Raw genomic sequence first — 288,358 nt, forward strand, 5'->3', positions numbered from 1 at the left:
CTCACTCCTATTAGTGAATGTAATGAAACACACACCCATACAATGCGCACCACCCCGTGATGTTTTTCTCACTCCTACTAGTCAATGTAATGTAACACACACCCATACAATGCGCACCACCCCGTGATGTTTTTCTCACTCCTACTAGTGAATGTAATGTAACACACACCCATACAATGCGCACCACCCCGTGATGTTTTTCTCACTCCTACTAGTGAATGTAATGAAACACACACCCATACAATGCGCACTACCCCGTGATGTTTTTCTCACTGCTACTAGTGAATGTAATGTAACACACACCCATACAATGCACAACACCCCGTGATGTTTTTCTCACTGCTACTAGTGAATGTAATGTAACACACACCCATACAATGCGGACTACCCCGTGATGTTTTTCTCACTCCTACTAGTGAATATAATGTAACACACACCCATACAATGCGCCCCACCCCGCAATGTTTTTCAGAAACCTATCCTACATTGCCACTGCATGTTCCCTGACCTTCCCATGCTGACCACCACGCGGTGCTTTTCTCCATCCTACATTGCCACTCACTGCCTATACTAATTCAGAGCCTCCGATTCACACCACCCCGTGATGTCTTTCTCACTCCTACTAGTGAATGCAATGTAACACACACCCATACAATGCGCACCACCCCGTGACGTTTTTCTCACTCCTACTAGTGAATGTAATGTAACACACACCCACACAATGCGCACCACCCCGTGATGTTTTTCTCACTCCTACTAGTGAATGTAATGTAACACATACCCATACAATGCGTACCACCCCGTGATGTTTTTCTCACTCCTACTAGTGAATGTAATGTAACACACACCCATACAATGCGCACCACCCCGTGATGTTTTTCTCACTCCTACTAGTGAATCTAATGTAACACACACCCATACAATGCGCACCACCCCGCGATGTTTTTCAGAAACCTATCCTACATTGCCACTGCATGTTCCCTGACCTCCCCATGCTGACCACCCCGCGGTGCTTTTCTCCATCCTACATTGCCACTCACTGCCTATCCTAATTCAGACACTCCGATTCACACCACCCCGTGATGGTTTTCTCACTCCTAGTAGTGAATGTAATGTAACACACACCCATACAATGCACACCACCCCGTGATGTTTTTCTCACTCCTACTAGTGAATGTAATGTAACACACACCCATACAATGCGCACCACCCCGTGAATGTGTTTCTCACTCTTACTAGTGAATGTAATGTAACACACACCCATACAATGCGCACCACCCCGTGATGCTTTTCAGAAACCTATCCTACATTGCCACTGCATGTTCCCTGACCTCCCCATGCTGACCAACCCGCGGTGCTTTTCTCCATCCTACATTGCCACTCACTGCCTATCCTAATTCAGACCCTCCGATTCACACCACCCAGTGATGTTTTTCTCACTCCTAGTAGTCAATGTAATGTAACACACACCCATACAATGCGGACTACCCCGTGATGTTTTTCTCACTCCTACTAGTGAATATAATGTAACACACACCCATACAATGCGCCCCACCCCGCAATGTTTTTCAGAAACCTATCCTACATTGCCACTGCATGTTCCCTGACCTTCCCATGCTGACCACCACGCGGTGCTTTTCTCCATCCTACATTGCCACTCACTGCCTATACTAATTCAGAGCCTCCGATTCACACCACCCCGTGATGTCTTTCTCACTCCTACTAGTGAATGCAATGTAACACACACCCATACAATGCGCACCACCCCGTGACGTTTTTCTCACTCCTACTAGTGAATGTAATGTAACACACACCCACACAATGCGCACCACCCCGTGATGTTTTTCTCACTCCTACTAGTGAATGTAATGTAACACATACCCATACAATGCGTACCACCCCGTGATGTTTTTCTCACTCCTACTAGTGAATCTAATGTAACACACACCCATACAATGCGCACCACCCCTTGATGTTTTTCTCACTCCTACTAGTGAATCTAATGTAACACACACCCATACAATGCGCACCACCCCGCGATGTTTTTCAGAAACCTATCCTACATTGCCACTGCATGTTCCCTGACCTCCCCATGCTGACCACCCCGCGGTGCTTTTCTCCATCCTACATTGCCACTCACTGCCTATCCTAATTCAGACACTCCGATTCACACCACCCCGTGATGGTTTTCTCACTCCTAGTAGTGAATGTAATGTAACACACACCCATACAATGCACACCACCCCGTGATGTTTTTCTCACTCCTACTAGTGAATGTAATGTAACACACACCCATACAATGCGCACCACCCCGTGAATGTGTTTCTCACTCTTACTAGTGAATGTAATGTAACACACACCCATACAATGCGCACCACCCCGTGATGCTTTTCAGAAACCTATCCTACATTGCCACTGCATGTTCCCTGACCTCCCCATGCTGACCAACCCGCGGTGCTTTTCTCCATCCTACATTGCCACTCACTGCCTATCCTAATTCAGACCCTCCGATTCACACCACCCAGTGATGTTTTTCTCACTCCTAGTAGTCAATGTAATGTAACACACACCCATACAATGCGCACTACCGCATGATGTTTTTCTCACTCCTACTAGTGAATGTAATGTAACACACACCCATACAATGCGCACCACCCCGCGATGTTTTTCAGAAACCTATCCTACATTGCCACTGCATGTTCCCTGACCTTCCCATGCTGACCACCACGCGGTGCTTTTCTCCATCCTACATTGCCACTCACTGCCTATACTAATTCAGAGCCTCCGATTCACACCACCCCGTGATGTCTTTCTCACTCCTACTAGTGAATGCAATGTAACACACACCCATACAATGCGCACCACCCCGTGACGTTTTTCTCACTCCTACTAGTGAATGTAATGTAACACACACCCATACAATGCGCACCACCCCGTGATGTTTTTCTCACTCCTACTAGTGAATGTAATGAAACACACACCCATACAATGCGCACTACCCCGTGATGTTTTTCTCACTGCTACTAGTGAATGTAATGTAACACATACCCATACAATGCGCAACACCCCGTGATGTTTTTCTCACTGCTACTAGTGAATGTAATGTAACACACACCCATACAATTCGCACTACCCCGTGATGTTTTTCTCACTCCTACTAGTGAATGTAATGTAACACACACCCATACAATGCGCCCCACCCCGCGATGTTTTTCACAAACCTATCCTACATTGCCACTGCATGTTCCCTGACCTTCCCATGCTGACCACCACGCGGTGCTTTTCTCCAACCTACATTGCCACTCACTGCCTATACTAATTCAGAGCCTCCGATTCACACCACCCCGTGATGTCTTTCTCACTCCTACTAGTGAATGCAATGTAACACACACCCATACAATGCGCACCACCCCGTGACGTTTTTCTCACTCCTACTAGTGAATGTAATGTAACACACACCCATACAATGCGCACCACCCCGTGATGTTTTTCTCACTCCTACTAGTGAATGTAATGTAACACATACCCATACAATGCGCACCACCCCGTGATGTTTTTCTCACTCCTACTAGTGAATGTAATGTAACACACACCCATACAATGCGCACCACCCCGTGATGTTTTTCTCACTCCTACTAGTGAATGTAATGAAACACACACCCATACAATGCGCACTACCCCGTGATGTTTTTCTCACTGCTACTAGTGAATGTAATGTAACACACACCCATACAATGCGCAACACCCCGTGATGTTTTTCTCACTGCTACTAGTGAATGTAATGTAACACACACCCATACAATGCGCACTACCCCGTGATGTTTTTCTCACTCCTACTAGTGAATGTAATGTAACACACACCCATACAATGCGCCCCACCCCGTGATGTTTTTCAGAAACCTATCCTACATTGCCACTGCATGTTCCCTGACCTTCCCATGCTGACCACCACGCGGTGCTTTTCTCCATCCTACATTGCCACTCACTGCCTATCCTAATTCAGACACTCCGATTCACACCACCCCGTGATGTTTTTCTCACTCCTAGTAGTGAATGTAATGTAACACACACCCATACAATGCACACCACCCCGTGATGTTTTTCTCACTCCTACTAGTGAATGTAATGTAACACACACCCATACAATGCGCACCATCCCGTGATGTGTTTCTCACTCTTACTAGTGAATGTAATGTAACACACAACCATACAATGCGCACCACCCCGTGATGTTTTTCTCACTCCTACTAGTGAATGTAATGTAACACACACCCATACAATGCGCACTACCCCGTGATGTTTTTCTCACTCCTACTAGTCAATGTAATGTAACACACACCCATACAATGAGCACCACCCCTTGATGTTTTTCTCACTCCTATTAGTGAATGTAATGTAACACACAGCCATACAATGCGCACCACCCCGTGATGTTTTTCTCACTCCTACTAGTCAATGTAATGTAACACACACCCATACAATGCGCACCACCCCGCGATGTTTTTCTCACTCCTACTAGTGAATGTAATGTAACACACACCCATACAATGCGCACCACCCCGTGATGTTTTTCTCACTCCTACTAGTGAATGTAATGTAACACACACCCATACAATTCGCACCACCCCGTGATGTTTTTCTCACTCCTACTAGTGAATCTAATGTAACACACACCCATACAATGCCCACCACCCCGCGATGTTTTTCAGAAACCTATCCTACATTTCCACTGCATGTTCCCTGACCTCCCAATGCTGACCACCCCGCGGTGCTTTTCTCCATCCTACATTGCCACTCACTGCCTATCCTAATTCAGACCCTCCGATTCACACCACCCCGTGATGTTTTTCTCACTCCTAGTAGTGAATGTAATGTAACACACACCCATACAATGCACACCACCCCGTGATGTTTTTCTCACTCCTACTAGTGAATGTAATGAAACACACACCCATACAATGCGCACCACCCCGTGATGTTTTTCTCACTGCTACTAGTGAATGTAATGTAACACACACCCATACAATGCGCAACACCCCGTGATGTTTTTCTCACTGCTACTAGTGAATGTAATGTAACACACACCCATACAATGCGCACTACCCCGTGATGTTTTTCTCACTCCTACTAGTGAATGTAATGTAACACACACCCATACAATGCGCCCCACCCCGCGATGTTTTTCAGAAACCTATCCTACATTGCCAATGCATGTTCCCTGACCTTCCCATGCTGACCACCACGCGGTGCTTTTCTCCATCCTACATTGCCACTCACTGCCTATACTAATTCAGAGCCTCCGATTCACACCACCCCGTGATGTCTTTCTCACTCCTACTAGTGAATGCAATGTAACACACACCCATACAATGCGCACCACCCCGTGACGTTTTTCTCACTCCTACTAGTGAATGTAATGTGACACACATCCACACAATGCGCACCACCCCGTGATGTTTTTCTCACTCCTACTAGTGAATGTAATGTAACACATACCCATACAATGCGCACCACCCCGTGATGTTTTTCTCACTCCTACTAGTGAATGTAATGTAACACACACCCACACAATGCGCACCACCCCGTGATGTTTTTCTCACTCCTACTAGTGAATGTAATGTAACACATACCCATACAATGCGTACCACCCCGTGATGTTTTTCTCACTCCTACTAGTGAATGTAATGTAACACACACCCATACAATGCGCACCACCCCTTGATGTTTTTCTCACTCCTACTAGTGAATCTAATGTAACACACACCCATACAATGCGCACCACCCCGCGATGTTTAGCAGAAACCCTTCCTACATTGCCACTGCATATTCCCTGACCTCCCCATGCTGACCACCACGCGGTGCTTTTCTCCATCCTACATTGCCACTCACTGCCTATCCTAATTCAGACACTCCGATTCACACCACCCCGTGATGTTTTTCTCACTCCTAGTAGTGAATGTAATGTAACACACACCCATACAATGCACACCACCCCGTGATGTTTTTCTCCCTCCTACTAGTGAATGTAATGTAACACACACCCATACAATGCGCACCACCCCGTGATGTTTTTCTCACTCCTACTAGTGAATGTAATGTAAAACACACCCATACAATGCGCACCACCCCGTGATGTGTTTCTCACTCTTATTAGTGAATGTAATGTAACACACACCCATACAATGCGCACCACCCCGTGATGTTTTTCTCACTCCTACTAGTGAATGTAATGTAACACACACCCATACAATGCGCACTACCCCGTGATGTTTTTCTCACTCCTACTAGTCAATGTAATGTAACACACACCCATACAATGAGCACCACCTCGTGATGTTTTTCTCACTCCTATTAGTGAATGTAATGTAACACACAGCCATACAATGCGCACCACCACGTGATGTTTTTCTCACTCCTACTAGTCAATGTAATGTAACACACACCCATACAATGCGCACCACCCCGTGATGTTTTTCTCACTCCTACTAGTGAACGTAATGTAACACACACCCATACAATGCGCACCACCCCGTGATGTTTTTCTCACTCCTACTAGTGAATGTAATGTAACACACACCCATACAATGCGCACCACCCCGTGATGTTTTTCTCACTCCTACTAGTGAATCTAATGTAACACACACCCATACAATGCCCACCACCCCTCGATGTTTTTCAGAAACCTATCCTACATTGCCACTGCATGTTCCCTGACCTCCCCATGCTGACCACCCCGCGGTGCTTTTCTCCATCCTACATTGCCACTCACTGCCTCTCCTAATTCAGACCCTCCGATTCACACCACCCCGTGATGTTTTTCTCACTCCTAGTAGTGAATGTAATGTAACACACACCCATACAATGCACACCACCCCGTGATGTTTTTCTCACTCCTACTAGTGAATGTAATGAAACACACACCCATACAATGCGCACCACCCCGTGATGTTTTTCTCACTGCTACTAGTGAATGTAATGTAACACACACCCATACAATGCGCAACACCCCGTGATGTTTTTCTCACTGCTACTAGTGATTGTAATGTAACACACACCCATACAATGCGCCCCACCCCGCGATGTTTTTCAGAAACCTATCCTACATTGCCACTGCATGTTTCCTGACCTTCAAATGCTGACCACCACGCGGTGCTTTTCTCCATCCTACATTGCCACTCACTGCCTATACTAATTCAGAGCCTCCGATTCACACCACCCCGTGATGTCTTTCTCACTCCTACTAGTGAATGCAATGTAACACACAGCCATACAATGCGCGCCACCCGTGACGTTTTTCTCACTCCTACTAGTGAATGTAATGTAACACACAGCCACACAATGCGCACCTCCCCGTGATGTTTTTCTCACTCCTACTAGTGAATGTAATGTAACACATACCCATACAATGCGTACCACCCCGTGATGTTTTTCTCACTCCTACTAGTGAATGTAATGTAACACACACCCATACAATGCGCACCACCCCTTGATCTTTTTCTCACTCCTACTAGTGAATCTACTGTAACACACACCCATACAATGCGCACCACCCCGCGATGTTTTTCAGAAACCTATCCTACATTGCCACTGCATGTTCCCTGACCTCCCCATGGTGACCACCCCGCGGTGCTTTTCTCCATCCTACATTGCCACTCACTGCCTATCCTAATTCAGACACTCCGATTCACACCACCCCGTGATGTTTTTCTCACTTCTAGTAGTGAATGTAATGTAACACACACCCATACAATGCACACCACCCCGTGATGTTTTTCTCCCTCCTACTAGTGAATGTAATGTAACACACACCCATACAATGCGCACCACCCCGTGATGTTTTTCTCACTCCTACTAGGGAATGTAATGTAACACACACCCATACAATGCGCACCACCCCGTGAAGTGTTTCTCACTCTTACTAGTGAATGTAATGTAACACACACCCATACAATGCGCACCACCCCGTGATGTTTTTCTCACTCCTACTAGTGAATGTAATGTAACACACACCCATACAATGCGCACTACCCCGTGATGTTTTTCTCACTCCTACTAGTCAATGTAATGTAACACACACCCATACAATGAGCACCACCCCGTGATGTTTTTCTCACTCCTATTAGTGAATGTAATGTAACACACACCCATACATTGCGCACCACCCCGTGATGTTTTTCTCACTCCTACTAGTGAATGTAATGTAACACACACCCATACAATGCGCACCACCCCGTGATGTTTTTCTCACTCCTACTAGTGAATCTAATGTAACACACACCCATACAATGCCCACCACCCCGCGATGTTTTTCAGAAACCTATCCTACATTGCCACTGCATGTTCCCTGACCTCCCCATGCTGACCACCCCGCGGTGCTTTTCTCCATCCTACATTGCCACTCACTGCCTATCCTAATTCAGACACTCCGATTCACACCTCCCCGTGATGTTTTTCTCACTCCTAGTAGTGAATGTAATGTAACACACACCCATACAATGCACACCACCCCGTGATGTTTTTCTCCCTCCTACTAGTGAATGTAATGTAACACACACCCATACAATGCGCACCACCCCGTGATGTGTTTCTCACTCTTACTAGTGAATGTAATGTAACACACACCCATACAATGCGCACCACCCCGTGATGTTTTTCTCACTCCTACTAGTGAATGTAATGTAACACACACCCATACAATGCGCACTACCCCGTGATGTTTTTCTCACTCCTACTAGTCAATGTAATGTAACACACACCCATACAATGAGCACCACCCCGTGATGTTTTTCTCACTCCTATTAGTGAATGTAATGAAACACACACCCATACAATGCGCACCACCCCGTGATGTTTTTCTCACTCCTACTAGTCAGTGTAATGTAACACACACCCATACAATGCGCACCACCCCGTGATGTTTTTCTCACTCCTACTAGTGAATGTAATGTAACACACACCCATACAATGCGCACCACCCCGTGATGTTTTTCTCACTCCTACTAGTGAATGTAATGAAACACACACCCATACAATGCGCACTACCCCGTGATGTTTTTCTCACTACTACTAGTGAATGTAATGTAACACACACCCATACAATGCGCAACACCCCGTGATGTTTTTCTCACTGCTACTAGTGAATGTAATGTAACACACACCCATACAATGCGCACTACCCCGTGATGTTTTTCTCACTCCTACTAGTGAATGTAATGTAACACACACCCATACAATGCACACCACCCCGTGATGTTTTTCTCACTCCTACTAGTGAATGTAATGTAACACACACCCATACAATGCGCACCACCCCGTGATGTGTTTCTCACTCTTACTAGTGAATGTAATGTAACGCACACCCATACAATGCGCACCACCCCGTGAGGTTTTTCTCACTCCTACTAGTGAATGTAATGTAACACACACCCATACAATGCGCACTACCCCGTGATGTTTTTCTCACTCCTACTAGTCAATGTAATGTAACACACACCCATACAATGAGCACCACCCCTTGATGTTTTTCTCACTCCTATTAGTGAATGTAATGTAACACACAGCCATACAATATCCACCACCCCGTGATGTTTTTCTCACTCCTACTAGTCAATGTAATGTAACACACACCCATACAATGCGCACCACCCCGTGATGTTTTTCTCACTCCTACTAGTGAATGTAATGTAACAAACACCCATACAATGCGCACCACCCCGTGATGTTTTTCTCACTCCTACTAGTCAATGTAATGTAACACACACCCATACAATGCGCACCACCCCTTGATGTTTTTCTCACTCCTACTAGTGAATCTAATGTAACACACACCCATACAATTCCCACCACCCCGCGATGTTTTTCAGAAACCTGTCCTACATTGCCACTGCATGTTCCCTGACCTCCCCATGCTGAACACCCCGCGGTGCTTTTCTCCATCCTACATTGCCACTCACTGCCTATCCTAATTCAGACCCTCCGATTCACACCACCCCGTGATGTTTTTCTCACTCCTAGTAGTGAATGTAATGTAACACACACCCATACAATGCACACCACCCCGTGATGTTTTTCTCACTCCTACTAGTGAATGTAATGAAACACACACCCATACAATGCGCACCACCCCGTGATGTTTTTCTCACTGCTACTAGTGAATGTAATGTAACACACACCCATACAATGCGCAACACCCCGTGATGTTTTTCTCACTGCTACTAGTGAATGTAATGTAACACACACCCATACAATGCGCACTACCCCGTGATGTTTTTCTCACTCCTACTAGTGAATGTAATGTAACACACACCCATACAATGCGCCCCACCCCGCGATGTTTTTCAGAAACCTATCCTACATTGCCACTGCATGTTCCCTGACCTTCCCATGCTGACCACCACGCGGTGCTTTTCTCCATCCTACATTGCCACTCACTGCCTATACTAATTCAGAGCCTCCGATTCACACCACCCCGTGATGTCTTTCTCACTCCTACTAGTGAATGCAATGTAACACACACCCATACAATGCGCACCACCCCATGACGTTTTTCTCACTCCTACTAGTGAATGTAATGTAACACCCACACAATGCGCACCACGCCGTGATGTTTTTCTCACTCCTACTAGTGAATGTAATGTAACACATACCCATACAATGCGCACCACCCCGTGATGTTTTTCTCACTCCTACTAGTGAATGTAATGTAACACACACCCACACAATGCGCACCACCCCGTGATGTTTTTCTCACTCCTACTAGTGAATGTAATGTAACACATACCCATACAATGCGTACCACCCCGTGATGTTTTTCTCACTCCTACTAGTGAATGTAATGTAACACACACCCATACAATGCGCACCACCCCTTGATGTTTTTCTCACTCCTACTAGTGAATCTAATGTAACACACACCCATACAATGCGCACCACCCCGCGATGTTTTTCAGAAACCTATCCTATATTGCCACTGCATGTTCCCTGACCTCCCCATGCTGACCACCCCGCGGTGCTTTTCTCCATCCTACATTGCCACTCACTGCCTATCCTAATTCAGACACTCTGATTCACACCACCCCGTGATGTTTTTCTCACTCCTAGTAGAGAATGTAATGTAACACACACCCATACAATGCACACCACCCCGTGATGTTTTTCTCCCTCCTACTAGTGAATGTAATGTAACACACACCCATACAATGCGAACCACCCCGTGATGTTTTTCTCACTCCTACTAGTGAATGTAATGTAACACACACCCATACAATGCGCACCACCCCGTGAAGTGTTTCTCACTCTTACTAGTGAATGTAATGTAACACACACCCATGCAATGCGCACCACCCCGTGATGTTTTTCTCACTCCTACTAGTGAATGTAATGTAACACACACCCATACAATGCGCACTACCCCGTGATGTTTTTCTCACTCCTACTAGTCAATGTAATGTAACACACACCCATACAATGCGCACCACCCCGTGATGTTTTTCTCACTCCTACTAGTGAATGTAATGTAACACACACCCATACAATGCGCACCACCCCGTGATGTTTTTCTCACTCCTACTAGTGAATGTAATGTAACACACACCCATACAATGCGCACCACCCCGTGATGTTTTTCTCACTCCTACTAGTGAATCTAATGTAACACACACCCATACAATGCCCACCACCCCGCGATGTTTTTCAGAAACCTATCCTACATTGCCACTGCATGTTCCCTGACCTCCCCATGCTGACCACCCCGCGGTGCTTTTCTCCATCCTACATTGCCACTCACTGCCTATCCTAATTCAGACCCTCCGATTCACACCACCCCGTGATGTTTTTCTCACTCCTAGTAGTGAATGTAATGTAACACACACCCATACAATGCACACCACCCCGTGATGTTTTTCTCACTCCTACTAGTGAATGTAATGAAACACACACCCATACAATGCGCACCACCACGTGATGTTTTTCTCACTGCTACTAGTGAATGTAATGTAACACACACCCATACAATGCGCAGCACCCCGTGATGTTTTTCTCACTGCTACTAGTGAATGTAATGTAACACACACCCATACAATGGGCACTGCCCCGTGATGTTTTTCTCACTCCTACTAGTGAATGTAATGTAACACACACCCATACAATGCGCCCCACCCCGCGATGTTTTTCAGAAACCTATCCTACATTGCCACTGCATGTTCCCTGACCTTCCCATGCTGACCACCACGCGGTGCTTTTCTCCATCCTACATTGCCACTCACTGCCTATACTAATTCAGAGCCTCCGATTCACACCACCCCGTGATGTCTTTCTCACTCCTACTAGTGAATGCAATGTAACACACACCCATACAATGCGCACCACCCTGTGACGTTTTTCTCATGCCTACTAGTGAATGTAATGTAACACACACCCACACAATGCGCACCACCCCGTGATGTTTTTCTCACTCCTACTAGTGAATGTAATGTAACACATACCCATACAATGCGTACCACCCCGTGATCTTTTTCTCACTCCTACTAGTGAATGTAATGTAACACACACCCATACAATGCGCACCACCCCGTGATGTTTTTCTCACTCCTACTAGTGAATGTAATGTAACACACACCCATACAATGCGCACCACCCCGTGATGTTTTTCTCACTCCTACTAGTGAATGTAATGTAACACACACCCATACAAGCGCACCACCCCGTGATGTTTTTCTCACTCCTACTAGTGAATGTAATGTAACACACACCCATACAATGCGCACCACCCCGTGATGTTTTTCTCACTCCTACTAGTGAATCTAATGTAACACACACCCATACAATGCGCACCACCCCGTGATATTTTTCTCACTCCTACTAGTGAATCTAATGTAACACACACCCATACAATGCGCACCACCCCGTGATGTTTTTCTCACTCCTACTAGTGAATGTAATGTAACACACACCCATACAATGCGCACCACCCCGTGATGTTTTTCTCACTCCTACTAGTGAATGTAATGTAACACACACCCATACAATGCGCACTACCCCGTGATGTGTTTCTCACTCTTACTAGTGAATGTAATGTAACACACACCCATACAATGCGCACCACCCCGTGATGTTTTTCTCACTCCTACTAGTGAATGTAATGTAACACACACCCATACAATGCGCACTACCCCGTGATGTTTTTCTCACTCCTACTAGTCAATGTAATGTAACACACACCCACACAATGAGCACCACCCCGTGATGTTTTTCTCACTCCTATTAGTGAATGTAATGTAACACACAGCCATACAATGCGCACCACCCCGTGATGTTTTTCTCACTCCTACTAGTCAATGTAATGTAACACACACCCATACAATGCGCACCACCCCGTGATGTTTTTCTCACTCCTACTAGTGAATGTAATGTAACACACACCCATACAATATGCACCACCCTGTGATGTTTTTCTCACTCCTACTAGTGAATCTAATGTAACACACACCCATACAATGCACAGCACCCCGTGATGTTTTTCTCACTCCTACTAGTGAATGTAATGTAACACACACCCATAAAATGCGCACCACCCCGTGATGTTTTTCTCACTCCTACGAGTGAATGTAATGTAACACACACCCATACAATGCGCACCACCCCTTGATGTTTTTCTCACTCCTACTAGTGAATCTAATGTAACACACACCCATACAATGCGCACCACCCCGCGATGTTTTTCAGAAACCTATCCTACATTGCCACTGCATGTTCCCTGACCTCCCCATGCTGACCACCCCGCGGTGCTTTTCTCCATCCTACATTGCCACTCACTGCCTATCCTAATTCAGACACTCCGATTCACACCACCCCGTGATGTTTTTCTCACTCCTACTAGTGAATGTAATGTAACACACACCCATACAATGCGCACCACTCCGTGATGTTTTTCTCACTCCTACTAGTGAATGTAATGTAAAACACACCCATACAATGCGCACCACCCCGTGATGTGTTTCTCACTCTTACTAGTGAATGTAATGTAACACACACCCATACAATGCGCACCACCCCGTGATGTTTTTCTCACTCCTACTAGTGAATGTAATGTAACACACACCCATACAATGAGCACCACCTCGTGATGTTTTTCTCACTCATATTAGTGAATGTAATGTAACACACAGCCATACAATGCGCACCACCACGTGATGTTTTTCTCACTCCTACTAGTCAATCTAATGTAACACACACCCATACAATGCGCACCACCCCGTGATGTTTTTCTCACTCCTACTAGTGAATGTAATGTAACACACACCCATACAATGCGCACCACCCCGTGATGTTTTTCTCACTCCTACTAGTGAATGTAATGTAACACACACCCATACAATGCGCACCACCCCGTGATATTTTTCTCACTCCTACTAGTGAATCTAATGTAACACACACCCATACAATGCCCACCACCCCTCGATGTTTTTCAGAAACCTATCCTACATTGCCACTGCATGTTTCCTGACCTTCCCATGCTGACCACCACGCGGTGCTTTTCTCCATCCTACATTGCCACTCACTGCCTATACTAATTCAGAGCCTCCGATTCACACCACCCCGTGATGTCTTTCTCACTCCTACTAGTGAATGCAATGTAACACACACCCATACAATGCGCGCCACCCCCTGACGTTTTTCTCACTCCTACTAGTGAATGTAAAGTAACACACACCCACACAATGCGCACCACCCCGTGATGTTTTTCTCACTCCTACTAGTGAATGTAATGTAACACATACCCATACAATGCGTACCACCCCGTGATGTTTTTCTCACTCCTACTAGTGAATGTAATGTAACACACACCCATACAATGCGCACCACCCCTTGATCTTTTTCTCACTCCTACTAGTGAATCTACTGTAACACACACCCATACAATGCGCACCACCCCGCGATGTTTTTCAGAAACCTATCCTACATTGCCACTGCATGTTCCCTGACCTCCCCATGGTGACCACCCCGCGGTGCTTTTCTCCATCCTACATTGCCACTCACTGCCTATCCTAATTCAGACACTCCGATTCACACCACCCCGTGATGTTTTTCTCACTTCTAGTAGTGAATGTAATGTAACACACACCCATACAATGCACACCACCCCGTGATGTTTTTCTCCCTCCTACTAGTGAATGTAATGTAACACACACCCATACAATGCGCACCACCCCGTGATGTTTTTCTCACTCCTACTAGGGAATGTAATGTAACACACACCCATACAATGCGCACCACCCCGTGAAGTGTTTCTCACTCTTACTAGTGAATGTAATGTAACACACACCCATACAATGCGCACCACCCCGTGATGTTTTTCTCACTCCTACTAGTGAATGTAATGTAACACACACCCATACAATGCGCACTACCCCGTGATGTTTTTCTCACTCCTACTAGTCAATGTAATGTAACACACACCCATACAATGAGCACCACCCCGTGATGTTTTTCTCACTCCTATTAGTGAATGTAATGTAACACACACCCATACATTGCGCACCACCCCGTGATGTTTTTCTCACTCCTACTAGTGAATGTAATGTAACACACACCCATACAATGCGCACCACCCCGTGATGGTTTTCTCACTCCTACTAGTGAATCTAATGTAACACACACCCATACAATGCCCACCACCCCGCTATGTTTTTCAGAAACCTATCCTACATTGCCACTGCATGTTCCCTGACCTCCCCATGCTGACCACCCCGCGGTGCTTTTCTCCATCCTACATTGCCACTCACTGCCTATCCTAATTCAGACCCTCCGATTCACACCACCCCGTGATGTTTTTCTCACTCCTAGTAGTGAATGTAATGTAACACACACCCATACAATGCACACCACCCCGTGATGTTTTTCTCACTCCTACTAGTGAATGTAATGTAACACACACCCACACAATGCGCACCACCCCGTGATGTTTTTCTCACTCCTACTAGTGAATGTAATGTAACACACACCCATACAATGCGTACCACCCCGTGATGTTTTTCTCACTCCTACTAGTGAATGTAATGTAACACACACCCATACAATGCGCACCACCCCGTGATGTTTTTCTCACTCCTACTAGTGAATGTAATGTAACACACACCCATACAATGCGCACCACCCCGTGATGTTTTTCTCACTCCTACTAGTGAATGTAATGTAACACACACCCATACAATGGGCACCACCCCGTGATGTTTTTCTCACTCCTACTAGTGAATGTAATGTAACACACACCCATACAATGCGCACCACCCCGTGATGTTTTTCTCACTCCTACTAGTGAATCTAATGTAACACACACCCATACAATGCGCACCACCCCGTGATGTTTTTCTCACTCCTACTAGTGAATGTAATGTAACACACTCCCATACAATGCGCACCACCCCGTGATGTTTTTCTCACTCCTACTAGTGAATCTAATGTAACACACACCCATACAATGCGCACCACCCCGCGATGTTTTTCAGAAACCTATCCTACATTGCCACTGCATGTTCCCTGACCTCCCCATGCTGACCACCCCGCGGTGCTTTTCTCCATCCTACATTGCCACTCACTGCCTATCCTAATTCAGACCCTCCGATTCACACCACCCCGTGATGTTTTTCTCACTCCTAGTAGTGAATGTAATGTAACACACACCCATACAATGCACACCACACCGTGATGTTTTTCTCACTCCTACTAGTGAATGTAATGTAACACACACCCATACAATGCGCACCACCCCGTGATGTTTTTTTCACTCCTACTAGTCAATGTAATGTAACACACACCCATACAATGCGCACCACCCCGTGATGTTTTTCTCACTCCTACTAGTGAATGTAATGAAACACACAACCATACAATGCGCACCACCCCGTGATGTTTTTCTCACTCCTATTAGTGAATGTAATGTAACACACACCCATACAATGCGCACCACCCCGTGATGTTTTTCTCACTCCTACTAGTGAATCTAATGTAACACACACCCATACAATGCGCACCGCCCCGTGATGTTTTTCTCACTCCGACTAGTGAATCTAATGTAATACACACCCATACAATGCGCACCACCCCATGATGTTTTTCTCACTCCTACTAGTGAATGCAATGTAACACACACCCATACAATGCGCACCACCACGTGATGTTTTTCTCACTCCTACAGGTGAATGTAATGTAAAACACACACATACAATGCGCACCACCCCGTGATGTTTTTCTCATTCCTACTAGTGAATGTAATGTAACACACACCCATACAATGCGCACCACCCCGTGATGTTTTTCTCCCTGCTACTAGTGAATGTAATGTAACACACACCCATACAATGCGCACTACCCCGTGATGTTTTTCTCACTCCTTCTAGTGAATGTAATGTAACACACACCCATACAATGCGCACCACCCCGTGATGTTTTTCAGAAACCTATCCTACATTGCCACTGCATGTTCCCTGACCTCCCCATGCTGACCAACCCGCGGTGCTTTTCTCCATCCTACATTGCCACTCACTGCCTATCCTAATTCAGACCCTCCGATTCACACCACCCCATGATGTTTTTCTCACTCCTAGTAGTCAATGTAATGTAACACACACCCATACAATGCGCACTACCGCATGATGTTTTTCTCACTCCTACTAGTGAATGTAATGTAACACACACCAATACAATGTGCACCACCCCGTGATGTTTTTCTCACTCCTACTAGTGAATGTAATGTAACACACACCCATACAATGCGCACCACCCCGTGATGTTTTTCTCACTCCTACTAGTGAATGTAATGTAACACACACCCATACAATGCGCACCACCCCGTGATGTTTTTCTCACTCCTACTAGTGAATGTAATGTAACACACACCCATACAATGCGCACTACCCCGTGATGTTTTTCTCACTCCTACTAGTCAATGTAATGTAACACACACCCATACAATGAGCACCACCCCGTGATGTTTTTCTCACTCCTATTAGTGAATGTAATGAAACACACACCCATACAATGCGCACCACCCCGTGATGTTTTTCTCACTCCTACTAGTCAATGTAATGTAACACACACCCATACAATGCGCACCACCCCGTGATGTTTTTCTCACTCCTACTAGTGAATGTAATGTAACACACACCCATACAATGCGCACCACCCCGTGATGTTTTTCTCACTCCTACTAGTGAATGTAATGAAACACACACCCATACAATGCGCACTACCCCGTGATGTTTTTCTCACTGCTACTAGTGAATGTAATGTAACACACACCCATACAATGCACAACACCCCGTGATGTTTTTCTCACTGCTACTAGTGAATGTAATGTAACACACACCCATACAATGCGGACTACCCCGTGATGTTTTTCTCACTCCTACTAGTGAATATAATGTAACACACACCCATACAATGCGCCCCACCCCGCGATGTTTTTCAGAAACCTATCCTACATTGCCACTGCATGTTCCCTGACCTTCCCATGCTGACCACCACGCGGTGCTTTTCTCCATCCTATATTGCCACTCACTGCCTATACTAATTCAGAGCCTCCGATTCACACCACCCCGTGATGTCTTTCTCACTCCTACTAGTGAATGCAATGTAACACACACCCATACAATGCGCACCACCCCGTGACGTTTTTCTCACTCCTACTAGTGAATGTAATGTAACACACACCCACACAATGCGCACCACCCCGTGATGTTTTTCTCACTCCTACTAGTGAATGTAATGTAACACATACCCATACAATGCGTACCACCCCGTGATGTTTTTCTCACTCCTACTAGTGAATCTAATGTAACACACACCCATACAATGCGCACCACCCCTTGATGTTTTTCTCACTCCTACTAGTGAATCTAATGTAACACACACCCATACAATGCGCACCACCCCGCGATGTTTTTCAGAAACCTATCCTACATTGCCACTGCATGTTCCCTGACCTCCCCATGCTGACCACCCCGCGGTGCTTTTCTCCATCCTACATTGCCACTCACTGCCTATCCTAATTCAGACACTCCGATTCACACCACCCCGTGATGGTTTTCTCACTCCTAGTAGTGAATGTAATGTAACACACACCCATACAATGCACACCACCCCGTGATGTTTTTCTCACTCCTACTAGTGAATGTAATGTAACACACACCCATACAATGCGCACCACCCCGTGATGTGTTTCTCACTCTTACTAGTGAATGTAATGTAACACACACCCATACAATGCGCACCACCCCGTGATGTTTTTCAGAAACCTATCCTACATTGCCACTGCATGTTCCCTGACCTCCCCATGCTGACCAACCCGCGGTGCTTTTCTCCATCCTACATTGCCACTCACTGCCTATCCTAATTCAGACCCTCCGATTCACACCACCCCGTGATGTTTTTCTCACTCCTAGTAGTCAATGTAATGTAACACACACCCATACAATGCGCACTACCGCATGATGTTTTTCTCACTCCTACTAGTGAATGTAATGTAACACACACCCATACAATGCGCACCACCCCGCGATGTTTTTCAGAAACCTATCCTACATTGCCACTGCATGTTCCCTGACCTTCCCATGCTGACCACCACGCGGTGCTTTTCTCCATCCTACATTGCCACTCACTGCCTATACTAATTCAGAGCCTCCGATTCACACCACCCCGTGATGTCTTTCTCACTCCTACTAGTGAATGCAATGTAACACACACCCATACAATGCGCACCACCCCGTGACGTTTTTCTCACTCCTACTAGTGAATGTAATGTAACACACACCCATACAATGCGCACCACCCCGTGATGTTTTTCTCACTCCTACTAGTGAATGTAATGAAACACACACCCATACAATGCGCACTACCCCGTGATGTTTTTCTCACTGCTACTAGTGAATGTAATGTAACACACACCCATACAATGCGCAACACCCCGTGATGTTTTTCTCACTGCTACTAGTGAATGTAATGTAACACACACCCATAAAATTCGCACTACCCCGTGATGTTTTTCTCACTCCTACTAGTGAATGTAATGTAACACACACCCATACAATGCGCCCCACCCCGCGATGTTTTTCAGAAACCTATCCTACATTGCCACTGCATGTTCCCTGACCTTCCCATGCTGACCACCACGCGGTGCTTTTCTCCATCCTACATTGCCACTCACTGCCTATACTAATTCAGAGCCTCCGATTCACACCACCCCGTGATGTCTTTCTCACTCCTACTAGTGAATGCAATGTAACACACACCCATACAATGCGCACCACCCCGTGACGTTTTTCTCACTCCTACTAGTGAATGTAATGTAACACACACCCATACAATGCGCACCACCCCGTGATGTTTTTCTCACTCCTACTAGTGAATGTAATGTCACACATACCCATACAATGCGCACCACCCCGTGATGTTTTTCTCACTCCTACTAGTGAATGTAATGTAACACACACCCATACAATGCGCACCACCCCGTGATGTTTTTCTCACTCCTATTAGTGAATCTAATGTAACACACACCCATACAATGCGCACCGCCCCGTGATGTTTTTCTCACTCCTACTAGTGAATCTAATGTAATACACACCCATACAATGCGCACCACCCCATGATGTTTTTCTCACTCCTACTAGTGAATGCAATGTAACACACACCCATACAATGCGCACCACCACGTGATGTTTTTCTCACTCCTACAGGTGAATGTAATGTAAAACACACACATACAATGTGCACCACCCCGTGATGTTTTTCTCATTCCTACTAGTGAATGTAATGTAACACACACCCATACAATGCGCACCACCCCGTGATGTTTTTCTCCCTGCTACTAGTGAATGTAATGTAACACACACCCATACAATGCGCACTACCCCGTGATGTTTTTCTCACTCCTACTAGTGAATGTAATGTAACACACACCCATACAATGCGCACCACCCCGTGATGTTTTTCAGAAACCTATCCTACATTGCCACTGCATGTTCCCTGACCTCCCCATGCTGACCAACCCGCGGTGCTTTTCTCCATCCTACATTGCCACTCACTGCCTATCCTAATTCAGACCCTCCGATTCACACCACCCCATGATGTTTTTCTCACTCCTAGTAGTCAATGTAATGTAACACACACCCATACAATGCGCACTACCGCATGATGTTTTTCTCACTCCTACTAGTGAATGTAATGTAACACACACCAATACAATGTGCACCACCCCGAGATGTTTTTCTCACTCCTACTAGTGAATGTAATGTAACACACACCCATACAATGCGCACCACCCCGTGATGTTTTTCTCACTCCTACTAGTGAATGTAATGTAACACACACCCATAAAATGCGCACCACCCCGTGATGTTTTTCTCACTCCTACTAGTGAATGTAATGTAACACACACCCATACAATGCGCACCACCCTGTGATGTTTTTCTCACTCCTACTAGTGAATGTAATGTAACACACACCCATACAATGCGCACCACCCCGTGATGTTTTTCTCACTCCTACTAGTGAATGTAATGTAACACACACCCATACAATGCGCACCACCCCGTGATGTTTTTCTCACTCCTACTAGTGAATGTAATGTAACACACACCCATACAATGCGCACTACCCCGTGATGTTTTTCTCACTCCTACTAGTCAATGTAATGTAACACACACCCATACAATGAGCACCACCCCGTGATGTTTTTCTCACTACTATTAGTGAATGTAATGAAACACACACCCATACAATGCGCACCACCCCGTGATGTTTTTCTCACTCCTTCTAGTCAATGTAATGTAACACACACCCATACAATGCGCACCACCCCGTGATGTTTTTCTCACTCCTACTAGTGAATGTAATGTAACACACACCCATACAATGCGCACCACCCCGTGATGTTTTTCTCACTCCTACTAGTGAATGTAATGAAACACACACCCATACAATGCGCACTACCCCGTGATGTTTTTCTCACTGCTACTAGTGAATGTAATGTAACACACACCCATACAATGCACAACACCCCGTGATGTTTTTCTCACTGCTACTAGTGAATGTAATGTAACACACACCCATACAATGCGGACTACCCCGTGATGTTTTTCTCACTCCTACTAGTGAATATAATGTAACACACACCCATACAATGCGCCCCACCCCGCGATGTTTTTCAGAAACCTATCCTACATTGCCACTGCATGTTCCCTGACCTTCCCATGCTGACCACCACGCGGTGCTTTTCTCCATCCTACATTGCCACTCACTGCCTATACTAATTCAGAGCCTCCGATTCACACCACCCCGTGATGTCTTTCTCACTCCTACTAGTGAATGCAATGTAACACACACCCATACAATGCGCACCACCCCGTGACGTTTTTCTCACTCCTACTAGTGAATGTAATGTAACACACACCCACACAATGCGCACCACCCCGTGATGTTTTTCTCACTCCTACTAGTGAATGTAATGTAACACATACCCATACAATGCGTACCTCCCCGTGATGTTTTTCTCACTCCTACTAGTGAATCTAATGTAACACACACCCATACAATGCGCACCACCCCTTGATGTTTTTCTCACTCCTACTAGTGAATCTTATGTAACACACACCCATACAATGCGCACCACCCCGCGATGTTTTTCAGAAACCTATCCTACATTGCCACTGCATGTTCCCTGACCTCCCCATGCTGACCACCCCGCGGTGCTTTTCTCCATCCTACATTGCCACTCACTGCCTATCCTAATTGAGATCCTCCGATTCACACCACCCCATGATGTGTTTCTCACTCCTACTAGTGAATGTAATGTAACACACACCCATACAATGCGCACCACCCCGTGATGCTTTTCAGAAACCTATCCTACATTGCCACTGCATGTTCCCTGACCTCCCCATGCTGACCAACCCGCGGTGCTTTTCTCCATCCTACATTGCCACTCACTGCCTATCCTAATTCAGACCCTCCGATTCACACCACCCCGTGATGTTTTTCTCACTCCTAGTAGTCAATGTAATGTAACACACACCCATACAATGCGCACTACCGCATGATGTTTTTCTCACTCCTACTAGTGAATGTAATGTAACACACACCCATACAATGCGCACCACCCCGCGATGTTTTTCAGAAACCTATCCTACATTGCCACTGCATGTTCCCTGACCTTCCCATGCTGACCACCACGCGGTGCTTTTCTCCATCCTACATTGCCACTCACTGCCTATACTAATTCAGAGCCTCCGATTCACACCACCCCGTGATGTCTTTCTCACTCCTACTAGTGAATGCAATGTAACACACACCCATACAATGCGCACCACCCCGTGACGTTTTTCTCACTCCTACTAGTGAATGTAATGTAACACACACCCATACAATGCGCACCATCCCGTGATGTTTTTCTCACTCCTACTAGTGAATGTAATGTAACACACACCCATACAATGCGCACTACCCCGTGATGTTTTTCTCACTGCTACTAGTGAATGTAATGTAACACATACCCATACAATGCGCAACACCCCGTGATGTTTTTCTCACTGCTACTAGTGAATGTAATGTAACACACACCCATACAATTCGCACTACCCCGTGATGTTTTTCTCACTCCTACTAGTGAATGTAATGTAACACACAACCATACAATGCGCCCCACCCCGCGATGTTTTTCAGAAACCTATCCTACATTGCCACTGCATGTTCCCTGACCTTCCCATGCTGACCACCACGCGGTGCTTTTCTCCATCCTACATTGCCACTCACTGCCTATACTAATTCAGAGCCTCCGATTCACACCACCCCGTGATGTCTTTCTCACTCCTAATAGTGAATGCAATGTAACACACACCCATACAATGCGCACCACCCCGTGACGTTTTTCTCACTCCTACTAGTGAATGTAATGTAACACACACCCATACAATGCGCACCACCCCGTGATGTTTTTCTCACTCCTACTAGTGAATGTAATGTAACACATACCCATACAATGCGCACCACCCCGTGATGTTTTTCTCACTCCTACTAGTGAATGTAATGTAACACACACCCATACAATGCGCACCACCCCGTGATGTTTTTCTCACTCCTACTAGTGAATGTAATGAAACACACACCCATACAATGCGCACTACCCCGTGATGTTTTTCTCACTGCTACTAGTGAATGTAATGTAACACACACCCATACAATGCGCAACACCCCGTGATGTTTTTCTCACTGCTACTAGTGAATGTAATGTAACACACACCCATACAATTCGCACTACCCCGTGATGTTTTTCTCACTCCTACTAGTGAATGTAATGTAACACACACCCATACAATGCGCCCCACCCCGTGATGTTTTTCAGAAACCTATCCTACATTGCCACTGCATGTTCCCTGACCTTCCCATGCTGACCACCACGCGGTGCTTTTCTCCATCCTACATTGCCACTCACTGCCTATACTAATTCAGAGCCTCCGATTCACACCACCCCGTGATGTCTTTCTCACTCCTACTAGTGAATGCAATGTAACACACACCCATACAATGCGCACCACCCCGTGACGTTTTTCTCAATCCTACTAGTGAATGTAATGTAACACACACCCATACAATGCGCACCACCCCGTGATGTTTTTCTCACTCCTACTAGTGAATGTAATGTAACACATACCCATACAATGCGTACCACCCCGTGATGTTTTTCTCACTCCTACTAGTGAATGTAATGTAACACACACCCATACAATGCGCACCACCCCTTGATGTTTTTCTCACTCCTACTAGTGAATCTAATGTAACACACACCCATACAATGCGCACCACCCCGCGATGTTTTTCAGAAACCTATCCTACATTGCCACTGCATGTTCCCTGACCTCCCCATGCTGAGCACCCCGCGGTGCTTTTCTCCATCCTACATTGCCACTCACTGCCTATCCTAATTCAGACACTCCGATTCACACCACCCCGTGATGTTTTTCTCACTCCTAGTAGTGAATGTAATGTAACACACACCCATACAATGCACACCACCCCGTGATGTTTTTCTCACTCCTACTAGTGAATGTAATGTAACACACACCCATACAATGCGCACCACCCCGTGATGTGTTTCTCACTCTTACTAGTGAATGTAATGTAACACACAACCATACAATGTGCACCACCCCGTGATGTTTTTCTCACTCCTACTAGTGAATGTAATGTAACACACACCCATACAATGCGCACCACCCCGTGATGTTTTTCTCACTCCTACTAGTGAATGTAATGTAACACATACCCATACAATGCGTACCACCCCGTGATGTTTTTCTCACTCCTACTAGTGAATGTAATGTAACACACACCCATACAATGCGCACCACCCCTTGATGTTTTTCTCACTCCTACTAGTGAATCTAATGTAACACACACCCATACAATGCGCACCACCCCGCGATGTTTAGCAGAAACCCTTCCTACATTGCCACTGCATATTCCCTGACCTCCCCATGCTGACCACCCCGCGGTGCTTTTCTCCATCCTACATTGCCACTCACTGCCTATCCTAATTCAGACACTCCGATTCACACCACCCCGTGATGTTTTTCTCACTCCTAGTAGTGAATGTAATGTAACACACACCCATACAATGCACACCACCCCGTGATGTTTTTCTCCCTCCTACTAGTGAATGTAATGTAACACACACCCATAAAATGCGCACCACCCCGTGATGTTTTTCTCACTCCTACTAGTGAATGTAATGTAACACACACCCATACAATGCGCACAACCCCGTGAAGTGTTTCTCACTCTTACTAGTGAATGTAATGTAACACACACCCATACAATGCGCACCACCCCGTGATGTTTTTCTCACTCCTACTAGTGAATGTAATGTAACACACACCCATACAATGCGCACTACAACGTGATGTTTTTCTCACTACTACTAGTCAATGTAATGTAACACACACCCATACAATGAGCACCACCCCGTGATGTTTTTCTCACTCCTATTAGTGAATGTAATGTAACACACAGCCATACAATGCGCACGAACCCGTGATGTTTTTCTCACTCCTACTAGTGAATGTAATGTAAATCACACCCATACAATGCGCACCACCCCGTGATGTTTTTCTGACTCCTACTAGTGAATGTAATGTAACACACACCCATACAATGCGCACCACCCCGTGATGTTTTTCTCACTCCTACTAGTGAATGTAATGTAACACACACCCATACAATGCGCACCACCCCGTGATGTTTTTCTCACTCCTACTAGTGAATCTAATGTAACACACACCCATACAATGCCCACCACCCCGCGATGTTTTTCAGAAACCTATCCTACATTGCCACTGCATGTTCCCTGACCTCCCCATGCTGACCACCCCGCGGTGCTTTTCTCCATCCTACATTGCCACTCACTGCCTATCCTAATTCAGACCCTCCGATTCACACCACCCCGTGATGTTTTTCTCACTCCTAGTAGTGAATGTAATGTAACACACACCCATAAAATGCACACCACCCCGTGATGTTTTTCTCACTCCTACTAGTGAATGTAATGAAACACACACCCATACAATGCGCACCACCCCGTGATGTTTTTCTCACTGCTACTAGTGAATGTAATGTAACACACACCCATACAATGCGCAACACCCCGTGATGTTTTTCTCACTGCTACTAGTGAATGTAATGTAACACACACCCATACAATGCGAACTACCCCGTGATGTTTTTCTCACTCCTACTAGTGAATGTAATGTAACACACACCCATACAATGCGCCCCACCCCGCGATGTTTTTCAGAAACCAATCCTACATTGCCACTGCATGTTCCCTGACCTTCCCATGCTGACCACCACGCGGTGCTTTTCTCCATCCTACATTGCCACTCACTGCCTATACTAATTCAGAGCCTCCGATTCACACCACCCCGTGATGTCTTTCTCACTCCTACTAGTGAATGCAATGTAACACACACCCATACAATGCGCACCACCCCGTGACGTTTTTCTCACTCCTACTAGTGAATGTAATGTGACACACATCCACACAATGCGCACCACCCCGTGATGTTTTTCTCACTCCTACTAGTGAATGTAATGTAACACATACCCATACAATGCGCACCACCCCGTGATGTTTTTCTCACTCCTACTAGTGAATGTAATGTAACACACACCCACACAATGCGCACCACCCCGTGATGTTTTTCTCACTCCTACTAGTGAATGTAATGTAACACATACCCATACAATGCGTACCACCCCGTGATGTTTTTCTCACTCCTACTAGTGAATGTAATGTAACACACACCCATACAATGCGCACCACCCCTTGATGTTTTTCTCACTCCTACTAGTGAATCTAATGTAACACACACCCATACAATGCGCACCACCCCGCGATGTTTAGCAGAAACCCTTCCTACATTGCCACTGCATATTCCCTGACCTCCCCATGCTGACCACCCCGCGGTGCTTTTCTCCATCCTACATTGCCACTCACTGCCTATCCTAATTCAGACACTCCGATTCACACCACCCCGTGATGTTTTTCTCACTCCTAGTAGTGAATGTAATGTAACACACACCCATACAATGCACACCACCCCGTGATGTTTTTCTCCCTCCTACTAGTGAATGTAATGTAACACACACCCATAAAATGCGCACCACCCCGTGATGTTTTTCTCACTCCTACTAGTGAATGTAATGTAACACACACCCATACAATGCGCACAACCCCGTGAAGTGTTTCTCACTCTTACTAGTGAATGTAATGTAACACACACCCATACAATGCGCACCACCCCGTGATGTTTTTCTCACTCCTACTAGTGAATGTAATGTAACACACACCCATACAATGCGCACTACAACGTGATGTTTTTCTCACTCCTACTAGTCAATGTAATGTAACACACACCCATACAATGAGCACCACCCCGTGATGTTTTTCTCACTCCTATTAGTGAATGTAATGTAACACACAGCCATACAATGCGCACCAACCCGTGATGTTTTTCTCACTCCTACTAGTCAATGTAATGTAACACACACCCATACAATGAGCACCACCCCGTGATGTTTTTCTCACTCCTATTAGTGAATGTAATGTAACACACAGCCATACAATGCGCACCAACCCGTGATGTTTTTCTCACTCCTACTAGTCAATGTAATGTAACACACACCCATACAATGCGCACCACCCCGTGATGTTTTTCTCACTCCTACTAGTGAATGTAATGTAACACACACCCATACAATGCGCACCACCCCGTGATGTTTTTCTCACTCCTACTAGTGAATGTAATGTAACACACACCCATACAATGCGCACCACCCCGTGATGTTTTTCTCACTCCTACTAGTGAATCTAATGTAACACACACCCATACAATGCCCACCACCCCGCGATGTTTTTCAGAAACCTATCCTACATTGCCACTGCATGTTCCCTGACCTCCCCATGCTGACCACCCCGCGGTGCTTTTCTCCATCCTACATTGCCACTCACTGCCTATCCTAATTCAGACCCTCCGATTCACACCACCCCGTGATGTTTTTCTCACTCCTAGTAGTGAATGTAATGTAACACACACCCATACAATGCACACCACCCCGTGATGTTTTTCTCACTCCTACTAGTGAATTTAATGAAACACACACCCATACAATGCGCACCACACCGTGATGTTTTTCTCACTGCTACTAGTGAATGTAATGTAACACACACCCATACAATGCGCAACACCCCGTGATGTTTTTCTCACTGCTGCTATTGAATGTAATGTAACACACACCCATACAATGGGCACTGCCCCGTGATGTTTTTCTCACTCCTTCTAGTGAATGTAATGTAACACACACCCATACAATGCGCCCCACCCCGCGATGTTTTTCAGAAACCTATCCTACATTGCCACTGCATGTTCCCTGACCTTCCCATGCTGACCACCACGCGGTGCTTTTCTCCATCCTACATTGCCACTCACTGCCTATACTAATTCAGAGCCTCCGATTCACACCACCCCGTGATGTCTTTCTCACTCCTACTAGTGAATGCAATGTAACACACACCCATACAATGCGCACCACCCCGTGACGTTTTTCTCACTCCTACTAGTGAATGTAATGTAACACACACCCACACAATGCGCACCACCCCGTGATGTTTTTCTCACTCCTACTAGTGAATGTAATGTAACACATACCCATACAATGCGTACCACCCCGTGATGTTTTTCTCACTCCTACTAGTGAATGTAATGTAACACACACCCATACAATACGCACCACCCCGTGATGTTTTTCTCACTCCTACTAGTGAATGTAATGTAACACACACCCATACAATGCGCACCACCCCGTGATGTTTTTCTCACTCCTACTAGTGAATGTAATGTAACACACACCCATACAATGCGCACCACCCCGTGATGTTTTTCTCACTCCTACTAGTGAATGTAATGTAACACACACCCATACAATGCGCACCACCCCGTGATGTTTTTCTCACTCCTACTAGTGAATGTAATGTAACACACACCCATACAATGCGCACCACCCCGTGATGTTTTTCTCACTCCTACTAGTGAATCTAATGTAACACACACCCATACAATGCGCACCACCCCGTGATGTTTTTCTCACTCCTACTAGTGAATGTAATGTAACACACACCCATACAATGCGCACCACCCCGTAATGTTTTTCTCACTCCTACTAGTGAATGTAATGTAACACACACCCATACAATGCGCACCACCCCGTGATGTGTTTCACACTCTTACTAGTGAATGTAATGTAACACACACCCATACAATGCGCACCACCCCGTGATGTTTTTCTCACTCCTACTAGTGAATGTAATGTAACACACACCCATATAATGCGCACTACCCCGTGATGTTTTTCTCACTCCTACTAGTCAATGTAATGTAACACACACCCACACAATGAGTACCACCCCGTGATGTTTTTCTCACTCCTATTAGTGAATGTAATGTAACACACAGCCATACAATTCGCACCACCCCGTGATGTTTTTCTCACTCCTACTAGTCAATGTAATGTAACACACACCCATACAATGCGCACCACCCCGTGATGTTTTTCTCACTCCTACTAGTGAATGTAATGTAACACACACCCATACAATATGCACCACCCTGTGATGTTTTTCTCACTCCTACTAGTGAATCTAATGTAACACACACCCATACAATGCACATCACCCTGTGATGTTTTTCTCACTCCTACTAGTGAATGTAATGTAACACACACCCATAAAATGTGCACCACCCCGTGATGTTTTTCTCACTCCTACTAGTGAATCTAATGTAACACACACCCATACAATGCGCACCACCCCGCGATGTTTTTCAGAAACCTATCCTACATTGCCACTGCATGTTCCCTGACCTCCCCATGCTGACCACCCCGCGGTGCTTTTCTCCATCCTACATTGCCACTCACTGCCTATCCTAATTCAGACCCTCCGATTCACACCACCCCGTGATGTTTTTCTCACTCCTAGTAGTGAATGTAATGTAACACACACCCATACAATGCACACCACACCGTGATGTTTTTCTCACTCCTACTAGTGAATGTAATGTAACACACACCCATACAATGCGCACCACCCCGTGATGTTTTTTTCACTCCTACTAGTCAATGTAATGTAACACACACCCATACAATGCGCACCACCCCGTGATGTTTTTCTCACTCCTACTAGTGAATGTAATGAAACACACAACCATACAATGCGCACCACCCCGTGATGTTTTTCTCACTCCTATTAGTGAATGTAATGTAACACACACCCATACAATGCGCACCACCCCGTGATGTTTTTCTCACTCCTACTAGTGAATCTAATGTAACACACACCCATACAATGCGCACCGCCCCGTGATGTTTTTCTCACTCCTACTAGTGAATCTCATGTAATACACACCCATACAATGCGCACCACCCCATGATGTTTTTCTCACTCCTACTAGTGAATGCAATGTAACACACACCCATACAATGCGCACCACCCCGTGACGTTTTTCTCACTCCTACTAGTGAATGTAATGTAACACACACCCATACAATGCGCACCACCCCGTGATGTTTTTCTCACTCCTACTAGTGAATGTAATGTAACACATACCCATACAATGCGTACCACCCCGTGATGTTTTTCTCACTCCTACTAGTGAATGTAATGTAACACACACCCATACAATGCGCACCACCCCTTGATGTTTTTCTCACTCCTACTAGTGAATCTAATGTAACACACACCCATACAATGCGCACCACCCCGCGATGTTTTTCCGAAACCTATCCTACATTGCCACTGCATGTTCCCTGACCTCCCCATGCTGACCACCCCGCGGTGCTTTTCTCCATCCTACATTGCCACTCACTGCCTATCCTAATTCAGACACTCCGATTCACACCACCCCGTGATGTTTTTCTCACTCCTCGTAGTGAATGTAATGTAACACACACCCATACAATGCACACCACCCCGTGATGTTTTTCTCACTCCTACTAGTGAATGTAATGTAACACACACCCATACAATGCGCACCACCCCGTGATGTGTTTCTCACTCTTACTAGTGAATGTAATGTAACACACAACCATACAATGCGCACCACCCCGTGATGTTTTTCTCACTCCTACTAGTGAATGTAATGTAACACACACCCATACAATGCGCACTACCCCGTGATGTTTTTCGCACTCCTACTAGTCAATGTAATGTAACACACACCCATACAATGAGCACCACCCCTTGATGTTTTTCTCACTCCTATTAGTGAATGTAATGTAACACACAGCCATACAATGCGCACCACCCCGTGATGTTTTTCTCACTCCTACTAGTCAATGTAATGTAACACACACCCATACAATGCGCACCACCCCGTGATGTTTTTCTCACTCCTACTAGTGAATGTAATGTAACACACACCCATACAATGCGCACCACCCCGTGATGTTTTTCTCACTCCTACTAGTGAATCTAATGTAACACACACCCATACAATGCGCACCACCCCGTGATGTTTTTCTCACTCCTACTAGTGAATCTAATGTAACACACACCCATACAATGCCCACCACCCCGCGATGTTTTTCAGAAACCTATCCTACATTGCCACTGCATGTTCCCTGACCTCCCCATGCTGACCACCCCGCGGTGCTTTTCTCCATCCTACATTGCCACTCACTGCCTATCCTAATTCAGACCCTCCGATTCACACCACCCCGTGATGTTTTTCTCACTCCTAGTAGTGAATGTAATGTAACACACACCCATACAAAGCACACCACCCCGTGATGTTTTTCTCACTCCTACTAGTGAATGTAATGAAACACACACCCATACAATGCGCACCACCCCGTGATGTTTTTCTCACTGCTACTAGTGAATGTAATGTAACACACACCCATACAATGCGCAACACCCCGTGATTTTTTTCTCACTGCTACTAGTGAATGTAATGTAACACACACCCATACAATGCGCACTACCCCGTGATGTTTTTCTCACTCCTACTAGTGAATGTAATGTAACACACACCCATACAATGCGCCCCACCCCGCGATGTTTTTCAGAAACCTATCCTACATTGCCACTGCATGTTCCCTGACCTTCCCATGCTGACCACCACGCGGTGCTTTTCTCCATCCTACATTGCCACTCACTGCCTATACTAATTCAGAGCCTCCGATTCACACCACCCCGTGATGTCTTTCTCACTCCTACTAGTGAATGCAATGTAACACACACCCATACAATGCGCACCACCCCGTGACGTTTTTCTCACTCCTACTAGTGAATGTAATGTAACACACACCCACACAATGCGCACCACCCCGTGATGTTTTTCTCACTCCTACTAGTGAATGTAATGTAACACATACCCATACAATGCGCACCACCCCGTGATGTTTTTCTCACTCCTACTAGTGAATGTAATGTAACACATACCCATACAATGCGTACCACCCCGTGATGTTTTTCTCACTCCTACTAGTGAATGTAATGTAAATCACACCCATACAATGCGCACCACCCCTTGATGTTTTTCTCACTCCTACTAGTGAATCTAATGTAACACACACCCATACAATGCGCACCACCCCGCGATGTTTTTCAGAAACCCTTCCTACATTGCCACTGCATGTTCCCTGACCTCCCCATGCTGACCACCCCGCATTGCTTTTCTCCATCCTACATTGCCACTCACTGCCTATCCTAATTCAGACACTCCGATTCACACCACCCCGTGATGTTTTTCTCACTCCTAGTAGTGAATGTAATGTAACACACACCCATACAATGCACACCACCCCGTGATGTTTTTCTCCCTCCTACTAGTGAATGTAATGTAACACACACCCATACAATGCGCACCACCCCGTGATGTTTTTCTCACTCCTACTAGTGAATGTAATGTAACACACACCCATACAATGCGCACTACAACGTGATGTTTTTCTCACTCCTACTAGTCAATGTAATGTAACACACACCCATACAATGCGCACAACCCCGTGAAGTTTTTCTCACTCTTACTAGTGAATGTAATGTAACACACACCCATACAATGCGCACTACAACGTGATGTTTTTCTCACTCCTACTAGTCAATGTAATGTAACACACACCCATACAATGAGCACCACCCCGTGATGTTTTTCTCACTCCTATTAGTGAATGTAATGTAACACACAGCCATACAATGCGCACCAACCCGTGATGTTTTTCTCACTCCTACTAGTCAATGTAATGTAACACACACCCATACAATGCGCACCACCCCGTGATGTTTTTCTCACTCCTACTAGTGAATGTAATGTAACACACACCCATACAATGCGCACCACCCCGTGATGTTTTTCTCACTCCTACTAGTGAATGTAATGTAACACACACCCATACAATGCGCACCACCCCGTGATGTTTTTCTCACTCCTACTAGTGAATCTAATGTAACACACACCCATACAATGCCCACCACCCCGCGATGTTTTTCAGAAACCTATCCTACATTGCCACTGCATGTTCCCTGACCTCCCCATGCTGACCACCCCGCGGTGCTTTTCTCCATCCTACATTGCCACTCACTGCCTATCCTAATTCAGACCCTCCGATTCACACCACCCCGTGATGTTTTTCTCACTCCTAGTAGTGAATGTAATGTAACACACACCCATACAATGCACACCACCCCGTGATGTTTTTCTCACTCCTACTAGTGAATTTAATGAAACACACACCCATACAATGCGCACCACACCGTGATGTTTTTCTCACTGCTACTAGTGAATGTAATGTAACACACACCCATACAATGCGCAACACCCCGTGATGTTTTTCTCACTGCTGCTATTGAATGTAATGTAACACACACCCATACAATGGGCACTGCCCCGTGATGTTTTTCTCACTCCTACTAGTGAATGTAATGTAACACACACCCATACAATGCGCCCCACCCCGCGATGTTTTTCAGAAACCTATCCTACATTGCCACTGCATGTTCCCTGACCTTCCCATGCTGACCACCACGCGGTGCTTTTCTCCATCCTACATTGCCACTCACTGCCTATACTAATTCAGAGCCTCCGATTCACACCACCCCGTGATGTCTTTCTCACTCCTACTAGTGAATGCAATGTAACACACACCCATACAATGCGCACCACCCCGTGACGTTTTTCTCACTCCTACTAGTGAATGTAATGTAACACACACCCACACAATGCGCACCACCCCGTGATGTTTTTCTCACTCCTACTAGTGAATGTAATGTAACACATACCCATACAATGCGTACCACCCCGTGATGTTTTTCTCACTCCTACTAGTGAATGTAATGTAACACACACCCATACAATACGCACCACCCCGTGATGTTTTTCTCACTCCTACTAGTGAATGTAATGTAACACACACCCATACAATGCGCACCACCCCGTGATGTTTTTCTCACTCCTACTAGTGAATGTAATGTAACACACACCCATACAATGCGCACCACCCCGTGATGTTTTTCTCACTCCTACTAGTGAATGTAATGTAACACACACCCATACAATGCGCACCACCCCGTGATGTTTTTCTCACTCCTACTAGTGAATGTAATGTAACACACACCCATACAATGCGCACCACCCCGTGATGTTTTTCTCACTCCTACTAGTGAATCTAATGTAACACACACCCATACAATGCGCACCACCCCGTGATGTTTTTCTCACTCCTACTAGTGAATGTAATGTAACACACACCCATACAATGCGCACCACCCCGTAATGTTTTTCTCACTCCTACTAGTGAATGTAATGTAACACACACCCATACAATGCGCACCACCCCGTGATGTGTTTCACACTCTTACTAGTGAATGTAATGTAACACACACCCATACAATGCGCACCACCCCGTGATGTTTTTCTCACTCCTACTAGTGAATGTAATGTAACACACACCCATATAATGCGCACTACCCCGTGATGTTTTTCTCACTCCTACTAGTCAATGTAATGTAACACACACCCACACAATGAGTACCACCCCGTGATGTTTTTCTCACTCCTATTAGTGAATGTAATGTAACACACAGCCATACAATTCGCACCACCCCGTGATGTTTTTCTCACTCCTACAAGTCAATGTAATGTAACACACACCCATACAATGCGCACCACCCCGTGATGTTTTTCTCACTCCTACTAGTGAATGTAATGTAACACACACCCATACAATATGCACCACCCTGTGATGTTTTTCTCACTCCTACTAGTGAATCTAATGTAACACACACCCATACAATGCACATCACCCTGTGATGTTTTTCTCACTCCTACTAGTGAATGTAATGTAACACACACCCATAAAATGTGCACCACCCCGTGATGTTTTTCTCACTCCTACTAGTGAATCTAATGTAACACACACCCATACAATGCGCACCACCCCGCGATGTTTTTCAGAAACCTATCCTACATTGCCACTGCATGTTCCCTGACCTCCCCATGCTGACCACCCCGCGGTGCTTTTCTCCATCCTACATTGCCACTCACTGCCTATCCTAATTCAGACCCTCCGATTCACACCACCCCGTGATGTTTTTCTCACTCCTAGTAGTGAATGTAATGTAACACACACCCATACAATGCACACCACACCGTGATGTTTTTCTCACTCCTACTAGTGAATGTAATGTAACACACACCCATACAATGCGCACCACCCCGTGATGTTTTTTTCACTCCTACTAGTCAATGTAATGTAACACACACCCATACAATGCGCACCACCCCGTGATGTTTTTCTCACTCCTACTAGTGAATGTAATGAAACACACAACCATACAATGCGCACCACCCCGTGATGTTTTTCTCACTCCTATTAGTGAATGTAATGTAACACACACCCATACAATGCGCACCACCCCGTGATGTTTTTCTCACTCCTACTAATGAATCTAATGTAACACACACCCATACAATGCGCACCGCCCCGTGATGTTTTTCTCACTCCTACTAGTGAATCTCATGTAATACACACCCATACAATGCGCACCACCCCATGATGTTTTTCTCACTCCTACTAGTGAATGCAATGTAACACACACCCATACAATGCGCACCACCCCGTGACGTTTTTCTCACTCCTACTAGTGAATGTAATGTAACACACACCCATACAATGCGCACCACCCCGTGATGTTTTTCTCACTCCTACTAGTGAATGTAATGTAACACATACCCATACAATGCGTACCACCCCGTGATGTTTTTCTCACTCCTACTAGTGAATGTAATGTAACACACACCCATACAATGCGCACCACCCCTTGATGTTTTTCTCACTCCTACTAGTGAATCTAATGTAACACACACCCATACAATGCGCACCACCCCGCGATGTTTTTCCGAAACCTATCCTACATTGCCACTGCATGTTCCCTGACCTCCCCATGCTGACCACCCCGCGGTGCTTTTCTCCATCCTACATTGCCACTCACTGCCTATCCTAATTCAGACACTCCGATTCACACCACCCCGTGATGTTTTTCTCACTCCTCGTAGTGAATGTAATGTAACACACACCCATACAATGCACACCACCCCGTGATGTTTTTCTCACTCCTACTAGTGAATGTAATGTAACACACACCCATACAATGCGCACCACCCCGTGATGTGTTTCTCACTCTTACTAGTGAATGTAATGTAACACACAACCATACAATGCGCACCACCCCGTGATGTTTTTCTCACTCCTACTAGTGAATGTAATGTAACACACACCCATACAATGCGCACTACCCCGTGATGTTTTTCGCACTCCTACTAGTCAATGTAATGTAACACACACCCATACAATGAGCACCACCCCTTGATGTTTTTCTCACTCCTATTAGTGAATGTAATGTAACACACAGCCATACAATGCGCACCACCCCGTGATGTTTTTCTCACTCCTACTAGTCAATGTAATGTAACACACACCCATACAATGCGCACCACCCCGTGATGTTTTTCTCACTCCTACTAGTGAATGTAATGTAACACACACCCATACAATGCGCACCACCCCGTGATGTTTTTCTCACTCCTACTAGTGAATCTAATGTAACACACACCCATACAATGCGCACCACCCCGTGATGTTTTTCTCACTCCTACTAGTGAATCTAATGTAACACACACCCATACAATGCCCACCACCCCGCGATGTTTTTCAGAAACCTATCCTACATTGCCACTGCATGTTCCCTGACCTCCCCATGCTGACCACCCCGCGGTGCTTTTCTCCATCCTACATTGCCACTCACTGCCTATCCTAATTCATACCCTCCGATTCACACCACCCCGTGATGTTTTTCTCACTCCTAGTAGTGAATGTAATGTAACACACACCCATACAAAGCACACCACCCCGTGATGTTTTTCTCACTCCTACTAGTGAATGTAATGAAACACACACCCATACAATGCGCACCACCCCGTGATGTTTTTCTCACTGCTACTAGTGAATGTAATGTAACACACACCCATACAATGCGCAACACCCCGTGATTTTTTTCTCACTGCTACTAGTGAATGTAATGTAACACACACCCATACAATGCGCACTACCCCGTGATGTTTTTCTCACTCCTACTAGTGAATGTAATGTAACACACACCCATACAATGCGCCCCACCCCGCGATGTTTTTCAGAAACCTATCCTACATTGCCACTGCATGTTCCCTGACCTTCCCATGCTGACCACCACGCGGTGCTTTTCTCCATCCTACATTGCCACTCACTGCCTATACTAATTCAGAGCCTCCGATTCACACCACCCCGTGATGTCTTTCTCACTCCTACTAGTGAATGCAATGTAACACACACCCATACAATGCGCACCACCCCGTGACGTTTTTCTCACTCCTACTAGTGAATGTAATGTAACACACACCCACACAATGCGCACCACCCCGTGATGTTTTTCTCACTCCTACTAGTGAATGTAATGTAACACATACCCATACAATGCGCACCACCCCGTGATGTTTTTCTCACTCCTACTAGTGAATGTAATGTAACACATACCCATACAATGCGTACCACCCCGTGATGTTTTTCTCACTCCTACTAGTGAATGTAATGTAAATCACACCCATACAATGCGCACCACCCCTTGATGTTTTTCTCACTCCTACTAGTGAATCTAATGTAACACATACCCATACAATGCGCACCACCCCGCGATGTTTTTCAGAAACCCTTCCTACATTGCCACTGCATGTTCCCTGACCTCCCCATGCTGACCACCCCGCATTGCTTTTCTCCATCCTACATTGCCACTCACTGCCTATCCTAATTCAGACACTCCGATTCACACCACCCCGTGATGTTTTTCTCACTCCTAGTAGTGAATGTAATGTAACACACACCCATACAATGCACACCACCCCGTGATGTTTTTCTCCCTCCTACTAGTGAATGTAATGTAACACACACCCATACAATGCGCACCACCCCGTGATGTTTTTCTCACTCCTACTAGTGAATGTAATGTAACACACACCCATACAATGCGCACTACAACGTGATGTTTTTCTCACTCCTACTAGTCAATGTAATGTAACACACACCCATACAATGCGCACAACCCCGTGACGTTTTTCTCACTCTTACTAGTGAATGTAATGTAACACACACCCATACAATGCGCACTACAACGTGATGTTTTTCTCACTCCTACTAGTCAATGTAATGTAACACACACCCATACAATGAGCACCACCCCGTGATGTTTTTCTCACTCCTATTAGTGAATGTAATGTAACACACAGCCATACAATGCGCACCAACCCGTGATGTTTTTCTCACTCCTACTAGTCAATGTAATGTAACACACACCCATACAATGCGCACCACCCCGTGATGTTTTTCTCACTCCTACTAGTGAATGTAATGTAACACACACCCATACAATGCGCACCACCCCGTGATGTTTTTCTCACTCCTACTAGTGAATGTAATGTAACACACACCCATACAATGCGCACCACCCCGTGATGTTTTTCTCACTCCTACTAGTGAATCTAATGTAACACACAACCATACAATGCCCACCACCCCGCGATGTTTTTCAGAAACCTATCCTACATTGCCACTGCATGTTCCCTGACCTCCCCATGCTGACCACCCCGCGGTGCTTTTCTCCATCCTACATTGCCACTCACTGCCTATCCTAATTCAGACCCTCCGATTCACACCACCTCGTGATGTTTTTCTCACTCCTAGTAGTGAATGTAATGTAACACACACCCATACAATGCACACCACCCCGTGATGTTTTTCTCACTCCTACTAGTGAATTTAATGAAACACACACCCATACAATGCGCACCACACCGTGATGTTTTTCTCACTGCTACTAGTGAATGTAATGTAACACACACCCATACAATGCGCAACACCCCGTGATGTTTTTCTCACTGCTACTAGTGAATGTAATGTAACACACACCCATACAATGGGCACTGCCCCGTGATGTTTTTCTCACTCCTACTAGTGAATGTAATGTAACACATACCCATACAATGCGTACCACCCCGTGATCTTTTTCTCACTCCTACTAGTGAATGTAATGTAACACACACCCATACAATACGCACCACCCCGTGATGATTTTCTCACTCCTACTAGTGAATGTAATGTAACACACACCCATACAATGCGCACCACCCCGTGATGTTTTTCTCACTCCTACTAGTGAATGTAATGTAACACACACCCATACAATGCGCACCACCCCGTGATGTTTTTCTCACTCCTACTAGTGAATGTAATATAACACACACCCATACAATGCGCACCACCCCGTGATGTTTTTCTCACTCCTACTAGTGAATGTAATGTAACACACACCCATACAATGCGCACCACCCCGTGATGTGTTTCTCACTCCTACTAGTGAATCTAATGTAACACACACCCATACAATGCGCACCACCCCGTGATGTTTTTCTCACTCCTACTAGTGAATGTAATGTAACACACACCCATACAATGCGCACCACCCCGTGATGTTTTTCTCACTCCTACTAGTGAATGTAATGTAACGCACACCCATACAATGCGCACTACCCCGTGATGTGTTTCTCACTCTTACTAGTGAATGTAATGTAACACACACCCATACAATGCGCACCACCCCGTGATGTTTTTCTCACTCCTACTAGTGAATGTAATGTAACACACACCCATATAATGCGCACTACCCCGTGATGTTTTTCTCACTCCTACTAGTCACTGTAATGTAACACACACCCACACAATGAGCACCACCCCGTGATGTTTTTCTCACTCCTATTAGTGAATGTAATGTAACACACAGCCATACAATGCGCACCACCCCGTGATGTTTTTCTCACTCCTACTAGTGAATGTAATGTAACACACACCCATACAATATGCACCACCCTGTGATGTTTTTCTCACTCCTACTAGTGAATCTAATGTAACACACACCCATACAATGCACAGCACCCCGTGATGTTTTTCTCACTCCTACTAGTGAATGTAATGTAACACACACCCATAAAATGTGCACCACCCCGTGATGTTTTTCTCACTCCTACTAGTGAATGTAATGTAACACACACCCATACAATGCGCACCACTCCTTGATGTTTTTCTCACTCCTACTAGTGAATCTAATGTAACACACACCCATACAATGCGCACCACCCCGCGATGTTTTTCAGAAACCTATCCTACATTGCCACTGCATGTTCCCTGACCTCCCCATGCTGACCACCCCGCGGTGCTTTTCTCCATCCTACATTGCCACTCACTGCCTATCCTAATTCAGACCCTCCGATTCACACCACCCCGTGATGTTTTTCTCACTCCTAGTATTGAATGTAATGTAACACACACCCATACAATGCACACCACACCGTGATGTTTTTCTCACTCCTACTAGTGAATGTAATGTAACACACACCCATACAATGCGCACCACCCCGTGATGTTTTTTCACTCCTACTAGTCAATGTAATGTAACACACACGCATACAATGCGCACCACCCCGTGATGTTTTTCTCACTCCTACTAGTGAATGTAATGAAACACACAACCATACAATGCGCACCACCCCGTGATGTTTTTCTCACTCCTATTAGTGAATGTAATGTAACACACACCCATACAATGCGCACCACGCCGTGATGTTTTTCTCACTCCTACTAGTGAATCTAATGTAACACACACCCATACAATGCGCACCGTCCCGTGATGTTTTTCTCACTCCTACTAGTGAATCTAATGTAATACACACCCATACAATGCGCACCACCCCGTGATGTTTTTCTCACTCCTACTAGTGAATGTAATGTAATACACACCCATACAATGCGCACCACCACTTGATGATTTTCTCACTCCTATTTGTGAATGTAATGTAACACACACCCATACAATGCGCACCACCCCGTGATGTTTTTCTCACTCTTACTAGTGAATGTAATGTAACACACACCCATACAGTGCGCACCACCCCGTGATGTTTTTCTCACTCCTACTAGTGAATGTAATGTAACACACACCCATACAATGCGCACCACCCCGTGATGTTTTTCTCACTCCTACTAGTGAATGTAATGTAAAACACACCCATACAATGCGCACCACCCCGTGATGTGTTTCTCACTCTTACTAGTGAATGTAATGTAACACACACCCATACAATGCGCACCACCCCGTGATGTTTTTCTCACTCCTACTAGTGAATGTAATGTAACACACACCCATACAATGCGCACTACCCCGTGATGTTTTTCTCACTCCTACTAGTCAATGTAATGTAACACACACCCATACAATGTGCACCACCCCGTGATGTTTTTCTCACTCCTATTAGTGAATGTAATGTAACACACAGCCATACAATGCGCACCACCACGTGATGTTTTTCACACTCCTACTAGTCAATGTAATGTAACACACACCCATACAATGCGCACCACCCCGTGATGTTTTTCTCACTCCTACTAGTGAATGTAATGTAACACACACCCATACAATGCGCACCACCCCGTGATGTTTTTCTCACTCCTACTAGTGAATGTAATGTAACACACACCCATACAATGCGCACCACCCCGTGATGTTTTTCTCACTCCTACTAGTGAATGTAATGTAACACACACCCATACAATATGCACCACCCTGTGATGTTTTTCTCACTCCTACTAGTGAATCTAATGTAACACACACCCATACAATGCACAGCACCCCGTGATGTTTTTCTCACTCCTACTAGTGAATGTAATGTAACACACACCCATAAAATGCGCACCACCCCGTGATGTTTTTCTCACTCCTAGTAGTGAATGTAATGTAACACACACCCATACAATGCGCACCACCCCTTGATGTTTTTCTCACTCCTACTAGTGAATCTAATGTAACACACACCCATACAATGCGCACCACCCCGCGATGTTTTTCAGAAACCTATCCTACATTGCCACTGCATGTTCCCTGACCTCCCCATGCTGACCACCCCGCGGTGCTTTTCTCCATCCTACATTGCCACTCACTGCCTATCCTAATTCAGACACTCCGATTCACACCACCCCGTGATGTTTTTCTCACTCCTAGTAGTGAATGTAATGTAACACACACCCATACAATGCACACCACCCCGTGATGTTTTTCTCCCTCCTACTAGTGAATGTAATGTAACACACACCCATACAATGCGCACCACCCCGTGATGTTTTTCTCACTCCTACTAGTGAATGTAATGTAAAACACACCCATACAATGCGCACCACCCCGTGATGTTTTTCTCACTCCTACTAGTGAATGTAATGTCACACACACCGATACAATGCGCACTACCCCGTGATGTTTTTCTCACTCCTACTAGTCAATGTAATGTAACACACACCCATACAATGAGCACCACCCCGTGATGTTTTTCTCACTCCTATTAGTGAATGTAATGTAACACACAGCCATACAATGGGCACCACCACGTGATGTTTTTCTCACTCCTACTAGTCAATGTAATGTAACACACACCCATACAATGCGCACCACCCCGTGATTTTTTTCCTCACTCCTTCTAGTGAATGTAATGTAACACACACCCATACAATGCGCACCACCCCGTGATGTTTTTCTCACTCCTACTAGTGAATGTAATGTAACACACACCCATACAATGCGCACCACCCCGTGATGTTTTTCTCACTCCTACTAGTGAATCTAATGTAACACACACCCATACAATGCCCACCACCCCGCGATGTTTTTCAGAAACCTATCCTACATTGCCACTGCATGTTCCCTGACCTCCCCATGCTGACCACCCCGCGGTGCTTTTCTCCATCCTACATTGCCCCTCACTGCCTATCCTAATTCAGACCCTCCGATTCACACCACCCCGTGATGTTTTTCTCACTCCTAGTAGTGAATGTAATGTAACACACACCCATACAATGCACACCACCCCGTGATGTTTTTCTCACTCCTACTAGTGAATGTAATGAAACACACACCCATACAATGCGCACCACCCCGTGATGTTTTTCTCACTGCTACTAGTAAATGTAATGTAACACACACCCATACAATGCGCAACACCCCGTGATGTTTTTCTCACTGCTACTAGTGAGTGTAATGTAACACACACCCATACAATGCGCACTACCCCGTGATGTTTTTCTCACTCCTACTAGTGAATGTAATGTAACACACAGCCATACAATGCGCCCCACCCCGCGATGTTTTTCAGAAACCTATCCTACATTGCCACTGCATGTTTCCTGACCTTCCCATGCTGACCACCACGCGGTGCTTTTCTCCATCCTACATTGCCACTCACTGCCTATACTAATTCAGAGCCTCCGATTCACACCACCCCGTGATGTCTTTCTCACTCCTACTAGTGAATGCAATGTAACACACACCCATACAATGCGCACCACCCCCTGACGTTTTTCTCACTCCTACTAGTGAATGTAATGTAACACACACCGACACAATGCGCACCACCCCGTGATGTTTTTCTCACTCCTACTAGTGAATGTAATGTAACACATACCCATACAATGCGTACCACCCCGTGATGTTTTTCTCACTCCTACTAGTGAATGTAATGTAACACACACCCATACAATGCGCACCACCCCTTGATCTTTTTCTCACTCCTACTAGTGAATCTACTGTAACACACACCCATACAATGCGCACCACCCCGCGATGTTTTTCAGAAACCTATCCTACATTGCCACTGCATGTTCCCTGACCTCCCCATGGTGACCACCCCGCGGTGCTTTTCTCCATCCTACATTGCCACTCACTGCCTATCCTAATTCAGACACTCCGATTCACACCACCCCGTAATGTTTTTCTCACTTCTAGTAGTGAATGTAATGTAACACACACCCATACAATGCACACCACCCCGTGATGTTTTTCTCCCTCCTACTAGTGAATGTAATGTAACACACACCCATACAATGCGCACCACCCCGTGATGTTTTTCTCACTCCTACTAGGGAATGTAATGTAACACACACCCATACAATGCGCACCACCCCGTGAAGTGTTTCTCACTCTTACTAGTGAATGTAATGTAACACACACCCATACAATGCGCACCACCCCGTGATGTTTTTCTCACTCCTACTAGTGAATGTAATGTAACACACACCCATACAATGCGCACTACCCCGTGATGTTTTTCTCACTCCTACTAGTCAATGTAATGTAACACACACCCATACAATGAGCACCACCCCGTGATGTTTTTCTCACTCCTATTAGTGAATGTAATGTAACATACACCCATACAATGCGCACCACCCCGTGATGTTTTTCTCACTCCTACTAGTGAATGTAATGTAACACACACCCATACAATGCGCACCACCCCGTGATGTTTTTCTCACTCCTACTAGTGAATCTAATGTAACACACACCCATACAATGCCCACCACCCCGCGATGTTTTTCAGAAACCTATCCTACATTGCCACTGCATGTTCCCTGACCTCCCCATGCTGACCAACCCGCGGTGCTTTTCTCCATCCTACATTGCCACTCACTGCCTATCCTAATTCAGACCCTCCGATTCACACCACCCCGTGATGTTTTTCTCACTCCTAGTAGTGAATGTAATGTAACACACACCCATACAATGCACACCACACCGTGATGTTTTTCTCACTCCTACTAGTGAATGTAATGTAACACACACCCATACAATGCGCACCTCCCCGTGATGTTTTTTTCACTCCTACTAGTCAATGTAATGTAACACACACCCATACAATGCGCACCACCCCGTGATGTTTTTCTCACTCCTACTAGTGAATGTAATGAAACACACAACCATACAATGCGCACCACCCCGTGATGTTTTTCTCACTCCTATTAGTGAATGTAATGTAACACACACCCATACAATGCGCACCACCCCGTGATGTTTTTCTCACTCCTACTAGTGAATCTAATGTAACACACACCCATACAATGCGCACCGCCCCGTGATGTTTTTCTCACTCCTACTAGTGAATCTAATGTAATACACACCCATACAATGCGCACCCCCCCATGATGTTTTTCTCACTCCTACTAGTGAATGCAATGTAACACACACCCATACAATGCGCACCACCACGTGATGTTTTTCTCACTCCTACAGGTGAATGTAATGTAACACACACACATACAATGCGCACCAGGCCGTGATGTTTTTCTCATTCCTACTAGTGAATGTAATGTAACACACACCCATACAATGCGCACCACCCCGTGAGGTTTTTCTCCCTGCTACTAGTGAATGTAATGTAACACACACCCATACACTGCGCACTACCCCGTGATGTTTTTCTCACTCCTACTAGTGAATGTAATGTAACACACACCCATACAATGCGCACCACCCCGTGATGTTTTTCAGAAACCTATCCTACATTGCCACTGCATGTTCCCTGACCTCCTCATGCTGACCAACCCGCGGTGCTTTTCTCCATCCTACATTGCCACTCACTGCCTATCCTAATTCAGACCCTCCGATTCACACCACCCCGTGATGTTTTTCTCACTCCTAGTAGTCAATGTAATGTAACACACACCCATACAATGCGCACTACCGCATGTTGTTTTTCTCACTCCTACTAGTGAATGTAATGTAACACACACCAATACAATGTGCACCACCCCGTGATGTTTTTCTCACTCCTACTAGTGAATGTAATGTAACACACACCCATACAATGCGCACCACCCCGTGATGTTTTTCTCACTCCTACTAGTGAATGTAATGTAACACACACCCATACAATGCGCACTACCCCGTGATGTTTTTCTCACTCCTACTAGTGAATGTAATGTAACACACACCCATACAAAGCGCCCCACCCCGCGATGTTTTTCAGAAACCTATCCTACATTCCACTGCATGTTCCCTGACCTTCCCATGCTGACCACCACGCGGTGCTTTTCTCCATCCTACATTGCCACTCACTGCCTATACTAATTCAGAGCCTCCGATTCACACCACCCCGTGATGTCTTTCTCACTCCTACTAGTGAATGCAATGTAACACACACCCATACAATGCGCACCACCCCGTGACGTTTTTCTCACTCCTACTAGTGAATGTAATGTAACACACACCCACACAATGCGCACCACCCCGTGATGTTTTTCTCACTCCTACTAGTGAATGTAATGTAACACATACCTATACAATGCGTACCACCCCGTGATGTTTTTCTCACTCCTACTAGTGAATGTAATGTAACACACACCGATACAATGCGCACCACCCCGTGATGTTTTTCTCACTCCTACTAGTGAATGTAATGTAACACACACCCATACAATGCGCACCACCCCGTGATGTTTTTCTCACTCCTACTAGTGAATGTAATGTAACACACACCCATACAATGCGCACCACCCCGTGATGTTTTTCTCACTCCTACTAGTGAATGTAATGTAACACACACCCATACAATGCGCACCACCCCGTGATGTTTTTCTCACTCCTACTAGTGAATCTAATGTAACACACACCCATACAATGCGCACAACCCCGTGATGTTTTTCTCACTCCTACTAGTGAATGTAATGTAACACACACCCATACAATGCGCACCACCCCGTGATGTTTTTCTCACTCCTACTAGTGAATGTAATGTAACACACACCCATACAATCCGCACCACCCCGTGATGTTTTTCTCACTCCTACTAGTGAATCTAATGTAACACACACCCATACAATGCGCACCACCCCGCGATGTTTTTCAGAAACCTATCCTACATTGCCACTGCATGTTCCCTGACCTCCCCATGCTGACCACCCCGCGGTGCTTTTCTCCATCCTACATTGCCACTCACTGCCTATCCTAATTCAGACCCTCCGATTCACACCACCCCGTGATGTTTTTCTCACTCCTAGTAGTGAATGTAATGTAACACACACCCATACAATGCACACCACACCGTGATGTTTTTCTCACTCCTACTAGTGAATGTAATGAAACACACAACCATACAATGCGCACCACCCCGTGATGTTTTTCTCACTCCTATTAGTGAATGTAATGTAACACACACCCATACAATGCGCACCACCCCGTGATGTTTTTCTCACTCCTACTAGTGAATGTAATGTAACACACACCCATACAATGCGCACCGCCCCGTGATGTTTTTCTCACTCCTACTAGTGAATCTAATGTAATACACACCCATACAATGCGCACCCCCCCATGATGTTTTTCTCACTCCTACTAGTGAATGCAATGTAACACACACCCATACAATGCGCACCACCACGTGATGTTTTTCTCACTCCTACAGGTGAATGTAATGTAACACACACACATACAATGCGCACTACCCCGTGATGTTTTTCTCATTCCTACTAGTGAATGTAATGTAACACACACCCATACAATGCGCACCACCCCGTGATGTTTTTCTCCCTGCTACTAGTGAATGTAATGTAACACACACCCATACACTGCGCACTACCCCGTGATGTTTTTCTCACTCCTACTAGTGAATGTAATGTAACACACACCCATACAATGCGCACCACCCCGTGATGTTTTTCAGAAACCTATCCTACATTGCCACTGCATGTTCCCTGACCTCCCCATGCTGAATAACCCGCGGTGCTTTTCTCCATCCTACATTGCCACCCACTGCCTATCCTAATTCAGACCCTCCGATTCACACCACCCCGTGATGTTTTTCTCACTCCTAGTAGTCAATGTAATGTAACACACACCCATACAATGCGCACTACCGCATGATATTTTTCTCACTCCTACTAGTGAATGTAATGTAACACACACCAATACAATGTGCACCACCCCGTGATGTTTTTCTCGCTCATACTAGTGAATGTAATGTAACACACACCCATACAATGCGCACCACCTCGTGATGTTTTTCTCACTCCTACTAGTGAATGTAATGTAACACACACCCATACAATGCGCACCACCCCGTGATGTTTTTCTCACTCCTACTAGTGAATGTAATGTAACACACACCCATACAATGCGCACCACCCCGTGATGTTTTTCTCACTCCTACTAGTGAATGTAATGTAACACACACCCATACAATGCGCACCACCCCGTGATGTTTTTCTCACTCCTACTAGTGAATGTAATGTAACACACACCCATACAATGCGCACCACCCCGTGATGTTTTTCTCACTCCTACTAGTGAATGTAATGTAACACACACCCATACAATGCGCACCACCCCGTGATGTTTTTCTCACTCCTACTAGTGAATCTAATGTAACACACACCCATACAATGCGCACCACCCCGTGATGTTTTTCTCACTCCTACTAGTGAATGTAATGTAACACACACCCATACAATGCGCACCACCCCGTGATGTTTTTCTCACTCCTACTAGTGAATGTAATGTAACACACACCCATAGAATGCGCACCACCCCGTGATGTTTTTCTCACTCCTACTAGTCAATGTAATGTAACACACACCCATACAATGCGCACCACCCCGTGATGTTTTTCTCACTCCTACTAGTCAATGTAATGTAACACACACCCATACAATGCGCACCACCCCGTGATGTTTTTCTCACTCCTACTAGTCAATGTAATGTAACACACACCCATACAATGCGCACCACCCCGTGATGTTTTTCTCACTCCTACTAGTCAATGTAATGTAACACACACCCATACAATGCGCACCACCCCGTGATGTTTTTCTCACTCCTACTAGTGAATCTAATGTAACACACACCCATACAATGCGCACCGCCCCGTGATGTTTTTCTCACTCCTACTAGTGAATCTAATGTAACACACACCCATAAAATGCGCACCACCCCGCGATGTTTTTCAGAAACCTATCCTACATTGCCACTGCATGTTCCCTGACCTCCCCATGCTGACCACCCCGCGGTGCTTTTCTCCATCCTACATTGCCACTCACTGCCTATCCTAATTCAGACCCTCTGATTCACACCACCCCGTGATGTTTTTCTCACTCCTACAGGTGAATGTAATGTAAAACACACACATACAGTGCGCACCACCCCGTGATGTTTTTCTCCCTGCTACTAGTGAATGTAATGTAACACACACCCATACAATGCGCACTACCCCGTGATGTTTTTCTCACTCCTACTAGTCAATGTAATGTAACACACACCCATACAATGAGCACCACCCCGTGATGTTTTTCTCACTCCTACTAGTGAATGTAATGTAACACACACCCATACAATGCGCACCACCCCGTGATGTTTTTCTCACTCCTACTAGTGAATGTAATGTAACACACACCCATACAAAGCGCCCCACCCCGCGATGTTTTTCAGAAACCTATCCTACATTGCCACTGCATGTTCCCTGACCTTCCCATGCTGACCACCACGCGGTGCTTTTCTCCATCCTACATTGCCACTCACTGCCTATACTAATTCAGAGCCTCCGATTCACACCACCCCGTGATGTCTTTCTCACTCCTACTAGTGAATGCAATGTAACACACACCCATACAATGCGCACCACCCCGTGACGTTTTTCTCACTCCTACTAGTGAATGTAATGTAACACACACCCACACAATGCGCACCACCCCGTGATGTTTTTCTCACTCCTACTAGTGAATGTAATGTAACACATACCCATACATTGCGTACCACCCCGTGATGTTTTTCTCACTCCTACTAGTGAATGTAATGTAACACACACCCATACAATGCGCACCACCCCGTGATGTTTTTCTCACTCCTACTAGTGAATGTAATGTAACACACACCCATACAATGCGCACCACCCCGTGATGTTTTTCTCACTCCTACTAGTGAATGTAATGTAACACACACCCATACAATGCGCACCACCCCGTGATGTTTTTCTCACTCCTACTAGTGAATGTAATGTAACACACACCCATACAATGCGCACCACCCCGTGATGTTTTTCTCACTCCTACTAGTGAATCTAATGTAACACACACCCATACAATGCGCACCACCCCGTGATGTTTTTCTCACTCCTACTAGTGAATGTAATGTAACACACACCCATACAATGCGCACCACCCCATGATGTTTTTCTCACTCCTACTAGTGAATGTAATGTAACACACACCCATACAATGCGCACCACCCCGCGATGTTTTTCAGAAACCTATCCTACATTGCCACTGTATGTTCCCTGACCTCCCCATGCTGACCACCTCGCGGTGCTTTTCTCCATCCTACATTGCCACTCACTGCCTATCCTAATTCAGACCCTCCGATTCACACCACCCCGTGATGTTTTTCTCACTCCTAGTAGTGAATGTAATGTAACACACACCCATACAATGCGCACCACCCCGTGATGTTTTTCTCACTCCTATTAGTGAATGTAATGTAACACACACCCATACAATGCGCACCACCCCGTGATGTTTTTCTCACTCCTACTAGTGAATGTAATGTAACACACACCCATACAATGCGCACCGCCCCGTGATGTTTTTCTCACTCCTACTAGTGAATCTAATGTAATACACACCCATACAATGCGCACTCCCCCATGATGTTTTTCTCACTCCTACTAGTGAATGCAATGTAACACACACCCATACAATGCGCACCACCACGTGATGTTTTTCTCACTCCTACAGGTGAATGTAATGTAACACACACACATACAATGCGCACCACCCCGTGATGTTTTTCTCATTCCTACTAGTGAATGTAATGTAACACACACCCATACAATGCGCACCACCCCGTGATGTTTTTCTCCCTGCTACTAGTGAATGTAATGTAACACACACCCATACACTGCGCACTACCCCGTGATGTTTTTCACACTCCTACTAGTGAATGTAATGTAACACACACCCATACAATGCGCACCACCCCGTGATGTTTTTCAGAAACCTATCCTACATTGCCACTGCATGTTCCCTGACCTCCCCATGCTGAATAACCCGCGGTGCTTTTCTCCATCCTACATTGCCACCCACTGCCTATCCTAATTCAGACCCTCCGATTCACACCACCCCGTGATGTTTTTCTCACTAATAGTAGTCAATGTAATGTAACACACACCCATACAATGCGCACTACCGCATGATATTTTTCTCACTCCTACTAGTGAATGTAATGTAACACACACCAATACAATGTGCACCACCCCGTGATGTTTTTCTCGCTCCTACTAGTGAATGTAATGTAACACACACCCATACAATGCGCACCGCCCCCTGATGTTTTTCTCACTCCTACTAGTGAATGTAATGTAACACACACCCATACAATGCGCACCACCCCGTGATGTTTTTCTCACTCCTACTAGTGAATGTAATGTAACACACACCCATACAATGCGCACCACCCCGTGATGTTTTTCTCACTCCTACTAGTGAATGTAATGTAACACACACCCATACAATGCGCACCACCCCGTGATGTTTTTCTCACTCCTATTAGTGAATGTAATGTAACACACACCCATACAATGCGCACCACCCCGTGATGTTTTTCTCACTCCTACTAGTGAATCTAATGTAACACACACCCATACAATGCGCACCACCCCGTGATGTTTTTCTCACTCCTACTAGTGAATGTAATGTAACACACACCCATACAATGCGCACCACCCCGTGATGTTTTTCTCACTCCTATTAGTGAATGTAATGTAACACACACCCATAGAATGCGCACCACCCCGTGATGTTTTTCTCACTCCTACTAGTCAATGTAATGTAACACACACCCATACAATGCGCACCACCCAGTGATGTTTTTCTCACTCCTACTAGTCAATGTAATGTAACACACACCCATACAATGCGCACCACCCCGTGATGTTTTTCTCACTCCTACTAGTCAATGTAATGTAACACACACCCATACAATGCGCACCACCCCGTGATGTTTTTCTCACTCCTACTAGTCAATGTAATGTAACACACACCCATACAATGCGCACCGCCCCGTGATGTTTTTCTCACTCCTACTAGTGAATCTAATGTAACACACACCCATACAATGCGCACCGCCCCGTGATGTTTTTCTCACTCCTACTAGTGAATCTAATGTAACACACACCCATAAAATGCGCACCACCCCGCGATGTTTTTCAGAAACCTATCCTACATTGCCACTGCATGTTCCCTGATCTCCCCATGCTGACCACCCCGCGGTGCTTTTCTCCATCCTACATTGCCACTCACTGCCTATCCTAATTCAGACCCTCTGATTCACACCACCCCGTGATGTTTTTCTCACTCCTACTAGTGAATGTAATGTAACACACTCCCATAAAATGCGCACCACCCCTTGATGTTTTTCTCACTCCTACTAGTGAATGTAATGTAACACACACCCATACAATGCGCACCACCCCGTGATGTTTTTCTCACTCCTACTAGTGAATGTAATGTAACACACACCCATACAATGCGCACCACCCCGTGATGTTTTTCTCACTCCTACTAGTGAATGTAATGTAACACACACCCATACAATGCGCACCACCCCGTGATGTTTTTCTCACTCCTACTAGTGAATGTAATGTAACACACACCCATACAATGCGCACCACCCCGTGATATTTTTCTCACTCCTACTAGTGAATGTAATGTAACACACACCCATAAAATGCGCACCACCCCGTGATGTTTTTCTCACTCCTACTAGTGAATGTAATGTAACACACACTGATACAATGCGCACCAACCCGTGATGTTTTTCTCACTCCTACTAGTGAATGTAATGTAACACACACCCTTACAATGCGCACGACCCGGTGATGTTTTTCTCACTCCTACTAGTGAATGTAATGTAACACACACCCATACAATGTGCACCACCCCGTGATGTTTTTCTCAATCCTACTAGTGAATGTATTGTAACACACACCCATACAATGCGCACCACCCCGTGATGTTTTTCTCACTCCTACAAGTGAATGTAACGTAACACACACCCATACAATGCGCACCACCCCGTGATGTTTTTCTCACTCCGACTAGTGAATCTAATGTAACACACACCCATACAATGCGCACCGCCCCCTGATGTTTTTCTCACTCCTACTAGTGAATGTAATGTAACACACACCCATACAATGTGCACCACCCCGTGATGTTTTTCAAACTCCTACTAGTGAATGTAATGTAACACACACCAATACAATGCGCACCACCCCGTGATGTTTTTCTCACTCCTACTAGTGAATGTAATGTAACACACACCCATACAATGCGCACCACCCCGTGATGTTTTTCTCACTCCTACTAGTGAATGTAATGTAACACACACCCATACAATCTGCACCACCCCGTGATGTTTTTCTCACTGCTTCTAGTGAATGTAATGTAACACACACCCATACAATGCGCACCACCCCGTGATGTTTTTCTCACTGCTACTAGTGAATGTAATGTAAAACACACCCATACAATGCGCACCACCCCGTGATGTTTTTCTCACTCCTACTAGTGAATGTAATGTAACACACACCCATACAATGCGCACCACCCCGTGATGTTTTTCTCACTCCTACTAGTGAATCTAATGTAACACACAGCCATACAATGCGCACCACCCCGTGATGTTTTTCTCACTCCTACTAGTGAATGTAATGTAACACACACCCATACAATCCGCACCACCCCGTGATGTTTTTCTCACTCCTACTAGTGAATGTAATGTAACACACACCCATAAAATGCGCACCACCCCGTGATCTTTTTCTCACTCCTACTAGTGAATCTAATGTAACACACACCCATACAATGCGCACCACCCCGTGATGTTTTTCTCACTAATACTAGTGAATGTAATGTAACACACACCCATACAATGCGCACCACCCCGTGATGTTTTTCTCACTCCTACTAGTGAATGTAATGTAACACACACCCATACAATGCGCATCACCCCGCGATGTTTTTCAGAAACCTATCCTACATTGCCACTGCATGTTCCCTGACCTCCCCATGCTGACCACCCCGCGGTGCTTTTCTCCATCCTACATTGCCACTCACTGCCTATCCTAATTAAGACCCTCCGATTCACACCACCCCGTGATGTTTTTCTCACTCCTAGTAGTGAATGTAATGTAACACACACCCATACAATGAACACCACACCGTGATGTTTTTCTCACTCCTACTAGTGAATGTAATGTAACACACACCCATACAATGCGCACCACCCCGTGATGTTTTTTTCACTCCTACTAGTCAATGTAATGTAACACACAGCCATACAATGCGCACCACCCCGTGATGTTTTTCTCACTCCTACTAGTGAATGTAATGAAACACACAACCATACAATGCGCACCACCCCGTGATGTTTTTCTCACTCCTATTAGTGAATGTAATGTAACACACACCCATACAATGCGCACCACCCCGTGATGTTTTTCTCACTCCTACTAGTGAATCTAATGTAACACACACCCATAAAATGCGCACCGCCCCGTGATGTTTTTCTCACTCCTACTAGTGAATCTAATGTAATACACACCCATACAATGCGCACCCCCCCATGATGTTTTTCTCACTCCTACTAGTGAATGCAATGTAACACACACCCATACAATGCGCACCACCACGTGATGTTTTTCTCACTCCTACAGGTGAATGTAATGTAACACACACACATACAATGCGCACCACCCCGTGATGTTTTTCTCATTCCTACTAGTGAATGTAATGTAACACACACCCATACAATGCGCACCACCCCGTGATGTTTTTCTCCCTGCTACTAGTGAATGTAATGTAACACACACCCATACACTGCGCACTACCCCGTGATGTTTTTCTCACTCCTACTAGTGAATGTAATGTAACACACACCCATACAATGCGCACCACCCCGTGATGTTTTTCAGAAACCTATCCTACATTGCCACTGCATGTTCCCTGACCTCCCCATGCTGACCAACCCGCGGTGCTTTTCTCCATCCTACATTGCCACCCACTGCCTATCCTAATTCAGACCCTCCGATTCACACCACCCCGTGATGTTTTTCTCACTCCTAGTAGTCAATGTAATGTAACACACACCCATACAATGCCCACTACCGCAGGATGTTTTTCTCACTCCTACTAGTGAATGTAATGTAACACACACCAATACAATGTGCACCACCCCGTGATGTTTTTCTCATTTCTACTAGTGAATGTAATGTAACACACACGCATACAATGCGCACCACCCCGTGATGTTTTTCTCACTCCTACTAGTGAATGTAATGTAACACACACCCATACAAAGCGCACCACCCCGTGATGTTTTTCTCACTCCTACTAGTGAATGTAATGTAACACACACCCATACAATGCGCACCACCCCGTGATGTTTTTCTCACTCCTACTAGTGAATGTAATGTAACACACACCCATACAATGCGCACCACCCCGTGATGTTTTTCTCACTCCTACTAGTGAATGTAATGTAACACACACCCATACAATGCGCACCACCCCGTGATGTTTTTCTCACTCCTACTAGTGAATGTAATGTAACACACACCCATACAATGCGCACCACCCCGTGATGTTTTTCTCACTCCTACTAGTGAATGTAATGTAACACACACCCATACAATGCGCACCACCCCGTGATGTTTTTCTCACTCCTACTAGTGAATGTAATGTAACACACACCCATACAATGCGCACCGCCCCGTGATGTTTTTCTCACTCCTACTATTGAATCTAATGTAACACACACCCATACAATGCGCACCGCCCCGTGATGTTTTTCTCACTCCTACTAGTGAATCTAATGTAACACACACCCATACAATGCGCACCACCCCTTGATGTTTTTCTCACTCCTACTAGTGAATGTAATGTAACACACACCCATACAATGCGCACCACCCCGTGATGTTTTTCTCACTCCTACTAGTGAATGTAATGTAACACACACCCATACAATGCGCACCACCCCGTGATGTTTTTCTCACTCCTACTAGTGAATGTAATGTAACACACACCCATACAATGCGCACCACCCCGTGATGTTTTTCTCACTCCTAATAGTGAATGTAATGTAACACACACCCATACAATGCGCACCACCCCGTGATGTTTTTCTCACTCCTACTAGTGAATGTAATGTAACACACGCCAATAAAATGCGCACCACCCCGTGATGTTTTTCTCACTCCTACTAGTGAATGTAGTGTAACACACACCCATACAATGCGCACCACCCCGTGATGTTTTTCTCACTCCTACTAGTGAATGTAATGTAACACACACCCATACAATGCGCACCAACCCGTGATGTTTTTCTCACTCCTACTAGTGAATGTAATGTAATACACACCCATACACTGCGCACCACCCCGTGATGTTTTTCTCACTCCTACTAGTGAATGTAATGTAATACACAGCCATACACTGCGCACCACCCCGTGATGTTTTTCTCACTCCTACTAGTGAATGTAATGTAACACACACCCGTACAATGTGCACCACACCGTGATGTTTTTCTCACTCCTACTAGTGAATGTAATGTAACACACACCCATACAATGCGCACCACCCCGTGATGTTTTTCTCACTCCTACTAGTGAATGTAATGTAACACACACCCATACAATGGGCACCACCCCGTAATGTTTTTCTCACTCCCACTAGTGAATGTAATGTAACACACACCCATACAATGCGCACCACCCCGTGATGTTTTTCTCACTCCCACTAGTGAATGTAGTGTAACACACACCCATAAAATGCGCACCACCCCGTGATGTTTTTCTCACTCCTACTAGTGAATGTAGTGTAACACACACCCATACAATGCGCACCACCGCGTGATGTTTTTCTCACTCCTACTACTGAATGTAGTGTAACACACACCCATACAATGCGCACCACTCCGTGATGTTTTTCTCACTCCTACTAGTGAATGTAGTGTAACACACACCCATACAATGCGCACCACCCCGTGATGTTTTTCTCACTCCTACTAGTGAATGTAATGTAACACACACCCATACAATGCGCCCCACCCCGTGATGTTTTTCTCACTCCTACTAGTGAATGTAATGTAATACACACCCATACACTGCGCACCACCCCGTGATGTTTTTCTCACTCCTACTAGTGAATGTAATGTAATACACACCCATACAATGCGCACCACCCCGTGATGTTTTTCTCACTCCTCATAGTGAATGTAATATAACACACACCCATACAATGCGCACCACCCCGTGATGTTTTTCTCACTCCTACTAGTGAATGTAATGTAACACCCACCCGTACAATGCGCACCCCCCCGTGATGTTTTTCTCACTCCTACTAGTGAATGTAATGTAACACACACCCGTACAATGCGCACCACCCCGTGATGTTTTTCTCACTCCTACTAGTGAATGTAATGTAACACACACCCGTACAATGCTCACCACCCCGTGATGTTTTTCTCACTCCTACTAGTGAATGTAATGTAACACACACCCATACAATGCGCACCACCCCGTGATGTTTTTCTCACTCCTAATAGTGAATGTAATGTAACACACACCCATACAATGCGCACCACCCCGTGATGTTTTTCTCACTCCTACTAGTGAATGTAATGTAACACACACCCATGCAATGCGCACCACCCCGTGATGTTTTTCTCACTCCTACTCGTGAATGTAATGTAACACACACCCATATAATGCGCACCACCTCGTGATGTTTTTCTCACTCCTAATAGTGAATGTAATGTAAAACACACCCATACAATGCGCACCACCCCGTGATGTTTTTCTCACTCCTACTAGTGAATGTAATGTAACACACGCCAATGCAATGCGCACCACCCCGTGATGTTTTTCTCACTCCTACTAGTGAATGTAGTGTAACACACACCCATACAATGCGCACCACCCCGTGATGTTTTTCTCACTCCTACTAGTGAATGTAGTGTAACACACACCCATACAATGCGCACCACCCCGTGATGTTTTTCTCACTCCTACTAGTGAATGTAATGTAACACACACCCATACAATGCGCACCACCCCGTGATGTTTTTCTCACTCCTACTAGTGAATGTAATGTAATACACACCCGTACACTGCGCACCACCCCGTGATGTTTTTCTCACTCCTACTAGTGAATGTAATGTAACACACACCCGTACAATGCGCACCACACCGTGATGTTTTTCTCACTCCTACTAGTGAATGTAATGTAACACACACCCGTACAATGCGCACCACACCGTGATGTTTTTCTCACTCCTACTAGTGAATGTAATGTAACACACACCCATACAATGCGCACCACCCCGTGATGTTTTTCTCACTCCTACTAGTGAATGTAATGTAACACACACCCATACAATGGGCACCACCCCGTGATGTTTTTCTCACTCCCACTAGTGAATGTAGTGTAACACACACCCATACATTGGGCACCACCCCGTGATGTTTTTCTCACTCCCACTAGTGAATGTAGTGTAACACACACCCATACAATGCGCACCACACCGTGATGTTTTTCTCACTCCCACTAGTGAATGTAGTGTAACACACACCCATACAATGCGCACCACCCCGTGATGTTTTTCTCACTCCTACTAGTGAATGTAATGTAACACACACCCATACAATGCGCACCACCCCGTGATGTTTTTCTCACTCCTACTAGTGAATGTAGTGTAACACACACCCATACAATGCGCACCAACCCGTGATGTTTTTCTCACTCCTACTAGTGAATGTAGTGTAACACACACCCATACAATGCGCACCACCCCGTGATGTTTTTCTCACTCCTACTAGTGAATGTAATGTAACACACACCCATACAATGCGCACCACCCCGTGATGTATTTCTCACTCCTACTAGTGAATGTAATGTAATACACACCCATACACTGCGCACCACCCCGTGATGTTTTTCTCACTCCTACTAGTGAATGTAATGTAATACACACCCATACAATGCGCACCACCCCGTGATGTTTTTCTCACTCCTCGTAGTGAATGTAATATAACACACACCCATACAATGCGCACCACCCCGTGATGTTTTTCTCACTCCTACTAGTGAATGTAATGTAACACCCACCCGTACAATGCGCACCCCCCCGTGATGTTTTTCTCACTCCTACTAGTGAATGTAATGTAACACACACCCGTACAATGCGCACCACCCCGTGATGTTTTTCTCACTCCTACTAGTGAATGTAATGTAACACACACCCGTACAATGCTCACCACCCCGTGATGTTTTTCTCACTCCTACTAGTGAATGTAATGTAACACACACCCATACAATGCGCACCACCCCGTGATGTTTTTCTCACTCCTAATAGTGAATGTAATGTAACACACACCCATACAATGCGCACCACCCCGTGATGTTTTTCTCACTCCTACTAGTGAATGTAATGTAACACACACCCATGCAATGCGCACCACCCCGTGATGTTTTTCTCACTCCTACTCGTGAATGTAATGTAACACACACCCATATAATGCGCACCACCTCGTGATGTTTTTCTCACTCCTAATAGTGAATGTAATGTAAAACACACCCATACAATGCGCACCACCCCGTGATGTTTTTCTCACTCCTACTAGTGAATGTAATGTAACACACGCCAATGCAATGCGCACCACCCCGTGATGTTTTTCTCACTCCTACTAGTGAATGTAGTGTAACACACACCCATACAATGCGCACCACCCCGTGATGTTTTTCTCACTCCTACTAGTGAATGTAGTGTAACACACACCCATACAATGCGCACCACCCCGTGATGTTTTTCTCACTCCTACTAGTGAATGTAATGTAACACACACCCATACAATGCGCACCACCCCGTGATGTTTTTCTCACTCCTACTAGTGAATGTAATGTAATACACACCCGTACACTGCGCACCACCCCGTGATGTTTTTCTCACTCCTACTAGTGAATGTAATGTAACACACACCCGTACAATGCGCACCACACCGTGATGTTTTTCTCACTCCTACTAGTGAATGTAATGTAACACACACCCGTACAATGCGCACCACACCGTGATGTTTTTCTCACTCCTACTAGTGAATGTAATGTAACACACACCCATACAATGCGCACCACCCCGTGATGTTTTTCTCACTCCTACTAGTGAATGTAATGTAACACACACCCATACAATGGGCACCACCCCGTGATGTTTTTCTCACTCCCACTAGTGAATGTAGTGTAACACACACCCATACAATGGGCACCACCCCGTGATGTTTTTCTCACTCCCACTAGTGAATGTAGTGTAACACACACCCATACAATGCGCACCACCCCGTGATGTTTTTCTCACTCCCACTAGTGAATGTAGTGTAACACACACCCATACAATGCGCACCACCCCGTGATGTTTTTCTCACTCCTACTAGTGAATGTAATGTAACACACACCCATACAATGCGCACCACCCCGTGATGTTTTTCTCACTCCTACTAGTGAATGTAGTGTAACACACACCCATACAATGCGCACCAACCCGTGATGTTTTTCTCACTCCTACTAGTGAATGTAGTGTAACACACACCCATACAATGCGCACCACCCCGTGATGTTTTTCTCACTCCTACTAGTGAATGTAATGTAACACACACCCATACAATGCGCACCACCCCGTGATGTATTTCTCACTCCTACTAGTGAATGTAATGTAATACACACCCATACACTGCGCACCACCCCGTGATGTTTTTCTCACTCCTACTAGTGAATGTAATGTAACACACACCCATACAATGCGCACCACCCCGTGATGTTTTTCTCACTCCTCGTAGTGAATGTAATGTAACACACACCCATACAATGCGCACCACCCCGTGATGTTTTTCTCACTCCTACTAGTGAATGTAATGTAACACCCACCCGTACAATGCGCACCACCCCGTGATGTTTTTCTCACTCCTACTAGTGAATGTAATGTAACACACACTAATACAATGCGCACCACCCCGTGATGTTTTTCTCACTCCTACTAGTGAATGTAATGTAACACACACCCACACAATGCGCACCACCCCGTGATGTTTTTCTCACTCCTAATTGTGAATGTAATGTAACACACACCCATACAATACGCACCACCCCGTGATGTTTTTCTCACTCCTACTAGTGAATGTAATGTAACACACACCCGTACAATGCGCGCCACCCCGTGATGTTTTTCTCACTCCTACTAGTGAATGTAATGTAACACACACCCGTACAATGCGCACCACCCCGTGATGTTTTTCTCACTCCTACTAGTGAATGTAATGTAACACACACCCATAGAATGCGCACTACCCCGTGATGTTTTTCTCACTCCTCGTAGTGAATGTAATGTAACATACACCCATACAATGCGCACCACCCCGTGATGTTTTTCTCACTCCTACTAGTGAATGTAATGTAACACACACCCATGCAATGCGCACCACCCCGTGATGTTTTTCTCACTCCTACTAGTGAATGTAATGTAACACACACCCATATAATGCGCACCACCCCGTGATGTTTTTCTCACTCCTAATAGTGTATGTAATGTAACACACACCCATACAATGCGCACCACCCCGTGATGTTTTTCTCACTCCTACTAGTGAATGTAATGTAACACACGCCAATACAATGCGCACCACCCCGTGATGTTTTTCTCACTCCTACTAGTGAATGTAGTGTAACACACACCCATACAATGCGCACCACCCCGTGATGTTTTTCTCACTCCTACTAGTGAATGTAGTGTAACACACACCCATACAATGCGCACCACCCCGTGATGTTTTTCTCACTCCTACTAGTGAATGTAATGTAACACACACCCATACAATGCGCACCACCTCGTGATGTTTTTCTCACTCCTACTAGTGAATGTAATGTAACACACACCCATACAAAGCGCACCACCCCGTGATGTTTTTCTCACTCCTACTAGTGAATGTAATGTAACACACACCCATACAATGCGCACCACCCCGTGATGTTTTTCTCACTCCTACTAGTGAATGTAATGTAACACACACCCATACAATGCGCACCACCCCGTGATGTTTTTCTCACTCCTATTAGTGAATGTAATGTAACACACACCCATACAATGCGCACCACCCCGTGATGTTTTTCTCACTCCTACTAGTGAATCTAATGTAACACACACCCATACAATGCGCACCACCCCGTGATGTTTTTCTCACTCCTACTAGTGAATGTAATGTAACACACACCCATACAATGCGCACCACCCCGTGATGTTTTTCTCACTCCTATTAGTGAATGTAATGTAACACACACCCATACAATGCGCACCACCCCGTGATGTTTTTCTCACTCCTACTATTGAATCTAATGTAACACACACCCATACAATGCGCACCGCCCCGTGATGTTTTTCTCACTCCTACTAGTGAATCTAATGTAACACACACCCATACAATGCGCACCACCCCGTGATGTTTTTCTCACTCCTATTAGTGAATGTAATGTAACACACACCCATACAATGCGCACCACCCCGTGATGTTTTTCTCACTCCTACTAGTGAATCTAATGTAACACACACCCATACAATGCGCACCACCCCGTGATGTTTTTCTCACTCCTACTAGTGAATGTAATGTAACACACACCCATACAATGCGCACCACCCCGTGATGTTTTTCTCACTCCTATTAGTGAATGTAATGTAACACACACCCATACAATGCGCACCACCCCGTGATGTTTTTCTCACTCCTACTATTGAATCTAATGTAACACACACCCATACAATGCGCACCGCCCCGTGATGTTTTTCTCACTCCTACTAGTGAATCTAATGTAACACACACCCATACAATGCGCACCACCCCTTGATGTTTTTCTCACTACTACTAGTGAATGTAATGTAACACACACCCATACAATGCGCACCACCCCGTGATGTTTTTCTCACTCCTACTAGTGAATGTAATGTAACACACACCCATACAATGCGCACCACCCCGTGATGTTTTTCTCACTCCTACTAGTGAATGTAATGTAACACACACCCATATAATGCGCACCACCCCGTGATGTTTTTCTCACTCCTAATAGTGGATGTAATGTAACACACACCCATACAATGCGCACCACCCCGTGATGTTTTTCTCACTCCTACTAGTGAATGTAATGTAACACACGCCAATAAAATGCGCACCACCCCATGATGTTTTTCTCACTCCTACTAGTGTATGTAGTGTAACACACACCCATACAATGCGCACCACCCCGTGATGTTTTTCTCACTCCTACTAGTGAATGTAATGTAACACACACCCATACAATGCGCACCACCCCGTGATGTTTTTCTCACTCCTACTAGTGAATGTAATGTAATACACACCCATACACTGCGCACCACCCCGTGATGTTTTTCTCACTCCTACTAGTGAATGTAATGTAATACACAGCCATACACTGCGCACCACCCCGTGATGTTTTTCTCACTCCTACTAGTGAATGTAATGTAACACACACCCGTACAATGTGCACCACACCGTGATGTTTTTCTCACTCCTACTAGTGAATGTAATGTAACACACACCCATACAATGCGCACCACCCCGTGATGTTTTTCTCACTCCTACTAGTGAATGTAATGTAACACACACCCATACAATGGGCACCACCCCGTAATGTTTTTCTCACTCCCACTAGTGAATGTAATGTAACACACACCCATACAATGCGCACCACCCCGTGATGTTTTTCTCACTCCCACTAGTGAATGTAGTGTAACACACACCCATACAATGCGCACCACCCCGTGATGTTTTTCTCACTCCTACTAGTGAATGTAGTGTAACACACACCCATACAATGCGCACCACCCCGTGATGTTTTTCTCACTCCTACTACTGAATGTAGTGTAACACACACCCATACAATGCGCACCACTCCGTGATGTTTTTCTCACTCCTACTAGTGAATGTAGTGTAACACACACCCATACAATGCGCACCACCCCGTGATGTTTTTCTCACTCCTACTAGTGAATGTAATGTAACACACACCCATACAATGCGCCCCACCCCGTGATGTTTTTCTCACTCCTACTAGTGAATGTAATGTAATACACATCCATACACTGCGCACCACCCCGTGATGTTTTTCTCACTCCTACTAGTGAATGTAATGTAATACACACCCATACAATGCGCACCACCCCGTGATGTTTTTCTCACTCCTCGTAGTGAATGTAATATAACACACACCCATACAATGCGCACCACCCCGTGATGTTTTTCTCACTCCTACTAGTGAATGTAATGTAACACCCACCCGTACAATGCGCACCCCCCCGTGATGTTTTTCTCACTCCTACTAGTGAATGTAATGTAACACACACCCGTACAATGCGCACCACCCCGTGATGTTTTTCTCACTCCTACTAGTGAATGTAATGTAACACACACCCGTACAATGCTCACCACCCCGTGATGTTTTTCTCACTCCTACTAGTGAATGTAATGTAACACACACCCATACAATGCGCACCACCCCGTGATGTTTTTCTCACTCCTAATAGTGAATGTAATGTAACACACACCCATACAATGCGCACCACCCCGTGATGTTTTTCTCACTCCTACTAGTGAATGTAATGTAACACACACCCATGCAATGCGCACCACCCCGTGATGTTTTTCTCACTCCTACTCGTGAATGTAATGTAACACACACCCATATAATGCGCACCACCTCGTGATGTTTTTCTCACTCCTAATAGTGAATGTAATGTAAAACACACCCATACAATGCGCAGCACCCCGTGATGTTTTTCTCACTCCTACTAGTGAATGTAATGTAACACACGCCAATGCAATGCGCACCACCCCGTGATGTTTTTCTCACTCCTACTAGTGAATGTAGTGTAACACACACCCATACAATGCGCACCACCCCGTGATGTTTTTCTCACTCCTACTAGTGAATGTAGTGTAACACACACCCATACAATGCGCACCACCCCGTGATGTTTTTCTCACTCCTACTAGTGAATGTAATGTAACACACACCCATACAATGCGCACCACCCCGTGATGTTTTTCTCACTCCTACTAGTGAATGTAATGTAATACACACCCGTACACTGCGCACCACCCCGTGATGTTTTTCTCACTCCTACTAGTGAATGTAATGTAACACACACCCGTACAATGCGCACCACACCGTGATGTTTTTCTCACTCCTACTAGTGAATGTAATGTAACACACACCCGTACAATGCGCACCACACCGTGATGTTTTTCTCACTCCTACTAGTGAATGTAATGTAACACACACCCATACAATGCGCACCACCCCGTGATGTTTTTCTCACTCCTACTAGTGAATGTAATGTAACACACACCCATACAATGGGCACCACCCCGTGATGTTTTTCTCACTCCCACTAGTGAATGTAGTGTAACACACACCCATACAATGGGCACCACCCCGTGATGTTTTTCTCACTCCCACTAGTGAATGTAGTGTAACACACACCCATACAATGCGCACCACCCCGTGATGTTTTTCTCACTCCCACTAGTGCATGTAGTGTAACACACACCCATACAATGCGCACCACCCCGTGATGTTTTTCTCACTCCTACTAGTGAATGTAATGTAACACACACCCATACAATGCGCACCACCCCGTGATGTTTTTCTCACTCCTACTAGTGAATGTAGTGTAACACACACCCATACAATGCGCACCAACCCGTGATGTTTTTCTCACTCCTACTAGTGAATGTAGTGTAACACACACCCATACAATGCGCACCACCCCGTGATGTTTTTCTCACTCCTACTAGTGAATGTAATGTAACACACACCCATACAATGCGCACCACCCCGTGATGTATTTCTCACTCCTACTAGTGAATGTAATGTAATACACACCCATACACTGCGCACCACCCCGTGATGTTTTTCTCACTCCTACTAGTGAATGTAATGTAACACACACCCATACAATGCGTACCACCCCGTGATGTTTTTCTCACTCCTCGTAGTGAATGTAATGTAACACACACCCATACAATGCGCACCACCCCGTGATGTTTTTCTCACTCCTACTAGTGAATGTAATGTAACACCCACCCGTACAATGCGCACCACCCCGTGATGTTTTTCTCACTCCTACTAGTGAATGTAATGTAACACACACTAATACAATGCGCACCACCCCGTGATGTTTTTCTCACTCCTACTAGTGAATGTAATGTAACACACACCCACACAATGCGCACCACCCCGTGATGTTTTTCTCACTCCTAATTGTGAATGTAATGTAGCACACACCCATACAATACGCACCACCCCGTGATGTTTTTCTCACTCCTACTAGTGAATGTAATGTAACACACACCCGTACAATGCGCACCACCCCGTGATGTTTTTCTCACTCCTACTAGTGAATGTAATGTAACACACACCCGTACAATGCGCACCACCCCGTGATGTTTTTCTCACTCCTACTAGTGAATGTAATGTAACACACACCCATAGAATGCGCACCACCCCGTGATGTTTTTCTCACTCCTCGTAGTGAATGTAATGTAACATACACCCATACAATGCGCACCACCCCGTGATGTTTTTCTCACTCCTACTAGTGAATGTAATGTAACACACACCCATGCAATGCGCACCACCCCGTGATGTTTTTCTCACTCCTACTAGTGAATGTAATGTAACACACACCCATATAATGCGCACCACCCCGTGATGTTTTTCTCACTCCTAATAGTGTATGTAATGTAACACACACCCATACAATGCGCACCACCCCGTGATGTTTTTCTCACTCCTACTGGTGAATGTAATGTAACACACGCCAATACAATGCGCACCACCCCGTGATGTTTTTCTCACTCCTACTAGTGAATGTAGTGTAACACACACCCATACAATGCGCACCACCCCGTGATGTTTTTCTCACTCCTACTAGTGAATGTAGTGTAACACACACCCATACAATGCGCACCACCCCGTGATGTTTTTCTCACTCCTACTAGTGAATGTAATGTAACACACACCCATACAATGCGCACCACCTCGTGATGTTTTTCTCACTCCTACTAGTGAATGTAATGTAATACACACCCATACACTGCGCACCACCCCGTGATGTTTTTCTCACTCCTAATAGTGAATGTAATGTAATACACACCCATACACTGCGCACCACCCCGTGATGTTTTTCTTACTCCTCGTAGTGAATGTAATGTAACACACACCCGTACAATGCGCACCACCCCGTGATGTTTTTCTCACTCCTACTAGTGAATGTAATGTAACACACACCCGTACACTGCGCACCACCCCGTGATGTTTTTCTCACTCCTAATAGTGAATGTAATGTAATACACACCCATACACTGCGCACCACCCCGTGATGTTTTTCTCACTCCTCGTAGTGAATGTAATGTAACACACACCCGTACAATGCGCACCACCCCGTGATGTTTTTCTCACTCCTACTAGTGAATGTAATGTAACACACACCCATACAATGCGCACCACCCCGTGATGTTTTTCTCACTCCTAATAATGAATGTAATGTAACACACACCCATACAATGCGCACCACCCCGTGATGTTTTTCTCACTCCCATTAGTGAATGTAATGTAACACACACCCATACAATGCGCACCACCCCGTGATGTTTTTCTCACTCCCACTAGTGAATGTAGTGTAACACATACCCATACAATGCGCACCACCCCGGGATGATTTTCTCACTCCTACTAGTGATGTAGTGTAACACACACCCATACAATGCGCACCACCCCGTGATGTTTTTCTCACTCCTACTAGTGAATGTAGTGTAACACACACCAATACAATGCGCACCACCCCGTGATGTTTTTCTCACTCCTACTAGTGAATGTAATGTAATACACACCCATACAATGCGCACCACCCCGTGATGTTTTTCTCACTCCTACTAGTGAATGTAATGTAATACACACCCATACAATGCGCACCACCCCGTGATGTTTTTCTCACTCCTATTTGTGAATGTAATGTAACACACACCCATACAATGCGCACCACCCCGTGATGTTTTTCTCACTCCTACTAGTGAATCTAATGTAACACACACCCATACAATGCGCACCACCCCGTGATGTTTTTCTAACTCCTACTAGTGAATGTAATGTAACACACACCCATACAATGCGCACCACCCCGTGATGTTTTTCTCACTCCTACTAGTGAATGTAATGTAACACACACCCATACAATGCGCACCACCCCGTGATGTTTTTCTCACTCCTACTAGTGAATGTAATGTAACACACACCCATACAATGCGCACAACCCCGTGATGTTTTTCTCACTCCTACTAGTGAATGTAATGTAACACACACCCATACAATGCGCACCACCCCGTGATGTTTTTCTCACTCCTACTAGTGAATGTAGTGTAACACACACCCATACAATGCGCACCACCCCGTGATGTTTTTCTCACTCCTACTAGTGAATGTAATGTAACACACACCCATATAATGCGCACCACCCCGTGATGTTTTTCTCACTCCTAATAGTGAATGTAATGTAACACACACCCATACAATGCGCACCACCGCGTGATGTTTTTCTCACTCCTACTAGTGAATGTAATGTAACACACACCCGTACAATGCGCACCACCCCGTGATGTTTTTCTCACTCCTACTAGTGAATGTAGTGTAACACACACCCATACAATGCGCACCACCCAGTGATGTTTTTCTCACTCCTACTAGTGAATGTAGTGTAACACACACCCATACAATGCGCACCACCCCGTGATGTTTTTCTCACTCCTACTAGTGAATGTAATGTAACACACACCCATACAATGCGCACCACCCCGTGATGTTTTTCTCACTCCTACTAGTGAATGTAATGTAATACACACCCATACACTGCGCACCACCCTGTGATGTTTTTCTCACTCCTACTAGTGAATGTAATGTAATAAACACCCACACAATGCGCACCACCCCGTGATGTTTTTCTCACTCCTCGTAGTGAATGTAATGTAACACACACCCGTACAATGCGCACGACCCCGTGATGTTTTTCTCACTCCTACTAGTGAATGTAATGTAACACACACCCATACAATGCGCACCACCCCGTGATGTTTTTCTCACTCCTACTAGTCAATGTAATGTAACACACACCCGTACAATGCGCACCACCCCGTGATGTTTTTCTCACTCCTACTAGTGAATGTAATGTAACACACACCCATACAATGCGCACCACCCCGTGATGTTTTTCTCACTCCTAATAGTGAATGTAATGTAACACACACCCATACAATGCGCACCACCCCGTGATGTTTTTCTCACTCCCACTAGTGAATGTAATGCAACACACACCCATACAATGCGCACCACCCCGTGATGTTTTTCTCACTCCCACTAGTGAATGTAGTGTAACACACACCCATACAATGCGCACCACCCCGTGATGTTTTTCTCACTCCTACTAGTGAATGTAGTGTAACACACACCCATACAATGCGCACCACCCCGTGATGTTTTTCTCACTCCTACTAGTGAATGTAGTGTAACACACACCCATACAATGCGCTACACCCCGTGATGTTTTTCTCACTCCTACTAGTGAATGTAATGTAATACACACCCATACAATGCGCACCACCCCGTGATGTTTTTCTCACTCCCACTAGTGAATGTAGTGTAACACACACCCATACAATGCGCACCACCCCGTGATGTTTTTCTCACTCCCACTAGTGAATGTAGTGTAACACACACCCATACAATGCGCACCACCCCGTGATGTTTTTCTCACTCCTACTAGTGAATGTAATGTAACACACACCCATACAATGCGCACCACCCCGTGATGTTTTTCTCACTCCTACTAGTGAATGTAGTGTAACACACACCCATACAATGCGCACCAACCCGTGATGTTTTTCTCACTCCTACTAGTGAATGTAGTGTAACACACACCCATACAATGCGCACCACCCCGTGATGTTTTTCTCACTCCTACTAGTGAATGTAATGTAACACACACCCATACAATGCGCACCACCCCGTGATGTATTTCTCACTCCTACTAGTGAATGTAATGTAATACACACCCATACACTGCGCACCACCCCGTGATGTTTTTCTCACTCCTACTAGTGAATGTAATGTAACACACACCCATACAATGCGCACCACCCCGTGATGTTTTTCTCACTCCTCGTAGTGAATGTAATGTAACACACACCCATACAATGCGCACCACCCCGTGATGTTTTTCTCACTCCTACTAGTGAATGTAATGTAACACCCACCCGTACAATGCGCACCACCCCGTGATGTTTTTCTCACTCCTACTAGTGAATGTAATGTAACACACACTAATACAATGCGCACCACCCCGTGATGTTTTTCTCACTCCTACTAGTGAATGTAATGTAACACACACCCACACAATGCGCACCACCCCGTGATGTTTTTCTCACTCCTAATTGTGAATGTAATGTAACACACACCCATACAATACGCACCACCCCGTGATGTTTTTCTCACTCCTACTAGTGAATGTAATGTAACACACACCCGTACAATGCGCACCACCCCGTGATGTTTTTCTCACTCCTACTAGTGAATGTAATGTAACACACACCCGTACAATGCGCACCACCCCGTGATGTTTTTCTCACTCCTACTAGTGAATGTAATGTAACACACACCCATAGAATGCGCACCACCCCGTGATGTTTTTCTCACTCCTCGTAGTGAATGTAATGTAACATACACCCATACAATGCGCACCACCCCGTGATGTTTTTCTCACTCCTACTAGTGAATGTAATGTAACACACACCCATGCAATGCGCACCACCCCGTGATGTTTTTCTCACTCCTACTAGTGAATGTAATGTAACACACACCCATATAATGCGCACCACCCCGTGATGTTTTTCTCACTCCTAATAGTGTATGTAATGTAACACACACCCATACAATGCGCACCACCCCGTGATGTTTTTCTCACTCCTACTAGTGAATGTAATGTAACACACGCCAATACAATGCGCACCACCCCGTGATGTTTTTCTCACTCCTACTAGTGAATGTAGTGTAACACACACCCATACAATGCGCACCACCCCGTGATGTTTTTCTCACTCCTACTAGTGAATGTAGTGTAACACACACCCATACAATGCGCACCACCCCGTGATGTTTTTCTCACTCCTACTAGTGAATGTAATGTAACACACACCCATACAATGCGCACCACCTCGTGATGTTTTTCTCACTCCTACTAGTGAATGTAATGTAACACACACCCATACAAAGCGCACCACCCCGTGATGTTTTTCTCACTCCTACTAGTGAATGTAATGTAACACACACCCATACAATGCGCACCACCCTGTGATGTTTTTCTCACTCCTACTAGTGAATGTAATGTAACACACACCCATACAATGCGCACCACCCCGTGATGTTTTTCTCACTCCTATTAGTGAATGTAATGTAACACACACCCATACAATGCGCACCACCCCGTGATGTTTTTCTCACTCCTACTAGTGAATCTAATGTAACACACACCCATACAATGCGCACCACCCCGTGATGTTTTTCTCACTCCTACTAGTGAATGTAATGTAACACACACCCATACAATGCGCACCACCCCGTGATGTTTTTCTCACTCCTATTAGTGAATGTAATGTAACACACACCCATACAATGCGCACCACCCCGTGATGTTTTTCTCACTCCTACTATTGAATCTAATGTAACACACACCCATACAATGCGCACCGCCCCGTGATGTTTTTCTCACTCCTACTAGTGAATGTAATGTAACACACACCCATACAATGCGCACCACCCCGTGATGTTTTTCTCACTCCTATTAGTGAATGTAATGTAACACACACCCATACAATGCGCACCACCCCGTGATGTTTTTCTCACTCCTACTATTGAATCTAATGTAACACACACCCATACAATGCGCACCGCCCCGTGATGTTTTTCTCACTCCTACTAGTGAATCTAATGTAACACACACCCATACAATGCGCACCACCCCTTGATGTTTTTCTCACTCCTACTAGTGAATGTAATGTAACACACACCCATACAATGCGCACCACCCCGTGATGTTTTTCTCACTCCTACTAGTGAATGTAATGTAACACACACCCATACAATGCGCACCACCCCGTGATGTTTTTCTCACTCCTACTAGTGAATGTAATGTAACACACACCCATATAATGCGCACCACCCCGTGATGTTTTTCTCACTCCTAATAGTGAATGTAATGTAACACACACCCAACAATGCGCACCACCCCGTGATGTTTTTCTCACTCCTACTAGTGAATGTAATGTAACACACGCCAATAAAATGCGCACCACCCCATGATGTTTTTCTCACTCCTACTAGTGAATGTAGTGTAACACACACCCATACAATGCGCACGACCCCGTGATGTTTTTCTCACTCCTACTAGTGAATGTAATGTAACACACACCCATACAATGCGCACCACCCCGTGATGTTTTTCTCACTCCTACTAGTGAATGTAATGTAATACACACCCATACACTGCGCACCACCCCGTGATGTTTTTCTCACTCCTACTAGTGAATGTAATGTAATACACAGCCATACACTGCGCACCACCCCGTGATGTTTTTCTCACTCCTACTAGTGAATGTAATGTAACACACACCCGTACAATGTGCACCACACCGTGATGTTTTTCTCACTCCTACTAGTGAATGTAATGTAACACACACCCATACAATGCGCACCACCCCGTGATGTTTTTCTCACTCCTACTAGTGAATGTAATGTAACACACACCCATACAATGGGCACCACCCCGTAATGTTTTTCTCACTCCCACTAGTGAATGTAATGTAACACACACCCATACAATGCGCACCACCCCGTGATGTTTTTCTCACTCCCACTAGTGAATGTAGTGTAACACACACCCATACAATGCGCACCACCCCGTGATGTTTTTCTCACTCCTACTAGTGAATGTAGTGTAACACACACCCATACAATGCGCACCACCCCGTGATGTTTTTCTCACTCCTACTACTGAATGTAGTGTAACACACACCCATACAATGCGCACCACTCCGTGATGTTTTTCTCACTCCTACTAGTGAATGTAGTGTAACACACACCCATACAATGCGCACCACCCCGTGATGTTTTTCTCACTCCTACTAGTGAATGTAATGTAACACACACCCATACAATGCGCCCCACCCCGTGATGTTTTTCTCACTCCTACTAGTGAATGTAATGTAATACACACCCATACGCTGCGCACCACCCCGTGATGTTTTTCTCACTCCTACTAGTGAATGTAATGTAATACACACCCATACAATGCGCACCACCCCGTGATGTTTTTCTCACTCCTCGTAGTGAATGTAATATAACACACACCCATACAATGCGCACCACCCCGTGATGTTTTTCTCACTCCTACTAGTGAATGTAATGTAACACCCACCCGTACAATGCGCACCCCCCCGTGATGTTTTTCTCACTCCTACTAGTGAATGTAATGTAACACACACCCGTACAATGCGCACCACCCCGTGATGTTTTTCTCACTCCTACTAGTGAATGTAATGTAACACACACCCGTACAATGCTCACCACCCCGTGATGTTTTTCTCACTCCTACTAGTGAATGTAATGTAACACACACCCATACAATGCGCACCACCCCGTGATGTTTTTCTCACTCCTAATAGTGAATGTAATGTAACACACACCCATACAATGCGCACCACCCCGTGATGTTTTTCTCACTCCTACTAGTGAATGTAATGTAACACACACCCATGCAATGCGCACCACCCCGTGATGTTTTTCTCACTCCTACTCGTGAATGTAATGTAACACACACCCATATAATGCGCACCACCTCGTGATGTTTTTCTCACTCCTAATAGTGAATGTAATGTAAAACACACCCATACAATGCGCAGCACCCCGTGATGTTTTTCTCACTCCTACTAGTGAATGTAATGTAACACACGCCAATGCAATGCGCACCACCCCGTGATGTTTTTCTCACTCCTACTAGTGAATGTAGTGTAACACACACCCATACAATGCGCACCACCCCGTGATGTTTTTCTCACTCCTACTAGTGAATGTAGTGTAACACACACCCATACAATGCGCACCACCCCGTGATGTTTTTCTCACTCCTACTAGTGAATGTAATGTAACACACACCCATACAATGCGCACCACCCCGTGATGTTTTTCTCACTCCTACTAGTGAATGTAATGTAATACACACCCGTACACTGCGCACCACCCCGTGATGTTTTTCTCACTCCTACTAGTGAATGTAATGTAACACACACCCGTACAATGCGCACCACACCGTGATGTTTTTCTCACTCCTACTAGTGAATGTAATGTAACACACACCCGTACAATGCGCACCACACCGTGATGTTTTTCTCACTCCTACTAGTGAATGTAATGTAACACACACCCATACAATGCGCACCACCCCGTGATGTTTTTCTCACTCCTACTAGTGAATGTAATGTAACACACACCCATACAATGGGCACCACCCCGTGATGTTTTTCTCACTCCTACTAGTGAATGTAATGTAACACACACCCATACAATGGGCACCACCCCGTGATGTTTTTCTCACTCCCACTAGTGAATGTAGTGTAACACACACCCATACAATGGGCACCACCCCGTGATGTTTTTCTCACTCCCACTAGTGAATGTAGTGTAACACACACCCATACAATGCGCACCACCCCGTGATGTTTTTCTCACTCCCACTAGTGAATGTAGTGTAACACACACCCATACAATGCGCACCACCCCGTGATGTTTTTCTCACTCCTACTAGTGAATGTAATGTAACACACACCCATACAATGCGCACCACCCCGTGATGTTTTTCTCACTCCTACTAGTGAATGTAGTGTAACACACACCCATACAATGCGCACCAACCCGTGATGGTTTTCTCACTCCTACTAGTGAATGTAGTGTAACACACACCCATACAATGCGCACCACCCCGTGATGTTTTTCTCACTCCTACTAGTGAATGTAATGTAACACACACCCATACAATGCGCACCACCCCGTGATGTATTTCTCACTCCTACTAGTGAATGTAATGTAATACACACCCATACACTGCGCACCACCCCGTGATGTTTTTCTCACTCCTACTAGTGAATGTAATGTAACACACACCCATACAATGCGCACCACCCCGTGATGTTTTTCTCACTCCTCGTAGTGAATGTAATGTAACACACACCCATACAATGCGCACCACCCCGTGATGTTTTTCTCACTCCTACTAGTGAATGTAATGTAACACCCACCCGTACAATGCGCACCACCCCGTGATGTTTTTCTCACTCCTACTAGTGAATGTAATGTAACACACACTAATACAATGCGCACCACCCCGTGATGTTTTTCTCACTCCTAATAGTGAATGTAATGTAACACACACCCACACAATGCGCACCACCCCGTGATGTTTTTCTCACTCCTAATTGTGAATGTAATGTAACACACACCCATACAATACGCACCACCCCGTGATGTTTTTCTCACTCCTACTAGTGAATGTAATGTAACACACACCCGTACAATGCGCACCACCCCGTGATGTTTTTCTCACTCCTACTAGTGAATGTAATGTAACACACACCCGTACAATGCGCACCACCCCGTGATGTTTTTCTCACTCCTACTAGTGAATGTAATGTAACACACACCCATAGAATGCGCACCACCCCGTGATGTTTTTCTCACTCCTCGTAGTGAATGTAATGTAACATACACCCATACAATGCGCACCACCCCGTGATGTTTTTCTCACTCCTACTAGTGAATGTAATGTAACACACACCCATGCAATGCGCACCACCCCGTGATGTTTTTCTCACTCCTACTAGTGAATGTAATGTAACACACACCCATATAATGCGCACCACCCCGTGATGTTTTTCTCACTCCTAATAGTGTATGTAATGTAACACACACCCATACAATGCGCACCACCCCGTGATGTTTTTCTCACTCCTACTAGTGAATGTAATGTAACACACGCCAATACAATGCGCACCACCCCGTGATGTTTTTCTCACTCCTACTAGTGAATGTAGTGTAACACACACCCATACAATGCGCACCACCCCGTGATGTTTTTCTCACTCCTACTAGTGAATGTAGTGTAACACACACCCATACAATGCGCACCACCCCGTGATGTTTTTCTCACTCCTACTAGTGAATGTAATGTAACACACACCCATACAATGCGCACCACCTCGTGATGTTTTTCTCACTCCTACTAGTGAATGTAATGTAATACACACCCATACACTGCGCACCACCCCGTGATGTTTTTCTCACTCCTAATAGTGAATGTAATGTAATACACACCCATACACTGCGCACCACCCCGTGATGTTTTTCTTACTCCTCGTAGTGAATGTAATGTAACACACACCCGTACAATGCGCACCACCCCGTGATGTTTTTCTCACTCCTACTAGTGAATGTAATGTAACACACACCCGTACACTGCGCACCACCCCGTGATGTTTTTCTCACTCCTAATAGTGAATGTAATGTAATACACACCCATACACTGCGCACCACCCCGTGATGTTTTTCTCACTCCTCGTAGTGAATGTAATGTAACACACACCCGTACAATGCGCACCACCCCGTGATGTTTTTCTCACTCCTACTAGTGAATGTAATGTAACACACACCCATACAATGCGCACCACCCCGTGATGTTTTTCTCACTCCTAATAATGAATGTAATGTAACACACACCCATACAATGCGCACCACCCCGTGATGTTTTTCTCACTCCCATTAGTGAATGTAATGTAACACACACCCATACAATGCGCACCACCCCGTGATGTTTTTCTCACTCCCACTAGTGAATGTAGTGTAACACATACCCATACAATGCGCACCACCCCGGGATGATTTTCTCACTCCTACTAGTGATGTAGTGTAACACACACCCATACAATGCGCACCACCCCGTGATGTTTTTCTCACTCCTACTAGTGAATGTAGTGTAACACACACCAATACAATGCGCACCACCCCGTGATGTTTTTCTCACTCCTACTAGTGAATGTAATGTAATACACACCCATACAATGCGCACCACCCCGTGATGTTTTTCTCACTCCTACTAGTGAATGTAATGTAATACACACCCATACAATGCGCACCACCCCGTGATGTTTTTCTCACTCCTATTTGTGAATGTAATGTAACACACACCCATACAATGCGCACCACCCCGTGATGTTTTTCTCACTCCTACTAGTGAATCTAATGTAACACACACCCATACAATGCGCACCACCCCGTGATGTTTTTCTAACTCCTACTAGTGAATGTAATGTAACACACACCCATACAATGCGCACCACCCCGTGATGTTTTTCTCACTCCTACTAGTGAATGTAATGTAACACACACCCATACAATGCGCACCACCCCGTGATGTTTTTCTCACTCCTACTAGTGAATGTAATGTAACACACACCCATACAATGCGCACCACCCCGTGATGTTTTTCTCACTCCTACTAGTGAATGTAATGTAACACACACCCATACAATGCGCACCACCCCGTGATGTTTTTCTCACTCCTACTAGTGAATGTAGTGTAACACACACCCATACAATGCGCACCACCCCGTGATGTTTTTCTCACTCCTACTAGTGAATGTAATGTAACACACACCCATATAATGCGCACCACCCCGTGATGTTTTTCTCACTCCTAATAGTGAATGTAATGTAACACACACCCATACAATGCGCACCACCGCGTGATGTTTTTCTCACTCCTACTAGTGAATGTAATGTAACACACACCCATATAATGCGCACCACCCCGTGATGTTTTTCTCACTCCTACTAGTGAATGTAGTGTAACACACACCCATACAATGCGCACCACCCAGTGATGTTTTTCTCACTCCTACTAGTGAATGTAGTGTAACACACACCCATACAATGCGCACCACCCCGTGATGTTTTTCTCACTCCTACTAGTGAATGTAATGTAACACACACCCATACAATGCGCACCACCCCGTGATGTTTTTCTCACTCCTACTAGTGAATGTAATGTAATACACACCCATACACTGCGCACCACCCTGTGATGTTTTTCTCACTCCTACTAGTGAATGTAATGTAATAAACACCCACACAATGCGCACCACCCCGTGATGTTTTTCTCACTCCTCGTAGTGAATGTAATGTAACACACACCCGTACAATGCGCACGACCCCGTGATGTTTTTCTCACTCCTACTAGTGAATGTAATGTAACACACACCCATACAATGCGCACCACCCCGTGATGTTTTTCTCACTCCTACTAGTGAATGTAATGTAACACACACCCGTACAATGCGCACCACCCCGTGATGTTTTTCTCACTCCTACTAGTGATTGTAATGTAACACACACCCATACAATGCGCACCACCCCGTGATGTTTTTCTCACTCCTAATAGTGAATGTAATGTAACACACACCCATACAATGCGCACCACCCCGTGATGTTTTTCTCACTCCCACTAGTGAATGTAATGCAACACACACCCATACAATGCGCACCACCCCGTGATGTTTTTCTCACTCCCACTAGTGAATGTAGTGTAACACACACCCATACAATGCGCACCACCCCGTGATGTTTTTCTCACTCCTACTAGTGAATGTAGTGTAACACACACCCATACAATGCGCACCACCCCGTGATGTTTTTCTCACTCCTACTAGTGAATGTAGTGTAACACACACCCATACAATGCGCTACACCCCGTGATGTTTTTCTCACTCCTACTAGTGAATGTAATGTAATACACACCCATACAATGCGCACGACCCCGTGATGTTTTTCTCACTCCTACTAGTGAATGTAATGTAACACACACCCATACAATGCGCACCACCCCGTGATGTTTTTCTCACTCCTACTAGTGAATGTAATGTAATACACACCCATACACTGCGCACCACCCCGTGATGTTTTTCTCACTCCTACTAGTGAATGTAATGTAATACACAGCCATACACTGCGCACCACCCCGTGATGTTTTTCTCACTCCTACTAGTGAATGTAATGTAACACACACCCGTACAATGTGCACCACACCGTGATGTTTTTCTCACTCCTACTAGTGAATGTAATGTAACACACACCCATACAATGCGCACCACCTCGTGATGTTTTTCTCACTCCTACTAGTGAATGTAATGTAACACACACCCATACAATGGGCACCACCCCGTAATGTTTTTCTCACTCCCACTAGTGAATGTAATGTAACACACACCCATACAATGCGCACCACCCCGTGATGTTTTTCTCACTCCCACTAGTGAATGTAGTGTAACACACACCCATACAATGCGCACCACCCCGTGATGTTTTTCTCACTCCTACTAGTGAATGTAGTGTAACACACACCCATACAATGCGCACCACCCCGTGATGTTTTTCTCACTCCTACTACTGAATGTAGTGTAACACACACCCATACAATGCGCACCACTCCGTGATGTTTTTCTCACTCCTACTAGTGAATGTAGTGTAACACACACCCATACAATGCGCACCACCCCGTGATGTTTTTCTCACTCCTACTAGTGAATGTAATGTAACACACACCCATACAATGCGCCCCACCCCGTGATGTTTTTCTCACTCCTACTAGTGAATGTAATGTAATACACACCCATACACTGCGCACCACCCCGTGATGTTTTTCTCACTCCTACTAGTGAATGTAATGTAATACACACCCATACAATGCGCACCACCCCGTGATGTTTTTCTCACTCCTCGTAGTGAATGTAATATAACACACACCCATACAATGCGCACCACCCCGTGATGTTTTTCTCACTCCTACTAGTGAATGTAATGTAACACCCACCCGTACAATGCGCACCCCCCCGTGATGTTTTTCTCACTCCTACTAGTGAATGTAATGTAACACACACCCGTACAATGCGCACCACCCCGTGATGTTTTTCTCACTCCTACTAGTGAATGTAATGTAACACACACCCGTACAATGCTCACCACCCCGTGATGTTTTTCTCACTCCTACTAGTGAATGTAATGTAACACACACCCATACAATGCGCACCACCCCGTGATGTTTTTCTCACTCCTAATAGTGAATGTAATGTAACACACACCCATACAATGCGCACCACCCCGTGATGTTTTTCTCACTCCTACTAGTGAATGTAATGTAACACACACCCATGCAATGCGCACCACCCCGTGATGTTTTTCTCACTCCTACTCGTGAATGTAATGTAACACACACCCATATAATGCGCACCACCTCGTGATGTTTTTCTCACTCCTACTAGTGAATGTAATGTAACACACGCCAATGCAATGCGCACCACCCCGTGATGTTTTTCTCACTCCTACTAGTGAATGTAGTGTAACACACACCCATACAATGCGCACCACCCCGTGATGTTTTTCTCACTCCTACTAGTGAATGTAGTGTAACACACACCCATACAATGCGCACCACCCCGTGATGTTTTTCTCACTCCTACTAGTGAATGTAATGTAACACACACCCATACAATGCGCACCACCCCGTGATGTTTTTCTCACTCCTACTAGTGAATGTAATGTAATACACACCCGTACACTGCGCACCACCCCGTGATGTTTTTCTCACTCCTACTAGTGAATGTAATGTAACACACACCCGTACAATGCGCACCACACCGTGATGTTTTTCTCACTCCTACTAGTGAATGTAATGTAACACACACCCGTACAATGCGCACCACACCGTGATGTTTTTCTCACTCCTACTAGTGAATGTAATGTAACACACACCCATACAATGCGCACCACCCCGTGATGTTTTTCTCACTCCTACTAGTGAATGTAATGTAACACACACCCATACAATGGGCACCACCCCGTGATGTTTTTCTCACTCCCACTAGTGAATGTAGTGTAACACACACCCATACAATGGGCACCACCCCGTGATGTTTTTCTCACTCCCACTAGTGAATGTAGTGTAACACACACCCATACAATGCGCACCACCCCGTGATGTTTTTCTCACTCCTACTAGTGAATGTAATGTAACACACACCCATACAATGGGCACCACCCCGTGATGTTTTTCTCACTCCCACTAGTGAATGTAGTGTAACACACACCCATACAATGGGCACCACCCCGTGATGTTTTTCTCACTCCCACTAGTGAATGTAGTGTAACACACACCCATACAATGCGCACCACCCCGTGATGTTTTTCTCACTCCCACTAGTGAATGTAGTGTAACACACACCCATACAATGCGCACCACCCCGTGATGTTTTTCTCACTCCTACTAGTGAATGTAATGTAACACACACCCATACAATGCGCACCACCCCGTGATGTTTTTCTCACTCCTACTAGTGAATGTAGTGTAACACACACCCATACAATGCGCACCAACACGTGATGTTTTTCTCACTCCTACTAGTGAATGTAGTGTAACACACACCCATACAATGCGCACCACCCCGTGATGTTTTTCTCACTCCTACTAGTGAATGTAATGTAACACACACCCATACAATGCGCACCACCCCGTGATGTATTTCTCACTCCTACTAGTGAATGTAATGTAATACACACCCATACACTGCGCACCACCCCGTGATGTTTTTCTCACTCCTACTAGTGAATGTAATGTAACACACACCCATACAATGCGCACCACCCCGTGATGTTTTTCTCACTCCTCGTAGTGAATGTAATGTAACACACACCCATACAATGCGCACCACCCCGTGATGTTTTTCTCACTCCTACTAGTGAATGTAATGTAACACCCACCCGTACAATGCGCACCACCCCGTGATGTTTTTCTCACTCCTACTAGTGAATGTAATGTAACACACACTAATACAATGCGCACCACCCCGTGATGTTTTTCTCACTCCTACTAGTGAATGTAATGTAACACACACCCACACAATGCGCACCACCCCGTGATGTTTTTCTCACTCCTAATTGTGAATGTAATGTAACACACACCCATACAATACGCACCACCCCGTGATGTTTTTCTCACTCCTACTAGTGAATGTAATGTAACACACACCCGTACAATGCGCACCACCCCGTGATGTTTTTCTCACTCCTCGTAGTGAATGTAATGTAACATACACCCATACAATGCGCACCACCCCGTGATGTTTTTCTCACTCCTACTAGTGAATGTAATGTAACACACACCCATGCAATGCGCACCACCCCGTGATGTTTTTCTCACTCCTACTAGTGAATGTAATGTAACACACACCCATATAATGCGCACCACCCCGTGATGTTTTTCTCACTCCTAATAGTGTATGTAATGTAACACACACCCATACAATGCGCACCACCCCGTGATGTTTTTCTCACTCCTACTAGTGAATGTAATGTAACACACGCCAATACAATGCGCACCACCCCGTGATGTTTTTCTCACTCCTACTAGTGAATGTAGTGTAACACACACCCATACAATGCGCACCACCCCGTGATGTTTTTCTCACTCCTACTAGTGAATGTAGTGTAACACACACCCATACAATGCGCACCACCCCGTGATGTTTTTCTCACTCCTACTAGTGAATGTAATGTAACACACACCCATACAATGCGCACCACCTCGTGATGTTTTTCTCACTCCTACTAGTGAATGTAATGTAATACACACCCATACACTGCGCACCACCCCGTGATGTTTTTCTCACTCCTAATAGTGAATGTAATGTAATACACACCCATACACTGCGCACCACCCCGTGATGTTTTTCTTACTCCTCGTAGTGAATGTAATGTAACACACACCCGTACAATGCGCACCACCCCGTGATGTTTTTCTCACTCCTACTAGTGAATGTAATGTAACACACACCCGTACACTGCGCACCACCCCGTGATGTTTTTCTCACTCCTAATAGTGAATGTAATGTAATACACACCCATACACTGCGCACCACCCCGTGATGTTTTTCTCACTCCTCGTAGTGAATGTAATGTAACACACACCCGTACAATGCGCACCACCCCGTGATGTTTTTCTCACTCCTACTAGTGAATGTAATGTAACACACACCCATACAATGCGCACCACCCCGTGATGTTTTTCTCACTCCTAATAATGAATGTAATGTAACACACACCCATACAATGCGCACCACCCCGTGATGTTTTTCTCACTCCCATTAGTGAATGTAATGTAACACACACCCATACAATGCGCACCACCCCGTGATGTTTTTCTCACTCCCACTAGTGAATGTAGTGTAACACATAGCCATACAATGCGCACCACCCCGGGATGATTTTCTCACTCCTACTAGTGATGTAGTGTAACACACACCCATACAATGCGCACCACCCCGTGATGTTTTTCTCACTCCTACTAGTGAATGTAGTGTAACACACACCAATACAATGCGCACCACCCCGTGATGTTTTTCTCACTCCTACTAGTGAATGTAATGTAATACACACCCATACAATGCGCACCACCCCGTGATGTTTTTCTCACTCCTACTAGTGAATGTAATGTAATACACACCCATACAATGCGCACCACCCCGTGATGTTTTTCTCACTCCTATTTGTGAATGTAATGTAACACACACCCATACAATGCGCACCACCCCGTGATGTTTTTCTCACTCCTACTAGTGAATCTAATGTAACACACACCCATACAATGCGCACCACCCCGTGATGTTTTTCTAACTCCTACTAGTGAATGTAATGTAACACACACCCATACAATGCGCACCACCCCGTGATGTTTTTCTCACTCCTACTAGTGAATGTAATGTAACACACACCCATACAATGCGCACCACCCCGTGATGTTTTTCTCACTCCTACTAGTGAATGTAATGTAACACACACCCATACAATGCGCACCACCCCGTGATGTTTTTCTCACTCCTACTAGTGAATGTAATGTAACACACACCCATACAATGCGCACCACCCCGTGATGTTTTTCTCACTCCTACTAGTGAATGTAGTGTAACACACACCCATACAATGCGCACCACCCCGTGATGTTTTTCTCACTCCTACTAGTGAATGTAATGTAACACACACCCATATAATGCGCACCACCCCGTGATGTTTTTCTCACTCCTAATAGTGAATGTAATGTAACACACACCCATACAATGCGCACCACCGCGTGATGTTTTTCTCACTCCTACTAGTGAATGTAATGTAACACACACCCATATAATGCGCACCACCCCGTGATGTTTTTCTCACTCCTACTAGTGAATGTAGTGTAACACACACCCATACAATGCGCACCACCCAGTGATGTTTTTCTCACTCCTACTAGTGAATGTAGTGTAACACACACCCATACAATGCGCACCACCCCGTGATGTTTTTCTCACTCCTACTAGTGAATGTAATGTAACACACACCCATACAATGCGCACCACCCCGTGATGTTTTTCTCACTCCTACTAGTGAATGTAATGTAATACACACCCATACACTGCGCACCACCCTGTGATGTTTTTCTCACTCCTACTAGTGAATGTAATGTAATAAACACCCACACAATGCGCACCACCCCGTGATGTTTTTCTCACTCCTCGTAGTGAATGTAATGTAACACACACCCGTACAATGCGCACGACCCCGTGATGTTTTTCTCACTCCTACTAGTGAATGTAATGTAACACACACCCATACAATGCGCACCACCCCGGGATGTTTTTCTCACTCCTACTAGTGAATGTAATGTAACACACACCCGTACAATGCGCACCACCCCGTGATGTTTTTCTCACTCCTACCTGTGAATGTAATGTAACACACACCCATACAATGCGCACCACCCCGTGATGTTTTTCTCACTCCTAATAGTGAATGTAATGTAACACACACCCATACAATGCGCACCACCCCGTGATGTTTTTCTCACTCCCACTAGTGAATGTAATGCAACACACACCCATACAATGCGCACCACCCCGTGATGTTTTTCTCACTCCCACTAGTGAATGTAGTGTAACACACACCCATACAATGCGCACCACCCCGTGATGTTTTTCTCACTCCTACTAGTGAATGTAGTGTAACACACACCCATACAATGCGCACCACCCCGTGATGTTTTTCTCACTCCTACTAGTGAATGTAGTGTAACACACACCCATACAATGCGCTACACCCCGTGATGTTTTTCTCACTCCTACTAGTGAATGTAATGTAATACACACCCATACAATGCGCACCACCCCGTGATGTTTTTCTCACTCCTACTAGTGAATGTAATGTAATACACACCCATACAATGCGCACCACCACTTGATGTTTTTCTCACTCCTATTTGTGAATGTAATGTAACACACACCCATACAATTCGCACCACCCCGTGATGTTTTTCTCACTCCTACTAGTGAATCTAATGTAACACACACCCATACAATGCGCACCACCCCGTGATGTTTTTCTCACTCCTACTAGTGAATGTAATGTAACACACACCCATACAATGCGCACCACCCCGTGATGTTTTTCTCACTCCTACTAGTGAATGTAATGTAACACAAACCCATACAATGCGCACCACCCCGTGATATTTTTCTCACTCCTACTAGTGAATGTAATGTAACACACACACATACAATGCGCACCACCCCGTGATGTTTTTCTCACTCCTACTAGTGAATGTAATGTAACACACACACATACAATGTGCACCACCCCGTGATGTTTTTCTCACTCCTACTAGTGAATGTAATGTAACACACACACATACAATGCGCACCACCCCGTGATGTTTTTCTCACTCCTACTAGTGAATGTAAAGTAACACACACCCATACAATGTGCACCACCCCGTGATGTTTTTCTCACTCCTACTAGTGAATGTAATGTAACACACACCCATACAATGCGCACCACCCCACGATGTTTTTCAGAAACCTATCCTACATTGCCACTGCATGTTCCCTGACCTCCCCATGCTGACCACCCAGCAGTGCTTTTCTCCATCTTACATTGCCACTCACTGCCTATCCTAATTGAGATCCTCCGATTCCCACCACCCCGTGATGTTTTTCTCATTCCTACTAGTGAATGTAATGTAACACACACCCATACAATGCGCACCACCCCGTGATGTTTTTCTCACTCCTACTAGTGAATGTAATGTAACACACACCCATACAATGCGCACCACCCCGTGATGTTTTTCTCACTCCTACTAGTGAATGTAATGTAACACACACCCATACAATGCGCACCACCCCGCGATGTTTTTCAGAAACCTATCCTACATTGCCACTGCATGTTCCCTGACCTCCCCATGCTGACCACCCCGCGGTGCTTTTCTCCATCCTACATTGCCACTCACTGCCTATCCTAATTCAGACCCTCCGATTCACACCACCCCGTGATGTTTTTCTCACTCCTACAAGTGAATGTAATGTAACACACACCCATACAATGCACACCACCCCGTGATGTTTTTCTCACTCCTACTAGTGAATGTAATGTAATACACACCCATACAATGCGCACCACCCCGCGATGTTTTTCTGACTCCTAGTAGTGAATGTAATGTAACACACACCCATACAATGCGCACCACCCCGTGATGTTTTTCTCACTCCTACTAGTCAATGTAATGTAACACACACCCATACAATGCGCACCACCCTGTGATGTTTTTCTCACTCCTACTAGTGAATGTAATTTAAGACACACCCATACAATGCGCACCACCCCGTGATGTTTTTCTCACTCCTACTAATGAATGTAATGTAACACACACCCATACAATGCGCACCACCCCGTGATGTTTTTCTCACTCCTACTAGTGAATGTAATGTAACACACACCCATACAATGCGCACCACCCCGTGATGTTTTTCTCACTCCTACTAGTGAATGTAATGTAACACACACCCATACAATGCGCACCACCCCGTGATGTTTTTCTCACTCCTACTAGTGAATGTAATGTAACACACACCCATAAAATGCGCACCACACCGTGATGTTTTTCTCACTCCTACTAGTGAATGTAATGTAACACACACGAATACAATGCGCACCACCCCGTGATGTTTTTCTCACTCCTACTAGTGAATGTAATGTAACACACACCCATACAATGCGCACCGCCCCGTGATGTTTTTCTCACTCCGACTAGTGAATCTAATGTAACACACACCCATACAATGCGCACCGCCCCGTGACGTTTTTCTCACTCCTACTAGTGAATGTAATGTAACACACACCCATACAATGTGCACCACCCCGTGATGTTTTTCTCACTCCTACTACTGAATGTAATGTAACACACACCAATAAAATGCGCACCACCCCGTGATGTTTTTCTCACTCCTACTAGTGAATGTAATGTAACACACACCCATACAATGCGCACCACCCCGTGATGTTTTTCTCACTCCTACTAGTGAATGTAATGTAACACACACCCATACAATCTGCACCACCCCGTGATGTTTTTCTCACTGCTTCTTGTGAATGTAATGTAACACACACCCATACAATGCGCACCACCCCGTGATGTTTTTCTCACTGCTACTAGTGAATGTAATGTAACACACACCCATACAATGCGCACCACCCCGTGATGTTTTTCTCACTCCTACTAGTGAATGTAATGCAACACACACCCATACAATGCGCACTACCCCGTGATGTTTTTCTCACTCCTACTAGTGAATCTAATGTAACACACAGCCATAAAATGCGCACCACCCCGTGATGTTTTTCTCACTCCTCGTAGTGAATGTAATGTAACACACACCCATACAATGCGCACCACCCCGTGATGTTTTTCTCACTCCTACTAGTGAATGTAATGTAACACACACCCATAAAATGCACACCACCTCGTGATGTTTTTCTCACTCCTACTAGTGAATCTAATGTAACACACACCCATACAATGCGCGCCACCCCGTGATGTTTTTCTCACTCCTACTAGTGAATGTAATGTAACACACACCCATACAATGCGCACCACCCCGTGATGTTTTTCTCACTCTTCGTAGTGAATGTAATGTAACACACACCCATACAATGCGCAACACCCCGTGATGTTTTTCTCACTCCTACTAGTGAATGTAATGTAACACACACCCATAAAATGCGCACCACCCCGTGATGTTTTTCTCACTCCTACTAGTGAATGTAATGTAACACACACCCATATAATGCGCACCACCCCGTGATGTTTTTCTCACTCCTAATAGTGAATGTAATGTAACACACACCCATACAATGCGCACCACCCCGTGATGTTTTTCTCACTCCTACTAGTGAATGTAATGTAACACACACCCATACAATGCGCACCACCCCGTGATGTTTTTCTCACTCCTACTAGTGAATGTAATGTAACACACGCCAATACAATGCGCACCACCCCGTGATGTTTTTCTCACTCTTACTAGTGAATGTAGTGTAACACACACCCATACAATGCGCACCACCCCGTGATGTTTTTCTCACTCCTACTAGTGAATGTAGTGTAACACACACCCATACATTGCGCACCACCCCGTGATGTTTTTCTCACTCCTACTAGTGAATGTAATGTAACACACACCCATACAATGCGCACCACCCCGTGATGTTTTTCTCACTCCTACTAGTGAATGTAATGTAATACACACCCATACACTGCGCACTAGCCCGTGATGTTTTTCTCACTCCTACTATTGAATGTAATGTAATACACACCCATACAATGCGCACCACCAAGTGATGTTTTTCTCACTCTTCGTAGTGAATGTAATGTAACACACACCCATACAATGCGCACCACCCCGTGATGTTTTTCTCACTCCTACTAGTGAATGTAATGTAACACACACCCGTACAATGCACACCACCCCGAGATGTTTTTCTCACTCCTACTAGTGAATGTAATGTAACACACACCCGTACAATGCGCACCACCCCGTGATGTTTTTCTCACTCCTAGTAGTGAATGTAATGTAACACACACCCATACAATGCGCACCACCCCGTGATGTTTTTCTCACTCCTACTAGTGAATGTAATGTAACACATACCCATACAATGCGTACCACCCCGTGATGTTTTTCTCACTCCTACTAGTGAATGTAATGTAACACACACCCATACAATGCGCACCACCCCGTGATGTTTTTCTCACTCCTACTAGTGAATCTAATGTAACACACACCCATACAATGCGCACCACCCCGTGATGTTTTTCTCACTCCTACTAGTGAATGTAATGTAACACACACCCATACAATGCGCACCACCCCGTGATGTTTTTCTCACTCCTACTAGTGAATGTAATGTAACACACACCCATACAATGCGCACCACCCCGTGATGTTTTTCTCACTCCTACTAGTGAATGTAATGTAACACACACCCATACAATGCGCACCACCCCGTGATGTTTTTCTCACTCCTACTAGTGAATCTAATGTAACACACACCCATACAATGCGCACCACCCCGTGATGTTTTTCTCACTCCTACTAGTGAATGTAATGTAACACACACCCATACAATGCGCAACACCCCATGATGTTTTTCTCACTCCTACTAGTGAATCTAATGTAACACACACCCATACAATGCGCACCACCCCGCGATGTTTTTCAGAAACCTATCCTACATTGCCACTGCATGTTCCCTGACCTCCCCATGCTGACCACCCCGCGGTGCTTTTCTCCATCCTACATTGCCACTCACTGCCTATCCTAATTCAGACCCTCCGATTCACACCACCCCGTGATGTTTTTCTCACTCCTATTAGTGAATGTTTTGTAACACACACCCATACAATGCACACCACACCGTGATGTTTTTCTCACTCCTACTAGTGAATGTAATGTAACACACACCCATACAATGCGCACCACCCCGTGATGTTTTTCTCACTCCTACTAGTGAATGTAATGTAACACACACCCATACAATGCGCAACACCCCATGATGTTTTTCTCACTCCTACTAGTGAATCTAATGTAACACACACCCATACAATGCGCACCACCCCGCGATGTTTTTCAGAAACCTATCCTACATTGCCACTGCATGTTCCCTGAGCTCCCCATGCTGACCACCCCGCGGTGCTTTTCTCCATCCTACATTGCCACTCACTGCCTATCCTAATTCAGACCCTCCGATTCACACCACCCCGTGATGTTTTTCTCACTCCTATTAGTGAATGTTTTGTAACACACACCCATACAATGCACACCACACCGTGATGTTTTTCTCACTCCTACTAGTGAATGTAATGTAACACACACCCATACAATGCGCACCACCCCGTGATGTTTTTTTCACTCCTACTAGTCAATGTAATGTAACACACAGCCATACAATGCGCACCACCCCGTGATGTTTTTCTCACTCCTACTAGTGAATGTAATGAAACACACAACCATACAATGCGCACCACCCCGTGATGTTTTTCTCACTCCTATTAGTGAATGTAATGTAACACACACCCATACAATGCGCACCACCCCGTGATGTTTTTCTCACTCCTACTAGTGAATCTAATGTAACACACACCCATACAATGCGCACCGCCCCGTGATGTTTTTCTCACTCCTACTAGTGAATCTAATGTAATACACACCCATACAATGCGCACCCCCCCATGATGTTTTTCTCACTCCTACTAGTGAATGCAATGTAACACACACCCATACAATGCGCACCACCACGTGATGTTTTTCTCACTCCTACAGGTGAATGTAATGTAACACACACACATACAATGCGCACCACCCCGTGATGTTTTTCTCATTCCTACTAGTGAATGTAATGTAACACACACCCATACAATGCGCACCACCCCGTGATGTTTTTCTCCCTGCTGCTAGTGAATGTAATGTAACACACACCCATACACTGCGCACTACCCCGTGATGTTTTTCTCACTCCTACTAGTGAATGTAATGTAACACACACCCATACAATGCGCACCACCCCGTGAAGTTTTTCAGAAACCTATCCTACATTGCCACTGCATGTTCCCTGACCTCCCCATGCTGACCAACCCGCGGTGCTTTTCTCCATCCTACATTGCCACCCACTGCCTATCCTAATTCAGACCCTCCGATTCACACCACCCCGTGATGTTTTTCTCACTCCTAGTAGTCAATGTAATGTAACACACACCCATACAATGCGCACTACCGCATGATGTTTTTCTCACTCCTACTAGTGAATGTAATGTAACACACACCAATACAATGTGCACCACCCCGTGATGTTTTTCTCACTCCTACTAGTGAATGTAATGTAACACACACCCATACAATGCGCACCACCCCGTAATGTTTTTCTCACTCCTACTAGTGAATGTAATGTAACACACACCCATACAATGCGCACCACCCTGTGATGTTTTTCTCACTCCTACTAGTGAATGTAATGTAACACACACCCATACAATGCGCACCACCCCGTGATGTTTTTCTCACTCCTACTAGTGAATGTAATGTAACACACACCCATACAATGCGCACCACCCCGTGATGTTTTTCTCACTCCTATTAGTGAATGTAATGTAACACACACCCATACAATGCGCACCACCCCGTGATGTTTTTCTCACTCCTACTAGTGAATATAATGTAACACACACCCATACAATGCGCACCACCCCGTGATGTTTTTCTCACTCCTACTAGTGAATGTAATGTAACACACACCCATACAATGTGCACCACCCCGTGATGTTTTTCTCACTCCTAATAGTGAATGTAATGTAACACACACCCATACAATGCGCACCACCCCGTGATGTTTTTCTCACTCCCACTAGTGAATGTAATGTAACACACACCCATACAATGCGCACCACCCCGAGATGTTTTTCTCACTCCCACTAGTGAATGTAGTGTTACACACACCCATACAATGCGCACCACCCCGTGATGTTTTTCTCACTCCTACTAGTGAATGTAATGTAACACACACCCATACAATGCGCACCACCCCGTGATGTTTTTCTCACTGCTACTAGTGAATGTAATGTAACACACACCCATACAATGCGCACCACCCCGTGATGTTTTTCTCACTCCTACTAGTGAATGTAATGCAACACACACCCATACAATGCGCACTACCCCGTGATGTTTTTCTCACTCCTACTAGTGAATCTAATGTAACACACAGCCATACAATGCGCACCACCCCGTGATGTTTTTCTCACTCCTCGTAGTGAATGTAATGTAACACACACCCATACAATGCGCACCACCCCGTGATGTTTTTCTCACTCCTACTAGTGAATGTAATGTAACACACACCCATAAAATGCACACCACCTCGTGATGTTTTTCTCACTCCTACTAGTGAATCTAATGTAACACACACCCATACAATGCGCACCACCCCGTGATGTTTTTCTCACTCCTACTAGTGAATGTAATGTAACACACACCCATACAATGCGCACCACCCCGTGATGTTTTTCTCACTCTTCGTAGTGAATGTAATGTAACACACACCCATACAATGCGCAACACCCCGTGATGTTTTTCTCACTCCTACTAGTGAATGTAATGTAACACACACCCATACAATGCGCACCACCCCGTGATGTTTTTCTCACTCCTACTAGTGAATGTAATGTAACACACACCCATATAATGCGCACCACCCCGTGATGTTTTTCTCACTCCTAATAGTGAATGTAATGTAACACACACCCGTACAATGCGCACCACCCCGTGATGTTTTTCTCACTCCTACTAGTGAATGTAATGTAACACACACCCGTACAATGCGCACGACCCCGTGATGCTTTTCTCACTCATACTAGTGAATGTAATGTAACACACACCCATACAATGCGCACCACCCCGTGATGTTTTTCTCACTCCTACTAGTGAATGTAATGTAACACACACCCGTACAATGCGCACCACCCCGTGATGTTTTTCTCACTCCTACTAGTGAATGTAATGTAACACACACCCATACAATGCGCACCACCCCGTGATGTTTTTCTCACTCCTAATAGTGAATGTAATGTAACACACACCCATACAATGCGCACCACCCCGTGATGTTTTTCTCACTCCCACTAGTGAATGTAATGCAACACACACCCATACAATGCGCACCACCCCGTGATATTTTTCTCACTCCCACTAGTGAATGTAGTGTAACACACACCCATACAATGCGCACCACCCCGTGATGTTTTTCTCACTCCTACTAGTGAATGTAGTGTAACACACACCCATACAATGCGCACCACCCCGTGATGTTTTTCTCACTCCTACTAGTGAATGTAGTGTAACACACACCCATACAATGCGCTACACCCCGTGATGTTTTTCTCACTCCCACTAGTGAATGTAATGTAATACACACCCATACAATGCGCACCACCCCGTGATGTTTTTCTCACTCCTACTAGTGAATGTAATGTAATACACACCCATACAATGCGCACCACCACTTGATGTTTTTCTCACTCCTATTTGTGAATGTAATGTAACACACACCCATACAAGTCGCACCACCCCGTGATGTTTTTCTCACTCCTACTAGTGAATCTAATGTAATACACACCCATACAATGCGCACCCCCCCATGATGTTTTTCTCACTCCTACTAGTGAATGCAATGTAACACACACCCATACAATGCGCACCACCACGTGATGTTTTTCTCACTCCTACAGGTGAATGTAATGTAACACACACACATACAATGCGCACCACCCCGTGATGTTTTTCTCATTCCTACTAGTGAATGTAATGTAACACACACCCATACAATGCGCACCACCCCGTGATGTTTTTCTCCCTGCTGCTAGTGAATGTAATGTAACACACACCCATACACTGCGCACTACCCCGTGATGTTTTTCTCACTCCTACTAGTGAATGTAATGTAACACACACCCATACAATGCGCACCACCCCGTGAAGTTTTTCAGAAACCTATCCTACATTGCCACTGCATGTTCCCTGACCTCCCCATGCTGACCAACCCGCGGTGCTTTTCTCCATCCTACATTGCCACCCACTGCCTATCCTAATTCAGACCCTCCGATTCACACCACCCCGTGATGTTTTTCTCACTCCTAGTAGTCAATGTAATGTAACACACACCCATACAATGCGCACTACCGCATGATGTTTTTCTCACTCCTACTAGTGAATGTAATGTAACACACACCAATACAATGTGCACCACCCCGTGATGTTTTTCTCACTCCTACTAGTGAATGTAATGTAACACACACCCATACAATGCGCACCACCCCGTAATGTTTTTCTCACTCCTACTAGTGAATGTAATGTAACACACACCCATACAATGCGCACCACCCTGTGATGTTTTTCTCACTCCTACTAGTGAATGTAATGTAACACACACCCATACAATGCGCACCACCCCGTGATGTTTTTCTCACTCCTACTAGTGAATGTAATGTAACACACACCCATACAATGCGCACCACCCCGTGATGTTTTTCTCACTCCTATTAGTGAATGTAATGTAACACACACCCATACAATGCGCACCACCCCGTGATGTTTTTCTCACTCCTACTAGTGAATCTAATGTAACACACACCCATACAATGCGCACCACCCCGTGATGTTTTTCTCACTCCTACTAGTGAATGTAATGTAACACACACCCATACAATGTGCACCACCCCGTGATGTTTTTCTCACTCCTAATAGTGAATGTAATGTAACACACACCCATACAATGCGCACCACCCCGTGATGTTTTTCTCACTCCCACTAGTGAATGTAATGTAACACACACCCATACAATGCGCACCACCCCTAGATGTTTTTCTCACTCCCACTAGTGAATGTAGTGTAACACACACCCATACAATGCGCACCACCCCGTGATGTTTTTCTCACTCCTACTAGTGAATGTAATGTAACACACACCCATACAATGCGCACCACCCCGTGATGTTTTTCTCACTGCTACTAGTGAATGTAATGTAACACACACCCATACAATGCGCACCACCCCGTGATGTTTTTCTCACTCCTACTAGTGAATGTAATGCAACACACACCCATACAATGCGCACTACCCCGTGATGTTTTTCTCACTCCTACTAGTGAATCTAATGTAACACACAGCCATACAATGCGCACCACCCCGTGATGTTTTTCTCACTCCTACTAGTGAATCTAATGTAACACACACCCATACAATGCGCACCACCCCGTGATGTTTTTCTCACTCCTACTAGTGAATGTAATGTAACACACACCCATACAATGCGCACCACCCCGTGATGTTTTTCTCACACTTCGTAGTGAATGTAATGTAACACACACCCATACAATGCGCAACACCCCGTGATGTTTTTCTCACTCCTACTAGTGAATGTAATGTAACACACACCCATACAATGCGCACCACCCCGTGATGTTTTTCTCACTCCTACTAGTGAATGTAATGTAACACACACCCATATAATGCGCACCACCCCGTGATGTTTTTCTCACTCCTAATAGTGAATGTAATGTAACACACACCCGTACAATGCGCACCACCCCGTGATGTTTTTCTCACTCCTACTAGTGAATGTAATGTAACACACACCCGTACAATGCGCACGACCCCGTGATGTTTTTCTCACTCCTACTAGTGAATGTAATGTAACACACACCCATACAATGCGCACCACCCCGTGATGTTTTTCTCACTCCTACTAGTGAATGTAATGTAACACACACCCGTACAATGCGCACCACCCCGTGATGTTTTTCTCACTCCTACTAGTGAATGTAATGTAACACACACCCATACAATGCGCACCACCCCGTGATGTTTTTCTCACTCCTAATAGTGAATGTAATGTAACACACACCCATACAATGCGCACCACCCCGTGATGTTTTTCTCACTCCCACTAGTGAATGTAATGCAACACACACCCATACAATGCGCACCACCCCGTGATGTTTTTCTCACTCCCACTAGTGAATGTAGTGTAACACACACCCATACAATGCGCACCACCCCGTGATGTTTTTCTCACTCCTACTAGTGAATGTAGTGTAACACACACCCATACAATGCGCACCACCCCGTGATGTTTTTCTCACTCCTACTAGTGAATGTAGTGTAACACACACCCATACAATGCGCTACACCCCGTGATGTTTTTCTCACTCCTACTAGTGAATGTAATGTAATACACACCCATACAATGCGCACCACCCCGTGATGTTTTTCTCACTCCTACTAGTGAATGTAATGTAATACACACCCATACAATGCGCACCACCACTTGATGTTTTTCTCACTCCTATTTGTGAATGTAATGTAACACACACCCATACAAGTCGCACCACCCCGCGATGTTTTTCTCACTCCTACTAGTGAATCTAATGTAACACACACCCATACAATGCGCACCACCCCGTGATGTTTTTCTCACTCCTACTAGTGAATGTAATGTAACACACACCCATACAATGCGCACCACCCCGTGATGTTTTTCTCACTCCTACTAGTGAATGTAATGTAACACAAACCCATACAATGCGCACCACCCCGTGATATTTTTCTCACTCCTACTAGTGAATGTAATGTAACACACACACATACAATGCGCACCACCCCGTGATGTTTTTCTCACTCCTACTAGTGAATGTAATGTAACACACACACATACAATGTGCACCACCCCGTGATGTTTTTCTCACTCCTACTAGTGAATGTAATGTAACACACACACATACAATGCGCACCACCCCGTGATGTTTTTCTCACTCCTACTAGTGAATGTAAAGTAACACACACCCATACAATGTGCACCACCCCGTGATGTTTTTCTCACTCCTACTAGTGAATGTAATGTAACACACACCCATACAATGCGCACCACCCCACGATGTTTTTCAGAAACCTATCCTACATTGCCACTGCATGTTCCCTGACCTCCCCATGCTGACCACCCAGCGGTGCTTTTCTCCATCTTACATTGCCACTCACTGCCTATCCTAATTGAGATCCTCCGATTCCCACCACCCCGTGATGTTTTTCTCATTCCTACTAGTGAATGTAATGTAACACACACCCATACAATGCGCACCACCCCGTGATGTTTTTCTCACTCCTACTAGTGAATGTAATGTAACACACACCCATACAATGCGCACCACCCCGTGATGTTTTTCTCACTCCTACTAGTGAATGTAATGTAACACACACCCATACAATGCGCACCACCCCGCGATGTTTTTCAGAAACCTATCCTACATTGCCACTGCATGTTCCCTGACCTCCCCATGCTGACCACCCCGCGGTGCTTTTCTCCATCCTACATTGCCACTCACTGCCTATCCTAATTCAGACCCTCCGATTCACACCACCCCGTGATGTTTTTCTCACTCCTACTAGTGAATGTAATGTAACACACACCCATACAATGCACACCACCCCGTGATGTTTTTCTCACTCCTACTAGTGAATGTAATGTAATACACACCCATACAATGCGCACCACCCCGCGATGTTTTTCTGACTCCTAGTAGTGAATGTAATGTAACACACACCCATACAATGCGCACCACCCCGTGATGTTTTTCTCACTCCTACTAGTCAATGTAATGTAACACACACCCATACAATGCGCACCACCCTGTGATGTTTTTCTCACTCCTACTAGTGAATGTAATTTAAGACACACCCATACAATGCGCACCACCCCGTGATGTTTTTCTCACTCCTACTAATGAATGTAATGTAACACACACCCATACAATGCGCACCACCCCGTGATGTTTTTCTCACTCCTACTAGTGAATGTAATGTAACACACACCCATACAATGCGCACCACCCCGTGATGTTTTTCTCACTCCTACTAGTGAATGTAATGTAACACACACCCATACAATGCGCACCACCCCGTGATGTTTTTCTCACTCCTACTAGTGAATGTAATGTAACACACACCCATAAAATGCGCACCACACCGTGATGTTTTTCTCACTCCTACTAGTGAATGTAATGTAACACACACTAATACAATGCGCACCACCCCGTGATGTTTTTCTCACTCCTACTAGTGAATGTAATGTAACACACACCCATACAATGCGCACCGCCCCGTGATGTTTTTCTCACTCCGACTAGTGAATCTAATGTAACACACACCCATACAATGCGCACCGCCCCGTGACGTTTTTCTCACTCCTACTAGTGAATGTAATGTAACACACACCCATACAATGTGCACCACCCCGTGATGTTTTTCTCACTCCTACTAGTGAATGTAATGTAACACACACCAATAAAATGCGCACCACCCCGTGATGTTTTTCTCACTCCTACTAGTGAATGTAATGTAACACACACCCATACAATGCGCACCACCCCGTGATGTTTTTCTCACTCCTACTAGTGAATGTAATGTAACACACACCCATACAATCTGCACCACCCCGTGATGTTTTTCTCACTGCTTCTTGTGAATGTAATGTAACACACACCCATACAATGCGCACCACCCCGTGATGTTTTTCTCACTGCTACTAGTGAATGTAATGTAACACACACCCATACAATGCGCACCACCCCGTGATGTTTTTCTCACTCCTACTAGTGAATGTAATGTAACACACACCCATACAATGCGCACCACCCCGTGATGTTTTTCTCACTCCTACTAGTGAATGTAATGTAACACACACCCATAAAATGCACACCACCTCGTGATGTTTTTCTCACTCCTACTAGTGAATCTAATGTAACACACACCCATACAATGCGCACCACCCCGTGATGTTTTTCTCACTCCTACTAGTGAATGTAATGTAACACACACCCATACAATGCGCACCACCCCGTGATGTTTTTCTCACTCTTCGTAGTGAATGTAATGTAACACACACCCATACAATGCGCAACACCCCGTGATGTTTTTCTCACTCCTACTAGTGAATGTAATGTAACACACACCCATACAATGCGCACCACCCCGTGATGTTTTTCTCACTCCTACTAGTGAATGTAATGTAACACACACCCATATAATGCGCACCACCCCGTGATGTTTTTCTCACTCCTAATAGTGAATGTAATGTAACACACACTAATACAATGCGCACCACCCCGTGATGTTTTTCTCACTCCTACTAGTGAATGTAATGTAACACACACCCATACAATGCGCACCACCCCGTGATGTTTTTCTCACTCCTACTAGTGAATGTAATGTAACACACGCCAATACAATGCGCACCACCCCGTGATGTTTTTCTCACTCTTACTAGTGAATGTAGTGTAACACACACCCATACAATGCGCACCACCCCGTGATGTTTTTCTCACTCCTACTAGTGAATGTAGTGTAACACACACCCATACATTGCGCACCACCCCGTGATGTTTTTCTCACTCCTACTAGTGAATGTAATGTAACACACACCCATACAATGCGCACCACCCCGTGATGTTTTTCTCACTCCTACTAGTGAATGTAATGTAATACACACCCATACACTGCGCACTAGCCCGTGATGTTTTTCTCACTCCTACTATTGAATGTAATGTAATACACACCCATACAATGCGCACCACCCAGTGATGTTTTTCTCACTCTTCGTAGTGAATGTAATGTAACACACACCCATACAATGCGCACCACCCCGTGATGTTTTTCTCACTCCTACTAGTGAATGTAATGTAACACACACCCGTACAATGCACACCACCCCGAGATGTTTTTCTCACTCCTACTAGTGAATGTAATGTAACACACACCCGTACAATGCACACCACCCCGTGATGTTTTTCTCACTCCTAGTAGTGAATGTAATGTAACACACACCCATACAATGCGCACCACCCCGTGATGTTTTTCTCACTCCTACTAGTGAATGTAATGTAACACATACCCATACAATGCGTACCACCCCGTGATGTTTTTCTCACTCCTACTAGTGAATGTAATGTAACACACACCCATACAATGCGCACCACCCCGTGATGTTTTTCACACTCCTACTAGTGAATCTAATGTAACACACACCCATACAATGCGCACCACCCCGTGATGTTTTTCTCACTCCTACTAGTGAATGTAATGTAACACACACCCATACAATGCGCACCACCCCGTGATGTTTTTCTCACTCCTACTAGTGAATGTAATGTAACACACACCCATACAATGCACACCACCCCGTGATGTTTTTCTCACTCCTACTAGTGAATGTAATGTAACACACACCCATACAATGCGCACCACCCCGTGATGTTTTTCTCACTCCTACAAGTGAATCTAATGTAACACACACCCATACAATGCGCACCACCCCGTGATGTTTTTCTCACTCCTACTAGTGAATGTAATGTAACACACACCCATACAATGCGCACCACCCCGTGATGTTTTTCTCACTCCTACTAGTGAATGTAATGTAACACACACCCATACAATGCGCAACACCCCATGATGTTTTTCTCACTCCTACTAGTGAATCTAATGTAACACACACCCATACAATGCGCACCACCCCGCGATGTTTTTCAGAAACCTATCCTACATTGCCACTGCATGTTCCCTGACCTCCCCATGCTGACCACCCCGCGGTGCTTTTCTCCATCCTACATTGCCACTCACTGCCTATCCTAATTCAGACCCTCCGATTCACACCACCCCGTGATGTTTTTCTCACTCCTATTAGTGAATGTTTTGTAACACACACCCATACAATGCACACCACACCGTGATGTTTTTCTCACTCCTACTAGTGAATGTAATGTAACACACACCCATACAATGCGCACCACCCCGTGATGTTTTTCTCACTCCTACTAGTGAATGTAATGTAACACACACCCATACAATGCGCAACACCCCATGATGTTTTTCTCACTCCTACTAGTGAATCTAATGTAACACACACCCATACAATGCGCACCACCCCGCGATGTTTTTCAGAAACCTATCCTACATTGCCACTGCATGTTCCCTGACCTCCCCATGCTGACCACCCCGCGGTGCTTTTCTCCATCCTACATTGCCACTCACTGCCTATCCTAATTCAGACCCTCCCATTCACACCACCCCGTGATGTTTTTCTCACTCCTATTAGTGAATGTTTTGTAACACACACCCATACAATGCACACCACACCGTGATGTTTTTCTCACTCCTACTAGTGAATGTAATGTAACACACACCCATACAATGCGCACCACCCCGTGATGTTTTTTTCACTCCTACTAGTCAATGTAATGTAACACACAGCCATACAATGCGCACCACCCCGTGATGTTTTTCTCACTCCTACTAGTGAATGTAATGAAACACACAACCATACAATGCGCACCACCCCGTGATGTTTTTCTCACTCCTATTAGTGAATGTAATGTAACACACACCCATACAATGCGCACCACCCCGTGATGTTTTTCTCACTCCTACTAGTGAATCTAATGTAACACACACCCATACAATGCGCACCGCCCCGTGATGTTTTTCTCACTCCTACTAGTGAATCTAATGTAATACACACCCATACAATGCGCACCCCCCCATGATGTTTTTCTCACTCCTACTAGTGAATGCAATGTAACACACACCCATACAATGCGCACCACCACGTGATGTTTTTCTCACTCCTACAGGTGAATGTAATGTAACACACACACATACAATGCGCACCACCCCGTGATGTTTTTCTCATTCCTACTAGTGAATGTAATGTAACACACACCCATACAATGCGCACCACCCCGTGATGTTTTTCTCCCTGCTGCTAGTGAATGTAATGTAACACACACCCATACACTGCGCACTACCCCGTGATGTTTTTCTCACTCCTACTAGTGAATGTAATGTAACACACACCCATACAATGCGCACCACCCCGTGAAGTTTTTCAGAAACCTATCCTACATTGCCACTGCATGTTCCCTGACCTCCCCATGCTGACCAACCCGCGGTGCTTTTCTCCATCCTACATTGCCACCCACTGCCTATCCTAATTCAGACCCTCCGATTCACACCACCCCGTGATGTTTTTCTCACTCCTAGTAGTCAATGTAATGTAACACACACCCATACAATGCGCACTACCGCATGATGTTTTTCTCACTCCTACTAGTGAATGTAATGTAACACACACCAATACAATGTGCACCACCCCGTGATGTTTTTCTCACTCCTACTAGTGAATGTAATGTAACACACACCCATACAATGCGCACCACCCCGTGATGATTTTCTCACTCCTACTAGTGAATGTAATGTAACACACACCCATACAATGCGCACCACCCCGTGATGTTTTTCTCACTCCTACTAGTGAATGTAATGTAACACACACCCATACAATGCGCACTACCGCATGATGTTTTTCTCACTCCTACTAGTGAATGTAATGTAACACACACCAATACAATGTGCACCACCCCGTGATGTTTTTCTCACTCCTACTAGTGAATGTAATGTAACACACACCCATACAATGCGCACCACCCCGTAATGTTTTTCTCACTCCTACTAGTGAATGTAATGTAACACACACCCATACAATGCGCACCACCCTGTGATGTTTTTCTCACTCCTACTAGTGAATGTAATGTAACACACACCCATACAATGCGCACCACCCCGTGATGTTTTTCTCACTCCTACTAGTGAATGTAATGTAACACACACCCATACAATGCGCACCACCCCGTGATGTTTTTCTCACTCCTATTAGTGAATGTAATGTAACACACACCCATACAATGCGCACCACCCCGTGATGTTTTTCTCACTCCTACTAGTGAATCTAATGTAACACACACCCATACAATGCGCACCACCCCGTGATGTTTTTCTCACTCCTACTAGTGAATGTAATGTAACACACACCCATACAATGTGCACCACCCCGTGATGTTTTTCTCACTCCTAATAGTGAATGTAATGTAACACACACCCATACAATGCGCACCACCCCGTGATGTTTTTCTCACTCCCACTAGTGAATGTAATGTAACACACACCCATACAATGCGCACCACCCCTAGATGTTTTTCTCACTCCCACTAGTGAATGTAGTGTAACACACACCCATACAATGCGCACCACCCCGTGATGTTTTTCTCACTCCTACTAGTGAATGTAATGTAACACACACCCATACAATGCGCACCACCCCGTGATGTTTTTCTCACTGCTACTAGTGAATGTAATGTAACACACACCCATACAATGCGCACCACCCCGTGATGTTTTTCTCACTCCTACTAGTGAATGTAATGCAACACACACCCATACAATGCGCACTACCCCGTGATGTTTTTCTCACTCCTACTAGTGAATCTAATGTAACACACAGCCATACAATGCGCACCACCCCGTGATGTTTTTCTCACTCCTACTAGTGAATCTAATGTAACACACACCCATACAATGCGCACCACCCCGTGATGTTTTTCTCACTCCTACTAGTGAATGTAATGTAACACACACCCATACAATGCGCACCACCCCGTGATGTTTTTCTCACACTTCGTAGTGAATGTAATGTAACACACACCCATACAATGCGCAACACCCCGTGATGTTTTTCTCACTCCTACTAGTGAATGTAATGTAACACACACCCATACAATGCGCACCACCCCGTGATGTTTTTCTCACTCCTACTAGTGAATGTAATGTAACACACACCCATATAATGCGCACCACCCCGTGATGTTTTTCTCACTCCTAATAGTGAATGTAATGTAACACACACCCGTACAATGCGCACCACCCCGTGATGTTTTTCTCACTCCTACTAGTGAATGTAATGTAACACACACCCGTACAATGCGCACGACCCCGTGATGTTTTTCTCACTCCTACTAGTGAATGTAATGTAACACACACCCATACAATGCGCACCACCCCGTGATGTTTTTCTCACTCCTACTAGTGAATGTAATGTAACACACACCCGTACAATGCGCACCACCCCGTGATGTTTTTCTCACTCCTACTAGTGAATGTAATGTAACACACACCCATACAATGCGCACCACCCCGTGATGTTTTTCTCACTCCTAATAGTGAATGTAATGTAACACACACCCATACAATGCGCACCACCCCGTGATGTTTTTCTCACTCCCACTAGTGAATGTAATGCAACACACACCCATACAATGCGCACCACCCCGTGATGTTTTTCTCACTCCCACTAGTGAATGTAGTGTAACACACACCCATACAATGCGCACCACCCCGTGATGTTTTTCTCACTCCTACTAGTGAATGTAGTGTAACACACACCCATACAATGCGCACCACCCCGTGATGTTTTTCTCACTCCTACTAGTGAATGTAGTGTAACACACACCCATACAATGCGCTACACCCCGTGATGTTTTTCTCACTCCTACTAGTGAATGTAATGTAATACACACCCATACAATGCGCACCACCCCGTGATGTTTTTCTCACTCCTACTAGTGAATGTAATGTAATACACACCCATACAATGCGCACCACCACTTGATGTTTTTCTCACTCCTATTTGTGAATGTAATGTAACACACACCCATACAAGTCGCACCACCCCGCGATGTTTTTCTCACTCCTACTAGTGAATCTAATGTAACACACACCCATACAATGCGCACCACCCCGTGATGTTTTTCTCACTCCTACTAGTGAATGTAATGTAACACACACCCATACAATGCGCACCACCCCGTGATGTTTTTCTCACTCCTACTAGTGAATGTAATGTAACACAAACCCATACAATGCGCACCACCCCGTGATATTTTTCTCACTCCTACTAGTGAATGTAATGTAACACACACACATACAATGCGCACCACCCCGTGATGTTTTTCTCACTCCTACTAGTGAATGTAATGTAACACACACACATACAATGTGCACCACCCCGTGATGTTTTTCTCACTCCTACTAGTGAATGTAATGTAACACACACACATACAATGCGCACCACCCCGTGATGTTTTTCTCACTCCTACTAGTGAATGTAAAGTAACACACACCCATACAATGTGCACCACCCCGTGATGTTTTTCTCACTCCTACTAGTGAATGTAATGTAACACACACCCATACAATGCGCACCACCCCACGATGTTTTTCAGAAACCTATCCTACATTGCCACTGCATGTTCCCTGACCTCCCCATGCTGACCACCCAGCGGTGCTTTTCTCCATCTTACATTGCCACTCACTGCCTATCCTAATTGAGATCCTCCGATTCCCACCACCCCGTGATGTTTTTCTCATTCCTACTAGTGAATGTAATGTAACACACACCCATACAATGCGCACCACCCCGTGATGTTTTTCTCACTCCTACTAGTGAATGTAATGTAACACACACCCATACAATGCGCACCACCCCGTGATGTTTTTCTCACTCCTACTAGTGAATGTAATGTAACACACACCCATACAATGCGCACCACCCCGCGATGTTTTTCAGAAACCTATCCTACATTGCCACTGCATGTTCCCTGACCTCCCCATGCTGACCACCCCGCGGTGCTTTTCTCCATCCTACATTGCCACTCACTGCCTATCCTAATTCAGACCCTCCGATTCACACCACCCCGTGATGTTTTTCTCACTCCTACTAGTGAATGTAATGTAACACACACCCATACAATGCACACCACCCCGTGATGTTTTTCTCACTCCTACTAGTGAATGTAATGTAATACACACCCATACAATGCGCACCACCCCGCGATGTTTTTCTGACTCCTAGTAGTGAATGTAATGTAACACACACCCATACAATGCGCACCACCCCGTGATGTTTTTCTCACTCCTACTAGTCAATGTAATGTAACACACACCCATACAATGCGCACCACCCTGTGATGTTTTTCTCACTCCTACTAGTGAATGTAATTTAAGACACACCCATACAATGCGCACCACCCCGTGATGTTTTTCTCACTCCTACTAATGAATGTAATGTAACACACACCCATACAATGCGCACCACCCCGTGATGTTTTTCTCACTCCTACTAGTGAATGTAATGTAACACACACCCATACAATGCGCACCACCCCGTGATGTTTTTCTCACTCCTACTAGTGAATGTAATGTAACACACACCCATACAATGCGCACCACCCCGTGATGTTTTTCTCACTCCTACTAGTGAATGTAATGTAACACACACCCATAAAATGCGCACCACACCGTGATGTTTTTCTCACTCCTACTAGTGAATGTAATGTAACACACACTAATACAATGCGCACCACCCCGTGATGTTTTTCTCACTCCTACTAGTGAATGTAATGTAACACACACCCATACAATGCGCACCGCCCCGTGATGTTTTTCTCACTCCGACTAGTGAATCTAATGTAACACACACCCATACAATGCGCACCGCCCCGTGACGTTTTTCTCACTCCTACTAGTGAATGTAATGTAACACACACCCATACAATGTGCACCACCCCGTGATGTTTTTCTCACTCCTACTAGTGAATGTAATGTAACACACACCAATAAAATGCGCACCACCCCGTGATGTTTTTCTCACTCCTACTAGTGAATGTAATGTAACACACACCCATACAATGCGCACCACCCCGTGATGTTTTTCTCACTCCTACTAGTGAATGTAATGTAACACACACCCATACAATCTGCACCACCCCGTGATGTTTTTCTCACTGCTTCTTGTGAATGTAATGTAACACACACCCATACAATGCGCACCACCCCGTGATGTTTTTCTCACTGCTACTAGTGAATGTAATGTAACACACACCCATACAATGCGCACCACCCCGTGATGTTTTTCTCACTCCTACTAGTGAATGTAATGTAACACACACCCATACAATGCGCACCACCCCGTGATGTTTTTCTCACTCCTACTAGTGAATGTAATGTAACACACACCCATAAAATGCACACCACCTCGTGATGTTTTTCTCACTCCTACTAGTGAATCTAATGTAACACACACCCATACAATGCGCACCACCCCGTGATGTTTTTCTCACTCCTACTAGTGAATGTAATGTAACACACACCCATACAATGCGCACCACCCCGTGATGTTTTTCTCACTCTTCGTAGTGAATGTAATGTAACACACACCCATACAATGCGCAACACCCCGTGATGTTTTTCTCACTCCTACTAGTGAATGTAATGTAACACACACCCATACAATGCGCACCACCCCGTGATGTTTTTCTCACTCCTACTAGTGAATGTAATGTAACACACACCCATATAATGCGCACCACCCCGTGATGTTTTTCTCACTCCTAATAGTGAATGTAATGTAACACACACTAATACAATGCGCACCACCCCGTGATGTTTTTCTCACTCCTACTAGTGAATGTAATGTAACACACACCCATACAATGCGCACCACCCCGTGATGTTTTTCTCACTCCTACTAGTGAATGTAATGTAACACACGCCAATACAATGCGCACCACCCCGTGATGTTTTTCTCACTCTTACTAGTGAATGTAGTGTAACACACACCCATACAATGCGCACCACCCCGTGATGTTTTTCTCACTCCTACTAGTGAATGTAGTGTAACACACACCCATACATTGCGCACCACCCCGTGATGTTTTTCTCACTCCTACTAGTGAATGTAATGTAACACACACCCATACAATGCGCACCACCCCGTGATGTTTTTCTCACTCCTACTAGTGAATGTAATGTAATACACACCCATACACTGCGCACTAGCCCGTGATGTTTTTCTCACTCCTACTATTGAATGTAATGTAATACACACCCATACAATGCGCACCACCCAGTGATGTTTTTCTCACTCTTCGTAGTGAATGTAATGTAACACACACCCATACAATGCGCACCACCCCGTGATGTTTTTCTCACTCCTACTAGTGAATGTAATGTAACACACACCCGTACAATGCACACCACCCCGAGATGTTTTTCTCACTCCTACTAGTGAATGTAATGTAACACACACCCGTACAATGCACACCACCCCGTGATGTTTTTCTCACTCCTAGTAGTGAATGTAATGTAACACACACCCATACAATGCGCACCACCCCGTGATGTTTTTCTCACTCCTACTAGTGAATGTAATGTAACACATACCCATACAATGCGTACCACCCCGTGATGTTTTTCTCACTCCTACTAGTGAATGTAATGTAACACACACCCATACAATGCGCACCACCCCGTGATGTTTTTCACACTCCTACTAGTGAATCTAATGTAACACACACCCATACAATGCGCACCACCCCGTGATGTTTTTCTCACTCCTACTAGTGAATGTAATGTAACACACACCCATACAATGCGCACCACCCCGTGATGTTTTTCTCACTCCTACTAGTGAATGTAATGTAACACACACCCATACAATGCACACCACCCCGTGATGTTTTTCTCACTCCTACTAGTGAATGTAATGTAACACACACCCATACAATGCGCACCACCCCGTGATGTTTTTCTCACTCCTACAAGTGAATCTAATGTAACACACACCCATACAATGCGCACCACCCCGTGATGTTTTTCTCACTCCTACTAGTGAATGTAATGTAACACACACCCATACAATGCGCACCACCCCGTGATGTTTTTCTCACTCCTACTAGTGAATGTAATGTAACACACACCCATACAATGCGCAACACCCCATGATGTTTTTCTCACTCCTACTAGTGAATCTAATGTAACACACACCCATACAATGCGCACCACCCCGCGATGTTTTTCAGAAACCTATCCTACATTGCCACTGCATGTTCCCTGACCTCCCCATGCTGACCACCCCGCGGTGCTTTTCTCCATCCTACATTGCCACTCACTGCCTATCCTAATTCAGACCCTCCGATTCACACCACCCCGTGATGTTTTTCTCACTCCTATTAGTGAATGTTTTGTAACACACACCCATACAATGCACACCACACCGTGATGTTTTTCTCACTCCTACTAGTGAATGTAATGTAACACACACCCATACAATGCGCACCACCCCGTGATGTTTTTCTCACTCCTACTAGTGAATGTAATGTAACACACACCCATACAATGCGCAACACCCCATGATGTTTTTCTCACTCCTACTAGTGAATCTAATGTAACACACACCCATACAATGCGCACCACCCCGCGATGTTTTTCAGAAACCTATCCTACATTGCCACTGCATGTTCCCTGACCTCCCCATGCTGACCACCCCGCGGTGCTTTTCTCCATCCTACATTGCCACTCACTGCCTATCCTAATTCAGACCCTCCCATTCACACCACCCCGTGATGTTTTTCTCACTCCTATTAGTGAATGTTTTGTAACACACACCCATACAATGCACACCACACCGTGATGTTTTTCTCACTCCTACTAGTGAATGTAATGTAACACACACCCATACAATGCGCACCACCCCGTGATGTTTTTTTCACTCCTACTAGTCAATGTAATGTAACACACAGCCATACAATGCGCACCACCCCGTGATGTTTTTCTCACTCCTACTAGTGAATGTAATGAAACACACAACCATACAATGCGCACCACCCCGTGATGTTTTTCTCACTCCTATTAGTGAATGTAATGTAACACACACCCATACAATGCGCACCACCCCGTGATGTTTTTCTCACTCCTACTAGTGAATCTAATGTAACACACACCCATACAATGCGCACCGCCCCGTGATGTTTTTCTCACTCCTACTAGTGAATCTAATGTAATACACACCCATACAATGCGCACCCCCCCATGATGTTTTTCTCACTCCTACTAGTGAATGCAATGTAACACACACCCATACAATGCGCACCACCACGTGATGTTTTTCTCACTCCTACAGGTGAATGTAATGTAACACACACACATACAATGCGCACCACCCCGTGATGTTTTTCTCATTCCTACTAGTGAATGTAATGTAACACACACCCATACAATGCGCACCACCCCGTGATGTTTTTCTCCCTGCTGCTAGTGAATGTAATGTAACACACACCCATACACTGCGCACTACCCCGTGATGTTTTTCTCACTCCTACTAGTGAATGTAATGTAACACACACCCATACAATGCGCACCACCCCGTGAAGTTTTTCAGAAACCTATCCTACATTGCCACTGCATGTTCCCTGACCTCCCCATGCTGACCAACCCGCGGTGCTTTTCTCCATCCTACATTGCCACCCACTGCCTATCCTAATTCAGACCCTCCGATTCACACCACCCCGTGATGTTTTTCTCACTCCTAGTAGTCAATGTAATGTAACACACACCCATACAATGCGCACTACCGCATGATGTTTTTCTCACTCCTACTAGTGAATGTAATGTAACACACACCAATACAATGTGCACCACCCCGTGATGTTTTTCTCACTCCTACTAGTGAATGTAATGTAACACACACCCATACAATGCGCACCACCCCGTGATGATTTTCTCACTCCTACTAGTGAATGTAATGTAACACACACCCATACAATGCGCACCACCCCGTGATGTTTTTCTCACTCCTACTAGTGAATGTAATGTAACACACACCCATACAATGCGCACCACCCTGTGATGTTTTTCTCACTCCTACTAGTGAATGTAATGTAACACACACCCATACAATGCGCACCACCCCGTGATGTTTTTCTCACTCCTACTAGTGAATGTAATGTAACACACACCCCTACAATGCGCACCACCCCGTGATGTTTTTCTCACTCCTATTAGTGAATGTAATGTAACACACACCCATACAATGCGCACCACCCCGTGATGTTTTTCTCACTCCTACTAGTGAATCTAATGTAACACACACCCATACAATGCGCACCACCCCGTGATGTTTTTCTCACTCCTACTAGTGAATGTAATGTAACACACACCCATACAATGCGCACCACCCCGTGATGTTTTTCTCACTCCTAATAGTGAATGTAATGTAACACACACCCATACAATGCGCACCACCCCGTGATGTTTTTCTCACTCCCACTAGTGAATGTAATGTAACACACACCCATACAATGCGCACCACCCCGAGATGTTTTTCTCACTCCCACTAGTGAATGTAGTGTAACACACACCCATACAATGCGCACCACCCCGTGATGTTTTTCTCACTCCTACTAGTGAATGTAATGTAACACACACCCATACAATGCGCACCACCCCGTGATGTATTTCTCACTGCTACTAGTGAATGTAATGTAACACACACCCATACAATGCGCACCACCCCGTGATGTTTTTCTCACTCCTACTAGTGAATGTAATGCAACACACACCCATACAATGCGCACTACCCCGTGATGTTTTTCTCACTCCTACTAGTGAATCTAATGTAACACACAGCCATACAATGCGCACCACCCCGTGATGTTTTTCTCACTCCTACTAGTGAATGTAATGTAACACACACCCATAAAATGCGCACCACCCCGTGATGTTTTTCTCACTCCTACTAGTGAATGTAATGTAACACACACCCATATAATGCGCACCACCCCGTGATGTTTTTCTCACTCCTAATAGTGAATGTAATGTAACACACACCCATACAATGCGCACCACCCCGTGATGTTTTTCTCACTCCTACTAGTGAATGTAATGTAACACACACCCATACAATGCGCACCACCCCGTGATGTTTTTCTCACTCCTACTAGTGAATGTAATGTAACACACGCCAATACAATGCGCACCACCCCGTGATGTTTTTCTCACTCTTACTAGTGAATGTAGTGTAACACACACCCATACAATGCGCACCACCCCGTGATGTTTTTCTCACTCCTACTAGTGAATGTAGTGTAACACACACCCATACATTGCGCACCACCCCGTGATGTTTTTCTCACTCCTACTAGTGAATGTAATGTAACACACACCCATACAATGCGCACCACCCCGTGATGTTTTTCTCACTCCTACTAGTGAATGTAATGTAATACACACCCATACACTGCGCACCAGCCCGTGATGTTTTGCTCACTCCTACTATTGAATGTAATGTAATACACACCCATACAATGCGCACCACCCAGTGATGTTTTTCTCACTCTTCGTAGTGAATGTAATGTAACACACACCCATACAATGCGCACCACCCCGTGATGTTTTTCTCACTCCTACTAGTGAATGTAATGTAACACACACCGGTACAATGCACACCACCCCGTGATGTTTTTCTCACTCCTACTAGTGAATGTAATGTAACACACACCCGTACAATGCGCACCACCCCGTGATGTTTTTCTCACTCCTAGTAGTGAATGTAATGTAACACACACCCATACAATGCGCACCACCCCGTGATGTTTTTCTCACTCCTAATAGTGAATGTAATGTAACACACACCCATACAATGGGCACCACCCCGTGATGTTTTTCTCACTCCCACTAGTGAATGTAATGTAACACACACCCATACAATGCGCACCACCCCGTGATGTTTTTCTCACTCCCACTAGTGTATGTAGTGTAACACACACCCATACAATGCGCACCACCCCGTGATGTTTTTCTCACTCCTACTAGTGAATGTAGTGTAACACACACCCATACAATGCGCACCACCCCGTGATGTTTTTCTCACTCCTACTAGTGAATGTAGTGTAACACACACCCATACAATGCGCACCACCCCGTGATGTTTTTATCACTCCTACTAGTGAATGTAATGTAATACACACCCATACAATGCGCACCACCCCGTGATGTTTTTCTCACTCCTAGTAGTGAATGTAATGTAATACACACCCATACAATGCGCACCACCCCGTGATGTTTCTCTCACTCCTATTTGTGAATGTAATGTAACACACACCCATACAATGCGCACCACCCCGTGATGTTTTTCTCACTCCTACTAGTGAATCTAATGTAACACACACCCATACAATGCGCATCACCCCGTGATGTTTTTCTCACTCCTACTAGTGAATGTAATGTAACACACACCCATACAATGCGCTCCACCCCGTGATGTTTTTCTCACTCCTACTAGTGAATGTAATGTAACACACACCCATACAATGCGCACCACCCCGTGATGTTTTTCTCACTCCTACTAGTGAATGTAATGTAACACACACCCATATAATGCGCACCACCCCGTGACGTTTTTCTCACTCCTGATAGTGAATGTAATGTAACACACACCCATACAATGCGCACCACCCCGTGATGTTTTTCTCACTCCTACTAGTGAATGTAATGTAACACACACCCATACAATGCGCACCACCCCGTGATGTTTTTCTCACTCCTACTAGTGAATGTAATGTAACACACACCCATACAATGCGCACCACCCCGTGATGTTTTTCTCACTCCTACTAGTGAATGTAATGTAATACACACCCATACACTGCGCACCACCCCGTGATGTTTTTCTCACTCCTACTAGTGAATGTAATGTAATACACACCCATACAATGCGCACCACGCCGTGATGTTTTTCTCACTCCTCGTAGTGAATGTAATGTAACACACACCCGTACAATGCGCACCACGCCGTGATGTTTTTCTCACTCCTACTAGTGAATGTAGTGTAACACACACCCATACAATGCGCACCACCCCGTGATGTTTTTCTCACTCCTACTAGTGAATGTAGTGTAACACACACCCATACAATGCGCACCACACCGTGATGTTTTTCTCACTCCTACTAGTGAATGTAATGTAATACACACCCATACAATGCGCACCACCCCGTGATGTGTTTCTCACTCCTACTAGTGAATCTAATGTAACACACACCCATACAATGGGCACCACCCCGTGATGTTTTTCTCACTCCTACTAGTGAATGTAATGTAACACACACCCATACAATGCGCACCACCCCGTGATGTTTTTCTCACTCCTACTAGTGAATGTAATGTAACACACACCCATACAATGCGCACCACCCCGCGATGTTTTTCAGAAACCTATCCTACATTGCCACTGCATGTTCCCTGACCTCCCCATGCTGACCACCCCGCGGTGCTTTTCTCCATCCTACATTGCCACTCACTGCCTATCCTAATTCAGACCCTCCCATTCACACCACCCCGTGATGTTTTTCTCACTCCTAGTAGTGAATGTAATGTAACACACACCCATATAATGCGCACCACCCCGTGACGTTTTTCTCACTCCTGATAGTGAATGTAATGTAACACACACCCATACAATGCGCACCACCCCGTGATGTTTTTCTCACTCCTACTAGTGAATGTAATGTAACACACACCCATACAATGCGCACCACCCCGTGATGTTTTTCTCACTCCTACTAGTGAATGTAATGTAACACACACCCATACAATGCGCACCACCCCGTGATGTTTTTCTCACTCCTACTAGTGAATGTAATGTAATACACACCCATACACTGCGCACCACCCCGTGATGTTTTTCTCACTCCTACTAGTGAATGTAATGTAATACACACCCATACAATGCGCACCACGCCGTGATGTTTTTCTCACTCCTCGTAGTGAATGTAATGTAACACACACCCGTACAATGCGCACCACGCCGTGATGTTTTTCTCACTCCTACTAGTGAATGTAGTGTAACACACACCCATACAATGCGCACCACCCCGTGATGTTTTTCTCACTCCTACTAGTGAATGTAGTGTAACACACACCCATACAATGCGCACCACCCCGTGATGTTTTTCTCACTCCTACTAGTGAATGTAATGTAATACACACCCATACAATGCGCACCACCCCGTGATGTGTTTCTCACTCCTACTAGTGAATCTAATGTAACACACACCCATACAATGGGCACCACCCCGTGATGTTTTTCTCACTCCTACTAGTGAATGTAATGTAACACACACCCATACAATGCGCACCACCCCGTGATGTTTTTCTCACTCCTACTAGTGAATGTAATGTAACACACACCCATACAATGCGCACCACCCCGCGATGTTTTTCAGAAACCTATCCTACATTGCCACTGCATGTTCCCTGACCTCCCCATGCTGACCACCCCGCGGTGCTTTTCTCCATCCTACATTGCCACTCACTGCCTATCCTAATTCAGACCCTCCCATTCACACCACCCCGTGATGTTTTTCTCACTCCTAGTAGTGAATGTAATGTAACACACACCCATACAATGCACACCACACCGTGATGTTTTTCTCACTCCTACTAGTGAATGTAATGTAACACACACCCATACAATGCGCACCTCCCCGTGATGTTTTTTTCACTCCTACTAGTCAATGTAATGTAACACACACCCATACAATGCGCACCACCCCGTGATGTTTTTCTCACTCCTACTAGTGAATGTAATGAAACACACAACCATACAATGCGCACCACCCCGTGATGTTTTTCTCACTCCTATTAGTGAATGTAATTTAACACACACCCATACAATGCGCACCACCCCGTGATGTTTTTCTCACTCCTACTAGTGAATCTAATGTAACACACACCCATACAATGCGCACCGCCCCGTGATGTTTTTCTCACTCCTACTAGTGAATCTAATGTAATACACACCCATACAATGCGCACCCCCCCATGATGTTTTTCTCACTCCTACTAGTGAATGCAATGTAACACACACCCATACAATGCGCACCACCACGTGATGTTTTTCTCACTCCTACAGGTGAATGTAATGTAACACACACACATACAATGCGCACCACCCCGTGATGTTTTTCTCATTCCTACTAGTGAATGTAATGTAACACACACCCATACAATGCGCACCACCCCGTGATGTTTTTCTCCCTGCTACTAGTGAATGTAATGTAACACACACCCATACAATGCGCACTACCCCGTGATGTTTTTCTCACTCCTACTAGTGAATGTAATGTAACACACACCCATACAATGCGCACCACCCTGTGATGTTTTTCAGAAACCTATCCTACATTGCCACTGCATGTTCCCTGACCTCCCCATGCTGACCAACCCGCGGTGCTTTTCTCCATCCTACATTGCCACTCACCGCCTATCCTAATTCAGACCCTCCGATTCACACCACCCCGTGATGTTTTTCTCACTCCTAGTAGTCAATGTAATGTAACACACACCCATACAATGCGCACTACCGCATGATGTTTTTCTCACTCCTACTAGTGAATGTAATGTAACACACACCAATACAATGTGCACCACCCCGTGATGTTTTTCTCACTCCTACTAGTGAATGTAATGTAACACACACCCATACAATGCGCACCACTCCGTGATGTTTTTCTCACTCCTACTAGTGAATGTAATGTAACACACACCCATACAATGCGCACCACCCCGTGATGTTTTTCTCACTCCTACTAGTGAATGTAATGTAACACACACCCATACAATGCGCCCCACCCCGCGATGTTTTTCAGAAACCTATCCTACATTGCCACTGCATGTTCCCTGACCTTCCCATGCTGACCACCACGCGGTGCTTTTCTCCATCCTACATTGCCACTCACTGCCTATACTAATTCAGAGCCTCCGATTCACACCACCCCGTGATGTCTTTCTCACTCCTACTAGTGAATGCAATGTAACACACACCCATACAATGCGCACCACCCCGTGACGTTTTTCTCACTCCTACTAGTGAATGTAATGTAACACACACCCACACAATGCGCACCACCCCGTGATGTTTTTCTCACTCCTACTAGTGAATGTAATGTAACACATACCCATACAATGCGTACCACCCCGTGATGTTTTTCTCACTCCTACTAGTGAATGTAATGTAACACACACCCATACAATGCGCACCACCCCGTGATGTTTTTCTCACTCCTACTAGTGAATGTAATGTAACACACACCCATACAATGCGCACCACCCCGTGATGTTTTTCTCACTCCTACTAGTGAATGTAATGTAACACACACCCATACAATGCACACCACCCCGTGATGTTTTTCTCACTCCTACTAGTGAATGTAATGTAACACACACCCATACAATGCGCACCACCCCGTGATGTTTTTCTCACTCCTACTAGTGAATCTAATGTAACACACACCCATACAATGCGCACCACCCCGTGATGTTTTTCTCACTCCTACTAGTGAATGTAATGTAACACACACCCATACAATGCGCACCACCCCGTGATGTTTTTCTCACTCCTACTAGTGAATGTAATGTAACACACACCCATACAATGCGCAACACCCCATGATGTTTTTCTCACTCCTACTAGTGAATCTAATGTAACACACACCCATACAATGCGCACCACCCCGCGATGTTTTTCAGAAACCTATCCTACATTGCCACTGCATGTTCCCTGACCTCCCCATGCTGACCACCCCGCGGTGCTTTTCTCCATCCTACATTGCCACTCACTGCCTATCCTAATTCAGACCCTCCGATTCACACCACCCCGTGATGTTTTTCTCACTCCTATTAGTGAATGTTTTGTAACACACACCCATACAATGCACACCACACCGTGATGTTTTTCTCACTCCTACTAGTGAATGTAATGTAACACACACCCATACAATGCGCACCACCCTGTGATGTTTTTCTCACTCCTACTAGTGAATGTAATGTAACACACACCCATACAATGCGCAACACCCCATGATGTTTTTCTCACTCCTACTAGTGAATCTAATGTAATACACACCCATACAATGCGCACCACCCCGCGATGTTTTTCAGAAACCTATCCTACATTGCCACTGCATGTTCCCTGACCTCCCCATGCTGACCACCCCGCGGTGCTTTTCTCCATCCTACATTGCCACTCACTGCCTATCCTAATTCAGACCCTCCGATTCACACCACCCCTTGATGTTTTTCTCACTCCTATTAGTGAATGTTTTGTAACACACACCCATACAATGCACACCACACCGTGATGTTTTTCTCACTCCTACTAGTCAATGTAATGTAACACACACCCATACAATGCGCACCACCCCGTGATGTTTTTTTCACTCCTACTAGTCAATGTAATGTAACACACAGCCATACAATGCGCACCACCCCGTGATGTTTTTCTCACTCCTACTAGTGAATGTAATGAAACACACAACCATACAATGCGCACCACCCCGTGATGTATTTCTCACTCCTATTAGTGAATGTAATGTAACACACACCCATACAATGCGCACCACCCCGTGATGTTTTTCTCACTCCTACTAGTGAATCTAATGTAACACACACCCATACAATGCGCACCGCCCCGTGATGTTTTTCTCACTCCTACTAGTGAATCTAATGTAATACACACCCATACAATGCGCACCCCCCCATGATGTTTTTCTCACTCCTACTAGTGAATGCAATGTAACACACACCCATACAATGTGCACCACCCCGTGATGTTTTTCTCACTCCTACAGGTGAATGTAATGTAACACACACACATACAATGCGCACCACCCCGTGATGTTTTTCTCATTCCTACTAGTGAATGTAATGTAACACACACCCATACAATGCGCACCACCCCGTGATGTTTTTCTCCCTGCTGCTAGTGAATGTAATGTAACACACACCCATACACTGCGCACTACCCCGTGATGTTTTTCTCACTCCTACTAGTGAATGTAATGTAACACACACCCATACAATGCGCACCACCCCGTGAAGTTTTTCAGAAACCTATCCTACATTGCCACTGCATGTTCCCTGACCTCCCCATGCTGACCAACCCGCGGTGCTTTTCTCCATCCTACATTGCCACCCACTGCCTATCCTAATTCAGACCCTCCGATTCACACCACCCCGTGATGTTTTTCTCACTCCTAGTAGTCAATGTAATGTAACACACACCCATACAATGCGCACTACCGCATGATGTTTTTCTCACTCCTACTAGTGAATGTAATGTAACACACACCAATACAATGTGCACCACCCCGTGATGTTTTTCTCACTCCTACTAGTGAATGTAATGTAACACACACCCATACAATGCGCACCACCCCGTGATGTTTTTCTCACTCCTACTAGTGAATGTAATGTAACACACACCCATACAATGCGCACCACCCCGTGATGTTTTTCTCACTCCTACTAGTGAATGTAATGTAACACACACCCATACAATGCGCACCACCCTGTGATGTTTTTCTCACTCCTACTAGTGAATGTAATGTAACACACACCCATACAATGCGCACCACCCCGTGATGTGTTTCTCACTCCTACTAGTGAATGTAATGTAACACACACCCATACAATGCGCACCACCCCGTGATGTTTTTCTCACTCCTATTAGTGAATGTAATGTAACACACACCCATACAATGCGCACCACCCCGTGATGTTTTTCTCACTCCTACTAGTGAATCTAATGTAACACACACCCATACAATGCGCACCACCCCGTGATGTTTTTCTCACTCCCACTAGTGAATGTAATGTAACACACACCCATACAATGCGCACCACCCCGAGATGTTTTTCTCACTCCCACTAGTGAATGTAGTGTAACACACACCCATACAATGCGCACCACCCCGTGATGTTTTTCTCATTCCTAGTAGTGAATGTAGTGTAACACACACCCATACAATGCGCACCACCCCGTGATGTTTTTCTCACTCCTACTAGTGAATGTAATGTAACACACACCCGTACAATGCGCACCACCCCGTGATGTTTTTCTCACTCCTACTAGTGAATGTAATGTAACACACACCCGTACGATGCGCACCACCCCGTGATGTTTTTCTCACTCCTAGTAGTGAATGTAATGTAACACACACCCATACAATGCGCACCACCCCGTGATGTTTTTCTCACTCCTAATAGTGAAGGTAATGTAACACACACCCATACAATGGGCACAACCCCGTGATGTTTTTCTCACTCCCACTAGTGAATGTAATGTAACACACACCCATACAATGCGCACCACCCCGTGATGTTTTTCTCACTCCCACTAGTGAATGTAGTGTAACACACACCCATACAATGCGCACCACGCCGTGATGTTTTTCTCACTCCTACTAGTGAATGTAGTGTAACACACACCCATACAATGCGCACCACCCCGTGATGTTTTTCTCACTCCTACTAGTGAATGTAGTGTAACACACACCCATACAATGCGCACCACCCCGTGATGTTTTTCTCACTCCTACTAGTGAATGTAATGTAATACACACCCATACAATGCGCACCACCCCGTGATGTGTTTCTCACTCCTACTAGTGAATCTAATGTAACACACACCCATACAATGCGCACCACCCCGTGATGTTTTTCTCACTCCTACTAGTGAATGTAATGTAACACACACCCATACAATGCGCACCACCCCGTGATGTTTTTCTCACTCACACTAGTGAATGTAATGTAACACACACCCATACAATGCGCACCACCCCGCGATGTTTTTCAGAAACCTATCCTACATTGCCACTGCATGTTCCCTGACCTCCCCATGCTGACCACCCCGCGGTGCTTTTCTCCATCCTACATTGCCACTCACTGCCTATCCTAATTCAGACCCTCCCATTCACACCACCCCGTGATGTTTTTCTCACTCCTAGTAGTGAATGTAATGTAACACACACCCATACAATGCACACCACACCGTGATGTTTTTCTCACTCCTACTAGTGAATGTAATGTAACACACACCCATACAATGCGCACCTCCCCGTGATGTTTTTTTCACTCCTACTAGTCAATGTAATGTAACACACACCCATACAATGCGCACCACCCCGTGATGTTTTTCTCACTCCTACTAGTGAATGTAATGAAACACACAACCATACAATGCGCACCACCCCGTGATGTTTTTCTCACTCCTATTAGTGAATGTAATTTAACACACACCCATACAATGCGCACCACGCCGTGATGTTTTTCTCACTCCTACTAGTGAATGTAGTGTAACACACACCCATACAATGCGCACCACCCCGTGATGTTTTTCTCACTCCTACTAGTGAATGTAGTGTAACACACACCCATACAATGCGCACCACCCCGTGATGTTTTTCTCACTCCTACTAGTGAATGTAATGTAATACACACCCATACAATGCGCACCACCCCGTGATGTGTTTCTCACTCCTACTAGTGAATCTAATGTAACACACACCCATACAATGCGCACCACCCCGTGATGTTTTTCTCACTCCTACTAGTGAATGTAATGTAACACACACCCATACAATGCGCACCACCCCGTGATGTTTTTCTCACTCACACTAGTGAATGTAATGTAACACACACCCATACAATGCGCACCACCCCGCGATGTTTTTCAGAAACCTATCCTACATTGCCACTGCATGTTCCCTGACCTCCCCATGCTGACCACCCCGCGGTGCTTTTCTCCATCCTACATTGCCACTCACTGCCTATCCTAATTCAGACCCTCCCATTCACACCACCCCGTGATGTTTTTCTCACTCCTAGTAGTGAATGTAATGTAACACACACCCATACAATGCACACCACACCGTGATGTTTTTCTCACTCCTACTAGTGAATGTAATGTAACACACACCCATACAATGCGCACCTCCCCGTGATGTTTTTTTCACTCCTACTAGTCAATGTAATGTAACACACACCCATACAATGCGCACCACCCCGTGATGTTTTTCTCACTCCTACTAGTGAATGTAATGAAACACACAACCATACAATGCGCACCACCCCGTGATGTTTTTCTCACTCCTATTAGTGAATGTAATTTAACACACACCCATACAATGCGCACCACCCCGTGATGTTTTTCTCACTCCTACTAGTGAATCTAATGTAACACACACCCATACAATGCGCACCGCCCCGTGATGTTTTTCTCACTCCTACTAGTGAATCTAATGTAATACACACCCATACAATGCGCACCCCCCCATGATGTTTTTCTCACTCCTACTAGTGAATGCAATGTAACACACACCCATACAATGCGCACCACCACGTGATGTTTTTCTCACTCCTACAGGTGAATGTAATGTAACACACACACATACAATGCGCACCACCCCGTGATGTTTTTCTCATTCCTACTAGTGAATGTAATGTAACACACACCCATACAATGCGCACCACCCCGTGATGTTTTTCTCCCTGCTACTAGTGAATGTAATGTAACACACACCCATACAATGCGCACTACCCCGTGATGTTTTTCTCACTCCTACTAGTGAATGTAATGTAACACACACCCATACAATGCGCACTACCCCGTGATGTTTTTCTCACTCCTACTAGTGAATGTAATGTAACACACACCCATACAATGCGCACCACCCTGTGATGTTTTTCAGAAACCTATCCTACATTGCCACTGCATGTTCCCTGACCTTCCCATGCTGACCACCACGCGGTGCTTTTCTCCATCCTACATTGCCACTCACTGCCTATACTAATTCAGAGCCTCCGATTCACACCACCCCGTGATGTCTTTCTCACTCCTACTAGTGAATGCAATGTAACACACACCCATACAATGCGCACCACCCCGTGACGTTTTTCTCACTCCTACTAGTGAATGTAATGTAACACACACTCACACAATGCGCACCACCCCGTGATGTTTTTCTCACTCCTACTAGTGAATGTAATGTAACACATACCCATACAATGCGTACCACCCCGTGATGTTTTTCTCACTCCTACTAGTGAATGTAATGTAACACACACCCATACAATGCGCACCACCCCGTGATGTTTTTCTCACTCCTACTAGTGAATGTAATGTAACACACACCCATACAATGCGCACCACCCCGTGATGTTTTTCTCACTCCTACTAGTGAATGTAATGTAACACACACCCATACAATGCACACCACCCCGTGATGTTTTTCTCACTCCTACTAGTGAATGTAATGTAACACACACCCATACAATGCGCACCACCCCGTGATGTTTTTCTCACTCCTACTAGTGAATCTAATGTAACACACACCCATACAATGCGCACCACCCCGTGATGTTTTTCTCACTCCTACTAGTGAATGTAATGTAACACACACCCATACAATGCGCACCACCCCGTGATGTTTTTCTCACTCCTACTACTGAATGTAATGTAACACACACCCATACAATGCGCAACACCCCATGATGTTTTTCTCACTCCTACTAGTGAATCTAATGTAACACACACCCATACAATGCGCACCACCCCGCGATGTTTTTCAGAAACCTATCCTACATTGCCACTGCATGTTCCCTGACCTCCCCATGCTGACCACCCCGCGGTGCTTTTCTCCATCCTACATTGCCACTCACTGCCTATCCTAATTCAGACCCTCCGATTCACACCACCCCGTGATGTTTTTCTCACTCCTATTAGTGAATGTTTTGTAACACACACCCATACAATGCACACCACACCGTGATGTTTTTCTCACTCCTACTAGTGAATGTAATGTAACACACACCCATACAATGCGCACCACCCCGTGATGTTTTTTTCACTCCTACTAGTCAATGTAATGTAACACACAGCCATACAATGCGCACCACCCTGTGATGTTTTTCTCACTCCTACTAGTGAATGTAATGAAACACACAACCATACAATGCGCACCACCCCGTGATGTTTTTCTCACTCCTATTAGTGAATGTAATGTAACACACACCCATACAATGCGCACCACCCCGTGATGTTTTTCTCACTCCTACTAGTGAATCTAATGTAACACACACCCATACAATGCGCACCGCCCCGTGATGTTTTTCTCACTCCTACTAGTGAATCTAATGTAATACACACCCATACAATGCGCACCCCCCCATGATGTTTTTCTCACTCCTACTAGTGAATGCAATGTAACACACACCCATACAATGCGCACCACCACGTGATGTTTTTCTCACTCCTACAGGTGAATGTAATGTAACACACACACATACAATGCGCACCACCCCGTGATGTTTTTCTCATTCCTACTAGTGAATGTAATGTAACACACACCCATACAATGCGCACCACCCCGTGATGTTTTTCTCCCTGCTGCTAGTGAATGTAATGTAACACACACCCATACACTGCGCACTACCCCGTGATGTTTTTCTCACTCCTACTAGTGAATGTAATGTAACACACACCCATACAATGCGCACCACCCCGTGAAGTTTTTCAGAAACCTATCCTACATTGCCACTGCATGTTCCCTGACCTCCCCATGCTGACCAACCCGCGGTGCTTTTCACCATCCTACATTGCCACCCACTGCCTATCCTAATTCAGACCCTCCGATTCACACCACCCCGTGATGTTTTTCTCACTCCTAGTAGTCAATGTAATGTAACACACACCCATACAATGCGCACTACCGCATGATGTTTTTCTCACTCCTACTAGTGAATGTAATGTAACACACACCAATACAATGTGCACCACCCCGTGATGTTTTTCTCACTCCTACTAGTGAATGTAATGTAACACACACCCATACAATGCGCACCACCCCGTGATGTTTTTCTCACTCCTACTAGTGAATGTAATGTAACACACACCCATACAATGCGCACCACCCCGTGATGTTTTTCTCACTCCTACTAGTGAATGTAATGTAACACACACCCATACAATGCGCACCACCCTGTGATGTTTTTCTCACTCCTACTAGTGAATGTAATGTAACACACACCCATACAATGCGCACCACCCCGTGATGTTTTTCTCACTCCTACTAGTGAATGTAATGTAACACACACCCATACAATGCGCACCACCCCGTGATGTTTTTCTCACTCCTATTAGTGAATGTAATGTAACACACACCCATACAATGCGCACCACCCCGTGATGTTTTTCTCACTCCTACTAGTGAATCTAATGTAACACACACCCATACAATGCGCACCACCCCGTGATGTTTTTCTCACTCCTACTAGTGAATGTAATGTAACACACACCCATACAATGCGCACCACCCCGTGATGTTTTTCTCACTCCTATTAGTGAATGTAATGTACACACACCCATACAATGCGCACCACCCCGTGATGTTTTTCTCACTCCTACTAGTCAATGTAATGTAACACACACCCATACAATGCGCACCACCCCGTGATGTTTTTCTCACTCCTACTAGTCAATGTAATGTAACACACTCCCATACAATGCGCACCACCCTGTGATGTTTTTCTCACTCCTACTACTGAATCTAATGTAACACACACCCATAAAATGCGCACCGCCCCGTGATGTTTTTCTCACTCCTACTAGTGAATCTAATGTAACACACACCCATAAAATGCGCACCACCCCGCGATGTTTTTCAGAAACCTATCCTACATTGCCACTGCATGTTCCCTGACCTCCCCATGCTGACCACCCCGCGGTGCTTTTCTCCATCCTACATTGCCACTCACTGCCTATCCTAATTCAGACCCTCTGATTCACACCACCCCGTGATGTTTTTCTCACTCCTACTAGTGAATGTAATGTAACACACACCCATACAATGCGCACCACCCCTTGATGTTTTTCTCACTCCTACTAGTGAATGTAATGTAACACACACCCATACAATGCGCACCACCCCGTGATGTTTTTCTCACTCCTACTAGTGAATGTAATGTAACACACACCCATACAATGCGCACCACCCCGTGATGTTTTTCTCACTCCTACTAGTGAATGTAATGTAACACACACCCATACAATGCGCACCACCCCGTGATGTTTTTCTCACTCCTACTAGTGAATGTAATGTAACACACACCCATACAATGCGCACCACCCCGTGATGTTTTTGTCACTCCTACTCGTGAATGTAATGTAACACACACCCATAAAATGCGCACCACCCCGTGATGTTTTTCTCACTCCTACTAGTGAATGTAATGTAACACACACTAATACAATGCGCACCACCCCGTGATGTTTTTCTCACTCCTACTAGTGAATGTAATGTAACACACACCCATACAATGCGCACGACCCGGTGATGTTTTTCTCACTCCTACTAGTGAATGTAATGTAACACACACCCATACAATGTGCACCACCCCGTGATGTTTTTCTCAATCCTACTAGTGAATGTATTGTAACACACACCCATACAATGCGCACCACCCCGTGATGTTTTTCTCACTCCTACAAGTGAATGTAATGTAACACAGACCCATACAATGCGCACCACCCCGTGATGTTTTTCTCACTCCGACTAGTGAATCTAATGTAACACACACCCATACAATGCGCACCGCCCCCTGATGTTTTTCTCACTCCTACTAGTGAATGTAATGTAACACACACCCATATAATGCGCACCACCCCGTGACGTTTTTCTCACTCCTAATAGTGAATGTAATGTAACACACACCCATACAATGCGCACCACCCCGTGATGTTTTTCTCACTCCTACTAGTGAATGTAATGTAACACACACCCATACAATGCGCACCACCCCGTGATGTTTTTCTCACTCCTACTAGTGAATGTAATGTAACACACACCCATACAATGCGCACCACCCCGTGATGTTTTTCTCACTCCTACTAGTGAATGTAATGTAATACACACCCATACACTGCGCACCACCCCGTGATGTTTTTCTCACTCCTACTAGTGAATGTAATGTAATACACACCCATACAATGCGCACCACCCCGTGATGTTTTTCTCACTCCTCGTAGTGAATGTAATGTAACACACACCCGTACAATGCGCACGAACCCGTGATGTTTTTCTCACTCCTACTAGTGAATGTAATGTAACACACACCCGTACAATGCGCACCACCCCGTGATGTTTTTCTCACTCCTACTAGTGAATGTAATGTAACACACACCCGTACAATGCGCACCACCCCGTGATGTTTTTCTCACTCCTACTAGTGAATGTAATGTAAAACACACCCATACAATGCGCACCACCCCGTGATGTTTTTCTCACTCCTAATAGTGAATGTAATGTAACACACACCCATACAATGCGCACCACCCCGTGATGTTTTTCTCACTCCCACTAGTGAATGTAATGTAACACACACCCATACAATGCGCACCACCCCGAGATGTTTTTCTCACTCCCACTAGTGAATGTAGTGTAACACACACCCATACAATGCGCACCACCCCGTGATGTTTTTCTCACTCCTACTAGTGAATGTAGTGTAACACACACCCGTACAATGCGCACCACCCCGTGATGTTTTTCTCACTCCTACTAGTGAATGTAATGTAACACACACCCGTACAATGCGCACCACCCCGTGATGTTTTTCTCACTCCTACTAGTGAATGTAATGTAACACACACCCGTACAATGCGCACCACCCCGTGATGTTTTTCTCACTCCTAGTAGTGAATGTGATGTAACACACACCCATACAATGCGCACCACCCCGTGATGTTTTTCTCTCTCCTAATAGTGAAGGTAATGTAACACACACCCATACAATGGGCACCACCCCGTGATGTTTTTCTCACTCCCACTAGTGAATGTAATGTAACACACACCCATACAATGCGCACCACCCCGTGATGTTTTTCTCACTCCCACTAGTGAATGTAGTGTAACACACACCCATACAATGCGCACCACGCCGTGATGTTTTTCTCACTCCTACTAGTGAATGTAGTGTAACACACACCCATACAATGCGCACCACCCCGTGATGTTTTTCTCACTCCTACTAGTGAATGTAGTGTAACACACAGCCATACAATGCGCACCACCCCGTGATGTTTTTCTCACTCCTACTAGTGAATGTAATGTAATACACACCCATACAATGCGCACCACCCCGTGATGTTTTTCTCACTCCTACTAGTGAATGTAATGTAATACACACCCATACAATGCGCACCACCCCGTGATGTTTTTCTCACTCCTATTTGTGAATGTAATGTAACACACACCCATACAATGCGCACCACCCCGTGATGTTTTTCTCACTCCTACTAGTGAATCTAATGTAACACACATCCATACAATGCGCACCACCCCGTGATGTTTTTCTCAGTCTTACTAGTGAATGTAATGTAACACACACCCATACAATGCGCACCACCCCGTGATGTTTTTCTCACTCCTAATAGTGAATGTAATGTAACACACACCCATACAATGCGCACCACCCCGTGATGTTTTTCTCACTCCTACTAGTGAATGTAATGTAACACACAGCCATATAACGCGCACCACCCAGTGACGTTTTTCTCACTCCTAATAGTGAATGTAATGTAACACACACCCATACAATGCGCACCACCCCGTGATGTTTTTCTCACTCCTACTAGTGAATGTAATGTAACACACACCCATACAATGCGCACCACCCCGTGATGTTTTTGTCACTCCTACTAGTGAATGTAATGTAACACACACCCATACAATGCGCACCACCCCGTGATGTTTTTCTCACTCCTACTAGTGAATCTAATGTAACACACACCCATACAATGCGCACCACCCCGTGATGTTTTTCTCACTCCTACTAGTGAATGTAATGTAACACACACCCATAAAATGCGCACCACCCCGTGATGTTTTTCTCACTCCTACTAGTGAATGTAATGTAACACACACCCATACAATGCGCACCACCCCGCGATGTTTTTCAGAAACCTATCCTACATTGCCACTGCATGTTCCCTGACCTCCCCATGCTGACCACCCCGCGGTGCTTTTCTCCATCCTACATTGCCAATCACTGCCTATCCTAATTCAGACCCTCCCATTCACACTACCCCGTGATGTTTTTCTCACTCCTAGTAGTGAATGTAATGTAACACACACCCATACAATGCACACCACACCGTGATGTTTTTCTCACTCCTACTAGTGAATGTAATGTAACACACACCCATACAATGCGCACCTCCCCGTGATGTTTTTTTCACTCCTACTAGTCAATGTAATGTAACACACACCCATACAATGCGCACCACCCCGTGATGTTTTTCTCACTCCTACTAGTGAATGTAATGAAACACACAACCATACAATGCGCACCACCCCGTGATGTTTTTCTCACTCCTATTACTGAATGTAATTTAACACACACCCATACAATGCGCACCACCCCGTGATGTTTTTCTCACTCCTACTAGTGAATCTAATGTAACACACACCCATACAATGCGCACCGCCCCGTGATGTTTTTCTCACTCCTACTAGTGAATCTAATGTAATACACACCCATACAATGCGCACCCCCCCATGATGTTTTTCTCACTCCTACTAGTGAATGCAATGTAACACACACCCATACAATGCGCACCACCACGTGATGTTTTTCTCACTCCTACAGGTGAATGTAATGTAACACACACACATACAATGCGCACCACCCCGTGATGTTTTTCTCATTCCTACTAGTGAATGTAATGTAACACACACCCATACAATGCGCACCACCCCGTGATGTATTTCTCCCTGCTACTAGTGAATGTAATGTAACACACACCCATACAATGCGCACTACCCCGTGATGTTTTTCTCACTCCTACTAGTGAATGTAATGTAACACACACCCATACAATGCGCACCACCCTGTGATGTTTTTCAGAAACCTATCCTACATTGCCACTGCATGTTCCCTGACCTCCCCATGCTGACCAACCCGCGGTGCTTTTCTCCATCCTACATTGCCACTCACTGCCTATCCTAATTCAGACCCTCCGATTCACACCACCCTGTGATGTTTTTCTCACTCCTAGTAGTCAATGTAATGTAACACACACCCATACAATGCGCACTACCGCATGATGTTTTTCTCACTCCTACTAGTGAATGTAATGTAACACACACACATACAATGCGCACCACCCCGTGATGTTTTTCTCACTCCTACTAGTGAATGTAATGTAACACACACCCATACAATGCGCACCACCCCGTGATCTTTTTCTCACTCCTACTAGTGAATGTAATGTAACACACACCCATACAATGCGCACCACCCCGTGATGTTTTTCTCACTCCTACTAGTGAATGTAATGTAACACACACCCATACAATGCGCCCCACCCCGCGATGTTTTTCAGAAACCTATCCTACATTGCCACTGCATGTTCCCTGACCTTCCCATGCTGACCACCACGCGGTGCTTTTCTCCATCCTACATTGCCACTCACTGCCTATACTAATTCAGAGCCTCCGATTCACACCACCCCGTGATGTCTTTCTCACTCCTACTAGTGAATGCAATGTAACACACACCCATACAATGCGCACCACCCCGTGACGTTTTTCTCACTCCTACTAGTGAATGTAATGTAACACACACCCACACAATGCGCACCACCCCGTGATGTTTTTCTCACTCCTACTAGTGAATGTAATGTAACACATACCCATACAATGCGTACCACCCCGTGATGTTTTTCTCACTCCTACTAGTGAATGTAATGTAACACACACCCATACAATGCGCACCACCCCGTGATGTTTTTCTCACTCCTACTAGTGAATGTAATGTAACACACACCCATACAATGCGCACCACCCCGTGATGTTTTTCTCACTCCTACTAGTGAATGTAATGTAACACACACCCATACAATGCGCACCACCCCGTGATGTTTTTCTCACTCCTACTAGTGAATGTAATGTAACACACACCCATACAATGCACACCACCCCGAGATGTTTTTCTCACGCCTACTAGTGAATGTAATGTAACACACACCCATACAATGCGCACCACCCCGTGATGTTTTTCTCACTCCTACTAGTGAATCTAATGTAACACACACCCATACAATGCGCACCACCCCGTGATGTTTTTCTCACTCCTACTAGTGAATGTAATGTAACACACACCCATACAATGCGCACCACCCCGTGATGTTTTTCTCACTCCTACTAGTGAATGTAATGTAACACACACCCATACAATGCGCACCACCCCGTGATGTTTTTCTCACTCCTACTAGTGAATCTAATGTAACACACACCCATACAATGCGCACCACCCCGCGATGTTTTTCAGAAACCTATCCTACATTGCCACTGCATGTTCCCTGACCTCCCCATGCTGACCACCCCGCGGTGCTTTTCTCCATCCTACATTGCCACTCACTGCCAATCCTAATTCAGACCCTCCGATTCACACCACCCCGTGATGTTTTTCTCACTCCTATTAGTGAATGTTTTGTAACACACACCCATACAATGCACACCACACCGTGATGTTTTTCTCACTCCTACTAGTGAATGTAATGTAACACACACCCATACAATGCGCACCACCCCGTGATGTTTTTTTCACTCCTACTAGTCAATGTAATGTAACACACAGCCATACAATGCGCACCACCCCGTGATGTTTTTCTCACTCCTACTAGTGAATGTAATGAAACACACAACCATACAATGCGCACCACCCCGTGATGTTTTTCTCACTCCTATTAGTGAATGTAATGTAACACACACCCATACAATGCGCACCACCCCGTGATGTTTTTCTCACTCCTACTAGTGAATCTAATGTAACACACACCCATACAATGCGCACCGCCCCGTGATGTTTTTCTCACTCCTACTAGTGAATCTAATGTAATACACACCCATACAATGCGCACCCCCCCATGATGTTTTTCTCACTCCTACTAGTGAATGCAACGTAACACACACCCATACAATGCGCACCACCACGTGATGTTTTTCTCACTCCTACAGGTGAATGTAATGTAACACACACACATACAATGCGCACCACCCCGTGATGTTTTTCTCATTCCTACTAGTGAATGTAATGTAACACACACCCATACAATGCGCACCACCCCGTGATGTTTTTCTCCCTGCTGCTAGTGAATGTAATGTAACACACACCCATACACTGCGCACTACCCCGTGATGTTTTTCTCACTCCTACTAGTGAATGTAATGTAACACACACCCATACAATGCGCACCACCCCGTGAAGTTTTTCAGAAACCTATCCTACATTGCCACTGCATGTTCCCTGACCTCCCCATGCTGACCAACCCGCGGTGCTTTTCTCCATCCTACATTGCCACCCACTGCCTATCCTAATTCAGACCCTCCGATTCACACCACCCCGTGATGTTTTTCTCACTCCTAGTAGTCAATGTAATGTAACACACACCCATACAATGCGCACTACCGCATGATGTTTTTCTCACTCCTACTAGTGAATGTAATGTAACACACACCAATACAATGTGCACCACCCCGTGATGTTTTTCTCACTCCTACTAGTGAATGTAATGTAACACACACCCATACAATGCGCACCACCCCGTGATGTTTTTCTCACTCCTACTAGTGAATGTAATGTAACACACACCCATACAATGCGCACCACCCCGTGATGTTTTTCTCACTCCTACTAGTGAATGTAATGTAACACACACCCATACAATGCGCACCACCCTGTGATGTTTTTCTCACTCCTACTAGTGAATGTAATGTAACACACACCCATACAATGCGCACCACCCCGTGATGTTTTTCTCACTCCTACTAGTGAATGTAATGTAACACACACCCATACAATGCGCACCACCCCGTGATGTTTTTCTCACTCCTATTAGTGAATGTAATGTAACACACACCCATACAATGCGCACCACCCCGTGATGTTTTTCTCACTCCTACTAGTGAATCTAATGTAACACACACCCATACAATGCGCACCACCCCGTGATGTTTTTCTCACTCCTACTAGTGAATGTAATGTAACACACACCCATACAATGCGCACCACCCCGTGATGTTTTTCTCACTCCTATTAGTGAATGTAATGTAACACACACCCATACAATGCGCACCACCCCGTGATGTTTTTCTCACTCCTACTAGTCAATGTAATGTAACACACACCCATACAATGCGCACCACCCCGTGATGTTTTTCTCACTCCTACTAGTCAATGTAATGTAACACACACCCATACAATGCGCACCACCCCGTGATGTTTTTCTCACTCCTACTAGTGAATCTAATGTAACACACACCCATACAATGCGCACCGCCCCGTGATGTTTTTCTCACTCCTACTAGTGAATCTAATGTAACACACACCCATAAAATGCGCACCACCCCGCGATGTTTTTCAGAAACCTATCCTACATTGCCACTGCATGTTCCCTGACCTCCCCATGCTGACCACCCCGCGGTGCTTTTCTCCATCCTACATTGCCACTCACTGCCTATCCTAATTCAGACCCTCTGATTCACACCACCCCGTGATGTTTTTCTCACTCCTACTAGTGAATGTAATGTAACACACACCCATACAATGCGCACCACCCCTTGATGTTTTTCTCACTCCTACTAGTGAATGTAATGTAACACACACACATACAATGCGCACCACCCCGTGATGTTTTTCTCACTCCTACTAGTGAATGTAATGTAACACACACCCATACAATGCGCACCACCCCGTGATGTTTTTCTCACTCCTACTAGTGAATGTAATGTAACACACACCCATACAATGCGCACCACCCCGTGATGTTTTTCTCACTCCTACTAGTGAATGTAATGTAACACACACCCATACAATGCGCACCACCCCGTGATGTTTTTCTCACTCCTACTCGTGAATGTAATGTAACACACACCCATAAAATGCGCACCACCCCGTGATGTTTTTCTCACTCCTACTAGTGAATGTAATGTAACACACACCCATACAATCTGCACCACCCCGTGATGTTTTTCTCACTGCTTCTAGTGAATGTAATGTAACACACACCCATACAATGCGCACCACCCCGTGATGTTTTTCTCACTGCTACTAGTGAATGTAATGTAACACACACCCATACAATGCGCACCACCCCGTGATGTTTTTCTCACTCCTACTAGTGAATGTAATGTAACACACACCCATACAATGCGCACCACCCCGTGATGTTTTTCTCACTCCTACTAGTGAATGTAATGTAACACACACCCATACAATGCGCACCACCCCGTGATGTTTTTCTCACTGCTACTAGTGAATGTAATGTAACACACACCCATACAATGCGCACCACCCCGTGATGTTTTTCTCACTCCTACTAGTGAATGTAATGTAACACACACCCATACAATGCGCACCACCCCGTGATGTTTTTCTCACTCCTACTAGTGAATGTAATGTAACACACACCCATACAATGCGCACCACCCCGTGATGTTTTTTTCACTCCTACTAGTGAATGTAATGTAACACACACCCATACAATGCGCACCACCCCGTGATGTTTTTTTCACTCCTACTAGTCAATGTAATGTAACACACACCCATACAATGCGCACCACCCCGTGATGTTTTTTTCACTCCTACTAGTCAATGTAATGTAAAACACAGCCATACAATGCGCACCACCCCGTGATGTTTTTCTCACTCCTACTAGTGAATGTAATGAAACACACAACCATACAATGCGCACCACCCCGTGATGTTTTTCTCACTCCTATTAGTGAATGTAATGTAACACACACCCATGCAATGCGCACCACCCCGTGATGTTTTTCTCACTCCTACTAGTGAATCTAATGTAACACACACCCATACAATGCGCACCGCCCCATGATGTTTTTGTCACTCCTACTAGTGAATCTAATGTATTACACACCCATACAATGCGCACCCCCCCATGATGTTTTTCTCACTCCTACTAGTGAATGCAATGTAACACACACCCATACAATGCGCACCACCACGTGACGTTTTTCTCACTCCTACAGGTGAATGTAATGTAACACACACACATACAATGCGCACCACCCCGTGATGTTTTTCTCATTCCTACTAGTGAATGTAATGTAACACACACCCATACAATGCGCACCACCCCGTGATGTTTTTCTCACTCCTACTAGTGAATGTAATGTAACACACACCCATACAATGAGCACCACCCCGTGATGTTTTTCTCACTCCTACTAGTGAATGTAATGTAACACACACCCATACAATCTGCACCACCCCGTGATGTTTTTCTCACTGCTTCTAGTGAATGTAATGTAACACACACCCATACAATGCGCACCACCCCGTGATGTTTTTCTCACTGCTACTAGTGAATGTAATGTAACACACACCCATACAATGCGCACCACCCCGTGATGTTTTTCTCACTCCTACTAGTGAATGTAATGTAACACACACCCATACAATGCGCACCACCCCGTGATGTTTTTCTCACTCCTACTAGTGAATGTAATGTAACACACACCCATACAATGCGCACCACCCCGTGATGTTTTTTTCACTCCTACTAGTGAATGTAATGTAACACACACCCATACAATGCGCACCACCCCGTGATGTTTTTTCACTCCTACTAGTCAATGTAATGTAACACACACCCATACAATGCGCACCACCCCGTGATGTTTTTTTCACTCCTACTAGTCAATGTAATGTAAAACACAGCCATACAATGCGCACCACCCCGTGATGTTTTTCTCACTCCTACTAGTGAATGTAATGAAACACACAACCATACAATGCGCACCACCCCGTGATGTTTTTCTCACTCCTATTAGTGAATGTAATGTAACACACACCCATGCAATGCGCACCACCCCGTGATGTTTTTCTCACTCCTACTAGTGAATCTAATGTAACACACACCCATACAATGCGCACCGCCCCATGATGTTTTTCTCACTCCTACTAGTGAATCTAATGTATTACACACCCATACAATGCGCACCCCCCCATGATGTTTTTCTCACTCCTACTAGTGAATGCAATGTAACACACACCCATACAATGCGCACCACCACGTGACGTTTTTCTCACTCCTACAGGTGAATGTAATGTAACACACACACATACAATGCGCACCACCCCGTGATGTTTTTCTCATTCCTACTAGTGAATGTAATGTAACACACACCCATACAATGCGCACCACCCCGTGATGTTTTTCTCCCTGCTACTAGTGAATGTAATGTAACACACACCCATACACTGCACACTACCTCGTGATGTTTTTCTCACTCCTACTAGTGAATGTAATGTAACACACACCCATACAATGCGCACCACCCCGTGATGTTTTTCAGAAACCTATCCTACATTGCCACTGCATGTTCCCTGACCTCCCCATGCTGACCAACCCGCGGTGCTTTTCTCCATCCTACATTGCCACCCACTGCCTATCCTAATTCAGACCCTCCGATTCACACCACCCCGTGATGTTTTTCTCACTCCTAGTAGTCAATGTAATGTAACACACACCCATACAATGCGCACTACCGCATGATGTTTTTCTCACTCCTACTAGTGAATGTAATGTAACACACACCAATACAATGTGCACCACCCCGTGATGTTTTTCTCACTCCTACTAGTGAATGTAATGTAACACACACCCATACAATGCGCACCACCCCGTGATGTTTTTCTCACTCCTACTAGTGAATGTAATGTAACACACACCCATACAATGCGCACCACCACGTGATGTTTTTCTCACTCCTACTAGTGAATGTAATGTAACACACACCCATACAATGCGCACCACCCTGTGATGTTTTTCTCACTCCTACTAGTGAATGTAATGTAACACACACCCATACAATGCGCACCACCCCGTGATGTTTTTCTCACTCCTACTAGTGAATGTAATGTAACACACACCCATACAATGCGCACCACCCCGTGATGTTTTTCTCACTCCTATTAGTGAATGTAATGTAACACACACCCATACAATGCGCACCACCCCGTGATGATTTTCTCACTCCTACTAGTGAATCTAATGTAACACACACCCATACAATGCGCACCACCCCGTGATGTTTTTCTCACTCCTACTAGTGAATGTAATGTAACACACACCCATACAATGCGCACCACCCCGTGATGTTTTTCTCACTCCTATTAGTGAATGTAATGTAACACACACCCATACAATGCGCACCACCCCGTGATGTTTTTCTCACTCCTACTAGTCAATGTAATGTAACACACACCCATACAATGCGCACCACCCCGTGATGTTTTTCTCACTCCTACTAGTCAATGTAATGTAACACACACCCATACAATGCGCACCACCCCGTGATGTTTTTCTCACTCCTACTAGTGAATCTAATGTAACACACACCCATACAATGCGCACCGCCCCGTGATGTTTTTCTCACTCCTACTAGTGAATCTAATGTAACACACACCCATAAAATGCGCACCACCCCGCGATGTTTTTCAGAAACCTATCCTACATTGCCATTGCATGTTCCCTGACCTCCCCATGCTGACCACCCCGCGGTGCTTTTCTCCATCCTACATTGCCACTCACTGCCTATCCTAATTCAGACCCTCTGATTCACACCACCCCGTGATGTTTTTCTCACTCCTACTAGTGAATGTAATGTAACACACACCCATACAATGCGCACCACCCCTTGATGTTTTTCTCACTCCTACTATTGAATGTAATGTAACACACACCCATACAATGCGCACCACCCCGTGATGTTTTTCTCACTCCTACTAGTGAATGTAATGTAACACACACCCATACAATGCGCACCACCCCGTGATGTTTTTCTCACTCCTACTAGTGAATGTAATGTAACACACACCCATACAATGCGCACCACCCCGTGATGTTTTTCTCACTCCTACTAGTGAATGTAATGTAACACACACCCATACAAGGCGCACCACCCCATGATGTTTTTCTCACTCCTACTAGTGAATGTAATGTAACATACACCCATAAAATGCGCACCACCCCGTGATGTTTTTCTCACTCCTACTAGTGAATGTAATGTAACACACACTAGTACAATGCGCACCACCCCGTGATGTTTTTCTCACTCCTACTAGTGAATGTAATGTAACACACACCCATACAATGCGCACGACCCGGTGATGTTTTTCTCACTCCTACTAGCGAATGTAATGTAACACACACCCATACAATGTGCACCACCCCGTGATGTTTTTCTCAATCCTACTAGTGAATGTATTGTAACACACACCCATACAATGCGCACCACCCCGTGATGTTTTTCTCACTCCTACAAGTGAATGTAATGTAACACACACCCATAAAATGCGCACCACCCCGTGATGTTTTTCTCACTCCAACTAGTGAATCTAATGTAACACACACCCATACAATGCGCACCGCCCCCTGATGTTTTTCTCACTCCTACTAGTGAATGTAATGTAACACACACCCATACAATGTGCACCACCCCGTGATGTTTTTCTCACTCCTAATAGTGAATGTAATGTAACACACACCAATACAATGCGCACCACCCCGTGATATTTTTCTCACTCCTACTAGTGAATGTAATGTAACACACACCCATACAATGCGCACCACCCCGTGATGTTTTTCTCACTCCTACTAGTGAATGTAATGTAACACACACCCATACAATCTCCACCACCCCGTGATGTTTTTCTCACTGCTTCTAGTGAATGTAATGTAACACACACCCATACAATGCTCACCACCCCGTGATGTTTTTCTCACTGCTACTAGTGAATGTAATGTAACACACACCCATACAATGCGCACCACCCCGTGATGTTTTTCTCACTCCTACTAGTGAATGTAATGTAACACACACCCATACAATGCGCACCACCCCGTGATGTTTTTCTCACTCCTACTAGTGAATCTAATGTAACACACAGCCATACAATGCGCACCACCCCGTGATGTTTTTCTCACTCCTACTAGTGAATGTAATGTAACACACACCCATACAATGCGCACCACCCCGTGATGTTTTTCTCACTCCTACTAGTGAATGTAATGTAACACACACCCATAAAATGTGCACCACCCCGTGATCTTTTTCTCACTCCTACTAGTGAATGTAATGTAACACAACCCATACAATGCGCACCACCCCGTGATGTTTTTCTCACTCCTACTAGTGAATGTAATGTAACACACACCCATACAATGCGCACCACCCCGTGATGTTTTTCTCACTCCTACTAGTGAATGTAATGTAACACACACCCATACAATGCGCACCACCCCGTGATGTTTTTCTCACTCCTACTAGTGAATCTAATGTAACACACACCCATACAATGCGCACCACCCCGCGATGTTTTTCAGAAACCTATCCTACATTGCCATTGCATGTTCCCTGACCTCCACATGCTGACCACCCCGCGGTGCTTTTCTCCATCCTACATTGCCACTCAATGCCTATCCTAATTCAGACCCTCCGATTCACACCACCCCGTGATGTTTTTCTCACTCCTAGTAGTGAATGTAATGTAACACACACCCATACAATGCACACCACACCGTGATGTTTTTCTCACTCCTACTAGTGAATGTAATGTAACACACACCCATACAATGCGCACCACCCCGTGATCTTTTTTTCACTCCTACTAGTCAATGTAATGTAACACACAGCCATACAATGCGCACCACCCCGTGATGTTTTTCTCACTACTACTAGTGAATGTAATGAAACACACACCCATACAATGCGCACCACCCCGTGATGTTTTTCTCACTCCTATTAGTGAATGTAATGTAACACACACCCATACAATGCGCACCACCCCGTGATGTTTTTCTCACTCCTACTAGTGAATGTAATGTAACACACACCCATACAATGCGCACCACCCCGTGATGTTTTTCTCACTCCTATTAGTGAATGTAATGTAACACACACCCATACAATGCGCACCACCCCGTGATGTTTTTCTCACTCCTACTAGTCAATGTAATGTAACACACACCCATACAATGCGCACCACCCCGTGATGTTTTTCTCACTCCTACTAGTCAATGTAATGTAACACACACCCATACAATGCGCACCACCCCGTGATGTTTTTCTCACTCCTACTAGTCAATGTAATGTAACACACACCCATACAATGCGCACCACCCCGTGATGTTTTTCTCACTCCTACTAGTCAATGTAATGTAACACACACCCATACAATGCGCACCACCCCGTGATGTTTTTCTCACTCCTACTAGTGAATCTAATGTAACACACACCCATACAATGCGCACCGCCCCGTTATGTTTTTCTCACTCCTACTAGTGAATCGAATGTAACACACACCCATAAAATGCGCACCACCCCGCGATGTTTTTCAGAAACCTATCCTACATTGACACTGCATGTTCCCTGACCTCCCCATGCTGACCACCCCGCGGTGCTTTTCTCCATCCTACATTGCCACTCACTGCCTATCCTAATTCAGACCCTCTGATTCACACCACCCCGTGATGTTTTTCTCACTCCTACTAGTGAATGTAATGTAACACACACCCATACAATGCGCACCACCCCTTGATGTTTTTCTCACTCCTACTAGTGAATGTAATGTAACACACACCCATACAATGCGCACCACCCCGTGATGTTTTTCTCACTCCTACTAGTGAATGTAATGTAACACACACCCATACAATGCGCACCACCCCGTGATGTTTTTCTCACTCCTACTAGTGAATGTAATGTAACACACACCCATACAATGCGCACCACCCCGTGATGTTTTTCTCACTCCTACTAGTGAATGTAATGTAACACACACCCATACAATGCGCACCACCCCGTGATGTTTTTCTCACTCCTACTAGTGAATGTAATGTAACACACACCCATAAAATGCGCACCACCCCGTGATGTTTTTCTCACTCCTACTAGTGAATGTAATGTAACACACACTAATACAATGCGAACCACCCCGAGATGTTTTTCTCACTCCTACTAGTGAATGTAATGTAACACACACCCATACAATGCGCACGACCCGGTGATGTTTTTCTCACTCCTACTAGTGAATGTAATGTAATACACACCCATACAATGTGCACCACCCCGTGATGTTTTTCTCAATCCTACTAGTGAATGTACTGTAACACACACCCATACAATGCGCACCACCCCGTGATGTTTTTCTCACTCCTACAAGTGAATGTAATGTAACACACACCCATACAATGCGCACCACCCCGTGATGTTTTTCTCACTCCGACTAGTGAATCTAATGTAACACACACCCATACAATGCGCACCGCCCCCTGATGTTTTTCTCACTCCTACTAGTGAATGTAATGTAACACACACCCATACAATGTGCACCACCCTGTGATGTTTTTCTCACTCCTACTAGTGAATGTAATGTAACACACACCAATACAATGGGCACCACCCCGTGATGTTTTTCTCACTCCTACTAGTGAATGTAATGTAACACACACCCATAAAATGTGCACCACCCCGTGATCTTTTTCTCACTCCTACTAGTGAATCTAATGTAACACACACCCATACAATACGCACCACCCCGTGATGTTTTTCTCACTCCTACTAGTGAATGTAATGTAACACCCACCCATACAATGCGCACCACCCCGTGATGTTTTTCTCACTCCTACTAGTGAATGTAATGTAACACACACCCATACAATGCGCACCACCCCGTGATGTTTTTCTCACTCCTACTAGTGAATCTAATGTAACACACACCCATACAATGCGCACCACCCCGCGATGTTTTTCAGAAACCTATCCTACATTGCCACTGCATGTTCCCTGACCTCCCCATGCTGACCACCCCGCGGTGCTTTTCTCCATCCTACATTGCCACTCACTGCCTATCCTAATTCAGACCCTCCGATTCACACCACCCCGTGATGTTTTTCTCACTCCTAGTAGTGAATGTAATGTAACACACACCCATACAATGCACACCACACCGTGATGTTTTTCTCACTCCTACTAGTGAATGTAATGTAACACACACCCATACAATGCGCACCACCCCGTGATGTTTTTTTCACTCCTACTAGTCAATGTAATGTAACACACAGCCATACAATGCGCACCACCCCGTGATGTTTTTCTCACTCCTACTAGTGAATGTAATGAAACACACAACCATACAATGCGCACCACCCCGTGATGTTTTTCTCACTCCTATTAGTGAATGTAATGTAACACACACCCATACAATGCGCACCACCCCGTGATGTTTTTCTCACTCCTACTAGTGAATGTAATGTAACACACACCCATACAATGCGCACCACCCCGTGATGTTTTTCTCACTCCTACTAGTCAATGTAATGTAACACACACCCATACAATGCGCACCACCCCGTGATGTTTTTCTCACTCCTACTAGTCAATGTAATGTAACACACACCCATACAATGCGCACCACCCCGTGATGTTTTTCTCACTCCTACTAGTCAATGCAATGTAACACACACCCATACAATGCGCACCACCCCGTGATGTTTTTCTCACTCCTACTAGTCAATGTAATGTAACACACACCCATACAATGCGCACCACCCCGTGATGTTTTTCTCACTCCTACTAGTGAATCTAATGTAACACACACCCATACAATGCGCACCGCCCCGTAATGTTTTTCTCACTCCTACTAGTGAAACTAATGTAACACACACCCATAAAATGCGCACCACCACGCGATGTTTTTCAGAAACCTATCCTACATTTCCACTGCATGTTCCCTGACCTCCCCATGCTGACCACCCCGCGGTGCTTTTCTCCATCCTACATTGCCACTCACTGCCTATCCTAATTCAGACCCTCTGATTCACACCACCCCGTGATGTTTTTCTCACTCCTACTAGTGAATGTAATGTAACACACACCCATACAATGCGCACCACCCCTTGATGTTTTTCTCACTCCTACTAGTGAATGTAATGTAACACACACCCATACAATGCGCACCACCCCGTGATGTTTTTCTCCCTCCTACTAGTGAATGTAATGTAACACACACCCATACAATGCGCACCACCCCGTGATGTTTTTCTCACTCCTACTAGTGAATGTAATGTAACACACACCCATACAATGCGCACCACCCCGTGATGTTTTTCTCACTCCTACTAGTGAATGTAATGTAACACACACCCATACAATGCGCACCACCCCGTGATGTTTTTCTGACTCCTACTAGTGAATGTAATGTAACACACACCCATAAAATGCGCACCACCCCGTGATGTTTTTCTCACTCCTACTAGTGAATGTAATGTAACACACACTAATACAATGCGCACCACCCCGTGATGTTTTTCTCACTCCTACTAGTGAATGTAATGTAACACACACCCATACAATGCGCACCACCCCGTGATGTTTTTTTCACTCCTACTAGTGAATGTAATGTAACACACACCCATACAATGCGCACCACCCCGTGATGTTTTTTTCACTCCTACTAGTCAATGTAATGTAACACACACCCATACAATGCGCACCACCCCGTGATGTTTTTTTCAATCCTACTAGTCAATGTAATGTAAAACACAGCCATACAATGCGCACCACCCCGTGATGTTTTTCTCACTCCTACTAGTGAATGTAATGAAACACACAACCATACAATGCGCACCACCCCGTGATGTTTTTCTCACTCCTATTAGTGAATGTAATGTAACACACACCCATGCAATGCGCACCACCCCGTGATGTTTTTCTCACTCCTACTAGTGAATCTAATGTAACACACACCCATACAATGCGCACCGCCCCATGATGTTTTTGTCACTCCTACTAGTGAATCTAATGTATTACACACCCATACAATGCGCACCCCCCCATGATGTTTTTCTCACTCCTACTAGTGAATGCAATGTAACACACACCCATACAATGCGCACCACCACGTGACGTTTTTCTCACTCCTACAGGTGAATGTAATGTAACACACACACATACAATGCGCACCACCCCGTGATGTTTTTCTCATTCCTACTAGTGAATGTAATGTAACACACACCCATACAATGCGCACCACCCCGTGATGTTTTTCTCACTCCTACTAGTGAATGTAATGTAACACACACCCATACAATGAGCACCACCCCGTGATGTTTTTCTCACTCCTACTAGTGAATGTAATGTAACACACACCCATACAATCTGCAACACCCAGTGATGTTTTTCTCACTGCTTCTAGTGAATGTAATGTAACACACACCCATACAATGCGCACCACCCCGTGATGTTTTTCTCACTGCTACTAGTGAATGTAATGTAACACACACCCATACAATGCGCACCACCCCGTGATGTTTTTCTCACTCCTACTAGTGAATGTAATGTAACACACACCCATACAATGCGCACCACCCCGTGATGTTTTTCTCACTCCTACTAGTGAATGTAATGTAACACACACCCATACAATGCGCACCACCCCGTGATGTTTTTTTCACTCCTACTAGTGAATGTAATGTAACACACACCCATACAATGCGCACCACCCCGTGATGTTTTTTCACTCCTACTAGTCAATGTAATGTAACACACACCCATACAATGCGCACCACCCCGTGATGTTTTTTTCACTCCTACTAGTCAATGTAATGTAAAACACAGCCATACAATGCGCACCACCCCGTGATGTTTTTCTCACTCCTACTAGTGAATGTAATGAAACACACAACCATACAATGCGCACCACCCCGTGATGTTTTTCTCACTCCTATTAGTGAATGTAATGTAACACACACCCATGCAATGCGCACCACCCCGTGATGTTTTTCTCACTCCTACTAGTGAATCTAATGTAACACACACCCATACAATGCGCACCGCCCCATGATGTTTTTCTCACTCCTACTAGTGAATCTAATGTATTACACACCCATACAATGCGCACCCCCCCATGATGTTTTTCTCACTCCTACTAGTGAATGCAATGTAACACACACCCATACAATGCGCACCACCACGTGACGTTTTTCTCACTCCTACAGGTGAATGTAATGTAACACACACACATACAATGCGCACCACCCCGTGATGTTTTTCTCATTCCTACTAGTGAATGTAATGTAACACACACCCATACAATGCGCACCACCCCGTGATGTTTTTCTCCCTGCTACTAGTGAATGTAATGTAACACACACCCATACACTGCACACTACCTCGTGATGTTTTTCTCACTCCTACTAGTGAATGTAATGTAACACACACCCATACAATGCGCACCACCCCGTGATGTTTTTCAGAAACCTATCCTACATTGCCACTGCATGTTCCCTGACCTCCCCATGCTGACCAACCCGCGGTGCTTTTCTCCATCCTACATTGCCACCCACTGCCTATCCTAATTCAGACCCTCCGATTCACACCACCCCGTGATGTTTTTCTCACTCCTAGTAGTCAATGTAATGTAACACACACCCATACAATGCGCACTACCGCATGATGTTTTTCTCACTCCTACTAGTGAATGTAATGTAACACACACCAATACAATGTGCACCACCCCGTGATGTTTTTCTCACTCCTACTAGTGAATGTAATGTAACACACACCCATACAATGCGCACCACCCCGTGATGTTTTTCTCACTCCTACTAGTGAATGTAATGTAACACACACCCATACAATGCGCACCACCCCGTGATGTTTTTCTCACTCCTACTAGTGAATGTAATGTAACACACACCCATACAATGCGCACCACCCTGTGATGTTTTTCTCACTCCTACTAGTGAATGTAATGTAACACACACCCATACAATGCGCACCACCCCGTGATGTTTTTCTCACTCCTACTAGTGAATGTAATGTAACACACACCCATACAATGCGCACCACCCCGTGATGTTTTTCTCACTCCTATTAGTGAATGTAATGTAACACACACCCATACAATGCGCACCACCCCGTGATGATTTTCTCACTCCTACTAGTGAATCTAATGTAACACACACCCATACAATGCGCACCACCCCGTGATGTTTTTCTCACTCCTACTAGTGAATGTAATGTAACACACACCCATACAATGCGCACCACCCCGTGATGTTTTTCTCACTCCTATTAGTGAATGTAATGTAACACACACCCATACAATGCGCACCACCCCGTGATGTTTTTCTCACTCCTACTAGTCAATGTAATGTAACACACACCCATACAATGCGCACCACCCCGTGATGTTTTTCTCACTCCTACTAGTCAATGTAATGTAACACACACCCATACAATGCGCACCACCCCGTGATGTTTTTCTCACTCCTACTAGTGAATCTAATGTAACACACACCCATACAATGCGCACCGCCCCGTGATGTTTTTCTCACTCCTACTAGTGAATCTAATGTAACACACACCCATAAAATGCGCACCACCCCGCGATGTTTTTCAGAAACCTATCCTACATTGCCATTGCATGTTCCCTGACCTCCCCATGCTGACCACCCCGCGGTGCTTTTCTCCATCCTACATTGCCACTCACTGCCTATCCTAATTCAGACCCTCTGATTCACACCACCCCGTGATGTTTTTCTCACTCCTACTAGTGAATGTAATGTAACACACACCCATACAATGCGCACCACCCCTTGATGTTTTTCTCACTCCTACTATTGAATGTAATGTAACACACACCCATACAATGCGCACCACCCCGTGATGTTTTTCTCACTCCTACTAGTGAATGTAATGTAACACACACCCATACAATGCGCACCACCCCGTGATGTTTTTCTCACTCCTACTAGTGAATGTAATATAACACACACCCATACAATGCGCACCACCCCGTGATGTTTTTCTCACTCCTACTAGTGAATGTAATGTAACACACACCCATACAAGGCGCACCACCCCATGATGTTTTTCTCACTCCTACTAGTGAATGTAATGTAACATACACCCATAAAATGCGCACCACCCCGTGATGTTTTTCTCACTCCTACTAGTGAATGTAATGTAACACACACTAGTACAATGCGCACCACCCCGTGATGTTTTTCTCACTCCTACTAGTGAATGTAATGTAACACACACCCATACAATGCGCACGACCCGGTGATGTTTTTCTCACTCCTACTAGCGAATGTAATGTAACACACACCCATACAATGTGCACCACCCCGTGATGTTTTTCTCAATCCTACTAGTGAATGTATTGTAACACACACCCATACAATGCGCACCACCCCGTGATGTTTTTCTCACTCCTACAAGTGAATGTAATGTAACACACACCCATAAAATGCGCACCACCCCGTGATGTTTTTCTCACTCCAACTAGTGAATCTAATGTAACACACACCCATACAATGCGCACCGCCCCCTGATGTTTTTCTCACTCCTACTAGTGAATGTAATGTAACACACACCCATACAATGTGCACCACCCCGTGATGTTTTTCTCACTCCTAATAGTGAATGTAATGTAACACACACCAATACAATGCGCACCACCCCGTGATGTTTTTCTCACTCCTACTAGTGAATGTAATGTAACACACACCCATACAATGCGCACCACCCCGTGATGTTTTTCTCACTCCTACTAGTGAATGTAATGTAACACACACCCATACAATCTGCACCACCCCGTGATGTTTTTCTCACTACTTCTAGTGAATGTAATGTAACACACACCCATACAATGCTCACCACCCCGTGATGTTTTTCTCACTGCTACTAGTGAATGTAATGTAACACACACCCATACAATGCGCACCACCCCGTGATGTTTTTCTCACTCCTACTAGTGAATGTAATGTAACACACACCCATACAATGCGCACCACCCCGTGATGTTTTTCTCACTCCTACTAGTGAATCTAATGTAACACACAGCCATACAATGCGCACCACCCCGTGATGTTTTTCTCACTCCTACTAGTGAATGTAATGTAACACACACCCATACAATGCGCACCACCCCGTGATGTTTTTCTCACTCCTACGAGTGAATGTAATGTAACACACACCCATAAAATGTGCACCACCCCGTGATCTTTTTCTCACTCCTACTAGTGAATGTAATGTAACACACACCCATACAATGCGCACCACCCCGTGATGTTTTTCTCACTCCTACTAGTGAATGTAATGTAACACACACCCATACAATGCGCACCACCCCGTGATGTTTTTCTCACTCCTACTAGTGAATGTAATGTAACACACACCCATACAATGCGCACCACCCCGTGATGTTTTTCTCACTCCTACTAGTGAATCTAATGTAACACACACCCATACAATGCGCACCACCCCGCGATGTTTTTCAGAAACCTATCCTACATTGCCATTGCATGTTCCCTGACCTCCACATGCTGACCACCCCGCGGTGCTTTTCTCCATCCTACATTGCCACTCAATGCCTATCCTAATTCAGACCCTCCGATTCACACCACCCCGTGATGTTTTTCTCACTCCTAGTAGTGAATGTAATGTAACACACACCCATACAATGCACACCACACCGTGATGTTTTTCTCACTCCTACTAGTGAATGTAATGTAACACACACCCATACAATGCGCACCACCCCGTGATCTTTTTTTCACTCCTACTAGTCAATGTAATGTAACACACAGCCATACAATGCGCACCACCCCGTGATGTTTTTCTCACTACTACTAGTGAATGTAATGAAACACACACCCATACAATGCGCACCACCCCGTGATGTTTTTCTCACTCCTATTAGTGAATGTAATGTAACACACACCCATACAATGCGCACCACCCCGTGATGTTTTTCTCACTCCTACTAGTGAATGTAATGTAACACACACCCATACAATGCGCACCACCCCGTGATGTTTTTCTCACTCCTATTAGTGAATGTAATGTAACACACACCCATACAATGCGCACCACCCCGTGATGTTTTTCTCACTCCTACTAGTCAATGTAATGTAACACACACCCATACAATGCGCACCACCCCGTGATGTTTTTCTCACTCCTACTAGTCAATGTAATGTAACACACACCCATACAATGCGCACCACCCCGTGATGTTTTTCTCACTCCTACTAGTCAATGTAATGTAACACACACCCATACAATGCGCACCACCCCGTGATGTTTTTCTCACTCCTACTAGTCAATGTAATGTAACACACACCCATACAATGCGCACCACCCCGTGATGTTTTTCTCACTCCTACTAGTGAATCTAATGTAACACACACCCATACAATGCGCACCGCCCCGTTATGTTTTTCTCACTCCTACTAGTGAATCGAATGTAACACACACCCATAAAATGCGCACCACCCCGCGATGTTTTTCAGAAACCTATCCTACATTGACACTGCATGTTCCCTGACCTCCCCATGCTGACCACCCCGCGGTGCTTTTCTCCATCCTACATTGCCACTCACTGCCTATCCTAATTCAGACCCTCTGATTCACACCACCCCGTGATGTTTTTCTCACTCCTACTAGTGAATGTAATGTAACACACACCCATACAATGCGCACCACCCCTTGATGTTTTTCTCACTCCTACTAGTGAATGTAATGTAACACACACCCATACAATGCGCACCACCCCGTGATGTTTTTCTCACTCCTACTAGTGAATGTAATGTAACACACACCCATACAATGCGCACCACCCCGTGATGTTTTTCTCACTCCTACTAGTGAATGTAATGTAACACACACCCATACAATGCGCACCACCCCGTGATGTTTTTCTCACTCCTACTAGTGAATGTAATGTAACACACACCCATACAATGCGCACCACCCCGTGATGTTTTTCTCACTCCTACTAGTGAATGTAATGTAACACACACCCATAAAATGCGCACCACCCCGTGATGTTTTTCTCACTCCTACTAGTGAATGTAATGTAACACACACTAATACAATGCGAACCACCCCGAGATGTTTTTCTCACTCCTACTAGTGAATGTAATGTAACACACACCCATACAATGCGCACGACCCGGTGATGTTTTTCTCACTCCTACTAGTGAATGTAATGTAATACACACCCATACAATGTGCACCACCCCGTGATGTTTTTCTCAATCCTACTAGTGAATGTATTGTAACACACACCCATACAATGCGCACCACCCCGTGATGTTTTTCTCACTCCTACAAGTGAATGTAATGTAACACACACCCATACAATGCGCACCACCCCGTGATGTTTTTCTCACTCCGACTAGTGAATCTAATGTAACACACACCCATACAATGCGCACCGCCCCCTGATGTTTTTCTCACTCCTACTAGTGAATGTAATGTAACACACACCCATACAATGTGCACCACCCTGTGATGTTTTTCTCACTCCTACTAGTGAATGTAATGTAACACACACCAATACAATGGGCACCACCCCGTGATGTTTTTCTCACTCCTACTAGTGAATGTAATGTAACACACACCCATAAAATGTGCACCACCCCGTGATCTTTTTCTCACTCCTACTAGTGAATCTAATGTAACACACACCCATACAATACGCACCACCCCGTGATGTTTTTCTCACTCCTACTAGTGAATGTAATGTAACACCCACCCATACAATGCGCACCACCCCGTGATGTTTTTCTCACTCCTACTAGTGAATGTAATGTAACACACACCCATACAATGCGCACCACCCCGTGATGTTTTTCTCACTCCTACTAGTGAATCTAATGTAACACACACCCATACAATGCGCACCACCCCGCGATGTTTTTCAGAAACCTATCCTACCTTGCCACTGCATGTTCCCTGACCTCCCCATGCTGACCACCCCGCGGTGCTTTTCTCCATCCTACATTGCCACTCACTGCCTATCCTAATTCAGACCCTCCGATTCACACCACCCCGTGATGTTTTTCTCACTCCTAGTAGTGAATGTAATGTAACACACACCCATACAATGCACACCACACCGTGATGTTTTTCTCACTCCTACTAGTGAATGTAATGTAACACACACCCATACAATGCGCACCACCCCGTGATGTTTTTTTCACTCCTACTAGTCAATGTAATGTAACACACAGCCATACAATGCGCACCACCCCGTGATGTTTTTCTCACTCCTACTAGTGAATGTAATGAAACACACAACCATACAATGCGCACCACCCCGTGATGTTTTTCTCACTCCTATTAGTGAATGTAATGTAACACACACCCATACAATGCGCACCACCCCGTGATGTTTTTCTCACTCCTACTAGTGAATGTAATGTAACACACACCCATACAATGCGCACCACCCCGTGATGTTTTTCTCACTCCTACTAGTCAATGTAATGTAACACACACCCATACAATGCGCACCACCCCGTGATGTTTTTCTCACTCCTACTAGTCAATGTAATGTAACACACACCCATACAATGCGCACCACCCCGTGATGTTTTTCTCACTCCTACTAGTCAATGCAATGTAACACACACCCATACAATGCGCACCACCCCGTGATGTTTTTCTCACTCCTACTAGTCAATGTAATGTAACACACACCCATACAATGCGCACCACCCCGTAATGTTTTTCTCACTCCTACTAGTGAATCTAATGTAACACACACCCATACAATGCGCACCGCCCCGTAATGTTTTTCTCACTCCTACTAGTGAAACTAATGTAACACACACCCATAAAATGCGCACCACCACGCGATGTTTTTCAGAAACCTATCCTACATTTCCACTGCATGTTCCCTGACCTCCCCATGCTGACCACCCCGCGGTGCTTTTCTCCATCCTACATTGCCACTCACTGCCTATCCTAATTCAGACCCTCTGATTCACACCACCCCTTGATGTTTTTCTCACTCCTACTAGTGAATGTAATGTAACACACACCCATACAATGCGCACCACCCCTTGATGTTTTTCTCACTCCTACTAGTGAATGTAATGTAACACACACCCATACAATGTGCACCACCCCGTGATGTTTTTCTCCCTCCTACTAGTGAATGTAATGTAACACACACCCATACAATGCGCACCACCCCGTGATGTTTTTCTCACTCCTACTAGTGAATGTAATGTAACACACACCCATACAATGCGCACCACCCCGTGATGTTTTTCTCACTCCTACTAGTGAATGTAATGTAACACACACCCATACAATGCGCACCACCCCGTGATGTTTTTCTCACTCCGACTAGTGAATCTAATGTAACACACACCCATACAATGCGCACCGCCCCCTGATGTTTTTCTCACTCCTACTAGTGAATGTAATGTAACACACACCCATACAATGTGCACCACCCTGTGATGTTTTTCTCACTCCTACTAGTGAATGTAATGTAACACACACCAATACAATGGGCACCACCCCGTGATGTTTTTCTCACTCCTACTAGTGAATGTAATGTAACACACACCCATAAAATGTGCACCACCCCGTGATCTTTTTCTCACTCCTACTAGTGAATCTAATGTAACACACACCCATACAATACGCACCACCCCGTGATGTTTTTCTCACTCCTACTAGTGAATGTAATGTAACACCCACCCATACAATGCGCACCACCCCGTGATGTTTTTCTCACTCCTACTAGTGAATGTAATGTAACACACACCCATACAATGCGCACCACCCCGTGATGTTTTTCTCACTCCTACTAGTGAATCTAATGTAACACACACCCATACAATGCGCACCACCCCGCGATGTTTTTCAGAAACCTATCCTACCTTGCCACTGCATGTTCCCTGACCTCCCCATGCTGACCACCCCGCGGTGCTTTTCTCCATCCTACATTGCCACTCACTGCCTATCCTAATTCAGACCCTCCGATTCACACCACCCCGTGATGTTTTTCTCACTCCTAGTAGTGAATGTAATGTAACACACACCCATACAATGCACACCACACCGTGATGTTTTTCTCACTCCTACTAGTGAATGTAATGTAACACACACCCATACAATGCGCACCACCCCGTGATGTTTTTTTCACTCCTACTAGTCAATGTAATGTAACACACAGCCATACAATGCGCACCACCCCGTGATGTTTTTCTCACTCCTACTAGTGAATGTAATGAAACACACAACCATACAATGCGCACCACCCCGTGATGTTTTTCTCACTCCTATTAGTGAATGTAATGTAACACACACCCATACAATGCGCACCACCCCGTGATGTTTTTCTCACTCCTACTAGTGAATGTAATGTAACACACACCCATACAATGCGCACCACCCCGTGATGTTTTTCTCACTCCTACTAGTCAATGTAATGTAACACACACCCATACAATGCGCACCACCCCGTGATGTTTTTCTCACTCCTACTAGTCAATGTAATGTAACACACACCCATACAATGCGCACCACCCCGTGATGTTTTTCTCACTCCTACTAGTCAATGCAATGTAACACACACCCATACAATGCGCACCACCCCGTGATGTTTTTCTCACTCCTACTAGTCAATGTAATGTAACACACACCCATACAATGCGCACCACCCCGTAATGTTTTTCTCACTCCTACTAGTGAATCTAATGTAACACACACCCATACAATGCGCACCGCCCCGTAATGTTTTTCTCACTCCTACTAGTGAAACTAATGTAACACACACCCATAAAATGCGCACCACCACGCGATGTTTTTCAGAAACCTATCCTACATTTCCACTGCATGTTCCCTGACCTCCCCATGCTGACCACCCCGCGGTGCTTTTCTCCATCCTACATTGCCACTCACTGCCTATCCTAATTCAGACCCTCTGATTCACACCACCCCTTGATGTTTTTCTCACTCCTACTAGTGAATGTAATGTAACACACACCCATACAATGCGCACCACCCCTTGATGTTTTTCTCACTCCTACTAGTGAATGTAATGTAACACACACCCATACAATGCGCACCACCCCGTGATGTTTTTCTCCCTCCTACTAGTGAATGTAATGTAACACACACCCATACAATGCGCACCACCCCGTGATGTTTTTCTCACTCCTACTAGTGAATGTAATGTAACACACACCCATACAATGCGCACCACCCCGTGATGTTTTTCTCACTCCTACTAGTGAATGTAATGTAACACACACCCATACAATGCGCACCACCCCGTGATGTTTTTCTGACTCCTACTAGTGAATGTAATGTAACACACACCCATAAAATGCGCACCACCCCGTGATGTTTTTCTCACTCCTACTAGTGAATGTAATGTAACACACACTAATACAATGCGCACCACCCCGTGATGTTTTTCTCACTCCTACTAGTGAATGTAATGTAACACACACCCATACAATGCGCACGACCCGGTGATGTTTTTCTCACTCCTACTAGTGAATGTAATGTAATACACACCCATACAATGTGCACCACCCCGTGATGTTTTTCTCAATCCTACTAGTGAATGTATTGTAACACACACCCATACAATGCGCACAACCCCGTGATGTTTTTCTCACTCCTACAAGTGAATGTAATGTAACACACACCCATACAATGCGCACCACCCCGTGATGTTTTTCTCACTCCGACTAGTGAATCTAATGTAACACACACCCATACAATGCGCACCGCCCCCTGATGTTTTTCTCACTCCTACTAGTGAATGTAATGTAACACACACCCATACAATGTGCACCACCCCGTGATGTTTTTCTCACTCCTACTAGTGAATGTAATGTAACACACACCAATACAATGGGCACCACCCCGTGATGTTTTTCTCACTCCTACTAGTGAATGTAATGTAACACACACCCATACAATCTGCACCACCCCGTGATGTTTTTCTCACTGCTTCTAGTGAATGTAATGTAACACACACCCATACAATGCGCACCACCCCGTGATGTTTTTCTCACTGCTACTAGTGAATGTAATGTAACACACACCCATACAATGCGCACTACCCCGTGATGTTTTTCTCACTCCTACTAGTGAATGTAATGTAACACACACCCATACAATGCGCACCACCCCGTGATGTTTTTCTCACTCCTACTAGTGAATGTAATGTAACACACACCCATACAATGCGCACCTCCCCGTTATGTTTTTCTCACTCCTACTAGTGAATGTAATGTAACACACACCCATACAATGCGCACCACCCCGTGATGTTTTTCTCACTCCTACTAGTGAATGTAATGTAACACACACCCATACAATGCGCACCACCCCGTGATGTTTTTCTCACTCCTACTAGTGAATGTAATGTAACACACACCCATACAATGCGCACCACCCCGTGATGTTTTTCTGACTCCTACTAGTGAATGTAATGTAACACACACCCATAAAATGCGCACCACCCCGTGATGTTTTTCTCACTCCTACTAGTGAATGTAATGTAACACACACTAATACAATGCGCACCACCCCGTGATGTTTTTCTCACTCCTACTAGTGAATGTAATGTAACACACACCCATACAATGCGCACGACCCGGTGATGTTTTTCTCACTCCTACTAGTGAATGTAATGTAATACACACCCATACAATGTGCACCACCCCGTGATGTTTTTCTCAATCCTACTAGTGAATGTATTGTAACACACACCCATACAATGCGCACAACCCCGTGATGTTTTTCTCACTCCTACAAGTGAATGTAATGTAACACACACCCATACAATGCGCACCACCCCGTGATGTTTTTCTCACTCCGACTAGTGAATCTAATGTAACACACACCCATACAATGCGCACCGCCCCCTGATGTTTTTCTCACTCCTACTAGTGAATGTAATGTAACACACACCCATACAATGCGCACCACCCCGTGATGTTTTTCTCACTTCTATTAGTGAATGTAATGTAACACACACCAATACAATGGGCACCACCCCGTGATGTTTTTCTCACTCCTACTAGTGAATGTAATGTAACACACACCCATACAATCTGCACCACCCCGTGATGTTTTTCTCACTGCTTCTAGTGAATGTAATGTAACACACACCCATACAATGCGCACCACCCCGTGATGTTTTTCTCACTGCTACTAGTGAATGTAATGTAACACACACCCATACAATGCGCACTATCCCGTGATGTTTTTCTCACTCCTACTAGTGAATGTAATGTAACACACACCCATACAATGCGCACCACCCCGTGATGTTTTTCTCACTCCTACTAGTGAATCTAATGTAACACACAGCCATATAATGCGCACCACCCCGTGATGTTTTTCTCACTCCTACTAGTGAATGTAATGTAACACACACCCATACAATGCGCACCACCCCGTGATGTGTTTCTCACTCCTACTAGTGAATGTAATGTAACACACACCCATAAAATGCGCACCACCTCGTGATCTTTTTCTCACTCCTACTAGTGAATCTAATGTAACACACACCCATACAATGCGCACCTCCCCGTGATGTTTTTCTCACTCCTAATAGTGAATGTAATGTAACACACACCCATAGAATGCGCACCACCCCCTGATGTTTTTCTCACTCCTCGTAGTGAATGTAATGTAACATACACCCATACAATGCGCACCACCCCGTGATGTTTTTCTCACTCCTACTAGTGAATGTAATGTAACACACACCCATACAATGCGCACCACCCCGTGATGTTTTTCTCACTCCTACTAGTGAATGTAATGTAACACACACCCATATAATGCGCACCACCCCGTGATGTTTTTCTCACTCCTACTAGTGAATGTAATGTAACACACACCCATACAATGCGCACCACCCCGTGATGTTTTTCTCACTCCTACTAGTGAATGTAATGTAACACACGCCAATACAATGCGCACCACCCCGTGATGTTTTTCTCACTCCTACTAGTGAATGTAGTGTAACACACACCCATACAATGCGCACCACCCCGTGATGTTTTTCTCACTCCTACTAGTGAATGTAGTGTAACACACACCCATACAATGCGCACCACCCCGTGATGTTTTTCTCACTCCTACTAGTGAATGTAGTGTAACACACACCCATACAATGCGCACCACCCCGTGATGTTTTTCTCACTCCTACTAGTGAATGTAATGTAATACACACCCATACACTGCGCACCACCCCGTGATGTTTTTCTCACTCCTACTAGTGAATGTAATGTAATACACACCCATACAATGCGCACCACCCCGTGAAGATTTGCTCACTCCTCGTAGTGAATGTAATGTAACACACACCCATACAATGCGCACCACCCCGTGATGTTTTTCTCACTCCTACTAGTGAATGTAATGTAACGCCCACCCGTACAATGCGCACCACCCCGTGATGTTTTTCTCACTCCTACTAGTGAATGTAATGTAACACACACCCATACAATGCGCACCACCCCGTGATGTTTTTCTCACTCCTACTAGTGAATGTAATGTAACGCCCACCCGTACAATGCGCACCACCCCGTGATGTTTTTCTCACTCCTACTAGTGAATGTAATGTAACACACACCCGTACAATGCGCACCACCCCGTGATGTTTTTCTCACTCCTACTAGTGAATGTAGTGTAACACACACCCATACAATGCGCACCACCCCGTGATGTTTTTCTCACTCCTAATAGTGAATGTAATGTAACACACACCCATACAATGCGCACCACCCCGTGATGTTTTTCTCACTCCGACTAGTGAATCTAATGTAACACACACCCATACAATGCGCACCGCCCCCTGATGTTTTTCTCACTCCTACTAGTGAATGTAATGTAACACACACCCATACAATGTGCACCACCCCGTGATGTTTTTCTCACTCCTACTAGTGAATGTAATGTAACACACACCAATACAATGGGCACCACCCCGTGATGTTTTTCTCACTCCTACTAGTGAATGTAATGTAACACACACCCATACAATCTGCACCACCCCGTGATGTTTTTCTCACTGCTTCTAGTGAATGTAATGTAGCACACACCCATACAATGCGCACCACCCCGTGATGTTTTTCTCACTGCTACTAGTGAATGTAATGTAACACACACCCATACAATGCGCACTACCCCGTGATGTTTTTCTCACTCCTACTAGTGAATGTAATGTAACACACACCCATACAATGCGCACCACCCCGTGATGTTTTTCTCACTCCTACTAGTGAATGTAATGTAACACACACCCATACAATGCGCACCTCCCCGTGATGTTTTTCTCACTCCTACTAGTGAATGTAATGTAACACACACCCATACAATGCGCACCACCCCGTGATGTTTTTCTCACTCCTACTAGTGAATGTAATGTAACACACACCCATACAATGCGCACCACCCCGTGATGTTTTTCTCACTCCTACTAGTGAATGTAATGTAACACACACCCATACAATGCGCACCACCCCGTGATGTTTTTCTGACTCCTACTAGTGAATGTAATGTAACACACACCCATAAAATGCGCACCACCCCGTGATGTTTTTCTCACTCCTACTAGTGAATGTAATGTAACACACACTAATACAATGCGCACCACCCCGTGATGTTTTTCTCACTCCTACTAGTGAATGTAATGTAACACACACCCATACAATGCGCACGACCCGGTGATGTTTTTCTCACTCCTACTAGTGAATGTAATGTAATACACACCCATACAATGTGCACCACCCCGTGATGTTTTTCTCAATCCTACTAGTGAATGTATTGTAACACACACCCATACAATGCGCACAACCCCGTGATGTTTTTCTCACTCCTACAAGTGAATGTAATGTAACACACACCCATACAATGCGCACCACCCCGTGATGTTTTTCTCACTCCGACTAGTGAATCTAATGTAACACACACCCATACAATGCGCACCGCCCCCTGATGTTTTTCTCACTCCTACTAGTGAATGTAATGTAACACACACCCATACAATGCGCACCACCCCGTGATGTTTTTCTCACTTCTATTAGTGAATGTAATGTAACACACACCAATACAATGGGCACCACCCCGTGATGTTTTTCTCACTCCTACTAGTGAATGTAATGTAACACACACCCATACAATCTGCACCACCCCGTGATGTTTTTCTCACTGCTTCTAGTGAATGTAATGTAACACACACCCATACAATGCGCACCACCCCGTGATGTTTTTCTCACTGCTACTAGTGAATGTAATGTAACACACACCCATACAATGCGCACTACCCCGTGATGTTTTTCTCACTCCTACTAGTGAATGTAATGTAACACACACCCATACAATGCGCACCACCCCGTGATGTTTTTCTCACTCCTACTAGTGAATCTAATGTAACACACAGCCATATAATGCGCACCACCCCGTGATGTTTTTCTCACTCCTACTAGTGAATGTAATGTAACACACACCCATACAATGCGCACCACCCCGTGATGTGTTTCTCACTCCTACTAGTGAATGTAATGTAACACACACCCATAAAATGCGCACCACCTCGTGATCTTTTTCTCACTCCTACTAGTGAATCTAATGTAACACACACCCATACAATGCGCACCTCCCCGTGATGTTTTTCTCACTCCTAATAGTGAATGTAATGTAACACACACCCATAGAATGCGCACCACCCCCTGATGTTTTTCTCACTCCTCGTAGTGAATGTAATGTAACATACACCCATACAATGCGCACCACCCCGTGATGTTTTTCTCACTCCTACTAGTGAATGTAATGTAACACACACCCATACAATGCGCACCACCCCGTGATGTTTTTCTCACTCCTACTAGTGAATGTAATGTAACACACACCCATATAATGCGCACCACCCCGTGATGTTTTTCTCACTCCTACTAGTGAATGTAATGTAACACACACCCATACAATGCGCACCACCCCGTGATGTTTTTCTCACTCCTACTAGTGAATGTAATGTAACACACGCCAATACAATGCGCACCACCCCGTGATGTTTTTCTCACTCCTACTAGTGAATGTAGTGTAACACACACCCATACAATGCGCACCACCCCGTGATGTTTTTCTCACTCCTACTAGTGAATGTAGTGTAACACACACCCATACAATGCGCACCACCCCGTGATGTTTTTCTCACTCCTACTAGTGAATGTAGTGTAACACACACCCATACAATGCGCACCACCCCGTGATGTTTTTCTCACTCCTACTAGTGAATGTAATGTAATACACACCCATACACTGCGCACCACCCCGTGATGTTTTTCTCACTCCTACTAGTGAATGTAATGTAATACACACCCATACAATGCGCACCACCCCGTGAAGATTTGCTCACTCCTCGTAGTGAATGTAATGTAACACACACCCATACAATGCGCACCACCCCGTGATGTTTTTCTCACTCCTACTAGTGAATGTAATGTAACGCCCACCCGTACAATGCGCACCACCCCGTGATGTTTTTCTCACTCCTACTAGTGAATGTAATGTAACACACACCCATACAATGCGCACCACCCCGTGATGTTTTTCTCACTCCTACTAGTGAATGTAATGTAACGCCCACCCGTACAATGCGCACCACCCCGTGATGTTTTTCTCACTCCTACTAGTGAATGTAATGTAACACACACCCATACAATGCGCACCACCCCGTGATGTTTTTCTCACTCCTACTAGTGAATGTAGTGTAACACACACCCATACAATGCGCACCACCCCGTGATGTTTTTCTCACTCCTAATAGTGAATGTAATGTAACACACACCCATACAATGCGCACCACCCCGTGATGTTTTTCTCACTCCTACTAGTGAATGTAATGTAACACACACCCGTACAATGCGCACCACCCCGTGATGTTTTTCTCACTCCTACTAGTGAATGTAATGTAACACACACACGTACAATGCGCACCACCCCGTGATGTTTTTCTCACTCGTACTAGTGAATGTAATGTAACACACACCCATAGAATGCGCACCACCCCGTGATGTTTTTCTCACTCCTCGTAGTGAATGTAATGTAACATACACCCATACAATGCGCACCACCCCGTGATGTTTTTCTCACTCCTACTAGTGAATGTAATGTAACACACACCCATACAATGCGCACCACCCCGTGATGTTTTTCTCACTCCTACTAGTGAATGTAATGTAACACACACCCATATAATGCGCACCACCCCGTGATGTTTTTCTCACTCCTAATAGTGAATGTAATGTAACACACACCCATACAATGCGCACCACCCCGTGATGTTTTTCTCACTTCTACTAGTGAATGTAATGTAACACACGCCAATACAATGCGCACCACCCCGTGATGTTTTTCTCACTCCTACTAGTGAATGTAGTGTAACACACACCCATACAATGCGCACCACCCCGTGATGTTTTTCTCACTCCTACTAGTGAATGTAATGTAACACACACCCATACAATGCGCACCACCCCGTGATCTTTTTCTCACTCCTACTAGTGAATGTAATGTAATACACACCCATACACTGCGCACCACCCCGTGATGTTTTTCTCACTCCTCGTAGTGAATGTAATGTAACACACACCCATACAATGCGCACCACCCCGTGATGTTTTTCTCACTCCTACTAGTGAATGTAATGTAACACACACCCGTACAATGCGCACCACATCGTGATGTTTTTCTCACTCCTACTAGTGAATGTAATGTAACACACACCCGTACAATGCGCACCACACCGTGATGTTTTTCTCACTCCTACTAGTGAATGTAATGTAACACACACCCATACAATGCGCACCACCCCGTGATGTTTTTCTCACTCCTACTAGTGAATGTAATGTAACACACACCCATACAATGGGCACCACCACGTAATGTTTTTCTCACTCCTACTAGTGAATGTAATGTAACACACACCCATACAATGCGCACCACCCCGTGATGTTTTTCTCACTCCCACTAGTGAATGTAGTGTAACACACACCCATACAATGCGCACCACCCCGTGATGTTTTTCTCACTCCCACTAGTGAATGTAGTGTAACACACACCCATACAATGCGCACCACCCCGTGATGTTTTTCTCACTCCTACTAGTGAATGTAGTGTAACACACACCCATACAATGCGCACCACCCCGTGATGTTTTTCTCACTCCTACTAGTGAATGTAGTGTAACACACACCCATACAATGCGCACCACCCCGTGATGTTTTTCTCACTCCTACTAGTGAATGTAATGTAACACACACCCATACAATGCGCACCACCCCGTGATGTTTTTCTCACTCCTACTAGTGAATGTAATGTAATACACACCCATACACTGCGCACCACCCCGTGATGTTTTTCTCACTCCTACTAGTGAATGTAATGTAATACACACCCATACAATGCGCACCACCCCGTGATGTTTTTCTCACTCCTCGTAGTGAATGTAATGTAACACACACCCATACAATGCGCACCACCCCGTGATGTTTTTCTCACTCCTACTAGTGAATGTAATGTAACACCCACCCGTACAATGCGCACCCCCCCGTGATGTTTTTCTCACTCCTACTAGTGAATGTAATGTAACACACACCCGTACAATGCGCACCACCCCGTGATGTTTTTCTCACTCCTACTAGTGAATGTAATGTAACACATACCCGTACAATGCGCACCACCCCGTGATGTTTTTCTCACTCCTAATAGTGAATGTAATGTAACACACACCCATACAATGCGCACCACCCCGTGATGTTTTTCTCACTCCTAATAGTGAATGTAATGTAACACACACCCGTACAATGCGCACCACCCCGTGATGTTTTTCTCACTCCTACTAGTGAATGTAATGTAACACACACCCGTACAATGCGAACCACCCCGTGATGTTTTTCTCACTCCTACTAGTGAATGTAATGTAACACACACCCATACAATGCGCACCACCCCGTGATGTTTTTCTCACTCCTCGTAGTGAATGTAATGTAACACACACCCGTACAATGCGCACCACCCCGTGATGTTTTTCTCACTCCTACTAGTGAATGTAATGTAACACATACCCGTACAATGCGCACCACCCCGTGATGTTTTTCTCACTCCTAATAGTGAATGTAATGTAACACACACCCATACAATGCGCACCACCCCGTGATGTTTTTCTCACTCCTAATAGTGTATGTAATGTAACACACACCCGTACAATGCGCACCACCCCGTGATGTTTTTCTCACTCCTACTAGTGAATGTAATGTAACACACACCCGTACAATGCGAACCACCCCGTGATGTTTTTCTCACTCCTACTAGTGAATGTAATGTAACACACACCCATACAATGCGCACCACCCCGTGATGTTTTTCTCACTCCTCGTAGTGAATGTAATGTAACATACACCCATACAATGCGCACCACCCCGTGATGTTTTTCTCACTCCTACTAGTGAATGTAATGTAACACACACCCATGCAATGCGCACCACCCCGTGATGTTTTTCTCACTCCTACTAGTGAATGTAATGTAACACACACCCATATAATGCGCACCACCCCGTGATGTTTTTCTCACTCCTAATAGTGAATGTAATGTAACACACACCCATACAATGCGCACCACCCCGTGATGTTTTTCTCACTCCTACTAGTGAATGTAATGTAACACACGCCAATGCAATGCGCACCACCCCGTGATGTTTTTCTCACTCCTACTAGTGAATGTAGTGTAACACACACCCATACAATGCGCACCACCCCGTGATGTTTTTCTCACTCCTACTAGTGAATGTAGTGTAACACACACCCATACAATGCGCACCACCCCGTGATGTTTTTCTCACTCCTACTAGTGAATGTAATGTAACACACACCCGTACAATGCGCACCACATCGTGATGTTTTTCTCACTCCTACTAGTGAATGTAATGTAACACACACCCGTACAATGCGCACCACACCGTGATGTTTTTCTCACTCCTACTAGTGAATGTAATGTAACACACACCCATACAATGCGCACCACCCCGTGATGTTTTTCTCACTCCTACTAGTGAATGTAATGTAACACACACCCATACAATGGGCACCACCCCGTGATGTTTTTCTCACTCCCACTAGTGAATGTAATGTAACACACACCCATATAATGCGCACCACCCCGTGAAGTTTTTCTCACTCCCACTAGTGAATGTAGTGTAACACACACCCATACAATGCGCACCACCCCGTGATGTTTTTCTCACTCCTACTAGTGAATGTAATGTAATACACACCCATACAATGCTCACCACCCCGTGATGTTTTTCTCACTCCTACTAGTGAATGTAGTGTAACACACACCCATACAATGCGCACCACCCCGTGATGTTTTTCTCACTCCTACTAGTGAATGTAGTGTAACACACACCCATACAATGCGCACCACCCCGTGATGTTTTTCTCACTCCTACTAGTGAATGTAGTGTAACACACACCCATACAATGCGCACCACCCCGTGATGTTTTTCTCACTCCTACTAGTGAATGTAATGTAACACACACCCATACAATGCGCACCACCCCGTGATGTATTTCTCACTCCTACTAGTGAATGTAATGTAATACACACCCATACACTGCGCACCACCCCGTGATGTTTTTCTCACTCCTACTAGTGAATGTAATGTAATACACACCCATACAATGCGCACCACCCCGTGATGTTTTTCTCACTCCTCGTAGTGAATGTAATGTAACACACACCCATACAATGCGCACCACCCCGTGATGTTTTTCTCACTCCTACTAGTGAATGTAATGTAACACCCACCGGTACAATGCGCACCACCCCGTGATGTTTTTCTCACTCCTACTAGTGAATGTAATGTAACACACACCAGTACAATGCGCACCACCCCGTGATGTTTTTCTCACTCCTACTAGTGAATGTAATGTAACACACACCCATTCAATGCGCACCACCCCGTGATGTTTTTCTCACTCCTAATAGTGAATGTAATGTAACACACACCCATACAATGCGCACCACCCCGTGATGTTTTTCTCACTCCTACTAGTGAATGTAATGTAACACACACCCGTACAATGCGCACCACCCCGTGATGTTTTTCTCACTCCTACTAGTGAATGTAATGTAACACACACCCGTACAATGCGCACCACCCCGTGATGTTTTTCTCACTCCTACTAGTGAATGTAATGTAACACACACCCATAGAATGCGCACCACCCCGTGATGTTTTTCTCACTCCTCGTAGTGAATGTAATGTAACATACACCCATACAATGCGCACCACCCCGTGATGTTTTTCTCACTCCTACTAGTGAATGTAATGTAACACACACCCATGCAATGCGCACCACCCCGTGATGTTTTTCTCACTCCTACTAGTGAATGTAATGTAACACACACCCATATAATGCGCACCACCCCGTGATTTTTTTCTCACTCCTAATAGTGAATGTAATGTAACACACACCCATACAATGCGCACCACCCCGTGATGTTTTTCTCACTCCTACTAGTGAATGTAATGTAACACACGCCAACACAATGCGAACCACCCCGTGATGTTTTTCTCACTCCTACTAGTGAATGTAGTGTAACACACACCCATACAATGCGCACCACCCCGTGATGTTTTTCTCACTCCTACTAGTGAATGTAGTGTAACACACACCCATACAATGCGCACCACCCCGTGATGTTTTTCTCACTCCTACTAGTGAATGTAATGTAATACACACCCATACAATGCGCACCACCCCGTGATGTTTTTCTCACTCCTACTAGTGAATGTAATGTAATACACACCCATACACTGCGCACCACCCCGTGATGTTTTTCTCACTCCTAATAGTGAATGTAATGTAATACACACCCATACACTGTGCACCACCCCGTGATGTTTTTCTCACTCCTCGTAGTGAATGTAATGTAACACACACCCATACAATGCGCACCACCCCGTGATGTTTTTCTCACTCCCACTAGTGAATGTAGTGTAACACACACCCATACAATGCGCACCACCCCGTGATGTTTTTCTCACTCCTACTAGTGAATGTAGTGTAACACACACCCATACAATGCGCACCACCCCGTGATGTTTTTCTCACTCCTACTAGTAAATGTAGTGTAACACACACCAATACAATGCGCACCACCCCGTGATGTTTTTCTCACTCCTACTAGTGAATGTAATGTAATACACACCCATACAATGCGCACCACCCCGTGATGTTTTTCTCACTCCTACTAGTGAATGTAATGTAATACACACCCATACAATGCGCACCACCCCGTGATGTTTTTCTCACTCCTATTTGTGAATGTAATGTAACACACACCCATACAATGCGCACCACCCCGTGATGTTTTTCTCACTCCTACTAGTGAATCTAATGTAACACACACCCATACAGTGCGCACCACCCCGTGATGTTTTTCTAACTCCTACTAGTGAATGTAATGTAACACACACCCATACAATGCGCACCACCCCGTGATGTTTTTCTCACTCCTACTAGTGAATGTAATGTAACACACACCCATACAATGCGCACCACCCAGTGATGTTTTTCTCACTCCTACTAGTGAATGTAATGTAACACACACCCATATAATGCGCACCACCCCGTGATGTTTTTCTCACTCCTACTAGTGAATGTAGTGTAACACACACCCATACAATGCGCACCACCCCGTGATGTTTTTCTCACTCCTACTAGTGAATGTAATGTAACACACACCCATATAATGTGCACCACCCCGTGATGTTTTTCTCACTCCTACTAGTGAATGTAATGTAACACACACCCATGCAATGCGCACCACCCCGTGATGTTTTTCTCACTCCTACTAGTGAATGTAATGTAACACACACCCATATAATGCGCACCACCCCGTGATGTTTTTCTCACTCCTAATAGTGAATGTAATGTAACACACACCCATACAATGCGCACCACCCCGTGATGTTTTTCTCACTCCTACTAGTGAATGTAATGTAACACACGCCAATGCAATGCGCACCACCCCGTGATGTTTTTCTCACTCCTACTAGTGATTGTAGTGTAACACACACCCATACAATGCAAACCACCCCGTGATGTTTTTCTCACTCCTACTAGTGAATGTAGTGTAACACACACCCATACAATGCGCACCACCCCGTGATGTTTTTCTCACTCCTACTAGTGAATGTAATGTAACACACACCCGTACAATGCGCACCACATCGTGATGTTTTTCTCACTCCTACTAGTGAATGTAATGTAACACATACCCGTACAATGCGCACCACACCGTGATGTTTTTCTCACTCCTACTAGTGAATGTAATGTAACACACACCCATACAATGCGCACCACCCCGTGATGTTTTTCTCACTCCTACTAGTGAATGTAATGTAACACACACCCATACAATGGGCACCACCCCGTGATGTTTTTCTCACTCCCACTAGTGAATGTAATGTAACACACACCCATACAATGCGCACCACCCCGTGAAGTTTTTCTCACTCCCACTAGTGAATGTAGTGTAACACACACCCATACAATGCGCACCACCCCGTGATGTTTTTCTCACTCCTACTAGTGAATGTAATGTAATACACACCCATACAATGCTCACCACCCCGTGATGTTTTTCTCACTCCTACTAGTGAATGTAGTGTAACACACACCCATACAATGCGCACCACCCCGTGATGTTTTTCTCACTCCTACTAGTGAATGTAGTGTAACACACACCCATACAATGCGCACCACCCCGTGATGTTTTTCTCACTCCTACTAGTGAATGTAGTGTAACACACACCCATACAATGCGCACCACCCCGTGATGTTTTTCTCACTCCTACTAGTGAATGTAATGTAACACACACCCATACAATGCGCACCACCCCGTGATGTATTTCTCACTCCTACTAGTGAATGTAATGTAATACACACCCATACACTGCGCACCACCCCGTGATGTTTTTCTCACTCCTACTAGTGAATGTAATGTAATACACACCCATACAATGCGCACCACCCCGTGATGTTTTTCTCACTCCTCGTAGTGAATGTAATGTAACACACACCCATACAATGCGCACCACCCCGTGATGTTTTTCTCACTCCTACTAGTGAATGTAATGTAACACCCACCGGTACAATGCGCACCACCCCGTGATGTTTTTCTCACTCCTACTAGTGAATGTAATGTAACACACACCAGTACAATGCGCACCACCCCGTGATGTTTTTCTCACTCCTACTAGTGAATGTAATGTAACACACACCCATACAATGCGCACCACCCCGTGATGTTTTTCTCACTCCTAATAGTGAATGTAATGTAACACACACCCATACAATGCGCACCACCCCGTGATGTTTTTCTCACTCCTACTAGTGAATGTAATGTAACACACACCCGTACAATGCGCACCACCCCGTGATGTTTTTCTCACTCCTACTAGTGAATGTAATGTAACACACACCCGTACAATGCGCACCACCCCGTGATGTTTTTCTCACTCCTACTAGTGAATGTAATGTAACACACACCCATAGAATGCGCACCACCCCGTGATGTTTTTCTCACTCCTCGTAGTGAATGTAATGTAACATACACCCATACAATGCGCACCACCCCGTGATGTTTTTCTCACTCCTACTAGTGAATGTAATGTAACACACACCCATGCAATGCGCACCACCCCGTGATGTTTTTCTCACTCCTACTAGTGAATGTAATGTAACACACACCCATATAATGCGCACCACCCCGTGATTTTTTTCTCACTCCTAATAGTGAATGTAATGTAACACACACCCATACAATGCGCACCACCCCGTGATGTTTTTCTCACTCCTACTAGTGAATGTAATGTAACACACGCCAACACAATGCGAACCACCCCGTGATGTTTTTCTCACTCCTACTAGTGAATGTAGTGTAACACACACCCATACAATGCGCACCACCCCGTGATGTTTTTCTCACTCCTACTAGTGAATGTAATGTAACACACACCCGTACAATGCGCACCACATCGTGATGTTTTTCTCACTCCTACTAGTGAATGTAATGTAACACACACCCGTACAATGCGCACCACACCGTGATGTTTTTCTCACTCCTACTAGTGAATGTAATGTAACACACACCCATACAATGCGCACCACCCCGTGATGTTTTTCTCACTCCTACTAGTGAATGTAATGTAACACACACCCATACAATGGGCACCACCCCGTGATGTTTTTCTCACTCCCACTAGTGAATGTAATGTAACACACACCCATATAATGCGCACCACCCCGTGAAGTTTTTCTCACTCCCACTAGTGAATGTAGTGTAACACACACCCATACAATGCGCACCACCCCGTGATGTTTTTCTCACTCCTACTAGTGAATGTAATGTAACACACACCCATACAATGCTCACCACCCCGTGATGTTTTTCTCACTCCTACTAGTGAATGTAGTGTAACACACACCCATACAATGCGCACCACCCCGTGATGTTTTTCTCACTCCTACTAGTGAATGTAGTGTAACACACACCCATACAATGCGCACCACCCCGTGATGTTTTTCTCACTCCTACTAGTGAATGTAGTGTAACACACACCCATACAATGCGCACCACCCCGTGATGTTTTTCTCACTCCTACTAGTGAATGTAATGTAACACACACCCATACAATGCGCACCACCCCGTGATGTATTTCTCACTCCTACTAGTGAATGTAATGTAATACACACCCATACACTGCGCACCACCCCGTGATGTTTTTCTCACTCCTACTAGTGAATGTAATGTAATACACACCCATACAATGCGCACCACCCCGTGATGTTTTTCTCACTCCTACTAGTGAATGTAATGTAACACACACCCGTACAATGCGCACCACCCCGTGATGTTTTTCTCACTCCTACTAGTGAATGTAATGTAACACACACCCGTACAATGCGCACCACCCCGTGATGTTTTTCTCACTCCTACTAGTGAATGTAATGTAACACACACCCATAGAATGCGCACCACCCCGTGATGTTTTTCTCACTCCTCGTAGTGAATGTAATGTAACATACACCCATACAATGCGCACCACCCCGTGATGTTTTTCTCACTCCTACTAGTGAATGTAATGTAACACACACCCATGCAATGCGCACCACCCCGTGATGTTTTTCTCACTCCTACTAGTGAATGTAATGTAACACACACCCATATAATGCGCACCACCCCGTGATTTTTTTCTCACTCCTAATAGTGAATGTAATGTAACACACACCCATACAATGCGCACCACCCCGTGATGTTTTTCTCACTCCTACTAGTGAATGTAATGTAACACACGCCAACACAATGCGAACCACCCCGTGATGTTTTTCTCACTCCTACTAGTGAATGTAGTGTAACACACACCCATACAATGCGCACCACCCCGTGATGTTTTTCTCACTCCTACTAGTGAATGTAATGTAACACACACCCATAGAATGCGCACCACCCCGTGATGTTTTTCTCACTCCTACTAGTGAATGTAATGTAACACACACCCATACAATGCGCACCACCCCGTGATGTATTTCTCACTCCTACTAGTGAATGTAATGTAATACACACCCATACACTGCGCACCACCCCGTGATGTTTTTCTCACTCCTACTAGTGAATGTAATGTAATACACACCCATACAATGCGCACCACCCCGTGATGTTTTTCTCACTCCTCGTAGTGAATGTAATGTAACACACACCCATACAATGCGCACCACCCCGTGATGTTTTTCTCACTCCTACTAGTGAATGTAATGTAACACCCACCGGTACAATGCGCACCACCCCGTGATGTTTTTCTCACTCCTACTAGTGAATGTAATGTAACACACACCAGTACAATGCGCACCACCCCGTGATGTTTTTCTCACTCCTACTAGTGAATGTAATGTAACACACACCCATACAATGCGCACCACCCCGTGATGTTTTTCTCACTCCTAATAGTGAATGTAATGTAACACACACCCATACAATGCGCACCACCCCGTGATGTTTTTCTCACTCCTACTAGTGAATGTAATGTAACACACACCCGTACAATGCGCACCACCCCGTGATGTTTTTCTCACTCCTACTAGTGAATGTAATGTAACACACACCCGTACAATGCGCACCACCCCGTGATGTTTTTCTCACTCCTACTAGTGAATGTAATGTAACACACACCCATAGAATGCGCACCACCCCGTGATGTTTTTCTCACTCCTCGTAGTGAATGTAATGTAACATACACCCATACAATGCGCACCACCCCGTGATGTTTTTCTCACTCCTACTAGTGAATGTAATGTAACACACACCCATGCAATGCGCACCACCCCGTGATGTTTTTCTCACTCCTACTAGTGAATGTAATGTAACACACACCCATATAATGCGCACCACCCCGTGATTTTTTTCTCACTCCTAATAGTGAATGTAATGTAACACACACCCATACAATGCGCACCACCCCGTGATGTTTTTCTCACTCCTACTAGTGAATGTAATGTAACACACGCCAACACAATGCGAACCACCCCGTGATGTTTTTCTCACTCCTACTAGTGAATGTAGTGTAACACACACCCATACAATGCGCACCACCCCGTGATGTTTTTCTCACTCCTACTAGTGAATGTAATGTAACACACACCCGTACAATGCGCACCACATCGTGATGTTTTTCTCACTCCTACTAGTGAATGTAATGTAACACACACCCGTACAATGCGCACCACACCGTGATGTTTTTCTCACTCCTACTAGTGAATGTAATGTAACACACACCCATACAATGCGCACCACCCCGTGATGTTTTTCTCACTCCTACTAGTGAATGTAATGTAACACACACCCATACAATGGGCACCACCCCGTGATGTTTTTCTCACTCCCACTAGTGAATGTAATGTAACACACACCCATATAATGCGCACCACCCCGTGAAGTTTTTCTCACTCCCACTAGTGAATGTAGTGTAACACACACCCATACAATGCGCACCACCCCGTGATGTTTTTCTCACTCCTACTAGTGAATGTAATGTAATACACACCCATACAATGCTCACCACCCCGTGATGTTTTTCTCACTCCTACCAGTGAATGTAGTGTAACACACACCCATACAATGCGCACCACCCCGTGATGTTTTTCTCACTCCTACTAGTGAATGTAGTGTAACACACACCCATACAATGCGCACCACCCCGTGATGTTTTTCTCACTCCTACTAGTGAATGTAGTGTAACACACACCCATACAATGCGCACCACCCCGTGATGTTTTTCTCACTCCTACTAGTGAATGTAATGTAACACACACCCATACAATGCGCACCACCCCGTGATGTATTTCTCACTCCTACTAGTGAATGTAATGTAATACACACCCATACACTGCGCACCACCCCGTGATGTTTTTCTCACTCCTACTAGTGAATGTAATGTAATACACACCCATACAATGCGCACCACCCCGTGATGTTTTTCTCACTCCTCGTAGTGAATGTAATGTAACACACACCCATACAATGCGCACCACCCCGTGATGTTTTTCTCACTCCTACTAGTGAATGTAATGTAACACCCACCGGTACAATGCGCACCACCCCGTGATGTTTTTCTCACTCCTACTAGTGAATGTAATGTAACACACACCAGTACAATGCGCACCACCCCGTGATGTTTTTCTCACTCCTACTAGTGAATGTAATGTAACACACACCCATTCAATGCGCACCACCCCGTGATGTTTTTCTCACTCCTAATAGTGAATGTAATGTAACACACACCCATACAATGCGCACCACCCCGTGATGTTTTTCTCACTCCTACTAGTGAATGTAATGTAACACACACCCGTACAATGCGCACCACCCCGTGATGTTTTTCTCACTCCTACTAGTGAATGGAATGTAACACACACCCGTACAATGCGCACCACCCCGTGATGTTTTTCTCACTCCTACTAGTGAATGTAATGTAACACACACCCATAGAATGCGCACCACCCCGTGATGTTTTTCTCACTCCTCGTAGTGAATGTAATGTAACATACACCCATACAATGCGCACCACCCCGTGATGTTTTTCTCACTCCTACTAGTGAATGTAATGTAACACACACCCATGCAATGCGCACCACCCCGTGATGTTTTTCTCACTCCTACTAGTGAATGTAATGTAACACACACCCATATAATGCGCACCACCCCGTGATTTTTTTCTCACTCCTAATAGTGAATGTAATGTAACACACACCCATACAATGCGCACCACCCCGTGATGTTTTTCTCACTCCTACTAGTGAATGTAATGTAACACACGCCAACACAATGCGAACCACCCCGTGATGTTTTTCTCACTCCTACTAGTGAATGTAGTGTAACACACACCCATACAATGCGCACCACCCCGTGATGTTTTTCTCACTCCTACTAGTGAATGTAGCGTAACACACACCCATACAATGCGCACCACCCCGTGATGTTTTTCTCACTCCTACTAGTGAATGTAATGTAATACACACCCATACAATGCGCACCACCCCGTGATGTTTTTCTCACTCCTACTAGTGAATGTAATGTAATACACACCCATACACTGCGCACCACCCCGTGATGTTTTTCTCACTCCTAATAGTGAATGTAATGTAATACACACCCATACACTGTGCACCACCCCGTGATGTTTTTCTCACTCCTCGTAGTGAATGTAATGTAACACACACCCATACAATGCGCACCACCCCGTGATGTTTTTCTCACTCCCACTAGTGAATGTAGTGTAACACACACCCATACAATGCGCACCACCCCGTGATGTTTTTCTCACTCCTACTAGTGAATGTAGTGTAACACACACCCATACAATGCGCACCACCCCGTGATGTTTTTCTCACTCCTACTAGTAAATGTAGTGTAACACACACCAATACAATGCGCACCACCCCGTGATGTTTTTCTCACTCCTACTAGTGAATGTAATGTAATACACACCCATACAATGCGCACCACCCCGTGATGTTTTTCTCACTCCTACTAGTGAATGTAATGTAATACACACCCATACAATGCGCACCACCCCGTGATGTTTTTCTCACTCCTATTTGTGAATGTAATGTAACACACACCCATACAATGCGCACCACCCCGTGATGTTTTTCTCACTCCTACTAGTGAATCTAATGTAACACACACCCATACAGTGCGCACCACCCCGTGATGTTTTTCTAACTCCTACTAGTGAATGTAATGTAACACACACCCATACAATGCGCACCACCCCGTGATGTTTTTCTCACTCCTACTAGTGAATGTAATGTAACACACACCCATACAATGCGCACCACCCAGTGATGTTTTTCTCACTCCTACTAGTGAATGTAATGTAACACACACCCATATAATGCGCACCACCCCGTGATGTTTTTCTCACTCCTACTAGTGAATGTAGTGTAACACACACCCATACAATGCGCACCACCCCGTGATGTTTTTCTCACTCCTACTAGTGAATGTAATGTAACACACACCCATATAATGTGCACCACCCCGTGATGTTTTTCTCACTCCTACTAGTGAATGTAATGTAACACACACCCATGCAATGCGCACCACCCCGTGATGTTTTTCTCACTCCTACTAGTGAATGTAATGTAACACACACCCATATAATGCGCACCACCCCGTGATGTTTTTCTCACTCCTAATAGTGAATGTAATGTAACACACACCCATACAATGCGCACCACCCCGTGATGTTTTTCTCACTCCTACTAGTGAATGTAATGTAACACACGCCAATGCAATGCGCACCACCCCGTGATGTTTTTCTCACTCCTACTAGTGAATGTAGTGTAACACACACCCATACAATGCAAACCACCCCGTGATGTTTTTCTCACTCCTACTAGTGAATGTAGTGTAACACACACCCATACAATGCGCACCACCCCGTGATGTTTTTCTCACTCCTACTAGTGAATGTAATGTAACACACACCCGTACAATGCGCACCACATCGTGATGTTTTTCTCACTCCTACTAGTGAATGTAATGTAACACATACCCGTACAATGCGCACCACACCGTGATGTTTTTCTCACTCCTACTAGTGAATGTAATGTAACACACACCCATACAATGCGCACCACCCCGTGATGTTTTTCTCACTCCTACTAGTGAATGTAATGTAACACACACCCATACAATGGGCACCACCCCGTGATGTTTTTCTCACTCCCACTAGTGAATGTAATGTAACACACACCCATACAATGCGCACCACCCCGTGAAGTTTTTCTCACTCCCACTAGTGAATGTAGTGTAACACACACCCATACAATGCGCACCACCCCGTGATGTTTTTCTCACTCCTACTAGTGAATGTAATGTAATACACACCCATACAATGCTCACCACCCCGTGATGTTTTTCTCACTCCTACTAGTGAATGTAGTGTAACACACACCCATACAATGCGCACCACCCCGTGATGTTTTTCTCACTCCTACTAGTGAATGTAGTGTAACACACACCCATACAATGCGCACCACCCCGTGATGTTTTTCTCACTCCTACTAGTGAATGTAGTGTAACACACACCCATACAATGCGCACCACCCCGTGATGTTTTTCTCACTCCTACTAGTGAATGTAATGTAACACACACCCATACAATGCGCACCACCCCGTGATGTATTTCTCACTCCTACTAGTGAATGTAATGTAATACACACCCATACACTGCGCACCACCCCGTGATGTTTTTCTCACTCCTACTAGTGAATGTAATGTAATACACACCCATACAATGCGCACCACCCCGTGATGTTTTTCTCACTCCTCGTAGTGAATGTAATGTAACACACACCCATACAATGCGCACCACCCCGTGATGTTTTTCTCACTCCTACTAGTGAATGTAATGTAACACCCACCGGTACAATGCGCACCACCCCGTGATGTTTTTCTCACTCCTACTAGTGAATGTAATGTAACACACACCAGTACAATGCGCACCACCCCGTGATGTTTTTCTCACTCCTACTAGTGAATGTAATGTAACACACACCCATACAATGCGCACCACCCCGTGATGTTTTTCTCACTCCTAATAGTGAATGTAATGTAACACACACCCATACAATGCGCACCACCCCGTGATGTTTTTCTCACTCCTACTAGTGAATGTAATGTAACACACACCCGTACAATGCGCACCACCCCGTGATGTTTTTCTCACTCCTACTAGTGAATGTAATGTAACACACACCCGTACAATGCGCACCACCCCGTGATGTTTTTCTCACTCCTACTAGTGAATGTAATGTAACACACACCCATAGAATGCGCACCACCCCGTGATGTTTTTCTCACTCCTCGTAGTGAATGTAATGTAACATACACCCATACAATGCGCACCACCCCGTGATGTTTTTCTCACTCCTACTAGTGAATGTAATGTAACACACACCCATGCAATGCGCACCACCCCGTGATGTTTTTCTCACTCCTACTAGTGAATGTAATGTAACACACACCCATATAATGCGCACCACCCCGTGATTTTTTTCTCACTCCTAATAGTGAATGTAATGTAACACACACCCATACAATGCGCACCACCCCGTGATGTTTTTCTCACTCCTACTAGTGAATGTAATGTAACACACGCCAACACAATGCGAACCACCCCGTGATGTTTTTCTCACTCCTACTAGTGAATGTAGTGTAACACACACCCATACAATGCGCACCACCCCGTGATGTTTTTCTCACTCCTACTAGTGAATGTAGTGTAACACACACCCATACAATGCGCACCACCCCGTGATGTTTTTCTCACTCCTACTAGTGAATGTAATGTAATACACACCCATACAATGCGCACCACCCCGTGATGTTTTTCTCACTCCTACTAGTGAATGTAATGTAATACACACCCATACACTGCGCACCACCCCGTGATGTTTTTCTCACTCCTAATAGTGAATGTAATGTAATACACACCCATACACTGTGCACCACCCCGTGATGTTTTTCTCACTCCTCGTAGTGAATGTAATGTAACACACACCCATACAATGCGCACCACCCCGTGATGTTTTTCTCACTCCCACTAGTGAATGTAGTGTAACACACACCCATACAATGCGCACCACCCCGTGATGTTTTTCTCACTCCTACTAGTGAATGTAGTGTAACACACACCCATACAATGCGCACCACCCCGTGATGTTTTTCTCACTCCTACTAGTAAATGTAGTGTAACACACACCAATACAATGCGCACCACCCCGTGATGTTTTTCTCACTCCTACTAGTGAATGTAATGTAATACACACCCATACAATGCGCACCACCCCGTGATGTTTTTCTCACTCCTACTAGTGAATGTAATGTAATACACACCCATACAATGCGCACCACCCCGTGATGTTTTTCTCACTCCTATTTGTGAATGTAATGTAACACACACCCATACAATGCGCACCACCCCGTGATGTTTTTCTCACTCCTACTAGTGAATCTAATGTAACACACACCCATACAGTGCGCACCACCCCGTGATGTTTTTCTAACTCCTACTAGTGAATGTAATGTAACACACACCCATACAATGCGCACCACCCCGTGATGTTTTTCTCACTCCTACTAGTGAATGTAATGTAACACACACCCATACAATGCGCACCACCCAGTGATGTTTTTCTCACTCCTACTAGTGAATGTAATGTAACACACACCCATATAATGCGCACCACCCCGTGATGTTTTTCTCACTCCTACTAGTGAATGTAGTGTAACACACACCCATACAATGCGCACCACCCCGTGATGTTTTTCTCACTCCTACTAGTGAATGTAATGTAACACACACCCATATAATGTGCACCACCCCGTGATGTTTTTCTCACTCCTAATAGTGAATGTAATGTAACACACACCCATACAATGCGCACCACCCCGTGATGTTTTTCTCACTCCTACTAGTGAATGTAATGTAACACACACCCGTACAATGCGCACCACATCGTGATGTTTTTCTCACTCCTACTAGTGAATGTAATGTAACACATACCCGTACAATGCGCACCACACCGTGATGTTTTTCTCACTCCTACTAGTGAATGTAGTGTAACACACACCCATACAATGCGCACCACCCCGTGATGTTTTTCTCACTCCTACTAGTGAATGTAATGTAACACACACCCATACAATGCGCACCACCCCGTGATGTTTTTCTCACTCCTACTAGTGAATGTAATGTAACACACACCCATACAATGCGCACCACCCCGTGATGTTTTTCTCACTCCTACTAGTGAATGTAGTGTAACACACACCCATAGAATGCGCACCACCCCGTGATGTTTTTCTCACTCCTACTAGTGAATGTAGTGTAACACACCCCCATACAATGCGCACCACCCCGTGATGTTTTTCTCACTCCTACTGGTGAATGTAGTGTAACACACACCCATAGAATGCGCACCACCCCGTGATGTTTTTCTCACTCCTACTAGTGAATGTAATGTAACACACACCCATACAATGCGCACCACCCCGTGATGTTTTTCTCACTCCTACTAGTGAATGTAATGTAATACACACCCATACACTGCGCACCACCCCGTGATGTTTTTCTCACTCCTACTAGTGAATGTAATGTAATACACACCCGTACAATGAGCACCACCCCGTGATGTTTTTCTCACTCCTCGTAGTGAATGTAATGTAACACACACCCGAACAATGCGCACGACCCCGTGATGTTTTTCTCACTCCTACTAGTGAATGTAATGTAACACACACCCGTACAATGCGCACCACCCCGTGATGTTTTTCTCACTCCTACTAGTGAATGTAATGTAACACACACCCGTACAATGCGCACCACCCCGTGATGTTTTTCTCACTCCTACTAGTGAATGTAGTGTAACACACACCCATACAATGCGCACCACCCCGTGATGTTTTTCTCACTCCTACTAGTGAATGTAATGTAACACACACCCATATAATGCGCACCACCCCGTGATGTTTTTCTCACTCCTAATAGTGAATGTAATGTAACACACACCCATACAATGCGCACCACCCCGTGATGTTTTTCTCACTCCTACTAATGAATGTAGTGTAACACACACCCATACAATGCGCACCACCCCGTGATGTTTTTCTCACTCCTACTAGTGAATGTAGTGTAACACACACCCATACAATGCGCACCACCCCGTGATGTTTTTCTCACTCCTACTAGTTAATATAATGTAACACACACCCATACAATGCGCACCACACCGTGATGTTTTTCTCACTCCTACTAGTGAATGTAATGTAATACACACCCATACACTGCGCACCACCCCGTGATGTTTTTCTCACTCTTCGTAGTGAGTGTAATGTAACACACACCCGTACAATGCGCACGACCCCGTGATGTTTTTCTCACTCCTACTAGTGAATGTAATGTAACACACACCCGTACAATGCGCACCACCCCGTGATGTTTTTCTCACTCCTACTAGTGAATGTAATGTAACACACACCCGTACAATGCGCACGACCCCGTGATGTTTTTCTCACTCCTACTAGTGAATGTAATGTAACACACACACATACAATGCGCACCACCCCGTGATGTTTTTCTCACTCCTACTTGTGAATGTAATGTAACACACACACATACAATGCGCACCACCCCGTGATGTTTTTCTCACTCCTACTAGTGAATGTAATGTAACACACACACATACAATGCGCACCACCCCGTGATGTTTTTCTCACTCCTACTAGTGAATGTAAAGTAACACACACCCATACAATGTGCACCACCCCGTGATGTTTTTCTCACTCCTACTAGTGAATGTAATGTAACACACACCCATACAATGCGCACCACCCCACGATGTTTTTCAGAAACCTATCCTACATTGCCACTGCATGTTCCCTGACCTCCCCATGCTGACCACCCAGCGGTGCTTTTCTCCATCCTACATTGCCACTCACTGCCTATCCTAATTGAGATCCTCCGATTCCCACCACCCCGTGATGTTTTTCTCACTCCTACTAGTGAATGTAATGTAACACACACCCATACAATGCGCACCACCCCGTGATGTTTTTCTCACTCCTACTAGTGAATGTAATGTAACACACACCCATACAATGCGCACCACCCCGTGATGTTTTTCTCACTCCTACTAGTGAATGTAATGTAACACACACCCATACAATGCGCACCACCCCGTGATGTTTTTCTCACTCCTACTAGTGAATGTAATGTAACACACACCCATACAATGCGCACCACCCCGTGATGTTTTTCTCACTCCTACTAGTGAATGTAATGTAACACACACCCATAAAATGCGCACCACACCGTGATGTTTTTCTCACTCCTACTAGTGAATGTAATGTAACACACACTAATACAATGCGCACCACCCCGTGATGTTTTTCTCACTCCTACTAGTGAATGTAATGTAACACACACCCATACAATGCGCACCACCCCGTGATGTTTTTCTCACTCCGACTAGTGAATCTAATGTAACACACACCCATACAATGCGCACCGCCCCGTGATGTTTTTCTCACTCCTACTAGTGAATGTAATGTAACACACACCCATACAATGTGCACCACCCCGTGATGTTTTTCTCACTCCTACTAGTGAATGTAATGTAACACACACCAATACAATGCGCACCACCCCGTGATGTTTTTCTCACTCCTACTAGTGAATGTAATGTAACACACACCCATACAATGCGCACCACCCCGTGATGTTTTTCTCACTCCTACTAGTGAATGTAATGTAACACACACTCATACAATCTGCACCACCCCGTGATGTTTTTCTCACTGCTTCTTGTGAATGTAATGTAACACACACCCATACAATGCGCACCACCCCGTGATGTTTTTCTCACTGCTACTAGTGAATGTAATGTAACACACACCCATACAATGCGCACCACCCCGTGATGTTTTTCTCACTCCTACTAGTGAATGTAATGCAACACACACCCATACAATGCGCACTACCCCGTGATGTTTTTCTCACTCCTACTAGTGAATCTAATGTAACACACAGCCATACAATGCGCACCACCCCGTGATGTTTTTCTCACTCCTCGTAGTGAATGTAATGTAACACACACCCATACAATGCGCACCACCCCGTGATGTTTTTCTCACTCCTACTAGTGAATGTAATGTAACACACACCCATACAATGCGCACCACCCCGTGATGTTTTTCTCACTCCTACTAGTGAATGTAATGTAACACACACCCATAAAATGCGCACCACACCGTGATGTTTTTCTCACTCCTACTAGTGAATGTAATGTAACACACACTAATACAATGCGCACCACCCCGTGATGTTTTTCTCACTCCTACTAGTGAATGTAATGTAACACACACCCATACAATGCGCACCACCCCGTGATGTTTTTCTCACTCCGACTAGTGAATCTAATGTAACACACACCCATACAATGCGCACCGCCCCGTGATGTTTTTCTCACTCCTACTAGTGAATGTAATGTAACACACACCCATACAATGTGCACCACCCCGTGATGTTTTTCTCACTCCTACTAGTGAATGTAATGTAACACACACCAATACAATGCGCACCACCCCGTGATGTTTTTCTCACTCCTACTAGTGAATGTAATGTAACACACACCCATACAATGCGCACCACCCCGTGATGTTTTTCTCACTCCTACTAGTGAATGTAATGTAACACACACCCATACAATCTGCACCACCCCGTGATGTTTTTCTCACTGCTTCTTGTGAATGTAATGTAACACACACCCATACAATGCGCACCACCCCGTGATGTTTTTCTCACTGCTACTAGTGAATGTAATGTAACACACACCCATACAATGCGCACCACCCCGTGATGTTTTTCTCACTCCTACTAGTGAATGTAATGCAACACACACCCATACAATGCGCACTACCCCGTGATGTTTTTCTCACTCCTACTAGTGAATCTAATGTAACACACAGCCATACAATGCGCACCACCCCGTGATGTTTTTCTCACTCCTCGTAGTGAATGTAATGTAACACACACCCATACAATGCGCACCACCCCGTGATGTTTTTCTCACTCCTACTAGTGAATGTAATGTAACACACACCCATAAAATGCGCACCACCTCGTGATGTTTTTCTCACTCCTACTAGTGAATCTAATGTAACACACACCCATACAATGCGCACCACCCCGTGATGTTTTTCTCACTCCTACTAGTGAATGTAATGTAACACACACCCATACAATGCGCACCACCCAGTGATGTTTTTCTCACTCCTACTAGTGAATGTAAATGTAACACACACCCATATAATGCGCACCACCCCGTGATGTTTTTCTCACTCCTACTAGTGAATGTAGTGTAACACACACCCATACAATGCGCACCACCCCGTGATGTTTTTCTCACTCCTACTAGTGAATGTAATGTAACACACACCCATATAATGTGCACCACCCCGTGATGTTTTTCTCACTCCTAATAGTGAATGTAATGTAACACACACCCATACAATGCGCACCACCCCGTGATGTTTTTCTCACTCCTACTAGTGAATGTAATGTAACACACACCCATAGAATGCGCACCACCCCGTGATGTTTTTCTCACTCCTACTAGTGAATGTAGTGTAACACACACCCATACAATGCGCACCACCCCGTGATGTTTTTCTCACTCCTACTAGTGAATGTAATGTAACACACACCCATACAATGCGCACCACCCCGTGATGTTTTTCTCACTCCTACTAGTGAATGTAGTGTAACACACACCCATAGAATGCGCACCACCCCGTGATGTTTTTCTCACTCCTACTAGTGAATGTAATGTAACACACACCCATACAATGCGCACCACCCCGTGATGTTTTTCACACTCCTACTAGTGAATGTAGTGTAACACACACCCATAGAATGCGCACCACCCCGTGATGTTTTTCTCACTCCTACTAGTGAATGTAATGTAACACACACCCATACAATGCGCACCACCCCGTGATGTTTTTCTCACTCCTACTAGTGAATGTAATGTAACACACACCCATACAATGCGCACCACCCCGTGATGTTTTTCTCACTCCTACTAGTGAATGTAGTGTAACACACACCCATAGAATGCGCACCACCCCGTGATGTTTTTCTCACTCCTACTAGTGAATGTAGTGTAACACACCCCCATACAATGCGCACCACCCCGTGATGTTTTTCTCACTCCTACTGGTGAATGTAGTGTAACACACACCCATAGAATGCGCACCACCCCGTGATGTTTTTCTCACTCCTACTAGTGAATGTAATGTAACACACACCCATACAATGCGCACCACCCCGTGATGTTTTTCTCACTCCTACTAGTGAATGTAATGTAATACACACCCATACACTGCGCACCACCCCGTGATGTTTTTCTCACTCCTACTAGTGAATGTAATGTAATACACACCCGTACAATGAGCACCACCCCGTGATGTTTTTCTCACTCCTCGTAGTGAATGTAATGTAACACACACCCGAACAATGCGCACGACCCCGTGATGTTTTTCTCACTCCTACTAGTGAATGTAATGTAACACACACCCGTACAATGCGCACCACCCCGTGATGTTTTTCTCACTCCTACTAGTGAATGTAATGTAACACACACCCGTACAATGCGCACCACCCCGTGATGTTTTTCTCACTCCTACTAGTGAATGTAGTGTAACACACACCCATACAATGCGCACCACCCCGTGATGTTTTTCTCACTCCTACTAGTGAATGTAATGTAACACACACCCATATAATGCGCACCACCCCGTGATGTTTTTCTCACTCCTAATAGTGAATGTAATGTAACACACACCCATACAATGCGCACCACCCCGTGATGTTTTTCTCACTCCTACTAATGAATGTAGTGTAACACACACCCATACAATGCGCACCACCCCGTGATGTTTTTCTCACTCCTACTAGTGAATGTAGTGTAACACACACCCATACAATGCGCACCACCCCGTGATGTTTTTCTCACTCCTACTAGTTAATATAATGTAACACACACCCATACAATGCGCACCACACCGTGATGTTTTTCTCAATCCTACTAGTGAATGTAATGTAATACACACCCATACACTGCGCACCACCCCGTGATGTTTTTCTCACTCTTCGTAGTGAGTGTAATGTAACACACACCCGTACAATGCGCACGACCCCGTGATGTTTTTCTCACTCCTACTAGTGAATGTAATGTAACACACACCCGTACAATGCGCACCACCCCGTGATGTTTTTCTCACTCCTACTAGTGAATGTAATGTAACACACACCCGTACAATGCGCACGACCCCGTGATGTTTTTCTCACTCCTACTAGTGAATGTAATGTAACACACACACATACAATGCGCACCACCCCGTGATGTTTTTCTCACTCCTACTTGTGAATGTAATGTAACACACACACATACAATGCGCACCACCCCGTGATGTTTTTCTCACTCCTACTAGTGAATGTAATGTAACACACACACATACAATGCGCACCACCCCGTGATGTTTTTCTCACTCCTACTAGTGAATGTAAAGTAACACACACCCATACAATGTGCACCACCCCGTGATGTTTTTCTCACTCCTACTAGTGAATGTAATGTAACACACACCCATACAATGCGCACCACCCCACGATGTTTTTCAGAAACCTATCCTACATTGCCACTGCATGTTCCCTGACCTCCCCATGCTGACCACCCAGCGGTGCTTTTCTCCATCCTACATTGCCACTCACTGCCTATCCTAATTGAGATCCTCCGATTCCCACCACCCCGTGATGTTTTTCTCACTCCTACTAGTGAATGTAATGTAACACACACCCATACAATGCGCACCACCCCGTGATGTTTTTCTCACTCCTACTAGTGAATGTAATGTAACACACACCCATACAATGCGCACCACCCCGTGATGTTTTTCTCACTCCTACTAGTGAATGTAATGTAACACACACCCATACAATGCGCACCACCCCGTGATGTTTTTCTCACTCCTACTAGTGAATGTAATGTAACACACACCCATACAATGCGCACCACCCCGTGATGTTTTTCTCACTCCTACTAGTGAATGTAATGTAACACACACCCATAAAATGCGCACCACACCGTGATGTTTTTCTCACTCCTACTAGTGAATGTAATGTAACACACACTAATACAATGCGCACCACCCCGTGATGTTTTTCTCACTCCTACTAGTGAATGTAATGTAACACACACCCATACAATGCGCACCACCCCGTGATGTTTTTCTCACTCCGACTAGTGAATCTAATGTAACACACACCCATACAATGCGCACCGCCCCGTGATGTTTTTCTCACTCCTACTAGTGAATGTAATGTAACACACACCCATACAATGTGCACCACCCCGTGATGTTTTTCTCACTCCTACTAGTGAATGTAATGTAACACACACCAATACAATGCGCACCACCCCGTGATGTTTTTCTCACTCCTACTAGTGAATGTAATGTAACACACACCCATACAATGCGCACCACCCCGTGATGTTTTTCTCACTCCTACTAGTGAATGTAATGTAACACACACTCATACAATCTGCACCACCCCGTGATGTTTTTCTCACTGCTTCTTGTGAATGTAATGTAACACACACCCATACAATGCGCACCACCCCGTGATGTTTTTCTCACTGCTACTAGTGAATGTAATGTAACACACACCCATACAATGCGCACCACCCCGTGATGTTTTTCTCACTCCTACTAGTGAATGTAATGCAACACACACCCATACAATGCGCACTACCCCGTGATGTTTTTCTCACTCCTACTAGTGAATCTAATGTAACACACAGCCATACAATGCGCACCACCCCGTGATGTTTTTCTCACTCCTCGTAGTGAATGTAATGTAACACACACCCATACAATGCGCACCACCCCGTGATGTTTTTCTCACTCCTACTAGTGAATGTAATGTAACACACACCCATACAATGCGCACCACCCCGTGATGTTTTTCTCACTCCTACTAGTGAATGTAATGTAACACACACCCATAAAATGCGCACCACACCGTGATGTTTTTCTCACTCCTACTAGTGAATGTAATGTAACACACACTAATACAATGCGCACCACCCCGTGATGTTTTTCTCACTCCTACTAGTGAATGTAATGTAACACACACCCATACAATGCGCACCACCCCGTGATGTTTTTCTCACTCCGACTAGTGAATCTAATGTAACACACACCCATACAATGCGCACCGCCCCGTGATGTTTTTCTCACTCCTACTAGTGAATGTAATGTAACACACACCCATACAATGTGCACCACCCCGTGATGTTTTTCTCACTCCTACTAGTGAATGTAATGTAACACACACCAATACAATGCGCACCACCCCGTGATGTTTTTCTCACTCCTACTAGTGAATGTAATGTAACACACACCCATACAATGCGCACCACCCCGTGATGTTTTTCTCACTCCTACTAGTGAATGTAATGTAACACACACCCATACAATCTGCACCACCCCGTGATGTTTTTCTCACTGCTTCTTGTGAATGTAATGTAACACACACCCATACAATGCGCACCACCCCGTGATGTTTTTCTCACTGCTACTAGTGAATGTAATGTAACACACACCCATACAATGCGCACCACCCCGTGATGTTTTTCTCACTCCTACTAGTGAATGTAATGCAACACACACCCATACAATGCGCACTACCCCGTGATGTTTTTCTCACTCCTACTAGTGAATCTAATGTAACACACAGCCATACAATGCGCACCACCCCGTGATGTTTTTCTCACTCCTCGTAGTGAATGTAATGTAACACACACCCATACAATGCGCACCACCCCGTGATGTTTTTCTCACTCCTACTAGTGAATGTAATGTAACACACACCCATAAAATGCGCACCACCTCGTGATGTTTTTCTCACTCCTACTAGTGAATCTAATGTAACACACACCCATACAATGCGCACCACCCCGTGATGTTTTTCTCACTCCTAATAGTGAATGTAATGTAACACACCCCCATAGAATGCGCACCACCCCGTGATGTTTTTCTCACTCCTCGTAGTGAATGTAATGTAACACACACCCATACAATGCGCACCACCCCGTGATGTTTTTCTCACTCCTACTAGTGAATGTAATGTAACACACACCCATACAATGCGCAACACCCCGTGATGTTTTTCTCACTCCTACTAGTGAATGTAATGTAACACACACCCATATAATGCGCACCACCCCGTGATGTTTTTCTCACTCCTAATAGTGAATGTAATGTAACACACACCCATACAATGCGCACCACCCCGTGATGTTTTTCTCACTCCTACTAGTGAATGTAATGTAACACACACCCATACAATGCGCACCACCCCGTGATGTTTTTCTCACTCCTACTAGTGAATGTAATGTAACACACACCCATACAATGCGCAACACCCCGTGATGTTTTTCTCACTCCTACTAGTGAATGTAATGTAACACACACCCATATAATGCGCACCACCCCGTGATGTTTTTCTCACTCCTAATAGTGAATGTAATGTAACACACACCCATACAATGCGCACCACCCCGTGATGTTTTTCTCACTCCTACTAGTGAATGTAATGTAACACACACCCATACAATGCGCACCACCCCGTGATGTTTTTCTCACTCCTACTAGTGAATGTAATGTAACACACGCCAATACAATGCGCACCACCCCGTGATGTTTTTCTCACTCCTACTATTGAATGTAATGTAATACACACCCATACAATGCGCACCACCCCGTGATGTTTTTCTCACTCCTACTAGTGAATCTAATGTAACACACACCCATACAATGCGCACCACCCCGTGATGTTTTTCTCACTCCTAATAGTGAATGTAATGTAACACACCCCCATAGAATGCGCACCACCCCGTGATGTTTTTCTCACTCCTCGTAGTGAATGTAATGTAACACACACCCATACAATGCGCACCACCCCGTGATGTTTTTCTCACTCCTACTAGTGAATGTAATGTAACACACACCCATACAATGCGCAACACCCCGTGATGTTTTTCTCACTCCTACTAGTGAATGTAATGTAACACACACCCATATAATGCGCACCACCCCGTGATGTTTTTCTCACTCCTAATAGTGAATGTAATGTAACACACCCCCATAGAATGCGCACCACCCCGTGATGTTTTTCTCACTCCTCGTAGTGAATGTAATGTAACACACACCCATACAATGCGCACCACCCCGTGATGTTTTTCTCACTCCTACTAGTGAATGTAATGTAACACACACCCATACAATGCGCAACACCCCGTGATGTTTTTCTCACTCCTACTAGTGAATGTAATGTAACACACACCCATATAATGCGCACCACCCCGTGATGTTTTTCTCACTCCTAATAGTGAATGTAATGTAACACACACCCATACAATGCGCACCACCCCGTGATGTTTTTCTCACTCCTACTAGTGAATGTAATGTAACACACACCCATACAATGCGCACCACCCCGTGATGTTTTTCTCACTCCTACTAGTGAATGTAATGTAACACACGCCAATACAATGCGCACCACCCCGTGATGTTTTTCTCACTCTTACTAGTGAATGTAGTGTAACACACAAACATACAATGCGCACCACCCCGTGATGTTTTTCTCACTCCTACTAATGAATGTAGTGTAACACACACCCATACAATGCGCACCACCCCGTGATGTTTTTCTCACTCCTACTAGTGAATGTAGTGTAACACACACCCATACAATGCGCACCACCCCGTGATGTTTTTCTCACTCCTACTAGTTAATATAATGTAACACACACCCATACAATGCGCACCACCCCGTGATGTTTTTCTCACTCCTACTAGTGAATGTAATGTAACACACACCCATACAATGCGCACCACCCCGTGATGTTTTTCTCACTCCTACTAGTGAATGTAATGTAACACACACCCGTACAATGCGCACGACCCCGTGATGTTTTTCTCACTCCTACTAGTGAATGTAATGTAACACACACACATACAATGCGCACCACCCCGTGATGTTTTTCTCACTCCTACTTGTGAATGTAATGTAACACACACACATACAATGCGCACCACCCCGTGATGTTTTTCTCACTCCTACTAGTGAATGTAATGTAACACACACACATACAATGCGCACCACCCCGTGATGTTTTTCTCACTCCTACTAGTGAATGTAAAGTAACACACACCCATACAATGTGCACCACCCCGTGATGTTTTTCTCACTCCTACTAGTGAATGTAATGTAACACACACCCATACAATGCGCACCACCCCACGATGTTTTTCAGAAACCTATCCTACATTGCCACTGCATGTTCCCTGACCTCCCCATGCTGACCACCCAGCGGTGCTTTTCTCCATCCTACATTGCCACTCACTGCCTATCCTAATTGAGATCCTCCGATTCCCACCACCCCGTGATGTTTTTCTCACTCCTACTAGTGAATGTAATGTAACACACACCCATACAATGCGCACCACCCCGTGATGTTTTTCTCACTCCTACTAGTGAATGTAATGTAACACACACCCATACAATGCGCACCACCCCGTGATGTTTTTCTCACTCCTACTAGTGAATGTAATGTAACACACACCCATACAATGCGCACCACCCCGTGATGTTTTTCTCACTCCTACTAGTGAATGTAATGTAACACACACCCATACAATGCGCACCACCCCGTGATGTTTTTCTCACTCCTACTAGTGAATGTAATGTAACACACACCCATAAAATGCGCACCACACCGTGATGTTTTTCTCACTCCTACTAGTGAATGTAATGTAACACACACTAATACAATGCGCACCACCCCGTGATGTTTTTCTCACTCCTACTAGTGAATGTAATGTAACACACACCCATACAATGCGCACCACCCCGTGATGTTTTTCTCACTCCGACTAGTGAATCTAATGTAACACACACCCATACAATGCGCACCGCCCCGTGATGTTTTTCTCACTCCTACTAGTGAATGTAATGTAACACACACCCATACAATGTGCACCACCCCGTGATGTTTTTCTCACTCCTACTAGTGAATGTAATGTAACACACACCAATACAATGCGCACCACCCCGTGATGTTTTTCTCACTCCTACTAGTGAATGTAATGTAACACACACCCATACAATGCGCACCACCCCGTGATGTTTTTCTCACTCCTACTAGTGAATGTAATGTAACACACACTCATACAATCTGCACCACCCCGTGATGTTTTTCTCACTGCTTCTTGTGAATGTAATGTAACACACACCCATACAATGCGCACCACCCCGTGATGTTTTTCTCACTGCTACTAGTGAATGTAATGTAACACACACCCATACAATGCGCACCACCCCGTGATGTTTTTCTCACTCCTACTAGTGAATGTAATGCAACACACACCCATACAATGCGCACTACCCCGTGATGTTTTTCTCACTCCTACTAGTGAATCTAATGTAACACACAGCCATACAATGCGCACCACCCCGTGATGTTTTTCTCACTCCTCGTAGTGAATGTAATGTAACACACACCCATACAATGCGCACCACCCCGTGATGTTTTTCTCACTCCTACTAGTGAATGTAATGTAACACACACCCATACAATGCGCACCACCCCGTGATGTTTTTCTCACTCCTACTAGTGAATGTAATGTAACACACACCCATAAAATGCGCACCACACCGTGATGTTTTTCTCACTCCTACTAGTGAATGTAATGTAACACACACTAATACAATGCGCACCACCCCGTGATGTTTTTCTCACTCCTACTAGTGAATGTAATGTAACACACACCCATACAATGCGCACCACCCCGTGATGTTTTTCTCACTCCGACTAGTGAATCTAATGTAACACACACCCATACAATGCGCACCGCCCCGTGATGTTTTTCTCACTCCTACTAGTGAATGTAATGTAACACACACCCATACAATGTGCACCACCCCGTGATGTTTTTCTCACTCCTACTAGTGAATGTAATGTAACACACACCAATACAATGCGCACCACCCCGTGATGTTTTTCTCACTCCTACTAGTGAATGTAATGTAACACACACCCATACAATGCGCACCACCCCGTGATGTTTTTCTCACTCCTACTAGTGAATGTAATGTAACACACACCCATACAATCTGCACCACCCCGTGATGTTTTTCTCACTGCTTCTTGTGAATGTAATGTAACACACACCCATACAATGCGCACCACCCCGTGATGTTTTTCTCACTGCTACTAGTGAATGTAATGTAACACACACCCATACAATGCGCACCACCCCGTGATGTTTTTCTCACTCCTACTAGTGAATGTAATGCAACACACACCCATACAATGCGCACTACCCCGTGATGTTTTTCTCACTCCTACTAGTGAATCTAATGTAACACACACCCATACAATGCGCACCACCCCGTGATGTTTTTCTCACTCCTCGTAGTGAATGTAATGTAACACACACCCATACAATGCGCACCACCCCGTGATGTTTTTCTCACTCCTACTAGTGAATGTAATGTAACACACACCCATAAAATGCGCACCACCTCGTGATGTTTTTCTCACTCCTACTAGTGAATCTAATGTAACACACACCCATACAATGCGCACCACCCCGTGATGTTTTTCTCACTCCTAATAGTGAATGTAATGTAACACACCCCCATAGAATGCGCACCACCCCGTGATGTTTTTCTCACTCCTCGTAGTGAATGTAATGTAACACACACCCATACAATGCGCACCACCCCGTGATGTTTTTCTCACTCCTACTAGTGAATGTAATGTAACACACACCCATACAATGCGCAACACCCCGTGATGTTTTTCTCACTCCTACTAGTGAATGTAATGTAACACACACCCATATAATGCGCACCACCCCGTGATGTTTTTCTCACTCCTAATAGTGAATGTAATGTAACACACACCCATACAATGCGCACCACCCCGTGATGTTTTTCTCACTCCTACTAGTGAATGTAATGTAACACACACCCATACAATGCGCACCACCCCGTGATGTTTTTCTCACTCCTACTAGTGAATGTAATGTAACACACGCCAATACAATGCGCACCACCCCGTGATGTTTTTCTCACTCTTACTAGTGAATGTAGTGTAACACACAAACATACAATGCGCACCACCCCGTGATGTTTTTCTCACTCCTACTAGTGAATGTAGTGTAACACACACCCATACAATGCGCACCACCCCGTGATGTTTTTCTCACTCCTACTAGTGAATGTAATGTAACACACACCCATAAAATGCGCACCACCCCGTGATGTTTTTCTCACTCCTACGAGTGAATGTAATGTAATACACACCCATACACTGCGCACCACCCCGTGATGTTTTTCTCACTCCTACTATTGAATGTAATGTAATACACACCCATACAATGCGCACCACCCAGTGATGTTTTTCTCACTCTTCGTAGTGAATGTAATGTAACACACACCCATACAATGCGCACCACCCCGTGATGTTTTTCTCACTCCTACTAGTGAATGTAATGTAACACACACCCGTACAATGTGCACCACCCCGTGATGTTTTTCTCACTCCTACTAGTGAATGTAATGTAACACACACCAATACAATGCGCACCACCCCGTGATGTTTTTCTCACTCCTACTAGTGAATGTAATGTAACACACACCCATACAATGCGCACCACCCCGTGATGTTTTTCTCACTCCTACTAGTGAATGTAATGTAACACACACCCATACACTGCGCACCACCCCGTGATGTTTTTCTCACTCCTACTATTGAATGTAATGTAATACACACCCATACAATGCGCACCACCCAGTGATGTTTTTCTCACTCTTCGTAGTGAATGTAATGTAACACACACCCATACAATGCGCACCACCCCGTGATGTTTTTCTCACTCCTACTAGTGAATGTAATGTAACACACACCCGTACACTGCGCACCACCCTGTGATGTTTTTCTCACTCCTACTAGTGAATGTAATGTAACACACACCCATACAATGCGCACCACCCCGTGATGTTTTTCTCACTCCTACTAGTGAATGTAATGTAACACACACCCATACAATGCGCACCACCCCGTGATGTTTTTCTCACTCCTACTAGTGAATGTAATGTAACACACACCCATATAATGCGCACCACCCCGTGATGTTTTTCTCACTCCTAATAGTGAATGTAATGTAACACACACCCATACAATGCGCACCACCCCGTGATGTTTTTCTCACTCCTACTAGTGAATGTAATGTAACACACACCCATACAATGCGCACCACCCCACGATGTTTTTCAGAAACCTATCCTACATTGCCACTGCATGTTCCCTGACCTCCCCATGCTGACCACCCAGCGGTGCTTTTCTCCATCCTACATTGCCACTCACTGCCTATCCTAATTGAGATCCTCCGATTCCCACCACCCCGTGATGTTTTTCTCACTCCTACTAGTGAATGTAATGTAACACACACCCATACAATGCGCACCACCCCGTGATGTTTTTCTCACTCCTACTATTGAATGTAATGTAATACACACCCATACAATGCGCACCACCCAGTGATGTTTTTCTCACTCTTCGTAGTGAATGTAATGTAACACACACCCATACAATGCGCACCACCCCGTGATGTTTTTCTCACTCCTACTAGTGAATGTAATGTAACACACACCCGTACACTGCGCACCACCCTGTGATGTTTTTCTCACTCCTACTAGTGAATGTAATGTAACACACACCCATAAAATGCGCACCACCCCGTGATGTTTTTCTCACTCCTACTAGTGAATGTAATGTAACACACACCCATACAATGCGCACCACCCCGTGATGTTTTTCTCACTCCTACTAGTGAATGTAATGTAACACACACCCATATAATGCGCAACACCCCGTGATGTTTTTCTCACTCCTAATAGTGAATGTAATGTAACACACACCCATACAATGCGCACCACCCCGTGATGTTTTTCTCACTCCTACTAGTGAATGTAATGTAACACACACCCGTACACTGCGCACCACCCTGTGATGTTTTTCTCACTCCTACTAGTGAATGTAATGTAACACACACCCATACAATGCGCACCACCCCGTGATGTTTTTCTCACTCCTACTAGTGAATGTAATGTAACACACACCCATACAATGCGCACCACCCCGTGATGTTTTTCTCACTCCTACTAGTGAATCTAATGTAACACACACCCATATAATGCGCACCACCCCGTGATGTTTTTCTCACTCCTAATAGTGAATGTAATGTAACACACACCCATACAATGCGCACCACCCCGTGATGTTTTTCTCACTCCTACTAGTGAATGTAATGTAACACACACCCATACAATGCGCACCACCCCACGATGTTTTTCAGAAACCTATCCTACATTGCCACTGCATGTTCCCTGACCTCCCCATGCTGACCACCCAGCGGTGCTTTTCTCCATCCTACATTGCCACTCACTGCCTATCCTAATTGAGATCCTCCGATTCCCACCACCCCGTGATGTTTTTCTCACTCCTACTAGTGAATGTAATGTAACACACACCCATACAATGCGCACCACCCCGTGATGTTTTTCTCACTCCTACTATTGAATGTAATGTAATACACACCCATACAATGCGCACCACCCAGTGATGTTTTTCTCACTCTTCGTAGTGAATGTAATGTAACACACACCCATACAATGCGCACCACCCCGTGATGTTTTTCTCACTCCTACTAGTGAATGTAATGTAACACACACCCGTACACTGCGCACCACCCTGTGATGTTTTTCTCACTCCTACTAGTGAATGTAATGTAACACACACCCATACAATGCGCACCACCCCGTGATGTTTTTCTCACTCCTACTAGTGAATGTAATGTAACACACACCCATACAATGCGCACCACCCCGTGATGTTTTTCTCACTCCTACTAGTGAATGTAATGTAACACACACCCATATAATGCGCACCACCCCGTGATGTTTTTCTCACTCCTAATAGTGAATGTAATGTAACACACACCCATACAATGCGCACCACCCCGTGATGTTTTTCTCACTCCTACTAGTGAATGTAATGTAACACACACCCGTACACTGCGCACCACCCTGTGATGTTTTTCTCACTCCTACTAGTGAATGTAATGTAACACACACCCATACAATGCGCACCACCCCGTGATGTTTTTCTCACTCCTACTAGTGAATGTAATGTAACACACACCCATACAATGCGCACCACCCCGTGATGTTTTTCTCACTCCTACTAGTGAATGTAATGTAACACACACCCATATAATGCGCACCACCCCGTGATGTTTTTCTCACTCCTAATAGTGAATGTAATGTAACACACACCCATACAATGCGCACCACCCCGTGATGTTTTTCTCACTCCTAATAGTGAATGTAATGTAACACACACCCATACAATGCGCACCACCCCACGATGTTTTTCAGAAACCTATCCTACATTGCCACTGCATGTTCCCTGACCTCCCCATGCTGACCACCCAGCGGTGCTTTTCTCCATCCTACATTGCCACTCACTGCCTATCCTAATTGAGATCCTCCGATTCCCACCACCCCGTGATGTTTTTCTCACTCCTACTAGTGAATGTAATGTAACACACACCCATACAATGCGCACCACCACGTGATGTTTTTCTCACTCCTACTATTGAATGTAATGTAATACACACCCATACAATGCGCACCACCCAGTGATGTTTTTCTCACTCTTCGTAGTGAATGTAATGTAACACACACCCATACAATGCGCACCACCCCGTGATGTTTTTCTCACTCCTACTAGTGAATGTAATGTAACACACACCCGTACACTGCGCACCACCCTGTGATGTTTTTCTCACTCCTACTAGTGAATGTAATGTAACACACACCCATACAATGCGCACCACCCCGTGATGTTTTTCTCACTCCTACTAGTGAATGTAATGTAACACACACCCATACAATGCGCACCACCCCGTGATGTTTTTCTCACTCCTACTAGTGAATGTAATGTAACACACACCCATATAATGCGCACCACCCCGTGATGTTTTTCTCACTCCTAATAGTGAATGTAATGTAACACACACCCATACAATGCGCACCACCCCGTGATGTTTTTCTCACTCCTACTAGTGAATGTAATGTAACACACACCCATACAATGCGCACCACACCACGATGTTTTTCAGAAACCTATCCTACATTGCCACTGCATGTTCCCTGAACTCCCCATGCTGACCACCCAGCGGTGCTTTTCTCCATCCTACATTGCCACTCACTGCCTATCCTAATTGAGATCCTCCGATTCCCACCACCCCGTGATGTTTTTCTCACTCCTACTAGTGAATGTAATGTAACACACACCCATACAATGCGCACCACCCCGTGATGTTTTTCTCACTCCTACTAGTGAATGTAATGTAACACACACCCATACAATGCGCACCACCCCGTTATGTTTTTCTCACTCCTACTAGTGAATGTAATGTAACACACACCCATACAATGCGCACCACCCCGCGATGTTTTTCAGAAACCTATCCTACATTGCCACTGCATGTTCCCTGACCTCCCCATGCTGACCACCCCGCGGTGCTTTTCTCCATCCTACATTGCCACTCACTGCCTATCCTAATTCAGACCCTCCGATTCACACCACCCCGTGATGTTTTTCTCACTCCTACTAGTGAATGTAATGTAACACACACCCATACAATGCGCACCACCCCGTGATGTTTTTCTCACTCCTACTAGTGAATGTAATGTAACACACACCCGTACAATGCGCACCACCCCGTGATGTTTTTCTCACTCCTACTAGTGAATGTAATGTAACACACACCCATACAATGCGCACGACCCCGTGATGTTTTTCTCACTCCTACTAGTGAATGTAGTGTAACACACACCCATATAATGCGCACCACCCCGTGATGTTTTTCTCACTCCTAATAGTGAATGTAATGTAACACACACCCATACAATGCGCACGACCCCGTGATGTTTTTCTCACTCCTACTAGTGAATGTAGTGTAACACACACCCATATAATGCGCACCACCCCGTGATGTTTTTCTCACTCCTACTAGTGAATGTAGTGTAACACACACCCATACAATGCGCACCACCCCGTGATGTTTTTCTCACTCCTACTAGTGAATGTAGTGTAACACACACCCATACAATGCGCACCACCCCGTGATGTTTTTCTCACTCCTACTAGTGAATGTAATGTAACACACACCCATACAATGCGCACCACCCCGTGATGTTTTTCTCACTCCTACTAGTGAATGTAATGTAATACACACCCATACACTGCGCACCACCCCGTGATGTTTTTCTCACTCCTACTAGTGACTGTAATGTAACACACACCCGTACAATGCGCACGACCCCGTGATGTTTTTCTCACTCCTACTAGTGAACGTAATGTAACACACACCCGTACAATGCGCACCACCCCGTGATGTTTTTCTCACTCCTACTAGTGAATGTAATGTAACACACACCCGTACAATGCGCACCACCCCGTGATGTTTTTCTCACTCCTACTAGTGAATGTAATGTAACACACACCCATACAATGCGCACCACCCCGTGATGTTTTTCTCACTCCTAATAGTGAATGTAATGTAACACACACCGATACAATGCGCACCACCCCGTGATGTTTTTCTCAGTCCCACTAGTGAATGTAGTGTAACACACACCCATACAATGCGCACCACCCCGTGATGTTTTTCTCACTCCCACTAGTGAATGTAGTGTAACACACACCCATACAATGCGCACCACCCCGTGATGTTTTTCTCACTCCTACTAGTGAATGTAGTGTAACACACACCCATACAATGCGCACCACCCCGTGATGTTTTTCTCACTCCTACTAGTGAATGTAATGTAACACACACCCATACAATGCGCAACACCCCGTGATGTTTTTCTCACTCCTACTAGTGAATGTAATGTAATACACACCCATACAATGCGCACCACCCCGTGATGTTTTTCTCACTCCTACTAGTGAATGTAATGTAATACACACCCATACAATGCGCACCACCACTTGATGTTTTTCTCACTCCTATTTGTGAATGTAATGTAACACACACCCATACAATGCGAAACACCCCGTGATGTTTTTCTCACTCCTGCTAGTGAATCTAATGTAACACACACCCATACAATGCGCACCACCCCGTGATGTTTTTCTCACTCCTACTAGTGAATGTAATGTAACACAAACCCATACAATGCGCACCACCCCGTGATGTTTTTCTCACTCCTACTAGTGAATGTAATGTAATACACACCCATACAATGCGCACCACCCCGTGATGTTTTTCTCACTCCTCGTAGTGAATGTAATGTAACACACACCCGTACAATGCGCACGACCCCGTGATGTTTTTCTCACTCCTACTAGTGAATGTAATGTAACACACACCCGTACAATGCGCACCACCCCGTGATGTTTTTCTCACTCCTACTAGTGAATGTAATGTAACACACACCCGTACAATGCGCACCACACCGTGATGTTTTTCTCACTCCTACTAGTGAATGTAATGTAACACACACCCGTACAATGCGCACCACCCCGTGATGTTTTTCTCACTCCTACTAGTGAATGTAATGTAACACACACCCATACAATGCGCACCACCCCGTGATGTTTTTCTCACTCCTACTAGTGAATCTAATGTAACACACACCCATACAATGCGCACCACCCCGTGATGTTTTTCTCACTCCTACTAGTGAATGTAATGTAACACACACCCATACAATGCGCACCACCCCGTGATGTTTTTCTCACTCCTACTAGTGAATGTAATGTAACACAAACCCATACAATGCGCACCACCCCGTGATGTTTTTCTCACTCCTACTAGTGAATGTAGTGTAACACACACCCATACAATGCGCACCACCCCGTGATGTTTTTCTCACTCCTACTAGTGAATGTAATGTAACACACACCCATATAATGCGCACCACCCCGTGATGTTTTTCTCACTCCTACTAGTGAATGTAATGTAACACACACCCATACAATGCGCACCACCCCGTGATGTTTTTCTCACTCCTACTAGTGAATGTAGTGTAACACACACCCATAGAATGCGCACCACCCCGTGATGTTTTTCTCACTCCTACTAGTGAATGTAATGTAACACACACCCATACAATGCGCACCACCCCGTGATGTTTTTCTCACTCCTACTAGTGAATGTAGTGTAACACACACCCATAGAATGCGCACCACCCCGTGATGTTTTTCTCACTCCTACTAGTGAATGTAATGTAACACACACCCATACAATGCGCACCACCCCGTGATGTTTTTCTCACTCCTACTAGTGAATGTAATGTAACACACACCCATACAATGCGCACCACCCCGTGATGTTTTTCTCACTCCTACTAGTGAATGTAGTGTAACACACACCCATAGAATGCGCACCACCCCGTGATGTTTTTCTCACTCCTACTAGTGAATGTAGTGTAACACACACCCATACAATGCGCACCACCCCGTGATGTTTTTCTCACTCCTACTAGTGAATGTAGTGTAACACACACCCATAGAATGCGCACCACCCCGTGATGTGTTTCTCACTCCTACTAGTGAATGTAATGTAACACACACCCATACAATGCGCACCACCCCGTGATGTTTTTCTCACTCCTACTAGTGAATGTAATGTAATACACACCCATACACTGCGCACCACCCCGTGATGTTTTTCTCACTCCTACTAGTGAATGTAATGTAATACACACCCGTACAATGAGCACCACCCCGTGATGTTTTTCTCACTCCTCGTAGTGAATGTAATGTAACACACACCCGAACAATGCGCACGACCCCGTGATGTTTTTCTCACTCCTACTAGTGAATGTAATGTAACACACACCCGTACAATGCGCACCACCCCGTGATGTTTTTCTCACTCCTACTAGTGAATGTAATGTAACACACACCCGTACAATGCGCACCACCCCGTGATGTTTTTCTCACTCCTACTAGTGAATGTAGTGTAACACACACCCATACAATGCGCACCACCCCGTGATGTTTTTCTCACTCCTACTAGTGAATGTAATGTAACACACACCCATATAATGCGCACCACCCCGTGATGTTTTTCTCACTCCTAATAGTGAATGTAATGTAACACACACCCATACAATGCGCACCACCCCGTGATGTTTTTCTCACTCCTACTAGTGAATGTAGTGTAACACACACCCATATAATGCGCACCACCCCGTGATGTTTTTCTCACTCCTACTAGTGAATGTAGTGTAACACACACCCATACAATGCGCACCACCCCGTGATGTTTTTCTCACTCCTACTAGTGAATGTAGTGTAACACACACCCATACAATGCGCACCACCCCGTGATGTTTTTCTCACTCCTACTAGTTAATATAATGTAACACACACCCATACAATGCGCACCACACCGTGATGTTTTTCTCACTCCTACTAGTGAATGTAATGTAATACACACCCATACACTGCGCACCACCCCGTGATGTTTTTCTCACTCTTCGTAGTGAGTGTAATATAACACACACCCGTACAATGCGCATGACCCCGTGATGTTTTTCTCACTCCTACTAGTGAATGTAATGTAACACACACCCGTACAATGCGCACCACCCCGTGATGTTTTTCTCACTCCTACTAGTGAATGTAATGTAACACACACCCGTACAATGCGCACGACCCCGTGATGTTTTTCTCACTCCTACTAGTGAATGTAATGTAACACACACACATACAATGCGCACCACCCCGTGATGTTTTTCTCACTCCTACTAGTGAATGTAATGTAACACACACACATACAATGCGCACCACCCCGTGATGTTTTTCTCACTCCTACTAGTGAATGTAATGTAACACACACACATACAATGCGCACCACCCCGTGATGTTTTTCTCACTCCTACTAGTGAATGTAAAGTAACACACACCCATACAATGTGCACCACCCCGTGATGTTTTTCTCACTCCTACTAGTGAATGTAATGTAACACACACCCATACAATGCGCACCACCCCACGATGTTTTTCAGAAACCTATCCTACATTGCCACTGCATGTTCCCTGACCTCCCCATGCTGACCACCCAGCGGTGCTTTTCTCCATCCTACATTGCCACTCACTGCCTATCCTAATTGAGATCCTCCGATTCCCACCACCCCGTGATGTTTTTCTCACTCCTACTAGTGAATGTAATGTAACACACACCCATACAATGCGCACCACCCCGTGATGTTTTTCTCACTCCTACTAGTGAATGTAATGTAACACACACCCATACAATGCGCACCACCCCGTGATGTTTTTCTCACTCCTACTAGTGAATGTAATGTAACACACACCCATACAATGCGCACCACCCCGTGATGTTTTTCTCACTCCTACTAGTGAATGTAATGTAACACACACCCATACAATGCGCACCACCCCGTGATGTTTTTCTCACTCCTACTAGTGAATGTAATGTAACACACACCCATAAAATGCGCACCACACCGTGATGTTTTTCTCACTCCTACTAGTGAATGTAATGTAACACACACTAATACAATGCGCACCACCCCGTGATGTTTTTCTCACTCCTACTAGTGAATGTAATGTAACACACACCCATACAATGCGCACCACCCCGTGATGTTTTTCTCACTCCGACTAGTGAATCTAATGTAACACACACCCATACAATGCGCACCGCCCCGTGATGTTTTTCTCACTCCTACTAGTGAATGTAATGTAACACACACCCATACAATGTGCACCACCCCGTGATGTTTTTCTCACTCCTACTAGTGAATGTAATGTAACACACACCAATACAATGCGCACCACCCCGTGATGTTTTTCTCACTCCTACTAGTGAATGTAATGTAACACACACCCATACAATGCGCACCACCCCGTGATGTTTTTCTCACTCCTACTAGTGAATGTAATGTAACACACACCCATACAATCTGCACCACCCCGTGATGTTTTTCTCACTGCTTCTTGTGAATGTAATGTAACACACACCCATACAATGCGCACCACCCCGTGATGTTTTTCTCACTGCTACTAGTGAATGTAATGTAACACACACCCATACAATGCGCACCACCCCGTGATGTTTTTCTCACTCCTACTAGTGAATGTAATGCAACACACACCCATACAATGCGCACTACCCCGTGATGTTTTTCTCACTCCTACTAGTGAATCTAATGTAACACACAGCCATACAATGCGCACCACCCCGTGATGTTTTTCTCACTCCTCGTAGTGAATGTAATGTAACACACACCCATACAATGCGCACCACCCCGTGATGTTTTTCTCACTCCTACTAGTGAATGTAATGTAACACACACCCATAAAATGCGCACCACCTCGTGATGTTTTTCTCACTCCTACTAGTGAATCTAATGTAACACACACCCATACAATGCGCACCACCCCGTGATGTTTTTCTCACTCCTAATAGTGAATGTAATGTAACACACCCCCATAGAATGCGCACCACCCCGTGATGTTTTTCTCACTCCTCGTAGTGAATGTAATGTAACACACACCCATACAATGCGCACCACCCCGTGATGTTTTTCTCACTCCTACTAGTGAATGTAATGTAACACACACCCATACAATGCGCAACACCCCGTGATGTTTTTCTCACTCCTACTAGTGAATGTAATGTAACACACACCCATATAATGCACACCACCCCGTGATGTTTTTCTCACTCCTAATAGTGAATGTAATGTAACACACACCCATACAATGCGCACCACCCCGTGATGTTTTTCTCACTCCTACTAGTGAATGTAATGTAACACACACCCATACAATGCGCACCACCCCGTGATGTTTTTCTCACTCCTACTAGTGAATGTAATGTAACACACGCCAATACAATGCGCACCACCCCGTGATGTTTTTCTCACTCTTACTAGTGAATGTAGTGTAACACACAAACATACAATGCGCACCACCCCGTGATGTTTTTCTCACTCCTACTAGTGAATGTAGTGTAACACACACCCATACATTGCGCACCACCCCGTGATGTTTTTCTCACTCCTACTAGTGAATGTAATGTAACACATACCCATAAAATGCGCACCACCCCGTGATGTTTTTCTCACTCCTACTAGTGAATGTAATGTAATACACACCCATACACTGCGCACCACCCCGTGATGTTTTTCTCACTCCTACTATTGAATGTAATGTAATACACACCCATACAATGCGCACCACCCAGTGATGTTTTTCTCACTCTTCGTAGTGAATGTAATGTAACACACACCCATACAATGCGCACCACCCCGTGATGTTTATCTCACTCCTACTAGTGAATGTAATGTAACACACACCCGTACAATGTGCACCACCCCGTGATGTTTTTCTCACTCCTACTAGTGAATGTAATGTAACACACACCAATACAATGCGCACCACCCCGTGATGTTTTTCTCACTCCTACTAGTGAATGTAATGTAACACACACCCATACAATGCGCACCACCCCGTGATGTTTTTCTCACTCCTACTAGTGAATGTAATGTAACACACACCCATACACTGCGCACCACCCCGTGATGTTTTTCTCACTCCTACTATTGAATGTAATGTAATACACACCCATACAATGCGCACCACCCAGTGATGTTTTTCTCACTCTTCGTAGTGAATGTAATGTAACACACACCCATACAATGCGCACCACCCCGTGATGTTTTTCTCACTCCTACTAGTGAATGTAATGTAACACACACCCGTACACTGCGCACCACCGTGTGATGTTTTTCTCACTCCTACTAGTGAATGTAATGTAACACACACCCATACAATGCGCACCACCCCGTGATGTTTTTCTCACTCCTACTAGTGAATGTAATGTAACACACACCCATACAATGCGCACCACCCCGTGATGTTTTTCTCACTCCTACTAGTGAATGTAATGTAACACACACCCATATAATGCGCACCACCCCGTGATGTTTTTCTCACTCCTAATAGTGAATGTAATGTAACACACACCCATACAATGCGCACCACCCCGTGATGTTTTTCTCACTCCTACTAGTGAATGTAATGTAACACACACCCATACAATGCGCACCACCCCACGATGTTTTTCAGAAACCTATCCTACATTGCCACTGCATGTTCCCTGACCTCCCCATGCTGACCACCCAGCGGTGCTTTTCTCCACCCTACATTGCCACTCACTGCCTATCCTAATTGAGATCCTCCGATTCCCACCACCCCGTGATGTTTTTCTCACTCCTACTAGTGAATGTAATGTAACACACACCCATACAATGCGCAGCACCCCGTGATGTTTTTCTCACTCCTACTATTGAATGTAATGTAATACACACCCATACAATGCGCACCACCCAGTGATGTTTTTCTCACTCTTCGTAGTGAATGTAATGTAACACACACCCATACAATGCGCACCACCCCGTGATGTTTTTCTCACTCCTACTAGTGAATGTAATGTAACACACACCCGTACACTGCGCACCACCCTGTGATGTTTTTCTCACTCCTACTAGTGAATGTAATGTAACACACACCCATACAATGCGCACCACCCCGTGATGTTTTTCTCACTCCTACTAGTGAATGTAATGTAACACACACCCATACAATGCGCACCACCCCGTGATGTTTTTCTCACTCCTACTAGTGAATGTAATGTAACACACACCCATATAATGCGCACCACCCCGTGATGTTTTTCTCACTCCTAATAGTGAATGTAATGTAACACACACCCATACAATGCGCACCACCCCGTGATGTTTTTCTCACTCCTACTAGTGAATGTAATGTAACACACACCCGTACACTGCGCACCACCCTGTGATGTTTTTCTCACTCCTACTAGTGAATGTAATGTAACACACACCCATACAATGCGCACCACCCCGTGATGTTTTTCTCACTCCTACTAGTGAATGTAATGTAACACACACCCATACAATGCGCACCACCCCGTGATGTTTTTCTCACTCCTACTAGTGAATGTAATGTAACACACACCCATATAATGCGCACCACCCCGTGATGTTTTTCTCACTCCTAATAGTGAATGTAATGTAACACACACCCATACAATGCGCACCACCCCGTGATGTTTTTCTCACTCCTACTAGTGAATGTAATGTAACACACACCCATACAATGCGCACCACCCCACGATGTTTTTCAGAAACCTATCCTACATTGCCACTGCATGTTCCCTGACCTCCCCATGCTGACCACCCAGCGGTGCTTTTCTCCATCCTACATTGCCACTCACTGCCTATCCTAATTGAGATCCTCCGATTCCCACCACCCCGTGATGTTTTTCTCACTCCTCGTAGTGAATGTAATGTAACACACACCCATATAATGCGCACCACCCCGTGATGTTTTTCTCACTCCTACTATTGAATGTAATGTAATACACACCCATACAATGCGCACCACCCAGTGATGTTTTTCTCACTCTTCGTAGTGAATGTAATGTAACACACACCCATACAATGCGCACCACCCCGTGATGTTTTTCTCACTCCTACTAGTGAATGTAATGTAACACACACCCGTACACTGCGCACCACCCTGTGATGTTTTTCTCACTCCTACTAGTGAATGTAATGTAACACACACCCATACAATGCGCACCACCCCGTGATGTTTTTCTCACTCCTACTAGTGAATGTAATGTAACACACACCCATACAATGCGCACCACCCCGTGATGTTTTTCTCACTCCTACTAGTGAATGTAATGTAACACACACCCATATAATGCGCACCACCCCGTGATGTTTTTCTCACTCCTAATAGTGAATGTAATGTAACACACACCCATACAATGCGCACCACCCCGTGATGTTTTTCTCACTCCTACTAGTGAATGTAATGTAACACACACCCGTACACTGCGCACCACCCTGTGATGTTTTTCTCACTCCTACTAGTGAATGTAATGTAACACACACCCATACAATGCGCACCACCCCGTGATGTTTTTCTCACTCCTACTAGTGAATGTAATGTAACACACACCCATACAATGCGCACCACCCCGTGATGTTTTTCTCACTCCTACTAGTGAATGTAATGTAACACACACCCATATAATGCGCACCACCCCGTGATGTTTTTCTCACTCCTAATAGTGAATGTAATGTAACACACACCCATACAATGCGCACCACCCCGTGATGTTTTTCTCACTCCTACTAGTGAATGTAATGTAACACACACCCATACAATGCGCACCACCCCACGATGTTTTTCAGAAACCTATCCTACATTGCCACTGCATGTTCCCTGACCTCCCCATGCTGACCACCCAGCGGTGCTTTTCTCCATCCTACATTGCCACTCACTGCCTATCCTAATTGAGATCCTCCGATTCCCACCACCCCGTGATGTTTTTCTCACTCCTACTAGTGAATGTAATGTAACACACACCCATACAATGCGCACCACCCCGTGATGTTTTTCTCACTCCTACTATTGAATGTAATGTAATACACACCCATACAATGCGCACCACCCAGTGATGTTTTTCACACTCTTCGTAGTGAATGTAATGTAACACACACCCATACAATGCGCACCACCCCGTGATGTTTTTCTCACTCCTACTAGTGAATGTAATGTAACACACACCCGTACACTGCGCACCACCCTGTGATGTTTTTCTCACTCGTACTAGTGAATGTAATGTAACACACACCCATACAATGCGCACCACCCCGTGATGTTTTTCTCACTCCTACTAGTGAATGTAATGTAACACACACCCATACAATGCGCACCACCCCGTGATGTTTTTCTCACTCCTACTAGTGAATGTAATGTAACACACACCCATATAATGCGCACCACCCCGTGATGTTTTTCTCACTCCTAATAGTGAATGTAATGTAACACACACCCATACAATGCGCACCACCCCGTGATGTTTTTCTCACTCCTACTAGTGAATGTAATGTAACACACACCCATACAATGCGCACCACCCCACGATGTTTTTCAGAAACCTATCCTACATTGCCACTGCATGTTCCCTGACCTCCCCATGCTGACCACCCAGCGGTGCTTTTCTCCATCCTACATTGCCACTCACTGCCTATCCTAATTGAGATCCTCCGATTCCCACCACCCCGTGATGTTTTTCTCACTCCTACTAGTGAATGTAATGTAACACACACCCATACAATGCGCACCACCCCGTGATGTTTTTCTCACTCCTACTAGTGAATGTAATGTAACACACACCCATACAATGCGCACCACCCCGTTATGTTTTTCTCACTCCTACTAGTGAATGTAATGTAACACACACCCATACAATGCGCACCACCCCGCGATGTTTTTCAGAAACCTATCCTACATTGCCGCTGCATGTTCCCTGACCTCCCCATGCTGACCACCCCGCGGTGCTTTTCTCCATCCTACATTGCCACTCACTGCCTATCCTAATTCAGACCCTCCGATTCACACCACCCCGTGATGTTTTTCTCACTCCTACTAGTGAATGTAATGTAACACACACCCATACAATGCGCACCACCCCGTGATGTTTTTCTCACTCCTACTAGTGAATGTAATGTAACACACACCCGTACAATGCGCACCACCCCGTGATGTTTTTCTCACTCCTACTAGTGAATGTAATGTAACACACACCCATACAATGCGCACGACCCCGTGATGTTTTTCTCACTCCTACTAGTGAATGTAGTGTAACACACACCCATATAATGCGCACCACCCCGTGATGTTTTTCTCACTCCTAATAGTGAATGTAATGTAACACACACCCATACAATGCGCACGACCCCGTGATGTTTTTCTCACTCCTACTAGTGAATGTAGTGTAACACACACCCATATAATGCGCACCACCCCGTGATGTTTTTCTCACTCCTACTAGTGAATGTAGTGTAACACACACCCATACAATGCGCACCACCCCGTGATGTTTTTCTCACTCCTACTAGTGAATGTAGTGTAACACACACCCATACAATGCGCACCACCCCGTGATGTTTTTCTCACTCCTACTAGTGAATGTAATGTAACACACACCCATACAATGCGCACCACCCCGTGATGTTTTTCTCACTCCTACTAGTGAATGTAATGTAATACACACCCATACACTGCGCACCACCCCGTGATGTTTTTCTCACTCCTACTAGTGACTGTAATGTAACACACACCCGTACAATGCGCACGACCCCGTGATGTTTTTCTCACTCCTACTAGTGAATGTAATGTAACACACACCCGTACAATGCGCACCACCCCGTGATGTTTTTCTCACTCCTACTAGTGAATGTAATGTAACACACACCCGTACAATGCGCACCACCCCGTGATGTTTTTCTCACTCCTACTAGTGAATGTAATGTAACACACACCCATACAATGCGCACCACCCCGTGATGTTTTTCTCACTCCTAATAGTGAATGTAATGTAACACACACCGATACAATGCGCACCACCCCGTGATGTTTTTCTCACTCCCACTAGTGAATGTAGTGTAACACACACCCATACAATGCGCACCACCCCGTGATGTTTTTCTCACTCCCACTAGTGAATGTAGTGTAACACACACCCATACAATGCGCACCACCCCGTGATGTTTTTCTCACTCCTACTAGTGAATGTAGTGTAACACACACCCATACAATGCGCACCACCCCGTGATGTTTTTCTCACTCCTACTAGTGAATGTAATGTAACACACACCCATACAATGCGCAACACCCCGTGATGTTTTTCTCACTCCTACTAGTGAATGTAATGTAATACACACCCATACAATGCGCACCACCCCGTGATGTTTTTCTCACTCCTACTAGTGAATGTAATGTAATACACACCCATACAATGCGCACCACCACTTGATGTTTTTCTCACTCCTATTTGTGAATGTAATGTAACACACACCCATACAATGCGCACCACCCCGTGATGTTTTTCTCACTCCTACTAGTGAATCTAATGTAACACACACCCATACAATGCGCACCACCCCGTGATGTTTTTCTCACTCCTACTAGTGAATGTAATGTAACACAAACCCATACAATGCGCACCACCCCGTGATGTTTTTCTCACTCCTACTAGTGAATGTAATGTAACACACACACATACAATGCGCACCACCCCGTGATGTTTTTCTCACTCCTACTAGTGAATGTAATGTAACACACACACATACAATGCGCACCACCCCGTGATGTTTTTCTCACTCCTACTAGTGAATGTAATGTAACACACACACATACAATGCGCACCACCCCGTGATGTTTTTCTCACTCCTACTAGAGAATGTAAAGTAACACACACCCATACAATGCGCACCACCCCGTGATGTTTTTCTCACTCCTACTAGTGAATGTAATGTAACACACACCCATACAATGCGCACCAACCCACGATGTTTTTCAGAAACCTATCCTACATTGCCACTGCATGTTCCCTGACCTCCCCATGCTGACCACCCAGCGGTGCTTTTCTCCATCCTACATTGCCACTCACTGCCTATCCTAATTGAGATCCTCCGATTCCCACCACCCCGTGATGTTTTTCTCACTCCTACTAGTGAATGTAATGTAACACACACCCATACAATGCGCACCACCCCGTGATGTTTTTCTCACTCCTACTAGTGAATGTAATGTAACACACACCCATACAATGCGCACCACCCCGTGATGTTTTTCTCACTCCTACTAGTGAATGTAATGTAACACACACCCATACAATGCGCACCACCCCGCGATGTTTTTCAGAAACCTATCCTACATTGCCACAGCATGTTCCCTGACCTCCCCATGCTGACCACCCCGCGGTGCTTTTCTCCATCCTACATTGCCACTCACTGCCTATCCTAATTCAGACCCTCCGATTCACACCACCCCGTGATGTTTTTCTCACTCCTACTAGTGAATGTAATGTAACACACACCCATACAATGCGCACCACCCCGTGATGTTTTTCTCACTCCTACTAGTGAAAGTAATGTAATACACACCCATACAATGCGCACCACCCCGCGATGTTTTTCTGACTCCTAGTAGTGAATGTAATGTAACACACACCCATACAATGCGCACCACCCCGTGATGTTTTTCTCACTCCTACTAGTCAATGTAATGTAACACACACCCATACAATGCGCACCACCCTGTGATGTTTTTCTCACTCCTACTAGTGAATGTAATTTAACACACACCCATAAAATGCGCACCACCCCGTGATGTTTTTCTCAGTCCTACTAGTGAATGTAATGTAACACACACCCATACAATGCGCACCACCCCGTGATGTTTTTCTCACTCCTACTAGTGAATGTAATGTAACACACACCCATACAATGCGCACCACCCCGTGATGTTTTTCTCACTCCTACTAGTGAATGTAATGTAACACACACCCATAAAATGCGCACCACACCGTGATGTTTTTCTCACTCCTACTAGTGAATGTAATGTAACACACAATAATACAATGCGCACCACCCCGTGATGTTTTTCTCACTCCTACTAGTGAATGTAATGTAACACACACCCATACAATGCGCACCACCCCGTGATGTTTTTCTCACTCCGACTAGTGAATCTAATGTAACACACACCCATACAATGCGCACCGCCCCGTGATGTTTTTCTCACTCCTACTAGTGAATGTAATGTAACACACACCCATACAATGTGCACCACCCCGTGATGTTTTTCTCACTCCTACTAGTGAATGTAATGTAACACACACCAATACAATGCGCACCACCCCGTGATGTTTTTCTCACTCCTACTAGTGAATGTAATGTAACACACACCCATACAATGCGCACCACCCCGTGATGTTTTTCTCACTCCTACTAGTGAATGTAATGTAACACACACCCATACAATCTGCACCACCCCGTGATGTTTTTCTCACTGCTTCTTGTGAATGTAATGTAACACACACCCATACAATGCGCACCACCCCGTGATGTTTTTCTCACTGCTACTAGTGAATGTAATGTAACACACACCCATACAATGCGCACCACCCCGTGATGTTTTTCTCACTCCTACTAGTGAATGTAATGCAACACACACCCATACAATGCGCACTACCCCGTGATGTTTTTCTCACTCCTACTAGTGAATCTAATGTAACACACAGCCATACAATGCGCACCACCCCGTGATGTTTTTCTCACTCCTCGTAGTGAATGTAATGTAACACACACCCATACAATGCGCACCACCCCGTGATGTTTTTCTCACTCCTACTAGTGAATGTAATGTAACACACACCCATAAAATGCGCACCACCTCGTGATGTTTTTCTCACTCCTACTAGTGAATCTAATGTAACACACACCCATACAATGCGCACCACCCCGTGATGTTTTTCTCACTCCTAGTAGTGAATGTAATGTAACACACACCCATAGAATGCGCACCACCCCGTGATGTTTTTCTCACTCCTCGTAGTGAATGTAATGTAACACACACCCATACAATGCGCACCACCCCGTGATGTTTTTCTCACTCCTACTAGTGAATGTAATGTAACACACACCCATACAATGCGCACCACCCCGTGATGTTTTTCTCACTCCTACTAGTGAATGTAATGTAACACACACCCATGTAATGCGCACCACCCCGTGATGTTTTTCTCACTCCTACTAGTGAATGTAATGTAACACACACCCATACAATGCGCACCACCCCGTGATGTTTTTCTCACTCCTACTAGTGAATGTAGTGTAACACACACCCATAGAATGCGCACCACCCCGTGATGTTTTTCTCACTCCTACTAGTGAATGTAGTGTAACACACACCCATACAATGCGCACCACCCCGTGATGTTTTTCTCACTCCTACTAGTGAATGTAGTGTAACACACTCCCATACAATGCGCACCACCCCGTGATGTTTTTCTCACTCCTACTAGTGAATGTAATGTAACACACACCCATACAATGCGCACCACCCCGTGATGTTTTTCTCACTCCTACTAGTGAATGTAATGTAATACACACCCATACACTGCACACCACCCCGTGATGTTTTTCTCACTCCTACTAGTGAATGTAATGTAATACACACCCGTACAATGAGCACCACCCCGTGATGTTTTTCTCACTCCTCGTAGTGAATGTAATGTAACACACACCCGTACAATGCGCACGACCCCGTGATGTTTTTCTCACTCCTACTAGTGAATGTAATGTAACACACACCCGTACAATGCGCACCACCCCGTGATGTTTTTCTCACTCCTACTAGTGAATGTAATGTAACACACACCCGTACAATGCGCACCACCCCGTGATGTTTTTCTCACTCCTACTAGTGAATGTAGTGTAACACACACCCATACAATGCGCACCACCCCGTGATGTTTTTCTCACTCCTACTAGTGAATGTAATGTAACACACACCCATATAATCCGCACCACCCCGTGATGTTTTTCTCACTCCTAATAGTGAATGTAATGTAACACACACCCATACAATGCGCACCACCCCGTGATGTTTTTCTCACTCCTACTAGTGAATGTAGTGTAACACACACCCATATAATGCGCATCACCCCGTGATGTTTTTCTCACTCCTACTAGTGAATGTAATGTAACACACACCCATACAATGCGCACCACCCCGTGATGTTTTTCTCACTCCTACTAGTGAATGTAGTGTAACACACACCCATACAATGCGCACCACCCCGTGATGTTTTTCTCACTCCTACTAGTGAATGTAATGTAACACACACCCATACAATGCGCACCACCCCGTGATGTTTTTCTCACTCCTACTAGTGAATGTAATGTAACACACACCCGTACAATGCGCACCACCCCGTGATGTGTTTCTCACTCCTACTAGTGAATGTAATGTAACACACACCCATACAATGCGCACCACCCCGTGATGTTTTTCTCACTCCTACTAGTGAATGTAATGTAACACACACCCATATAATGCGCACCACCCCGTGATGTTTTTCTCACTCCTACTAGTGAATGTAGTGTAACACACACCCATACAATGCGCACCACCCCGTGATGTTTTTCTCACTCCTACTAGTGAATGTAGTGTAACACACACCCATACAATGCGCACCACCCCGTGATGTTTTTCTCACTCCTACTAGTGAATGTAATGTAACACACACCCATACAATGCGCACCACCCCGTGATGTTTTTCTCACTCCTACTAGTGAATGTAATGTAATACACACCCATACACTGCGCACCACCCCGTGATGTTTTTCTCACTCCTACTAGTGAATGTAATGTAACACACACCCATACAATGCGCACCACCCCGTGATGTTTTTCTCACTCCTCGTAGTGAATGTAATGTAACACACACCCGTACAATGCGCACGACCACGTGATGTTTTTCTCACTCCTACTAGTGAATGTAATGTAACACACACCCGTACAATGCGCACCACCCCGTGATGTTTTTCTCACTCCTACTAGTGAATGTAATGTAACACACACCCGTACAATGCGCACCACCCCGTGATGTTTTTCTCACTCCTACTAGTGAATGTAATGTAACACACACCCGTACAATGCGCACCACCCCGTGATGTTTTTCTCACTCCTACTAGTGAATGTAATGTAACACACACCCGTAAAATGCGCACCACCCCGTGATGTTTTTCTCACTCCTACTAGTGAATGTAATGTAACACACACCCATATAATGCGCACCACCCCGTGATGTTTTTCTCACTCCTACTAGTGAATGTAGTGTAACACACACCCATACAATGCGCACCACCCTGTGATGTTTTTCTCAATCCTACTAGTGAATGTAATGTAACACACACCCATATAATGCGCACCACCCCGTGATGTTTTTCTCACTCCTAATAGTGAATGTAATGTAACACACAGCCATACAATGCGCACCACCCCGTGATGTTTTTCTCACTCCTACTAGTGAATGTAGTGTAACACACACCCATAGAATGCGCACCACCCCGTGATGTTTTTCTCACTCCTACTAGTGAATGTAGTGTAACACACACCCATACAATGCGCACCACCCCGTGATGTTTTTCTCACTCCTACTAGTGAATGTAGTGTAACACACACCCATACAATGCGCACCACCCCGTGATGTTTTTCTCACTCCTACTAGTGAATGTAATGTAACACACACCCATACAATGCGCACCACCCCGTGATGTTTTTCTCACTCCTACTAGTGAATGTAATGTAATACACACCCATACACTGCGCACCACCCCGTGATGTTTTTCTCACTCCTACTAGTGAATGTAATGTAATACACACCCGTACAATGCGCACCACCCCGTGATGTTTTTCTCACTCCTCCTAGTGAATGTAATGTAACACACACCCGTACAAAGCGCACGACCCCGTGATGTTTTTCTCACTCCTACTAGTGAATGTAATGTAACACACACCCGTACAATGCGCACCACCCCGTGATGTTTTTCTCACTCCTACTAGTGAATGTAATGTAACACACACCCGTACAATGCGCACCACCCCGTGATGTTTTTCTCACTCCTACTAGTGAATGTAATGTAACACACACCCATACAATGCGCACCACCCCGTGATGTTTTTCTCACTCCTAATAGTGAATGTAATGTAACACACACCCATACAATGCGCACCACCACTTGATGTTTTTCTCACTCCCACTAGTGAATGTAGTGTAACACACACCCATACAATGCGCACCACCCCGTGATGTTTTTCTCACTCCCACTAGTGAATGTAGTGTAACACACACCCATACAATGCGCACCACCCCGTGATGTTTTTCTCACTCCTACTAGTGAATGTAGTGTAACACACACCCATACAATGCGCACCACCCCGTGATGTTTTTCTCACTCCTACTAGTGAATGTAATGTAACACACACCCATACAATGCGCAACACCCCGTGATGTTTTTCTCACTCCTACTAGTGAATGTAATGTAATACACACCCATACAATGCGCACCACCCCGTGATGTTTTTCTCACTCCTACTAGTGAATGTAATGTAATACACACCCATACAATGCGCACCACCACTTGATGTTTTTCTCACTCCTATTTGTGAATGTAATGTAACACACACCCATACAATGCGCACCACCCCGTGATGTTTTTCTCACTCCTACTAGTGAATCTAATGTAACACACACCCATACAATGCGCACCACCCCGTGACGTTTTTCTCAATCCTACTAGTGAATGTAATGTAACACACACCCATATAATGCGCACCACCCCGTGATGTTTTTCTCACTCCTAATAGTGAATGTAATGTAACACACACCCATATAATGCGCACCACCCCGTGATGTTTTTCTCACTCCTACTAGTGAATGTAATGTAACACACACCCATACAATGCGCACCACCCCGTGATGTTTTTCTCACTCCTACTAGTGAATGTAGTGTAACACACACCCATAGAATGCGCACCACCCCGTGATGTTTTTCTCACTCCTACTAGTGAATGTAGTGTAACACACACCCATACAATGCGCACCACCCCGTGATGTTTTTCTCACTCCTACTAGTGAATGTAGTGTAACACACACCCATACAATTCGCACCACCCCGTGATGTTTTTCTCACTCCTACTAGTGAATGTAATGTAACACACACCCATACAATGCGCACCACCCCGTGATGTTTTTCTCACTCCTCGTAGTGAATGTAATGTAACACACACCCGTACAATGCGCACGACCCCGTGATGTTTTTCTCACTCCTACTAGTGAATGTAATGTAACACACAACCGTACAATGCGCACCACCCCGTGATGTTTTTCTCACTCCTACTAGTGAATGTAATGTAACACACACCCGTACAATGCGCACCACCCCGTGATGTTTTTCTCACTCCTACTAGTGAATGTAATGTAACACACACCCGTACAATGCGCACCACCCCGTGATGTTTTTCTCACTCCTACTAGTGAATGTAATGTAACACACACCCGTACAATGCGCACCACCCCGTGATGTTCTTCTCACTCCTACTAGTGAATGTAATGTAACACACACCCATATAATGCGCACCACCCCGTGATGTTTTTCTCACTCCTACTAGTGAATGTAGTGTAACACACACCCATACAATGCGCACCACCCCGTGATGTTTTTCTCACTCCTACTAGTGAATGTAATGTAACACACACCCATATAATGCGCACCACCCCGTGATGTTTTTCTCACTCCTAATAGTGAATGTAATGTAACACACACCCATACAATCTGCACCACCCCGTGATGTTTTTCTCACTCCTACTAGTGAATGTAGTGTAACACACACCCATAGAATGCGCACCACCCCGTGATGTTTTTCTCACTCCTACTAGTGAATGTAGTGTAACACACACCCATACAATGCGCACCACCCCGTGATGTTTTTCTCACTCCTACTAGTGAATGTAGTGTAACACACACCCATACAATGCGCACCACCCCGTGATGTTTTTCTCACTCCTACTAGTGAATGTAATGTAACACACACCCATACAATGCGCACCACCCCGTGATGTTTTTCTCACTCCTACTAGTGAATGTAATGTAATACACACCCATACACTGCGCACCACCCCGTGATGTTTTTCTCACTCCTACTAGTGAATGTAATGTAATACACACCCGTACAATGCGCACCACCCCGTGATGTTTTTCTCACTCCTCCTAGTGAATGTAATGTAACACACACCCGTACAAAGCGCACGACCCCGTGATGTTTTTCTCACTCCTACTAGTGAATGTAATGTAACACACACCCGTACAATGCGCACCACCCCGTGATGTTTTTCTCACTCCTACTAGTGAATGTAATGTAACACACACCCGTACAATGCGCACCACCCCGTGATGTTTTTCTCACTCCTACTAGTGAATGTAATGTAACACACACCCATACAATGCGCACCACCCCGTGATGTTTTTCTCACTCCTAATAGTGAATGTAATGTAACACACACCCATACAATGCGCACCACCCGGTGATGTTTTTCTCACTCCCACTAGTGAATGTAGTGTAACACACACCCATACAATGCGCACCACCCCGTGATGTTTTTCTCACTCCCACTAGTGAATGTAGTGTAACACACACCCATACAATGCGCACCACCCCGTGATGTTTTTCTCACTCCTACTAGTGAATGTAGTGTAACACACACCCATACAATGCGCACCACCCCGTGATGTTTTTCTCACTCCTACTAGTGAATGTAATGTAACACACACCCATACAATGCGCAACACCCCGTGATGTTTTTCTCACTCCTACTAGTGAATGTAATGTAATACACACCCATACAATGCGCACCACCCCGTGATGTTTTTCTCACTCCTACTAGTGAATGTAATGTAATACACACCCATACAATGCGCACCACCACTTGATGTTTTTCTCACTCCTATTTGTGAATGTAATGTAACACACACCCATACAATGCGCACCACCCCGTGATGTTTTTCTCACTCCTACTAGTGAATCTAATGTAACACACACCCATACAATGCGCACCACCCCGTGATGTTTTTCTCACTCCTACTAGTGAATGTAATGTAACACAAACCCATACAATGCGCACCACCCCGTGATGTTTTTCTCACTCCTACTAGTGAATGTAATGTAACACACACACATACAATGCGCACCACCCCGTGATGTTTTTCTCACTCCTACTAGTGAATGTAATGTAACACACACACATACAATGCGCACCACCCCGTGATGTTTTTCTCACTCCTACTAGTGAATGTAATGTAACACACACACATACAATGCGCACCACCCCGTGATGTTTTTCTCACTCCTACTAGTGAATGTAAAGTAACACACACCCATACAATGCGCACCACCCCGTGATGTTTTTCTCACTCCTACTAGTGAATGTAATGTAACACACACCCATACAATGCGCACCACCCCACGATGTTTTTCAAAAACCTATCCTACATTGCCACTGCATGTTCCCTGACCTCCCCATGCTGACCACCCAGCGGTGCTTTTCTCCATCCTACATTGCCACTCACTGCCTATCCTAATTGAGATCCTCCGATTCCCACCACCCCGTGATGTTTTTCTCACTCCTACTAGTGAATGTAATGTAACACACACCCATACAATGCGCACCACCCCGTGATGTTTTTCTCACTCCTACTAGTGAATGTAATGTAACACACACCCATACAATGCGCACCACCCCGTGATGTTTTTCTCACTCCTACTAGTGAATGTAATGTAACACACACCCATACAATGCGCACCACCCCGTGATGTTTTTCTCACTCCTACTAGTGAATGTAATGTAACACACACCCATACAATGCGCACCACACCGTGATGTTTTTCTCACTCCTACTACTGAATGTAATGTAACACACACCCATAAAATGCGCACCACACCGTGATGTTTTTCTCACTCCTACTAGTGAATGTAATGTAACACACACTAATACAATGCGCACCACCCCGTGATGTTTTTCTCACTCCTACTAGTGAATGTAATGTAACACACACCCATACAATGCGCACCACCCCGTGATGTTTTTCTCACTCCGACTAGTGAATCTAATGTAACACACAGCCATACAATGCGCACCACCACGTGATGTTTTTCTCACTCCTCGTAGTGAATGTAATGTAACACACACCCATACAATGCGCACCACCCCGTGATGTTTTTCTCACTCCTACTAGTGAATGTAATGTAACACACACCCATAAAATGCGCACCACCTCGTGATGTTTTTCTCACTCCTACTAGTGAATCTAATGTAACACACACCCATACAATGCGCACCACCCCGTGATGTTTTTCTCACTCCTAATAGTGAATGTAATGTAACACACCCCCATAGAATGCGCACCACCCCGTGATGTTTTTCTCACTCCTCGTAGTGAATGTAATGTAACACACACCCATACAATGCGCACCACCCCGTGATGTTTTTCTCACTCCTACTAGTGAATCTAATGTAACACACACCCATACAATGCGCACCACCCCGTGATGTTTTTCTCACTCCTACTAGTGAATGTAATGTAACACACACCCATACAATGCGCACCACCCCGTGATATTTTTCTCACTCCTACTAGTGAATGTAATGTAACACACGCCAATACAATGCGCACCACCCCGTGATGTTTTTCTCACTCTTACTAGTGAATGTAGTGTACCACACACCCATACAATGCGCACCACCCCGTGATGTTTTTCTCACTCCTACTAGTGAATGTAGTGTAACACACACCCATACATTGCGCACCACCCCGTGATGTTTTTCTCACTCCTACTAGTGAATGTAATGTAACACACACCCATAAAATGCGCACCACCCCGTGATGTTTTTCTCACTCCTACTAGTGAATGTAATGTAATACACACCCATACACTGCGCACCACCCCGTGATGTTTTTCTCACTCCTACTATTGAATGTAATGTAATACACACCCATACAATGCGCACCACCCAGTGATGTTTTTCTCACTCTTCGTAGTGAATGTAATGTAACACACACCCATACAATGCGCACCACCCCGTGATGTTTTTCTCACTCCTACTAGTGAATGTAATGTAACACACACCCGTACAATGTGCACCACCCCGTGATGTTTTTCTCACTCCTACTAGTGAATGTAATGTAACACACACCAATACAATGCGCACCACCCCGTGATGTTTTTCTCACTCCTACTAGTGAATGTAATGTAACACACACCCATACATTGCGCACCACCCTGTGATGTTTTTCTCACTCCTACTAGTGAATGTAATGTAACACACACCCATACAATCTGCACCACCCCGTGATGTTTTTCTCACTGCTTCTTGTGAATGTAATGTAACACACACCCATACAATGCGCACCACCCCGTGATGTTTTTCTCACTCCTACTAGTGAATGTAATGTAACACACACACATACAATGCCACCACCCCGTGATGTTTTACTCACTGCTTCTTGTGAATGTAATGTAACACACACCCATACAATGCGCACCACCCCGTGATGTTTTTCTCACTGCTACTAGTGAATGTAATGTAACACACACCCATACAATGCGCACCACCCCGTGATGTTTTTCTCACTCCTACTAGTGAATGTAATGCAACACACACCCATACAATGCGCACTACCCCGTGATGTTTTTCTCACTCCCACTAGTGAATCTAATGTAACACACAGCCATACAATGCGCACCACCCCGTGATGTTTTTCTCACTGCTCGTAGTGAATGTAATGTAACACACACCCATACAATGCGCACCACCCCGTGATGTTTTTCTCACTCCTACTAGTGAATGTAATGTAACACACACCCATAAAATGCGCACCACCTCGTGATGTTTTTCTCACTCCTACTAGTGAATCTAATGTAACACACACCCATACAATGCGCACCACACCGTGATGTTTTTCTCACTCCTAATAGTGAATGTAATGTAACACACACCCATAGAATGCGCACCACCCCGTGATGTTTTTCTCACTCCTACTAGTGAATGTAATGTAACACACACCCATACAATGCGCACCACCCCGTGATGTTTTTCTCACTCCTACTAGTGAATGTAATATAACACACACCCATACAATGCGCACCACCCCGTGATGTTTTTCTCACTCCTACTAGTGAATGTAATGTAACACACACCCATATAATGCGCACCACCCCGTGATGTTTTTCTCACTCCTAATAGTGAATGTAATGTAACACACACCCATACAATGCGCACCACCCCGTGATGTTTTTCTCACTCCTACTAGTGAATGTAATGTAACACACACCCATACAATGCGCACCACCCCGTGATGTTTTTCTCACTCCTACTAGTGAATGTAATGTAACACACGCCAATACAATGCGCACCACCCCGTGATGTTTTTCTCACTCCTACTAGTGAATGTAATGTAACACACACCCATACAATGCGCACCACCCCACGATGTTTTTCAGAAACCTATCCTACATTGCCACTGCATGTTCCCTGACCTCCCCATGCTGACCACCCAGCGGTGCTTTTCTCCATCCTACATTGCCACTCACTGCCTATCCTAATTGAGATCCTCCGATTCCCACAACCCCGTGATGTTTTTCTCACTCCTACTAGTGAATGTAATGTAACACACACCCATACAATGCGCACGACCCCGTGATGTTTTTCTCACTCCTACTAGTGAATGTAATGTAACACACACCCGTACAATGCGCACCACCCCGTGATGTTTTTCTCACTCCTACTAGTGAATGTAATGTAACACACACCCATATAATGCGCACCACCCCGTGATGTTTTTCTCACTCCTACTAGTGAATGTAGTGTAACACACACCCATACAATGCGCACCACCCCGTGATGTTTTTCTCACTCCTACTAGTGAATGTAATGTAACACACACCCATATAATGCGCACCACCCCGTGATGTTTTTCTCACTCCTAATAGTGAATGTAATGTAACACACACCCATACAATGCGCACGACCCCGTGATGTTTTTCTCACTCCTACTAGTGAATGTAGTGTAACACACACCCATATAATGCGCACCACCCCGTGATGTTTTTCTCACTCCTACTAGTGAATGTAGTGTAACACACACCCATACAATGCGCACCACCCCGTGATGTTTTTCTCACTCCTACTAGTGAATGTAGTGTAACACACACCCATACAATGCGCACCACCCCGTGATGTTTTTCCCACTCCTACTAGTGAATGTAATGTAACACACACCCATACAATGCGCACCACCCCGTGATGTTTTTCTCACTCCTACTAGTGAATGTAATGTAATACACACCCGTACACTGCGCACCACCCCGTGATGTTTTTCTCACTCCTAATAGTGAATGTAATGTAATACACACCCGTACAATGCGCACCACCCCGTGATGTTTTTCTCACTCCTCCTAGTGACTGTAATGTAACACACACCCGTACAATGCGCACGACCCCGTGATGTTTTTCTCACTCCTACTAGTGAATGTAATGTAACACACACCCGTACAATGCGCACCACCCCGTGATGTTTTTCTCACTCCTACTAGTGAATGTAATGTAACACACACCCGTACAATGCGCACCACCCCGTGATGTTTTTCTCACTCCTACTAGTGAATGTAATGTAACACACACCCGTACAATGCGCACCACCCCGTGATGTTTTTCTCACTCCTAATAGTGAATGTAATGTAACACACACCGATACAATGCGCACCACCCCGTGATGTTTTTCTCACTCCCACTAGTGAATGTAGTGTAACACACACCCATACAATGCGCACCACCCCGTGATGTTTTTCTCACTCCCACTAGTGAATGTAGTGTAACACACACCCATACAATGCGCACCACCCCGTGATGTTTTTCTCACTCCTACTAGTGAATGTAGTGTAACACACACCCATACAATGCGCACCACCCCGTGATGTTTTTCTCACTCCTACTAGTGAATGTAATGTAACACACACCCATACAATGCGCAACACCCCGTGATGTTTTTCTCACTCCTACTAGTGAATGTAATGTAACACACACCCATACAATCTGCACCACCCCGTGATGTTTTTCTCACTGCTTCTTGTGAATGTAATGTAACACACACCCATACAATGCGCACCACCCCGTGATGTTTTTCTCACTGCTACTAGTGAATGTAATGTAACACACACCCATACAATGCGCACCACCCCGTGATGTTTTTCTCACTCCTACTAGTGAATGTAATGCAACACACACCCATACAATGCGCACTACCCCGTGATGTTTTTCTCACTCCTACTAGTGAATCTAATGTAACACACAGCCATACAATGCGCACCACCACGTGATGTTTTTCTCACTCCTCGTAGTGAATGTAATGTAACACACACCCATACAATGCGCACCACCCCGTGATGTTTTTCTCACTCCTACTAGTGAATGTAATGTAACACACACCCATAAAATGCGCACCACCTCGTGATGTTTTTCTCACTCCTACTAGTGAATCTAATGTAACACACACCCATACAATGCGCACCACCCCGTGATGTTTTTCTCACTCCTAATAGTGAATGTAATGTAACACACCCCCATAGAATGCGCACCACCCCGTGATGTTTTTCTCACTCCTCGTAGTGAATGTAATGTAACACACACCCATACAATTCGCACCACCCCGTGATGTTTTTCTCACTCCTACTAGTGAATCTAATGTAACACACACCCATACAATGCGCACCACCCCGTGATGTTTTTCTCACTCCTACTAGTGAATGTAATGTAACACACACCCATACAATGCGCACCACCCCGTGATATTTTTCTCACTCCTACTAGTGAATGTAATGTAACACACGCCAATACAATGCGCACCACCCCGTGATGTTTTTCTCACTCTTACTAGTGAATGTAGTGTACCACACACCCATACAATGCGCACCACCCCGTGATGTTTTTCTCACTCCTACTAGTGAATGTAGTGTAACACACACCCATACATTGCGCACCACCCCGTGATGTTTTTCTCACTCCTACTAGTGAATGTAATGTAACACACACCCATAAAATGCGCACCACCCCGTGATGTTTTTCTCACTCCTACTAGTGAATGTAATGTAATACACACCCATACACTGCGCACCACCCCGTGATGTTTTTCTCACTCCTACTATTGAATGTAATGTAATACACACCCATACAATGCGCACCACCCAGTGATGTTTTTCTCACTCTTCGTAGTGTATGTAATGTAACACACACCCATACAATGCGCACCACCCCGTGATGTTTTTCTCACTCCTACTAGTGAATGTAATGTAACACACACCCGTACAATGTGCACCACCCCGTGATGTTTTTCTCACTCCTACTAGTGAATGTAATGTAACACACACCAATACAATGCGCACCACCCCGTGATGTTTTTCTCACTCCTACTAGTGAATGTAATGTAACACACACCCATACATTGCGCACCACCCTGTGATGTTTTTCTCACTCCTACTAGTGAATGTAATGTAACACACACCCATACAATCTGCACCACCCCGTGATGTTTTTCTCACTGCTTCTTGTGAATGTAATGTAACACACACCCATACAATGCGCACCACCCCGTGATGTTTTTCTCACTCCTACTAGTGAATGTAATGCAACACACACCCATACAATGCGCACTACCCCGTGATGTTTTTCTCACTCCCACTAGTGAATCTAATGTAACACACAGCCATACAATGCGCACCACCCCGTGATGTTTTTCTCACTGCTCGTAGTGAATGTAATGTAACACACACCCATACAATGCGCACCACCCCGTGATGTTTTTCTCACTCCTACTAGTGAATGTAATGTAACACACACCCATAAAATGCGCACCACCTCGTGATGTTTTTCTCACTCCTACTAGTGAATCTAATGTAACACACACCCATACAATGCGCACCACACCGTGATGTTTTTCTCACTCCTAATAGTGAATGTAATGTAACACACACCCATAGAATGCGCACCACCCCGTGATGTTTTTCTCACTCCTACTAGTGAATGTAATGTAACACACACCCATACAATGCGCACCACCCCGTGATGTTTTTCTCACTCCTACTAGTGAATGTAATATAACACACACCCATACAATGCGCACCACCCCGTGATGTTTTTCTCACTCCTACTAGTGAATGTAATGTAACACACCCATATAATGCGCACCACCCCGTGATGTTTTTCTCACTCCTAATAGTGAATGTAATGTAACACACACCCATACAATGCGCACCACCCCGTGATGTTTTTCTCACTCCTACTAGTGAATGTAATGTAACACACACCCATACAATGCGCACCACCCCGTGATGTTTTTCTCACTCCTACTAGTGAATGTAATGTAACACACGCCAATACAATGCGCACCACCCCGTGATGTTTTTCTCACTCCTACTAGTGAATGTAATGTAACACACACCCATACAATGCGCACCACCCCACGATGTTTTTCAGAAACCTATCCTACATTGCCACTGCATGTTCCCTGACCTCCCCATGCTGACCACCCAGCGGTGCTTTTCTCCATCCTACATTGCCACTCACTGCCTATCCTAATTGAGATCCTCCGATTCCCACAACCCCGTGATGTTTTTCTCACTCCTACTAGTGAATGTAATGTAACACACACCCGTACAATGCGCACCACCCCGTGATGTTTTTCTCACTCCTACTAGTGAATGTAATGTAACACACACCCGTACAATGCGCACCACCCCGTGATGTTTTTCTCACTCCTACTAGTGAATGTAATGTAACACACACCCATATAATGCGCACCACCCCGTGATGTTTTTCTCACTCCTACTAGTGAATGTAGTGTAACACACACCCATACAATGCGCACCACCCCGTGATGTTTTTCTCACTCCTACTAGTGAATGTAATGTAACACACACCCATATAATGCGCACCACCCCGTGATGTTTTTCTCACTCCTAATAGTGAATGTAATGTAACACACACCCATACAATGCGCACGACCCCGTGATGTTTTTCTCACTCCTACTAGTGAATGTAGTGTAACACACACCCATATAATGCGCACCACCCCGTGATGTTTTTCTCACTCCTACTAGTGAATGTAGTGTAACACACACCCATACAATGCGCACCACCCCGTGATGTTTTTCTCACTCCTACTAGTGAATGTAGTGTAACACACACCCATACAATGCGCACCACCCCGTGATGTTTTTCCCACTCCTACTAGTGAATGTAATGTAACACACACCCATACAATGCGCACCACCCCGTGATGTTTTTCTCACTCCTACTAGTGAATGTAATGTAATACACACCCGTACACTGCGCACCACCCCGTGATGTTTTTCTCACTCCTACTAGTGAATGTAATGTAATACACACCCGTACAATGCGCACCACCCCGTGATGTTTTTCTCACTCCTCCTAGTGACTGTAATGTAACACACACCCGTACAATGCGCACGACCCCGTGATGTTTTTCTCACTCCTACTAGTGAATGTAATGTAACACACACCCGTACAATGCGCACCACCCCGTGATGTTTTTCTCACTCCTACTAGTGAATGTAATGTAACACACACCCGTACAATGCGCACCACCCCGTGATGTTTTTCTCACTCCTACTAGTGAATGTAATGTAACACACACCCGTACAATGCGCACCACCCCGTGATGTTTTTCTCACTCCTAATAGTGAATGTAATGTAACACACACCGATACAATGCGCACCACCCCGTGATGTTTTTCTCACTCCCACTAGTGAATGTAGTGTAACACACACCCATACAATGCGCACCACCCCGTGATGTTTTTCTCACTCCCACTAGTGAATGTAGTGTAACACACACCAATACAATGCGCACCACCCCGTGATGTTTTTCTCACTCCCACTAGTGAATGTAGTGTAACACACACCCATACAATGCGCACCACCCCGTGATGTTTTTCTCACTCCTACTAGTGAATGTAATGTAACACACACCCATACAATGCGCACCACCCCGTGATGTTTTTCTCACTCCTACTAGTGAATGTAATGTAACACACACCCATACAATGCGCACCACCCCGTGATGTTTTTCTCACTCCTACTAGTGAATGTAATGTAATACACACCCATACAATGCGCACCACCACTTGATGTTTTTCTCACTCCTACTTGTGAATGTAATGTAACACACACCCATACAATGCGCACCACCCCGTGATGTTTTTCTCACTCCTACTAGTGAATCTAATGTAACACACACCCATACAATGCGCACCACCCCGTGATGTTTTTCTCACTCCTACTAGTGAATGTAATGTAACACAAACCCATACAATGCGCACCACCCCGTGATGTTTTTCTCACTCCTACTAGTGAATGTAATGTAACACACACACATACAATGCGCACCACCCCGTGATGTTTTTCTCACTCCTACTAGTGAATGTAATGTAACACACACACATACAATGCGCACCACCCCGTGATGTTTTTCTCACTCCTACTAGTGAATGTAATGTAACACACACACATACAATGCCACCACCCCGTGATGTTTTTCTCACTCCTACTAGTGAATGTAAAGTAACACACACCCATACAATGCGCACCACCCCGTGATGTTTTTCTCACTCCTACTAGTGAATGTAATGTAACACACACCCATACAATGCGCACCACCCCACGATGTTTTTCAGAAACCTATCCTACATTGCCACTGCATGTTCCCTGACCTCCCCATGCTGACCACCCAGCGGTGCTTTTCTCCATCCTACATTGCCACTCACTGCCTATCCTAATTGAGATCCTCCGATTCCCACCACCCCGTGATGTTTTTCTCACTCCTACTAGTGAATGTAATGTAACACACACCCATACAATGCGCACCACCCCGTGATGTTTTTCTCACTCCTACTAGTGAATGTAATGTAACACACACCCATACAATGCGCACCACCCCGTGATGTTTTTCTCACTCCTACTAGTGAATGTAATGTAACACACACCCATACAATGCGCACCACCCCGCGATGTTTTTCAGAAACCTATCCTACATTGCCACTGCATGTTCCCTGACCTCCCCATGCTGACCACCCCGCGGTGCTTTTCTCCATCCTACATTGCCACTCACTGCCTATCCTAATTCAGACCCTCCGAATCACACCACCCCGTGATGTTTTTCTCACTCCTACTAGTGAATGTAATTTAACACACACCCATACAATGCGCACCACCCCGTGATGTTTTTCTCACTCCTACTAGTGAATGTAATGTAACACACACACATACAATGCGCACCACCCCGTGATGTTTTTCTCACTCCTACTAGTGAATGTAATGTAACACACACACATACAATGCGCACCACCCCGTGATGTTTTTCTCACTCCTACTAGTGAATGTAATGTAACACACACACATACAATGCCACCACCCCGTGATGTTTTTCTCACTCCTACTAGTGAATGTAAAGTAACACACACCCATACAATGCGCACCACCCCGTGATGTTTTTCTCACTCCTACTAGTGAATGTAATGTAACACACACCCATACAATGCGCACCATCCCACTATGTTTTTCAGAAACCTATCCTACATTGCCACTGCATGTTCCCTGACCTCCCCATGCTGACCACCCAGCGGTGCTTTTCTCCATCCTACATTGCCACTCACTGCCTATCCTAATTCAGACCCTCCGATTCACACCACCCCGTGATGTGTTTCTCACTCCTACTAGTGAATCTAATGTAACACACACCCATACAATGCGCACCACCCCGGGATGTTTTTCTCACTCCTACTAGTGAATGTAATGTGACACACACCCATGCAATGCGCACCACCCCGCGATGTTTTTCTCACTCCTACTAGTGAATGTAATGTAACACACACCCATACAATGTGCACCACCCCGTGATGTTTTTCTCACTCGTACTAGTGACTGTAATGTAACACACACCCATATAATGCGCACCACCCCGTGATGTTTTTCTCACTCCTACTAGTTAATGTAATGTAACACACACCCATACAATGCGCACCACCCCGCGATGTTTTTCAGAAACCTATCCTACATTGCCACTGCATGTTCCCTGACCTCCCCATGCTGACCACCCCGCGGTGCTTTTCTCCATCCTACATTGCCACTCACTGCCTATCCTAATTCAGACCCTCCGATTCACACCACCCCGTGATGTGTTTCTCACTCCTACTAGTGAATGTAATGTAACACACACCCATACAATGCGCACCACCCCGGGATGTTTTTCTCACTCCTACTAGTGAATGTAATGTAACACACACCCATACAATGCGCACCATCCCGTGATGTTTTTCTCACTCCTACTAGTGAATGTAATGTAACACAAACACATAGAATGCGCACCACCCCGTGATGTTTTTCTCACTCCTACTAGTGAATGTAATGTAACACACACCCATACAATGCGCACCACGCGGATTGTTTTTCTCACTGCTACTAGTGAATGTAATGTAACACACACCCATACAATGCGCACCACCCCGTGTTGTTTTCTCACTCCTACTAGTGAATGTAATGCAACACACACCCATACAATGCGCACCACCCCGTGATGTTTTTCTCACTCCTACTAGTGAATCTAATGTAACACACAGCCATACAATGCGCACCACCCCGTGATGTTTTTCTCACTCCTACTAGTGAATGTAATGTAACACACACCCATACAATGCGCACCACCCCGTGATGTTTTTCTCACTCCTACTAGTGAATGTAATGTAACACACACCCATAAAATGCGCACCACCTCGTGATGTTTTTCTCACTCCTACTAGTGAATCTAATGTAACACACACCCATACAATGCGCACCACCCCGTGATGTTTTTCTCACCCCTAATAGTGAATGTAATGTAACACACACCCATAGAATGCGCACCACCCCGTGATGTTTTTCTCACTCCTCGTAGTGAATGTAATGTAACACACACCCATACAATGCGCACCACCCCGTGATGTTTTTCTCACTCCTACTAGTGAATGTAATGTAACACACACCCATACAATGCGCACCACCCCGTGATGTTTTTCTCACTCCTACTAGTGAATGTAATGTAACACACACCCATATAATGCGCACCACCCCGTGATGTTTTTCTCACTCCTAATAGTGAATGTAATGTAACACACACCCATACAATGCGCACCACCCCGTGATGTTTTTCTCACTCCTACTAGTGAATGTAATGTAACACACACCCATACAATGCGCACCACCCCATTTTTTTTTTCACTCCTACTAGTGAATGTAATGTAACACACGCCAATAAAATGCGCACCACCCCGTGATGTTTTTCTCACTCCTACTAGTGAATGTAGTGTAACACACACCCATACAATACGCACCACCCCGTGATGTTTTTCTCACTCCTACTAGTGAATGTAGTGTAACACACACCCATACATTGCGCACCACCCCGTGATGTTTTTCTCACTCCTACTATTGAATGTAATGTAACACACACCCATACAATGCGCACCACCCCGTGATGTTTTTCTCACTCCTACTAGTGAATGTAATGTAATACACACCCATACACTGCGCACCACCCCGTGATGTTTTTCTCACTCCTACTATTGAATGTAATGTAATACACACCCATACAAAGCGCACCACCCCGTGATGTTTTTCTCACTCTTCGTAGTGAATGTAATGTAACACACACCCATACAATGCGCACCACCCCGTGATGTTTTTCTCACTCCTACTAGTGAATGTAATGTAACACACACCCGTACAATGCGCACCACCCCGTGATGTTTTTCTCACTCCTACTAGTGAATGTAATGTAACACACACCCGTACAATGCGCACGACCCCGTGATGTTTTTCTCACTCCTAGTAGTGAATGTAATGTAACACACACCCATACAATGCGCACCACCCCGTGATGTTTTTCTCACTCCTAATAGTGAATGTAATGTAACACACACCCATACAATGGGCACCACCCCGTGATGTTTTTCTCACTCCCACTAGTGAATGTAATGTAACACACACCCATACAATGCGCACCACCCCGTGATGTTTTTCTCACTCCCACTAGTGAATGTAGTGTAACACACACCCATACAATGCGCAACACCCCGTGATGTTTTTCTCACTCCTACTAGTGAATATAGTGTAACACACACCCATACAATGCGCACCACCCCGTGATGTTTTTCTCACTCCTACTAGTGAATGTAGTGTAACACACACCCATACAATGCGCACCACCCCGTGATGTTTTTCTCACTCCTACAAGTGAATGTAATGTAATACACACCCATACAATGCGCACCACCCCGTGATGTTTTTCTCACTCCTACTAGTGAATGTAATGTTATACACACCCATACAATGCGCACCACCCCGTGATGTTTTTCTCACTCCTATTTGTGAATGTAATGTAACACACACCCATACAATGCGCACCACCCCGTGATGTTTTTCTCACTCCTACTAGTGAATCTAATGTAACACACACCCATACAATGCGCACCACCCCGTGATGTTTTTCTCACTCCTACTAGTGAATGTAATGTAACACACACCCATACAATGCGCACCACCCCGTGATGTTTTTCTCACTCCTACTAGTGAATGTAATGTAACACACACCCATACAATGCGCACCACCCCGTGATGTTTTTCTCACTCCTACTAGTGAATGTAATGTAACACACACCCATATAATGCGCACCACCCCATGACGTTTTTCTCACTCCTAATAGTGAATGTAATGTAACACACACCCATACAATGCGCACCACCCCGTGATGTTTTTCTCACTCCTACTAGTGAATGTAATGTAACACACACCCATACAATGCGCACCACCCCGTGATGTTTTTCTCACTCCTACTAGTGAATGTAATGTAACACACACCCATACAATGCGCACCACCCCGTGAAGTTTTTCTCACTCCTACTAGTGAAAGTAGTGTAACACACACCCATACAATGCGCACAACCCCGTGATGTTTTTCTCACTCCTACTAGTTAATGTAGTGTAACACACACCCATACAATGCGCACCACCCCGTGATGTTTTTCTCACTCCGACTAGTGAATGTAATGTAACACACACCCATACAATGCGCAACACCCCGTGATGTTTTTCTCACTCCTACTACTGAATGTAATGTAATACACACCCATACACTGCGCACCACCCCGTGATGTTTTTCTCACTCCTACTAGTGAATGTAATGTAATACACACCCATACAATACGCACCACCCGGTGATGTTTTTCTCACTCCTCGTAGTGAATGTAATGTAACACACACCCATACAATGCGCACCACCCCGTGATGTTTTTCTCACTCCTACTAGTGAATGTAATGTAACACACACCCGTACAATGCGCACCACCCCGTGATGTTTTTCTCACTCCTACTAGTGAATGTAATGTAACACACACCCGTACAATGCGCACCACCCCGTGATGTTTTTCTCACTCCTACTAGTGAATGTAATGTAACACACACCCGTACAATGCGCACCACCCCGTGATGTTTTTCTCACTCCTACTAGTGAATGTAATGTAACACACACCCATATAATGCGCACCACCCCGTGATGTTTTTCTCACTCCTACTAGTGAATGTAGTGTAACACACACCCATACAATGCGCACCACCCCGTGATGTTTTTCTCACTCCTACTAGTGAATGTAATGTAACACACACCCATATAATGCGCACCACCCCGTGATGTTTTTCTCACTCCTAATAGTGAATGTAATGTAACACACACCCATACAATGCGCACGACCCCGTGATGTTTTTCTCACTCCTACTAGTGAATGTAGTGTAACACACACCCATATAATGCGCACCACCCCGTGATGTTTTTCTCACTCCTACTAGTGAATGTAGTGTAACACACACCCATACAATGCGCACCACCCCGTGATGTTTTTCTCACTCCTACTAGTGAATGTAGTGTAACACACACACCCATACAATGCGCACCACCCCGTGATGTTTTTCTCACTCCTACTAGTGAATGTAATGTAACACACACCCATACAATGCGCACCACCCCGTGATGTTTTTCTCACTCCTACTAGTGAATGTAATGTAATACACACCCGTACACTGCGCACCACCCCGTGATGTTTTTCTCACTCCTACTAGTGAATGTAATGTAATACACACCCGTACAATGCGCACCACCCCGTGATGTTTTTCTCACTCCTCCTAGTGACTGTAATGTAACACACACGTACAATGCGCACGACCCCGTGATGTTTTTCTCACTCCTACTAGTGAATGTAATGTAACACACACCCGTACAATGCGCACCACCCCGTGATGTTTTTCTCACTCCTACTAGTGAATGTAATGTAACACACACCCGTACAATGCGCACCACCCCGTGATGTTTTTCTCACTCCTACTAGTGAATGTAATGTAACACACACCCGTACAATGCGCACCACCCCGTGATGTTTTTCTCACTCCTAATAGTGAATGTAATGTAACACACACCGATACAATGCGCACCACCCCGTGATGTTTTTCTCACTCCCACTAGTGAATGTAGTGTAACACACACCCATACAATGCGCACCACCCCGTGATGTTTTTCTCACTCCCACTAGTGAATGTAGTGTAACACACACCCATACAATGCGCACCACCCCGTGATGTTTTTCTCACTCCTACTAGTGAATGTAGTGTAACACACACCCATACAATGCGCACCACCCCGTGATGTTTTTCTCACTCCTACTAGTGAATGTAATGTAATACACACCCATACAATGCGCACCACCCCGTGATGTTTTTCTCACTCCTATTTGTGAATGTAATGTAACACACACCCATACAATGCGCACCACCCCGTGATGTTTTTCTCACTCCTACTAGTGAATCTAATGTAACACACACCCATACAATGCGCACCACCCCGTGATGTTTTTCTCACTCCTACTAGTGAATGTAATGTAACACACACCCATACAATGCGCACCACCCCGTGATGTTTTTCTCACTCCTACTAGTGAATGTAATGTAACACACACCCATACAATGCGCACCACCCCGTGATGTTTTTCTCACTCCTACTAGTGAATGTAATGTAACACACACCCATATAATGCGCACCACCCCATGACGTTTTTCTCACTCCTAATAGTGAATGTAATGTAACACACACCCATACAATGCGCACCACCCCGTGATGTTTTTCTCACTCCTACTAGTGAATGTAATGTAACACACACCCATACAATGCGCACCACCCCGTGATGTTTTTCTCACTCCTACTAGTGAATGTAATGTAACACACACCCATACAATGCGCACCACCCCGTGAAGTTTTTCTCACTCCTACTAGTGAAAGTAGTGTAACACACACCCATACAATGCGCACAACCCCGTGATGTTTTTCTCACTCCTACTAGTTAATGTAGTGTAACACACACCCATACAATGCGCACCACCCCGTGATGTTTTTCTCACTCCGACTAGTGAATGTAATGTAACACACACCCATACAATGCGCAACACCCCGTGATGTTTTTCTCACTCCTACTAGTGAATGTAATGTAATACACACCCATACACTGCGCACCACCCCGTGATGTTTTTCTCACTCCTACTAGTGAATGTAATGTAATACACACCCATACAATACGCACCACCCGGTGATGTTTTTCTCACTCCTCGTAGTGAATGTAATGTAACACACACCCATACAATGCGCACCACCCCGTGATGTTTTTCTCACTCCTACTAGTGAATGTAATGTAACACACACCCGTACAATGCGCACCACCCCGTGATGTTTTTCTCACTCCTACTAGTGAATGTAATGTAACACACACCCGTACAATGCGCACCACCCCGTGATGTTTTTCTCACTCCTACTAGTGAATGTAATGTAACACACACCCGTACAATGCGCACCACCCCGTGATGTTTTTCTCACTCCTACTAGTGAATGTAATGTAACACACACCCATATAATGCGCACCACCCCGTGATGTTTTTCTCACTCCTACTAGTGAATGTAGTGTAACACACACCCATACAATGCGCACCACCCCGTGATGTTTTTCTCACTCCTACTAGTGAATGTAATGTAACACACACCCATATAATGCGCACCACCCCGTGATGTTTTTCTCACTCCTAATAGTGAATGTAATGTAACACACACCCATACAATGCGCACGACCCCGTGATGTTTTTCTCACTCCTACTAGTGAATGTAGTGTAACACACACCCATATAATGCGCACCACCCCGTGATGTTTTTCTCACTCCTACTAGTGAATGTAGTGTAACACACACCCATACAATGCGCACCACCCCGTGATGTTTTTCTCACTCCTACTAGTGAATGTAGTGTAACACACACCCATACAATGCGCACCACCCCGTGATGTTTTTCTCACTCCTACTAGTGAATGTAATGTAACACACACCCATACAATGCGCACCACCCCGTGAGGTTTTTCTCACTCCTACTAGTGAATGTAATGTAATACACACCCGTACACTGCGCACCACCCCGTGATGTTTTTCTCACTCCTACTAGTGAATGTAATGTAATACACACCCGTACAATGCGCACCACCCCGTGATGTTTTTCTCACTCCTCCTAGTGACTGTAATGTAACACACACCCGTACAATGCGCACGACCCCGTGATGTTTTTCTCACTCCTACTAGTGAATGTAATGTAACACACACCCGTACAATGCGCACCACCCCGTGATGTTTTTCTCACTCCTACTAGTGAATGTAATGTAACACACACCCGTACAATGCGCACCACCCCGTGATGTTTTTCTCACTCCTACTAGTGAATGTAATGTAACACACACCCGTACAATGCGCACCACCCCGTGATGTTTTTCTCACTCCTAATAGTGAATGTAATGTAACACACACCGATACAATGCGCACCACCCCGTGATGTTTTTCTCACTCCCACTAGTGAATGTAGTGTAACACACACCCATACAATGCGCACCACCCCGTGATGTTTTTCTCACTCCCACTAGTGAATGTAGTGTAACACACACCCATACAATGCGCACCACCCCGTGATGTTTTTCTCACTCCTACTAGTGAATGTAGTGTAACACACACCCATACAATGCGCACCACCCCGTGATGTTTTTCTCACTCCTACTAGTGAATGTAATGTAATACACACCCATACAATGCGCACCACCCCGTGATGTTTTTCTCACTCCTACTAGTGTATGTAATGTAATACACACCCATACAATGCGCACCACCACTTGATGTTTTTCTCACTCCTATTTGTGAATGTAATGTAACACACACCCATACAATGCGCACCACCCCGTGATGTTTTTCTCACTCCTACTAGTGAATCTAATGTAACACACACCCATACAATGCGCACCACCCCGTGATGTTTTTCTCACTCCTACTAGTGAATGTAATGTAACACAAACCCATACAATGCGCACCACCCCGTGATGTTTTTCTCACTCCTACTAGTGAATGTAATGTAACACACACACATACAATGCGCACCACCCCGTGATGTTTTTCTCACTCCTACTAGTGAATGTAATGTAACACACACACATACAATGCGCACCACCCCGTGATGTTTTTCTCACTCCTACTAGTGAATGTAATGTAACACACACACATACAATGCCACCACCCCGTGATGTTTTTCTCACTCCTACTAGTGAATGTAAAGTAACACACACCCATACAATGCGCACCACCCCGTGATGTTTTTCTCACTCCTACTAGTGAATGTAATGTAACACACACCCATACAATGCGCACCACCCCACGATGTTTTTCAGAAACCTATCCTACATTGCCACTGCATGTTCCCTGACCTCCCCATGCTGACCACCCAGCGGTGCTTTTCTCCATCCTACATTGCCACTCACTGCCTATCCTAATTGAGATCCTCCGATTCCCACCACCCCGTGATGTTTTTCTCACTCCTACTAGTGAATGTAATGTAACACACACCCATACAATGCGCACCACCCCGTGATGTTTTTCTCACTCCTACTAGTGAATGTAATGTAACACACACCCATACAATGCGCACCACCCCGTGATGTTTTTCTCACTCCTACTAGTGAATGTAATGTAACACACACCCATACAATGCGCACCACCCCGCGATGTTTTTCAGAAACCTATCCTACATTGCCACTGCATGTTCCCTGACCTCCCCATGCTGACCACCCCGCGGTGCTTTTCTCCATCCTACATTGCCACTCACTGCCTATCCTAATTCAGACCCTCCGATTCACACCACCCCGTGATGTTTTTCTCACTCCTACTAGTGAATGTAATTTAACACACACCCATACAATGCGCACCACCCCGTGATGTTTTTCTCACTCCTACTAGTGAATGTAATGTAACACACACACATACAATGCGCACCACCCCGTGATGTTTTTCTCACTCCTACTAGTGAATGTAATGTAACACACACACATACAATGCGCACCACCCCGTGATGTTTTTCTCACTCCTACTAGTGAATGTAATGTAACACACACACATACAATGCCACCACCCCGTGATGTTTTTCTCACTCCTACTAGTGAATGTAAAGTAACACACACCCATACAATGCGCACCACCCCGTGATGTTTTTCTCACTCCTACTAGTGAATGTAATGTAACACACACCCATACAATGCGCACCACCCCACGATGTTTTTCAGAAACCTATCCTACATTGCCACTGCATGTTCCCTGACCTCCCCATGCTGACCACCCAGCGGTGCTTTTCTCCATCCTACATTGCCACTCACTGCCTATCCTAATTCAGACCCTCCGATTCACACCACCCCGTGATGTGTTTCTCACTCCTACTAGTGAATCTAATGTAACACACACCCATACAATGCGCACCACCCCGGGATGTTTTTCTCACTCCTACTAGTGAATGTAATGAAAAACACACCCATACAATGCGCACCACCCCGTGATATTTTTCTCACTCCTAGTAGTGAATGTAATGTGACACACACCCATGCAATGCGCACCACCCCGCGATGTTTTTCTCACTCCTACTAGTGAATGTAATGTAACACACACCCATACAATGTGCACCACCCCGTGATGTTTTTCTCACTCGTACTAGTGACTGTAATGTAACACACACCCATATAATGCGCACCACCCCGTGATGTTTTTCTCACTCCTACTAGTTAATGTAATGTAACACACACCCATACAATGCGCACCACCCCGCGATGTTTTTCAGAAACCTATCCTACATTGCCACTGCATGTTCCCTGACCTCCCCATGCTGACCACCCCGCGGTGCTTTTCTCCATCCTACATTGCCACTCACTGCCTATCCTAATTCAGACCCTCCGATTCACACCACCCCGTGATGTGTTTCTCACTCCTACTAGTGAATGTAATGTAACACACACCCATACAATGCGCACCACCCCGGGATGTTTTTCTCACTCCTACTAGTGAATGTAATGTAACACACACCCATACAATGCGCACCATCCCGTGATGTTTTTCTCACTCCTACTAGTGAATGTAATGTAACACAAACACATAGAATGCGCACCACCCCGTGATGTTTTTCTCACTCCTACTAGTGAATGTAATGTAACACACACCCATACAATGCGCACCACGCGGATTGTTTTTCTCACTGCTACTAGTGAATGTAATGTAACACACACCCATACAATGCGCACCACCCCGTGTTGTTTTTCTCACTCCTACTAGTGAATGTAATGCAACACACACCCATACAATGCGCACCACCCCGTGATGTTTTTCTCACTCCTACTAGTGAATCTAATGTAACACACAGCCATACAATGCGCACCACCCCGTGATGTTTTTCTCACTCCTACTAGTGAATGTAATGTAACACACACCCATACAATGCGCACCACCCCGTGATGTTTTTCTCACTCCTACTAGTGAATGTAATGTAACACACACCCATAAAATGCGCACCACCTCGTGATGTTTTTCTCACTCCTACTAGTTAATGTAATGTAACACACACCCATACAATGCGCACCACCCCGTGATGTTTTTCTCACCCCTAATAGTGAATGTAATGTAACACACACCCATAGAATGCGCACCACCCCGTGATGTTTTTCTCACTCCTCGTAGTGAATGTAATGTAACACACACCCATACAATGCGCACCACCCCGTGATGTTTTTCTCACTCCTACTAGTGAATGTAATGTAACACACACCCATACAATGCGCACCACCCCGTGATGTTTTTCTCACTCCTACTAGTGAATGTAATGTAACACACACCCATATAATGCGCACCACCCCGTGATGTTTTTCTCACTCCTAATAGTGAATGTAATGTAACACACACCCATACAATGCGCACCACCCCGTGATGTTTTTCTCACTCCTACTAGTGAATGTAATGTAACACACACCCATACAATGCGCACCACCCCATGATGTTTTTCTCACTCCTACTAGTGAATGTAATGTAACACACGCCAATACAATGCGCACCACCCCGTGATGTTTTTCTCACTCCTACTAGTGAATGTAGTGTAACACACACCCATACAATGCGCACCACCCCGTGATGTTTTTCTCACTCCTACTAGTGAATGTAGTGTAACACACACCCATACATTGCGCACCACCCCGTGATGTTTTTCTCACTCCTACTATTGAATGTAATGTAACACACACCCATACAATGCGCACCACCCCGTGATGTTTTTCTCACTCCTACTAGTGAATGTAATGTAATACACACCCATACACTGCGCACCACCCCGTGATGTTTTTCTCACTCCTACTATTGAATGTAATGTAATACACACCCATACAATGCGCACCACCCCGTGATGTTTTTCTCACTCTTCGTAGTGAATGTAATGTAACACACACCCATACAATGCGCACCACCCCGTGATGTTTTTCTCACTCCTACTAGTGAATGTAATGTAACACACACCCGTACAATGCGCACCACACCGTGATGTTTTTCTCACTCCTACTAGTGAATGTAATGTAACACACACCCGTACAATGCGCACGACCCCGTGATGTTTTTCTCACTCCTAGTAGTGAATGTAATGTAACACACACCCATACAATGCGCACCACCCCGTGATGTTTTTCTCACTCCTAATAGTGAATGTAATGTAACACACACCCATACAATGGGCACCACCCCGTGATGTTTTTCTCACTCCCACTAGTGAATGTAATGTAACACACACCCATACAATGCGCACCACCCCGTGATGTTTTTCTCACTCCCACTAGTGAATGTAGTGTAACACACACCCATACAATGCGCAACACCCCGTGATGTTTTTCTCACTCCTACTAGTGAATATAGTGTAACACACACCCATACAATGCGCACCACCCCGTGATGTTTTTCTCACTCCTACTAGTGAATGTAGTGTAACACACACCCATACAATGCGCACCACCCCGTGATGTTTTTCTCACTCCTACAAGTGAATGTAATGTAATACACACCCATACAATGCGCACCACCCCGTGATGTTTTTCTCACTCCTACTAGTGAATGTAATGTTATACACACCCATACAATGCGCACCACCCCGTGATGTTTTTCTCACTCCTATTTGTGAATGTAATGTAACACACACCCATACAATGCGCACCACCCCGTGATGTTTTTCTCACTCCTACTAGTGAATGTAATGTAACACACACCCGTACAATGCGCACCACCCCGTGATGTTTTTCTCACTCCTACTAGTGAATGTAATGTAACACACACCCATACAATGCGCACCACCCCGTGATGTTTTTCTCACTCCTACTAGTGAATGTAATGTAACACCCACCCATACAATGCGCACCACCCCGTGATGTTTTTCTCACTCCTACTAGTGAATGTAATGTAACACACACCCATATAATGCGCACCACCCCGTGACGTTTTTCTCACTCCTAATAGTGAATGTAATGTAACACACACCCATACAATGCGCACCACCCCGTGATGTTTTTCTCACTCCTACTAGTGAATGTAATGTAACACACACCCATACAATGCGCACCACCCCGTGATGTTTTTCTCACTCCTACTAGTGAATGTAATGTAACACACACCCATACAATGCGCACCACCCCGTGAAGTTTTTCTCACTCCTACTAGTGAAAGTAGTGTAACACACACCCATACAATGCGCACCACCCCGTGATGTTTTTCTCACTCCTACTAGTTAATGTAGTGTAACACACACCCATACAATGCGCACCACCCCGTGATGTTTTTCTCACTCCGACTAGTGAATGTAATGTAACACACACCCATACAATGCGCAACACCCCGTGATGTTTTTCTCACTCCTACTAGTGAATGTAATGTAATACACACCCATACACTGCGCACCACCCCATGATGTTTTTCTCACTCCTACTAGTGAATGTAATGTAATACACACCCATACAATACGCACCACCCGGTGATGTTCTTCTCACTCCTCGTAGTGAATGTAATGTAACACACACCCATACAATGCGCACCACCCCGTGATGTTTTTCTCACTCCTACTAGTGAATGTAATGTAACACACACCCGTACAATGCGCACCACCCCGTGATGTTTTTCTCACTCCTACTAGTGAATGTAATGTAACACACACCCGTACAATGCGCACCACCCCGTGATGTTTTTCTCACTCCTACTAGTGAATGTAATGTAACACACACCCATACAATGCGCACAACCCCGTGATGTTTTTCTCACTCCTAAGAGTGAATGTAATGTAACACACACCCATACAATGCTCACCACCCCGTGATGTTTTTCTCACTCCCACTAGTGAATGTAATGTAACACACACCCATACAATGCGCACCACCCCGTGATGTTTTTCTCACTCCCACTAGTGAATGTAGTGTAACACACACCCATACAATGCGCACCACCCCGTGATGTTTTTCTCACTCCTACTAGTGAATGTAGTGTAACACACACCCATACAATGCGCAACACCCCGTGATGTTTTTCTCACTCCTACTAGTGAATGTAGTGTAACACACACCCATACAATGCGCACCACCCCGTGATGTTTTTCTCACTCCTACTAGTGAATGTAATGTAATACACACCCATACAATGCGCAACACCCCGTGATATTTTTCTCACTCCTACTAGTGAATGTAATGTAATACACACCCATACAATGCGCACCACCACTTGATGTTTTTCTCACTCCTATTTGTGAATGTAATGTAACACACACCCATACAATGCGCACCACCCCGTGCTGTTTTTCTCACTCCTACTAGTGAATCTAATGTAACACACACCCATACAATGCGCACCACCCCGTGATGTTTTTCTCACTCCTACTAGTGAATGTAATCTAACACACACCCATACAATGCGCACCACCCCGTGATGTTTTTCTCACTTCTACTAGTGAATGTAATGTAACACAAACCCATACAATGCGCACCACCCCGTGATGTTTTTCTCACTCCTACTAGTGAATGTAATGTAACACACACCCATACAATGCGCACCACCCCGTGATGTTTTTCTCACTCCTACTAATGAATGTAATGTAACACACACCCATACAATGCGCACCACCCCGTGATGTTTTTCTCACTCCTACTAGTGAATGTAATGTAACACACACCCATACAATGCGCACCACCCCGTGATGTTTTTCTCACTCCCACTAGTGAATGTAGTGTAACACACACCCATACAATGCGCACCACCCCGTGATGTTTTTCTCACTCCCACTAGTGAATGTAGTGTAACACACACCCATACAATGCGCACCACCCCGTGATGTTTTTCTCACTCCTACTAGTGAATGTAGTGTAACACACACCCATACAATGCGCACCACCCCGTGATGTTTTTCTCACTCCTACTAGTGAATGTAATGTAATACACACCCATACAATGCGCACCACCCCGTGATGTTTTTCTCACTCCTACTAGTGAATGTAATGTAATACACACCCATACAATGCGCACCACCCCGTGATGTTTTTCTCACTCCTATTTGTGAATGTAATGTAACACACACCCATACATTGCGCACCACCCCGTGATGTTTTTCTCACTCCTACTAGTGAATCTAATGTAACACACACCCATACAATGCGCACCACCCCGTGATGTTTTTCTCACTCCTACTAGTGAATGTAATGTAATACACACCCATACACTGCGCACCACCCCGTGATGTTTTTCTCACTCCTACTATTGAATGTAATGTAATACACACCCATACAATGCGCACCACCCAGTGCTGTTTTTCTCACTCTTCGTAGTGAATGTAATGTAACACACACCCATACAATGCGCACCACCCCGTGATGTTTTTCTCACTCCTACTAGTGAATGTAATGTAACACACACCCGTACAATGCGCACCACCCCGTGATGTTTTTCTCACTCCTACTAGTGAATGTAATGTAACACACACCCGTACAATGCGCACCACCCCGTGATGTTTTTCTCACTCCTAGTAGTGAATGTAATGTAACACACACCCATACAATGCGCACCACCCCGTGATGTTTTTCTCACTCCTACTAGTGAATGTAATGTAACACACACCCATACAATGGGCACCACCCCGTGATGTTTTTCTCACTCCCACTAGTGAATGTAATGTAACACACACCCATACAATGCGCACCACCCCGTGATGTTTTTCTCACTCCCACTAGTGAATGTAGTGTAACACACACCCATACAATGCGCACCACCCCGTGATGTTTTTCTCACTCCTACTAGTGAATGTAGTGTAACACACACCCATACAATGCGCACCACCCCGTGATGTTTTTCTCACTCCTACTAGTGAATGTAATGTAATACACACCCATACAATGCGCACCACCCCGTGATGTTTTTCTCACTCCTACTAGTGAATGTAATGTAATACACACCCATACAATGCGCACCACCCCGTGATGTTTTTCTCACTCCTATTTGTGAATGTAATGTAACACACACCCATACATTGCGCACCACCCCGTGATGTTTTTCTCACTCCTACTAGTGAATCTAATGTAACACACACCCATACAATGCGCACCACCCCGTGATGTTTTTCTCACTCCTACTAGTGAATGTAATGTAACACACACCCATACAATGCGCACCACCCCGTGATGTTTTTCTCACTCCTACTAGTGAATGTAATGTAACACACACCCATACAATGCGCAACACCCCGTGATGTTTTTCTCACTCCTACTAGTGAATGTAATGTAACACACACCCATATAATGCGCACCACCCCGTGACGTTTTTCTCACTCCTAATAGTGAATGTAATGTAACACACACCCATACAATGCGCACCACCCCGTGATGTTTTTCTCACTCCTACTAGTGAATGTAATGTAACACACACCCATACAATGCGCACCACCCCGTGATGTTTTTCTCACTCCTACTAGTGAATGTAATATAACACACACCCATACAATGCGCACCACCCCGTGATGTTTTTCTCACTCCTACTAGTGAATGTAATGTAATACACACCCATACACTGCGCACCACCCCGTGATGTTTTTCTCACTCCTACTAGTGAATGTAATGTAATACACACCCATACAATGCGCACCACCCCGTGATGTTTTTCTCACTCCTCGTAGTGAATGTAATGTAACACACACCCGTACAATGCGCACGACCCCGTGATGTTTTTCTCACTCCTACTAGTGAATGTAATGTAACACACACCCGTACAATGCGCACCACCCCGTGATGTTTTTCTCACTCCTACTAGTGAATGTAATGTAACACACACCCGTACAATGCGCACCACCCCGTGATGTTTTTCTCACTCCTACTAGTGAATGTAATGTAACACACACCCATACAATGCGCACCACCCCGTGATGTTTTTCTCACTCCTAATAGTGAATGTAATGTAACACACACCCATACAATGCGCACCACCCCGTGATGTTTTTCTCACTCCCACTAGTGAATGTAATGTAACACACACCCATACAATGCGCACCACCCCGAGATGTTTTTCTCACTCCCACTAGTGAATGTAGTGTAACACACACCCATACAATGCGCACCACCCCGTGATGTTTTTCTCACTCCTACTAGTGAATGTAGTGTAACACACACCCATACAATGCGCACCACCCCGTGATGTTTTTCTCACTCCTACTAGTGAATGTAATGTAACACACACCCGTACAATGCGCACCACCCCGTGATGTTTTTCTCACTCCTACTAGTGAATGTAATGTAACACACACCCGTACAATGCGCACCACCCCGTGATGTTTTTCTCACTCCTAGTAGTGAATGTAATGTAACACACACCCATACAATGCGCACCACCCCGTGATGTTTTTCTCACTCCTAATAGTGAATGTAATGTAACACACACCCATACAATGGGCACCACACCGTGATGTTTTTCTCACTCCCACTAGTGAATGTAATGTAACACACACCCATACAATGCGCACCACCCCGTGATGTTTTTCTCACTCCTATTTGTGAATGTAATGTAACACACACCCATACATTGAGCACCACCCCGTGATGTTTTTCTCACTCCTACTAGTGAATCTAATGTAACACACACCCATACAATGCGCACCACCCCGTGATGTTTTTCTCACTCCTACTAGTGAATGTAATGTAACACACACCCATACAATGCGCAACACCCCGTGATGTTTTTCTCACTCCTACTAGTGAATGTAATGTAACACACACCCATACAATGCGCACCACCCCGTGATGTTTTTCTCACTCCTACTAGTGAATGTAATGTAATACACACCCATACACTGCGCACCACCCCATGATGTTTTTCTCACTCCTACTAGTGAATGTAATGTAATACACACCCATAAAATGCGCACCACCCCGTGATGTTTTTCTCACTCCTCGTAGTGAATGTAATGTAACACACACCCGTACAATGCGCACGACCCCGTGATGTTTTTCTCACTCCTACTAGTGAATGTAATGTAACACACACCCGTACAATGCGCACCACCCCGTGATGTTTTTCTCACTCCTACTAGTGAATGTAATGTAACACACACCCGTACAATGCGCACCACCCCGTGATGTTTTTCTCACTCCTACTAGTGAATGTAATGTAACACACACCCGTACAATGCGCACCACCCCGTGATGTTTTTCTCACTCCTAATAGTGAATGTAATGTAACACACACCCATACAATGCGCACCACCCCGTGATGTTTTTCTCACTCCCACTAGTGAATGTAATGTAACACACACCCATACAATGCGCACCACCCCGAGATGTTTTTCTCACTCCCACTAGTGAATGTAGTGTAACACACACCCATACAATGCGCACCACCCCGTGATGTTTTTCTCACTCCTACTAGTGAATGTAGTGTAACACACACCCATACAATGCGCACCACCCCGTGATGTTTTTCTCACTCCTACTAGTGAATGTAATGTAACACACACCCGTACAATGCGCACCACCCCGTGAGGTTTTTCTCACTCCTACTAGTGAATGTAATGTAACACACACCCGTACAATGCGCACCACCCCGTGATGTTTTTCTCACTCCTAGTAGTGAATGTAATGTAACACACACCCATACAATGCGCACCACCCCGTGATGTTTTTCTCACTCCTAATAGTGAATGTAATGTAACACACACCCATACAATGGGCACCACACCGTGATGTTTTTCTCACTCCCACTAGTGAATGTAATGTAACACACACCCATACAATGCGCACCACCCCGTGATGTTTTTCTCACTCCCACTAGTGAATGTAGTGTAACACACACCCATACAATGCGCACCACCCCGTGATGTTTTTCTCACTCCTACTAGTGAATGTAGTGTAACACACACCCATACAATGCGCACCACCCCGTGATGTTTTTCTCACTCCTACTAGTGAATGTAGTGTAACACACACCCATACAATGCGCACCACCCCGTGATGTTTTTCTCACTCCTACTAGTGAATGCAATGTAATACACACCCATACAATGCGCACCACCCCGTGATGTTTTTCTCACTCCTACTAGTGAATGTAATGTAATACACACCCATACAATGCGCACCACCCCGTGATGTTTTTCTCACTCCTACTAGTGAATGTAATGTAACACACACCCATACAATGCGCACCACCCCGTGATGTTTTTCTCACTCCTACTAGTGAATGTAATGTAACACACACCCATACAATGCGCACCACCCCGTGATGTTTTTCTCACTCCTACTAGTGAATGTAATGTAACACACACCCATATAATGCGCACCACCCCGTGACGTTTTTCTCACTCCTAATAGTGAATGTAATGTAACACACACCCATACAATGCGCACCACCCCGTGATGTTTTTCTCACTCCTACTAGTGAATGTAATGTAACACACACCCATACAATGCGCACCACCCCGTGATGTTTTTCTCACTCCTACTAGTGAATGTAATGTAACACACACCCATACAATGCGCACCACCCCGTGATGTTTTTCTCACTCCTACTAGTGAATGTAATGTAATGCACACCCATACACTGCGCACCACCCCGTGATGTTTTTCTCACTCCTACTAGTGAATGTATTGTAATACACACCCATACAATGCGCACCACCCCGTGATGTTTTTCTCACTCCTCGTAGTGAATGTAATGTAACACACACCCGTACAATGCGCACGACCCCGTGATGTTTTTCTCACTCCTACTAGTGAATGTAATGTAACACACACCCGTACAATGCGCACCACCCCGTGATGTTTTTCTCACTCCTACTAGTGAATGTAATGTAACACACACCCGTACAATGCGCACCACCCCGTGATGTTTTTCTCACTCCTACTAGTGAATGTAATGTAACACACACCCATACAATGCGCACCACCCCGTGATGTTTTTCTCACTCCTATTTGTGAATGTAATGTAACACACACCCATACATTGCGCACCACCCCGTGATGTTTTGCTCACTCCTACTAGTGAATCTAATGTAACACACACCCATACAATGCGCACCACCCCGTGATGTTTTTCTCACTCCTACTAGTGAATGTAATGTAACACACACCCATACAATGCGCACCACCCTGATGTTTTTCTCACTCCTACTAGTGAATGTAGTGTAACACACACCCATACAATGCGCACCACCCCGTGATGTTTTTCTCACTCCTACTAGTGAATGTAGTGTAACACACACCCATAAAATGCGCACCACCCCGTGATGTTTTTCTCACTCCTACTAGTGAATGTAATGTAATACACACCCATACAATGCGCACCACCCCGTGATGTTTTTCTCACTCCTACTAGTGAATCTAATGTAACACACACCCATACAATGCGCACCACCGCGTGATGTTTTTCTCACTCCTACTAGTGAATCTAATGTAACACACACAAATACAATGCGCACCACCCCGTGATGTTTTTCTCACTCCTACTAGTGAATGTAATGTAACACAAACCCATACAATGCGCACCACCCCGTGATGTTTTTCTCACTCCTACTAGTGAATGTAATGTAACACACACACATACAATGCGCACCACCCCGTGATGTTTTTCTCACTCCTACTAGTGAATGTAATGTAACACACACACATACAATGCGCACCACCCCGTGATGTTTTTCTCACTCCTACTAGTGAATGTAATGTAACACACACACATACAATGCGCACCACCCCGTGATGTTTTTCTCACTCCTACTAGTGAATGTAAAGTAACACACACCCATACAATGTGCACCACCCCGTGATGTTTTTCTCACTCCTACTAGTGAATGTAATGTAACACACACCCATACAATGCGCACCACCCCACGATGTTTTTAAGAAACCTATCCTACATTGCCACTGCATGTTCCCTGACCTCCCCATGCTGACCACCCAGCGGTGCTTTTCTCCATCCTACATTGCCACTCACTGCCTATCCTAATTGAGATCCTCCCATTCCCACCACCCCGTGATGTTTTTGTCACTCCTACTAGTGAATGTAATGTAACACACACCCATACAATGCGCACCACCCCGTGATGTTTTTCTCACTCCTACTAATGAATGTAATGTAACACACACCCATACAATGCGCACCACCCCGTGATGTTTTTCTCACTCCTACTAGTGAATGTAATGTAACACACACCCATACAATGCGCACCACCCCGTGATGTTTTTCTCACTCCTACTAGTGAATGTAATGTAACACACACCCATACAATGCGCACCACCCCGCGATGTTTTTAAGAAACCTATCCTACATTGCCACTGCATGTTCCCTGACCTCCCCATGCTGACCACCCCGCGGTGCTTTTCTCCATCCTACATTGCCACTCACTGCCTATCCTAATTCAGACCCTCCGATTCACACCACCCCGTGATGTTTTTCTCACTCCTACTAGTGAATGTAATGTAACACACACCCATACAATGCGCACCACCCCGTGATGTTTTTCTCACTCCTACTAGTGAATGTAATGTAACACACACCCATACAATGCGCACCACCCCGTGATGTTTTTCTCACTCCTACTAGTGAATGTAATGTAACACACACCCATACAATGCGCATCACCCCGTGATGTTTTTCTCACTCCTACTAGTGAATGTAATGTAACACACACCCATACAATGCGCACCACCCCGTGATGTTTTTCTCACTCCTACTAGTGAATGTAATGTAACACACACCCATAAAATGCGCACCACCCCGTGATGTTTTTCTCACTCCTACTAGTGAATGTAATGTAACACACAGTAATACAATGCGCACCATCCCGTGATGTTTTTCTCACTCCGACTAGTGAATGTAATGTAACACACACCCATACAATGCGCACCACCCCGTGATGTTTTTCTCACTCCGACTAGTGAATCTAATGTAACACACATCCATACAATGCGCACCGCCCCGTGATGTTTTTCTCACTCCTACTAGTGAATGTAATGTAACACACACCCATACAATGTGCACCACCCCGTGATGTTTTTCTCACTCCTACTAGTGAATGTAATGTAACACACACCAATACAATGCGCACCACCCCGTGATGTTTTTCTCACTCCTACTAGTGAATGTAATGTAACACACACCCATACAATGCGCACCACCCCGTGATGTTTTTCTCACTCCTACTAGTGAATGTAATGTAACACACACCCATACAATCTGCACCACCCCGTGATGTTTTTCTCACTGCTTCTTGTGAATGTAATGTAACACACACCCATACAATGCGCACCACCCCGTGATGTTTTTCTCACTGCTACTAGTGAATGTAATGTAACACACACCCATACAATGCGCACCACCCCGTGATGTTTTTCTCACTCCTACTAGTGAATGTAAGGCAACACACACCCATACAATGCGCACCACCCCGTGATGTTTTTCTCACTCCTACTAGTGAATCTAATGTAACACACAGCCATACAATGCGCACCACCCCGTGATGTTTTTCCCACTCCTACTAGTGAATGTAATGTAACACACACCCATACAATGCGCACCACCCCGTGATGTTTTTCTCACTCCTACTAGTGAATGTAATGTAACACACACCCATAAAATGCGCACCACCTCGTGATGTTTTTCTCACTCCTACTAGTGAATCTAATGTAACACACACCCATACAATGCGCACCACCCCGTGATGTTTTTCTCACTCCTAATAGTGAATGAAATGTAACACACACCCATAGAATGTGCACCACCCCGTGATGTTTTTCTCACTCCTCGTAGTGAATGTAATGTAACACACACCCATACAATGCGCACCACCCCGTGATGTTTTTCTCACTCCTACTAGTGTATGTAATGTAACACACACCCATACAATGCGCACCACCCCGTGATGTTTTTCTCACTCCTACTAGTGAATGTAATGTAACACACACCCATATAATGCGCACCACCCCGTGATGTTTTTCTCACTCCTAATAGTGAATGTAATGTAACACACACCCATACAATGCGCACCACCCCGTGATGTTTTTCTCACTCCTACTAGTGAATGTAATCTAACACACACCCATACAATGCGCAGCACCCCGTGATGTTTTTCTCACTCCTACTAGTGAATGTAATGTAACACACGCCAATAAAATGCGCACCACCCCGTGATGTTTTTCTCACTCCTACTAGTGAATGTAGTGTAACACACACCCATACAATGCGCACCACCCCGTGATGTTTTTCTCACTCCTACTAGTGAATGTAGTGTAACACACACCCATACATTGCGCACCACCCCGTGACGTTTTTCTCACTCCTACTAGTGAATGTAATGTAACACACACCCATACAATGCGCACCACCCCGTGATGTTTTTCTCACTCCTACTAGTGAATGTAATGTAATACACACCCATACACTGCGCACCACCCCGTGATGTTTTTCTCACTCCTACTATTGAATGTAATGTAATACACACCCATACAATGCGCACCACCCCGTGATGTTTTTCTCACTCTTCGTAGTGAATGTAATGTAACACACAACCATACAATGCGCACCACCCCGTGATGTTTTTCTCACTCCTACTAGTGAATGTAATGTAACACACACCCGTACAATGCGCACCACCCCGTGATGTTTTTCTCACTCCTACTAGTGAATGTAATGTAACACACCCCCGTACAATGCGCACCACCCCGTGATGTTTTTCTCACTCCTAGTATTGAATGTAATGTAACACACACCCATACAATGCGCACCACCCCGTGATGTTTTTCTCACTCCTAATAGTGAATGTAATGTAACACACACCCATACAATGGGCACCACCCCGTGATGTTTTTCTCACTCCCACTAGTGAATGTAATGTAACACACACCCATACAATGCGCACCACCCCGTGATGTTTTTCTCACTCCCACTAGTGAATGTAGTGTAACACACACCCATACAATGCGCAACACCCCGTGATGTTTTTCTCACTCCTACTAGTGAATGTAGTGTAACACACACCCATACAATGCGCACCACCCCGTGATGTTTTTCTCACTCCTACTAGTGAATGTAGTGTAACACACACCCATACAATGCGCACCACCCCGTGATGTTTTTCTCACTCCTACTAGTGAATGTAATGTAATACACACCCATACAATGCGCACCACCCCGTGATGTTTTTCTCACTCCTACTAGTGAATGTAATGTTATACACACCCATACAATGCGCACCACCCCGTGATGTTTTTCTCACTCCTATTTGTGAATGTAATGTAACACACACCCATACAATGCGCACCAACCCGTGATGTTTTTCTCACTCCTACTAGTGAATCTAATGTAACACACACCCATACAATGCGCACCACCCCGTGATGTTTTTCTCACTCCTACTAGTGAATGTAATGTAACACACACCCATACAATGCGCACCACCCCGTGATGTTTTTCTCACTCCTACTAGTGAATGTAATGTAACACACACCCATACAATGCGCACCACCCCGTGATGTTTTTCTCACTCCTACTAGTGAATGTAATGTAACACACACCCATATAATGCGCACCACCCCGTGACGTTTTTCTCACTCCTAATAGTGAATGTAATGTAACACACACCCATACAATGCGCACCACCCCGTGATGTTTTTCTCACTCCTACTAGTGAATGTAATGTAACACACACCCATACAATGCGCACCACCCCGTGATGTTTTTCTCACTCCTACTAGTGAATGTAATGTAACACACACCCATACAATGCGCACCACCCCGTGAAGTTTTTCTCACTCCTACCAGTGAATGTAGTGTAACACACACCCATACAATGCGCACCACCCCGTGATGTTTTTCTCACTCCTACTAGTGAATGTAGTGTAACACACACCCATACAATGCGCACCACCCCGTGATGTTTTTCTCACTCCTACTAGTGAATGTAGTGTAACACACACCCATACAATGCGCACCACCCCGTGATGTTTTTCTCACTCCTACTAGTGAATGTAATGTAATACACACCCATACACTGCGCACCACCCCGTGATGTTTTTTTCACTCCTACTAGTGAATGTAATGTAATACACACCCATACAATGCGCACCACCCGGTGATGTTTTTCTCACTCCTCGTAGTGAATGTAATGTAACACACACCCATACAATGCGCACCACCCCGTGATGTTTTTCTCACTCCTACTAGTGAATGTAATGTAACACACACCCGTACAATGCGCACCACCCCGTGATGTTTTTCTCACTCCTACTAGTGAATGTAATGTAACACACACCCGTACAATGCGCACCACCCCGTGATGTTTTTCTCACTCCTACTAGTGAATGTAATGTAACACACACCCATACAATGCGCACAACCACGTGATGTTTTTCTCACTCCTAATAGTGAATGTAATGTAACACACACCCATACAATGCGCACCACCCCGTGATGTTTTTCTCACTCCTACTAGTGAATGTAATGTAATGCACACCCATACACTGCGCACCACCCCGTGATGTTTTTCTCACTCCTACTAGTGAATGTATTGTAATACACACCCATACAATGCGCACCACCCCGTGATGTTTTTCTCACTCCTCGTAGTGAATGTAATGTAACACACACCCGTACAATGCGCACGACCCCGTGATGTTTTTCTCACTCCTACTAGTGAATGTAATGTAACACACACCCGTACAATGCGCACCACCCCGTGATGTTTTTCTCACTCCTACTAGTGAATGTAATGTAACACACACCCATACAATGCGCACCACCCCGTGATGTTTTTCTCACTCCTAATAGTGAATGTAATGTAACACACACCCATAATGCGCACCACCCCGTGATGTTTTTCTCACTCCCACTAGTGAATGTAATGTAACACACACCCATACAATGCGCACCACCCCGAGATGTTTTTCTCACTCCCACTAGTGAATGTAGTGTAACACACACCCATACAATGCGCACCACCCCGTGATGTTTTTCTCACTCCTACTAGTGAATGTAGTGTAACACACACCCATACAATGCGCACCACCCCGTGATGTTTTTCTCACTCCTACTAGTGAATGTAGTGTAACACACACCCATAAAATGCGCACCACCCCGTGATGTTTTTCTCACTCCTACTAGTGAATGTAATGTAATACACACCCATACAATGCGCACCACCCCGTGATGTTTTTCTCACTCCTACTAGTGAATCTAATGTAACACACACCCATACAATGCGCACCACCCCGTGATGTTTTTCTCACTCCTACTAGTGAATCTAATGTAACACACACAAATACAATGCGCACCACCCCGTGATGTTTTTCTCACTCCTACTAGTGAATGTAAAGTAACACACACCCATACAATGTGCACCACCCCGTGATGTTTTTCTCACTCCTACTAGTGAATGTAATGTAACACACACCCATACAATGCGCACCACCCCACGATGTTTTTAAGAAACCTATCCTACATTGCCACTGCATGTTCCCTGACCTTCCCATGCTGACCACCCAGCGGTGCTTTTCTCCATCCTACATTGCCACTCACTGCCTATCCTAATTGAGATCCTCCCATTCCCACCACCCCGTGATGTTTTTGTCACTCCTACTAGTGAATGTAATGTAACACACACCCATACAATGCGCACCACCCCGTGATGTTTTTCTCACTCCTACTAATGAATGTAATGTAACACACACCCATACAATGCGCACCACCCCGTGATGTTTTTCTCACTCCTACTAGTGAATGTAATGTAACACACACCCATACAATGCGCACCACCCCGTGATGTTTTTCTCACTCCTACTAGTGAATGTAATGTAACACACACCCATACAATGCGCACCACCCCGCGATGTTTTTAAGAAACCTATCCTACATTGCCACTGCATGTTCCCTGACCTCCCCATGCTGACCACCCCGCGGTGCTTTTCTCCATCCTACATTGCCACTCACTGCCTATCCTAATTCAGACCCTCCGATTCACACCACCCCGTGATGTTTTTCTCACTCCTACTAGTGAATGTAATGTAATACACACCCATACAATGCGCACCACCCCGTGATGTTTTTCTCACTCCTACTAGTGAATGTAATGTAATACACACCCATAAAATGCGCACCACCCCGTGATGTTTTTCTCACTCCTCGTAGTGAATGTAATGTAACACACACCCGTACAATGCGCACGACCCCGTGATGTTTTTCTCACTCCTACTAGTGAATGTAATGTAACACACACCCGTACAATGCGCACCACCCCGTGATGTTTTTCTCACTCCTACTAGTGAATGTAATGTAACACACACCCGTACAATGAGCACCACCCCGTGATGTTTTTCTCACTCCTACTAGTGAATGTAATGTAACACACACCCGTACAATGCGCACCACCCCGTGATGTTTTTCTCACTCCTAATAGTGAATGTAATGTAACACACACCCATACAATGCGCACCACCCCGTGATGTTTTTCTCACTCCCACTAGTGAATGTAATGTAACACACACCCATACAATGCGCACCACCCCGAGATGTTTTTCTCACTCCCACTAGTGAATGTAGTGTAACACACACCCATACAATGCGCACCACCCCGTGATGTTTTTCTCACTCCTACTAGTGAATGTAGTGTAACACACACCCATACAATGCGCACCACCCCGTGATGTTTTTCTCACTCCTACTAGTGAATGTAATGTAACACACACCCGTACAATGCGCACCACCCCGTGAGGTTTTTCTCACTCCTACTAGTGAATGTAATGTAACACACACCCGTACAATGCGCACCACCCCGTGATGTTTTTCTCACTCCTAGTAGTGAATGTAATGTAACACACACCCATACAATGCGCACCACCCCGTGATGTTTTTCTCACTCCTAATAGTGAATGTAATGTAACACACACCCATACAATGGGCACCACACCGTGATGTTTTTCTCACTCCCACTAGTGAATGTAGTGTAACACACACCCATACAATGCGCACCACCCCGTGATGTTTTTCTCACTCCCACTAGTGAATGTAGTGTAACACACACCCATACAATGCGCACCACCCCGTGATGTTTTTCTCACTCCTACTAGTGAATGTAGTGTAACACACACCCATACAATGCGCACCACCCCGTGATGTTTTTCTCACTCCTACTAGTGAATGTAGTGTAACACACACCCATACAATGCGCACCACCCCGTGATGTTTTTCTCACTCCTACTAGTGAATGCAATGTAATACACACCCATACAATGCGCACCACCCCGTGATGTTTTTCTCACTCCTACTAGTGAATGTAATGTAATACACACCCATACAATGCGCACCACCCCGTGATGTTTTTCTCACTCCTACTAGTGAATGTAATGTAACACACACCCATACAATGCGCACCACCCCGTGATGTTTTTCTCACTCCTACTAGTGAATGTAATGTAACACACACCCATACAATGCGCACCACCCCGTGATGTTTTTCTCACTCCTACTAGTGAATGTAATGTAACACACACCCATATAATGCGCACCACCCCGTGACGTTTTTCTCACTCCTAATAGTGAATGTAATGTAACACACACCCATACAATGCGCACCACCCCGTGATGTTTTTCTCACTCCTACTAGTGAATGTAATGTAACACACACCCATACAATGCGCACCACCCCGTGATGTTTTTCTCACTCCTACTAGTGAATGTAATGTAACACACACCCATACAATGCGCACCACCCCGTGATGTTTTTCTCACTCCTACTAGTGAATGTAATGTAATGCACACCCATACACTGCGCACCACCCCGTGATGTTTTTCTCACTCCTACTAGTGAATGTATTGTAATACACACCCATACAATGCGCACCACCCCGTGATGTTTTTCTCACTCCTCGTAGTGAATGTAATGTAACACACACCCGTACAATGCGCACGACCCCGTGATGTTTTTCTCACTCCTACTAGTGAATGTAATGTAACACACACCCGTACAATGCGCACCACCCCGTGATGTTTTTCTCACTCCTACTAGTGAATGTAATGTAACACACACCCGTACAATGCGCACCACCCCGTGATGTTTTTCTCACTCCTACTAGTGAATGTAATGTAACACACACCCATACAATGCGCACCACCCCGTGATGTTTTTCTCACTCCTAATAGTGAATGTAATGTAACACACACCCATAATGCGCACCACCCCGTGATGTTTTTCTCACTCCCACTAGTGAATGTAATGTAACACACACCCATACAATGCGCACCACCCCGAGATGTTTTTCTCACTCCCACTAGTGAATGTAGTGTAACACACACCCATACAATGCGCACCACCCCGTGATGTTTTTCTCACTCCTACTAGTGAATGTAGTGTAACACACACCCATACAATGCGCACCACCCCGTGATGTTTTTCTCACTCCTACTAGTGAATGTAGTGTAACACACACCCATAAAATGCGCACCACCCCGTGATGTTTTTCTCACTCCTACTAGTGAATGTAATGTAATACACACCCATACAATGCGCACCACCCCGTGATGTTTTTCTCACTCCTACTAGTGAATCTAATGTAACACACACCCATACAATGCGCACCACCGCGTGATGTTTTTCTCACTCCTACTAGTGAATCTAATGTAACACACACAAATACAATGCGCACCACCCCGTGATGTTTTTCTCACTCCTACTAGTGAATGTAATGTAACACAAACCCATACAATGCGCACCACCCCGTGATGTTTTTCTCACTCCTACTAGTGAATGTAATGTAACACACACACATACAATGCGCACCACCCCGTGATGTTTTTCTCACTCCTACTAGTGAATGTAATGTAACACACACACATACAATGCGCACCACCCCGTGATGTTTTTCTCACTCCTACTAGTGAATGTAATGTAACACACACACATACAATGCGCACCACCCCGTGATGTTTTTCTCACTCCTACTAGTGAATGTAAAGTAACACACACCCATACAATGTGCACCACCCCGTGATGTTTTTCTCACTCCTACTAGTGAATGTAATGTAACACACACCCATACAATGCGCACCACCCCACGATGTTTTTAAGAAACCTATCCTACATTGCCACTGCATGTTCCCTGACCTCCCCATGCTGACCACCCAGCGGTGCTTTTCTCCATCCTACATTGCCACTCACTGCCTATCCTAATTGAGATCCTCCCATTCCCACCACCCCGTGATGTTTTTGTCACTCCTACTAGTGAATGTAATGTAACACACACCCATACAATGCGCACCACCCCGTGATGTTTTTCTCACTCCTACTAATGAATGTAATGTAACACACACCCATACAATGCGCACCACCCCGTGATGTTTTTCTCACTCCTACTAGTGAATGTAATGTAACACACACCCATACAATGCGCACCACCCCGTGATGTTTTTCTCACTCCTACTAGTGAATGTAATGTAACACACACCCATACAATGCGCACCACCCCGCGATGTTTTTAAGAAACCTATCCTACATTGCCACTGCATGTTCCCTGACCTCCCCATGCTGACCACCCCGCGGTGCTTTTCTCCATCCTACATTGCCACTCACTGCCTATCCTAATTCAGACCCTCCGATTCACACCACCCCGTGATGTTTTTCTCACTCCTACTAGTGAATGTAATGTAACACACACCCATACAATGCGCACCACCCCGTGATGTTTTTCTCACTCCTACTAGTGAATGTAATGTAACACACACCCATACAATGCGCACCACCCCGTGATGTTTTTCTCACTCCTACTAGTGAATGTAATGTAACACACACCCATACAATGCGCATCACCCCGTGATGTTTTTCTCACTCCTACTAGTGAATGTAATGTAACACACACCCATACAATGCGCACCACCCCGTGATGTTTTTCTCACTCCTACTAGTGAATGTAATGTAACACACACCCATAAAATGCGCACCACCCCGTGATGTTTTTCTCACTCCTACTAGTGAATGTAATGTAACACACAGTAATACAATGCGCACCATCCCGTGATGTTTTTCTCACTCCGACTAGTGAATGTAATGTAACACACACCCATACAATGCGCACCACCCCGTGATGTTTTTCTCACTCCGACTAGTGAATCTAATGTAACACACATCCATACAATGCGCACCGCCCCGTGATGTTTTTCTCACTCCTACTAGTGAATGTAATGTAACACACACCCATACAATGTGCACCACCCCGTGATGTTTTTCTCACTCCTACTAGTGAATGTAATGTAACACACACCAATACAATGCGCACCACCCCGTGATGTTTTTCTCACTCCTACTAGTGAATGTAATGTAACACACACCCATACAATGCGCACCACCCCGTGATGTTTTTCTCACTCCTACTAGTGAATGTAATGTAACACACACCCATACAATCTGCACCACCCCGTGATGTTTTTCTCACTGCTTCTTGTGAATGTAATGTAACACACACCCATACAATGCGCACCACCCCGTGATGTTTTTCTCACTGCTACTAGTGAATGTAATGTAACACACACCCATACAATGCGCACCACCCCGTGATGTTTTTCTCACTCCTACTAGTGAATGTAAGGCAACACACACCCATACAATGCGCACCACCCCGTGATGTTTTTCTCACTCCTACTAGTGAATCTAATGTAACACACAGCCATACAATGCGCACCACCCCGTGATGTTTTTCCCACTCCTACTAGTGAATGTAATGTAACACACACCCATACAATGCGCACCACCCCGTGATGTTTTTCTCACTCCTACTAGTGAATGTAATGTAACACACACCCATAAAATGCGCACCACCTCGTGATGTTTTTCTCACTCCTACTAGTGAATCTAATGTAACACACACCCATACAATGCGCACCACCCCGTGATGTTTTTCTCACTCCTAATAGTGAATGAAATGTAACACACACCCATAGAATGTGCACCACCCCGTGATGTTTTTCTCACTCCTCGTAGTGAATGTAATGTAACACACACCCATACAATGCGCACCACCCCGTGATGTTTTTCTCACTCCTACTAGTGTATGTAATGTAACACACACCCATACAATGCGCACCACCCCGTGATGTTTTTCTCACTCCTACTAGTGAATGTAATGTAACACACACCCATATAATGCGCACCACCCCGTGATGTTTTTCTCACTCCTAATAGTGAATGTAATGTAACACACACCCATACAATGCGCACCACCCCGTGATGTTTTTCTCACTCCTACTAGTGAATGTAATCTAACACACACCCATACAATGCGCAGCACCCCGTGATGTTTTTCTCACTCCTACTAGTGAATGTAATGTAACACACGCCAATAAAATGCGCACCACCCCGTGATGTTTTTCTCACTCCTACTAGTGAATGTAGTGTAACACACACCCATACAATGCGCACCACCCCGTGATGTTTTTCTCACTCCTACTAGTGAATGTAGTGTAACACACACCCATACATTGCGCACCACCCCGTGACGTTTTTCTCACTCCTACTAGTGAATGTAATGTAACACACACCCATACAATGCGCACCACCCCGTGATGTTTTTCTCACTCCTACTAGTGAATGTAATGTAATACACACCCATACACTGCGCACCACCCCGTGATGTTTTTCTCACTCCTACTATTGAATGTAATGTAATACACACCCATACAATGCGCACCACCCCGTGATGTTTTTCTCACTCTTCGTAGTGAATGTAATGTAACACACAACCATACAATGCGCACCACCCCGTGATGTTTTTCTCACTCCTACTAGTGAATGTAATGTAACACACACCCGTACAATGCGCACCACCCCGTGATGTTTTTCTCACTCCTACTAGTGAATGTAATGTAACACACCCCCGTACAATGCGCACCACCCCGTGATGTTTTTCTCACTCCTAGTATTGAATGTAATGTAACACACACCCATACAATGCGCACCACCCCGTGATGTTTTTCTCACTCCTAATAGTGAATGTAATGTAACACACACCCATACAATGGGCACCACCCCGTGATGTTTTTCTCACTCCCACTAGTGAATGTAATGTAACACACACCCATACAATGCGCACCACCCCGTGATGTTTTTCTCACTCCCACTAGTGAATGTAGTGTAACACACACCCATACAATGCGCAACACCCCGTGATGTTTTTCTCACTCCTACTAGTGAATGTAGTGTAACACACACCCATACAATGCGCACCACCCCGTGATGTTTTTCTCACTCCTACTAGTGAATGTAGTGTAACACACACCCATACAATGCGCACCACCCCGTGATGTTTTTCTCACTCCTACTAGTGAATGTAATGTAATACACACCCATACAATGCGCACCACCCCGTGATGTTTTTCTCACTCCTACTAGTGAATGTAATGTTATACACACCCATACAATGCGCACCACCCCGTGATGTTTTTCTCACTCCTATTTGTGAATGTAATGTAACACACACCCATACAATGCGCACCAACCCGTGATGTTTTTCTCACTCCTACTAGTGAATCTAATGTAACACACACCCATACAATGCGCACCACCCCGTGATGTTTTTCTCACTCCTACTAGTGAATGTAATGTAACACACACCCATACAATGCGCACCACCCCGTGATGTTTTTCTCACTCCTACTAGTGAATGTAATGTAACACACACCCATACAATGCGCACCACCCCGTGATGTTTTTCTCACTCCTACTAGTGAATGTAATGTAACACACACCCATATAATGCGCACCACCCCGTGACGTTTTTCTCACTCCTAATAGTGAATGTAATGTAACACACACCCATACAATGCGCACCACCCCGTGATGTTTTTCTCACTCCTACTAGTGAATGTAATGTAACACACACCCATACAATGCGCACCACCCCGTGATGTTTTTCTCACTCCTACTAGTGAATGTAATGTAACACACACCCATACAATGCGCACCACCCCGTGAAGTTTTTCTCACTCCTACCAGTGAATGTAGTGTAACACACACCCATACAATGCGCACCACCCCGTGATGTTTTTCTCACTCCTACTAGTGAATGTAGTGTAACACACACCCATACAATGCGCACCACCCCGTGATGTTTTTCTCACTCCTACTAGTGAATGTAGTGTAACACACACCCATACAATGCGCACCACCCCGTGATGTTTTTCTCACTCCTACTAGTGAATGTAATGTAATACACACCCATACACTGCGCACCACCCCGTGATGTTTTTTTCACTCCTACTAGTGAATGTAATGTAATACACACCCATACAATGCGCACCACCCGGTGATGTTTTTCTCACTCCTCGTAGTGAATGTAATGTAACACACACCCATACAATGCGCACCACCCCGTGATGTTTTTCTCACTCCTACTAGTGAATGTAATGTAACACACACCCGTACAATGCGCACCACCCCGTGATGTTTTTCTCACTCCTACTAGTGAATGTAATGTAACACACACCCGTACAATGCGCACCACCCCGTGATGTTTTTCTCACTCCTACTAGTGAATGTAATGTAACACACACCCATACAATGCGCACAACCACGTGATGTTTTTCTCACTCCTAATAGTGAATGTAATGTAACACACACCCATACAATGCGCACCACCCCGTGATGTTTTTCTCACTCCTACTAGTGAATGTAATGTAATGCACACCCATACACTGCGCACCACCCCGTGATGTTTTTCTCACTCCTACTAGTGAATGTATTGTAATACACACCCATACAATGCGCACCACCCCGTGATGTTTTTCTCACTCCTCGTAGTGAATGTAATGTAACACACACCCGTACAATGCGCACGACCCCGTGATGTTTTTCTCACTCCTACTAGTGAATGTAATGTAACACACACCCGTACAATGCGCACCACCCCGTGATGTTTTTCTCACTCCTACTAGTGAATGTAATGTAACACACACCCATACAATGCGCACCACCCCGTGATGTTTTTCTCACTCCTAATAGTGAATGTAATGTAACACACACCCATAATGCGCACCACCCCGTGATGTTTTTCTCACTCCCACTAGTGAATGTAATGTAACACACACCCATACAATGCGCACCACCCCGAGATGTTTTTCTCACTCCCACTAGTGAATGTAGTGTAACACACACCCATACAATGCGCACCACCCCGTGATGTTTTTCTCACTCCTACTAGTGAATGTAGTGTAACACACACCCATACAATGCGCACCACCCCGTGATGTTTTTCTCACTCCTACTAGTGAATGTAGTGTAACACACACCCATAAAATGCGCACCACCCCGTGATGTTTTTCTCACTCCTACTAGTGAATGTAATGTAATACACACCCATACAATGCGCACCACCCCGTGATGTTTTTCTCACTCCTACTAGTGAATCTAATGTAACACACACCCATACAATGCGCACCACCCCGTGATGTTTTTCTCACTCCTACTAGTGAATCTAATGTAACACACACAAATACAATGCGCACCACCCCGTGATGTTTTTCTCACTCCTACTAGTGAATGTAAAGTAACACACACCCATACAATGTGCACCACCCCGTGATGTTTTTCTCACTCCTACTAGTGAATGTAATGTAACACACACCCATACAATGCGCACCACCCCACGATGTTTTTAAGAAACCTATCCTACATTGCCACTGCATGTTCCCTGACCTTCCCATGCTGACCACCCAGCGGTGCTTTTCTCCATCCTACATTGCCACTCACTGCCTATCCTAATTGAGATCCTCCCATTCCCACCACCCCGTGATGTTTTTGTCACTCCTACTAGTGAATGTAATGTAACACACACCCATACAATGCGCACCACCCCGTGATGTTTTTCTCACTCCTACTAATGAATGTAATGTAACACACACCCATACAATGCGCACCACCCCGTGATGTTTTTCTCACTCCTACTAGTGAATGTAATGTAACACACACCCATACAATGCGCACCACCCCGTGATGTTTTTCTCACTCCTACTAGTGAATGTAATGTAACACACACCCATACAATGCGCACCACCCCGCGATGTTTTTAAGAAACCTATCCTACATTGCCACTGCATGTTCCCTGACCTCCCCATGCTGACCACCCCGCGGTGCTTTTCTCCATCCTACATTGCCACTCACTGCCTATCCTAATTCAGACCCTCCGATTCACACCACCCCGTGATGTTTTTCTCACTCCTACTAGTGAATGTAATGTAACACACACCCATACAATGCGCACCACCCCGTGATGTTTTTCTCACTCCTACTAGTGAATGTAATGTAACACACACCCATACAATGCGCACCACCCCGTGATGTTTTTCTCACTCCTACTAGTGAATGTAATGTAACACACACCCATACAATGCGCACCACCCCGTGATGTTTTTCTCACTCCTACTAGTGAATGTAATGTAACACACACCCATACAATGCGCACCACCCCGTGATGTTTTTCTCACTCCTACTAGTGAATGTAATGTAACACACACCCATAAAATGCGCACCACCCCGTGATGTTTTTCTCACTCCTACTAGTGAATGTAATGTAACACACACTAATACAATGCGCACCATCCCATGATGTTTTTCTCACTCCGACTAGTGAATGTAATGTAACACACACCCATACAATGCGCACCACCCCGTGATGTTTTTCTCACTCCGACTAGTGAATCTAATGTAACACACATCCATACAATGCGCACCGCCCCGTGATGTTTTTCTCACTCCTACTAGTGAATGTAATGTAACACACACCCATACAATGTGCACCACCCCGTGATGTTTTTCTCACTCCTACTAGTGAATGTAATGTAACACACACCAATACAATGCGCACCACCCCGTGATGATTTTCTCACTCCTACTAGTGAATGTAATGTAACACACACCCATACAGTGCGCACCACCCCGTGATGTTTTTCTCACTCCTGCTAGTGAATGTAATGTAACACACACCCATACAATCTGCACCACCCCGTGATGTTTTTCTCACTGCTTCTTGTGAATGTAATGTAACACACACCCATACAATGCGCACCACCCCGTGATGTTTTTCTCACTGCTACTAGTGAATGTAATGTGACACACACCCATACAATGCGCACCACCCCGTGATGTTTTTCTCACTCCTACTAGTGAATGTAAGGCAACACACACCCATACAATGCGCACCACCCCGTGATGTTTTTCTCACTCCTACTAGTGAATCTAATGTAACACACAGCCATACAATGCGCACCACCCCGTGATGTTTTTCTCACTCCTACTAGTGAATGTAATGTAACACACACCCATACAATGCGCACCACCCCGTGATGTTTTTCTCACTCCTACTAGTGAATGTAATGTAACACACACCCATAAAATGCGCACCACCTCGTGATGTTTTTCTCACTCCTACTAGTGAATCTAATGTAACACACACCCATACAATGCGCACCACCCCGTGATGTTTTTCTCACTCCTAATAGTGAATGAAATGTAACACACACCCATAGAATGTGCACCACCCCGTGATGTTTTTCTCACTCCTCGTAGTGAATGTAATGTAACACACACCCATACAATGCGCACCACCCCGTGATGTTTTTCTCACTCCTACTAGTGAATGTAATGTAACACACACCCATACAATGCGCACCACCCCGTGATGTTTTTCTCACTCCTACTAGTGAATGTAATGTAACACACACCCATATAATGCGCACCACCCCGTGATGTTTTTCTCACTCCTAATAGTGAATGTAATGTAACACACACCCATACAATGCGCACCACCCCGTGATGTTTTTCTCACTCCTACTAGTGAATGTAATCTAACACACACCCATACAATGCGCACCACCCCGTGATGTTTTTCTCACTCCTACTAGTGAATGTAATGTAACACACGCCAATAAAATGCGCACCACCCCGTGATGTTTTTCTCACTCCTACTAGTGAATGTAGTGTAACACACACCCATACAATGCGCACCACCCCGTGATGTTTTTCTCACTCCTACTAGTGAATGTAGTGTAACACACACCCATACATTGCGCACCACCCCGTGATGTTTTTCTCACTCCTACTAGTGAATGTAATGTAACACACACCCATACAATGCGCACCACCCCGTGATGTTTTTCTCACTCCTACTAGTGAATGTAATGTAATACACACCCATACACTGCGCACCACCCCGTGATGTTTTTCTCACTCCTACTATTGAATGTAATGTAATACACACCCATACAATGCGCACCACCCCGTGATGTTTTTCTCACTCTTCGTAGTGAATGTAATGTAACACACAACCATACAATGCGCACCACCCCGTGATGTTTTTCTCACTCCTACTAGTGAATGTAATGTAACACACACCCGTACAATGCGCACCACCCCGTGATGTTTTTCTCACTCCTACTAGTGAATGTAATGTAACACACCCCCGTACAATGCGCACCACCCCGTGATGTTTTTCTCACTCCTACTAGTGAATGTAATGTAACACACACCCATACAATGCGCACCACCCCGTGATGTTTTTCTCACTCCTAATAGTGAATGTAATGTAACACACACCCATACAATGGGCACCACCCCGTGATGTTTTTCTCACTCCCACTAGTGAATGTAATGTAACACACACCCATACAATGCGCACCACCCCGTGATGTTTTTCTCACTCCCACTAGTGAATGTAGTGTAACACACACCCATACAATGCGCAACACCCCGTGATGTTTTTCTCACTCCTACTAGTGAATGTAGTGTAACACACACCCATACAATGCGCACCACCCCGTGATGTTTTTCTCACTCCTACTAGTGAATGTAATGTAATACACACCCATACACTGCGCACCACCCCGTGATGTTTTTCTCACTCCTACTAGTGAATGTAATGTAATACACACCCATACAATGCGCACCACCCGGTGATGTTTTTCTCACTCCTCGTAGTGAATGTAATGTAACACACACCCATACAATGCGCACCACCCCGTGATGTTTTTCTCACTCCTACTAGTGAATGTAATGTAACACACACCCGTACAATGCGCACCACCCCGTGATGTTTTTCTCACTCCTACTAGTGAATGTAATGTAACACACACCCGTACAATGCGCACCACCCCGTGATGTTTTTCTCACTCCTACTAGTGAATGTAATGTAACACACACCCATACAATGCGCACAACCACGTGATGTTTTTCTCACTCCTAATAGTGAATGTAATGTAACACACACCCATACAATGCGCACCACCCCGTGATGTTTTTCTCACTCCCACTAGTGAATGTAATGTAACACACACCCATACAATGCGCACCACCCCGTGATGTTTTTCTCACTCCCACTAGTGAATGTAGTGTAACACACACCCATACAATGCGCACCACCCCGTGATGTTTTTCTCACTCCTACTAGTGAATTCAGTGTAACACACACCCATACAATGCGCACCACCCCGTGATGTTTTTCTCACTCCTACTAGTGAATGTAGTGTAACACACACCCATACAATGCGCACCACCCCGTGATGTTTTTCTCACTCCTACTAGTGAATGTAATGTAATACACACCCATACAATGCGCACCACCCCGTGATATTTTTCTCACTCCTACTAGTGAATGTAATGTAATACACACCCATACAATGCGCACCACCACTTGATGTTTTTCTCACTCCTATTTGTGAATGTAATGTAAAACACACCCATACAATGCGCACCACCCCGTGCTGTTTTTCTCACTCCTACTAGTGAATCTAATGTAACACACACCCATACAATGCGCACCACCCCGTGATGTTTTTCTCACTCCTACTAGTGAATGTAATGTAACACACACACATACAATGCGCACCACCCCGTGATGTTTTTCTCACTCCTACTAGTGAATGTAATGTAACACACACACATACAATGCGCACCACCCCGTGATGTTTTTCTCACTCCTACTAGTGAATGTAATGTAACACACACACATACAATGCGCACCACCCCGTGATGTTTTTCTCACTCCTACTAGTGAATGTAATGTAACACACACACATACAATGCGCACCACCCCGTGATGTTTTTCTCACTCCTACTAGTGAATGTAAAGTAACACACACCCATACAATGCGCACCACCCCGTGATGTTTTTCTCACTCCTACTAGTGAATGTAATGTAACACACACCCATACAATGCGCACCACCCCACGATGTTTTTAAGAAACCTATCCTACATTGCCACTGCATGTTCCCTGACCTTCCCATGCTGACCACCCAGCGGTGCTTTTCTCCATCCTACATTGCCACTCACTGCCTATCCTAATTGAGATCCTCCCATTCCCACCACCCCGTGATGTTTTTGTCACTCCTACTAGTGAATGTAATGTAACACACACCCATACAATGCGCACCACCCCGTGATGTTTTTCTCACTCCTACTAATGAATGTAATGTAACACACACCCATACAATGCGCACCACCCCGTGATGTTTTTCTCACTCCTACTAGTGAATGTAATGTAACACACACCCATACAATGCGCACCACCCCGTGATGTTTTTCTCACTCCTACTAGTGAATGTAATGTAACACACACCCATACAATGCGCACCACCCCGCGATGTTTTTAAGAAACCTATCCTACATTGCCACTGCATGTTCCCTGACCTCCCCATGCTGACCACCCCGCGGTGCTTTTCTCCATCCTACATTGCCACTCACTGCCTATCCTAATTCAGACCCTCCGATTCACACCACCCCGTGATGTTTTTCTCACTCCTACTAGTGAATGTAATGTAACACACACCCATACAATGCGCACCACCCCGTGATGTTTTTCTCACTCCTACTAGTGAATGTAATGTAACACACACCCATACAATGCGCACCACCCCGTGATGTTTTTCTCACTCCTACTAGTGAATGTAATGTAACACACACCCATACAATGCGCACCACCCCGTGATGTTTTTCTCACTCCTACTAGTGAATGTAATGTAACACACACCCATACAATGCGCACCACCCCGTGATGTTTTTCTCACTCCTACTAGTGAATGTAATGTAACACACACCCATAAAATGCGCACCACCCCGTGATGTTTTTCTCACTCCTACTAGTGAATGTAATGTAACACACACTAATACAATGCGCACCATCCCGTGATGTTTTTCTCACTCCGACTAGTGAATGTAATGTAACACACACCCATACAATGCGCACCACCCCGTGATGTTTTTCTCACTCCGACTAGTGAATCTAATGTAACACACATCCATACAATGCGCACCGCCCCGTGATGTTTTTCTCACTCCTACTAGTGAATGTAATGTAACACACACCCATACAATGTGCACCACCCCGTGATGTTTTTCTCACTCCTACTAGTGAATGTAATGTAACACACACCAATACAATGCGCACCACCCCGTGATGTTTTTCTCACTCCTACTAGTGAATGTAATGTAACACACACCCATACAGTGCGCACCACCCCGTGATGTTTTTCTCACTCCTGCTAGTGAATGTAATGTAACACACACCCATACAATCTGCACCACCCCGTGATGTTTTTCTCACTGCTTCTTGTGAATGTAATGTAACACACACCCATACAATGCGCACCACCCCGTGATGTTTTTCTCACTGCTACTAGTGAATGTAATGTGACACACACCCATACAATGTGCACCACCCCGTGATGTTTTTCTCACTCCTACTAGTGAATGTAAGGCAACACACACCCATACAATGCGCACCACCCCGTGATGTTTTTCTCACTCCTACTAGTGAATCTAATGTAACACACAGCCATACAATGCGCACCACCCCGTGATGTTTTTCTCACTCCTACTAGTGAATGTAATGTAACACACACCCATACAATGCGCACCACCCCGTGATGTTTTTCTCACTCCTACTAGTGAATGTAATGTAACACACACCCATAAAATGCGCACCACCTCGTGATGTTTTTCTCACTCCTACTAGTGAATCTAATGTAACACACACCCATACAATGCGCACCACCCCGTGATGTTTTTCTCACTCCTAATAGTGAATGAAATGTAACACACACCCATAGAATGTGCACCACCCCGTGATGTTTTTCTCACTCCTCGTAGTGAATGTAATGTAACACACACCCATACAATGCGCACCACCCCGTGATGTTTTTCTCACTCCTACTAGTGAATGTAATGTAACACACACCCATACAATGCGCACCACCCCGTGATGTTTTTCTCACTCCTACTAGTGAATGTAATGTAACACACACCCATATAATGCGCACCACCCCGTGATGTTTTTCTCACTCCTAATAGTGAATGTAATGTAACACACACCCATACAATGCGCACCACCCCGTGATGTTTTTCTCACTCCTACTAGTGAATGTAATCTAACACACACCCATACAATGCGCACCACCCCGTGATGTTTTTCTCACTCCTACTAGTGAATGTAATGTAACACACGCCAATAAAATGCGCACCACCCCGTGATGTTTTTCTCACTCCTACTAGTGAATGTAGTGTAACACACACCCATACAATGCGCACCACCCCGTGATGTTTTTCTCACTCCTACTAGTGAATGTAGTGTAACACACACCCATACATTGCGCACCACCCCGTGATGTTTTTCTCACTCCTACTAGTGAATGTAATGTAACACACACCCATACAATGCGCACCACCCCGTGATGTTTTTCTCACTCCTACTAGTGAATGTAATGTAATACACACCCATACACTGCGCACCACCCCGTGATGTTTTTCTCACTCCTACTATTGAATGTAATGTAATACACACCCATACAATGCGCACCACCCCGTGATGTTTTTCTCACTCTTCGTAGTGAATGTAATGTAACACAATACCATACAATGCGCACCACCCCGTGATGTTTTTCTCACTCCTACTAGTGAATGTAATGTAACACACACCCGTACAATGCGCACCACCCCGTGATGTTTTTCTCACTCCTACTAGTGAATGTAATGTAACACACCCCCGTACAATGCGCACCACCCCGTGATGTTTTTCTCACTCCTAGTAGTGAATGTAATGTAACACACACCCATGCAATGCGCACCACCCCGTGATGTTTTTCTCACTCCTAATAGTGAATGTAATGTAACACACACCCATACAATGGGCACCACCCCGTGATGTTTTTCTCACTCCCACTAGTGAATGTAATGTAACACACACCCATACAATGCGCACCACCCCGTGATGTTTTTCTCACTCCCACTAGTGAATGTAGTGTAACACACACCCATACAATGCGCAACACCCCGTGATGTTTTTCTCACTCCTACTAGTGAATGTAGTGTAACACACACCCATACAATGCGCACCACCCCGTGATGTTTTTCTCACTCCTACTAGTGAATGTAATGTAATACACACCCATACACTGCGCACCACCCCGTGATGTTTTTCTCACTCCTACTAGTGAATGTAATGTAATACACACCCATACAATGCGCACCACCCGGTGATGTTTTTCTCACTCCTCGTAGTGAATGTAATGTAACACACACCCATACAATGCGCACCACCCCGTGATGTTTTTCTCACTCCTACTAGTGAATGTAATGTAACACACACCCGTACAATGCGCACCACCCCGTGATGTTTTTCTCACTCCTACTAGTGAATGTAATGTAACACACACCCGTACAATGCGCACCACCCCGTGATGTTTTTCTCACTCCTACTAGTGAATGTAATGTAACACACACCCATACAATGCGCACAACCACGTGATGTTTTTCTCACTCCTAATAGTGAATGTAATGTAACACACACCCATACAATGCGCACCACCCCGTGATGTTTTTCTCACTCCCACTAGTGAATGTAATGTAACACACACCCATACAATGCGCACCACCCCGTGATGTTTTTCTCACTCCCACTAGTGAATGTAGTGTAACACACACCCATACAATGCGCACCACCCCGTGATGTTTTTCTCACTCCTACTAGTGAATTCAGTGTAACACACACCCATACAATGCGCACCACCCCGTGATGTTTTTCTCACTCCTACTAGTGAATGTAGTGTAACACACACCCATACAATGCGCACCACCCCGTGATGTTTTTCTCACTCCTACTAGTGAATGTAATGTAATACACACCCATACAATGCGCACCACCCCGTGATATTTTTCTCACTCCTACTAGTGAATGTAATGTAATACACACCCATACAATGCGCACCACCACTTGATGTTTTTCTCACTCCTATTTGTGAATGTAATGTAAAACACACCCATACAATGCGCACCACCCCGTGCTGTTTTTCTCACTCCTACTAGTGAATCTAATGTAACACACACCCATACAATGCGCACCACCCCGTGATGTTTTTCTCACTCCTACTAGTGAATGTAATGTAACACACACACATACAATGCGCACCACCCCGTGATGTTTTTCTCACTCCTACTAGTGAATGTAATGTAACACACACACATACAATGCGCACCACCCCGTGATGTTTTTCTCACTCCTACTAGTGAATGTAATGTAACACACACACATACAATGCGCACCACCCCGTGATGTTTTTCTCACTCCTACTAGTGAATGTAATGTAACACACACACATACAATGCGCACCACCCCGTGATGTTTTTCTCACTCCTACTAGTGAATGTAAAGTAACACACACCCATACAATGTGCACCACCCCGTGATGTTTTTCTCACTCCTACTAGTGAATGTAATGTAACACACATCCATACAATGCGCACCACCCCACGATGTTTTTAAGAAACCTATCCTACATTGCCACTGCATGTTCCCTGACCTTCCCATGCTGACCACCCAGCGGTGCTTTTCTCCATCCTACATTGCCACTCACTGCCTATCCTAATTGAGATCCTCCCATTCCCACCACCCCGTGATGTTTTTGTCACTCCTACTAGTGAATGTAATGTAACACACACCCATACAATGCGCACCACCCCGTGATGTTTTTCTCACTCCTACTAATGAATGTAATGTAACACACACCCATACAATGCGCACCACCCCGTGATGTTTTTCTCACTCCTACTAGTGAATGTAATGTAACACACACCCATACAATGCGCACCACCCCGTGATGTTTTTCTCACTCCTACTAGTGAATGTAATGTAACACACACCCATACAATGCGCACCACCCCGCGATGTTTTTAAGAAACCTATCCTACATTGCCACTGCATGTTCCCTGACCTCCCCATGCTGACCACCCCGCGGTGCTTTTCTCCATCCTACATTGCCACTCACTGCCTATCCTAATTCAGACCCTCCGATTCACACCACCCCGTGATGTTTTTCTCACTCCTACTAGTGAATGTAATGTAACACACACCCATACAATGCGCACCACCCCGTGATGTTTTTCTCACTCCTACTAGTGAATGTAATGTAACACACACCCATACAATGCGCACCACCCCGTGATGTTTTTCTCACTCCTACTAGTGAATGTAATGTAACACACACCCATACAATGCGCACCACCCCGTGATGTTTTTCTCACTCCTACTAGTGAATGTAATGTAACACACACCCATACAATGCGCACCACCCCGTGATGTTTTTCTCACTCCTACTAGTGAATGTAATGTAACACACACCCATAAAATGCGCACCACCCCGTGATGTTTTTCTCACTCCTACTAGTGAATGTAATGTAACACACACTAATACAATGCGCACCATCCCGTGATGTTTTTCTCACTCCGACTAGTGAATGTAATGTAACACACACCCATACAATGCGCACCACCCCGTGATGTTTTTCTCACTCCGACTAGTGAATCTAATGTAACACACATCCATACAATGCGCACCGCCCCGTGATGTTTTTCTCACTCCTACTAGTGAATGTAATGTAACACACACCCATACAATGTGCACCACCCCGTGATGTTTTTCTCACTCCTACTAGTGAATGTAATGTAACACACACCAATACAATGCGCACCACCCCGTGATGTTTTTCTCACTCCTACTAGTGAATGTAATGTAACACACACCCATACAGTGCGCACCACCCCGTGATGTTTTTCTCACTCCTGCTAGTGTATGTAATGTAACACACACCCATACAATCTGCACCACCCCGTGATGTTTTTCTCACTGCTTCTTGTGAATGTAATGTAACACACACCCATACAATGCGCACCACCCCGTGATGTTTTTCTCACTGCTACTAGTGAATGTAATGTGACACACACCCATACAATGCGCACCACCCCGTGATGTTTTTCTCACTCCTACTAGTGAATGTAAGGCAACACACACCCATACAATGCGCACCACCCCGTGATGTTTTTCTCACTCCTACTAGTGAATCTAATGTAACACACAGCCATACAATGCGCACCACCCCGTGATGTTTTTCTCACTCCTACTAGTGAATGTAATGTAACACACACCCATACAATGCGCACCACCCCGTGATGTTTTTCTCACTCCTACTAGTGAATGTAATGTAACACACACCCATAAAATGCGCACCACCTCGTGATGTTTTTCTCACTCCTACTAGTGAATCTAATGTAACACACACCCATACAATGCGCACCACCCCGTGATGTTTTTCTCACTCCTAATAGTGAATGAAATGTAACACACACCCATAGAATGTGCACCACCCCGTGATGTTTTTCTCACTCCTCGTAGTGAATGTAATGTAACACACACCCATACAATGCGCACCACCCCGTGATGTTTTTCTCACTCCTACTAGTGAATGTAATGTAACACACACCCATACAATGCGCACCACCCCGTGATGTTTTTCTCACTCCTACTAGTGAATGTAATGTAACACACACCCATATAATGCGCACCACCCCGTGATGTTTTTCTCACTCCTAATAGTGAATGTAATGTAACACACACCCATACAATGCGCACCACCCCGTGATGTTTTTCTCACTCCTACTAGTGAATGTAATCTAACACACACCCATACAATGCGCACCACCCCGTGATGTTTTTCTCACTCCTACTAGTGAATGTAATGTAACACACGCCAATAAAATGCGCACCACCCCGTGATGTTTTTCTCACTCCTACTAGTGAATGTAGTGTAACACACACCCATACAATGCGCACCACCCCGTGATGTTTTTCTCACTCCTACTAGTGAATGTAGTGTAACACACACCCATACATTGCGCACCACCCCGTGATGTTTTTCTCACTCCTACTAGTGAATGTAATGTAACACACACCCATACAATGCGCACCACCCCGTGATGTTTTTCTCACTCCTACTAGTGAATGTAATGTAATACACACCCATACACTGCGCACCACCCCGTGATGTTTTTCTCACTCCTACTATTGAATGTAATGTAATACACACCCATACAATGCGCACCACCCCGTGATGTTTTTCTCACTCTTCGTAGTGAATGTAATGTAACACACAACCATACAATGCGCACCACCCCGTGATGTTTTTCTCACTCCTACTAGTGAATGTAATGTAACACACACCCGTACAATGCGCACCACCCCGTGATGTTTTTCTCACTCCTACTAGTGAATGTAATGTAACACACCCCCGTACAATGCGCACCACCCCGTGATGTTTTTCTCACTCCTAGTAGTGAATGTAATGTAACACACACCCATACAATGCGCACCACCCCGTGATGTTTTTCTCACTCCCACTAGTGAATGTAATGTAACACACACCCATACAATGCGCACCACCCCGTGATGTTTTTCTCACTCCCACTAGTGAATGTAGTGTAACACACACCCATACAATGCGCAACACCCCGTGATGTTTTTCTCACTCCTACTAGTGAATGTAGTGTAACACACACCCATACAATGCGCACCACCCCGTGATGTTTTTCTCACTCCTACTAGTGAATGTAATGTAATACACACCCATACACTGCGCACCACCCCGTGATGTTTTTCTCACTCCTACTAGTGAATGTAATGTAATACACACCCATACAATGCGCACCACCCGGTGATGTTTTTCTCACTCCTCGTAGTGAATGTAATGTAACACACACCCATACAATGCGCACCACCCCGTGATGTTTTTCTCACTCCTACTAGTGAATGTAATGTAACACACACCCGTACAATGCGCACCACCCCGTGATGTTTTTCTCACTCCTACTAGTGAATGTAATGTAACACACACCCGTACAATGCGCACCACCCCGTGATGTTTTTCTCACTCCTACTAGTGAATGTAATGTAACACACACCCATACAATGCGCACAACCACGTGATGTTTTTCTCACTCCTAATAGTGAATGTAATGTAACACACACCCATACAATGCGCACCACCCCGTGATGTTTTTCTCACTCCCACTAGTGAATGTAATGTAACACACACCCATACAATGCGCACCACCCCGTGATGTTTTTCTCACTCCCACTAGTGAATGTAGTGTAACACACACCCATACAATGCGCACCACCCCGTGATGTTTTTCTCACTCCTACTAGTGAATTCAGTGTAACACACACCCATACAATGCGCACCACCCCGTGATGTTTTTCTCACTCCTACTAGTGAATGTAGTGTAACACACACCCATACAATGCGCACCACCCCGTGATGTTTTTCTCACTCCTACTAGTGAATGTAATGTAATACACACCCATACAATGCGCACCACCCCGTGATATTTTTCTCACTCCTACTAGTGAATGTAATGTAATACACACCCATACAATGCGCACCACCACTTGATGTTTTTCTCACTCCTATTTGTGAATGTAATGTAAAACACACCCATACAATGCGCACCACCCCGTGCTGTTTTTCTCACTCCTACTAGTGAATCTAATGTAACACACACCCATACAATGCGCACCACCCCGTGATGTTTTTCTCACTCCTACTAGTGAATGTAATGTAACACACACACATACAATGCGCACCACCCCGTGATGTTTTTCTCACTCCTACTAGTGAATGTAATGTAACACACACACATACAATGCGCACCACCCCGTGATGTTTTTCTCACTCCTACTAGTGAATGTAATGTAACACACACACATACAATGCGCACCACCCCGTGATGTTTTTCTCACTCCTACTAGTGAATGTAATGTAACACACACACATACAATGCGCACCACCCCGTGATGTTTTTCTCACTCCTACTAGTGAATGTAAAGTAACACACACCCATACAATGTGCACCACCCCGTGATGTTTTTCTCACTCCTACTAGTGAATGTAATGTAACACACACCCATACAATGCGCACCACCCCACGATGTTTTTAAGAAACCTATCCTACATTGCCACTGCATGTTCCCTGACCTTCCCATGCTGACCACCCAGCGGTGCTTTTCTCCATCCTACATTGCCACTCACTGCCTATCCTAATTGAGATCCTCCCATTCCCACCACCCCGTGATGTTTTTGTCACTCCTACTAGTGAATGTAATGTAACACACACCCATACAATGCGCACCACCCCGTGATGTTTTTCTCACTCCTACTAATGAATGTAATGTAACACACACCCATACAATGCGCACCACCCCGTGATGTTTTTCTCACTCCTACTAGTGAATGTAATGTAACACACACCCATACAATGCGCACCACCCCGTGATGTTTTTCTCACTCCTACTAGTGAATGTAATGTAACACACACCCATACAATGCGCACCACCCCGCGATGTTTTTAAGAAACCTATCCTACATTGCCACTGCATGTTCCCTGACCTCCCCATGCTGACCACCCCGCGGTGCTTTTCTCCATCCTACATTGCCACTCACTGCCTATCCTAATTCAGACCCTCCGATTCACACCACCCCGTGATGTTTTTCTCACTCCTACTAGTGAATGTAATGTAACACACACCCATACAATGCGCACCACCCCGTGATGTTTTTCTCACTCCTACTAGTGAATGTAATGTAACACACACCCATACAATGCGCACCACCCCGTGATGTTTTTCTCACTCCTACTAGTGAATGTAATGTAACACACACCCATACAATGCGCACCACCCCGTGATGTTTTTCTCACTCCTACTAATGAATGTAATGTAACACACACCCATACAATGCGCACCACCCCGTGATGTTTTTCTCACTCCTACTAGTGAATGTAATGTAACACACACCCATAAAATGCGCACCACCCCGTGATGTTTTTCTCACTCCTACTAGTGAATGTAATGTAACACACACTAATACAATGCGCACCATCCCGTGATGTTTTTCTCACTCCGACTAGTGAATGTAATGTAACACACACCCATACAATGGGCACCACCCCGTGATGTTTTTCTCACTCCGACTAGTGAATCTAATGTAACACACATCCATACAATGCGCACCGCCCCGTGATGTTTTTCTCACTCCTACTAGTGAATGTAATGTAACACACACCCATACAATGTGCACCACCCCGTGATGTTTTTCTCACTCCTACTAGTGAATGTAATGTAACACACACCAATACAATGCATACCACCCCGTGATGTTTTTCTCACTCCTACTAGTGAATGTAATGTAACACACACCCATACAGTGCGCACCACCCCGTGATGTTTATCTCACTCCTGCTAGTGAATGTAATGTAACACACACCCATACAATCTGCACCACCCCGTGATGTTTTTCTCACTGCTTCTTGTGAATGTAATGTAACACACACCCATACAATGCGCACCACCCCGTGATGTTTTTCTCACTGCTACTAGTGAATGTAATGTGACACACACCCATACAATGCGCACCACCCCGTGATGTTTTTCTCACTCCTACTAGTGAATGTAAGGCAACACACACCCATACAATGCGCACCACCCCGTGATGTTTTTCTCACTCCTACTAGTGAATCTAATGTAACACACAGCCATACAATGCGCACCACCCCGTGATGTTTTTCTCACTCCTACTAGTGAATGTAATGTAACACACACCCATACAATGCGCACCACCCCGTGATGTTTTTCTCACTCCTACTAGTGAATGTAATGTAACACACACCCATAAAATGCGCACCACCTCGTGATGTTTTTCTCACTCCTACTAGTGAATCTAATGTAACACACACCCATACAATGCGCACCACCCCGTGATGTTTTTCTCACTCCTAATAGTGAATGAAATGTAACACACACCCATAGAATGTGCACCACCCCGTGATGTTTTTCTCACTCCTCGTAGTGAATGTAATGTAACACACACCCATACAATGCGCACCACCCCGTGATGTTTTTCTCACTCCTACTAGTGAATGTAATGTAACACACACCCATACAATGCGCACCACCCCGTGATGTTTTTCTCACTCCTACTAGTGAATGTAATGTAACACACACCCATATAATGCGCACCACCCCGTGATGTTTTTCTCACTCCTAATAGTGAATGTAATGTAACACACACCCATACAATGCGCACCACCCCGTGATGTTTTTCTCACTCCTACTAGTGAATGTAATCTAACACACACCCATACAATGCGCACCACCCCGTGATGTTTTTCTCACTCCTACTAGTGAATGTAATGTAACACACGCCAATAAAATGCGCACCACCCCGTGATGTTTTTCTCACTCCTACTAGTGAATGTAGTGTAACACACACCCATACAATGCGCACCACCCCGTGATGTTTTTCTCACTCCTACTAGTGAATGTAGTGTAACACACACCCATACAATGCGCACCACCCCGTGATGTTTTTCTCACTCCTACTAGTGAATGTAATGTAACACACACCCATACAATGCGCACCACCCCGTGATGTTTTTCTCACTCCTACTAATGAATGTAATGTAACACACACCCATACAATGCGCACCACCCCGTGATGTTTTTCTCACTCCTACTAGTGAATGTAATGTAACACACACCCATAAAATGCGCACCACCCCGTGATGTTTTTCTCACTCCTACTAGTGAATGTAATGTAACACACACTAATACAATGCGCACCATCCCGTGATGTTTTTCTCACTCCGACTAGTGAATGTAATGTAACACACACCCATACAATGGGCACCACCCCGTGATGTTTTTCTCACTCCGACTAGTGAATCTAATGTAACACACATCCATACAATGCGCACCGCCCCGTGATGTTTTTCTCACTCCTACTAGTGAATGTAATGTAACACACACCCATACAATGTGCACCACCCCGTGATGTTTTTCTCACTCCTACTAGTGAATGTAATGTAACACACACCAATACAATGCATACCACCCCGTGATGTTTTTCTCACTCCTACTAGTGAATGTAATGTAACACACACCCATACAGTGCGCACCACCCCGTGATGTTTATCTCACTCCTGCTAGTGAATGTAATGTAACACACACCCATACAATCTGCACCACCCCGTGATGTTTTTCTCACTGCTTCTTGTGAATGTAATGTAACACACACCCATACAATGCGCACCACCCCGTGATGTTTTTCTCACTGCTACTAGTGAATGTAATGTGACACACACCCATACAATGCGCACCACCCCGTGATGTTTTTCTCACTCCTACTAGTGAATGTAAGGCAACACACACCCATACAATGCGCACCACCCCGTGATGTTTTTCTCACTCCTACTAGTGAATCTAATGTAACACACAGCCATACAATGCGCACCACCCCGTGATGTTTTTCTCACTCCTACTAGTGAATGTAATGTAACACACACCCATACAATGCGCACCACCCCGTGATGTTTTTCTCACTCCTACTAGTGAATGTAATGTAACACACACCCATAAAATGCGCACCACCTCGTGATGTTTTTCTCACTCCTACTAGTGAATCTAATGTAACACACACCCATACAATGCGCACCACCCCGTGATGTTTTTCTCACTCCTAATAGTGAATGAAATGTAACACACACCCATAGAATGTGCACCACCCCGTGATGTTTTTCTCACTCCTCGTAGTGAATGTAATGTAACACACACCCATACAATGCGCACCACCCCGTGATGTTTTTCTCACTCCTACTAGTGAATGTAATGTAACACACACCCATACAATGCGCACCACCCCGTGATGTTTTTCTCACTCCTACTAGTGAATGTAATGTAACACACACCCATATAATGCGCACCACCCCGTGATGTTTTTCTCACTCCTAATAGTGAATGTAATGTAACACACACCCATACAATGCGCACCACCCCGTGATGTTTTTCTCACTCCTACTAGTGAATGTAATCTAACACACACCCATACAATGCGCACCACCCCGTGATGTTTTTCTCACTCCTACTAGTGAATGTAATGTAACACACGCCAATAAAATGCGCACCACCCCGTGATGTTTTTCTCACTCCTACTAGTGAATGTAGTGTAACACACACCCATACAATGCGCACCACCCCGTGATGTTTTTCTCACTCCTACTAGTGAATGTAGTGTAACACACACCCATACATTGCGCACCACCCCGTGATGTTTTTCTCACTCCTAATAGTGAATGTAATGTAACACACACCCATACAATGCGCACCACCCCGTGATGTTTTTCTCACTCCTACTAGTGAATGTAATGTAATACACACCCATACACTGCGCACCACCCCGTGATGTTTTTCTCACTCCTACTATTGAATGTAATGTAATACACACCCATACAATGCGCACCACCCCGTGATGTTTTTCTCACTCTTCGTAGTGAATGTAATGTAACACACAACCATACAATGCGCACCACCCCGTGATGTTTTTCTCACTCCTACTAGTGAATGTAATGTAACACACACCCGTACAATGCGCACCACCCCGTGATGTTTTTCTCACTCCTACTAGTGAATGTAATGTAACACACCCCCGTACAATGCGCACCACCCCGTGATGTTTTTCTCACTCCTAGTAGTGAATGTAATGTAACACACACCCATACAATGCGCACCACCCCGTGATGTTTTTCTCACTCCTAATAGTGAATGTAATGTAACACACACCCATACAATGGGCACCACCCCGTGATGTTTTTCTCACTCCCACTAGTGAATGTAATGTAACACACACCCATACAATGCGCACCACCCCGTGATGTTTTTCTCACTCCCACTAGTGAATGTAGTGTAACACACACCCATACAATGCGCAACACCCCGTGATGTTTTTCTCACTCCTACTAGTGAATGTAGTGTAACACACACCCATACAATGCGCACCACCCCGTGATGTTTTTCTCACTCCTACTAGTGAATGTAATGTAATACACACCCATACACTGCGCACCACCCCGTGATGTTTTTCTCACTCCTACTAGTGAATGTAATGTAATACACACCCATACAATGCGCACCACCCGGTGATGTTTTTCTCACTCCTCGTAGTGAATGTAATGTAACACACACCCATACAATGCGCACCACCCCGTGATGTTTTTCTCACTCCTACTAGTGAATGTAATGTAACACACACCCGTACAATGCGCACCACCCCGTGATGTTTTTCTCACTCCTACTAGTGAATGTAATGTAACACACACCCGTACAATGCGCACCACCCCGTGATGTTTTTCTCACTCCTACTAGTGAATGTAATGTAACACACACCCATACAATGCGCACAACCACGTGATGTTTTTCTCACTCCTAATAGTGAATGTAATGTAACACACACCCATACAATGCGCACCACCCCGTGATGTTTTTCTCACTCCCACTAGTGAATGTAATGTAACACACACCCATACAATGCGCACCACCCCGTGATGTTTTTCTCACTCCCACTAGTGAATGTAGTGTAACACACACCCATACAATGCGCACCACCCCGTGATGTTTTTCTCACTCCTACTAGTGAATTCAGTGTAACACACACCCATACAATGCGCACCACCCCGTGATGTTTTTCTCACTCCTACTAGTGAATGTAGTGTAACACACACCCATACAATGCGGACCACCCCGTGATGTTTTTCTCACTCCTACTAGTGAATGTAATGTAATACACACCCATACAATGCGCACCACCCCGTGATATTTTTCTCACTCCTACTAGTGAATGTAATGTAATACACACCCATACAATGCGCACCACCACTTGATGTTTTTCTCACTCCTATTTGTGAATGTAATGTAAAACACACCCATACAATGCGCACCACCCCGTGCTGTTTTTCTCACTCCTACTAGTGAATCTAATGTAACACACACCCATACAATGCGCACCACCCCGTGATGTTTTTCTCACTCCTACTAGTGAATGTAATGTAACACACACACATACAATGCGCACCACCCCGTGATGTTTTTCTCACTCCTACTAGTGAATGTAATGTAACACACACACATACAATGCGCACCACCCCGTGATGTTTTTCTCACTCCTACTAGTGAATGTAATGTAACACACACACATACAATGCGCACCACCCCGTGATGTTTTTCTCACTCCTACTAGTGAATGTAATGTAACACACACACATACAATGCGCACCACCCCGTGATGTTTTTTTCACTCCTACTAGTGAATGTAAAGTAACACACACCCATACAATGTGCACCACCCCGTGATGTTTTTCTCACTCCTACTAGTGAATGTAATGTAACACACACCCATACAATGCGCACCACCCCACGATGTTTTTAAGAAACCTATCCTACATTGCCACTGCATGTTCCCTGACCTTCCCATGCTGACCACCCAGCGGTGCTTTTCTCCATCCTACATTGCCACTCACTGCCTATCCTAATTGAGATCCTCCCATTCCCACCACCCCGTGATGTTTTTGTCACTCCTACTAGTGAATGTAATGTAACACACACCCATACAATGCGCACCACCCCGTGATGTTTTTCTCACTCCTACTAATGAATGTAATGTAACACACACCCATACAATGCGCACCACCCCGTGATGTTTTTCTCACTCCTACTAGTGAATGTAATGTAACACACACCCATACAATGCGCACCACCCCGTGATGTTTTTCTCACTCCTACTAGTGAATGTAATGTAACACACACCCATACAATGCGCACCACCCCGCGATGTTTTTAAGAAACCTATCCTACATTGCCACTGCATGTTCCCTGACCTCCCCATGCTGACCACCCCGCGGTGCTTTTCTCCATCCTACATTGCCACTCACTGCCTATCCTAATTCAGACCCTCCGATTCACACCACCCCGTGATGTTTTTCTCACTCCTACTAGTGAATGTAATGTAACACACACCCATACAATGCGCACCACCCCGTGATGTTTTTCTCACTCCTACTAGTGAATGTAATGTAACACACACCCATACAATGCGCACCACCCCGTGATGTTTTTCTCACTCCTACTAGTGAATGTAATGTAACACACACCCATACAATGCGCACCACCCCGTGATGTTTTTCTCACTCCTACTAGTGAATGTAATGTAACACACACCCATACAATGCGCACCACCCCGTGATGTTTTTCTCACTCCTACTAGTGAATGTAATGTAACACACACCCATAAAATGCGCACCACCCCGTGATGTTTTTCTCACTCCTACTAGTGAATGTAATGTAACACACACTAATACAATGCGCACCATCCCGTGATGTTTTTCTCACTCCGACTAGTGAATGTAATGTAACACACACCCATACAATGCGCACCACCCCGTGATGTTTTTCTCACTCCGACTAGTGAATCTAATGTAACACACATCCATACAATGCGCACCGCCCCGTGATGTTTTTCTCACTCCTACTAGTGAATGTAATGTAACACACACCCATACAATGTGCACCACCCCGTGATGTTTTTCTCACTCCTACTAGTGAATGTAATGTAACACACACCAATACAATGCGCACCACCCCGTGATGTTTTTCTCACTCCTACTAGTGAATGTAATGTAACACACACCCATACAGTGCGCACCACCCCGTGATGTTTTTCTCACTCCTGCTAGTGAATGTAATGTAACACACACCCATACAATCTGCACCACCCCGTGATGTTTTTCTCACTGCTTCTTGTGAATGTAATGTAACACACACCCATACAATGCGCACCACCCCGTGATGTTTTTCTCACTGCTACTAGTGAATGTAATGTGACACACACCCATACAATGCGCACCACCCCGTGATGTTTTTCTCACTCCTACTAGTGAATGTAAGGCAACACACACCCATACAATGCGCACCACCCCGTGATGTTTTTCTCACTCCTACTAGTGAATCTAATGTAACACACAGCCATACAATGCGCACCACCCCGTGATGTTTTTCTCACTCCTACTAGTGAATGTAATGTAACACACACCCATACAATGCGCACCACCCCGTGATGTTTTTCTCACTCCTACTAGTGAATGTAATGTAACACACACCCATAAAATGCGCACCACCTCGTGATGTTTTTCTCACTCCTACTAGTGAATCTAATGTAACACACACCCATACAATGCGCACCACCCCGTGATGTTTTTCTCACTCCTAATAGTGAATGAAATGTAACACACACCCATAGAATGTGCACCACCCCGTGATGTTTTTCTCACTCCTCGTAGTGAATGTAATGTAACACACACCCATACAATGCGCACCACCCCGTGATGTTTTTCTCACTCCTACTAGTGAATGTAATGTAACACACACCCATACAATGCGCACCACCCCGTGATGTTTTTCTCACTCCTACTAGTGAATGTAATGTAACACACACCCATATAATGCGCACCACCCCGTGATGTTTTTCTCACTCCTAATAGTGAATGTAATGTAACACACACCCATACAATGCGCACCACCCCGTGATGTTTTTCTCACTCCTACTAGTGAATGTAATCTAACACACACCCATACAATGCGCACCACCCCGTGATGTTTTTCTCACTCCTACTAGTGAATGTAATGTAACACACGCCAATAAAATGCGCACCACCCCGTGATGTTTTTCTCACTCCTACTAGTGAATGTAGTGTAACACACACCCATACAATGCGCACCACCCCGTGATGTTTTTCTCACTCCTACTAGTGAATGTAGTGTAACACACACCCATACATTGCGCACCACCCCGTGATGTTTTTCTCACTCCTACTAGTGAATGTAATGTAACACACACCCATACAATGCGCACCACCCCGTGATGTTTTTCTCACTCCTACTAGTGAATGTAATGTAATACACACCCATACACTGCGCACCACCCCGTGATGTTTTTCTCACTCCTACTATTGAATGTAATGTAATACACACCCATACAATGCGCACCACCCCGTGATGTTTTTCTCACTCTTCGTAGTGAATGTAATGTAACACACAACCATACAATGTGCACCACCCCGTGATGTTTTTCTCACTCCTACTAGTGAATGTAATGTAACACACACCCGTACAATGCGCACCACCCCGTGATGTTTTTCTCACTCCTACTAGTGAATGTAATGTAACACACCCCCGTACAATGCGCACCACCCCGTGATGTTTTTCTCACTCCTAGTAGTGAATGTAATGTAACACACACCCATACAATGCGCACCACCCCGTGATGTTTTTCTCACTCCTAATAGTGAATGTAATGTAACACACACCCATACAATGGGCACCACCCCGTGATGTTTTTCTCACTCCCACTAGTGAATGTAATGTAACACACACCCATACAATGCGCACCACCCCGTGATGTTTTTCTCACTCCCACTAGTGAATGTAGTGTAACACACACCCATACAATGCGCAACACCCCGTGATGTTTTTCTCACTCCTACTAGTGAATGTAGTGTAACACACACCCATACAATGCGCACCACCCCGTGATGTTTTTCTCACTCCTACTAGTGAATGTAATGTAATACACACCCATACACTGCGCACCACCCCGTGATGTTTTTCTCACTCCTACTAGTGAATGTAATGTAACACACACCCATAAAATGCGCACCACCCCGTGATGTTTTTCTCACTCCTACTAGTGAATGTAATGTAACACACACTAATACAATGCGCACCATCCCGTGATGTTTTTCTCACTCCGACTAGTGAATGTAATGTAACACACACCCATACAATGCGCACCACCCCGTGATGTTTTTCTCACTCCGACTAGTGAATCTAATGTAACACACATCCATACAATGCGCACCGCCCCGTGATGTTTTTCTCACTCCTACTAGTGAATGTAATGTAACACACACCCATACAATGTGCACCACCCCGTGATGTTTTTCTCACTCCTACTAGTGAATGTAATGTAACACACACCAATACAATGCGCACCACCCCGTGATGTTTTTCTCACTCCTACTAGTGAATGTAATGTAACACACACCCATACAGTGCGCACCACCCCGTGATGTTTTTCTCACTCCTGCTAGTGAATGTAATGTAACACACACCCATACAATCTGCACCACCCCGTGATGTTTTTCTCACTGCTTCTTGTGAATGTAATGTAACACACACCCATACAATGCGCACCACCCCGTGATGTTTTTCTCACTGCTACTAGTGAATGTAATGTGACACACACCCATACAATGCGCACCACCCCGTGATGTTTTTCTCACTCCTACTAGTGAATGTAAGGCAACACACACCCATACAATGCGCACCACCCCGTGATGTTTTTCTCACTCCTACTAGTGAATCTAATGTAACACACAGCCATACAATGCGCACC

This window comes from Cavia porcellus, unplaced genomic scaffold, assembly GCF_034190915.1.
Source record: "Cavia porcellus strain 051 isolate PalLab524CR breed Dunkin Hartley unplaced genomic scaffold, mCavPor4.1 scaffold_91, whole genome shotgun sequence".
Lineage (NCBI taxonomy): Eukaryota > Metazoa > Chordata > Mammalia > Rodentia > Caviidae > Cavia > Cavia porcellus.